Source organism: Muntiacus reevesi, chromosome 4 (genome assembly GCF_963930625.1).
Source record: "Muntiacus reevesi chromosome 4, mMunRee1.1, whole genome shotgun sequence".
Classification (NCBI taxonomy): Eukaryota; Metazoa; Chordata; class Mammalia; order Artiodactyla; family Cervidae; genus Muntiacus; species Muntiacus reevesi.
Genome location: NC_089252.1, coordinates 171,255,948 through 171,538,334, shown reverse-complemented (window position 1 = coordinate 171,538,334; position 282,387 = coordinate 171,255,948). Strand labels below are relative to the sequence as shown.

Sequence of the window (282,387 nt, the reverse complement as noted above, 5' to 3'; positions counted from 1 at the left end):
AAGAGTGAATTGCAATGCTACAGACTGCAGAGAGTTCTGCATCAGTTGAGATAAACTATGTAATGTGTTTAACACTATATCTGGCACCTAGTTTAAGAAAAGTTAGCTGTTAGCCTTAATAAAATTTGAAACTTAATTTGAAGAAAGAAAAATGGACTTCCTTATCCACAAGCATCTTTTCTATGGTTGAAATTTATTGTCAGAAATGTACTTTTCAATTAAAACAAAATATCTCTAGAATCAATAGTTCAAAGTATTTTGAGTTTTTTAAAAACTTAATGAAGCTTTTGAAAATTTAATATTGGACCATTTTCTAACTCTACAACAAGAAAACTATTAGAAACAAGTTTTCTGAATAAGAAGACACCCTCACTGAGTGGTTAACCTTTCACATAATTAAGTAATTCACTTAAGTTTTCCAGAGAATTTTAGAGACCAATAAACAGAAATAGGTGACCTAGTAATTGTTGGAAGCTAGAGAACACTTTAGAGTTAGAAAATCTGAATATCACAAAACAGATTCCTAAAACTTTTTTCTGCACACTTTTATAGGAGAGAAAATATATAATTAAGATTCAGGAGGCAAATTTATTTTCCTGCCAGTTATGACCCAGTTATACATATACTTCCAACCATTTGTTCTCAACATCAAAATTAGAGGACTGAACAAAATGGTTGACAGTATCAGCTGCATTTAAAATTGTATCAATCTGTTCATAATTTATAAATAAAAATTTTATATAAAGGGGACTAGTGTCATCAAGTTTGAGTCCTTTTTTTAATAAACGAAGAGATAAAAGGAAATAAATAAGTGTGTGGAAGAGACAGCTAGGTTTGCAGCACAGTCTGAATGAGATAGTCTGATTTGGCAGAAGGTTTTCAAAGGTCGGGATACCAGGACAAGTCCAGAAGATAACAAAGTTATGTGCAGTTGGGGAGTGAGTTCAAAAAGAGGTAGATGGATTAAGAAATATGGCCAGCATATTAGGCCACAAACTGCAAACAGTAAATTACAAACCTTAGTACATCTTTCTCTCTTGGGAAGAAGAGATCATACTGTGTGCTACATATATGAAGAGCTCCATTAATGATTAGACTTTCCAAGAAAGCGCTACTTGTGAGATTCCAGAAGTCCTCAAAATAGAAGTGGATAGAAAAGTTTATGGAAGCCTGGGAAGTAAATTAAGGAGGATAGAACTATGATCACAGTGAAGGAAAGGATGGAAAGGGTACCAAACTTCACTTAACCAAAGAGGGAAAGTAGGAGACTTCCCTGGTGGTCCAGTGGTTGAGAATTTCCTTCTAATGCAGGGAATGCAGGTTCAACCTCTGGGAAAGGAACAAAGAGCCCACACGTTGTTGTTGTCTAGTTGCTAAGTCACGTCTGACTCTTTTGCAACTCGCCAGGCTCCTCTGTCCATTGGGTTTCCCAGGCAAGAAGATTGTACTGGAGTGAGTTGCCATTTCCTTCTCCAGGAGGGGATCTTCCTAATTCAGGGATCAAACCCAGGTCTCCTGCATTGGCAGGTGGATTCTTTACCACTGACCCACCATAGAAGCACAAGATCCCACATGCCACAGGGCAACTAAGCCTGCACGCTGCAGCTAGAGAGGCCTGCGAGCCACCAACAGTGAGCCTGTGGATTCCAGAGCCCACGTTCCACAAGGAGAAGCCTGCGGGCTGCAATGGAGACACAGAGCAGCCAAAAATAAACAAAACAAAAGAGAGAAAGCACTTCACACACGCAACTCCTTTCTAAGGGAAAAAGAAGAGCGAAAACACTCAGCCTTTATTTAGTATTAATGATGTCCCTAAAACTACACTAAGAACCTTGGGTTTAACCTCACTTAATTCTCACCATAATTCAATGAGGCACATGATATTAATATCTACACTTTTTGGGTGATGAAATAAAGAAAGCAGAGGGCAGCAGATCCACTATTTGGCTCATTACCCAGATCATGACCCTAACCTGAATGATTCCAATACCCCAGTCCTTCACCATCACCATTTACAAAATGACCCAGGTAACTGAACTCTGCCTATTCAGGAATCACCTTTCCTGAAGTCTCAACCAACCTTCTAGAGAAGAATTAGGAATGGGGGTAGACTCAAGGGCTGGAACAGAATTCAGTCTTGCAGCAGCTCATTTCCACAAAGCATTTCTGCACATTAATCCATAATCATGTAAAAGCTTTTGTCTGATTTACTCTTGGGCTAAGGCAGACACCTGGTGTCGGTTGAGGAGAAGGCCTCCCAGGTGGTGCGGTGGTAAAGAGTCCGCCTGCCAATGCAGCAGCCACGGGAGAGGCTCAACCCCTGGGTAGGGGAGATCCCTTCGGGGAGGAGATGGCAACCCCGTTCAGTAGTTTTACCTGAAAAATCCCATGGACAGAGGAGCCTGGAGGGCTACAATCCATGGGGTCACAAAGAGTCGGACAAGACTTAGCGGCTGAGCGAGCATGCACCCACGTCAGTTGAGGGGACTCAGGTAAAAGTGATCTCTTTATCCTTGATGCCAAAAATAACTTCAATAAGCTTCGAGACATTATGGGAGGTAAATAAGACTACATGGAAATAGATGAATGATCCATGTATAAAATACTTGGTCCTTCTTATTGATTTGAAAAATGTTTATTTAACTCTTCCTGAGTGCCAGACATGTTGCAAGGCAATCCACTGAGAATAGTGAGCAAAACAAACATGATCTGTGTTCCTGTGGGTCTTGCAGTGGGGTAAGAGAATAAAGATGAAGAAGTTTAAAAGAAAACACGTAAATGCAAATAGCAAAGGTGTGCCATAAGGTAAACAGTGATGTTCTGAAAACCCCAAGATCGCAGGTTTGTTTAGGAGAGCATAGGGCCTCCTCGCTGAAGGTGGAGGAACTGAAAAAGGCACGCTAAGTGGGACCTGCCGAGTGAGAGAAAGAGAAGAAAAACTGAGGTTGGAGAGAGATAAGGGAGCCAGGTCACGTGGGAATTTTCAGGCCAAAGTGAGAATTCCGCTTTAATTCCAAGTTCAGAAGGAAGCCATGGAAGGAACTGAAAGCAGGAAATGACATAGCTCCATGTGTCAGCTTGAAAGGGTACCTTGATGCACAGGAGACGCCGTGTTTGGTTTTTCTAGTTTTGAAAGTAAAGAGAGTAGAAAAGCGATCTTTTTTTTTTTTTTTTTACAGTTGTTAAATGAGCATGTTTGGCTGTGGAATTCAGAAAAGACAGAGAGTGACAGAAAAAGCTTTAGGAACATCCCACCTTTCATTATAGTCAACTCTGTTTACATTCCACTGAAAGAAGATACACAGTATTTATGACCAGAAGGATTATTGGCATTCATTCTGAAGTCTTGTAGAGAAAGTGAAGTCGCTCAGTCGTGTCCGACTCTTTGCGACCCCATGGACTGTAGCCTACCACGCTCCTCCATCCATGGGATTTTCCAGGCAAGAGCACTGGAATGAGTTGCCATTTCCTTCTCCAGGGGATCTTCCCGACCCAGGGATCGAACCTGGGTCTCCCTCATTGTAGGCAGACGCTTCACCATCTGCACCACCAGGGAGGTCTAAGTCTTGTATATAAAAATAATAATAATAACATAATCATATATGGTGTTGATTATATTTCAGATAATTTTCTAAGTAGTTTAAACATATGACTCATTTATTCCCTTAACAACACTATGCAATAAATTCAGTTATTCTCCATGGAATAATTCTTCTGTATGAAGAAAATGGAACCCAGAGATTAATAGTTTGCCTAAAGTCATGTGCTAAATAATCATAATTTGAGCCCAGAAAATCAAGCTCCAGAGTCCATGCCCCAAGCCAATGTGTTGTGCTGCCTCTCTGGTTATATTATTCATGATAAATAATGTTTTTGCCTTTATTTTTCCTTTTCTACATGACTGATGTCATCTGAAGGAGGTTCATTCTCTAGAGGGCTTTAATCTGGGAGTCTTGTACCTCAGACTTATAAGTACAATGATCAGAATGTTTAATTCAGCTTTTGGCCACACTATTGTATGAATCTTGGAGGAGCATGAGTCACCAATGCAATCATGTTATCAAATAAAATTATACTGTCTTGCCTGGCATTCTTGTTCTACTCTCATTTCTAAGCCATTTGAACCCAACTCATATCCAATTTCTACTTTATTTTTAACGAACAAAAGGTGCAGACGTCAGAGGTCAGTGATGAAAAATTACACCGTGTTAACAACGTTCATCCTGGTGGAACTGACAGATGACCCAAATTTACAGGTTTTGCTTTTTATCTTTTTGTTCATCTCCTATCTGCTAAGTGTGATTGGGAACCTGACAATCATCACCCTCACCCTTACAGATTCTTGCCTTAAAATACCTATGTATTTCTTTCTCCAGAATTTCTTCATTCAAAAGTCTCTTTTACCACTGTCTGTATTCCCAGATATCTGTATATGCTTGCCTCTGGGAACAATACTGTTACCTATAATCTTTGTGCCACTCAATTATTTTTTCTTATTGTCCTGGGTGTGACTGAGTTTTTCCTCCTGACGGCCATGTCCTATGACCACTATGTGGCCATCTGCAAACCCCTGCATTACACAACCATCATGAACAACATGGTCTGCATCAAGTTCCTCATTGGCTGTTACATGATTGCTCTAATCATCGTCATTCCACCGTTTGGCATGGGCTTTGAGCTTGAGTTTTGTGACTCTAAGGTCACTTTGGCTGTGATGCTGCTCCCATCCTGAAGATTACTTGCTCAGGCACAGAGTTCCTAGAGCGATTCGTCTTGGTCCTGACTGTGTTGACACTCCTGTTCACCTTGGTGTGTGTAGTCATGTCCTATACATACATCATCAGGACCATTCTCAGATTCCCTCCTGCCCAGCAAAGGAAAAAGGCTTTTTCTACATGTTCTTCCCATATAACTGTGGTTTCTATCACCTATGGAACCTGCATTTTCATCTACATCAAACCACATGTAAAAGAAGCAGTTGCTATGAATAAGGTGGTGTCAGTGCTAACAACTTCAGTTGCCCTGTAATGAATCCTTTCATTTATACTCTGAGGAACAAACAAGTGGTACAAGCTTTCAAAGACAGGATCAAAAGGGTTGCATCCATTTCAAAGAACTAAGATTAGTGAACTTAAAAGATCAAAGTGTAAAACAACTTCTTATTATTTCAACAATTTTATTGAGATGTAACTTAACTATTATAAAATTCACAAGTTTTGATTGTAAAATTGAATACACTCAAGTAAGTTAACAGAGCTGTCCAGTCACCACTATAATCCATTTTAGAACATTTCCATCACCCCAAGTATTTTTCTGATGACCATCGGCAGTCAGTCACCACTTTTGCCCCCTCACCTCCAAGTAGGAACACTGATCTATTTTCTTTCTCTATAAATTTGCCTTTTCTGGACCTTTCATACAAATGGAAATATATATGTTTTTGTGTCTAACTTCTTCTATTAGGCATAATGTGTTTGAGGTTCACTCATGTTGTAGCAGTTATTAGGAGCTTACTCCTTTTTACAGCAAGTAGTGTTCCATCACATGGATATATTACATTCATTGTTTCCTTCACCAGCTGATGAACATTTGGGTTGTTTCCATGTCACTGTGAGACATATGTTTTCATTCTTTTGTACCTAAAGTGGAGTTGTTGAGTTGTATGGTATCTACAGAGCTGTTTCCTAAATCTGTACCGTGTTAGTCCCACCAGCAATATGTAAAGGGTCCAGTTTCGTCACATATTCACCAACACTTGAATTTTAACTCTTTTTATTATGGCCATTCTCATGAATGTGTAATGGCACCACAATATGGGTTTAATTGGCCTTTCCCTAATGATGAATGATATTGAGTGTCTTTTCCTATGTTTATCATCTGTTTGTATATTTTCTTTGGTGAAATTTCTATTTGAAAAATTTGCCCATTTTTAATTGGGTTGCTTGTCTTTTTTTTTTTTCAATTTTGACTGCATCACATGGCATGCATGGTTCTCAATCCCCCCACCAGGTATTGAAGCCATGCCCCCTGCATGAGAAACCTGAAGTTTTAGCCACTGGACTGATAAGGAAGCTCCAGGTTGCTTGTCTTCTTACTGAGTTGTAAGAACTCTTTGTGTATTTTGATCCAAGTCATTTATCAGATATTTGATATTTGAAAATCAAATATTTTCTCCCAATTTGTGGTATGTGAATAAATCTGTGAAGCAATATTCATTTAAAGTCATTCTTTTCAGCATTTTTTGTAATAGCAAAAGGCATTAAGTGCAATGTTTTTCAACAGAAGACTGCTCTATTCCACAGAAGTTCCATTCTGTAGAATACCTTACATTTATTAAAAAAAATAAAGTAAGCTCTTTGTGTATTGGCATAGAAAATTTTCCATTATGCTATATATTTAAGTAAGAAAGATGCAAAACAGGGCACACATCCTTTCTGTTTAGAAAAAGATGAAAACATCATCTAATTATACATATGCCTAAAAATGCATTAGAACACTGGAAAAGTAGTGGAAATATATGGATAGGTAACCAAGCATATACAGATAAGGTGATGAAAATGAGCTTTCACTGAATATCTGTTTATACATTCTGCTGTTACAAAGCTTTAAAAGCTCATATAATGATATGAGTATTCATCATGTAAATATATAACAGTACTATATACAAATACAACTTATACAATATATTCCATCAAAAAATGAACTTATATGTGCTATATAAAATACATTTATATTTCATTAATATTAAAATCTTATATTTACATTTTATCCACATCTGTATTTAATTCATATCATTATTCATACAAGTTCAATTGTAATTCATACAATTTAAAATATAAGTTTATATTGAATGTATCTATCATAAAACTGAATACCAATATGACACATTCAAGCATGTATCATGCACTGAAAGTGTTCATTTGAGGCATTTTTTTAAAGAAATATTTCTGTTTATTTGAAATTTAAATGTCACTGGTGATCCTGTATCAGCAGCCAGATTTGAGGGGTATAAAACTTAAAGGCACATATTTGGAAAAGATGACCAAAGTTAAACTTTCAACTTTAATGGAATTTTTTAAAACTCTAAGCAAATATATTAAAATATAAAGATAAGATATAAAGACAGAATCAGAATGGAGAGACTTTGATAGATACCGCTTAGGTAGCAAAGATAAAAATGCCTTAAAAATATTATATCAGTAAATGTAAATCTTAGTAAAATGAACTACTTGTTTTTAAAATGATCTGAAAAAATAAAAAGCTTAAATGGTACTATAAAGTTTAAAGAAATTAATCAATAGTTTTGGTTTTTCCAGTTGTCATGTATGGATGTGAGCATTGAACCATAAAGAAGGCTGAGCACCAAAGAATTGATGTTTTTGAACTACGATGTTGGAGAATATTCTTGAGAGTCCCTTGGACTGCAAGGAGATTCAACCAGTCAACCCTAAAGGAAATCAATCTTGAATATTCATTGGAAGGACTGAGGCTGAAGCTGAAGCTCCAATACTTTGGCCACCTGATGCAAAGAGCTGACTCACTGGAAAAGACCCTGATGCTGGGCAAGATTGAAGGCAGAGAAGGGGACGACAGAGGGAGATGGTTGGATGGCATCACCAACTCAATGGACATGAGTTTGAGCAGGCTCTGGAAGTTGGTGATGGATAGGGAAGCCTGGTGTGCTGCAGTCCGCAGGGTCGCAAAGAGTCGGACACGACTGAGCGGCTGAGCTGACTGAATTTTGTTGCTGCTCAGTGCTAAGTTGTGTCCAGCTATTTTGACCCCGCGGACTGCAGGATGACAGGCTCTCCTGTCCTTCACCATCTCCCAGAGTTTGTTCAAATTCATGTCCATTGAGTCTAATTTACTAGATGTTTCTAAAATTGATAAAATTCAAAATGCATTCTTGATAACTCTTAGTGAGTTATGAATCAAAGTGAATTGTGGTGTGTCCAAGTGGACCTGAAATCATTAGTTTTCCTCTTTCCTACCCATGTTACTTACAAAAAAATAAAACCTTCTGATAGTGAGGTATGTTGCTTTACTTTAGAATCATGAGTGTGCAATCTCCTAAGTACTTGTAATAATGAGTCGTGTAGTTGGGCAAAACACACGTGAGATGAATGGGTGCCCAAAATCAAGGGAAGAGCTAATTCTCCTACAATAGAAGAAGGTGTGGTTTCACCAAGAGCAGCAACTTCGCATTCCCGAGAGCTTCTTCCCTGAACTCAGCAGAATTCCTTAAACAATGAAAACAATGGTGAAAAGAACCACAGTTATGACTCATCAACAACAAACACTTACTGTTTTGCACCTGACCTATTTCTGGTTCTATTGTTACATCTTCCTTTCTCCAAGGACACAGTTCCTATTGATAACAGTATTTTTTCCACCCCAAGTTAATTGCAAAATAGGTTAATTGGCGACTTTTGAACCTACGGTCCCAAGGCGTTGAATTGTTTGTTTAATCAGATGATCCCTGCTCACCTGTTGAGGACCAGATATAACTTATATTTCTTGTTAATACACGATTTGCAGAGAGTGCTCTCTTTCTGTACAGAGGTCAGGATATCAGTTTGCCCAAACCAAAAAGGGTTTCTCACCAATGACAAGAGTCCTTAATTCTTTTAACTATACAGAGCATATGAGCATTTTTCCTAGAATTAAGTCAGAAAATATCCTTCATTTGGTTTCCTTTTAAGACTGTAGAAGATAAAAGGACATCTGAGAAAATTCCCTGGGAAATTGTGGGCAATGGAACCCTAAGAGATCTTTGCTCACTCACACTTGCCCGTGAGTGCAAGTGTGTGAGTGTGTGAAAAATATTGTAGGACACACCGTCAGCTAACAAAGTCGTCTCAGTTCTGAGTCACCCGAAGGGTCTTTGCGGTTAAATTGAGTTCTGAGTCACCCGAAGGGTCTTTGCGGTTAAACTGCACAGAAGCCATGAGCAGCTACCTGAAAGGTGAGCATGATTTACTTGGTTCAAAGTTACTGGACAGAAAGCTTTGACCTAGGTGTTTCAAAAACCCAGGTCCAGAAGAGTTAAGAACAGTGTTTAACAATAGAAATCAATAGTTATATCCAATGTTACTCTATTCTCGGACACGCGACATTTGAATTCTAATAAGACTTCAGAAAGGGGTCCTCTGGGAAAGTTTGAAGGCTAGGCCAGTGAATTTTCAGGAGAAGAATGTAGTCTCCCATGTGTGAGGCCCTAAGACTTCCTTTTCTCTTAATCCAGCAAAAATATCTCCCTAATGTTTCTATTTTGCTCAGAAGCTTGAATATCTACCATTAGAGATAATTCCCTGTATTCAATGAGCAGTACCATAAAATATAGTTGAGAGGGTAAAACCGTGCTGTTAATAAGTGTGTGTTAGTCACTCAGTCATGTCCGACTCTGTGACCCCCTGGACTGTAGCCTGCCAAGCTCCTCTGTTCATGGAATTCTCCAGGCAAGAATTCTGGAACAGGTTGCAATTTCCTCCTCCAGGGGCTATTAATAAGATGCCACAATATATCAATGAACTTTTGTATGTTATTCTGCATGAATTTACCCAATATGTTCCAGGTGAGACTAAGATAATAACAGATATTTGCAAAGAGAGAAGTTAGAATATTGTGGGTTCACAGGGCTTATCCCAGGTTGAGGCGAGCTTGGTGGACATCATATGCAGGCACTGGGAAGCGAGATCAGAAGACAAGGAAGGATGATAGGAATGCTACTCAACTTTACCATCTGGTCAGGTTGGTCACTCCCTGAGTGGTCCCACAGTACCTGAGATAGAAGCAGTATATTGAGCAACCATTTATTACACACCCAAGTCAGACCCCTGTCCATCAATGCGAGACAGTGGACTCTGAAGTGAGATCTGAGCACATACTGGAAATAGATGCTGCACCCCCAGTGAGAAGGGAAAAGCCACATTTCCCTAGTCTCAGGGGAAACTCGCCTGAAGATCATTATGGGAAATAGCTGGAAACATCCAAGAAAAAACATTCATGTTCCAAATTAATTGAGATCTCCTGGGAAGATCTTGTTCCATCCCAGTGATGAGAGAAACCAGAGGCCCTAGAGACAGTGACTGCAAATGGGAAACATTCCATTTGCTACAAATGTGTGCATTAGTTGCTCACTCTGTCTGATTCTCTGTGACCCCATGGACCTTGCAGCCCACCAGGCTCCTCTGTCCATGGGACTTCCAAGGCAAGAATACTGGAGTGCGTTGCCATTTCCTTCTCCAGGGGATCTTCTTGACCCAGGGATCTTCCTGACCCAGGAATCAAACCAGCATCTCCTGCATGGCAAGCAGGTTCTTTTACTGTCCGAGCCACCAGGGAAACCCTACAAATGTAATGAATTATTACTGTTGAAGACCAACTGTCACTCTACTGTAACCCTTAGCTCAGAAATAAATACACCTTGGGCACTGATTGATTTCATCCCCTGAAAGTTACTTGACAGATAGCATCACAGAGAAGATGTTGGTCATTTTCTGTTTCTCAAAAGATAAAGAGGAGAAATAAATCAGTCAAATAAAGAGTTGAGAAGGCAGTGTTTTATAGTGGTTATGAGCTGGGTCATATAGACAGATGGTTAATATTCCTGCTTTACCGAATCCTAAGTCATTGACTTTGGGCACAATTCTAAATATTTCTGGACTGTGATTTCCTCAATTGTAAAATGAGGATTAAATTACAACCAGCCTCAGAGAGCTGTTTTGAGAATTAAATGATGTACTCTAAATGTTTAACATAATTATTAACATTTAGTACCTGCCTTATAAATATTACCTTCCTTGAAGAATTTTGTGAATTAAATTGAATAAAATGAAAAGGGGATTCTCTATGCTGATATCTCCATTAAAAGCCTATTCTTATCCCAGGAATTTCCTCATGAGAAGTTTATTCTTCAATTAAAAACATAGATATGCCTGGAGTGAGTAACATAAATATGGTTACCAGCTTCTAAAACCCTAGGTGAATTTATTTCTTCCTACAGCACTGACAGTAAGTGTTCCCTGAAGTAATATAGAGACTGAGGAATCAGTTAGAATGGACTGAGTACCCTTGGAAGATTAAAACACACACCCATACACACACACACACACACACACACACACACACACATTAGAAGTGGTGAACTTCCTAAGGGGTGAGTGGAAATCAGGGAAACCAAAAAAACCCTGAAATTCTCTCCTAATTTTGGCACAGTGAAAAAAAAAAGCATAGAAATCAGATTTAGAAAACTTAGATTCTTCCTTAGACTTTGCTCCTAGTGAGCCTGGTGACTGCTGACCCTCCGATTTCTATCTTTAAAATTAGAGGGTTGGCTAAAATAATTATTAAGGTGATTTGCATCTCAATTTATGTAGCTCTCTTAAGTCCTTGACCGTTTCATTTACTGTAACCTGGTGTCCATTTGACTAAGGTTTTTTTCCTTCTCTCTTGTTCTTTGCAATAGTTCAAAGAGAAAGAGATAAGGCAACATGTAGAGGTCATAAAAGAGATTTCTTATAAATTAGCGGGGGAATTTCTGGGGAGTTCTCAAGCACAATGAGATGAAGTAAGAGGACCCTAGGGCAAGGAGAGACTGTGAAAGCTGCAGTTACTGAGAGGGAGTGAGCATCCCAAGGAACCACGCTTGAGTTAAGAGACTTGGGCAGGAAGTCACATTAGAAAGTATAAACAGTGTAGATCATGAATGTACGAGATTCAGAGAGAATAAGTCACTTGTTACACTGTGTATATTTGAATTACTTTCATGTAAACAGACTTATCAATGAATATTACATTTGTGGAACTTAAGAGGACCTTATAATTTTGTATTTAACCTCAAAGATACCAGCAAACTTAAAATATGTATACAGAATACAGTAAGAGGTGAGAGGTAAATCTAGGGATAAGGTGGGGAAACCTATGAGACAGGATGTGAACACAGGGAGAGGCAGTAGGTCCGGGAAGAAGAAACAGAATGAATAGAATGTATTTGGTATCTGTTCTATGCCAGGCAGGATGCTAAGAGCCTGGAAGAATTAATGTATTTAATCTTTACACTAAACCAGGAAAAACATACAATTATTATTTGCATGTCACAGACCAGGAAACAGAGCCCATTACTGAACTTTCCAAAGTTTCATGACCATGTGTGAACCCATTATCAAGCCCTGGTATCTATTTTATTCCAGAACTTCCACTCTTAACCCCCATCTCTCTTTTTTTAAGCTTCTCCGGGTCTTCACTGCTGCAGGTGGGCTTTCTCTGGTTGCACTGAGCGGAGCCCATTCTCTAGCTGTGGTTTCTAGCTGAGGGTTTCTCGTGGTGGCTTCTCTTGGTTGTGGAGCACGGGCTGGAGAGCCTGTGGCTTCAGCAGCTGTGGCTTGCGGGCTCTAGAGTGCAGGCTGAGTAGCTGTGGTTCACGGGCTTAGCTGCCCTGCAGCATGTGGGATCTCACTTCCCAAACCAGGGTTCGAACCCATATCCCCTATCTTGGCCACCAGGGAAGCCCCATATCCTCCTGCTGGACCACCAGAGAAGTCCCATCCCTATGTCTTATAATTAACCCAGATGGGCTCTCTCAGAGGAGACCTAGGACTGGGTGACAATTCTCCGCAGCCAAGTTCCTGCTGAGAAAATGAGGCAAAGAGATGAACAAAGGGAAAGCCTTACCACCAGGCCGCCTCCTTCCCCCTGCAATCCTTCCCTCAAGACACCGCTCCCAACCCCGAGTAGCTTTAAAAGGTTAATTATTCAGTCTCAGGTACAGATGACGTAGCTGAGTGCAATTATGGGAGATGATGACTAAAACTGATCATGTATCTTTCTGATTTCTAGAATTGCCTCAATACACTGAGATCCTTAAGTGAAGATTAAAACCTAAAATCTAAGTGAATGATGTAACTTTTCAGTTACACTGTAAACGAAACTAGTCTATCAGTTATCGAGGACAAAATGCCCAGCCTCGTTCACTCAGTAAACTTGTATTGGTATCTGCTAGTGCCAGGAAAAAATCTAGCCCTGGGTTTACAGTGGTTTACAAAATAAATCCATCTGTGCTCTCATGGAACTTGCTATCAAGTAGAGGATGAAAGTAAAAAGTAAATGGATAATAAAAGAAATAAACAGAGAGTGTGCTCACAACATTGGAGGTAGAAACAATAGAGATAGGATCCTCAGAGATGCATCTTTGAGGGGATTATGTTTAAGTTGGCACCTGAAAAATAAGATCCAGAGTGCGAACAGAGCATTTCTAGAAGAGAGAAAACTGCAAAAGGTCGTGAGAGAGTCACTTCCTAAGCAGGTTGATAAGAAGTCTAGGGGTCCCCAAGGAGAGAGGGGTCTGGAATTCTCAAGGAGGAAGAAAGGACAAACTTTTTTTCCCCTCTACATTCCTTAGGGTTATATAACAATAATGAATCCTGCCTGACGACAGTCTCTGGATTAAACCTTCTGGCTAATCCTGTTATCTTAAAATGTAAATTATGGGAGTAGGTCTGGTGAGGTCTTTACAACCTCCAGACATTCTTTTGATTCACTGGAGAGCATATAACTCCACTGCTAACACTAGCAGGGGGTACTCTTTCTGCCCCCTTCTGATGCCTATGTCAGAAGCTTTCTCTATCTCCCTTATACTTTAATAAAACTTTATTACAAGAAAGCTCTGAGCGATTAAGCCTCGTCTCTGGCCCTGGATTGAATTCTTCTCCTCCGGAGGCCAAGTTTCCCAGTGTCTTTTCGAGGTTCAGCAACAACCTTTCAGTCGGGGGTGGAAAAGAATTTGGCATCTTCAAGGAACAGAAGATCCAAACAGCTAAACTAGAGACAAATTAGGAGCATTTCGCAGCAATGAGATCATGAAATATCTTATAAACCAGAGTAAAGTGTCTTTTATTCCAAGCGTTATGGAACTCCAGTGAGTGATTATAAACAGAAATGGATCTTATGTAAGGTTTTGAAAATTACTCTGATTCTACCTTTTGAATACACTTGGGAGCATACTTCTGTGCTTTTAAAAGGGAAGACAGCAGAGAGATGTGAGGCGCCTTAGAGGAGAACGTGGTTTATCATCACAAGGAAGCAGAGGTGGAGAGGAGAAAAAATTTAACTTCACAACCTTAACTGTAGTCACCCCTATATCCCATAGAACCAAGATGACAGCACAGCTTGAGGTTTTATTGTCAGGAAATTATAAACCATGCATATTTTTATGACAGTGTTTTTCTGCTCATTAACACTGATAATAAAGCCTAGCTTCTTTTCCATTAGGTTGGTGACCAAATAATTCCTTTGCTATTGAATTAATACTACACTGATATAGTAATAAGAATCTTTAAGTAGAGTCTTCTGACTAGTATCCAGTATAATGCTCAACAGTGGGAATCCAGTAGCAATAATGGTTAATTAACTGCTGCTCCAATAGCATTCTTCATTAACAGGCAAATAAAATAGCATTCTTGATTCACAGGTAAATAAAATAAAACCTTGGCTTATGTAACTAAGTTAACATTAACTAGGAATTTCATGTCATCTCTCTGCTAATTCATGTAACAGTCTAGTTCTCTGATCTAATTTCTCTCTTTCTTTTTAACACATAGACACAACCACAGTCAGGAATCAGGGATGAAAAATTATACAGCAATAACAACATTCATCCTTGTGGGACTAACCGATGATGCAAATCTACAGATTTTGCTATTCATCTTTTTGTTTCTAACCTACCTTTTGAGTGTTGTTGGAAACCTGATCATCATCACTCTCACTTTGGTAGATCCTCACCTCAAAACACCCATGTATTTTTTCCTCCGGAATTTCTCCATCTTGGAAGTGTCATTCACAACCGTCTGTATTCCCAGATTCCTCTACACAATGGCATCTGGGGACAATACTGTTACATACAATGCATGTGCCACTCAATTATTTTTTGTTGTTATCCTGGCTGTGACTGAGTTTTTCCTCCTGACGGCCATGTCCTATGACCGCTATGTGGCCATCTGCAAACCCCTGCATTACACAACCATCATGAACAACATGGTCGGCATCAAGTTCCTCATTGGCTGTTACATGATTGCTCTAATCATCGTCATTCCACCTTTTGGCATGGGCTTTGAGCTTGAGTTTTGTGACTCTAATGTCATAGACCACTTTGGCTGTGATGCTGCTCCCATCCTGAAGATTACTTGCTCAGACACAGAGTTCCTAGAGCGATTCGTCTTTGTCCTGGCTGTGTTGACACTCCTGTTCACCTTGGTGTGTGTAGTCATGTCCTATACATACATCATCAGGACCATTCTCAGATTCCCTCCTGCCCAGCAAAGGAAAAAGGCTTTTTCTACATGTTCTTCCCATATAACTGTGGTTTCTATCACTTATGGAACCTGCATTTTCATCTACATCAAACCACATGCAAAAGAAGGGGTAGCTATGAATAAGGTGGTGTCAGTGCTAACAACTTCGGTTGCCCCCGTAATGAATCCTTTCATTTATACTCTGAGGAACAAACAAGTGGTACAAGCTTTCAAAGACATGATCAAAAGGGTTGCATTCAATTTCAAAAAACTAAATGATTACTGAGTACAAAAAAAAAAACAAATCGTAAAAGAATTCCTTGGTATTCATTGTATTTTTCTCTAATGGTATATTAGCCATGGTTTTATAATCACAACCTCATTCTGTGACACTTAGTACCTACCATTAATACGTGTATTGATAATCCTTTTAGCTCAATCTATCTCCAGGAATACATGGGGGAAATTCACTGTTAATATTTATAACAATGTCTGTTACTTACAGAACCAAGAAACGTAGGCAATATCAATGTACTATTATATGGTGCTCAGCTACTCCTCTTTTACTGACTGATACGTCCTAAGCTGAGTCCCAAATCTCCCAGGAACAGCAGTGACAACGGTTTCACCAGTGTATGAATATGTCTGAACTCATTGTATACATTAAGTAATGTGAATTTCTGTGAAAATATGTAATTTACACATATGCTAAATATGTGAATATCAATTATACCTCAATAAAGCTGTATTCAAAAGGGGAAATTATTTGTGAAGTCATATGCACAGATTTATTTCCTTGTAGGATACACTTTCTGTCAAGTATGTGCTTGTCTGCCACTTTGATACTGATGACTGTATCTCTAAGACAACATATTATGGTAATCAATTATAACACCTTAATGCTTTTTCTTAAGAGATGATCAGACTCTAATCTTAAAAATGTGAAAAGAAAACTAATAAATCTTCTAGATGAAATTAGAAGAATATCTCCATGATCTTGGGGTAAAGAATCTTTTGTACACTGGTGTGTAGCTGACTGACAATGCTGTGTTAGCTTCAGGTCGACAGCAGGCGATGCAGCCACGCACGTGCTGCTGTTGTTTCAGCCACTTAGTCATATCCGACTCTAGTGGAGTGGGTTGCCATTTCCTTCTCCACCGGTTATACATATACATGTGTCTCTTTCTTTCTAATCTTTTCTAATTCTTTTCCCATTTAGGTTATTACAGAATATTGAGCAGAGTTCCATGTGGCTAAAGAATATTTTTTTTAACTAAAAACAGAAAGCATTAATCATTTTTTAAAAGCCTAAAAAAATAATTTTTTTTAAAGTATGGTAAACTAAACTATTTTACAGTTAGGAAGGTTCCATTCTCAAGAAACATTAGAGAGTGAAAGGCAGGTATATGAGTCTAGAAGAGTATTCAGATAAATGTGGGAGTATGAATTTTCCCTGGATTTCTTATTGTTCCTATAAAATGTCAACTCTTGACTGGCATTTGGGATTGCTAATTGGCAGTTGAGAATGCCAATTCCCAACTCTTCTCCTGCCTTAAGAAATAGACCTACAGTAGCCATTTGGCTAGTTAATTTCTCTGATCCAAAAAGATAATAATAAATTTCTGTCTCCCCTAGCAACTCAAATGGTTACAGCTAAAGACTGTCTTTAGGTTAAACACCAAGGTTCCAGGAAGACTAGAATTGTTTCCCCTAATTATTGTACACATCAAAGAAGAAGGAAACTCAGGAACTTGAATGCTATCTCTAAATTGTAAAAGCTAAGACCTGCATGGATCTATCTGACTCCTAGAGACATTTTATTTCCCTATCAAATGGTTAGAGTAAAGAGAAGACCCTTTCTGGAAGGGAGCGGACAGCTGCCTCCTTTTCCTTATAAGTAGAGAATTATTTCTCCTCGTCTGCTGCCTACGGGCTTCCCAGGTGGCGCTAGTAGTAAAGAACCCACCTGCCAATGCCGGAGATATAGGAGACACAAGTTCGATCCCTGGGTTGGGAAGATTCCCCAGGAGGAGGGTATGGCACCCCTCCAGTATTCTTGTTGGAAAATCCCATGGACAGAGGACCCTGGCGGGCTGCAGTCTATGGGGTCGCACAGAGTCAGACACAACTGAAACGACAGCATGCATGCATTACCTGTGGGTTTAGAATTGCTCACACAGGATATCTGACTTGGTTGTCATCATGTCACTGCAGTGACTAGACTTAGGGTGAGGAGACCTAATATACTTATTATTTATTTGTGTTAGTCGCTCAGTCACATCTAACTCTTTGAGACCCCAAGGACTGTAGCCCACCAGGTTCCTCTGTCCTATGGGCTAATAAAGGTTTACTAATAAAGGTTGAATCAGATGCACTTTCTTAAGATCAGAGGATTACACAGCTACTCACCAAAATGTTGAAAATGCTAGTCACTTAAGCATGCCCCAACTCTTTGCGAACCCAGGGACTGTAGCCTGCCAGTCTCCTCTGTCCATGAGATTTTCCAGGCAAGAATACTGGAATGGGTTGCCATTTCCTTCTCCAGGGTATCTCCCCAACCCAGTGATCAAACTGGAGTGTTCTGCATTGCAGGAGGATTCTTTACTGTCTGAAACACTAGGAAAACCCCATTATTTATTTACTGAGAGGGGTCAAGACCATCACCATGGAAAAGAAATGCAAAAAGGTAAAATGGTTGTCTGAGGAGGCCTTACGAATAGCTGTGAAATGAAGAGAGGTGAAAAGCAAATGAGAAAGGAAAGATTTCCCATTTGAATGCAGAGTTCCATAGAATAGCCAGGACATAAGAAAGCCTTCCTCAGCAATCAATGCAAAGAAATAGAGGAAAACAATAGAATAGGGAAGACTAGAGATCTCTTCAAGAAAATTAGAGATACCAAGGGAACATTTCATGCAAAAATGGGCTCAATAAAGGACAGAAATGGTATGGACCCTAGCAGAAGCAGAAGATATTAAGACGAGGTGGCAAGAATACACAGGAGAACGGTACAAAAAAGCTCTTCATGACCCAGATAATCACAATGGTGTGATCACTCACCTAGAGCCAGATGTCCTGGAATGTGAAGTCAAGTGGGCCTTAGAAAGCATCACTATGAACAAAGCTAGTGAATGTGATGGAATTCCAGTTGAGCTATTTCAAATCCTGAAAGATGATGCTGTGAAAGTGATGCTGTCAATATGCCAGCAAATTTGGAAAACTCAGCAGTGGCCACAGGACTGGAAAAGGTCCATTTTCATTCCAATCCCTAAGAAAGGCAAAGCCAAAGAATGCTCAAACTACTGCACAATTGCACTCATCTCACACGCTAGTAAAGTAATGCTCAAAACTCTCCAAGCCAGGCTTCAGCAATACGTGAACCAAGAACTTCCAGATGTTCAAGCTGGTTTTAGAAAAGGCAGAGGAACCGATCAAACTGCCAATATCTGCTGGATCATTGAAAAAGCAAGAGAGTTCCAGAAAAACATCTATTTCTGCTTTATTGACTATGCCAAAGCCTTCGACTATGTGGATCACAATAAACTGTGGAAAATTCTGAAAGAGATGGGAATACCAGACCACCTGACCTGCCTCTTGAGAAACCTGTATGCAGGTCAGGAAGCAACAGTTAGAACTGGACATGGAACAACAGACTGGTTCCAAATAGGAAAAGGAGTACATCAAGACTGTATATTGTCACCCTGCTTATTTAACTCATATGCAGAGTACATCATGAGAAATGCTGGGCTGGAAGAAGCACAAGCTGGAATCAAGATTGCCAGGAGAAATACCAGTAACCTCAGATATGCAGATGACACCACCCTTATGGCAGAAAGTGAAGATGCACTAAAAAGCCTCTTGATGAAAGTGAAAAAGGAGAGTGAAAAAGTTGGCCTAAAGCATAACATTCAGAAAACTAAGATCATGGCATCTGGTCCCATCTCTTCATGGGAAATAGATGGGGAGACAGTGGAAACAGTGTCAGACTTTATTTTGGGGGGCTCCAAAATCACTGCAGATGGTGATTGCAACCATGAAATTAAAAGACGTGTACTTCTTGGAAAGAAAGTTATGACCAACCTGGATAGCATATTAAAAAGCAGAGACATTACTTTGCCAACAAAGATCTATCTAGTCAAGGTTATGGTTTTTCCAGTGGTCACGTATGGTTGTTAGCGTTGGACCATAAAGAAAGCTGTATGCGAGAGAGCAAGAGAGACACAGAGTACTGAACAGTCTTTTGGACTCTGTGGGAGCAGGCAAGGGCAGGATGACATGGGAGAGTGGCACTGAAACATGTAAATTACCACATGTGAGATGAATCGCCAGTCCAGGTTCAGTGCATGGTACAGGATGCTGGGGCTGGTGCACTGGGATGGCCCGGAGGGCTGGGACGGGGAGGGAGGTGGGAGGGGGGCTCAGGATGGGGAGCATATGTACACCCATGATGGATTCAAGTCAATGGATGGCAAAACCAATACAATGTTGTAAAGTAAAATAAATAAGCAATTTAAATTTAAAAAAAAAGAAAAAGAAAGCTGAGCACCGAAGAATTGATGCTTTTGAATTGTTATGTTGGAGACAACTCTTGAGAGTCCCTCAAACTGCAAGGAGATCCAACCAGTCCATCCTAAAAGAGATCAGTCCTGAATATTCATTGAAAGGACTGATGTTGAAGCTGAAACTCCAATATTTTGACCACCTGATGCGAAGAGCTGAGTCATTTGAAAAGACCTTGATGCTGGAAAAGATTGAAGGCAGGAGGAGAAGGGGATGACAGAGGATGAGATGGTTGGATGGCATCACTGACTCCATGGGCAGGGGTTTGAGTAAACTCTGGGAGGTGGTGATGGACAGGGGGGCCTGGCGTGCTGCGGTCCATGCGGTGGCAAACAGTCAGACACAACTGAGTGACTGAACTGAACTGAACTGAACTGAGAGGTAAATAATAAGAAATCTGCCTCTGATCTATAATACCTTGATGTACATTCAAGAATAAAATTAATAGAAATAAATATTTAAAAATCAATAATAAAATAGTATTATATTTTATACTTTAGTTTCAATTTAAAGTTACTGTGTATAACATCAACATACAAAAATCAGTTGTGTTGTCTATATGCCAAAAACAAACCAATAGAATATGAAACTAAAATAAGACACCATTACAAATCAAATAGTGATGAATGAATATATGCAAGATTTATTGGAGAAAAATATAACATTCTATTTGTAGACATTTTAAAGATTCAAATAAATGGCTGTCCCATACTTATGGGCTAAAAAACAAAACATCTTAAAGATACCAGTTTTCACAAGTTTACTATAGGTATAATGCAATCTCAGTAAGGATTTCATAGATTTTTTTTGTAATACTTGATAGGCAAAATTTTTGGTTATTTACAAAGCATAAAAAATAATGACACACTCTAAAAGAAGGATAACAAAACGAAATTATCAGAGATCACTAATTATTCTAAAGTGAAAAAGTGAAAGTGAAAGTTGCTCAGTCATGTCCATCTCTTTGTGACCCAGTCCATGGAATTCTCTAGGCCAGAATACTGGAGTGGGTAGCCTTTCCCTTCTCCAGGGGATCTTCCCAACCCAGGGATTGAACCCAGGTCTCCAGCATTTTGGGCAGATTCCTTACCAACTGAGCTATCAGGGAAGCCCTAGTTAATTAAAACAGCATATTATTGTTATAGCAATAGACAAATAGACCAATGGAAGATAACTGAACTTAGAAACTGACATATATATATGTGAACCCTTAATTTATGATGAAGTTATCACTAAAATGGAAAAGGACAGTCTTAACAGCAAACAACTCTGGGAATATTTGATGTCTATATGGGAAAAAGTGAAATTGGATAACAATTACAGAAGAAATCAGTTCCAAAAGAATTATAGACATAAACCTGAAAGTCAAAAAATTAAAGATTATATAGAAGAATATTTTCATAGCAGTGGGTTAGGGAAAATTTTTCTTAACTTAGATACAACAAAAAATTGATAAATTTTACTGAATTAAAATTAAGAATATGTTCACAGATGAAAATCATTAACAGAGCAAAAACTAGTAAGATATCTGCAACTCATATAATCCAAAATGTATTTATCTTCAGAATATATAAAGAATTCCAACATATCAACAGAGAAAAGACAGATAGCCCAATGAAAAAGAAGTGAGAAAGAGACTGGAAAAAGGACTTCAAAAAAGAGAAATATAAATGGCAAATATTGCTATAGAAAGTTCTTCACCTACACTAACAATCATGGAAAAAGCAAATTAAGATCACATTAGTTCAACTTCACATAATCAGATAGGTAAACACTGACAATCTGAAAAAAAAAAAAAACTTTGACAATCTGAAGTCCAAGTAGAGAAGCTATGGAGAAGAGAGTAATTGGATATTGTAAGCAATTCAACCACTTTGAAATCAACTCAGTATTACTATTAAAGTTGAAATAATACATACCCAATAACCCAGCAGTTCCACTTGTGGAATACATGTGTCAGTAGAACTGTACATTTCGTAACATTTCCAAAATGAAAAATAAATCCCTGCTAACTGAATGAGTGAATAAATGGTGGCAGATTCATACAATGGAATATTATAATGCAAATGAATGAGTCACAGCTACCAGCAGCAACACAAATGAACTGTATGCATAAAACTGAACAAAAGAAGTGAGACGCGAAGGATTACATACAGTGTAATTCCATTTTTATAAGGGTTGAAAACAGGCAACACAAAACTATACTGTGTGAGGATCCATAAAGTGATAAAATTGTAAATGTAAGAAACAATTTGTTGAAATTTTCTCATATATGAATGGAGATACAAATAAGTCCAGATTCAAAAGATTTCTCAGATAACTGAAGTAGCTAATCCATGTAACAGACTCAGCCCCCACTTAAAAAGAAGTAGAGATCACTTAATAGTACGGTTATTTATAATTTTCTCCTTGGCTTTTCTATTAATGTTCATGGTGTTAGTAAACTCTATGGCTGATTCATATCAATGTATGACAAAATCCACTGAAAAAAATAAATAAATAATTTTTAAAAAAATAATAAATAAATAAATAAATAAATAATAAGACACACTTAAAAAAAAAAAGAAATCTCTGAGAACACAAACATTTATCCAAAATAAAGTGTCTCACAACATATGTTTTTTTTTCCTTTTTGAGTATAATCTTTGTACTTCATTCTTATAATATCAAGTGATGAACAAGAAGGAAAAAATGGACAGAAAATAAGATTATATTTGATTATATTTGAGGGTAGGTTGTGGATGAGTGACCATCATAATTTGAGAGATGACTTAATTTCTAATGAATTTAGAAGTACTGTACAGGGTCACTCACACTCCTACAAATGAAAGAGCCCCTAATTGTGCTGATTTTAGAAAAACTATTCACAAAGTATTTTCAGAATGTGGGGCTCTTCAATGACCCTCAAATTGTGTAACCAGTGTGGTAGCATGTTTCAGTGATAACCAAGTGGTAATTTTTCTGGTCATCTTCAAAGGTCTCACTTCATTACTTTCATCATCTCTCTCAGATTCTTAGGCTGTAGATGACTCTCTCACTGCATTTTTTTTCTTTTTTTCCCAAATATATTGAAATATAGTTGACTTATAATATTGTGTAACTTTAAGATGTACAATGTGATAATTTGATACTCTCCTTGGCCCTTCTTCTCTCAAATATGTGTCCACAACTTGCTCACAAAGTTGTCAACAATTGATGCTCATTAACACCTCTGAACTTGAGTCCACAGGGCATCTTCAGCTTCTAAAGGAAATTGATCCCCACGTGCATTCTCTAAAAGGAACAGATAAAACCTGGGTCACTGTTGATAACACAGGATCTGCAAAAAAGTCCATATCTTGGCTTCTAAGGAGAGCAACATAATTTATCACAGATCAGAAAATTTAGAGTATTTTCAGTCTGATCAGTCCTCCTTTTTAATCCTATCACTGTTACTTTTTACAGTTTTTTGGTATGCTATTTTGCCCTTGTTAAGTAGAACTCTATCTCTCAAGAACTGAGGTTTAATCTAATTTGAATTATTTGAAGTAATAGAGAAAATAATTCACTTACTATTTAGTTAAGGCTTATAAGGTTGATACTTCCATGAAAGACCATGGCAGGAAAAGGCAAGACAATACAAATAAATTATGCCAATTTTTTGCTATTTGTAGACTCATATGTGAATCTCACCTTTGATTCACCTTTTAGTATCAACCAGGTAAACAGACCACCACAATCATTCAAACTGTGAACAGTATAAGCCCTTTATGTTTCTAGTTTCTGAAATCACTGATGTAATCATTAGTGGACATAGGCCATGAAGTTTTACCATTGTGAAATTCTGAAAGAAAATGTAAAGCTACTGTTAAAAATTTCAGGTGAGTACAACCAGGGAAATAAGATCCAGATCTGAGAAAACCAGATTCAGGTTTCACCTTATCTGGTCTCTCAGTATTCACGTATGGCCGTCATGGGGTATCAGTGATGTCTGAAAGTATATGACTTTTCTAACTAACCATACAGGTTGATTAAAGGATCCCTTAAAATTTCCTTTGCCACAAGAATATTTTTAATCAGATAAGGCTACAGGTGCAAAAATATGTAACTATCAAATTTGCCTTCCTTGGTAACTACCAATATATCTACAAAGAACAACTATAACCAATTATACTGGCATTAATTTCCTCATTTCTGTGCTCCAAGAACAGTGGAAACACATATTTTTGAGATTTATAAACAGCTTCTATTCCTAGATACCACAGCAGTCTTCAGAACTTTGAGCAAAATTCATTCTGGGAGCTATGTCCTATGACTGCCTCAATATCTCTCTCCCCAGTTGTATGCCAAATCAGTGCCCAGAAGACTCTGGCAATGAAGTGTAAGTGAAAAGTGAAAGTGTTAGTCACTCAATCATGTCAAACTCTGCAAACGCCATGGACTGCAACCTGCCAGTTTCCTCTGTTCATGGAATTCTCCAGGCAAGAATATTAGAGTGGGTTGCCATTCCCTTCTCCAGGGGATCCTTCTGACCCAGGGATCAAACCCAGGTCCCTTGCATTGCAGACAAATTCTTTACCATCTGAGCCACCAGGGAAGCCCATAAAGCATAAGGCTTAATGCATATCAATACAATTTAGTCATGGCAGAAGCCTGGACATAGGAAAAGACTTATGGCAAAAAATGATAACATTCTGAAACAGTCTCATAATCTTAAAGGCCAAATAGACATTCATCCAAAAAAAGTTCAGGAAGGTAGCAAAAACAAACAGCTTTGGATTTGGGGTTTATACCATTGCCTGTACTGGGAGAATTTCCACAGATTATTTTAAAGAGGAAACAAGGCAACTCGACCGTGAAGGAGATGAGGATCAGCTACATATATGATGAAGTATCAGGTAGTGTATGAAGGGGAACACAAAAAGAAGAGAAAAGAGGAACAAAGAGAAAAATTTATGCCAAGAACATAGAAGTAAAAGAGACATAGAGAACTAAAATCAGATAAGATTATTTAAATGTAGGAAATTTATGAATATTTTGTAAGAAAGAACAGGTACAATCAGAGTCATTCTTGTGTGACATGTCTGTGTTAAGAACCCAGGAATAGGAGAAATGACCAATTATTAATTGAAACAATATTTTATGTTTTGGTGTTTTTACTCCATTATATGAATTCTCTATGCACATTATTCCTGTGTGTCTTTTAGATCATTCTTTGGGTTTAATCAATTTCATTCATGTTTTAATGTGAAAATATTGATTCATTAAAGTATTCACTTGCCAAAAAAGAGCTTTATGAATCAAGCCACTCACATAGGAACCCTGGGTCTTCCAATGAGCCAACCCTAGTCCAGTGGGACGCCATTTGGGGCCAATTTGGATGAAGAGTAGATAATATGACCTGATTCTGTTGGTTGCAATTAACTTCATTTTTCCTAGCCTGAGAAACTCTAGTTTTCATCACTGATCTTCCCTTTTCCCTTTAGATCTACTGAAGGTCAACAATGAAAACCGAACCACGTTTACTGAGTTTATTCTGTTGGGCCGCACAAATCCACCTGAATCCAGGTGGTGATATTCCTCTCCTGTTCCTCTCCTACTTGCTAAGCATCTTAGGAAATCTGACTATCATTGTACTCACTCTGGTAGACCCTCACTTCAAGACTCCCATGTATTTCTTCCTCCGGAATTTCTCCTTTTTAGAAGTTTCCTTCACATCCATTTTTATTCCCAGGCTTCTGACCAGCTTGACAACAGGAAATAAAGTCATCAGCTTTGCTGGCTGTTTGACTCAGTATTTTTTTTTATATACTCCTTGGGGCAACAGAGTTTTACCTCCTGACTTCTATGTCCTATGACCACTATGTGGCCATCTGCAAACCCCTGCATTACCTGACCATCATGAGCAGCAGAGTCCGCATACAACTTGTGTTCTGCTCCTGGTTAGGGGGAGCCCTGGCTATCTTGCCACCAATTATCCTGATAAGCCAGATGCCTTTCTGTGCCTCCAATGTTCTGAATCAATATTACTGTGATTATAGACCCCTCCTAGAGGTTGTTTGCTCAGACACAAGTCTTTTAGAATTAATAGTCATCTTCTTAACTGTTTTGACTCTGGTGGTTACTCTTTTGCTGGTGACACTTTCTTATACACAGGTTATCAGGACCATTCTGAGGATTCTTCCTGCCCAGCAAAGGACAAAGGCTTTTGCCACCTGTTCCTCCCACGTGATTGTCATCTCACTCTCTTATGGCAGCTGCATCTTTTTACACATGAACCCATCACCAAAAAAAGGAGGGAATTTCAACAAGGAAATATCTCTGCTCATGACTTCGGTTAGCCCTTTGTTGAACTCCTTTATTTATACCCTAAGGAATCAGCAGGTGAGGCAAGCTTTTAAGAGCACAGTAAAAAAAATTATAAAATTTTAATAATCAAAATTTATTATTTTAATTAGTGAAATTAACAAATAATTGAGTTAATACATATCTAATAAGAGTTGACTATGTTTCAAGGGATATTCTGGGCACTGAGAATAGAAATACAAGAAAGATAGCTTCCAAATTTCTAAGAACCTCCAGGCCAGTATCATAGAGATATATAAATGCACATAAATTATAATGAAACTTATTAAATGCTATTACAAAGAAATAAATGGGATGCCATAAAGAATTATTTGCTCTTGATATCATGATTTCTCACTTTTGAGACATTTGATTTCTCACTTTTAAGACATTTGAGAGGCAAAAATGGTGTATAATGGGAACAGTAGAAGGATATTAATTTAGAGTGAATGGTAGGAGCCCAGTAGTAAAGATATTTATTGCACATTTAAGAGTTTACTAAATATTACTGAGCCAAGAGAAATTATAAGAAAGTGATATATCAATTTTGCTTTATGAGGAATATAATAAAGCAGTGAATAAATTAACTTTATTAATGTATTGTAATGTATTGTAATGTAATGTAATGTATTAAAGTAATAAAAATTACATACAACATGAGTGACAAGCAATTAACCAAGAATAGCATTCAAGCAAACAATACTAAAGGTTTCATTACGGTCCATAAGATAGAGAGAAAGGACACAATTGCAATCTCAATTCAAGCAATGTAGTGGACAGAGATGAGAAAGTTCTTCAGCTTGGAAGACTGCATGGTTGATAAAGCCATAAATCAAATGAAGGATTCAAGAGAAAAACATTTGTCAGCTTAATACTCACAAGTTATATTTAATCAAGTTTGTTTTGAAACAAAGATGAAAAAATAAATGTATGAGAAATATTTGTTTAGCAGTGTGCCAGTGGACTCAGCTTTAAGACATGTGAAACATAAGATTAACTTAAAGGTACATTTGAGCAAGCTATCCAAGGAACAAGTGAGGTTTGGACATAAATGTCCGGCTTTTATCTCAGAGTGACTGAAGAGCACAGATTTAGGAAACAGTCTGAAAGATAGTTTCTAACCAAGGATATTCTGAAATAAAGTCTGCCAACAGTAGCCATCAGAGAGATGAGAGAGGAGGAGGAGGAAGGAGACAGTGGAAAGAGAAGAAGGGAAGCAGAAAGGAAAGAGGGGAGAAAGGAAATAAAGAGATATTATAGAAAAAGAAGTAAAACGTCCCCCTGGAAGTCAGAAATTATAGGCTTAAAAATTGTCAGAACTGGAAGCAAAGCAGTCGAATTGGCAATGTTAAAAATGTTCACTATACTTTCAGTTTTATAAGTGAAGTTCAAAATTATTTCACTCTAGTAATGCCAAACAACTAGAGGTCATGTGGAGAAGGAAAAGACTGTCATACATAATTTTAAAAGAAATTAAAGTTTTAGACATGCAAGGTAGACACTGAAGGAAATAATGAGAACAAGAAAAATCTTGAATCTACTTGCCTGGCAAGTAGAAGCATTTCATTGTGCCTCTTTTCATAATAACAATCCACCATCTGTGCTGTTTGATATTTTCCCTAGAATTAGTGTCTTATGATTTCTTCTGAAAAGCTGCCTCAATTGTGTTTTTTAAATTTATTTTTAATTGGAGGATAATTGATTTCTGCCATACAACAACATTAATCAGCCGTAAGTATACATATGTCCCCTTCCCCCTGAATCTTCCTCCAACCCAACCCATCCCACCTTTCTAGATTGTCACCTAGCACTGGGTACAGATCCCTATGTTATACATCAATTGTATTTTAAATGCACAGGTGAAAAAATAAATAAATAAATAAAAATAAAATAAAATAAATGCACAAGTGGGAGACTTTGAACATTTTAAAGAAATTAACTCCATCACTCAGTCATGTCCAACTCTTTTGCAACCCCATGGACTGTAGCCTGCCAGGCTCCTCTGTCCATGGAATTTTCCAGGCAAGAATACTGGAGTGTGTTGCCATTTCCTTCTTCAGTAAATACAAGTGGTACCATACAATTACATTATTTTCTTGAACAGCTTTTTTTATTGTCTAGCAACATCTTTTTATTTGACACTATTTGCCGTATCTTATTTTCAAATGTTTGTCTGTTAAACATTCTATTGAGTTCTCTTTCATCCTAAAGACCTCACTTCTAAGGCTTCCATCCTGCTAGTCCATCTGTACAAGTGGCCTTCTGTGTATGTTCAACAGTTGTCCTATATTCACTGTTGGTTAATGGATTAAAATGTGAAATGAGATGTAATTTTTAAGAGTAAAATGGGTTATAACCACTCAAAAGAATTACAACAATGGGAGAACATTACAAAAAGATAATAAATCAAAAACCAAGACTCAAAATACATTTATGTATCATAAAATTAAATAATAAGATGTTTCAACATGTAGGAACAATTTCTGAGACCCACAGATAAGGGTTATTCTCGGATAAAGATTATCTCAGATGCTACAAATACAGCAGGTATTATTGTCTAGATAAATGCCTTAAGAGGAAGTGAGTTGTACCCACCAACAATTGAACCTTTACGTAGCACATATCATCAACTGGGAGAGTAGGTAATGTGAAATTCTGGAAATCTAAGCTTATAAAGATTGGATTGTGGCAAATCAGTGAATGTCTGGTCCCCTCAAAGTAAGCAGACTCCAATAGTGTACATATAAAATGTGTACATATCATTCCTGGAATGTTCTATGATTGCTACAGGAGTCCTCCGGTCATTTTGATCCACAGGAGAAAAAGTTTGCTTTGTGTAGTTGAACAATTTTTATAGGACAAGCTTGAGAGTTGGAGATGAAAATAAATAAACTGGTGTTCATATAATTGGTCCCATATTTGCCCCCTCTTCATTGGTTAATCCTGTGTTTTGAATTTGTCAAGCTATTTCCTCAATGGTATTATGTTTACCTAGGAGGACAAGAATGTTGCAAGGATGGTGCGTAATGTGATTTCCTATTATATCTTCCATGGTTGGCCTTAAGACTTCTTTGGATTCTGGTTATAGAAGGTATTATAAAAATTTGGAAAGAGGTTCAAACAGATTGCTCTGAACCTCTATAGTCTCAGCTCTAATCATGGTGCCAATGTCAGTGGAATGTCTGATTAATAAGGAATCTAGGGCTTCATGGATTTCGTCCAATGTGTTTTACTTAGACATAAGGACAAACTCTCTGAACTATCAAGGCAAAACAACCTTAGATTTCCCTCAGTCAAGAGAATGTATGTACCATTATAAACACATCCTGCTGTACAATGACAAATTACTCTTACAAAGTTAAACAATCTACATCCATATTTTAAAATATATAGTTATCTAAGGTAGAACCAAATAAAAAAAAAAACAAAGACATGATTTTGGAGCCCAGATTTAGAAATCTAGGACAATGACAACTTGCAAATTTGAATAGTAACCTTTATCTAAGTTTGTCTGCCTTACAGTACCTGATATGTGGTTTTCAGGGTTGTAAAAGTCATGCAGCATACGCCATGGCAAGTGATTCAGCAACTGGATTATCTAATATAAAGAAATCAACAAGATCTATGCAGCAGGAGATTGAAATGACTGCTGTTGAAAACAGTGTGTAATCACAGCCCACTCAACAGCAATACAGAACCAGCTGATCACACACACTCACCAGAAAAATGACCTGTTTTGCACCACAGGCTGGAAATTAAATAGTGTGGATGCTACCGTTTTGTTATTCTTTTCAAAATTGTTTAGACTATCTGAGTTTCTTTGCCTTTCTTTATATGTAAGCTTTAAAATCAGCTTATCTCTACCTACAAAAAATCCTGCTAGAATTTTGACTGGATTGCTTTCTCTTGGTAAATATTTATTTACTAATTTATTTATTTGGCTGCACTGAGTCTGAGTTGTGGCATGCATGCTCTTCGGGCTCTTTTAAGTTGCAGCGTGTGGAATCTAGTTCCCTGACAAGGAATCGAACCCAGGCCCACTGCACTGGGACCTTGGAGTCTTAGCCACTGGACAACCAGGGAAGCCCCGATTGGAGTGCTTTAAATCTAGAGATCAAAACGAGAAGAATTTATTTCTTAAAAGCATTAGAACGCCTTCCCACTAGAGTTGTTATAAAGGGCTGCCACTGCAGGAAGTTGTGGTTCCCCAAAGGCCAGGACCCTTTTCCCCAGGATCACAGCAGAGAGTGCACTGGTCTGAGGGAGCTGGATTTCAGACCCGATGCAGGACAGTGAAGACAGGAGCAGCACACCCCAAGGAGGCAGCAAATCAGCAAGGGTCCCCAGCACATGACCACCAGCATGTGAGTATTAGAACAAGGATCACTTTCGTCTCATCAGGTTTTAGAGAACTGAGAGCTGAACAGTGAACAGCAGTACGCAGACTTTGAGAGCTGGCAGCAGCAACAAGTCGACCCAAGGCACAATGGACCACAGGATGGCAAGCATACTGAAGCAGGGGCAGAATCTGAAGTCTCAAGGACTGTGGTCACCATCAAGGACTGATGACCTAAATGGCTTCAAGATTTAGGCTAACAACATGGGGAAACATGCTCAACTTGTGCTGAACATCAGAGAGAGTAAAAGTATAAGAAGAGCTTCATTGAGGTCTTGTATTGTGGCTTCAACGGTAGCATGTCTGGAAGGACGGGGGAATACTATTTCCAAGTGTCTACCATGATCCAAGAAGAGTAACTAACAACAGATGGAGTCAATTGCCTCATAAATCTATTTGCCACTGGCTAAGGGCTATCCCCCGGGAGATAATCTTCTTCCATTATATAGGCAGGGGCACGTTTTCCCTCATAAGATGCATGGTTAGTCACTACATTACCTTATGTTCCCACTGGAAAAGGGAAGTCCCTTTAATTCCTCTCAGGCCTTGAAGGCAGGGGCCATACTCCAGACTGGCATTTCATGGGCCCACCAGGAAGAGATTAGTGGCATCAGATCTCAGACTGTACCAGTGTGTGTTTCAGAAATCCAAGCTAATTTATCAGCCTGTGCATTGTAATGAGGCTCTGAAAATTGAATTTTAGTATTTGACCTTGATTTGCATTTTGAGTATCTGTGGTGCAATAAATTCCTGGAGTTCTTTACCCGAAAGGAGAGTGTGAAACAACTTAGATAAGGGATTGTTGTTGCTGCCATTAGCCAGACCATGTGACCATATGGTCGGCAACAGACCAAGAGTCTATAAAAATGCGAAGGGGCCAGTTGTTGGCCATCATGTCCTCCAGTGTTAAAATGACTGTGCTGTGGTGCGCTGGGATGACCCAGAGGGGGTGTGATGGGGAGGGAGGTGGGAGGGGTTTCAGGACGGGGAACACATGTACACCCATGGCTGATTCATGTCAGTGTATGGCAAAAACCACTACTATACTGTACAATAATTAACCTCCAGTTAAAATAAATAAATAAATAAAATGACTGTGCTGACCCCTGGGCCCCACCTTTGATTAGGGATGTCCCAGTGCAGAAGATTTTCAGTGGGCTTCATCCTGTGTGATGCTGGTGCTGAATCTATAAAGGATACAAATTCCATTTCCTGACCACTCAGTAGATCCCAAGAGGCTCCCCACATGACCAGTGGGTATTGGTGAGGGGTGACCTCTTCAGGCACCACGGCATCTAGCGAAGGATTGAGGACATGGAAATCATTTCCTGCTGAGTGGGATATGCCAGAGGCCCAGGCTTGGCTCTCTGAGTAGCATTTTCATTTGAATAATGAGACCTCTGTGGCCATGCCACGTTTGTGGGGTGGTGCCTCAAAGACCCAAGGCACAATGAACAACTGGATGCAGAGTCAAAGGTTCAGGATTTGTAAAAGCACTTATTCAAGAAAGATCCACTACACAGCCAACAGTTGCCATCCTAATGTTGTGAAATGTGCAGCCAGAGAAGGCAGATTTCTGCAGCAGAAACCCATGAACAATGACTGATTCAGGGACTCCAAAAGGAACAAGATAAGGTAGCCAAAGCCTCTACAGTGAAGAAGTTTGGGGGGTTGGGACGGTTGAAATGCACTGATAGAAGTGCCTGTTTTATTGCAATTTAGAGCTTTTTGGTTTGAGGTGGCAAGCCACTCAAAGCAAGCCAATTTACATTCAGCCACTATGAAAAACAGTATAGAGTTTCCTCAAAAAATTAAAAATAAAACAAGCATATGATCCATCAATTCCACTTCTGGGTATTTATTTGAAGAAAATGAAAACACTAACTTGAAAAGATACCTGTCCCCCCACATTCATTGCAGCATTATTTACAATAGCCAGGGTATGGAAACAACCTAAGTATTCTCTAACAGATGAATGAATTAAGAAAATATGATATATATAACTATTTAGCCATAAAAAAGGAGAAAATCTTTTCATTTTCAACAACATAGATAGACCTTAAGGGCATTATGCTAAGTGGAATAGATCAGACAGAAAAAGACAAATAATGCTTGATCTCACTTACATGTGTTCGCTGCAGCACTGTTTACAATAGCCAAAATATGGAAGCAAACTAAATGTCCACTGACAGAAGAATGAATAAAGAAGATGTGGTGTATATAGACAGATAGACAGATAGAAACAATGGAATGTTACTCAGCTATTAAAAAGAATTAAATTATGCCACTTGCAGCAATATGGATGGATCTAGAGATTATCATACTAATTGAAGTAAGACAGGCAGAGAAAGACAAATATTATATGATACTCCTTACGTATGGAATCTTAAAATAAAGTACAAACGAACATAATTTTAAAAACAGAAATAGGGTCACAGACATAGAAAACAAACTTACGGCTACCAGGTGGGGTAAGGGGGAGACTGGGATTAATGTGTACCCACTGCTACTGCATATAATATAGATAACTATTAGAGATACCAAGGGGACATTTCATGCAAAAATGGGCTCAATAAAGGACAGAAATGGTATGAACCTAACAGAAGCAGAAGATATTAAGACGAGGTGGCAAGAATACACAGAAGAATTGTACAATAAAGATCTTCACGACCCAGATAATCACAATGGTGTGATCACTCACCTAGAGCCAGACATCCTGGAATGTGAAGTCAAGTGGGCCTTAGAAAGCATCACTACGAACAAAGCTAGTGGATGTGATGGAATTCAAGTTGAGCTATTTCAAATCCTGAAAGATGATGCTGTGAAAGTGCTACACTCAATATGCCAGCAAATTTGGAAAACTCAGCAGTGGCCACAGGACTGGAAAAGGTCCGTTTTCATTCCAATTCCTACGAAAGGCAAAGTCAAAGAATGCTCAAACTACCGCACAAATGCACTCATCTCACACACTAGTAAAGTAACGCTCAAAATTCTCCAAGCTGGGTTTCATCAATACATGAACCGTGAACTTCCAGATGTTCAAGCTGGTTTTAGAAAAGGCAGAGGAACCAGAGATCAAACTGCCAATATCCGCTGGATCATTGAAAAAGCAAGAGAGTTCCAGAAAAACATCTATTTCTGCTTTATTGACTATGCCAAAGCCTTAGACCGTGTGGATCACTATAAACTGTGGAAAATTCTGAAAGAGATGGGAATACCAGATCTGCCTCTTGAGAAACCTGTATGCAGGTCAGGAAGAAACATTTAGATCTGGACGTGGAACAACAGACTGGTTCCAAATAGGGAAAGGAGTACATCAAGGCTGTATATTGTCACCCTGCTTATTTTACTTATATGCAGAGTACATCATGAGAAACCCTGGGCTGGAAGAAGCACAAGCTGGAATCAAGATTGCCGGGAGAAATATCAATAACCTAGATATGCAGATGACACCACCCTTATGGCAGAAAGTGAAGAGGAACTGAAGAGCCTCCTGATGAAAGTGAAAGAGGAGAGTAAAAAAGTTGGCTTAAAGCGTAACATTCAGAAAACTAAAATCATGGCATCTGGTCCCATCACTTCGTGGGAAAAGATGGGGAGACAGTGGAAACAGTGTCAGACTTTATTTTGGGGGGCTCCAAAATCACTGCAGATAGTGACTGCAGGCATGAAATTAAAAGACGTGTGCTCCTTGGAAGGAAAGTTATGACCAACCTGGATAGCATATTGAAAAGCAGAGACATTGCTTTGCCAACAAAGGACCGTCTAGTCAAGGCTATGGTTTTTCCAGTGGCCATGTATGGATGTGAGAGTTGGACTGTGAAGAAAGCTGAGCGCTGAAAAATTGATGCTTTTGAACTGTGGTGTTGGAGAAGACTCTTGAGAGTCCCTTGGACTGCAAGAGATCCAACCAGTCCATCCTGAAGGAGATCAGTCCTGGGTGTTCATTGGAAGGACTGATGCTGAAGCTGAAACTCCAGTACTTTGGCCACCTCATGTGAAGAGTTGACTCATTGGAAAAAACCCTGATGCTGGGAGGGATTGGAGGCAGGAGGAGAAGGGGATGACAGAGGATGAGATGGCTGGATGGCATCACCGATTCCATGGGCATGAGTTTGAGTAGACTCCAGGGATTTGTGATGGACAGGGAGGCCTGGCCTGCTGCGATTCATTGGGTCGCAAAGAGTGGACACAACTAAGCAACTGAACTGAGGGCTTACTATATAGCACAGGGAACTCTGTTTAATGTCATGTTTCAGCCTGGATGGAAGGGGAGTTTGGGGGAGAATAGATACATGTGTATATCTATGTGTATATATACATATACACAGGAAAAGGCACTGGCACCCCACTCTAGTACTCTTGCCTGGAAAACCCCATGGCCGGAGGAGCCTGGTAGGCAGCAGTCCATGGGGTCGCGAAGAGTCATGCATGACTGAGCGACTTCAGTTTCCCTTTTCACTTTCATGCACTGGAGAAGGAAATGGCAGCCCACTCCAGTGTTCTTGCCTGGAGCATCCCAGGGACGGGAGCCTGGTGGGCTGCCATCTGTGGGGTCGCAGAGTCAGACACAACTGAAGCGACTTAGCGGTAGTAGCAGCAGCAAACGTATACATATATGTGTGTGTGTATGTGTGTGTGTGTGTGTGTGTATATGTGTGTGTATATGTGTGTGTGTATGTGTGTGTATGTGTGTATATGTGTGTGTATGTGTGTGTATATGTGTGTGTGTGTGTGTATATATGTGCGTGTATATGTGTGTGTGTCTATATATGTGTGTGTGTATATGTGTGTGTGTGTATGTGTAGCTAAGTTCTTTGCCTTTGTCTACCTGAGATTATCACATTGTTAATTGGATACTCTAAGACAAAACAAAGTGTTTAATAAAAAGTAAAATAGATGACTAGTAAGGACTTACTGTATAGCCCAGGGAACTCTGTTCAACACTCTGCAACGACCTGTATGGAAAAAGAATCTAAACAAGAGCAGGTGTGTTTATGTGTAACTGAGTCAGTTCGCTGCACACCTGAAACTAACAGCACCGTAAACCAACTGTTCTCTAATAAAGATTTTATAAATCAATAAAAAAAATTAAACTCATAGATACAGAGAACAGACTGGTGCCAAAGGTGGGGGATGGAGCTGGGAGACATGGGTAAAGAGAGTCAAAATATATGAACTTCCAGTTATAGAATAAATTAGTTATAGAGATGTACTATATAGTACAGTAACTATAGTTACTAGTATTGTATATTTAAAAGCTGCTAGGAGAGTCCATCTTTAAAAGCGTTTATCACAAGAAAAAAATTCTATAACTATGCACAATGACAGATATTAATTGGACTTAGTGTGGTGATCATTTTGTAATATATAAAAATATCTACTCATTATCTTGTATTAATGCAATGTTGTATTCAGTTATGCTAATTGTAAAATTAATTAAACTTTTTAAAGAAAAAATGAGTCCATTTGCAAGAAGCAGCATAATGGACTGAAATCAAATTCCTAAATGAGGAGCATGTTGCCTCTGAGAACCAATTAAGCATGAAAATGCTGCTGCTGCTGCTGCTGCTAGGTCACTTCAGTCGTGTCCGACTCTGTGCGACCCCATAGACGGCAGCCCACCAGGCTCCCCCGTCCCTGGGATTCTCCAGGCAAGAACACTGGAGTGGGTTGCCATTTCCTTCTCCAATGCATGAAAGTGAAAAGTGAAAGTGAAGTCGCTCAGTCATGTCCGACTCTTTGAGACCCCATGGACTGCAGCCCACCAGGCTCCTCCATCCATAGCATTTTCCAGGCAAGAGTACTGGAGTGGGTTGCCATTGCCTTCTCCGATGTAAATGCTGAGACTCCTTTAAAATAGCAGATGCTAATAAAACCGGAGAATTGGTTCCTCAATACATCAGGTATAAATCTTTCCTGGGCAGAGGAGTATTGTTCAGAAATTTTAGTGCAATAGCGGGGCCTTGAATTTTATAGGATGCAGTGGAACAACTCTGATTAGAAAGATCTATGAAAAGTTTTGTTTATCCCATTTGAAAGCATTGTTTCAATGTCCTTGCAGAATGATGTTATCAATACAATGTCACAGCTGTATTCCTGGAATAAGTTGGATGTGGTTAAGATCTTGCCTGCAGAGTTATGTGCAATAGGCAAGGCAGTTGGAATATCTCACAGGGAGGCAAGTGAAAACGTACTATTCCTTCAGAGGTGAAGGCAAATAGTTTCTGCGAGCCCGTTGAACTCTAGAATGTATACATAAAATAGAACATTAGTCAAATCTTCCATAGAAAAGCATTTTGCAGGTGCTGACTGGATGGGGTATTAATTTCAGAAATAATAAGTATCAGATCTTAATGGGGGATACCATGGCATTAAAGTTGTTGTTGTTGTTTAGTTGCTAATTCATGTCCAACTCTTTTGAGACCCCACGGACTATAGCCCGCCAGACTCCTCTGTCCCTCGGATTTCCAAGACAAGAACACTGGACTGGTTTGCCATTTCTTTCTCCAGGGGATCTTCCCAGCCCACGGATCAAACCCACATCTCCTGCATTGGCAGGTGGGTTCTTTACCACTGAGCCACCAGAAGCCCCAAGATTGTGATAATCCACTGTGAAGTTACATTCATTTATATCAGGTTTGAGTACTGGTCAACTAGTTTATTAAAGGGAGAATATGGGAATAATGACTTGGGCAGGCACACCAGTCCCCTGGGTTCTCACTCCATCACTCCCAACATCACAAACCTCGTGACTGTGGCAGATGCTTTCATGGAACCTTATGGTCTCTCAGGAACTTCTCTCCTCAGCCACATGTTTACAACTTGTTCTCCAAGCTGTCAACTGAGGTTTATTTGCACCTTTTGTACTTGGGTCCACAGGGTATCTTTAACTTCTTTAAGAAATTGATCCCCGTGTGCCTGCTCTAAAAAGAGCAAATAAAATCCATGTCACTCTAATGAACATAGAAACTGCAAACAAGCCCACCCATATCCTGCCTTCCAAGGACTCTGCAATAATCTTTCTTAGAACAGAAACATTAAGGTTGTTTTCAGGTTATTAAAGTCCTCTTTTCTAATTCTATTATTGCCAGGAGAAGGGGGCGATTATTTGCTCTTTTTTTTATTATATATGTGAAGGACTCTGTCTCAGAAACTGTGGTTTGATTCTGACTCAGATTCAAAAAATGGAAGTAATACACTTGCTTCCCAGTTAAGCTCTAAAAATTTGGGTACTTCCATTGAGAGAAGAATTGAACGTGGATGGGGAGCCAATTTTTTAAAATGCTAAATTTTATGCAACTCAGAGACTCACATGACACATCTCACCTCTGATTCATCTCTTGGGGACAACAAGGTAAACAGACCAACACAGTCATCAGATCATTGAGGGTGTGAATACTGTATGCTTTAAGTAAACCATCCATTTAATCCAGGATGGATTAGATCCTCCAACTGTGGAAATTTGGATGAAAATGAAGCATTCGCCAAAGAACACAGGTTAGTACAGACAAGGAAGGCAGGGTTGTAGCGGGATACAAGTCAACATCTCCAAAAGCTATATGAAATAATGGGGAGGTTGACAGAAATTATTGTGAGGGTCTAATTCTTGCAGCCATGAAATTAAAAGACGTTTACTCCTTGGAAGGAAAGTTATGACCAACCTAGATAGCATATTAAAAAGCAGAGACATTACTTTGCCAACAAAGGTCCGTCTAGTCAATGCTATGGTTTTTCCAGTGGTAATGTATGGATGTGAGGGTTGGACTGTGAAGAAAGCTGAGCGCCAAAAAATTGATGCTTTTGAACTGTGGTGTTGGAGAAGACTCTTGAGAGTCCCTTGGACTGCAAGGAGGACCAACCAGTCCACCCTGAAGGAGATTAGTCCTGGGTGTTCATTGGAAGGACTGATGCTGAAGCTGAAACTCCAGTACTTTGGCCACCTCATGTGAAGAGTTGACTCATTGGAAAAGACCCTGATGCTGGGAGGGATTGGGGCAAGAGGAGAAGGGGACGACAGACGATGAGATGGCTGGCTGGCATCACCAACTCGATGGGCATGAGTTTGGGTAAACTTCAGGAGTTTGTGATGGACAGGTAGGCCTGGCGTGCTGCACTTCATGGGGTCACAAAGAGTCAGACACGACTGAGCGACTGAACTGAAATGAACTGAATTTTTCTTACTCTTACACATGTGAATTAGAGTGGCCTTTTACATTGTTTTTGCTTCTTAATCAGAAAAATCTAAAGAGGCACACAGGATACCACCAGTAAAATTTCCTTCCTTGGGGATTACCAATTTATATAGAAGGACTCATTGTCAGAAACATGAATGTTCCTCTTCCTGGGTTTGGTATGCCAAGAAAATTTGAAGCATGATAAATTTATCATCCTTAGTTTGCACCTGAGGACTCTTTGAGGCTTTGAGCAAAATCTACTCCGAGATGCTGTCTGTGGATCTCTCAAGATTTCTATTCTCAGAAATATAGTCCAAATCAGTGTGTTCAGTTCAGTTCAGTCACTCAGTTGTGTCTGACTCTTTGCGACCCCATGAATCGCAGCAGGCCAGGCCTCCCTGTCCATCACAAACTCCCAGAGTCTACTCAAACTCGTGTCCATCGAGTCGGTGATGCCATCCAGCCATCTCATCCTCTGCCGTCCCCTTCTTCTCCTGCCACCAATCCCTCCCAGCATCAGGGTCCTTTCCAATGAGTCAACTCTTCACATGAGGTGGCCAAAGTACTGGAGTTTCAACTTCAGCATCAGTCCTTCCAATGTACACCCAGGACTAATCTCCTTTAGGATGGACTGTTTGGATCTCCTTGCGGTCCAAGGGACTCTCAAGAGTCTTCTCCAACACCACAGTTCAAAAGCATCAATTTTTCAGCGCTCAGCTTTCTTCACAGTCCAACTCTCACATCCATACATGGCTACTGGAAAAACCATAGCCTTGACTAGACGGACCTTTGTTGGCAAAGTAATGTCTCTGCTTTTTAATATGCTATCCAGGTTGGTCATAACTTTCCTTCCAAGGAGCACACGTCTTTCTATTTCATGGCTGCAATCACCATCTGCAGTGATTTTGGAACCCAAAAAATTAAAGTCTCTCACTGTTTCCAGTGTTTCCCATCTATTTCCCATGAAGTAATGGGACCAGATGCCATGATCTTAGTTTTCTGAATGTTACGCTTTAAGCCAACTTTTTTACTCTTCTCTTTCACTTTCATCAGGAGGCTCTTCAGTTCCTCTTCACTTTCTGCCATAAGGGTGGTGTCATCTGCATATGTGAGGTTATTGATATTTCTCCCGGCAATCTTGATTCCAGCTTGTGCTTCTTCCAGCCCAGGGTTTCTCATGATGTACTCTGCATATAAGTAAAATAAGCAGGGTGACAATATACAGCCTTGATGTTCTCCTTTTCCTATTTGGAACCAGTCTGTTGTTCCATGTCCAGATCTAAATGTTTCTTCCTGACCTGCATACAGGTTTCTCAAGAGGCAGGTCAGGTGGTCTGGTATTCCCATCTCTTTCAGAATTTTCCACAGTTTATAGTGATCCACACGGTCTAAGGCTTTGGCATAGTCAATAAAGCAGAAATAGATGTTTTTCTGGAACTCTCTTGCTTTTTCAATGATCCAGCGGATATTGACAGTTTGATACCCGGTTCCTCTGCCTTTTCTAAAACCAGCTTGAACATCTGGAAGTTCTCGGTTCACGTGTTGATGAAACCCGGCTTGGAGAATTTTGAGCGTTACTTTACTAGTGTGTGAGATGAGTGCAATTGTGCAGTAGTTTGAGCATTCTTTGGCTTTGCCTTTCTTTGGGATTGGAATGAAAACAGACCTTTTCCAGTCCTGTGTCCACTGCTGAGTTTTCCAAATTTGCTGGCATATTGGGTGCAGCACTTTCACAGCATCATCTTTCAGGATTTGAAATAGCTCAACTGGAATTCCACCACATCCACTAGCTTTGTTCGTAGTGATGCTTTCTAAGGCCCATTTGACTTCTCATTCCAGGGATGTCTAGCTCTAGGTGAGTGATCACACCACCATGAATATCTGGGTCATGAAGATCTTTTTTGTACTGTTCTTCTGTGTATTCTTGCCACCTCTTCTTAATATCTTCTGCTTCTGTTATGACCATACCATTTCTGTCCTTTATTGAGCCCATTTTTGCATGAAATGTTCCCTTGGTATCTCTAATTTTCTTGAAGAGATCTCTAGTCTTTCCCATTCTGTTGTTTTCCTCTATTTCCTCTATTTCTAAATCAGTGTGTAGGAGACTTTGAAAATGGCAGAGAAATAAAAGTAAATGCTAATGAATTTGATTTATTAATGCTATAAACTTGTTCATGTAGTCAAAATAAAATGATAGAATATTGAACTAAAGGTCTTTAAGTCCTAAAGCACTGCTACAAACTCACCTTACAAAAGAACTGGTGTGTGCATGCTTAGTCATGATCAACTGTTTATGACCCCATGAACTGTAGCCCACCAGGCTCCTCTGTCCATGGAATTTTCTGGCAAAAATACTGGAGTAGGTTGCTATTTTCTACTCCAGGGGAATCTTCCCAAACCAGGATTCAAATCTGTATCTCTTGTGTCTCTTGCAATGAGCTGACAGATTCTTTACCAAGTGTGCCACCTGGGAAGGGGGGAGGGTCTGGAAATATCAGTTTTGCCTCGAGATCTTCAGGACTATCCACCTGGGGAAATTTCTATTGGTTGCTGGAACAAGGGAAGTCAGAGATCTGTATAGTAATGGAGATGAGGATCTCCGGCAGGTATCCATCTAAACATTAAATAGTACAAGGAGGGGGAATATTACAGGGAAGGTAAAATAGTATAGGGAAAGCACCAGAGGGGAGAGGGAAGCACAGAAAATAGAATCAGGTGGAAATATTTCTACCAAGTGCCCAGAAGTATGAGATTAATAGAGTCAGAGAAATGTGACTCCAATATGGAGACCTTGTAAACATATTGGAAGGAAAAGATGGGTACAAAAATTTATTCTTGCAAAAAAATTAAGTAATTATTCTGTAACAATTCTCTTATGTGTGCAGGAATACATCAACTTGAGCAATTTAAAAGACTTTAGGAATAAGGTCATTTACATGAGCAACAGGGGGGCTTCCATGAAACAAGTCTAGTCCAGTGGACACTGGTTTGGGCCAACTGGGTGGAGAGTTATATACGATCTGATTCTGTTGATTACAATGAGCTTTATCTCCCCAACTCCAAGAAACTTTAGTTTTCATCATTTTCACCTATTCCCTTTAGATCTACTGAGGTCAACAATGAAAAACCGAACCACATTCACTGAGTTTATTTTGTTGGGCCTCACAAATCAACCTGAGGTCCAGGCAGTGATATTCATCTTTCTGTTTCTCACCTACATGCTAAGTGTCCTAGGAAATCTGACCATCATCATTCTCACTCTAGTAGATTCTCACCTCCAGACCCCCATGTATTTCTTCCTCCGGAATTTCTCCTTCTTAGAAGTTTCCTTCACATCCATTTTTATTCCCAGATTTCTGACCAGCATGACAACAGGAAGTAAAGCCATCAGCTTTGCTGGATGCTTAATCCAATATTTTTTTGCTATATTTCTTGGGGCAACAGAGTTTTACCTCCTGGCTTCCATGTCCTATGACCGCTATGTGGCCATCTGCAAACCCCTGCACTACCTGACCGTCATGAACAGCAGAGTCTGCATACAACTTGTGTTCTGCTCCTGGCTAGGGGGATTCCTAGCTATCTTTCCCCCAGTCATCTTAATGAGCCGGGTGGATTTCTGCGCCTCCAATGTTTTGAATCACTATTACTGTGACTATGGGCCCCTCCTGGAGCTTGCCTGCTCAGACACAAGCCTCTTAGAACTGACGGTCATCTCCTTGGCAGTTGTGACTTTGGTGGTTACTCTGGTGCTGGTGACACTTTCTTATACATGTATTATCAGGACCATTCTCAGGATTCCTTCAGCTCAGCAAAGGACAAAGGCTTTTTCCACTTGTTCCTCCCACATGATTGTCATCTCGCTCTCTTATGGCAGCTGCATGTTTATGTACATTAATCCTTCTGCAAAAGAAGAAGGTGCTTTCAACAAAGGAATAGCTGTGCTCATTACTTCAATTACTCCCTTGTTAAATCCCTTCATTTACACTCTAAGAAATCAGCAAGTGAAACAAGCCTTCAAGGACACCATCTCAAAGATTGTAAGGCTTTAACAAAACAAAATACTCTTCAAGGAAAGATATACTTCATTTAGTAAATATGTATTGAGTGTCTACTATAATTCAAGTGCTGACCTGGCACTTAAGGATAAAAATATGAAAGGCATATGTCCAAATTTCAGGGAATCTACAGTTTAATGTGATAAAAATGCATGCAAACTGTAAATTGTCAAGTTTGCAGTTTACTTATAAGTCATAAGCTTGTGTGCGTGCGTGTGTGCTAAGTCACTTCAATCGTGTCTGATTCTTTGTGACACTATGGACTGTAGCTTGCCAGGCTTCTCTTTCTGTGGGATTCTCCAGGCAAGAATACTGAGTGGGTTGCCATGCCCTCCTCCAGGGGGTCTTCCCCACTCAGGAATTGAACCAGCATCTCTTATGTTTCCTGCATTAGCATACGGGTTCCTTACCACTAGAGCTACCTGGGAAGCCCCAAGTCATAAGTTTACAAAAAATAAAAGAATATGATAAGTGTTAATAGAGAAGGATGAATGAGAATGTCTAAAAAGAACAACTGGAAAAAATTAACTGTTTTCTGGAGTAAACTGGACATTGGGGAGTCAAGAGATGTTTTAAGAAAGAAAATGATGCTATGAGCATTATTTTTAAAAGGGAACCCTCTTACACTGTTGGTGGGAATGCAAACTAGTACAGTCACTATGGAGAACAGTGTGGAGATTTCTTTAAAAACTGGAAATAGAAATGCCATATGACCCAGCAATACCACTTCTGAGCATACACACTGAGGAAACCAGATCTGAAATAGACACGTGCACCCCAGTGTTCATCTCAGCACTGTTTATAATAGCCAGGACATGGAAGCAGCCTAGATGCCCAACAGCAGACGAATGGATAAGGAAGCTGTGGTATATATACACCATGGAATATTACTCAGCCATTAAAAAGAATTCATTTGAATCAGTTCTAATGAGATGGATGAAACTGGAGCCCATTATACAGAGTGAAGTAAGCCAGAAAGATAAAGAACATTACATCATACTAACACATATATATATGGAATTTAGAAAGATGGTAATGATAACCCTATATGCAAACCAGAAAAAGAGACACAGATGTACAGAACAGACTTTGGGACTCTGGGAGAAGGCGAGGGTGGGATGTTTCGAGAGAACAGCATCGAAACATGTATATTATCTATAATGAAACAGATCACCAGCCCAGGTGGGATGCATGAGACAAGTGCACAGGCCTGGTGCACTGGGAAGACCCAGAGGAATCAGGTGGAGAGGGAGGTGGGAGAGGGTATCAGGATTGGGGAATACATGTAACTCCATGGCTGATTCATGTCAATGTATGACAGAATCCACTACAATATTGTAAAGTAATTAGCCTCCAACTAATAAAAATAAATGAAAAAAAAAAAAAAGAAAAAAAAAGAAATCTAGCATTACTGTTCTTCATTATGGAGCTGTAGAGTCCTGCTTCTATTAAAGTGAAAATATTTTTTATTATCCTTCTCTTTTTCATTTATCTTACAACTGTAGCCATTGAAACTACCATCCTCCTGTAAATTAGGCCCACTTTTCTCCAAATGAGGCAAAAACTCTCAAGATTTTGTCAACTTACACACTCGTTTTCTAGAAGTTGTGGTTAGAGTTCTAGAGGCAAGGTTTACATCCTCTTACTGTTGTTGCTTTTCACAGTTGACATCTTCCTAAGTTAATGGCTGAGTCATTCACTCTGTCTCTCTCTCTCTCTCTTTGGTAGTCTCTGAAAAATTTTTTTTCAATCACAATTTAAATTTTCATCTTTTTGTTTACTTTTGTTGGGTATTATAAAGGACAAATTTTGTGATATGTCTTCATTCTTTCAACTTTTCCCCAAATTTTTGCTTTTTTTATATAACCCATGGATACCTGTTTCATAAAGTGAAAAAAATATAAAGTATCACACAGTTTTATATCTAGAATGTTCCAAATTATGAATCTTCACAACCAACTGGGAACAGACTACCCTACCAAGGATTCCACACGTGGATTTTAGGTAACAACAAATTGAATTTGAAGAGGTGATGGTAGGGACTCAACGTCAATGGAACTTAGGACATTTTGGAAAGCTGATTATTTATACATAGTTTAGTAACACCCTAATTCATTGCAAAATGCTGATTGAGATGCAAGTGGAGCATCATCTGATGTATTCACATGTTTTATTTGTGGTAATAATATTCAGTGGAATGATGCTTCTTAGTCACTTAGGGAAAAAGCTGTACCGGCCTGACCATGAGAGAAAATTTCCAAAACCACAGAAGATAGTGAAGAGTGTATAATATTTTTAATAAACGACCTTTTTTGTAAGCCATGGCCATTTTGAATATCTGAGTTTCCTTGATGGCTAAGCTAGGGATCGTGTTAGTTGCTCAGTTGTGTCCAACTCTTGCGACCCCACTGACTGTAGCCCACCGGGCTTCTCTGTCCTTGAAGTTCTCCAGGCAAGAATACTGGAGTGGATTGCCATTCCCTTCTCCAAAAGGACTTCCCAACCCAGGGATCGAACCCTGGTCTCCTGCATCACAGGCAGATTCTTTGCCATTTGAGCTAGAGGGAAGTCCAAGCTAGGGATTTGTGATGTATTTTAATTTATTCCAAATTCACTGAATTATTAATTAATAGAGAAATGTTCTCAAGTGGTCACACCTGAATCATTAACTTCTCCCACATCCACATTTCTACCAAAGCCCATGGTGAAATGGAAGACAACGCCATATAGTGGTTGAAAATACAGGCTTTAAAAACAGTAAAAGAGACACAGATGCACAGAACAGACTTTTAGACTCTTGGAGAGAAGGCGAGGGTGGGATGTTCTGAGAGAACAGCATTGAAACAAGTATACTATCAAGGGTGAAACAGATCACCAGCCCAGGTTGGATAAGTGAGACAAGTGCTCAGGGCTGGTGCTTTGGGAAGACCCAGAGGGATGGGGTGGAGAGGGAGGCGGGAGGGGGGATCGGGATGGGGAACACATGTAAATCCATGGCTGATTCATGTCAATGTATCGCAAAAACCACTACAATATTGTAAAGTAATTAGCCTCCAACTAATGAAAATAAATGAAAAAGAAAGAAAATACAGGCTTTAGTCAAATCCCAGATTTTCAACCTTCTACCCAAGTCTCCTTGGAACAGTTTTTGTTCTTGCCTAAAGCTTATTTTTCACAACCCTAAAATGTGGATAATAAACTGTATATCTTATAGGGTAGTTTCAAGGATTAAATAAAATAATAGGTGCTGGGAGCTAGCACACGAGATCCCACCCATGACAAGGTCATGAGGGAGAAAACCTGACAGGCAATGCGGATCAGGTTTTCAGGGATTCCGAAAAGCTGCCCCCAGCACTCACCCTAAAGATGATATCTGTCTTTCTGATGCTTGCTTCATAGACTACTCCCTAATTTCTGTGACACAGGCAGAAGGACTTCCCTGATTTCTTCCCAAATAAGAATCAATTTAGAACTTTAATCAATAAGTTTCCCGGGTGGTGGTATTTTATGAGACTATCCCAGGTGAAAGGAGTGTTTCAATTTAAACTCCTTTGCTGGTATTTTAGTTTGTTTGGCAAATGCATTTATGCCCTTGGTACTAATATGCATGACTGCTCATAATACCCTATTCATAAAACAGCATAAAGAACCTGATCATATAAAGCCCCTAATAGACATAGAGCCCTTCGGGGAGTGAGGAAGCCCTATTAGAAAACACAAGAAAAATTATTCTAAAAGTGGTTATTGGGTTAACATTTGCTTGCTGTGTTTTTGCTCTTAATGTGTTAAGGTTGTGTTATGGAAACCATTGTTAATATAGTCATAGATCTAGAAAAATAAGAGCTTAGCCCTAGTGTGGTACCAAAGATATGGTTGTTAATTGTCAGCCAGGAGTGCTAGGCAGAGGCTGCCTCACCAAAGCCACAGAGTCAGTGTGAGGTAAACTTCTTAGATAAACTCAACTGACAACTTCTGCAGAAGGATTAATTTTCGTGTTAACAAGGTTATACTTCTACTCTGTACTGTTGCCCTGTGAGACTGCTACCTTTCAGTTAAGGTCACCATAGAAACAGAAAATAGGTTTACATTCACCTGACTTGCATAAAATGTTATTAGGCCCCAAGGCCAGAAGATAATGTACAAGACCCTCATAAACAAAGAAGTATGCAGAAAACACCCTGGTTTCATGAAGGACAAGCTGATGTAATGTTAAACTATCCTCCCCTCAGAAATGTACTAACTTAGGATATAAAAGTCACCGTAAAAAATAAATCATTGCCAGACCCTGCCAGACCCTGCTGCACCCCCTTCTGGTCACTCTCACTTTCTCTCTCTCTCCCTCTCCCCCTCGCAGACTTGGCCCTATCAAGGCTGGTCTCAAGTGTCTTCTCTTGGCGACGCCTTCATCCCAAGGGTACCCCCTGGATCCTGCCGAGGCTGGACCCCGGCAAATAGGCATAAAATTTTTAAGTCATTATTTATTATGTTTAAGAAGTGACATCCATTATAACAGTATGGTAATGATAATCAATGTCCTTTTCAAGAAACTCAGGCTTAACTAGTAAGAATAAGCATTAAATTGATTGGTTTAACATAAGCAGGACTGTAAAAATGCTGGTCATTCTGTTTGAAATCCCTATGCAACAAGACCAGTTTATTTCCATTCCTCTATGTCCACTTGCATCCTTGGATAACTAGATTATTCACATATTTGATAAAGCAAAGTAGAGCACTTGGCAGCAGATTGTTAGGACTAGGCTACCATCAACCCCATGTGACCTGGATATCTCTGAGTATAAAAGAGATGAAGAAGAAGAGGACTTGGTGTAAATCAAAGTACAATGACACTAGCCAAGGCTTCACCCAGCCTTCATAACATAAATATCTAGAAATTAGTTGGGGAAGGAATTTTTCACCTTTAAATGTACTTGTTCAAAAAAGAGAGAGAGAGAAATAAAAAGACAAGATGCTCTTCTGAAACTGTTCATCTTGCTAGCTTTATGTCAATATTTACTGGGTAAGTAACTCAAGTCACAAAGCAAAGGAATGAATTTACTGACTCTGCAGCTGAACTTTTGGAATGTTCAATGTCTACATTGAAGGTTGTGGGTTGGTAGGTTTTACCTCTCCTGTCACCGCTGTAGACAAGAATCAAAAGAAACAGCTTTACCTACCTAGTATTCTCAAGATAATATCAGAGCAGTGCCAGGGTGAGGAGAAAATCAAAACACCGGGCATTCATTCCTCTATCCTCTCCCCAAAATCCCCAAGGTTGTGGACTTATGAATTACAAATCTAAACAGATGGTCTTTTCTGAATGCTGCTTCTTGCAAAGAGTTTAAAATGAAATTTTAAAAATTTTAAAAGAACTTTTTAAGAAGCCAAGTAAGGTAAGAACTGTTCTATAATGACTTGGACATTCTGACCTGAGGATCAGCTTTGTCATTTCTTTAAATTCATCCAAAAGGTCACAGACAAGGGCTTAAATTTCAGCCCACACACATCACTGGACAGGATAGCTGAAGCTATGCAGAGGTCATGAGTTCAGAAGCCAAAAGAACTACCCATCTGAGGAGTGCATCCACTGTGGGTTACGGTAAGGACTGGGGGCAAGATTACACAAAAGACAATATATGATCCAAAGAACAGAAGCATCAAGAGCTTAAAATAAGTATAAGCTCCTCAAAAAGACAGGAATGATAATGAATGATAATGATAAAATGAAGGCTAAAACACTATAAAAATAGCGAGGTAAAAACTATTGCTGAAAACCATAAATGAAATAAAGAGGAGACTAATACAGGAAAGAAAGAACTAAAACAAAAATAATGAGTTAGAAGATCAGATCTGATAAACCCTCCCATAAAGCAGTAGATAAACAACAGACTGGTTCCAAATCAGGAAAGGAGTACATCAAGGTTGTATATTGGCACCCTGCTTATTAAATTTATATGCAGAGCACATCATGTGAAATGCCAGGCTGGATGAAGCACAAGCTGGAATCAAGATTGCTGGGGGAAGTATCAATAACCTCAGATATGCAGATGACACCACCCTTATGACAGAAAGTAAAGAACTAAAGAGATTCTTGATGAAAGTGAAAGAGGAGAGTGAAAAAGTTGGTTTAAAACTCAACATTCAGGAAACTAAGATCATGGCATCCAGTCCTATCACTTCAGGTAGATGGGGAAATAATGGAAACAGTGAGAGACTTTATTTTTGGGGGCTCCAAAATCACTGCAGATTGGTGACTGCAGCCATGAAATTAAAAGATTTCTGCTCTTTGGATGAAAAGCTATGATTAACTTAGACATATTAAAAAGCTGGTTTTTTAATAAGTAATGTCTCTGATAGAGAAAAGTAAACAAATATACTTTGCCGACAAAGTCCCGTATAATCAGAGCTATGGTTTTTCCAGTGGTCATGTATAGATGTGAGAGGTGGACCATAAAGAAAGCTGAGCACCAAAGAATTGATGCTTTTGAACTGTGATGTTGGAGAAGACTCGAGAGTCCCTTGGACTGCAAGGAGATCCAACCAGTCAATCCTAAAGGAAATCAGTCCTGAATATTCATTGGAAGATGCCAAAATCTAGATAATAAGTGTTACAGGTGGAGAGAAGATTAGCAAAAGGAAATAATAGTATATTTCCTATACTAGAGAAAAATGGATATCTTTGTGACCCCATGGACTGCAGCCTGCCTACAAGGCAGGCAGTTTCTTTACCAACTGAGCTACGAGGGAATCCTTACTGTAAGGTTAAAGGAGAGAAACTATGCAACATGTTTACAATAGCACTTAGCACATAATTGTTCAGAGGGTAAAGAATTGGTTCAGAGGGCAAAGAATTTGTCTGCAATGTGGGAGAACCCCAGTTCAATCCCTGGGTTCGGAGAATCCCCTGGAGAAGGAAGTGGAAGCCTACTCTAGTATCCTCACCTGGGGAATCCCATGGACAGAGGAGCCTGGTGGGCTACAGTCCATGGGGTCACAAAGAGTCAGACATGACTGACCGACTATTAATTTAACTTTTTTCACATAATTAATATTATACATATATTTGACATTTTTTTATTTCTGAATCTCATCTCAAGAAGGCACTTTGCTCTACAAGTATCTCTCGCTCTCTCACACACTCACACCCTCTCTGCATCATCAGTTTCTTCCACTTTTCTAGGTTTATTTCATGAGCATAAAAACATTTTCTGGTATTCTTCTATATTTTAAAAAAGAGTTAAAGTATTATTAAGGAGTACCACTTCCATCAATATACTCTTTATATAGTTTTGACTTTAAGAAACATGTAAACCTATATATTTAAAAATAAAATATCATATCTGCCAAGCAGATAATTTACCTTCTTTTTATTAATACCATTTCTGTTTTTACTCAGCTTTTTTTTCAATGTAATATTAAGACCAACGCCCAAGTATTACATGGCTACTCAGGGTTAGGGCAATAGCCATACTGAATAGTTGTTCTTGAAATAACCTAATTAGCTATATTGGTCCACTCGGCTATTTATCTTCATTTAATGTTCCAGGCCTCCACTACCCAACGGAGCAGCTGCCAGCCATGCATGGCCACTGACCACCTGAGATGCGGTTAGTCCAAACTGCGTTGTGCCATAGGTGTGCAATGCACATCAGATTTCAAGACTTAGAAAACAAATAGGCGAAATATGCCACTTCTATTTTATACTGACTGTATGTTTAAACGTTAATATTTTTGATATATAGAGTTAAATAAAATGTATTATAAAAACTAAGCTCACCTGTTTGTTTTTATCTTCTTAATGGTACAACCAGAGATTTTTAAATAAATATGTGGCTACATAAATTCTAGTTGCACTGTACTATTTTAGACTTTCAAATTCTTTCACATTGGGGAATTGTAAAAAAAAAAAAGAAAGAAAGAAAGAAAGAAACTACTCCTGAGACAAATTAATTTGTTTTCTAAATGTCTTTCACTCTTTTTTCAATAAAACCCTCAACTACATTTGAAGTGTATGCTCCCTGAGTCTGAGAAAATGAAGTTCTTTTTGGTCTTTGTGAAGTGAATAGTATCAGCTCTCACCAAGTACAGATTTGCTAGCATGCATTGCCAGATATCATGACAGGAAAAAAGAACACTAACCTGGATTTATGAAGCAAATAGTGAAAATAGATGATACAGACACTGGAAGAGGGAAGATATTTTTTTAAATGGAGTGTTTACCAGTGGTAATTGAGATAAATGATTTAAACATATAGATAGACACGTAGACACATTTAAACATATAGATAAATGGGAGACAGACAGACAAAGAGAGAGAAGGAGAGAGAGAGAAATTAGGAAGTTTTCCCCATGTATCAATCAAATCATTGTACATGGGATTGCACCAACTCAATGAAGCATACATGAATCCTACCCACATTTTCAATTGGGAAAAGTTCATTAATTCTATAGATAATCCCAGAAATAACTAGTTCTCTTAATAACGTATCAGAAACAAATACTGAAAATAGTAATTACTTTTTTTTTACTATATGAATAATCACAAGCATCTTCTCTATAAATTACCCATGGAAACATGCCTTGCTTGAAAACATCCCAGTACTTAACTTTGATGTTCTTCATTGTTTCACCAGAAAGCTATGCCACAAATGACATTTGTGAACTTCATGGTTTAACAAAAACATACTAGTAGGGTCATCTAAACGCTTTCCTAGTTCCTTACCCCCAGAACCTATACTCACCATATATATACATCTTTCTAAAATTATAAAGAAATACCATCATATTTTAAAATTTGGATATATTTCTGTGCATTGTAGGTAGCTGAAAGGATGTTAAAGTTCAAAGAGCAAGGAGGAGTTAAGAAGCCTCTCTTGCTCTGCAAAAATGGGTACTCTGATTTTCACTGGACAAATAGGCTACTCTTTTTTATTTACTTCATCAGCAACAGGAGTGCGTGAAACAACTAAATAAAAAAGTCCTTGGAGGCCCTGACTCCATGCACTAGTGAATTCACTCTAGTGAATTTAAAACATAACTTACTCTGCCAAAAAAATCACAAAATAAGCACCAGTGAGGATAATTTCTGTAGAGTGAAAAGCATAATATAATAGTAACAAATTCAGTTCAAGAATAAAAATAAGAATTCCATGGAGAAAAGACAGTCTCTTTAACAAATGGTGCTGGTAAAACCAGACAGGTATATGTAAAAGAATGATATTGAAACACTCCCTAATATCATACACAAAAGTAAACTCAAAATGGATTAAAGACCTAAATATAAGACCTGATACTGGCAGGCAGATTCTTTCACCATTGAGCCACCAGGGAAGCCCTTGATACCAGTAGATTGTCATAAGTAACATGTGTGTTTTAATACCTAAAGTAACCACTGAGAAAATTATACAAAATGATATGATCAAAAATCTTGAATTAGTCAAAATGGAATCGTAAAATGTGTTCAAACAACCCACTTAAGTGCAGAAAAAGACAAACAAGAAGCAAAGGAAATAAACAAAAACAAATAAAAGACAGATGAATCTGAATACATAATTATCTTAAATATAAAATGGTTTAAATACATCACTCGAAAGGAAGAAATTGGCAGAGTGGATTTATTCCTAAAAATTACCCAAATGCATAATGTTATTAGAAACTCAACAATATGCATAGATTGAAAGTAAATGATAGAGAAAAATATATCATGAAAAAAATCAAGAAAAAACTGGCATGGCTATATTAATATTAGGTAAAGTAGAAGCAAATAAAATTGCAAATGGGAAGTAAAAGGAAATTACATAATGATAAAAGCATCAATCCACCAGGAATCAATCCACCAATCCACCTTGCTTTATTTATTATTGCATTTATTATCATCTCACTTATTTTATGGGCTTCCTGGTGGCTTAGATGGTAAAGAATCTGCCTGCAGTGCAGAAGACCTGGGTTCGATCCCTGGGTTCAGAAGATCCGCTGGAGAAGAGAAAGGCTACCCACTCTAGTGTTCTGGCCTGGAGAATTCCATAGACAGAGGAGCCTGGTGGGCTACAGTCCACGGGATTGCAGAGTCGGACATGACTGAGTGACTTTCACTTTCACTTATTTTATATTTACCTGTGGATTCATTTATTGTCCCTATGCTACATCTAGGCAGGGACTTCAGTGGCTTTGTTGATAGCTGTATATTGTTGTTGTTGTTTAGTAGCTAAGTCGTGTCTGACTCTTTGCGATCCCAAGGACTGTAGCCTACTAGGCTCCTGTATCCATGGAATTTCCCAGGCAAGAATGCTGGAGTGGGTTGTGATTTCCTTCTCCATGATAGCTGTATATCCAGTGCCTAAAATGTTAGTTCCACATAGTATTGAAGCTGAAGCTCCAATTCTTTGGCCACCTGATGCAAAGAACTGACTCATTGGAAAAGATCCTGATGCTGGGAAAGATTGAAGGCAGGAGGAGAAGGGGACGACAGAGGATGAAATGGTTGGATGGCATCACCAACTTGATGGACATGAGTTTGAGCAAGCTCAGAGAGTTGGTAATGCACAGGGAAGCCTGGCGTGCTTCAGTCCATGGGGTCGCAAAGAGTCAGACACAATTAAACGACTGAACTAACTGACTGATATGGTAAGTACTCAATAAATATTTGTTGAATGAATAAACGGGTTAGCTTATTATCTACTGAGATCTGTTCTTTAAGATACAGGCACTATATATATGGAATTTAAAAAGATGGTGACGATAACCCTATATGCAAAACAGAAAAAGAGACACAGATGCACAGAACAGATTTTGGGACTCAGTGGGAGAAGGCGAGGGTGGGATGTTCTGAGAGAACAGCATTGAAACAAGTATACTATCAAGGGTGAAACAGATCTCCAGCCCGGGTTGGATGCATGAGATGGGTGCTCAGGGTTGGTGCCCTGGGAAGACCCAGAGGGATCGGATGGGGAGGGAGGCGGGAGGGGGGATGGGGATGGGGAACACATGTAAATCCATGGCTGATTCATGTCAATGTATCGCAAAAACCACTACAATATTGTAAAGTAATTAGCCTCCAACTAATAAAAACAAATAGAAAAAAAAGATACAGGCACTAATCACTTTAAGTTCAAGGTCTTTAAATGCTTAGCTACACTACCAACTAAAATATTCCAACATCAAGTTAGAAATGACCAAATGTTTTATTGATTCTTCTTACAGCTTCTCATGCAAACAGAAACTTCTGACATTAAAGTGCTTCCTGAAAAAAAAGAGTTATCATTTCCAAAATAACTGTCTTCCATCAATCACATTTACCTCAAGCACTTCTTTATCACACAATCTAGGTACATCTTAAACTTAAGAAAGAAGTGTAGCCTTTCCAAATAATTAATTATTGAATAATTTCCTCCATGAATCACTTCCCAAGCAGATTTCCACCTCTTGCTCTCCTTGTCTTACTTTATGCTGATTCCTGTTCTCAGATCCCAAGCCTGCACAATCTGCAGCCTCGACTGACACATCGATGAGCTAGAACCTGTCGCTCAATTTAACTCCTCTCCCTCTGCTGTCTACCTAAGAATGAGTATCTAGGGAAGAGATTCCTTCCTTCTTTTTTTCTAACTTTTTATTTTGTATTGGGGTATATCCAATTAACGATGTTGCAACAGCAGAAGGGCCTCAGCCATGCATGCACATGTATCCATTCGCCCCTAAACTCCCCTAGGAAAGAGATTCCTTCTAAACTAAGAGTATTTGAAATTTGTCAGATCCAATGAGTTTCCAATGATAACTTTGGCTTTCTTCTCTAAAACACATTTGAAAGAAGTAACTGAACTGTTGCCAAATAGTTATATAGCAATTCCCTCGTCAGAGAAAAGAAAACGGGAATATTCGTGAGACATGTGTGTGTGTGTTGTCACTCAATCGTGTCTGACTCTTTGCGACCCCACGGACTGTGACCCATCAGGCTCCTCTGTCCACGGGGTTTTCTAGGCAAGAATACTGGAGTGGGTTGCCATTTCCTTCTCCAGGGGATCGTCCCACCCAGGGATTGAACCCTGGTCTCCTGCATTGCAGACGGATGCTTTACCATCTGAGCTGCTAGGGAAGGCCATATGTGAGACATACCATGTAATATGGTTGGATAGCGTCACTATGTAAAATGGTTGGATAGACTCAACGGACATGAGCTTGAGCAGACTCTGGGAGATAGTGAAGGCCAGGGGAGCCTGGTGCGCTGCAGTCCATGGGGTTGCAAAGAGTCAGACACGACTTAGGGACTGAACAAATTCTATGTAACAGATACTTAACAATGACCATCCTATTTAACGGGCTTTATGATCCCCATTTTACAGCAGAGGAAAGTGAGAATCGGAGAATGAAGTTTCTTGTGTTGATTATTAATAATCAAGATCGAGCTGATTACTGTGTTAGAGTTGGTGAGACCACATTCCTTCTCTGGGCCCCGCATTTTTGTGAGAATTGTACACACCCTAAGAGGAGCAGCCATGTGTAAGACATGTGAGTAATAGGTAATTTGTCCCTAATTCTGGCATTTTGTTCCCAAGGCTAGCTTTGTTTCTTCTGGTGTTTGTACTATACTGATATTAAATTGGTGATTAATCTGATGAATTAACTGCTATGAAGGTGTCTTTGGGTGGCAAAGGTTTAGCCCTCCCAGGTAATATATATGTATTTCCCCAAGTTCCTCTCCTTAAACTGGACATTTGCAAGCGTGTCCTCAGAAGCAACCCGCAGGTCAATGTGGGCTCTGCTCTCTCAGTCTGAGCACTCCATTTTTATCGGTTTTATATTTGGTTTATGCATACACTCCAAAAAATGAAAATTACTGCTTATTGTCTTTAGCCAGTAGTGTCTATAACTAGGCTAATTATAACCAGGCTAACAGTGCTTAAGAAGTGTGAGTTTTCAGGACATCCATGACCTGCGAATGGTTCCAACTAGGCTGTTTGCCCATGGCCAAGCCCAGCTATGCCCACCCACTGGGGAAGGCAAATGCCATGACTCCGTAGCCTCCCTCCTCCCTGCAGCTCATGCTCTTACGCTGTGGCAGCCCCACCCCACCTCACCTCCAAGCTAGTCTCTCTGGAGCCTCATCCATTAGCCATATGCTTAAAATTTGTTCCCGGAGTTGTCAACAGAGGACAGTCTTTAGCCTGCTCCAACAAGACTCCCCAGGGCAACTTATGTCTCTTCACTCAATTAATTCCCCAGTGCGTGCTCTCAATAGAACAAATATAACCTGTGTCACTTTGGGTTAAGTATAACCTAGATTGGGAGGTGGAGTTTATATTCTGTCTTCTGAGATCATCAACCTCATTTTTCCTAGAACAGAAAAACCCAGGACTACTCTGCTCCTCAAAGTCCTTCTTTTAACCTCCTATATCTACTTCACTTTTAAGAGGACATCCAAAAACTCTGATTCAGCTCCAATCTGAATTAGTGGAAAAACAGAAATGGGCAAGTCCCCGTTAACCTGATAAGGGGCAGGAAAAGACTATTTCTTTTTTTTTTTTTTTTTTCCCTTCAGCTAAGACAGCAAAAGAGATGATTTATTGTACACGTTACATTCAGTCACAACTGAGAAGAGAACTAGTCCACAGTTATCACAGGCCCAGGGCAAAGGACCAAAAGGGGCAGCTTTGATACCTCCCAAAGGTGGTCAAGGTGATTGGAATGGCCACAGATGTTCCAGGTCCACTGAGAAGTTCTAGATAGTAGGCATGCAGTCCACAATTTGTACCAGCGTCCCTGGCCTCTGGCTTCCCTTGTTTCTGCTTCTGTGGCTTCCATGGGTGTACAAGTTTACTTGGACCTCTGCCTCAACTTTCTCCTTTTGCGCTTCAGCCTGCGCATTCGCTTCTTCCTCCACTTCGCTCTCGTGGCGCAGAGGTTTCTCAAAAGACGGCGCTAAGGCCGAGAGCAAGACTATTTCTTACTAAAGAAGCCCCTGGAAGTTTTTATTATTCCTGTGAAATGCAGGATAGGACTTGGTGGCTGATAATGTAGAAAATGTAATACATTTTATATTATTTTGTAATGGCACGGCCTTACAATTTTCATGCACCTCTAAGAATATCTAGGACTAAAATCCCACCATAAGCCATTTGGATAGCCAAGTGAGGAAGAATATTCTTCGTTCACCACTACATTGACTTCACTTCTCTGTGACTGGGAAGCCTGAAAGTGAAACAGACATGACTACTCAACCTTTCCCTGAAGATTTCAGGTTGGTAATCTGGAGGGCAAGGGCATCCTGAGCATTGTGTAACTTCACTTGATCTCTGATTCCTGCTGTGAACTGCAACCCACTAGTGGTTTACGGAATCAATTTAATGCATTTCAATCAGCATTTGAAAAATAATTAATAGAATAAAATAAAATAAAAAATACCTGGTTGTATCACATGCAGTAAGGAAGGAGTGTTCTATAAAACTTTTATTTATGTTAGATATATACATGTTTACCAGAAAATTACTTAAGTGTAGACTACTCCAAAAATGCTTGAAAATGGCTGCCATATAAAACAACATATAGGAAAAAATTATAAATCAATAAGGGCATTCTCATATAATGTGATTCTTTAATAACATGAGCTCACAAATCAGTAGAGATTTGAAATGCTTTTAAAGTGCTTAAACATGAAGTCTCCTAGAAAACATTGAATCACAGTTTTTATATACTTTCCCCATAAAATTTCCATTCTCATGAACCCAAAATGCTTTATACATGATTTAGTGGATTCATAGACATGGCAAATTCAATCTAGAATTGTTTAGAAATCCTACTTTAAATATTTTTAAGCTCCTAAATTTTCCTTAGAAAGTAATAAAATCTCCTTGTCCTTATGGGGAAGCAAAACTCTAAATATTCTGAATGTGCTTATGTAAGTAAAGGCAAATTTTTATTCTAATCTAACACCGACTCAATGGACATGAGTTTGGGTAAACTCTGGGAGCTGGTTTTGGACAGGGAGGCCAGGCGTGCTGTGGTTCATGGAGTCGCAAAGAGTCGGACACGACTGAGCGACTGAACTGAACTGAACTGAATATTTACTGAATCCTAGACAGGTATATGGAATGGTTCAAAGAATAGAATGACATAATCCTAATACAGAGAACTTTGAATTCTAATGGACAGGCAAGGAGAGAAGCATGGAGGGTCCACTGGGAAGAAGTGAGGAGCTGGTACTTTTTGATGTCAAGGGAATCAAAGGGAGTTGAACAAGAAGGAAAATGAGAGACTGCTATAGTCACATGAAAAATAAAAGCAAAAATGACAGGGGAGAGTAAGAAAAACAGCTAGTCTGAGAAAAGTTAGACAAATGACATAGAGCAATAAATGGAATCAGTGGGAAGAAAGAAACGAGAATATAGAAGAAAGAAAATTATGAACTAGTCTAGAAGGAAGCAGCTGCTGGAAGCATTCCTTTAATAACTCATTCCAAAAGCTATTTAAGCATCATCTATATGGCATGTATTTATTTCATATTGGCACTGGGGAGAGTACCATGTGGGAAAATAATGACAACTTTTCTATGCAGGGCAAAGGAGACGGGCAAGGACCCACAACATTCGGTTGGGCCACTGGGCTGGGTCACATTATCAGAGGAAAAGTTCATTTCCTTTGTCTTTTCAGGTTCCATCTCGCCATTTCAGAGCTCCTCTTCCTTTTTCATCTTTCACTACTATCACTTTTCTACCCTGAGATAAACTTTTTCAGCAATGAAAAATAAAACCGTGCTGACCGAGTTCATCCTGCTCGGTCTAACAGATGTCCCTGAACTCCAGGTGATGGTTTTCATCTTTCTGGTCCTCGCCTATTTACTCAGCATCATTGGAAATCTGACAATCCTCATCCTCACCTCACTGGACTCCCATCTTCAGACCCCCATGTATTTCTTTCTCCGAAACTTCTCCTTCTTAGAAATTGCCTTCACAAGCATCTTCATTCCCAGGGTCCTGTTCAGCATCACAACAGGGAACAAGAGTATCAGCTTTGCTGGCTGCTTTGCTCAGTATTTCTTTGCCATATTCCTGGGGGCCACAGAGTTTTATCTTCTGACTGCCATGCCCTATGACCGCTATGTGGCCATATGCAAACCCTTGCATTACACAACCACCATGAGCAGCACAGTCTGCACCCAACTTGTTGTCTGCTCTTGGCTGGCTGGGTTAATGGTTATTATACCACCAATCACTCTGATGACTCAGCAGGACTTTTGTGAATCCAATAGGCTGAACCATTATTTCTGTGACTATGAGCCCCTTCGGGAACTCTCCTGTTCAGACACAACCCTCATAGAGAAGGTTGTCTTTCTTGTGGCATCGGTGACCCTGGTGGGCACTCTAGTACTAGTCATTCTCTCCTACACGTTCATCATGAGGACTGTTCTGAAACTCCCCTCCGCCCATCAGAGGACAAAAGCCTTTTCCACTTGTTCTTCCCACTTGATTGTCGTTTCTCTCTCTTACGGAAGCTGCTGCTTCATTTATGTTAAGCCCACAGCAAAAGAAGTGGACACGTTCAACAAGGGAGTGGCTCTACTCAGCACCTCAGCTGCACCTTTGTTGAATCCCTTCATTTACACCCTAAGGAATCAGCAGGTAAAACAAGCCTTCAAGGATACAGTCCGGAAGCTCGTGAATCTTAAAGAATTTCAGAATTAAAGCCCTAATGGATGAGTCCTTACCATGTATCAAACTCTCTGCCAATTACTAGGCTTCCAACATACAGTTAAACTTCAGGCCAGTGAGAAAGTTAAAGAAAAATAAATTATAACCTGTAAGTGTTCATATAAAGAAACGATTAGGCTTTATCAATGAAAAAGCAGTTCAACCTGAATTAGTGAGTCAATAAATGTTTTCAGAGGGAGTGCCATTTAAACTCAGTCTTAGCAAGTAGGAATAGGTCAAGCAAGTAAAAATAAGAGGAAGAAACTTGGGTAGAAAGAATATTGTTGGTAGGAATGCCAAATTTCAGTCCTATAAGATCGAGTAAACGTCATTCATTTCAATGAAATAAAAAGGATAAGGAGAGAGTTGAGGAGATAATATTTTTAGTTTTAAATTAAGTTAAATCCCATTTTAAGTAAATTAAGTGCTCATAATGTCAAGTCATTTGGATTTGGGACAAGATTTTGGCTCAGATGGTAAAGAATTCACCTCCAATGTAGGAGACAGGAGTTCAGGAAGATCTTCCCTGGGTCAGGAAGATCCCCTGGAGAAGGGAAGAGCTACTCACTCCAGTATTTTTGCCTGAAGAATTCCATGAACAGAGGAACCTGGCAGGTTACAGTCCATGGGATCGCAAAGATTTAGCAATCCATAGCTATTGAAATAGAAATTGATGTGAAAATTGAGGGTGTCGTGAAGGTGAGCAGAAGAGGCAGAGAAGATGATAAGAAGTCAGTAGAAGACTTCCCTGGTGGTCCAGTGGTTAGGAATCCGCCTGCCGATGCAGGGGACAAAGTTCTAGCCCCTGGGCCAGGAACATCCCACACGCCGCTGAGCAACTAAACCCATGCGCTGCAACTACCGAGCCACTTGCCTAGAGCTAGTGCTCTGCCGCAGAAGAAGCCGCCACAGGGAAGAGTAGCCCCCACTTTCAGCAGCTAGAGAAAGCCTGAGCAGCAATAAGGACCCAGCACAGCCAAAAATAAAATCTTAAAATAAAAAAAGAAGTCAATATATCTGCGGAATTCATGGGAAGAGAATGTTTCAAGAAATATAGATACTTGGCAATGTGAAATGCTGCAGAAACCAATTAATATGCAGAATGACATTATGACAATTAGGGCATTCTTATTGATCATAACCATCTTCAAAAATGTGGAATTTGAGGACGGGACAGGAAGAAGTCTAACTGTAGTGAGATACTGCCTGGTAAAAGCTAAAAAGTTAGGAATTGTAAAATGGAATGTCAAGAGTGGAGAAATGAAAATAAAAACAACCTCCAAGTTGTATTCCCTATCATTCCTCACTACTAGTATCTATGCTTTCACAGTACACAGTGTATCACAGTATACATCACAGAAATGGTTATATTAAACTACATTCTCTTCTTGTCTGTAAGATTGCAAAATTCAGAGTTAATATTTTTGATCACAGTTCCATCTACAATATCAACCAGTGATAGGTGTTCAATAATTCATTGTTGAATGGATAAATGAATAATGGATGAGTAGATGGGTGGATGGGTGAACAAATGAATGAGGGAGCCCAGAACTGAATCTTTTTAAGTGAAGAATCTCAAACCTTTGAGAATTTACGTACCGAGAGCAATGAATTAGCAAGGCATGCCTCACGTGGATGACTTTTATCTGCCTGAAAATTCCTCTCTATTTTGCAAATGAGGGAATGGAAGATTAAAGAGGTGAAATAAGTTGTGCAGGGTCACACAGCTGAGTGCCTGCGTTAGAATTAAATACTAAATATGTCTGATGCCAGAGTCCAACTGCTGAACTTCTGAGTAGTACAACCTTCCACCCACTCTAACTAAAGTCCACTCTTCTAAGTGTTTCTAAGTATTTTAAGTAGCCTTGGATTTTGGCTTTCTCCAAGCTCTCAACAAGCTTTCATTAGAAGCCTTTAGTAGGTGAATCTCTTTAGGAAGTTGAAAGCATGCAAAAGCCTATATTATCCCACCTATGGCTCCTGATCTCTCTAAAGAAGCTTCTCCTTTCCACATTCATATCTCTTCTGAACAACATGGATCTTCTATTATCCTCTTTAAGAGGGATCAGCTTTTCATCCACGGAGCGCAACTTGACTCAGTTCAAGATGCTGAAAAACTACAGAGTTGATGTTTGAAAGACAAAATTGTGGTGCTTGGAAGCAACTTTTCATGGAAATAAGGTGTATTTGAACATGTGACAATTGAGATATACAAAACAGAGGTTTTGCTTTCTTTGTGCCTTTCGTGGTGGTAGCAGGTGTGAACTTTCAGGAAGGTATCAAATACTGATACCTGTAAGAACAGACATCTCAGTATTTCCATGATGGTCCAGAGGTAAGGGCTTGACAATCTCACTGCCATGGCCCAGAGTTCAATCCCTGTTTGGGGAATGAAGATCATGCAAGCCACATGGCATAGCCAAAAAATAAAACAAACAAACAAAAAAACACATATATCTGCTTTTAGAGAACTTCTATAGAATTCCATTCCAATCAGCTATACTCCAATACAAAATAAAAAATTTAAAGTTTGGGAAAAGAAAGAATTCAATTCCATTATTTAAAATGGGTTTTATATCAACCAGCCCCAGACCCAGTAACTAGACTAGCTTTTCTACAACTATCTTAAGATAACTTGTCAGTTGCTTTAATTGACAAAAGTTATTTTCAAATCTCATTCTAAAAGAATATTCTAAATGTATGCTTCAAAGTATGCTGTTAAAAATTTGAGTTTTTCTGCTTGCAATTTTTTCTTTACTAGACCATTTGATGACTAAATTTGACCCCCTTGACAGAAAACAGATCCATGGATTTTAAGCATCAGGGAAGGGTTTACTGCACAGGGTTTGGGGGTGGAGTGACTGAGAACTATTCTTCACTTTGACCATGATAGTGACTGCATTTGTCAAGTTTTGGCATTTTACTGAATGTAGATCCTACTTTAAATAAACATGACTTTTTATTTCTTCCTTTTTTATTAATTTATTTATTTTAATTGGAGGCTAATTACTTTACACGCTGTGGATTATGCATGAGCCTTTCCTCACCAAGACTGATCTGACCACTGTCTGTGCTGCATCCAGTCTCCTGTGGCATGGCATCGTATGCCATCAACCACTCGCTAGTCAGTTAATTATACAGGATCTATCCTACCACGGTGGGGAGCAGCAGTTGTCTTCACTAGAATAAAATTTCATTCAGGGTATTTCCCAGTTCAGCATTTTCATCCATCCGAATTACGTGTTTTATTTACCATGATATTATCCCATGATGTCTCATAAACAAAGAGAAGGGACTGATAGACACACACTACTATATATAAAATGGATAACTAATAAGGACCTACTCTACAGCACAGGGACTTCTATTCAGTGCTCTGCAATGGCCGACATGGGAAAGGAACCGAGAAAAGAGTGAATAGATGCGTATGTGTAGCTGACTCACTTTGCTACACACCTGCAACCACCACCACATTGTGAATTAACTGCACGTCAATAAGAATTTTAAAAATAAAAATTCTTAAGAAGTAATATTTATTTGTGTGTATTGCCTTCTAGCTCGATCACCCATCATTTATCAACATAGTCTCTGTACCTAACTCCAAATTCCAAAAAGGAGAGTGTAATTAGCTTATGTCTATACCTAGGTCATTCTCCTCTGGCTGAGTTCTCTCAAAAGGAGGTGTGGACTGGGGGGAAAATAAAATCTGTCATATGTATTGTAAAACTATCTCTTTGTCTAGTCTGTGACATCAAGTATTATCCACAAATAAATGTCCTTTCCTTTGAAGTTCTAGGCTAGATTGCATCAATCCCTTCTGCAAATCTTAATATTAAGGTTCTGCTACTCCATCTCTTGCCTTTTCCTTATACACCTACTGTCGTGGTTACTGCCCTCTGATACTCTCTCAGGCCTATGTTTGTCTTCCCTAAAGAGTTCTACTTGCTGTAACGCTGTATCTCATTAGCTTTCTCAGGAATGCATATATGCCACACCCACCCATTCCATCTCTCCATCCAAAGCCAAACTGGGAACAGGGGGAGAAGTTGCTCCCACAAGCAGCTAAGGTAACTCTCAACTGTCAAGGAGCAACCCCAGTTAGAAACATTCCTCACACTAAGCACAAGTGGAAAATAAATATTATATAGCAGATTTTGGCCAAAGCAAACCCTTGATCTTATTCCTTTGACCAAGCCAATCTGAAAATTCTTTTATAAAGGAAATTTGAATTTTAAGCCCTTGGGGAGCCACATGACAATTATCATATCTGTGTAAAGGTTTAAAAATTGAGTCAGTAAATATGTGGAGGAGGGGTTTCCAAGCCCTATAGAAGAAAGAGAAGAAGGACATAGGGCCTCCAGTCTTCCTTCAGAGAACAGTTCTCAGGACACAAAAGGCTGGAGGGAAGGGAAAGAAACTAATGTGGAAAGCGCTAAGCCTTCCAAGAATTGGTGTTACTTGACCAAGCTAAGATCACCTCAGCGACAGAAGGCAGATGCTCCACTACTCTTTTGTTCCTCAGGAGGTATATGACATGGTGTTATGAGCATTAAGCAAGTTATTAAGGTATATTGCCTAGCATTATGCATAATATAATGAAGATGTGTTTAGAATCATGCCCGGCATGTGGTAAATGGCTCAAAAAACATGTTCCTCAGTCTCTTTGGGCTTCCTCCCCAATCCCTTATTAAAAGTTCAGTTCCAGAGTTCTCAACAAACAGGGTTCATTAGCATGCTCTGAATGTGGGCCTCCTGGGATCTTTTCTTTCCTCAACTGATTGTTCTGAGGCCTCCCCTGAATAGAACATTTAAAATATGCTTCTATCTAGCGTAAAGTCAGAGACAGCACATATTCAGATTCAGAAGGGTCAGAACAGAGGAAATCAGACTTTGAAGGGAGGGTGCTTTCTACTATCACTACGATAAATGTGTTTAACTGAAATAAATCACATTTCAAAGGATTACTTACTGGCCAGGGTACATTTTAAATTAATGCAGAAATAAAAAGTAGCGAATGACAGCTAAACTGATATACAGAGGAGAAGTAGCATTTTTCCTAGGAAATTTTCATAGGCTTGTGAATTTTTCTGAATAATTAGGTCAATAAGTAATAGTGGGAAACAAAACAAGTCCAATTTTATGCTACCTTTCCTCTACATCTGACTTCTAAACTGTGATTCAGTGCACAGACACATACGGATAAAATCCTACAGGACCACCCTGAAAGTCAAGTGTGAGTATATTCTCAGCTTATACTTATATCAGTGTTAACTCGTTCATGACTACAGAGCATGAGATCGTATTACTGTGATTTTTTTTAATTAAAAAGCAACTTATGCTTGCTTTGTAGCATTCATATAATGTAGACAAGTATAAAGCAAAAAGATAGCTCCCCTTATGTCCCCCACTTCTTCATCTAGCTTCATAAAAATAATATAGCAATTTTTCCAGATCTATATGACCATGTACATAAAAATATAATTTTAGAGCATAAGAGATACATATTTTTAGCCCAAATGGAATAATACAATACACAATTGTTCAGCAGCTTTCTTTATTCATATAGCAATATATCAAATATACCCTTCCAAGTGAGTTCACATAAATCTTTGCCATTTATTTTATTTATTGTTGCATTTTATAGTTTGGAGGCACCAAAATTACTTAGTCATTTTCCTATTGATGGAAATTTTCATTGTTTCCAAGTTTTTATGTTTACAGACAAGGTTGTAATAAATAGCTTTGTAAAATTACTGAAGCAGAATTACTATAGAATTTGTGTGGAACATGAATATAAAAGTTTGAATGATAACACACAGTTGCTCATCAAAGACCAAAAATTAATGACCAGGAAGTTCAAGAGCCTGGACGTTCAGGCACTGGATGAGGTGGCCGTGTTCCATACATCCTTGTGATTAGGATATTCTTAGGGACAATGGCAGAGATGGTTCCCTGGTGATCCAGAGAGGCCAGGGGTATAGGGAGTGGGGTTAGAATTTCTCTATTTCAGGGACCTTAAAAGATCAGAACAGCATGAAGATGTCTAAAGGATTCTAGAAATTTGAGGCTTCTTTCTTGGGACAAATGCTGAGCTTTTGTAAAAGTATAATATGACCAAATAATCTGGTAGTCCCTTTTCTGGTTCTGTGTTAGAGCCGTTCCTGTATCCCAAGCGAAGTGACTCAGCCCATCTAGGAGGCTTAGAGGGCGTAGGATGGAGGAGTCTGGGTGCAAAGGAACACCAGTCCCTTAGAGTCAGTGGTCAGAGGAGCCTGGCGAGTTACAGTCCATGGGGTCACAAGAGCCGGACGTGACTTAGTGACTAAACCACCACCACTAGGTGTTGATGGTAAGAAGTTTAAGTAGTTCCTGAAAGCCCCTCCTTAACTTATTTGGTGTCTGAGGTTTGCCTTTCCATCACTGACAGCTCAGTATTATTAAAACTAAGCAGGAGAGAGAGTCCAACGAACTTTACACACATTTCTTGTTGTTGTTTAGCTGCTAAGTCACGCCTGACTCTGTGACCCCATGGACTATAGACCCCCAGGCTCCTTGTCCATGGGATCTCCCAGACAAGAATACTGGGGTGGGTTGCCATTTTCCACTCCAGGGATCGTCCCAACCCGGGGATCGAAACAGAGTGCCTGTGTCTCCTGCATTGGCAAGTGGCTTCTTACCACTGTGCCACCTGGGAAGTCCTTATATACACTTTAGAATTATTACATTCCCCTCACGCACAACAACAAATAAGAGAAATATAGATTTTTATTATCTGGTGGTAGAAAAGCACCAAGTGTGAACAAGGGGAATCTCAAAATACAACCTTGCTGATAGAGGTTGGGCTCTCAGCTCTTAGAGCAGAGACCAGATGACACACGTGACTCCTTGACTTTCATCAGTGGGAGAGACACAGGAAACAGTAAAGTCAGTTTGTAGGCACAAGAGACTTTACCCTAGACTGACTCTTAAACGGTCCTATTTGTTGTTAGACTTTAAAAAGCTGGAAAAATGTACAGTTTATATAGCAAATGGCCAAAGATAAAAGGCTAAATGAAGAGCAAAATAAGGAGTAGAGAAAAAAGGCACTATCTTTTTTTCATTTATTTAACAATTATGTATTTACTATGCTGTGTGCTTTTGCCAGTGTTGTTGGGGGGTAAAAGAATACCAAAAAAGAAGAATATGATTTATAAAAGAGCCTACTTTAATACCAACACCACAATCATTCAATAAGTTTTGGTTCTCCTGCTCTTCCTCTGCTCTTAAGGAACTTACAATCTGTTTTTGTAAAGGTGACATATACCCATAAAACAGAGAATGGATAATGCCCAAATAGAATGCATCATTTGTTAATTCTTATCTTAGAATCAGACAGCTATCTGTATTTATCCTGTGCCACAGACATTCAGATATCCATTTTGATATAAAATTTCCACATAGAATGTGGCCCCCATGGAAAGTTGCATGGCTATTTCTAACAAAACTAAAAATAGAATTATAATATGATCCAGCAAAATATGCTTCTGGATACACATCCAAAAGAAATGAAAGTAGAATCTTGAAGATATATTTGGACACCCATGATTATAGCAGCTTTATTCACAATAATCAAGAAGTGGAAGCAACCCAAACATCCATCAGCAGATGAATGGGTAGATAAAATGTGATATATACATACAATGGAATATTATTCAATCTTTAAAAGGAAGGAAATCCTGTCACATGGATTATTAACCTTGAGATCATTACACTAAGTGAAATAAGCCAGTCACAAAAATACATACATACATACATAGTGTATGATTCCACTTATATGAGATGTCTAAAGTAGTCAAAATCATAAAAATAGAAAGTAGAATGGTGGCTGCCAGGAACAGCAGTTGAGTGGGAGAGTTGTTCAACAGGCATAACATTTCAGCTTTACAAGATGAAAAAGTTCTGGAGATCTGTTGCACAACAATGTGGATATGCTTAGCATCGAACTCCACACTTTGGCTGATTCGTGTTGATGTTTGGCAGAAACCAACAAAATTCTGTAAAGCAATTATCCTTCAATTTAAAAATAAATGTATTTTTAAAAAAGAAAAAAAATGGTTAAGATGGTAAATTTTATCTTGTGTTTTTGACCACAATTTTTTAAAATTCCATAAAACATCTCACAAATGCTAATCACACTTTGCACAGATTATCTTACTCAGATAACATACTTAGCAACTGGACTTAACTCGCTGATTTTCCTCCCCATTTGCACAGGAGACCTGCTGGAAGCGAAGGGAGAGGCCGGCTCTCACAGAGGCCTGTGACTTCTATAGCATTATGGCTACAGAAACAGAGAGACACTACTTGCTTGAGCCATATATTGCCAGGGTCAATGCAAGGACTATAATCTTCCTTTTGAATGTGAGTGGCTAAATCCTCAGAAAATTAACTTAGGTCAGTGGTCTATCCTGGGGAAAGCAGCAGCAGCCCACGGCAGTCTCCTTGCCTGGGAAATCCCCTGGACAGAGGCAGGCAGGCTGCAGTCCACGGGGCTGCAGAGTCGGACACGACTTAGCTACTAAGCAACAGTGGTCTATAAACAGTTTTCTCAATTGACTTCTAGCAGAAAACATGAAGTTATAAAACTGCCACTTTGTATAAAGTAATATTTTTAAGATAGTAATTAATGTGTTCTATTCAGTCATTAATCATTTTCTATTTTTTAAGCTTGTTTTTGGTTTGGCTGAGTTGGGTCTTCATTGCAGTGCATGGGCTTCCTCTAGTTCCAGCAGGCAGAGGCTACTCTGTAGTTGCGGTGTCAGGCTGCTCGTGGTAACGGCTTCTCTTGTTGCAGAGCACAGGCCCCAGGGCGCGCGGGCTCAGTGGTTGCAGACTGCAGCCCTACGGCACGTGGGACCCTCCTGGACCAGGGATCAAACCCGTGTCCCTCACACTGGTAGGTGAGTGCTTAACCCCTGGACCACCAGAGAAGGCCCAACCATGATCTAGTTCATGTGCACATTGCACCTCTCCAAACACTGAATGTAGGTTCCTTAAGAGCAGAGGAAAGGCAAGAAAACCAACACTTGTTTCAAAAGTAAATATCTTAAAAAATAAAAAAAATTTTTAAAAAGTAAATATCTTAAAACATCAAACAAAAGAAAAAAATCTATCAAGGAGCTTGGACATTTAACGATAACGATGTTTTTAATCACAAGGTAGAAATATGCTGATATAATTTTAGCATATTAAGTTTAGTTAGAGGGGAGAATATCTAAAAGAAATATGCTAAAGTCAATGATATGGAGATGAAAATTAAAGAAGAATTCAGGCCTACAAACATCCACCTGAGGGGTAGCATGAGACAGGTGTAAGTACCATTTCACTCATGTAGAAACTAAAGCAGGCTAACCACCTGTATGTGTGTTTGGAAGAAAGAAGTGCCAAAGTAAGAGATACCTCATTAGTGTCTGAAGAAAGGAGGAAAAATTAGGGGAAACCACTAGTTAAAGGCAAAAATTTTAAAGATACTAGAAGAAAAAAATCAAATTTCTCAATAAGGCTCACAACTTTTGATTCCAGTTATATTTTTCTAGCCAGAGTAAAATTACATGCTTATCAATAAACATGGACATGTAAGAAAATGATAGCAGGTATCTGATTGGAAAGATACTATCTGTTCCTCTGCTGAAACCCTCTAAGACAGGATAACCGGGACCTGAGGGAAAGCTGACAGCAGCAGCAGCAATTGTGAGACTGGTGACATTAGTTTCAATGGTCACAAATTTACAACATCTTTGGTTACCACAGTCATAAAGGCATTGCTGATTCTATTCTAAAGACTTCTCAACTGTAGCTAACAAGTTAGAATTCTTCTCACACTGAGACCAAGAGAGTTACGGAAATGAAATTTCACTGCCAACTTAGCAGAAATAAAGAAAGATCAAAAGTAAAGTTAACATTGAAAATGAAAATAAAAATAGGAAATACAGAAAATGATAACTTAGGCATTGGTTTAGAACGTAGGCTAGGGAAGTACATGAAAAGTTGAAAAGGACCATGGAGAAAATCCTCATACATGTAAATTTAAGAAAATAATCCTTGGGACTTCCTTGGCAGTCCAGTGGTTAAGATTCTGCTCTTCTACTGCAGGGGGCAAGGGTTCCATCCCTCATTAGGGGACTAAAATTAATTAATTAATCAGTTAATAAATTAATTAAAATTAAAAGCTTATCCCCAGCTTTCATTCAAGAGACCAAGAATGAAATGAAAGACAACCAACCAGAATGGTAGATAATATTTGGAAACCACGCATCTGATAAAGGGTTACTAAATCGTAAGGAACTCACACAACTCAATAACAAAGTAAAACAAACAGGAAAAAACAATAAATTGATTTTTTTTTAAAAAGAAATTCTTGTGAAGAGCCAACTTCTGTCCAATAGAAAAACTCATTTAAGTCAAAATGACAGAAAAAAAGGCATTTGAACCAACTCAACAAGTAAAGCTTAGGCTCTCCCAAAGGTTTCTGAGCTCCTCTTCCATCCTCATCGCTGATTTCTTTCCTTTGTAGGCAGCAAAGGGTAGCAATGAGAAACCAAACCTATATAACAGAATTCATTCTGCTGGGACTAACAGACATCCCAGAGCTTCAGTCTGTAATCTTCATACTTCTCTTCCTCACCTATGTATTCAGCATTATTGGAAACCTGACCATCATCACCCTCACACTACTGGACTCCCACCTCCACACGCCCATGTATTTCTTCCTCTGGAACTTCTCCTTCTTAGAAATTGCCTTTACAACCACTTTCACTCCTAGGCTACTGTTCAGCATATCAACTGGAAACAAGAGCATCAACTTTGCTGGCTGCTTCACTCAGTATTTCTTTGCCATATTCCTGGGGGCCACAGAGTTTTACCTTCTGGCTGCCATATCCTATGACCGCTATGTGGCCATATGCAAACCCTTACATTACATGACCATCATGAACAGCAAAGTCTGCATCCAGCTAGTCCTCTGCTCTTGGCTGGCTGGATTTCTCATCATTTTATCCCCAATCATCCTGACCAGTCAACTGGACTTCTGTGCTTCCAATATGCTGAATCATTATTATTGTGACTATGGACCCCTCATAGAAATATCTTGCTCAGACACAAGACTCCTGGAGCTGGTTGACTTCATCTTAGCAGCTGTGACATTGGTGGTCACCCTGGTGCTGGTGATTCTCTCCTACACAAACATCATCCAGACCATTCTAAGGATCCCCTCTGCTCAGCAAAGGAAGAAAGCCTTCTCCACATGCTCCTCTCACATGATTGTCATCACCCTGTCTTATGGCAGCTGCATCTTCATGTACATAAAACCCTCAGCGAAAGAAGGAGTTGCCTTCAATAAGGGAGTCGCTGTGCTCAATACCTCAATTGCCCCTTTATTGAACCCATTCATTTATACTCTAAGGAATGAACAAGTAAAACAAGCCTTCAAAAATGTGGCCAGAAAGATTGTGAGTCTTCAATGAATGTGGAGACCTCAAACTTCAAACAGAATCTGAATAATATTTATGAAGTTCTTCTCAAGGATAACTTCTTCAACCCTCTTCTTTTTAAAGCAATATCTCAGGGGACTTCCCTGGTGGTCCCATGGCTAAGACTCCACACCCCCAATGCGGGGAGCTTGGGTTCAATTTCCGGTCAGGGAACTACTTCTCACGTGCCACAACTGAGACTCGAACTAGAACTAGACCCTGAGGTTTCTGATTCTGTTATAATAACATACCAGAATCACATCATGCAGGGGTACCCATCTGAACTACCACATCTCAATAAAGTATTTTCGTTGCTGTTGTTCAGTCGCTCAGTCATGTCCAACTCTTTGTGACCCCATCGACTGCAGCATGCCAGGCTCCTCTGTCCTCCACTATCTCCCGAAGTCTGCTCAAATTCAGGTCCACTGATTCAGTGATGCTATCTAAACTATCTCATCCTCTACCGCTGCCTTCTCCTTTTGTTTTTCAATCAGGGTCTTTTCCAATGAGTCAGCTCTTCCCATCAGGTGGCCAAAGTATTGGAACTTCAACTTCAGTTCTTCCAATAAATATTGGGGTTGATTTCCTTTAAGATTGACTTGTTTGACTTCCTTGCAGTTCAAGGGATTCTCAAGAGCCTTCTCCAGCACCACAGTTTGAAAGCATCAGTTCTTCAGCGCTCAGGCTGCTTCATGGTGCAACTCACACATTCTTACATGACCACTGGAAAAACCACAGCTTTGAGTACATGAACCTTTGTCAACAAAGTAAAGTCTCTGCTTTTTAATACACTGTCTAGGTTGGTGATACCTTTCCTTCCAAGGAGCAAGTGTCTTTTAATTTCATGGCTGCAGTTACCATCCACAGTGATTTTGGAGCCCAAGTTTGGAGCTATCACTGTTTCCACTTTTTCCCCATCTATTTGCCATGAAGTGATGGGACCAGGTGCCATGATCTTAGTTTCTCGAATGTTGAGTTTTAAGCCAGCTTTTTCACCCTCCTCTTTCCACATTCATCAAGAAGTTCTTTAGTTCCTCTTCACTTTCTGCCATTAGAGTAGTATCATCTGCATATCTGAATTTGTTGATACTTCTCCCAGCAATCTAGATTCTAGTTTGTGATTTACTGATCTGGCATTTCACATGATGTCTTGTGGCTCAGCTGATAAAGAATCTGCCTGCAATGTGGGAGACCTGGGTTCGATCCCTGTGTTGGGAAAATCCCTTGGAGAAGGGAAAGGCTACCCACTCCAGTAACTGGCCTGGAGAATTCCATGGACTGTATAATCCATGGGGTCAGAAAGAGTCGGACATGACTGAGCGACTTTCACTTTCACTCTGCATATAAGTTAAACAAAGTGAAGAGTCATGTCCGACTCTTTGGGACCTGGTGGACTGCATCCTGCCAGGCTCCTCTGTCCATGGAATTCTCCAGGCAAGAATACTAGAGTGGGTAGCTGTTCCCTTCTCCAGGGATCAAGCCCAGGTCTCCCACATTGCAGGCAGATTCTCCACCATCTGAGCCACCAGGGAATTGCAAGATAATAGGCAGGGTGGCACTGTACAGACTTGTCATGCTTACACATCTCACAATGTTGAGCCAGTCAGTTTCTCCAATGAACACCCAGGATTGATTTCCTTTAGGATGAACTGGTTGGATCTCCTCACAGTCCAAGGGACTCTCAAGAGTCTTCTCCAACACCACAGTTCAAAAGCATCAATTCTTCAGCTTTCAGCTTTCCTCACAGTCCAACCCTCACATCCATACATGACCACTGGAAAAACCATAGCCTTGACTAGATGGACATTTGTTGACAAAGTAATGTCTCTGCTTTTTAATATGCTGTCTATGTTGGTCATAACTTTCCTTCCAAGGAGTAAGCGTCTTTTAATTTCATGGCTACAATCACCATCTGCAGTGATTTTGGAGCCAAGAAAAATAAAGTCAGCCACTATTTCCACTGTTTCCCCATCTATTTGCCATGAAGTGATGGGACCCGATGCCATGATCTTAGTTTTCTGAATGTTGAGCTTTTAGCCAACTTTTTCACTCTCCTCTTTACTTCCATCGAGAAGCTCTTTAGTCCTTCTTCATTTTCTGCCATAAGGGTGGTGTCATCTGCATATAGGAAGTAATTGATATTTCTCCCAGCAATCTTGATTCCAACTTGTGCTTCATCCAGCCCAGCATTTCTCATGATGTACTCTGCATATAAGTTAAATAAGCAGGGTGACAATATACAGCCTTGATGTACTCCTTTTCCTATTTGGAACCAGTCTGTTGTTCCATGTCCAGTTCTAACTGTTGCTTCCTGACCTGCATACAGGTTTCTCAAGAGGCTGGTCAGGTGGTCTGGTATTCCCATATCTTTCAGAATTTTCCACAGTTTATTGAGATCCACACAGTCAAAGGCTTTGGCATAGTCAATAAAGCAGAAATAGATGTTTTTCTGGAACTCTCTTGCTTTTTTGATGATCCATCAGATGTTGGCAATTTGATCTCTGGTTCCTCTGCCTCTTCTAAATCCAACTTAAACATCTGGAAGTTCATGGTTCACATATTGCTGAAGCCTGGCTTGAGTGCAACTGTGCAGTAGTTTGAGCATTCTTTGGCTTTGCCTTTCTTTGGGGTTGGAATGAAAACTGACCTTTTCCAATCCTGTGGCCACTGCTGAGTTTTCCAAATTTGCTGGCATACTGATTACAGCACCTTCACAGCATCATCTTTCAGGATTTGAAATAGCTCAACTAGAATTCCATCACCTCTACTAGCTTTGTTCGTAGTGATGCTTTCTAAGGCCCACTTGACTTCTCATTCCAGGATGTCTGGCTCTAGGTGAGTGATCACACCATCGTGATTATCTGGGTCGTGAAGATCTTTTTTGTACAGTTTTTCTGTGTATTCTTGCCACCTCTTCTTAATATTTTCTGCTTCTGTTAGGTCCATACCATTTCTGTCCTTTATTGAGCCCATCTTTGCATGAAATGTTCCCTTGATATCTCTAACTTTCTTGAAGAGATCTCTAGTCTTTCCCATTCTATTGCTTTCCTATATTTATTTGCACTGATCACCAAGGAAGGCTTTCTTATCTCTCCTTGCTATTCTTTAGAACTCTGCAACATATTCATCAGTTGTCAAAAATATTCTCAACACTTGTTACCAAATATTGATACATTGCTAACAAATGACAGGTGCACATATTCTTTTAGGAGGAGTTTTTACCTAAATGTCCCTTTTTCTGGGGATTTTTCACAAATTGTCCTGCTTACAACTGTGGCCAAAACAATCACACCCAAAGCTCATTAGCAAATTATGAGCACAGATCCCCCTGAACACCATTTGCTGTTTCCCATAATTGATCCTCTGGGTCCATAATAATAGAGTCTATAAAGCAAATGTCCCACTTTGATTGAGTGGGACCTGTTCAGAAGCCTCTTGCATAACCCAGAACTTCAGAAGCTTAGGTTCCGGGGGAAGCCGTGCGCCATGGCACACGGGGAAGCTTCCGGCCCATCACAGACTCTCTCTGACTTCTGATACATGGTTTGGACGTGGACTACGCCACAGAAATTTGTCCTTGGATAGCTATGTTTCAGACTCGTTACAGCTGAAGGGGCAGATATGTTGGAGAAGGCCAGGTAGAAGGGAAAATGAGTCAAGAAAAGAAATTTTTATGGGAACTTAATCCTGTGATTATTTCTACAGTGTTGCCTCACATTTGGCTGCAAGTCTGAACACTTCATGAAACAGAGGACATCTAGGTCTGTACACTTCCTGCTTTCTTTTTGAAGGATCATCACCTGAAGTGCTTGTGTTGTCCCTGGACTAACGAGTTCCTGAGGCCACTTCTCAGATAACAAGTCACTGTACTGAGAAAGAGGGAAATGCAGGTCACAACTTCCTTTTCCAGGCCCCAGAAATGACCCAAGGCCAAGGCTTCCGAATCACTGGGCAAATTCTCTACTGCCCCTGGGAATTCCTTTGGGCTCATTCTGAGAAAATAACAGGCTCAGAAATCTTTCTTTAATGAGTCTAAAGGATAGTTGTGTGTGTGTGTTAGTTGCTCAGTCGTGTCCAATTCTTTGTGACCTCATGGACTGTAGTCCGCCAGGCTCCTCTGTCCGAGGAATTCTCCAGACAAGAATATTGGAGGAGTTAGCCGTTGCCTTCTCCAGGGAATCTTCCCAACCCAGAGATTGAACCCAGGTCTCCTGTATTGCAGGTGGATTTTTTACCGTCTGAGCCACCAGGGAAGCCAAAAGTAAATTTCTCCTCCCCCAAAGAAAATAGACCTATTTGCAAACACAGACTGCCCGGGGCGGGGTGGGGGGGGGAGGGTGGTGGTGGAAGCAAGGAAATGGGGGAAATAGATAGGCAGCAAGTCTCTTTGGCAATAATTCTCCAAACTTTTTAAATCATACGTCCAATCTGTAAGTATTTTGAAGTGAAGTTGAGGATATAGTCCCAATATATGTGTATATTAATTTATTTTAAAACTATTTATATGTACTTCTATATAAGCATTATAGATTATGCTTTATAGCAATTAAAAAACAGGAAATTTCAAAAAAATAAAAATAAAAAATAGGACATTTTTAAAGAGCTAAAAATAAATAAAATACTTCATCAACTTCAAAAAACACATTTTAACATCTCTGAAACTGGGAAATGTCTTATGATCAATGATAATTTAGCATAGTGTCATAGTCTAGTCGGTACTATCTTTTCTTCCTTAAAGCCACATAAAGCAATGCTGTATGGAACATTTGACTGTGTCTTAGATTTCACGAAATAAGGTATAACTAGAAGACTGACATATCTCCTTCACAGACCCAGTAAATCCTCTGGCCCACCCCCTGATGTGAATGTTCCCCACATTTAGAGACCAGTGACAGGGATCATGGAGTTCCTGAGTCATTGATCTCAAACTAAAAGGGGTGAGAGAAAATAATTCAACAGAGCTTCATAGATTTCTTCAGGGGAAAATCTCTTTTCTACACAACAAAATAACAAACCTGAGGGCATCATAGATCTAATCCTGGCAAGGAAGCATTGAAGTGGCTTCCACATCGTTTTTAGATTCTCCTCACAGCCCTAGGCGAATAGTTAATTTCTGTGGAGTTTACTTTCTTTATCAAAAAATGAGCCCAACTAGCCTCATAGTATTTTATTTCTTGTCAGTTCCATCCCAGCAATCTATAGAGATACCTATCACATGTCAAACACCAAAGATCAGTGTGAGAAAGGGATCTGAGTACCTGAACAGACATTTTTCCAAAGAATATATACAAATGGCCAACAAGTACATGAAAAGATGCCAACAACCCTAAACCTTAAGGAAATGTAAATCAAAACTTCAATGAGAGATCATCTTATATTTGTCAGGATGTCCATTATCAAAAAGACAAGAGGGAACAAGTGTTGGCAAGAATGTGGAGAAAATAGAGCCCTTGTACATTGCTAGTGGCAATGTAAACTGGTACAGCCACTATGAAAAACAGTAAAGAGGTTCCTCAATAAACTAAAAATAGAGCTAGCATATGACCCAGCAATCCCACTTAAGGGCATACAGCCAAAAGAAACAAAATCACTACCTCTAAGAGATACCTGCACTCCCATGCTCATAGCAGGATTATTAACAGTAGCCAAAGCACCTGAGCATCCATCAACAGATGAGCAGATAAAAAAAATGTGGTCCATATATAATTTATTTTATGAATATTAAATTCTCAGAAAAGAAGGATATTCTGCCATTTGCAGTAACATGGATGAATTTGGAGGATATTATGCTAGATGAAATAAGCCAGACAAAGACAAATACTATATGGACTACTTACACAAATACTTCTAAGGAACCTAAATAAAAAGTCCAGCTCACAGAAACAGATTGTTGATTGCCAGTGGAAGGTAGAAGTGCTAGGCATAAGTTGATAAGAGATTTAATTGTAAGATGAATATGGTCTGAGTAGTTAATGTATAACACAGTGACTATAGTTGATAATACTGTAGTATATAATTGAAATTTTAAGAGAATAGAGCTTACACGTCCTCACAAAAGAAAAAAAAGTATTAATATGTGAAATAGAGGGTATGTTAATAATTTGGATGGGGGAATCCTTTCACAAAACATACGTGTATCAAATCATTACCTTATACACTTTAGAAAGTGAAACTGAGTCGTGTCTGACTCTTTGTGACCCTATGGATTATACAGTCCATGGAATTCTCCAGGCAGAATACTGGAGCGAGTATCCATTCCCTTCTCCAGGGGATCTTCCCAACCCAGGGATCAAACCCAGGTCTCCCACATTGCAGGCAGATTCTTTACCAGCTGAGCCACAAGGGAAGCCCAAGAATACTGGAGAGGGTAGCCTATCCCTTTTCCAGAGGATCTTCCCGACCCAGGAAGAGAATCGGGGTCTCCTGTGTTGCAGGCTGATTCTTTACCAACTGAGCTATCAGGAAATCCCTTTAAATACCTTACAATTATGTTTGTCAATTGTACCTCAATAAACCTGGGTGAGAGAAGAAAGTGGTCTGATGCAAAATGAACAAGACATTTCCCATCTATAATGTCCAGATGCAATGTCAAGCAATTTTTAATAAAATTTCAATGCAAATGAGAATGGCCTCATATTACAAGACTGCATGCTACATATGTGAGGAAGTAGGAGGGTTTTTGTCAATACAGACCTGAGAAGATGCGAACCGATACTGAGTAAGGGGGAAGGTAAGTGATGAGATACACAGATGAACAAAGAGGTCCCTGAGCTCAGGTGTCTGTGGTCTTGCAAGGAAGACAGGCTCCACCCTTTATAACAGGCCCTATGGAAGGATACCCGGCAGGCGCTCAGTCCCTAAGTCGTGTCTGACTCTTTGCAACCCCATGGACTTCAGCCTGCCAGGCTCCCCAGTCCATGGGACTTTCCAGGCAAGAATACTGGAGTGGGTTGCCATTTCTTCCTCCAGGGGGTCTTCTTGACCCAAGGATCGAACCGACATCTCCTGTGTCTCCTGAACTGGCCGGGGGATTCTTTACCATGAGCCATCCGGGAAGCACCATACCAGGCACAGACTATAAATTATGGGAAACGGAAGGAAGCAGTGAATTCAGCCTAGGGCTTACAAGGAAGGCTTCATATAAGAGGTCTTAAGGGGATTTCCCCAGCGGTCCAGTGGTTAGGACTCTGAGGTTCCACTGTGGTGGACATGGGTTCCATCCTTGATCCAGGAACTAGAATCCCACATACACATTCTGCACAGTGTGGACAAAAATAAATAAAGCTTTTTTAAAAAAAATAAGTCTTAAGCTAGATCTTATAGGATGAATAGGTGTTTGCCAATTCTAAAGAGGCCTGGGAGAACAGCAGAGAATTTTTTTTTTTGCTTATTTGTTTATCTATTTAATATATTAATATAATAATAATTGCTTTTTGAATATCACCATGTGGCAGTCACTGCTAAAATCTTTATAAGCATTATGTCATTTCATTTTCACAAATATCCTGTTACTATTCCCATTTTACAGAAGATTACTTAATGAGTTTCTTGCAAGAACAGGCTATAATGAACTATTTCACCAAAACTTAGCCTCTGTTCACCGATGCCAAATGGAGACATGGAGATAGAGTTTTAGGTGAAGTAGAAAAAGAGTAGCTTTTATTGCTTTGCCAGTAGGCTAGTGCCCTCAAGGCTGTGCGACTCACCCTGGAAAGGGTAGTGAGGAGTAGGGTGTGATCAGCTCATGGACAGTTCTGGGATTGGCCAGCACCAAGTTGAAGTTCTAAGTATCATCAATCTTCTAATTTCAACCAGTCTAGGGTCTATGTGCTTGCTGTCAGCAGTTTTCACCTGGAGGGAGTCTGCTTCCTGTAAAAATAACTTCGGAACGTGTGTCAGGCTTTTATTTATATCTTTCAGGGAACTGTGAGTTTGGAAATTCAGCTATGTGGCAGAATTATGGTCTAAATTGTTACCAGTTTCCCAGACCAATAGCTACTCTTTATTTCTACATCTCACATTTCCCAATCAGTAACTCTTGAGTCAGCATTTCACTTCGGAAGACAAGGACACGGGGACTTGTACACAGTTTCACTCTTATGTCATCGTCATTAAACTGAGAACTGTGTTTCCCAGAATGCCCTCACCTGTATGGTCCCCCTTCGTATAGAGTCAGACAGAAGAACTAGCAAGAGGTCTGAAAATAGGAAGTGATGCAGCATTACTCTGAAAGTTGTTTTGTAGCCAGATGAGGTGATAGACAGAGGAAGCTGTGATCAGTGAATCAGAACACATCTTAGTTCTTCTGATCTTAGCAGAGGATTCTGTATAGACTTTCTCGGATGAAATAAAAGGGAGAAAAGAGGGAGGGAAGAAGGGAGTGAGAGAGGACAGTCACTGGCATCCAATAATTCTTTCAGGATTCTAAAAAAGGTGACATTTTTGACTAGGGAAGGGCCTCTAGAAGCTTCTGCTCTGCTTCCCTCAATCCAGTGGGAGGCATATCTGATGCTTCTATCTGCCCAAGATTGCCCAAGATTGCTAATGTCTGATGCTTCTCTCTGCCCAAGATTGCCAATGTCTGATGTCTCTATCTGCCCAGGCTTGCATGTGTCTGGAAAGGACCTGAAGTCCACAAGGGCCAATCAGACCTTGGTGACTGAGCTCTTCCTCCAGGGCCTGACAGACGCCAAAGAGCTTCAGGTGGCAGTTTTCCTGCTCCTGCTGCTTGCCCAGCTTGTGACTGTCTCTAGAAACCTGGCCATCATCAGCCTGACCTTGCTAGACACCCGCCTGCAGACCCCTATGTACTTCTTCCTCCGGAATCTGTCCTGCTTGGAAATTTGGTTCCAGACTGTCATCGTGCCCAAGATGCTGCTCAACATTGCCACGGGAACTAAGACCATTAGCCTTGCTGGCTGCATCGCCCAGGACTTCTTCCATATCTTCCTGGGAGCCACGGAGTTCTTCCTCCTCACAGCCATGGCCATGACCGGTACATAGCCGTCTGCCGGCCCCTCCGCTACCCCATCCTCATGAGCAGCAGAGTCTGCACGCGGCTCATCCTCACCTGCTGGCTGGTAGGCTTCTCCCTCATCCTCATTCCCCTCGTCTTCACCAGTCAGCTTCCATTCTGTGACACCCACATCAACCACTTCTTCTGTGACTATACACCGCTGATGGAGGTGGTCTGCAATGGGCCACAGGTGCTGGAGATGGTGGATTTTACCCTGGCTTTGGTGGCACTGCTCAGCACGCTGGTGCTAATCTCCATGTCCTATGTCCAGATTATCCGGACAATTATCCGGATCCCCTCTGTCCAGGAGAGGAAGAAGGCTTTCTCCACCTGTTCCTCCCACATCATCGTGGTCGCCATGTGCTACGGCACCTGCTTCTTCATGTATGTAAAGCCTTCTCCAGGCAAAGGGGTTGATCTCAACAAAGGAGTGTCTCTAATCAATACAGTAATTGCCCCTCTCCTGAACCCCTTCATCTACACTCTCAGGAACCAGCAAGTGAAGCAAGTGGTAAAAGACTTGGTCAGAAAAATGACCGGGCTCCAAAATAAATAGCAACACTACAAGGCACCTTCCAGGGTGTGTGAGGAGTCGAGGCTCACTCACTCCCATTACTCTGTCCTCCACAACCCCTCTCAGATTCACTCCACCTCTGTATTTCAACACATAATTCATGTGTCAAAGATGACCAACTGTCAGAGACTGCAAGTGATTAGTGCACACTCTTTGCTCCCTGTAGCCACCTACATTGGTTGTGCCCTCCCACACTGACATTGGGCTTGGCCATGTGGCTTGCTTCACACAAGTGACACTTCATGTTTCCATTGTTAGTTGCTCAGGCATGTCCAACTCTGCGAGCCCATGGATTGTAGCCCACCAGAGTGTTCGTGGAATTCTGCAGGCAAGAATACTGGGCTGGGTAGTCATTCCCTTCTCCAGGGGATCCTCCTGACCCAGAGATTGAACCTGGGTCTCCCTCATTGCAGGCAGGTTCTTTACCATCTGACCCACAAGGAAACTTGCAGAAACTCAAGAAGTCTTAGAAACCTACAGCTATGTGAACAAGCCTGGACTAGCCTAGGCAAAATTTGCCCCCATCACCCTTGCAGAAAAATTCACACACACATACACACACAGACACACATGCTCCCTGCCACCATGAAACAGAGCTGCCCAGCTGACAGTGGTCAAAGATACATGAATGAGCCCATCAAAGACCGACAGAGAACCATCCAGATAAGCCCAGCCCAAATCGCCAACTCACAGAACCACGAATAAAACAAATGTGGTTGCTTTCAGCCACTAAATATCAAAGTGGTTTATTCAACAAAAATTCATCAACAGAAAGTAAGCATATATGGTAAACACATGCAGTGTCCTGATTCAAGATCTACCATTAGGAAGTGAGGGACAGAGTGATTGCCCAAATGAGCTGTAGTTGGGATGGTCAGGTCAGGAAGGAGGAAGAGGTAGAAGAAGGTCGCTTCTCACCTGTGGTCACACCACACACCACACACGGTCACAGACCATGGTTACCGAGAAACAGATTGTCTACAGGACGCATATTGAGGCAGAGTTATTTATTTTTCTTCTGGGGCATTCAGTGTCCTCGTCACAGGTAATCTGGCCCCTGAAGTAAGACTCAGATAGGGAGGCTGGTAGATTTTGAAGGTCTTATCCTATGGAGCCTAACTTTAACACATTCTCTGTGTAAAATGAGGTTTTTTTAATTTCCCAGAAAGCTCAGGAGCCACATGTAGCCTCAACTCCTCCACACTCTCTTCAAGGGCACTTCTGAGATATTGTTTTCCAGGGACTTTGTCACCCAAAATAAAGTTCTCAGATGAAGGGGATGGCCTACGGGAGAGAGACCCAGAGCTTCCATAACTGGGTATGTATTTCTCAGAAGCTGCAGGAAATGGTCAGGCAAGAGGAGGGTGTGCTGATTTACCTACTTCCCAGCCTGAATCAATTTTTTTTAATATTTTTGACTACACTGGATCTTTGTCGATGCACACTGAATTTCTCTAGTTGGATTGCACAGGCTTCTCATTGCAGTGGCCTCTCATTGCAGAGCACGAGTTCTGGGGCGTGCAGGCGTCAGTAGTTGCAGCTTGTGGGCTCTGGGTGTGTGGACTCAGTAGTCACATGCAGGGGCTGAGTTGCCTGGCAACATGCAGGATCCTGCTGGACCAGGGAGTGAACCCCTGCCCCCTGCCTTGGCAGGTGGGTTCTCCACCACTGGACCACCAGGGAAACCTCTGAATCAGTCTTAACTCCATTCCCCAAGCCCAGTAAAGACAGACAATTAAAGAGCCAGGTCCAAAGCAGACAAATGTTGTATGCACCCACCTTCGCAGTTGCATCTTAAAGGCTAACACGCTGCACTGATACCTCTAAATTCATTTCACCTCCCCTCTGAAGTTCTACAATGTGAAGGTAATTCCATTGTGAGGCCCCCACCAGGTCTGTGGGATGATGGGGAGAGGGGCTGAGGACGCAGGACACAGTTTATAACATGTGCATATAGAAGAAACCAGATGCTCAAGGCACAGAACCAGTATTCCAGAGATAATCCGGTTAAATGGCTCTTTCCAGTGGGATTTTCTACCAAATGTTACCTACACACCACACAGGTTAAGAAACCTGAAAGGATTTCAATTCTCAAACAATGGAATCTCTGTCCCGGGAATAATTTAGGCAAATAACTCCCTCTGGCAGGGTTCTGTGTGGTTTTGTTTTGTCTTGTCTTGTTTTGTTTTAGAAAATGTCAGACACTGAAGGAACACACCCAAGGAACTCTGCTTAGAAACAATCCTCAGGAGAAGTCTTCAGGATTCTCAATAAAATTAAAAGATCAACATAAAATCCTTTAAAAAAAAGTGATAACTGGCCATACATCTACTCTTGTCTCAAACCTCAAAAGGGAAAAATAATAACTTGAAGTTTTGTTTTCCTCCCTTCCTAATAACAGGTGCCGGGTCGTCTCTGAAGGTGAGCGTGGAGCTCAGAGCGGCTCTACATTTTCATTCTGTTTTAGTATGGGGGAGATCATCCCACACTAAACATCCCATTTGTTTTCATCCTGGACAACACAACTCATTCTAGGGGTGGGGGAGCAGAGGAAGGGAGAGAGAAAAGGATAAATAAAAGACAGGCAAGGCGGGGAACTTCCCTGGTCGCTCAGTGGCTAAGACTCTGAACTCTCAATTCAGGGAGCACTCCTGATGCAAGAGGCCTGGGTTCAATCCCCGTTCATGCTGATCCCACATGCCACCCAGCGGAGCCTAAATAAATAAATGTTGGTTTTAAGGGGTAGGAGAGAAATGCGAAAGAATGAGAAGGAGTAGGAAAAATAGGAGGGATGGAGGGAGACAAAGAAATTCTAATCTTGAAACTCCTGTTTACAAATACATTTCAAGGTAGTCAAAGCATGAGTTCTCCAAAATTATTTCCCCTTGGAAGTTTCCTTCTGAGTGCAATTTTTTTTTTAACTTTTTGTCAGCACCGAGTAACATTTGGGATCTTAGTTCCTTGACCAGGGATCGAACACACCCCTCCTGCGATGGAAGCTCAGAGTCCTAACTATTGGACCACCAGCAAAGTCCCTACGTGGAAATTTTTTAGGCGCCTTATTGAAGCATAAAATATATTTCTAAAGATGCAAAAAAAAATATTTTTTGAAACTTTTATTTAAAAGGTGAATATCTGGATGTGATCTGGCCAAACAGATTGGATGCTTGGAACAAATCCATTGAGCACAGATATCTATAGATTTTAGTGTTTCTAAAACCCTCCACAGTTTTCTGCTTGTTCTCAGTTGAAATGTCCTTGGTTCGATTAAAATGGTATCAAAATCTTCAAATAGCATGACATGAATAATTGGTTATGGGGATTCACTATTCTATATTTTGTCTGTTTATAAAAATTAAATTTTTTCAATATAGAAACATGAAATGGGTTGTATTTAAGTAGCTAATGTGTTGGGGCTCAATGTGAAGTTTTACATCCCAGTATTTTAAAATGTTATATTTGGACAGAAATCTCTTGGTGGAATAATTTATGAGAACCTATCCTTTGACTGCCTTAAAATCTACTTGGAAACATTAGTTTCAAGATTACTGAATTTCTCTCTTCCTTTCTCTTCAGGTCAAATCAGTTGTTCAGTCATGTTCAACTCTTTGTGACCCCGTGGACTGCAGCACGCCCAGCTTCCCTGTCCTTCACCAACTCCCAGAGTTTGCTCAAACTCATGTCCATTGAGTCCATGATGCCATCCAACCATCTCATCCTCTGTCATCCCCTTCTCCTCCTGCCCTCAATCTTGCCCAGCATCAGGGTCTTTTCCAACAAGTCAGTTCTTCACGTCAGGTGGCCAAAGTATTGGAGCTTCAGCTTCAGCATCAGTCCTTCCAATGAATACTCAGGATTGATTTCCTTTAGGTTTGACTGATTTGCTCTCTTTGTGGTCCAAGGAACTCTCAAGAGTCTTCTCCAACACCACAGTTCAAAAGCATCAATTCTTTGGCACTTCAGCCCCTTCTCTTTCCTCCCCACCTTTCCTCATCCTTCTCCTTCCCTCCCCCTCCCCCCACTCTTTTCCTCCCTCCCTCTCTCATTATGACTATCCCACTTTTTCTCACTATGGACCGGCGTCCTTGATTCTTCATCCATTGTGACATAGCCCTTTATGCCTGCCCCATAAAATCTAAATCTTCTTCCATAACTGACTGTATACAGTTAGCAAACTCAAATACTATATAAGCACCCAGGAAAGAGATTCTAATTATAACAGCTTGACCCTTGTGCTATCAAGTTCCCATCACCAGTGGTTAAGGAGCTACCAAGAAAGGTTCTCTTAGGAGAATGTGGGCTGAGAAGAAATGATCCCACATACTGAATACAAAATAATCTCTCTGTGCCAGCTTCTGACTGACCCCATTTATCTCTTCTTTCACATGTTTACACCACCTTGGCTTCTTTTTCATCTTCTTGTCCTTTGCTTCTTTGAAGAATCCATTTCCAGTATCTCTCCTGTCTTAGTTTACACACCTTTGTCCTTCTGCCACTTCCATTAGCTTGTTTTGTCTTTCCTACTGGGGGTCTAAGAGTTGGAAGACTCTTGGTCAGTTACACATTATCGGTCTCAAAGCCATACTTACAGCTTTCATTTTTTAAGTCATTCTGCCTACAGTTAAAGAGTAAGCACACATTCACTACAGAGAACTAAAGACAAACTTCATGATCTCATATATTTACCTTAGACCAATCCTGAAAATAGAAACCATTCTTGTCACCAAACTCAAGAGGAAACTCCAGTACCATCTGCTCTCTTGACCAGAGTCAAGTGTAACAACACCATGGACCTCCCTCTCAACGATTCTGTGATCCTTGAAGCTCAGTCCACTATTGAGTTTTCCATGTAAACGATCTGTGGATTCCAAGTATATGAATAGAAGCCACCTAGAGATGCAGAATCAAAAAGAAAATGGAGGTGGGGGAGACTTCCCTTGTGGTCCAGTGGTTACGACTCTGCCTTCCAACATAGGGAAAGTAGATTTCATCCCTGGTGGAGAGCTAAGATCCTACATGCCTCATGGCCAAAAAGTCAAAATATAAGACAGAAGCAATACTGTATAAAGTTCAATAAAGACTTTTTAAATTGTCCACATTAAAAAAAAAAAAAAAAAAAAAAAAAAAAAAACAACGTTTAAAGAAAGAAAATGGGGAGGGAATATCAGGGAAGGTAGTTCAAGTCCATTGAGGAGAAGATAGATGCATATATAACATCCTGCCTTTCATCAGAAAGCAAGAATCAGAGAACAGTGGTCCAACACAGGAAAGAAAGAATTTGCTCTGAAATAAATGCTAAACTCCCCACCTCCGTGGTGAAACAGTGATGCCACTGACAGTAGGAAGCCAACACCACTTCTGCATTTCTCATGCTCCTGAAGAGGCACATGGCATGCTGTAGAATTAGGCAAACCAGCTGTCAGATGCCAATAATTCAGAGTACTTATTATGTGATGTTGGGAAAACTACACAACTTTTATGTTCTTTATTCCCTCATCTGCAAAGTGGGCAAAATAATAACAATAATAATAATAATGATAAGTAGTCTACCATTTACTGTATTCCAAGCACTCTTCTAAGCACTCCACATCTAACAACACATTTAGTTCTTATGATAGATTTATGTTGCAATTACTATTCTTACCCCCATTTAACAGATGAGGCAACTGAGGCATAGAGAGGCTAGAGAAACTTCTGAAGGTCACACTCCTACTAACTAGGTGGGCCAAGAGCCTAAAAATAACACATGCCTCAAAGGTAGTGAGCATAAAATGATAAAAGGATGGAAGTTAAAAAAACTCTGCCCAGCTCAGGTAAAATGCTTGATAAACTAATGTTGCATTTTTCTTATTATGATCATCATTATTGCTTCAGTTCCCACAAGATTTTTCCTATAACTGATGCCTTTGTCACAGCGTCCTCATGGGTCTCTTTGGAACATCTTCCTAGTTACCTGTCAAAAGTTAATTCCCAACATTATTTATTAAGGCTAATTAAAGTTTTCTAGACCTGGGACCCCAGAGAAAAATTTATTCCCTAATGTCTCTGCTGAGTAGACTCAATAAAATGTGTATCACTCAAACTGATAAAAAATTGTATAGAAGTCCAGATCAAGTGGAGGAAAAAAAAGAGACTGTGAGAAGCAAAATATTCCTCTATTCTTCAATTAGTTTAAATAAGGCAGCAACTTCAGAAATTGTAGATCCAATGCTAAGTGGGATCAACTTATAGAAAAGGCAGTAACAAGTGATTGATTAAAGGCAAAGGGAGCTAGGAACTATTTCTTTCCAAACTCCTGCCCAGGAAACCTGTAGGCTTTGTGAGCAGTCAGGGCATGGCGTGGTACTAGAAAAGTGGGATATATGTTACATTTTACTCTACTTTCTTATCCACATTTGACTTCTCAATTTTGACTCTTTGTGACAGCATCCAGAGATAAAATCCCTCAACATCTTTTCTGAGTGTCAAAAAGTGAGTATGTCCTTAGTTCATCAATATTATCACTTTATGGTGACAGATTATGAAATCCAACTGAATGTGATTTCTACTACTGTTTTTTACCATTAAAATTCTCATTCAGGTTCATTTTTTAATATTTAGATTATGAATATAGGGATAAAGGAAAAGAGAAAGACTCATTTTGTGGTCAGTGGCACTCCAGAAATAACTATCATTGATCATTTAAAATTCTTCCAGACATTTGGAAATATATGTATAAATTCCCAGTTTCTTACACAGATAAAAATCACAATATAAACTTGTGATTGTGTTTACTTCTCTAGCAATATATTGTAAACATACAAAAGTCAGTACAGGGATGGGGAATACGTGTAACTATATGGCTGATTCATGTCAATGTATGACAAAACCCACTGAAATGTTGTAAAGTGATTGGCCTCCAACTAATAAAATAATATTTAAAAAAAAAAAAAAAGTCAGTACAGATAATTTTCCCATTTTATTCCAATTACAAAATGTCACAATTTATTTACTTATTCACCTATTGGTAGAATTTTTATCTTTTACAATTCTTCTATATTACAATAATGTAATGAACTTCTCCAAAAAATTATATATTCAGACTTGTGATTATATTTCTGTAAAATACAAATGTAAATTTCTCAATGACAATGTGGAAAAATTCTCCAAAGAGCAAAAACTGAGCAGAAGCCTGAGCCTCCCATTCAGAGGGTGACACTGCCTTGACGTTAGAGTCCAGTGACCACAGTGGGCCAAGGGCAACAGGGACTTCCACTATGAACTTGTTCTAGATAAGCACCCTTGAAGATCCTTAATTCCTGTGATACCGGAAGATCAGAACAAAGATAAATGCCTAAAATGATTCTTGACCCTAGCAGGTTTTTTCTGGGAGGAAACCATAATAGTCTGTAAGGGACCAGGCTGACTCTTTCCTACTTTTCTGTAGCAGTAACATCTATGTCCTGAAAACTAAAAGAACATAAGAAAGACTCCTGGTCCAGTAAACATTACTCCCTGAATATTTAAGCAGTTAAAGAATGCTTTCCTAGAATTATTGGCTACCTATGATCTCTTCTATCGGTTAAAACCAGAAGAAAAAGTCTCAGACAAAAAAGAATTCAATATTTCAAAGCTTTCTCCAAACCTTTCACCAGGCACAGAAGCCAGAATGTAAAAAGAGCTCTTCACGCCTGCAGAGCAGGTGGGTCCGGAGGTGTCCAGCATGCTGAAGGAGACAGCAACGAAGCAAACCATCACAGCATCAACACGAAAGAAAGATGAAACCTCCCTACAAGATCTTGGAGAAGGGTTTCATAGACAGAGAGGGGGGAAAGCAAAGAGTGGATAAAGAGGTAAATCTTTATATGCAGAAGATGCACTTTGGAGTGCCAGGTGACTATTTCATTGCTTCAAGAAAAAGGCTTCAAAAAGAAAGCTGCCTACATGAGAATCTGGGTAAACATATTTTGTGAAGGGCCAGTTGAGACCAACAGACATTCTATTAACTTAGATAGAGGAATTTTCCATGAACAAATTTCAAGGGGAATCCACATCCTCCCCTCAACATTCCTGAGCTTTGCTGCCATTTTCATACCTCATTTCTCTTCTCAGCTTCACAGGCAGAATCATTAGCAATGAAAAACCGAACTTTGACAGAATTCATTCTGCTGGGACTAACAGACATCCCAGAGCTTCAGAGTATCGTCTTCATACTTCTCCTCCTTAGCTACATAACCAGCATCTTAGGAAACCTGATGATCATCATCCTCACACTACTGGACTCCCACCTCCACACGCCCATGTATTTCTTCCTCTGGAACTTCTCCTTCTTAGAAATTTTCTTTATATCCACTTTCACTCCTAGGCTACTGTTCAGTATCTCAACTGGGAACAAGAGCATCAGCTTTGCTGGCTGCTTCACTCAGTATTTTTTTGTGATATTCTTTGGGGCCACAGAGTTTTACCTTCTGGCTGCCATGTCCTATGACCGCTATGTGGCCATATGCAAACCCTTACATTACATGACCATCATGAACAACAGAGTCTGCATCCAGCTAGTCCTCTGCTCTTGGCTGGCTGGATTTCTCATCATCCTATCCCCAATCATCCTGACCAGTCAACTGGACTTCTGTGCCTCCAATGTCCTGAATCATTATTTTTGTGACTATGGACCCCTCATAGAAATATCTTGCTCAGACACAAGACTCCTGGAGTTGGTTGACTTCATCTTAGCAGCTGTGACGTTGGTGGTCACCCTGGTGCTGGTGATTCTCTCCTACACAAACATCATCCGGACCATTCTAAGGATCCCTTCTGCTCAGAAAAGGAAGAAAGCCTTTTCCACATGTTCTTCCCACATGATTGTCATCACCCTGTCTTATGGCAGCTGCATCTTCATGTACATAAAACCCTCAGCGAAAGAAGGAGTTGCCTTCAATAAGGGAGTCGCTGTGCTCAATACATTAATTGCCCCTTTATTGAACCCATTCATTTACACTCTAAGGAATAAACAAGTAAAAGAAGCCTTCAATAATGTGACCAGAAAAATAGCACATCTTTATTCATTTTAGTGGCCTCAGAATCAGTGGAAATGTTGAATGATTCATTAAAGTTATGCCAACTGATAGTTTGACCTTGTGATAACTCCTTTTGTTAAAACTGTTTCTCAAATAAACTGACTGAAAACACACATCAAAATTTAGTTCTACGTCTGTCAGCAAGAGAAAGGTATTCAAAGAAGGCCAGCTCAGATATTTTATTTCCTATAGATATCTTTTAATGAAGAAGGAAAATAATATCTTTAGAGTACATACAAAACAGAAGTGTCTGATTAAAAATTGCTTTACTTGTCATAAATCTAGTGATCAGGTGAATGACTGTATCTACCTTCCATGAAGGGCTCTTTGTCTTATCAATCACTATCAAAAAGTTGTAAATATATTTTGTCAGAAATTCCTAGATACCTCCCAAGAGAGATTATTCATGATGCCACACACATAAAAAAATCTACTTCATAAAACGTTCTCAGGTTTTAAGCAATTTTCTTCTCCCTCCAGCAATTCCAAAAAAAAAGCCTGCATCTTTCTGACATCTCTTACAGAAAATGATTCCTACTGTAAAGTACTATATGGAATCTCATGTCCGTTCATAAGGACATTTCTGATCACCGAGATGAAAATGAAAACCACTACCAAGTAATCATTTGGACTTCATTTAAAAGTAAATTTAGGTGAAGAGATATCTTAGGTTATGTTGGCAATGATCTGAATCTATTGTAGCTGGAGTCCGGCAAAGTCCACCTGACTTTTACAGGATGCATTTCTAGATGAACCTGAGGAGGTTGGGCATGTTAGAGATGCTTCTTAGGGAGGCCTTGGGATGCTAAAGTCTATTAACTCTCCATAACTTTCTGCGTTTGGAGTCCCTTGGCTGCCTCTCTGACCCTGCCAATCATGTGATCATTGCTTCTGAGAGTTAACTGTCCTCTACCTCTTCAAGCCACCCATGAATATTAACAAGCCTAGCTCCATGACTATCTGTCCCACCATCATCCCCATTAAAGGAGAGCCGTCACTGCACTTTTTAGTGATGCTGTTGGCCCTCTCAGCAGTACATTTCCCATGACCTTGTGAATGATCTGTGCTGTGGGCCTTCCAATGGAACAAACCAGCTAATAGGCCTTAAGTTCATATGTCATGTACCTATTTCATTATTCCCACCTCCCTCGGGCTTTTTACTCCCTCCTTCACCAGCTTCCAGACAACTCAGGTATTTCCACATCACTGAGTGTTGGACATCACTTTTTCAGGCACTGAGAGCTATCCCAGTGTTGAAGTGGGGTCTCTGGGAGGATGTTAAATCCCACATCCTGAAAATGTGTTCCCAAGTCAATAAATTCTTGCTCAGTCAAGCCAGTCTTTCATTCTGGGACCCTGATCAAATCCTAGTCCCAGGAACACTTCTCTGACTTCTGTCAGAGTACAGAGCAAGCCAATTCTTTTCATTCCTTAGTGTATAGGTTCTTTCCTCTTTTACCAAGTCCAGCATTTCCTCAGCTGGATTATTCTGGGTTTAATCCTAGTTATCAGTCTGACATCTATGAGAGGAGTCGGGACAGCTCTTAAGGGGAACATCTGATGTCTTATAAATAGGAGACCTCCTCAACATCTTCCAGCTAGCCCTTGGTAGGGAATAGTGGCCACCTCTGCAAATCCAAAGTGCTCATAGCAAGCTGAAAAGTTAAAATCCTCAAAAGCATCTGCCCAGATATGTCTTTTCCACATTTTCTGTATCTATGTTTCCCCCATCATGGTCCTGAGCTCCATAAAGGACCTGCCAGAACTAAGCATTCAAATGTCTCTGAAGTTCTCTGCTGCTAACAAGTAGATCAACAACCCACTCAACTGTCTGTTCTCACCACAGGAGATAAGGCCTCTAACTAACCAACACATAGGTGAGCCCTCTAGCTGCCACACTTTGCCATTAACTGCTCGTTAACTGCCCTTAGATTCTTATTACCCTCTTCAGGGCATCAATACAACTTAGCAACAGTCAACTCTACGGTCTTTGTAGGCATTTTTTTCCACTGTATTTTTCTAATGCCTGCAACATCACATCTGCCACTGTCTTCCCCTCCACCAGGAGATTTTTCCAGATTAACACCAGTGAAAATTTAACAATGAGCCACTGCAATATATGCAAGGTAATAGCAGTCCACAATTGAAAGATTTCGAAGACTGTGGTGTACTGAAATTATTGATAACACCGATTAAAACTAAACTCAAGCAATTTCTAACTCAGTAGGTTTGATCTATCAATTATCAGCCTTACACACCAAAATAATGCCCTTTTCTGTGTACAAATACTGTTTACCTCAACTTCTACTATTTGGCTGTACTTAATAATAAACATGCATTCAGAAATTACAAGACACACACACACAAAAAAAGAAATTACAAGACACACAAAAAAACAAGAAGAAACAACCCATTAATAACAACATAAAACTTTGAGTCAGACCCAGAAGTGACACACATCTTGGAATTATCATACATGGACTATAAAATAATTATGATGCCAATGTTAAAATATCTAATTTTTTTAACAAACATGCAGAACCAGTTGGTAAACTTTAACAGAAAGAAAGTTTTTTGCAAGTATAATAGAATGCTAGAACTAGAAAACACAATAACAGAAATAAAGAAATTTTATAATGAGCTTATTAGCCTAGTGGACAGAGTTTAGGAAAAAATCAGTAAAACTGAAGAATGGTCAACAGGAATTATTCAAATTGAGTGCGAAGAGGAAACTGTGTGAGAAAAAAAGCAAGTTATTTTAAAGCAGTGAGACAATATTAAGCATTCAAAAATATGTACAATAGGGGTTCAGAATAACAGAACGGAATGAGGGAAATAAATATTTGAGGTGCTCAGTCACTCAGGCATGTCTGACTCTTTGAGATCCCTATGGACTGTGGCCCACCAGGCTCCTCTGTCCATGGGATTTTTCAGTCATGAATACTGAAGTGAAGTGACGTGAAAGTCGCTCAGTCATATCCAACTCTTTGCAACCCCATGGACTATGCAATCCATGGAGTTCTCCAGGCCAGAATACTGGAGTGGGTAGCCATTCCCTTCTCCAGGGGATCTTCCTAACCCAGGAATCGAACCCAGGTCTCCCACATTGCAGGCAGATTCTTTTTTTTTTTTTTTTCATTTATTTTTATTAGTTGGAGGTTAATTACTTTACAATATTGTAGTGGTTTTTGCGATACATTGACATGAATCAGCCATGGAGTTACATGTGTTCCCCATCCTGATCCCCTCTCCCTCCTCCCTCTCCATCCCATCCCTCTGGGTCTTCCCAGTGAACCAGCCCTGAGCACTTGTCTCATGCAACCAACCTGGCTGGTGTAGAGGCAGATTCTTTACCAGCTGAGTCATCAAGGAATACTGAAGTGGGTTGCCATTTCCTCCTCCAAGTGATCTTCCTGACCCAGGGATCAAACCCAAGTCTCCTGTGTCTCCTGCATTGGTAGATGGATTCTTTACCACCGAACCACCTGGGAATAATGTCAGATAACTTTCCAGTTGTAAAGAAACAAACAACATACCCAAGAAAACTGGAGAACTCACAGCAAAATGTCAGGATATGTCAATCAGTCTCTCTCTCTCTCTCTCTCTCTCTCTCTCTCTCTCTCCCTCTCTCTCTCTTCCTCTCTTTCCACGTCCCTCTCCCTCCTCCCTCCCCCCGCCCCTCTCTCTCTCTCTCTCTCTCTCACACACACACACTTAGATACATCAAACTCAAACTGCTAAAACAAAAAAGAGAATATGTTGAAGTCATTTAGAATTTTTTTACAAACTACTAAAAGAAGAGAATCTGAGACTTTTCAAATGAAATTATGCCAGCCAGAAGATAGTGGGATGCTGGCTTTAAAAACAGGGATGAGAAACTATTAACTCAAAATTGTATGCCTAGTAAAAATATCTTTCTAAAATTAAGACCAATATGTGAGAGTGCTTGGCTAAGATGGTACAGTAGGAAGACTGTGAGCTCACCTTCTTTCATGGACACACCAAAATTGCAACTATTTACAGTGTAATTATTGATGAAAAAGACAAGAATCTAGTAGAAAATATCTTCTCCAACTAAAGATATAAGGGTTGTGGGAAATAGAGATTCCACTCTTAAAGGGCACACACAAAATTTCACATGCTCAGGGAATCAAGGCAGAATCAGTGATTTGAAAGGGGCTTGGGTTAGATTCACCTACTCACCTTGGAGAGTATCCCAGAGAGTCAGGAGGCAGCTGGAGCTCACCTTGGGGACAGAGACACTGTAAGCAACCATATTTGGGAGCCTGTTCTATGACATGATGCTGACGCTGCCCAGCAACATTCGGGAATCCTCCCTCTAGTTTATCAGCACCAGGAACTTGCCCAATCAGCAGCGGGCAGGCTGTATAAGATCCCCTGAAGCCACAACTGCCCTGGGACATGGCCCTGTACTTGAGAGAATCCAAGACTGGCACCACACACCAGCATGCAGGTACTCCCGTTAGAATCCCCAGGGCCTTGCAGCCAGAAACTGCAATGTCCAACTAGTAAAAAGGCAATAGCCCTTGGACCACCTGTTGCCTGGTCCAACCCACCAGCCAGCCAGCTCTAGCCCTACAACCAGCCTCACCCACCTGCAGTCAGGTACCAGCTTCAAGACCCAGAGTTCTAACCCCATTGTCCAGCAGACTGACACACCAACTCCAGGACCACCAAGACCCAGCTCCACCTACCAGTGAGACAACACCAGACCAAGACCCCCTAGGCTCTTGCTGTACCCATCAGGGGATAGACATCAGCTCCAGGACCAGCTCAAGCCTGCAACCTGCTGTGGCAGGACACAGTCCACCCACCAGCAGGCTAGTGCCTGTCCCCAGACACCTTGGGCACTGGCCCCAGCCACCAATATGACAAGGGCAGCTCTGAGACACCTTGGACCCTCAGCCAGAAGCCCCAGTATCCAATCACACCCACCAGTGGGCCAAGACAAACTTTGGGACATCCCAGGTCCCACACCCAACTCTTTCAGGGAACAAACTGGCCTATCAGTGGGCAAACACCATCTCTAGGACCCCCAGGACCCAATAGTCAGAGATTCCAGGACCCAGATCCACCCATCACTGGCATAGCACTACTCCAGGGCCCTCTGGACCTCAGCACCCCCATCAGTGGTCTGACACTAGCCTCAAGTGACATGATAGATTACATGGATGTAATAAATATATATGGATTATTCCATCCAAAAGCAGCAGAATACACACTATTTTTCAAATGCACATGAAACAGTCTCCAGGATAGATCACATGCTGGGCCAAAAAACAAGTGAGAGCAACAGATCAGGAGTTAATTGCTATTGAAAAGACAGATTGTCATGCACAGTCCCCAAGATGGTGGGGCATGCCAGACCACGCAGAGTCACAGAAAGTAGTACCGGGGTCAATCGGGAGGCAGAGGGAACGAGGGGATAACGTGAGCAGGAGCCTCTATTGTGCTTTTCACGGGAAGGAAGGGGTAAGGCAGTGTAGGCAGGGTAGGCAAAGTAGACAAGTTCAGTGTTAGCTAGTCTGAATAACTTCTACTGGCTCTGAGTTTAGGGGCTGTCTCTAGTTGTCTAGCACCAAACCGGATATCAGAGCTCAATAAAGCTGATAGCTGTGGGTATGGGCTCTAGATTGCTTGGTTTACATATGAAAGGTATGCTTACAAGTAAGTAATTTCTTATCTCTAGGAATTAGCTGACCCTGAGAAGAGCAGTCTACCCACATGTCAAAACATCAGAATAAAAAGACATGCTGGGAATTCTCTGGTGATCTAACGATTAGGACTCATCACTTTCACTGCTGGAGTGCCCAAGTTCAAACCCTGATGGGGGAACTAAGATTCTTCAAGTAACATGGCTTGGCAAAAAAAAAAAAAGAATAAAAAGACATGCTTAAACACAGGGACTAAATTATTAGGGTCCTATAAATCACGTGAAGGAGTCTACAGTTTACTTAAAATGAGAAGCTATTGACCTATTACAAGATTTAAAGGAAAAAAATGATACCATCTGACTTATACTTGGAGAAAATCACACTGGCTGGGTGGAGACAAGAAATGGAACAAGAATGACTGTGGTGAGGGAGAGGGACAATCAGCTAGACTGCAAATTTAGCAGCAAAGATGATAAGAGGTGGTTGCTTGGGATTAAATTTTGGATGCAGGATTAATAGGCTTTGCTGAGAAATTGAATATGCAGTGCTATAAAATAAATGTATTAAAATAGACAATCAGATTGTTTATGTGGTCAACTGGGTGGTAACAGATTCCTTACTGTTGACAGGGAAGCTTGGGAGAGGAACAAGAGTTCTACTCGGGACATGGTAAGTTTGAGATGCCGCTAAGACATCTAAAGAGAGATATTCAGCTATATATACTGTAGAGGCCACGGTCAAAGATTTAAGTGTAGAAATCACAGGATTTAAAAAGGAAAGTTTTAAGAAGGAGAGGGGATCAAGCATGTAAATACTGCTGAGAGACTCAATAAGATAAAGACTGAAAATTATCCATTGGATTTGGTAGCATGAGGGTTGTTAGTGATCTCAATAAGAAAAAATCAGTGGCGTAATAGAGACAGTTGGAATGGGAGATGAAAAGAGGAGACCAAAGAAAAGAGGTGATCCAGGGTGTAGGACTCCATGCTGCCAGTGCAGGGAGCCCAGGGTGACCCCTCGTCAAGGAGCTAGATCCCACATGCCTCAACTAAGAGCTCCCCGGCCACAGCTAAAAACTCTTCACGTCACAACTAAGACCCGGTGCAGCCAAACAAATAAATAAAATTTCTTTTAAAGTGAAGACAAGCATCAACTAGAGGGCATCAAGAGTTGAGGGAAAGGCCCAGGCTATTCCAGGTAACACCTGTGTTCTATTCCCAAATTTCACCAATTTTCCCAGACATGTTAAACATTCATAAAACTTAATTCTTTGGGTAAAGACCCCACTAAGAACATCTGCAGTAATATGAGGTGCCTGAACATTGATGCAAACCCTGACTCTTTGCATGAACTGATGGGTAATGGGTTCACTGGAATACTTTCCATCTAAAAAGAAAACCAGGCATGAAAATCAATCTAATTCAACCACATTTCACTGTTATTAACTTCTAGAGTTTTCCAGAAGCATCTACATTTAACAAGGAGACAAGATTTCACACAGAAGAATGAATTGCCCATCATGAGATTCTAGATATGATGGGGGGAGACCCTCAAGTCTCATGTCCTTTGCGACCAAGGAAATCTTACAATGTGTGAGGAAACAAAGTTAGCCAGGAGAGGAACAGGTATGAGGAAAATGAAGACATAGCTTGGCAAAAAAAAAAAAAAATGAGGCTAAGGAGAGGAAAGAGGATGCAACACTCACAGGAGACTTAGACAGAATCACCAGCCCATGACACTATATTGGTTCAGAGTTACTCAAGGAGCCCCCAAGAGTCAGAGCTGCCCAGGTCCCCAGGGGTAGAGGTGTATCACCAGCAGCAGAATAACTGTGGAGCCACAGAGGTCAAGTCCCACAGAGGAGCAAGAAAACAACAGAACCCAAGCCTGTGCCCGTCAGCCCCACTCCAGCTGAGTGGCCATTTCCACCTCCCCAGGTACGCAGCCCACAGAGCGCCGGGCAGCCTTGGACCTTTCCTTAATAAGATTAGACCCTGCCCAGGGACAGGAAATGAAGAGGAACAGGGGATAGATCAGGACTTGCTCAGGGCCTTATGGGCGGTCTCTCTGGGCTGGAAGCTGATACCTGTACCTGGTCAGGGAGAAAAGAGGCCAGGGGAGGTTTCCCAGATCTCTACTACTCATTTGCAAAAATATGTGTTAGAGGTCACCAGCCTGGCCAAACTGGGAGAAGGGATGAGAAGGAAACAGGAAACCCTGGACAGTTTCTATCAGATAAAGCTGCAAATAATACAGCAGGCGAGGGTATGTATTCAGAATATGCAAACCTTTGAACGTGTACTGTGAGTAGCTGTGCTGTGGGGTGGGTCATGCCATGTGATAATTGTGCAATCATGTGATATGCACGCTTGTAGGGTGCCTAATAGGATGGGTTGTGTGTGGCTAAGTGGTGGGGTTGAGGCAGTGGCTAGTGAGTGCAGGTCAGTGTGATGACAAATGACAATAGGTGGACATTCATAGCCTCCACACTGTCTATGGTCAGTGTCTGATGAAAACAGGACATTCTTCTCAAGTTCTTACGGATGGTCCTCATCTCAGAGCCCACAGATGAACCTGGATGCATCCTCCTTTGCCCCTCCATGTGCTCCCCAAGAGAAACAACATGCGCACACAAACGCACAAACACTGCCCCATGCAGAGCTCCCATTAGTACTTCAGGCAAAAAGAAAAAATCTGAAAGAAAAAGACGAACTGCGTGACTATGCTTCCCAAGATTTCCCTGCCGATAAAGACTGCCCTCGAGACCTCTCTGGTGGCCCGGTGGCTAAGGCTCTGCACTCCCAGTGCAGGGGACCAGGTTTGATCCCTGGTCAGGGCACCAGATCCCATACACTGCGACTAAGACACAGTGCAGCCTAACATAAATAAATATTTTTTAAGAAGACTGCTCTCCTCCCCCATTTTCCCCATTTCCCAAATCCCCCAGTAGACTCCAGAAGCCCAGCCTCCAAGATGACAAATCTCCCCCTCAGAACTGCTGCCTATTCCAGTGCACCCTTTAAGAGCCTTGCTTCCTGCATTCAGGGCTCTCTGAGCTGACCAGCAGTGCGGCCAGCCAGCCACACATTCATCGCTCATCATCTGCCCATCTAGCCAGTTATCCACACTTACCTGTTGATCCAACCATATACCAACTAACTGACCAATTTATGTGTCTATCTGTCTGTCTTATGAAGATTTATGAAGGGATGATGGAGGCATGGGATGGGGTGGGCATCTGTCTTAAAAAGAGCTATGGGGATGGGGAAATGAGATGTTGTTGCTTCACAGGTATAGAGTCTTTTTTATTTCTTTGTATATTTTTTATTGAAGGATAATTGCTTTACAATATTGTGGTGGTCTCTGCCATACATCAGTGTGAATAAGTCATGATTATACACATAATTATGCATATATATATATATATATATATATATATATATACAGATATATATATGTCCCCTCCCTGTTGAACTTCCCTCTGCTCCATTCCATCTCTCTAAGTAGTCACAGAGCGCCAGACTGGGCTCCCTGTGTCATAGAGCAGCTTCCTGCTAGTTATCTATTTTACACGTGATATTGTATATAGGTCAGTGCTATGGCATAGAGTTTTAGGTTTGCAAAATAAAAAGTTCTGGAGATGTGTTGCACAGCAAGGTAAATGTATTTAACAACACCAAAGAACTGTATACAAAAAAATTGTTAGGGTGGAAATTTTCATGTGTGAGATTTTAAGCCACAATTTAAAATAAATTTTATCTTAAAAAGAACCTCAGCCCCTCTGTATGACCCAGAAGGACACCTTGGCCTCTCTGTTCCTCTGTGGGAGACTTTGAAAAAGATGACTGTGGCCTCAGGGTTTGTATGTCCCTGATGAGTGTCCCCACTCTGACAGCATATATGGGGATAAGAGACGCTGAAGAGGGAAACGAACAAAGGCAGAGTGGATACGGGGATGACAGGAGCTGAGGGAAAAGCGGGCAGAGTGGAGGGTGCAGGAGACACTTCTCACAGATGATTTCTCAGGGCAAAATGTCACTAGGGGACTGGGAGTAAAGAGATGCTCATGTCCGGCAGTCGTGTCCAACTCTGCGTGACCCCCATGGACTGTAGAGTCCATGGAACCCTCCAGGCAGAATACTGGAGTGGGTGCCCATCCCTTCTCCAGGAGATCTTCCCAACCCAGGGATCAAACCCAGGTGTCCCACACTGCAGGCGGATTATTTACCAAGCCGAGCCACCAGGGAAGGCCAAAGAGGTGTTCAAACCACGGCGAGGGAGCGTGAATCTGGGGGGCGGCCTCGGTGAAGCGCGGCGAGGGAGCGTGAATCTGGGGGGCGGCCTCGGTGAAGCGCGGCCAGGGAGCGTGAATCTGGGGGGCGGCCTTAGGGAAGCGCGGCGAGGGAGCGTGAATCTGGGGGGCGGCCTCGGTGAAGCGCGGCGAGGGAGCGTGAATCTGGGGGGCGGCCTTAGGGAAGCGCGGCGAGGGAGCGTGAATCTGGGGGGGGGGCGGCCTCAGTGAAGCGCGGCGAGGGAGCGTGAATCTGGGGGGCGGCCTTAGGGAATCGCGGCGAGGGAGCGTGAATCTGGGGGGCGGCCTTAGGGAAGCGCGGCGAGGGAGCGTGAATCTGGGGGGCGGCCTCGGTGAAGCGCGGCGAGGGAGCGTGAATCTGGGGGGGCGGCCTCAGGGAATCGCGGCGAGGGAGCGTGAATCTGGGGGGCGGCCTCAGGGAATCACGGCGAGGGAGCGTGAATCTGGGGGGCGGCCTCGGTGAAGCGCGACGAGGGAGCGTGAATCTGGGGGCGGGGCGGCCTTAGTGAGGACAGACAGGATGGAGGAGAGCTCCAGCTTTACTCAGGGAAGGAGGGGAGGTTGGGACTGCCACTTGTGCCAAGTTAAAAGAAATCCAAAATTATACAGTAGATGACAAGACCCATAAAAATGTCCACACTCTTATCCCACTCCCAAAAATTTCTCCCAAGGGAGTAAGTTAACAGAACCAACAAGAGACATACATGAATATAATATTTGCATCATTATCTAAACTATCCCCCAAAATGGAAGGATTTGAGTTGCCAGAATATGAGAGGTATTTGTTGAATGCTGGTAGAGAAATTCAACAGATGACTACAAGAGCTTTTAAAAAGATCCCTCAGAATGTTATGTGATCTCATGGCAAAATGGCTCTCAGAAGCATTGAAAAGGAAAGGGAAAAGACAAATTAGTATATACACTATGATTAAAAGCATATAAGATGGGTTTGCAGCGGGATAAAGACTTGAGGGCAATACACAAGTAAGAAATTTAACCAAGGTGGGAAAATCATAGATGACTTTACTCCAAATATTTCTTAAATATTTTAGTTGCAAAGATATTATTTTTAAAATCTAAAAACAGCACAATCTAGCCCACAGATTATTTAAGTGGATTGATCATCTGAAGGATTATTGACCACAGTCAAGAGGAAAAGGGACTCAGATACTCCTGTCCGAACTGACTACATGGAGTTCATCTCCCAGAAGCGTAGGGTAAGGCTGTTGACCTCACTGGAGATACAGTAGGTATGGTGGTTGGAGCCTCAGGTCCCAAGTTAGAATTCTGGTTCCACCATCCACTCTGTTATGGTGTGATCTTGAAGAAGTTATTTAAGCTCTTGGAGCTCTGGTTCCTTACCTGTGGTGACAGAATAATAGCTATCACTAGAGTCATTATAAAGTCAACTGAGATACTGCACAGCACGCAGCAACCTCTAAGTGTCAGCCACAGACTCAATAAATGACTTAAAGCCAAAAATACGGTGAGTGGACAAAATGAGGGTGGGGGGAGGTTAAGGGTCTGAGCAATGGGCAGAACTTAGAGAGTCTCCTGCTTAAAGATGAAGATGACTAGCTAATCTTCACATGTGGGGTAAATACGGGTAATACAAGGTAATACAATATGGGTAATACAAGCTCGGCAAATCTTGGGAACCCTGACTTCTCAAAGACTTGGGGCCAGTTCCCTGCCTTTGTCCAACTAACTGCGTCACTTTAAGCAAACCCCTTAACCTTTCTGTCCGTCAGTCCCCCGTCTTTATTAGTGCGTTCATTCATTTAATAAATCTTTATTTAACCGAACACTTGGCACGTGCAGCATACCATGCGAGTTGTTCTGGTGATTAAATTAGCCTCTAAGACAGTTGATAACTTAGTGACCAAGAGAACAGGCGCTGGAGTTAGAACTCCAAACTCTTGGATTTGAGCCCAAACTCTCTCCGTTACTAGATGTGTGACTTTGAGAAAGATACTGTCTGAGCTTTCATGTGCTCATCTGTAAAATGGAGAAAATAAAGGTTTCTATGTCATAGCATGATTGTGAATATCCAAGGGTTTCATGAATATTAAGTCTTTTAGCATAGTGCCTGGTGGGGACCCAGCACTGGTTCCCCAGCTCATGTGAAAGCATCAGCAATTGTGAAAACAGACAGCCCCCTATGAACTCCCCAACTTACCCTGTAGGACCTCACAGTGGAGACTCTTCTCTAGAAAGTGCTGAAACTGAGATACAAGCAATGTCTCACGAGAGCACTGGCGAAGGTTCTTTCTTCAAATATTTGAAGGCTGTCTGGTACAAAAGGGCTTTGACATTCTACAAGATATGAGAATTTAGCCAAGACCAATGAATGAACTTGTCCTACAGACAGAGGAGGCCAGTGCTGAAGGGGGCTACCTAAATAGACGGTGAGTTCCCCATGACTGCAGATGCTCAGAGACACTACACAGCATCCTTCTAAGATGTTGTAGATAACATCTGAGCACTGTCATGCTGAAACATATGACCCTTGAAAGTGAAAGTCGCTCAGCTGTGTCTAACTCTTTGCAACCCCATGGACTATACAATCCATGGAATTCTCCAGGCCAGAATACTGGAGTGGGTAGCCTTTCCCTTCTCCAGGGGATCTTTCCAACCCAGGGATCAAACCCAGGTCTCCCACATTGCAGGTAGATTCTTTACCAAGTGAGCCAAAAGGGAAGCCCAAAAATACTGGAGTGAGTAGCCTATCCCTTCTCCAGTGGATCTGCCCGACCCAGGAATCAAACCAGGGTCTCCTGCATTGCAAGTGGATTCTTTACCGACTGAGCTAAGAAGGAAGCCCTAATATGACCCTTAAGGTCACTTTTTTTTTAACTTTTTATTTTATATTGGAGTACAGTCAATTGACAATGTTGTGATAGTTTCAGGGGGACAACAAAGGGACTCAGCCATACATATGCATGTATTAAGGTCACTTTTAATCCTGAAATTCCATGGGTAATTATTTCTGATCAGCAGGAGCAGAGAAGCTGCCATAGGCAGGGAGAACTTGAGTTGAGCTTGAAGGATCAGTGGGATTTTAATAGAATGCTTAGAGACATTTCCTGCAGGGGGTACTGTCTATGGAAATGCATGGAGGCCTGGAGAACAGAGTACAGACAGCTGGGATGGAAGATCATAGGGCCCAGCTAAGAGGAGAGTAAAGTACAACATGCAACACGGCCTGTGGCTGCCCCACTCCCCTTACAAAGCAAGTGCCAGAAGCTGACAATCTATGAAAAAGATTCTGCAGTATCCCAGGTGGTGGGTGGTGGTGATGGTGGTGGTGGTTTAGTTGCTAAGCAGTGTGTGACTCTTGTGACCCTATGGATTGTAGCCTGCCAGGCTCTTCTGTCCATGGGGGATTCTCAAACAAAACTACTGGAGTGGGTTGCCATTTCCTTCTCCAGCAGATCTTCCCACCCCAGGGATTGAACCTACGTCTCCTGCACTGCAAATTGACTCTACTGCTGAGGCACCAGGGAAGCCTACAGAATCCCAAAGTAGGATCCAGCGGGGCAATATCATCACACACACAGTCACATCATTGCCTGACACTCTAAATCCACAGCCCACCATGGTGATCACTAGACATAGGCTTGGGGCAGTCCCTGACTGAGCCCACTGCTGAATCTGGGGTCAGGAGACCTAGATTCACGTCCAAGACGGCCACTCCCTCCACATAGCCTCCGACAAATTATTTGACCCCTCTGAGGCCCATGTGCATGCTAAATCTCTTCAATCATGTCTGACTCTTTGTGACCCTATGGACCATAGCTTGCCAGACTCCTCTGTCCTTGGGATTCTCCAGACAAGAATGCTGAGCTGGGTTGCCGTGCCCTCCTCCAGGGAATCTTCCCAAGCCAGGGATTGAACCCGAGTCTCTTATGCTTCCTGTAATGGCCAACGGATCATCCGTAAAGTGCAGACCCTAACTCTCCCAGTTGATTCAAGAGGGACTGAATGAAAAGTGCTTTACTAAATTACATAAAGGCCAATTGTTTCTGTATTAACATCTCTTTCTTGGCTGTACCATAGGCTCCAGCCTGAACTTATGGCTAAAGAAAATCAGACTCTGCCTGAATTCCTCCTCCTGGGATTCTCCGACCTCAGGGCCCTGCAATGCCCCCTTTTCTGGGGGGTGTTGCTGGCCTACCTGGCGGCCTTGCTGGGTAACTGTCTGATCATCCTCCTCACGCGGGCCAGCCCCACCCTGCACTCTCCCATGTACTTCTTCCTGCGCCACCTCTCCCTGGTGGAGCTACTCTACACCACCGACGTCATGCCCAGGACACTGGGCGACCTGGCCTTCCCGCACCCCCGTGCCATCTCCTTCTGGGGCTGTGCAGCCCAGATGTATGTCTTCATTGTCCTGGGCATCTCAGAGTGCTGCCTGCTCACAGCCATGGCCTATGACCGCTACGCTGCCATCTGCCAGCCCCTGCACTACTCCACCCTCATGAACTGGCGGGCCTGCGTGGCCATGGTGGGCATCTCCTGGCTCATGGGCATCATCACAGCCACCACCCATTCCTCCCTCATCTTCACCCTGCCTTTCCCCAGCCACCCAGTCATCCCGCACTTCCTCTGCGACATTCTGCCAGTGCTGAGATTGGCAAGTGCTGGGAAGCACAGGAGCGAGGTCTCTGTGATGATGGCCACCGTGGTCTTCATCATGGTCCCCTTCTCTCTGATTGTCACCTCTTATGCCCGCATCCTGAGTGCCATCCTGGCAATGGCCTCCACCCTGAGCCGCCGAAAGGTCTTCTCCACTTGTTCTTCCCACCTGCTTGTGGTCTTCCTCTTCTTTGGAACGGCCAGCATCACCTACATCCGGCCCCGGGCAGGCTCCTCTGTCACCAGAGACCGCATCCTCAGCCTGTTCTACACGGTCATCACACCCATGCTGAACCCCATCATCTACACCCTTCGGAACAAGGAGGTGACAAAAGCCCTGTGGCATATGGTGAAGAGGCAGGTTTCCTCACCCTGAAAAGACTCAGGGGTTGTCTGCTCACTCACTCACTGCTGCTCCTCCCAGCCCCCAGATGCTAGTTTAAAACCCAGCCGGCCAGAAACCGTGAGTGTGTGTGTGTGTGCGCGTGTGTGCGATCACACTCCATCAGTCATGTCCAACTCTTTGCAACCCCATGAACTGTAGCCTGCCAGGCTCATCTGTTCGTGGAATTTTCCAGTCAAGAATACTTTAGTGGGTTGCCATTTCCTCCTCCAGGAGATCTTCCCAACCCAGGGAATAAATTCACGTCTCTTGTGTCTCCTGAATTGGCAGATAGGTTCTTTACCACTGAACCACCTGAAAAGCCCCATGCAGCATCTCAAAGGGATTAGGCTTCCTGGCAGAAAGGATTGACATTAAAACAGAGAAATCTCAAACTTACCTCCTCTCCCACACCCCAGAGTCACTCTCAAAGAATGAGTTATTAGAGCAAGGCAGAATGGGAAGGAATGCTGACTATGGGGAAGAATACTGAACATCTTCTAGGTTGTTCTGGATCCCTGAGCAAGGTGATTGTCATGGCTATACCAGTCATCAGAGGTCCATGTCAGTCATGAAGGCACATGTCTATGTGGGTGGGTCCAACTAAGTGACCCACCTAGAGGCCACGGAGTTTACCTCGCCTTCATCTCCTTTCTCCCAGAAACACACTGCAATCTTATGCCTTGGATGCCTTTTAGAAGAGAGGGAACTCTTATCCCCTCAAAATATTCCACATGACTGTTCCTCCCTGCTTTTCCCCATCCTTGATTTCTGACATCATCCTTAACTGGTGATAACATGTCCAACTGTCCAGAGCATCTCCCCAGTGTTTGTCTTCCCCTGTTCGTCTCCAAACCTGTGCCATCAGCTTGATCCCGGACCTCCTTCTCCGGCAACTCAGACCATACGAAGCCCTGAGGCCATGCTGGATGGGAATTGGAAAGTGGACACTTAACAGTCACTGTGGCCATCCGGCATTGGACCCTCCTTCATTGTTAGAAGAATCCTTCACTTTAGAAGTCTGGTGGGGAGAAAACCTATCTCCTTCTGAGAGCTGAAAATAGTTCTTAACCCCCCACCCAGGTACATGACCCATTTCCACCAGCTGGAGGCACCATTGCCTAACTTTGACGGAGGCTCCAGTGCCTGCAAAAGGCAGAGAGCAGCCCCTCTCTCTGACAACAGCAAAGAAGTCTGCCGCTGAAGAAGCAAGTTCCTGCTGTAGAAGTGGCATCTGGTCCCTCGACAACATCAGTGGTTTCCTCGACGGACCAGCTCATGTTTGGGAGTTACTCCTGGTTGAGGGACTGATGCTGAAGCTGAAACTCCAGTACTTTGGCCACCTCATGCGAAGAGTTGACTCATTGGAAAAGACCCTGATGCTGGGAGGGATTGGGGGCAGGAGGAGAGGGGGATGACAGAGGATGAGATGGCTGGATGAGATGGCTGGATGGCATCACCAACTCGATGGACATGAATTTGGGTAAACTCCAGGAGTTGGTGATGGACAGGGAGGCCTGGCGTGCTGCGATTCATGGGGTTGCAAAGAGTCAGAAATGACTGAGTGACTGAACTGAACTGAACTGAACTGAAAGACTGATTTACTCTTTGGAGGTGTTTCTGGAAGGCTTCCTGGAATAAGTGACTTGATGTAGTATTTCCAACCTTCTTCACATTATGGCACACATAGAAAGTGCTCATATTTCAGGGCAAACTGAAGGGGATTTGGAGACATCTAGAAAGGACTTGCCCTTGGAGGAGGGCATGGCAACCCACTCCCATATTCTTGCCTGGAGAATCCATGGACAGAGGAGCCCGGCTGTGGGCTGCAGCGGGCTGCAGTCCATAGGGTCGCACAGAGTCGGACAGGACTGAAGCAATTTAGCACACACACAGAAAAGACTTGATGGAAAAAAACTCAACGCACCTTCTTTTTACTATATAATTATTGGGAAAATAAAATATATAATAATATGGAAGTTTTTAATGCAGGTTTTTCATAAGGCTTCCAAATAAAATATTTAAATGTTTATAAGGAGCTTGCTTCTGTGAACATAATTTTTATATTATGTTTTTGCTTGAAAAATGACTAAACACCTCCTGATCAAAATTTTTTATTTATTTTTAATTGAACTATAGTTGATTTCTTGATCAAGCCTTTAGAGTATTAATTTCTTAAAATAACTATGTTCATCATAAATGAAAACTGCTCACAGAAGTGGATGACAAAAAATGTAAAACCTTTTTCAAAGTCATTCAAAATTTTGCAACAGTTGAAATTATACCTAATTATATATTTATATTTACTAGCTCTTTCTTTTATTTTATTTACAGGGGTAATCTTGAAAATCCTCATTGATAATGAAAAAGAATTTCATATCCAATCATACTTTTCATGCACACTGAACATATGTAAATTGTTAGCACACTCTCTGTGAAGCCAGCTAGATACCACAAGAGGGCACATCACAGGGAAGAGACAGAAGATCCAGGACCACTGTGGAGGGCTGGACTCTCAGGAAGCCCCTTGAACTCCCCACCCTTCTACCCCGAGGGCCACACCGTGGGCTGTGCACCGCGTTTCATGGTCACATGGGAAGCCCGCCTCCTCCACAAGTCCCTCATCCACAGGGGGCAGCAGGACAGGCAGGAACTGGCTGCAGGGAGCAGGCATGAAGGTGGCAGAGCCCTCTAGCTGCCCCGCAGCATCTGTGATCTTCCCAGAGGAGGAATCAAATCCATACCCCCAGCACTGGACCACCAGGGAAGTCCTTCATCTTTGAACCTCACACATTACCCAGTTTGCCCTCAAGGTTTTCACAGCAGTAGTCCATTAAATGGGCTTCCCTGATATTTCATGGGGTCACAAAGAGTCGGACACGACTGAGCAACTGAACTGAACTGAACTGAACTGATAGCTCAGTTGGTAAAGAACCCGCCTGCAATGTAGGAGACCCTGGTTCAATTCCTGGGTTGGGAAGATCCCCTGGAGAAGGGATAGGCTACCCACTCCAGTATTCCTGGGCTTCCCTTGTGGCCTAGCTGGTAAAGAATCTGCTTGCAATGTGGGATTAAACAAAAACTGCTCACAGAAGTGGATGATAAAAAAATGTAAAACCTTTTCCAAAGTCATTCAAAATTTTGCAATAGTTGAAATTATGCCTAAATATATATTTACATTTACTAGCTCTTTCTTTTCTTTTATTTACAAGGGTAATCTTGAAAATCCTCATTAATAATGAAAAAGAATTTCATATCCAATCATACTTTCATGCACACTGAACATTTTCTTCTTTGATGTCAGTATTTTATGTCTAATCAGCAAGAAATCTAAATCTTTTCCCAATGTGTTTCTGTGACTTACTCCTCTTCACTAACTGGGTGGCATTGAAGTTATCTATTGCCACCTAACCAACCACCCTAAATCTAGTGGCCTAAAGCAATAGGCAGTTTATTCTGCTCATAATCTCTGTAGTCTAGGAGTTTAGAAAGAGCACACCAAGGATGTCTCTTCTCTGCTGCTCAATGTCTCTGTCATTAGCCAGAAGAGTTTCAGTAGCTAGAAGGGACTTGAGCAGTTGAGAACTGTCATCTAACAGTTCTTCATTCACTTGTCATGTGTCAGCAATGACTGGATTTATTCACCTACACGTGATCTCTCTATGAGCCTTGGGTTTCTCACAGCATAGCTGCTGGTTTCCAAGAAGGAGCATTCCAAGAGAAAATATCCCAAACCGAAAGCCAAGACAAGAGCCCTGAGGCTTCTGTTGTCCTAACCCTGGAAGTCACACGCATCATTTCCACCACCGGTCACAAGAGGGTCACTGAGGCAAGCCCATATTCAAGAGCAGGAGGTAGAGTCCACCTTCTGATACAGGAAAGTTACAAGGCCACATTGCCTTGCAAGGAGCGGGGAGGGGCTTCTTCTCTGGAACTTCCAGTGGCTAAGACCAAGCTCTCAATGAAGGGGCCTGGGTTCAATCGCTGATCTGGAAAATAGATCCCACATGACTCACGTGGCAACTAAGAGTCTGCATGTCACAACTGAAGACGCCACATCTTAACAAGGAAGATCGGAGATCCCATGTGCAGCAACAGAGGCCCAGTCCAGCCAAATGAATCAAGTAAATAATCTTTAAAGTGCATATGGGGATTTATTTGGTAGTTCAGTGGTTAAGACTCCCCACTTCTACTGCAGGGGACATAGATCCCATACCCGGTCAGGGAACGAGGATCCCAATATGCCACACAGCGTGACAGAAAATTTTTTTAAAAAAGCAAAAGTGCATGTGGAATGGGAGAGATTGCTGCTGCAATGTTTGGGACATCTTATCTGTTAGAGAGAGATTATCAAGGAATCTGAGAGCCTCTGTGCGCGTGCTGAGTCATGTCTGACTTTTTGCGACCCCATGGACTGTAGCCTGGCAGGCTCCTCTGTGCATGGGATTCTCCAGGCAAGAATACTGGAGTGGGTTACCATGCCCTCCTCCAGGGGATGTTTCTGACCCAGAGATCATACCCAGGTCTCCATGATTGCAGGCAGATTCTTTACCGTCTGAGCCACTAGGGAAGCCCATGAATACCAGAGCCGGTTGCCATGCCCTCCTCCAGGGATCATCCCAACCCAGGGATTTAACCCGTGTCTCTTATGTCTCCTGCATTTGCAGGCGGGTTGTTTACCACTAGGGCCACCTGGGAAGCCCCCAAGAGCCTATGAAAGTGAAAGCGAAAGTCGCTCAGTCATGTCCTACTCTTTGCGACCCCATGAACTATACAGTCCATGGGATTCTCCAGGCCAAATACTGGAGTGGGTAGCCGTTCCCTTCTCCGGGGGATCTTCCCAACCCAGGGATGGAACCCAGGTCTCCCACATCGCAGGCAGATTCTTTACCAGCTGAGCCACCAGGGAAGCCCCCAAGAGCCTATATTTCATGCCAAATCTGTTCCTTATAATGAATGACTGTTTTTATTTTAGTACAATCTGAAATTTCTATTATAATTTGCTTCTCATATAAGAATAACTCCACCCTTCATCTTTGTTCGTATCCATAAACACAAACATTTTCTTACTGTTGTTTTCATCTAGGTTTTCTCCCATGTCCTTTACAAATGTGTGCATTCATGTCAGTGAAGAGTGCTTCATTTCTTACTTTTTCATTAAACACTCAAAACATGTCTTCAAATTTCAATTAAAATGAAATATTTGAATTGAATCAAATCTCCCATTCCTACTTTTTTAATAAATGTTGGGTTTATAACCATATATGTTCCTGCATTATCAAATACATTTCTGATAGAGGAGAACTTTTTTCACTTAGAGGATGAAAATAAAATCCTGCTTATAACATTAAACTTGTGATGACTTGAGCGTTTTTTGCCATGTTCTAACTCCTTTATCCATATATGTCTAACCTTTTTTCTCCTCCATTTCCTGTATATTTTCAGTGCCAGTCACATTCAGACACATTTTTATCATAACACAACATCCGGTACTTCACTCTGGGTTGAAATGCTGAGTGATATGACACTATGGATAGAAGGCACATTCCTGGAAGCCATTCCTGCATCAGGACAACTACCAATAACTTAAGTATACTCAAAAGCAACTGTGAACAACATAAACCCAAACACTTTCATCCTACCAAACTCAATCTATCTCCAACTCAACTTTGCCTTAGATCAAAAATTATCCATTGACATTTCAACAGTACATATCACAAGGGGAAACTGGGCTGAGGAAGAGACTGGGCTGTGTCTCTCTCATACAGGAGAGAGACAGAAGTCACAACAGATTAAATAAAATAAAATTAAAAAAAAAAAAAAAAGAAGTTACGGAACTTTCCTGGTGATCCAATGGCTAAGACTCTGTGATTCCAACACAGGGGACCCAGGTTCAATCTCTGGTCAGGGAACTAGATCCCACATGCTGCAGCTAAGACTGGGCACAGCCAAATAAATAAATATTTAAAAGAAGAAGAAGTTACAACAGATTGCAGTTAAAATATATCACTGTGCAATTTCTATAAAAGTATATGACCAGAGGAACACAATTGCTAGAATTTTCTGGCCCTTTTAAGGAGTCCATGCAAGTGACTGTTAAGCATCACAGTAAATCTACCTCCAAGTTTAAGCTTCACAGTGTATCTTCCTCTAAGTAGGCACTGTTGTTATACCAATTGCACAAGATGAGGAAACAAAACTCAGAGATGTTGAGCAACTTTCCCTAGGTAGCACAGCTAGAGAATAACACACATGAGCTTGCAACACTAGAGCCCATATTTTTACTCTGTACAGAATTAATTCTCCCTCTGATAATGCGAGTTTAGAGAAAGTAGGAAGATGGGGACAGACAAGGAGGGGAGATGTCTGGCAGTACAGTGGTTAGGATCACTGCCCTAGCACTGGTTCGATCCAGATTCAGTATGTCTTCTTTGGGCAGGGATAGAAATTCCCCTTTCTTGCCTTGCCTCAGAGTTACACCAACTCTAGCGGTGTGCCATCACTTAATCCCCAGGCATCTTGATCATCCCACGTCCTGTAGGACACCACGTGCCCCATCATATTCATGAGCCTACGCTGACAGCACCTGGAAAGAAGCAAATGGTAGGCAAGGTAGATATGCATTCACATCAGAGAGCACGAGATACGTCCCATCAAATGCAGAGACGTGTCTCTCGGTGAAGACTGTCTGGGGACGTCAAGGGTTAGTCGCTTGGTCATGTCCGACTCTTTGTGACTCCATGGAGCGTAGCCCACCAGTCTCCTCTGTCCATGGGGCTTCTCCAGGCAAGAATACTGGGATGGGTTGCCATTTCTTCCTCCAGGGGATCTTCCCAACCCAGGGACTGCACCCGGGTCTTTCACATCGCAGGCAGATTCTTTACTGTCTGAGCCGCCAGGGAAGCCGCTATGGGAACGTCAAGACATCTCCTCAAACACTAAGGACAATCTGCCTTACCCTTTTCTCTTTACAGTAAGAAAAAGACCTCCTGAGGATCTTGGACTGCGGAAACAACACATAGTTCAGATGGATGTGCTGCTTCAAACTGTTTAGCGGATATCTCACAGTCAGAGCATGAAAAGGCTCTCTAGCGGTGCAGGCCACAGTTCTGCGACTGGACCTTCTACTCAGCAGACCCTAAGAAGCTCCGTGGCAGTGGCACCGGAAACTGTGGTAAGTCCAAGAGGCAAACCCACATTTGAGAACTAAACCCAGGTTTTGAGAACCAAGGCCGCCCTTTGGAACAAATAATTTATCTTATTACAAAATAGTTTTCAAGCTCCTTATACACAAAAGTAAATACTGAATACCTGACCACTGGACAACGAGTGACTCTTGAGCTGCAAGCTCAGGATAGATTGGATGTGACTTCATCCCAGACAAGGAGCCTCTCAGAGACTTAGGCAAAACAGCTAAACGTACTGTGGTATCTTGGAAGAGATAAAACTACATTAGGCAAAAACTAAAGAAAGCTGAATAAGGTGTCAATCTTAGGTGATAATAAAGTATCAGTATTTGTTCACTAATTCTGACAAATGTATCATACTAATTTAAGACGGTAAAAATACAGGTAACCAGATTTGGAGTATATGAGAATCATGTGTATTATTTAGCCGCATCCTGACTCTTAGTCCATTTCCTTGTCCTGGAAACTCGACTGCTCTCAACTGGACCACAAAACAACAAAAACTCTCTTATTTGGCAATAAGTTTTGAAAACTCAAAAAAAAATGTGCCTATATTTTGACTCAACAATTCTATTTCTAGAAGTTTGTGATCAGAAGAACATAAAAATACACAAGTATAATGACACCTATTCAGCAATCAGTTCAGTTCATTTCAGTTCAGTCGATCAGTCGTGTCCCGCTCTTAGCCACCCCATGGACTGCAGCACGCCAGGCCTCCCTGTCCATCACTAACTCCCAGAGTTTACTCAAACTCATGTCCATTGAGTCAATGATGCCATCCAACCATCTCATCCTCCGTCATTCCCTCCTCCTCTCGCCTTCAATTTTTCCCAGCATCAGATTCTTTTCAAATGAGTCAGGTCTTCGCATCAGGTAGCCAAAGTATTGGAGTTTCAGCTTCAACATCAGTCCTTCCAATGAATATTCAGAGCTGATTTCCTTTACAATGGACTGGTTGGGTCTCCTTGCTGTCCAAGGGACTCTCAAGAGTCCTCTCCAACACCACAGTTCAAAAGCATCAATTCTTTGGCGATCAGCTTTCTTTGTTATAACAAAAAAAATTAAAACTATTCTCTGCCCTGTTCCCACTCAAGTCAGATCTCCCACCTGGAGTAAAGGCATTCATGTGGAAGCAGAGGCGATTGACAAGAAAGAAAAAGGTTTGCAGTGAGGAGTTTGGGAGGAAGAAAAGCACTGTCTCCAGAAATCATAGCCCCAGGAAGGGCCCTGAGCCTCAGGAAAGACCAGAAGTGCTCAAACACGGACGAGACGGGCAGTCACCTTCACTCCTCAGCCTCCACCCAGGGCGTGTCTCTCCAGCTTCGTACCTAAGACAAGGCAGATTAGGGTCAAAAAGCAGGCTGCAGAGGCCAAGCTCTGAGCAACAGTGCCCTCGAGCTGGGCAGGCTAGGGACCCCAACACACCACTCAGAGCCAGGGCTTCTTTCTCACTTGAAAGTCTACAAGAATCAGGCCCTCCAACAAGAGGGAGTCAAGGCCTCCAGAGGTATTTCTTCACAAGCCGCCTCATTGCCCCTGTGACCTCCTCGTTCCTCAGAGTGTAGACGAACGGGTTGAACATTGGAGTGACAACCACGTAGGCGAGGGCAAGGATCTGGTCTCTGGCCTGGGAGAAGCCTGTCCCCAGCCTCATGTAGGCAATGATCCCCGTCCCAAAAAAGAGCGTGACCACAAGTAGGTGGGAGGAACAGGTAGAGAAGACTTTTCGGCGTCCCTGGGACGTCGCGACACCAAGGATGGTGACAAGAATACAGGCATAGGACACTGATCAGTGAGAAGGGTGTTAGGATAAAGGCTATGGTGACGGCAAGATTGGCCACTTCCCCCAAAAGGTGCTGGCGCTGGCCAGGCTCAGCACGGGAAGGATGTCACACGGGAAGTGGTGGATGGTGTTGGCACCGGGGAAGGGCAACGTGCAGATGAGGGTGCAGTAAGTGGTGCTGGTGATGATGCCCGTGAGGAAGCTGGCGCCCAGCAGGCACACACAGGCTCCCGGGCTCATCAGGGTGCTCTAATGCAGTGGCCGGCAGGTGGCAGCGTAGCGGTCATAGGCCATGGCAGTGAGCAGGCCACATTCCGCGACGCCAAACAGGGAGAAGAAAGACAGCTGGGTGAAGCAGCTGGCTCGCGGGATGGTGGGGCAGGAGGAGAGGAGGTCGGCCAGCATCCTGGGGACCACGGTCGTGGTGTAGAGCATCTCCAGCCCGGAGAAGTGGCGCAGGAAGAAGTACATGGGCGAGGGCAGGGCAGCGTCCGCCAGGGTGAGGAGGACGAGCAGCGAGCTGCCCAGCAGAGTGACCAGGTAGACCAGAAGCACCCCAGAACAGACGGCCCCGGAGGGAGTGGGAGCCTGAGAACCCCAGCAAAACAAGCTCGGTCACTGCTGTGCCGTTGCCCCCGCTCATGGCCCCAAGGCCAGACTGGAGGGGAGTGGAGGGGGCAGCCTGGCAAGGACAGAGGCTCAAGCCGCGGCAGGGAAGGCGTGCGGGTAGGTCCACAAGACCCTCCCAGGGGGCAGGAGTGGATCTATCAGCATCTGGGCGCTGGCATCGCCCCTCAGAAGGACGGAAACCAGGGGAGCTGAGGCGGTCCCTCCTTGAGGCTGGAACTGGAGAGACACAGAGGACCGGCCCCTCTCACCAAGCTCTGGAGGACACGGGCAGAAAGCAGGGTGCACAGGCAGAATGAATGAAGCTGGCAGAAGGAGACTGGGAGAAAAATGGACCCAGCAGGAGGCAGGGCTGGAGTGAGAGCAAGAGCTGGAGAGAGAGAGAGAAGACGCAGGAGCAAGGCTTCACAGAGACGGCAGGTGGGGCTCTCACCTGCTCCCGAGGCCCCGCGGCCCCAGGTCGGCCCTCCCTGACGCCCAGGAGGGAAGTTCAGTCCCCCAGAGCCTGATTCCCAGAGGAGAGGTGGGGATGGAAACTATCAGCGGAAGCTGAAGAGGGGGAGAGGGTTCTGTCTGATGATGGGGAGCAAGGAAGCAGCGGCTCAGCCTTTCTAACTCCCTGCAGTTGGGCCTGGGGGCTGGAGTCCACAGCCCAAGGACAAAACAGATGCCACAAGGCCAAAGGGTCTGGGTCGTGTCCAGGGCCCCTCAGCCAGGCCTGATGCCACAAGGCCAGAGTCTGGGTTGTGTCCAGGGCCCCTCAGCCAGGCCTGATGCCACAAGGCCAGAGTCTGGGTTGTGTCCAGGGCTCCTCAGCCAGGCCGGAACGAAGCCGGGTTCAGAAATCTCGTGTTCCAGCTCCCCACCAGGGTCCACCTGCTGAGCTGCCCAGCTCACTGCCCCAGGGGCTGCCCTCTGCCCACTCCCACAGTGAGTCCCTAAGCTTCTTCTCTCCAGTGCCTAGAAACCAAGACAGCACTTTCTCAAAATCCTTTTGTAAGACTGTGCTAATCCTCAAAGAAAGGAAACTGCTAAAATAGAAACAGGTCTGACTTCTGGATGTACTTCCCAACCCACCCCAGGCATCAACTTGCTCCCCAGCTACTGAGGAAGATGTTAGAAAGAGGAAACAGATCTCAGCTGGAATAAATTATGTCACCAACAGTGGGGGAGGGAGGTAACACAGTGACCAGAGAGGATGCCTCAGACTCTAACGGCTCAAAGAATAAGGACCAGAGAGAAATTCCAGTCCTCGGAAAGACATGTATCCCACAACCAAGAAAGAAGCTTTCTTTGCCACTGGTTCATCTCCTGTTTAGAGGGGTGTGTGTGTGTGTGTGTGTGTGTGTGTGTGTGTGTGTGTGTGCGCGCGCGCGCGTGCTCAGTTATTCAATCATGACTGACTTTTGTATCTCCATGGACTATGGACTTCCAGCCTTCTCTGTCCAGGGTATTTTCCAGGCAAGAATACTGGACTGGGTTGTGATCTCCTACTCCATGGTGATAGCTTACAATGAACAATGTCGGATTGGTGATCTCCGAAGAAGATTTAGCTTCGGGACCAGGGACCAGACTTGATCACTCAAGAGCTTTTGTGTAGCAGACTTTTATTAAAGTATAAAAAGGGACAGAGAAAGCTTCTGACAGACATCAGAAGGGGGATGGAGAGCACCCCTCTTGCTAGTCTTAGCCCGGGAGCTATATGGTTTTTCAATTGGTTATTACAGTAAATGAGAAGAACGTCTCGAGTTTGTAAAGGTCTTCCCAGGCCCGCTCCCGCAATATGCATTTGAGGGTAACAGGATGAGTCAGAGGTTCTCAGGAAAGAGAAGCATGTCCTCCAGCAGGGTACATGTTGTTATATAATCCTCAGTGCAGACTTTAAACTGAGTTGTTTGTTGTGTAATCTTTAACTCTGGGCTTAAAGAAGAAGAAGAAAAAACATTTTATGTGACTAAGACTAAGGAATGCAGAAAAAATTTTTCATCCTTTCCTCCTCCTCAAGAGCCCCAGACCCCTTTCTCCTCCTCCGGGACCCCGGACTTCTCATCAACCTACCTAAGAACTGATTCTCTCAGTGGTGGCTCAGCTGGTAAAGAGTCCCCCTGCAGTGCAGGAGACCTCAGTTCGATTCCTAGGTCAGGAAGATCCCCTGGAAAAGGAAATGGCAACCCACTCTAGTCTTCTTGCCCGGAGAATCCCCATGGACACAGGAGCCTGGTGGGCTGCAGTCCATAGGGTCACAAAGAGTCGGACACGACGGAGGGACTCAGCACACACAGCAGAGTTCTGTGAAATCCTTTAATCCAAGGCAGTCTTGTTTATTTGGTTTTTTTTCTATTTTAGGTTGCAATACGTTTATTTCTTAAATATTCAGGGTTTCCCTAGTGCCATAGAAGAGAAGAATCTCCTGCCAGTGCAGGGGACATAGGTTCAATCCCCGCCCTGGGAAGATCCCACATGCTGCGGAGCAACTGAGCCTGTGCCCCGCAAATGCTGAGTCTGAGTGGATTCCAGCTCCTGAAGTCCACGTGCCGAGAGCCTGTGCTCCTCAGCAAGAGAAGCCACTGCAAAGAGAAGCCTCACACCAAAAAGAGTAGCCCCTGTCACGGCAACTAGAGAAAGCTGAGCAAATCAACAAAGACTCAGGACAGCCAAAAAAAAAAAAATTAAAAATAATTTTTGTAAAAAAAAATAATTATTTATTTTTTTTTAAAAGTTCAAGACTTCCTTGGTGGTCCCAGGGCTAAGAGTCTGCCTTGCAATGCTGAAAACTCGATCCCTGGTAGGGGAACTAAGGTCCCAATGCCATGCAGTAAGACCAAAATATATATATATTTTTTTAATTCAAACAACTTAAGTAGATAGTCCACCCTCAAAGAAGGGAAGCATATCTTTAAGTGTGGGCTGTACATAGAGCTTTCTGGAAAGAAGCAGTAAAAGCAGTAACTTTACAGAGTAGCCTGAAAAACACCACTTCATGATCAAGGTCAACATCAGTAGTGGAAATCAGGTGATAGGGTGCACCTTTGATCTGATGTGATGTGAAAGGCACGTCACCTCTTGGCTTTCCTCCTAAAACCGATAATTCCAGTCTCCTCATCAGAGAATTTCAATACAGGAACAGACTACAAAATATCTCACCAGTGCTCCTCAAAGCTTTCAAGGTCATCCAAAACCTCCGAGGTCATCCAAAGCAAGGGGCCTCTGAGAAACCAAGGGGGCATACCAGCTAAGTGCACTGTGGCATCCTGGAAGAGACAAAAGGACATTAGGCAAAAGCCGAAGACATCTAAATAAAACATGGATCTCAGGTAATAGTAATGTATCACAGTCAGTTTATCAACTGTGACAAATGTATCACACTAATTTAAGATGTTACTAATACTGGAAACCAGAACTGGGGTGTATGAGACTGCAATTTTTCTGTCAATCTAAAACTTTGCAATTTTTCTGTCAATTATCTTTGTATTTTTCTGTCAACCTAAAACTATTCTAAAAGAAAATTTTTGTTTTCAAAAGTTGATTTATTGACATGGAAAAATATTCACAATGTATTATTACCTGATAAAAAGCAAAGTAAAAAACAGCAAATTGTCCATATAAAATACATATTCAGGTAAATAAATAGAGAGAGAGATAGTTAAGGTAGACATACACCAAAAATACTTTGGTGTATGATACGCTTTGGATGAAATGCACTTGGAGTGCATAACTTACATAACTTTTGCTTGTGATTTTTTTTAAGTGTGTTTTTGACCCACTGATGACACAATAATAAAAACCATATATGAAACATTAGAAGAAAAAGATGGAATTTGTTTTAACATATTTCGGTATTATTAAGTATCTGATTTATTTTCAAGCATTTATGCCTACTTATGCCTTTGGAAATGTTTCTTTTTATCAATAGTTTAATTTTTTTTTAATAGTTTAATTTTTTAGTCAACAAATGAGTGTTTCTGATTGTCAGTGCACATTTTTCAAACATGGGTCATAGAAAGGCTGTGAATAGACCGCTTAGGTTGTTTTGAGCTTTATGATAGTGAGCATGTCTGCAATTTCCCATTTTAAAAAGCTACCAATAAAAAACAGAAAGGAGATGTTACAGAGTCCCATCAATGGACCCCAAAAGGCAGGTTTTTGTCGAGTAGCAGTTTAAATATGGAAGCTGTTCAGATGAGATCACATCGCCCCCGTGTGGTCAACCTCCAAATAGCCACATCATACATGGTCCCCTCTCTGAGCTGCGTGGGTGAGGAGATGGTAGAAGGAAGCTGCCTTGAAGATCTTCTTCTTGTTCAAACTGCAGTCCCCAGAGGAGGAAACCGATCTGGAAGAGCTCGTTCAGCTCACCCAAGATCGCCCAGCTGAGCGCAGAGCTGAGCACTCCCGACGCCTCCGGCGGGCGCTTCCATCTGGGCCCCCGGGAGGTCGGGCGATTTCTGCAAGCAGATGCCCGCTCCGCACGCCTGCCTGCCCCGTCTGAGGCGCTTTCTCCACTTCTCCAGTGATGGTCCCGTCCGCCCTTCCAGACCGAGCACAGGCACACCTCAGAAGTCTCTGCTGCTTCTCCCAGAAACACTACAGCCCTCAACAGCCTCCCACTCAGTCACCTCGGGACTCGGGAACTTAAAACGAGCAGCGTTTCTGAGTCAGAAGCCCGGGCGCGGCTGGGCTCGGTGTCCGCGGCTCTCCCAGAACCGCCCAGGCTCCGCTGTCCCGGGGCTGCCCCGGGAGAGGGCTGCTCCCCGCCAGCGGCAGGCGCCCCCTGGCTGGGGACACCAGGTCCCCGCCGCCGACGCCGGCTCGCTCCGCGGGCGCGACCTCCCCGCTGGGTGACGGGCCGGCCAGCGATGGAGAGAGAGAGAGCAGATGGCAGGCAGGCGCTCTCTAATCTAATCTCGAAAGCGCCAGCCGATTACTTTCGCTCCGCACGATCGGTTGGAAGCCGAGCCCCTAACTTTAGCTCTCACACGTCAGGGTCTCAGGAAGAGTGCGACCGGCAGGCGGGAGGGGATCGGGATGGGGAACACACGTAAGCCCAGGGCTGATTCGGGTCAGTGTGTGCGAAACCCACTACACTACTGTAGAGTAGGTAGCCGCCAACCAATAAAAATGAACGAAAAGAAAAGAAGGCTGTGACAGGGATCTTGCCGACACCCTCCCTCCCTCCCTCACTCGGAGGAGAGGCATCTGCCCTCTTAGAGCCCCGTGTGGCAAGGACCAGAGGAGGGGAATGCAGGCGCAGCGCCGGGCGCCGGGCCGCGGGTGGCTGCGAGCGAGCTGCAGGCAGCCTCTCACGCGCAAGCTGCTCTGCTGCAGCGGACCGCGCCCGAGCAACGCGGACTCCAGCCCTGGGTCAAGTAATCACTTTACTCAAATCCCGTCATCTGCCTAGTGAGCCAGGCATCGTGACTAGTTCTTCGCACTTGAGAAGGCTGAGGCTGAGACACAGCAGTAGGTGTGACTTGCCAAGGTCCCACTAGTCAGTGATGGGGCCAGGATCCAAGCCCAAGCCTCCGACCCCAAGTGCAGTCTTTTCCACCTTAGCTGCCTGCCCTGACCACTCTCCAAGTCAGACTCTAGGCGTCAGCACTCTCAAGTTGTGTGGCTGACCTCCCAGAGACTAGGTTTTCTCATCTGTAAAACAAAGACAGTCCCTACCTCACAGGATTGTGTGAGAATTAAATAACAATGCACAGTGTCTGGTGAAGAATGCGAATCAGCATTTGGCCACCTGAATCAGGGGAGATAGAGAAAGTGAGTGAGTTCACCACCTCCATTTCCACCCTACTCTGGAAAGACAATAAAATCAAAACAAAAAAAGCTGCCCAAAAGATACGGAGACAGAAGAAAGATGGGACTGAAGGAAAAGTGCCTTGGAAGTTACCACTTTGAGTGGAGAGGTGTGGGAGGTCCTCTGCTCCAGCCTGGAAGGCAGGAAGCAGGCTTTCTTCATCACCTTTCTCAAAACAACATTTTTTTATTCAGGTGAAAATAGAAATAGGTTGGTTGCAGTATCTGGAATGTGTGTGGATGGAAGGACATGAGACGAGTCAAGGAAAGAGAAAAAGAACTGAAGAATAATATGAAAAAGAGAAATGGGATCCATGACTGCCAGTCAACACCACAAAGATCAGAAGATGAAACTGGTCTCAAGTTGCAGCTGAAAACATTACGTCAGACCCAGGAAGAGGTTTCTCTGCTGTGTCAGAAGGTAAAGAAGCCGCCTGCAATGCAGGAGACCCCAGTTCGATCCCTGGGTAGAGAAGATCCCCTGGAGAAGGGAATGGCAGCCCACTCCAGGATTCTTGCCTGGAGAATCTCATGGACAGAGAAGCCTGGTGGGCTACAGTCCATGCGGTCGCAAAAAGTCAGACACGACTGAGGGACTTAGCACACTGGGTCTACCCAGGAAACTAGAACTACAGTGGCCTCCACCCTAGAGATCATGAAAAAACACCTGAGTCTAGGAAATCCATGTACCCTGAAGCCAGACCTTCCTGAGTTTCTGGGGCTGAACTTTGACTTTGTGGGGAAAATGGGGAAGGGAAGATCTCACAGAACTAAGAGCTCCTGAGAGAGAGAAGAGCTCCTGAGAGAGGAGAGAGAGGGCAGGAGACGGCTCTTCAGCCCCCTGAGATCCTCTTCAGCTCTACAAGTCTAAGCAGCGTCTTGCATGCATCCACACGCAGCTTAATGACTGATAGGGGGGGCTGCTGTGTAAGTTTTAACTAGTTCCCCGGGGTCAGCCAAAGCTCCCTCAGGCTGGGTCCCCAGGCCCGCAACCCCGAGAACCTCAGCAACAACCATAACCTTAAATGAGAAAATAAGAACTTCTCCACAAGAGCAATGGTAATCATACCCGCAATAATGCCACAATTGTTTTTGTCCCTCAACATTAAAAAAAGAAAGAATACAGGAAACTACACCCAGTATTTTGTAATACCCTGTAAGGGAAGAGAATCTGGAAAAGATATGTGTGTGTGTATATATATATTTGGGCTTCCCTGGCGGCTCGGGTGTAAAGAATCCACCTACAATGCAGGAGACCTGGGTTCAAACCCCGGTAGGGGAGATCTTCTGGAGAAAGGGGTGGTTCCCCACTCCAGTATTCTTGCCTGGAGAATTCTATGGACAGTGGAGCTTGAGGGCTACAGTCCACGGGGTCACAAAGAGTCGGACATGACCGAGTAACTAAGCACTAAGCACCTATATATATATAATTGCATTACTGTGTTGTGCACCTGAAGCTGACATGATGTTGTAAAATCAACGATACTTCAACTTTTAAAATAAATAGGTAAAAAGAAAATTAATAGTTTGCAGCCTAGAAATGAACAGAGCACTTCAGCAATTTCACCATCTCATTTGGTCCTCACCTCAAACCTAGAGATAGGCCTTGCAGGTATTATTACTGTGGTTTAATGACAGGAAGACTAAGGAGCCACGTGACTGCAAAGTCACTTGGGCAACAAGGGTGGAGCTGAGACTTGAAACCTAGGAGTCACACCCCAGGTTCCCAATCCAGGACATCTTATATACCACCCAGTCATGCCTATCTCAGAGACCCCCCCTCCTACCAGCTCTGTCCCGGCATCTGTGAGTGTCCCCACATCTGTCCTCTGAAAGTCCAGCTCCTTCCAACATCAAGAGGCCACAGTGTCCTACACAGCAATCGAGGAATAGCTGGCCTCCTCTAAAAATCCCCCTATCTTCTCACATCCTGCCTGCTCACCACCCAGCTGGCATCTGGGACAAGAACACAGGCACCCTTGGAGGGGGGCATTAGTCCCTGCCCACAGTCCTTATTATGCTTCTATAACTTCATCCACCACTCTGCCTAAGAGCTTCCAGAGCTAAGGGGAGACTTGCTGTTTACATTTATTAATTCGGTGTTTTGTTTCTTGTTGCACAGCATAAATAGCTTACCAAGACATAGCAAACAACCCCCCCCAAAAAAAGAGCTAAAATTAAAAGTAGGAGCAATGTAAATAAAGAGAAAAAAATAAAATTTTAAAACAGAAAAAGAGAGGTAGGGATATAAAATAGAGTCAGGAATGAAACTAAAAAATGCAGGCTATAAGACTCATGCCCTTCCTAAGGGTGGGTCACAAGTTTGGCTCAAAACTGTTTAGCAGTCAACCCAAAAAGGAAAGTCTGGTTAGTTCCAGAGTCTACAATGTCCATGAGATAAAACAGAGACAGACTGCTTGGGGCACCACAACTATTCCTGGAGCTAAGATGAGACAGAAGTTTCTCCGGATACCCCCAGAGAGACGACTGTGGCTCACGTCCCTACAGTTGCTTTAAAAGTGAGTTTGCTGGTGTGGCTTCTAACAGCTCCATGCAGGGAATACCGTGGCTCCAAAGGACGCTGGCCACGGAGGGAGGGCCTGTGTGCACCACGCACCCCGCTCTGTCCTCGTGGAGCTCAATCTTGACGTGCCTGACATTTGGGGCCAGGCCAGGCTTTGTTGTGAATGGCTGCCATTGCCTTATAGGGTGGTTGGCAGCATCCTTGGCCTCTGTCCGCTGGATACCAGTAGCACCCTCCCCCCAGCTGTGACAAACAGTGTCTCCAGAGGTGGGCAAATATCGACTGGCCCCAGCTGAGAACCACAGATCCAAGGGCAGAAATCACTGCGTCTGTTTTCTTTCTTTCTTTCTTTTTAATTTGTTTATTTTGCTGTGTCTTAGTTGCAACACACAGGACCTTCCACTGTGGCACTTGGACTCTAGTCGTGGCATGGGTTTAATCATTCCACAGCATGTGGGATCTCAGTTCCCCAACCAGGGATTGAACCTGTGGACCCCTGGGTTGCAAGGCAGATTCTTAACCACTGGGCCACCAGAGAAGTCCCTTCTATTTTCCTTTTAATGTGGGGGAGCAAAGAGGAACCTGGTTTTTTCTTCCTCTGTTTTTTTTTTTTTTTTTTTTTTTCCATTACAGGTAATTTCTTACCTAGATAATCTTTGGGCTTTTTAATTTTTGAATTAAATATTTTTACATTGGGTGTAAACCAAACTTATGAGATGCTTAAGTTGATTTAATCACATTATTTTGTAATATATATACCAAGTATATACATACATATATACATATATATCTCTCTCTCTTTTAAAACTTTTTATTTTGTATTGGAATATAGCCAATTAACAATGTTATGACAGTTTCAGGTGAACAACCAAGGGACTCAGCCATACATATACACGTATCCATTCTCCCCCAAACTCCCCTCCCATCCCGGCTGCCACATGACATTGAGCAGAGTTCCCTGTGCTATACAGTAGGTCATTATGGTTATCCATTTTAAATATAGCAGTGTGTACATATCCATCACGAACTCCCTAACCATCGCTTCCTTCCCCTCTTCCTTCCCCCCAGCAACCATAAATTCATTCTAAGTCTGTGAGTCAGTCCATTTCTATTTTGTAAGTTCATGTGTATCATATCTTTTTAGATGCTGTATATAAGGGACATCAAGAGGAAACTGCTTTTATTTTTATTATTTTTTACAGTTTTATTGAGGTCTAATTTATGGACCATAAAGTCCACTCATTTAAAATACAAAGTTCTGGGACTTCCCTGATGGGGGAACTTCCCAATGCTGGGGGCCTGCCCAATTCAGAGGGCCCAGGTTTGATCCCTGGTCAGGGAAGTAAGAGCCCGAATGACAAGCAGCCCAGTCAAATAAAATAAATAAATAAATAATTTTAAATATGTAGTTTAAAAAAATAAAGTACACAATCCAATGGGTTTTAGTATGCTCGCAGCATTGTTTAACCACCACACACACCACTTCAGAAAGTTACTCTGCACCCCTTAGCCATCGCTTCCCTTTCTTCCCTCCTCCCAGTATCTCTTGGACAGATTTGCCTCTTTTAGATATTTCATGTAAGTAGAACCTTGGAGCAAGCGGTGTCTTGTGTCTGGCCTCTTTCACTTAGCATGTTTTCAAGGTTCATCCACGTTGTAGCATGAATCAATACTGATATCTTTTTGTGGTCAAATAATATTCCATTGTATGGATATGTCATATTTTATTTATCCATGCACCAGTTTAAGTAAGTACTTGGGTTCTTTACACTTTGGGGCTACTATGAATAACTTTGCTACAAGCTCTCACATACAAAAAGCTTTGTTTAGTTATAGCTGATTTACATTGTTAGGTTCAGGTGTACAACAAAATGGTTCAGTTATACATACACATATATCTATTTTTTTCAGATTCTTTTCCCTTTTATGTTATTGTAAAATACTGAGTATAGTTCCCTGGTGTACAACGTTTTGAGAAGATATATGTTTCCATTTCTCTTTGGTATATACATAGGAATGAATTGTTGATATGGAGCTCTATGTTGTTTTGTTATTGCTGCTATTTTAAAAAGGAAGATGTATTTGTTTATATTCATTATTTTAGATCCTATGTATAAGTGATGACATGATGTTGCCTTTCTCTGACTTACTTCACTTAGTATGATGGTCTCCAGGGTCCACCCATGTTGGGCAGCTACAATCTTAAAATATTGTCTCTGATTACTTCATCAATTCCCTGATGATAGGGCTTTCCTCACTGACAATAAAGACAAGCCTGGTGAGCGGGGCTTCTCAGGGATCTTCCAGAAAGGTCAAATAGTGACAGCTCTCGGGGACCTGCTCTCTGGGGAGTGCTCCAGGAGCCAGGCCGGACTGGAGTTGCTTGGGTGAGGAGTGAGGTCACAAGTTTTTGTGATATTAGTAAATGGTCCATTAGACTGACATTCATGATTCCCCATTGCTTTCAGTGCCTTTCTTGAAAGGGGAAATGCTTTGAAATGTTTTGAAACATTTGGAACCATGAATGAGCTTCGTAGAAATGTCATAACTGACTGCACACCCTATCTACAACTCACTGGTGCCAGGCAAGGCCACCCAGAGGGTGAGAGGGGACTAGTCTTCTTCCATTTCTCAGACTGTGGGGGTATCAGAAAATAAAGAAATGCCAGAACAGAGTTACTAAAACATTGGTGCATTTTTTATGTTTCTTTTTAACCAACCTAAATTTTGAATATCATCAATAAATGCCAAGATAATGTGACCTTATTCAGCAATAATAGCAAAGTCCTATACGGGAGGTCTTTCATGAATACAAGGCCCGGGCCGTGTAACTTCCCTGGTTCCCTGAGTGATAATAAGACCCCTCCTTTCTGCCCTACTGTGGATTTCTCTGCTCCCTACGGGAGGAAGGGAGTGAAAATTCAGATAAGTCAACCTCAAGTTCTCTCTGACCACGAAAGCAGCAGCATCTCCGTTGCTCAGAGTGGTGCCTCCTCCAAACAACTCCAAGGAGGTCAGAAGAAGGTCATCCTCCCCCATCCACGGCCATGGCCCAGCCCCTGCCAGCATTCTCCTGCCTCTCCAGGCTTCCCGAGGGGAAAGAAGTCACTCCTATTGCTGTGATGGAGATTCACGCCATTCCTTTTCTGTCTGGCCCGGGTGCTCTCACAGAGCATTATAGAATAAAAAGACTCGATGTGCTGCCTTAACTCATTCCTTGTATCACACAAGCGAAGGAGCCCTTAAAACCCAAGACTGAAGAAGAAAAAGGTTTCTTGTGGAGATTTCCTCTTTCTCCACCCATGTTCAAGCTTCAGATTTTAGCCTTTTAGCCAAATGTTAATAAAAGTTTTCCTCTACCAGATTTTACCAGATCCACAGTGGGGAGGAGTTCTCTGATTTGATGAATGGAGTATGCTGTAGGCAATTTTTTCGCAAGTTACCTAAAAAGTAAGTACACCTCACTGTAACAAGGATTAATTTTTCTCTCAAGTCAATAAAATCTGATTTCATATTAAGAAGGCATATATTCCCCCTAAGGTTCAGATTTGGATTCTATTCCTAGCAAAATGCTGACTTCTTACCAAGCCTTAGTGAGCTCTGCTGGGTCACACAGCCCTCCTAGGTCAGGTGCCAGCTTCAAGTTCCCATCCTCAACACTCTCCCCTGAGAGAAGAAAAGGGGAGCTCGGTAAAAAGAGCTCCTGGAAATTTCCTGGAGGGTCAGTGGTGAGGTCCCTGAGCTGACCGTGCAGGGCCGCTAGTTCAGTCCCTCCTCAGAGAGCTAGGATCCTGCATGCTGGCAGCACGGTCAAAAACAAACAGTCTGGCTTTGACTGAAGCTTTACTCTGATCTTCCACATCTTGATATTTACTTGGCAGAATAATAACAGCCACACAATTATATCTTACCTCGGGGTGATGAAAGTGGTTTACAAAGCGCTTTCGCTTGCATTTTTCATTTGAGCCTCATCTGAGAGGTAGGCATAACATATTTTTCCCATGGAACAAACGAAGAAATTAAGGCTCAGATAAATGACAGGCTGTGTAGCCTGCACATGGTAAAATGGTAACTAAATGCAGAATTTCAGCCTCACAGTTCAGTGCATTTTGTATAACATGTTGTTTTTCGAGTGTTACTTCCTTAATATTGTTGTATCTGTTTTGGATGTGTGCCTTCATCTCCTTATGCAAGTTGTAAAAAATAAGAATATATGTTACTATCTTGGGACTTCCCTGGTGGTCCAGGGGTTAAGACACTGCACTTCCACCGTGGGGGTTGAGGGATCGGTCCCTGGTTGGGGAACTAAGATCCTGCATGCCACAAGGTGTGGCCAGAAAATTAAATTAAATTTAAAATAAATAAATAAACGATATTATCTCAAGATGAGGACAACAGCAAAGGGGAAAAAAAGGAGAGCTCAGTACTTCTTAACAAATATAGTTGGCACGCTAACTCATATCTGATGGCTTCCAGTATTTTTGCTGTGAAATACTACTGATGTTAAAGCTGAAACTCCAATACTTTGGCCACCTGATGCAAAGAGCTGACTCATTTGAAAACAGCCTGATGCTGGGAAAGATTGAGAGCAGGAGGAGAAGGAGATGACAGAGGATGAGATGGTTGGATGGCATCACTGACTCGATGGACATGGGTTTGGGTGGACTCCGGGAGCTGGTGATGGACAGGGAGGCCTGGCGTGCTGTGGATCATGGGGTCACAAAGAGTCGGACATGACTGAGCGACGGAACTGAACTGAACCGAAGCATCACACTGGAACGTGAGAGGGTGCACAGAAGTTGGGCAACAAGTACGTGTGGTGAGGAGACCACGCGGGGCCGCCGGAGGGCCCACACTCTCCCCGTCACTCTCCCCGTGCTTCCTGAGAGTTCCTGTGACCAGAGGACATCTACGTGAAAGTCTGCCAACTGCACTACAGAGCTGGGCATTCGAGCAGAGCCACAGCTTCTAAAGGTGAAAATGCTGCTCAGAATTGCCAAGAACGATGTTTGCACTAGACATTCTAACCCCTACTCCAACTCTGAGCCTCGCCTCACTCCTGAAGCTAAGGGCCCAGCCCCAGTCCCTGCCCTAACACCAGGAATTATCTCATCTGATCCTCTGGCCTCGACTCATGCTCACTGACCAGGCCTCTGTCTGTCTCGCCTACCAGTTCCACCCAGGTTCACCCCCCGCCTCGCTGGCCCGGTCTGACCCTTGCTGGACTCCAGTTGGGCTTAGTTAGCCCTGCCCAGCCCCGGACCCTGCCCTAACACCAGGAATTATCGCATCTGATCCTCTGGCCTCGACTCATGCTCACTGACCAGGCCTCTGTCTGTCTCGCCTACCAGTTCCATCCAGGTTCACCCCCCGCCTCGCTGACCTGGTCTGACCCTTGCTGGACTCCAGTCGGGCTTAGTTAGCCCTGCCCAGCCCCGGGCCCAGGCAGCTCCTGTTTAGCGGTGCTGTGAGGTGTTAGGCCTGTACCTCTGCCCACCTAGGCACCCCCTCAATGGAGGCCTCGCTGCCACTCCTTCCTGAAACCAAGCTCTGGAATGTCCAGGCCCCAGAGAGCACTGCCTCCTGGAGGAAACGAGGGGACCAAGGACCCTGAACTCACAAGCTCCATCTCCCTTTTCAGCCCATAAAGTGGTTTCTTAAGACAGAGCTTCTCAATGTACATGCAGACACAGATACATGTGTGAATGACCTGGGGATCCTGTTCTGCATGATTCAGTAGGTCTGGGGTGGAACCCAAAACTCTTCATTTCTAACAAGTGCCCCAGTGAAACCAATAATGTTGGCTTTCAGAGCGAGGGGCACCTTGAGGACCAGGGTTAGGTTTAGTCACTAACTTGTGTCCAGTTCTCTTCTGACCCCATGGTCTGTAGCCCGCCAGACTCCTCTGTCCTTGAGGTTTCCCAGGCAAGAATATATAGCAGAACCCACTGCAGTGGGTAGCCATTTCCTTCTCCAAGGGATCTTCCTGACCTAGGGATCGAACCCAGGTCTCCTGCATTGGAGGCAGACTTTTTACCACTGAGCCACCAGGAAAGTCCAGGCTTCTAGAATACTGATTACTGTGGTATTGCAAAGTTAAAAACAAACAACAACCACAGCAGCAGCAACAACAAAAACAAACAGTTCACAGAATCTGGAATGTGTCACTGCATATTTTGTTTTTGCTCTAATCACATGCAGCGCTGCTTTATCTTTCACTTAAAAGTTTCCTGCAAGTGCGTTTTGTTTCCTTCTCATGCATCCGTTCCTTTACAGCACTCATCCATTCTGCAAACTATGTTGGTGCTACAGGGAATTGTAAGACCGCCCTTGGGTCCAGCAGGCTTTACAGGTGGACAGATCTGTAAACCGGTATCTTAGGTGCAATGCGATGAGTATAACAGTATTAATATCTGTGTATAGTATGAGGAAAAAGAGGCCTACAACCACATCAGGACAGGGACTCATCAGGAAAGCCATGCTGGGCAATGACGTGAATCTAACCGAAGAAAGGAGCGAGCCCCGTGTGGTGCAAGGGACCTGCCTGGCAGAGGGAGAAACAGCCTGGAAGTGGGGGAGGGAGTGGGCTGGGACGAAGCCTCAGAGAAGAGGCTGGGGTCTCTTTCCATCAGGGACCAATCACAGAGGGCCTTGTCTACCACCTTAAGGCACTTGGACCTTATCCAGCAGACAGTGCAAAAACTATTCATATTTTTAAATAAGGGTGTGACTTGGTCATGCATGTGTTTTTGGTAAAGCATGTTTGGTGACCGTGTGGAGAATGGATTTCAAGGTGCCGAACTAGAAACCTAAAGGGAGGGAGGCTCAGGAAGGAGGGGATATGTGTATACTTACACCCGATTCACATTGTTATATAGCAGAAGCCAATACAACGTTGTAAGGCAATTATGCTCCAATTAAATTTTTTTAAAAAGAAGGAGGAGGAACCCATTAGGAAACAGTTTTCATGGTCCAGAAACCAATGATGGGGGCTTGAACTAAAGCACTGGTGGTTGGAATAAGAAAGAGGAGACAGATTCAGGATGTGTTTAGAAGGTATTTGGAAATACATGGCAAGATTTTGTGATTTATTGAATGGGGATGGGGGCAGTGAGCAGGAGGGTGAAGAATGACTCCCAGTGGTTGGCCTGGGGCAGTTTCACTGCATCCAACCAAAGCCGAGAGCACAAGAAGGCTTGCTTGTCTGGAGTTCAGGACCAGATCCAAACTCTATGCTAATGGGTTTCAAATATTTATCTCCAGCCTAAAATGTTCTTCGAAGTTCTAGATTCATATATTTAAAGTCAGCATGCTAAAACCAAATTCACCATCTTCAAAAGACAACATCTCTAAAAAAAAAAAAAAAAAAGACAACATCTCCTTATTCTGATAAATTGAATCCAGAGACCCAAGCCAGAAGCCTCAAAGTAATCTGCTAAGAATTATAAATGCTTAGTGGCTGCCAAGGGCTCTTGGAGAGTTAATGTTTAATAGGTACAGAGTTTCAGTTGGGAAGATCAAAAAGTTCTGGAGGTGAGTGTTAGGTGATAGTTGCACAATAATGGAAATGAATTTAATGCCACTGAACTATACACTTAAAATGGTTTAAACAGTTACTTTTGTGTTATACTTAGTTTACCAAAATTTTTAAAATGAAAAAGGGGATTAAATACCTTCTTATAAATCTCTTCCTCTCTGCCCCCACCACTGTTGTTCCAAATATTATTCCTTCACTGGACCATAGCAAATCCTCTCTGAACTGGTCTCCCTGCCTCCAATCTTTTTTCCTTAAATCAGAGATGTTTTCAACAACAAGTCAATGAGATCGTATGACCAATTCCCATGACCTATAGAATAAGATCCAAACCCCTTAGGTTGGTAGAGAAAGCTCTCAATGACATGGACCTTTTCTCAATGATATGATTATTGTGATATTGAATGGTTTGCCTTGGAAACAAAGAGACATCATTCTGTCATTTTTGAGATTGCATCCAAGTACTGCATCTCGAACTCTTTAGTTGACCATGATGGCTACTCTATTTCTTCTAAGGGATTCTTGCCCACAGTTGTAGATATAATGATCATCTGAGTTAAACTCACCCATTCCAATCCATTTTAGATCGCTGATTCCTAAAATGTTGATGTTCTCTCTTGCCATCTCCTGTTTGATCACTTCCAATTTGCTTTGATTCATACACCTAACATTTCAGGTTCTTATGCAACATTGCTCTTTACAGCATCAGACCTTGCTTCCATCACCAGTCACATCCACAACTGGGTGTTGTTTTGTTTTAGCTCTGTCTCTTCATTCTTTCTGGAGTTAGTTCTCCACTGATCTCCAGTAGCATATTGGGCACCTACCAACCTAGGGAGTTCATCTTTCAGTGTCCTATCTTTTTGTCTTTTCGTACTGTTCATGGGGTTCTCAAGCCAGGAATACTGAATGGTTTGCCATTCCCTTCTCCAGTGAACCATGTTTTGTCAGTTTAGGACTCAAACCCACATGGCCAAGACTTGAATCCAGCCAAAACCCTGCTTGGCCCTTGAACCCAAATGGTATTGAAACACCTGGTTTCAGGACCCAGCAGAGCTCAGGTTCTTGAGGTTTTATCACAGAAAGAATTCAGTGAGAGACAAAGTGTTAGGTAAGAAGTGGATTTACTCAGATCAGAGAGAAGCAAATGCCAAAGGCTGAGTGTGGGCCATCACAGAAGGTAAGTCTGACGGCCGTGAAATGTGGTGTGGTTAGTTTTTATTCAATTCAGTTCTATTCAGTTGCTCAGTCGTGTCTGACTCTTTGTGACCCCATGGACTGCAGTACACCAGCTTCCCCTTCCATCACCAATTCCTGGAGCCTGCTCAAATTCATGCCCATCAAGTCGGTGGTACCATCCAACCATCTCATCCTCTGTTGTCCCCTTCTCCTCTTGCCTTCAATCTTTCCCAGATGGATCTTTTCTAATGAGTCAGTTCTTTGCATCACGTGGCCAAAGTACTGGAGCTTCAGCTTCAGCATCAGTCCTTCAAATAAATATTCAAGAATGATTTCCTTTAGGATGGACTGGTTGGATCTCCTTGCAGTCCAAGGGACTCTCAAGAGTCTTCTCCAACACCACAGTTCAAAAGCATCAATTCTTCAGTGCTCCATTTTCTTTATAGTCCAAGTCTCACATCCATACTTGACTACTCGAAAAACCATAGCTTTGACTAGATGTACCATTGTCAGCAAAGTATTGTCTCTGCTTTTTAATATGCTGTCTAGATTGGTCATAGCTTTTCCTCTAAGGAGCAAGCATCTTTTAATTTCAGGGCTGCAGTCACCACCTGCAGTGATTTTGGAGCCCAAGAAAATAAAATCTCTCACTGTTTCCATTGTTTCCCCATCTATTTGCCATGAAGTGATGGGACCAGATGCCATGATCTTGGTTTTCTGAATGTTGAGTTTTAAGCCAGCCCAATGAGTGAGAGGATTATTCCATCTATTTTGGGAAAGAGGTTGAGATTTTCAGTAATTGGCCCACCATCCACTCCTTGGTCTTTTGACAATGCTTTGGAACTGTCATGGCACTTCTGGGTGTGTCATTTAGCTTGCTGATTGAGGATCAAATTCTTGTCTTGTCTGCCACCTTGGTCCCACTTGATTCTAATCAGTTTATATTGTGTCCTTGGGCTATGTCATTCTTGCAAAAGTTGTGCCCTGCCCGCTTCCCTCCTGTTACAAGAAAGTGAAGTTGCTCAGTCGTGTCCAACTCTTTGTGATCCCTTGGACTATAGCCTACCAGATTTCTCCGTCCATGAGATTTTCCAGGCAAGAATACTGGGGTGGGTTGCTATTTCCTTCTCCAGGAGATCTTCCCAACCCAGAGATTGAACCCAGGTCTCCCGCATTGTAGGCAGACGCTTTACCGTCTGAGCCACCAGGGAAGTCCATTCCTGTTACAAAAGCAGCCTTGAAACATGGCATGGTTAATTTTTATGGACTGGGTAATTTCATAGACTAATGAGGGGGAGGATTATTGAAAATTATTTCAGAGGGAGGGTGTGAATTTCTAGGAATTGGGCCACCTCCCACTTTTTGGCCTTTTATGAAGGGTCTCTCCCAAAGAAAAGAAAGTGAAGTCGCTCAGTCGTGTCGGACTCTTTGCGACCCCATGGACTGTAGCCCACCAGGCTCCTCCATCCACGGGATTCTCCAGGCAAGAATACTGGAGTGGGTTGCCATTTCCTTCTCCACTCCCAAAGAAAGACAATGTCAAAGAATGCTCAAATTACCACACAATTGCACTCATCTCACACACTAGTAAAGTAATGCTCAAGATTCTCCAAGCCAGGCTTCAACAGTACGTGAACTGTGAACTTCCATATGTTCAAGATGGTTTTAGAGAATGCAGAGGAACCAGAGATCAAATTGCCAACATCCGCTGGATCATCAAAAAAAGCAAGAGAGTTCCAGAAAAATATCTGTTTCTGCTTTATTCACTATGCCAAAGCCTTTGACTGTGTGGATCTCAATAACTGTGGAAAATTCTGAAAGATATGGGAATACCAGACCACCTGACCTGCCTCATGAGAAATCTGTATGCAGGTCAGGAAGAACTGGACATGGAACAACAGACTATTTTCAAATAGGAAAAGAAGTATGTCAAGGCTGTATATTGTCACCCTGCTTATTTAACTTCTATGTAGAGTACATCATGCGAAACGCTGGGCTGGATGAAGCACAAGCTGGAATCAAGATTGCTGGGAGAAATATCAATAACCTCAGATATGCAGATGACATCACTCTTATGGCAGAAAGCAAAGAAGAACTAAAGAGTCCCTTGGACTGCAAGGAGATCCAACCAGTCCATCCTAAAGAAAATCAGTCTTGAATATTCATTGGAAGGACTGATGTTGAAGCTGAAACTCCAGTAATTTGGCCAGCTGAAGTGAAGAGCTGACTCATTTGAAAAGATCCTGATGTTTGGAAAGATTGAAGGTGGAAGAAGAGGACAAGAGAGGATGAGATGTTTGGATGGCATCACCGACTCGATGGACATGAGTTTGAGTAAACTCCGGGAGTTGGTGATGGACAGGGAGGCCTGGCATGCTGCGGTCCATGGGGTTGCAAAGAGTCGGACACGACTGAGCGACTGAACTGAACTGCCTGATGGAGGGTCTCAGAACTATCACGGCACTGATGGGTGTGTCATTAGCTGATGTATTTCAATGAAGGTATAATGAGGCTCAAGTTCTACTAGGAGTGGAATCTTCCACCATTTTGGACCTAGTTGGTTCTAACCAGCTTTTGTCACGTCCTATGGCTGTGTCATTCTTTTAAATGTTGTGCCCTATCCCCTTCCCTCCTGGCTCAAAATGATGTCAGCTACAAATCGGTGCTTGCCAAGGGCATTTGCCATCTGTCTCTGAAGAGATTGAATCTCATCCTGCTGCAGCTGTTGACCTTCAACACACCCTAAAGGGAGTTCAGGGTGGAGCATGAGGCACTTTGTGCTCCAAGGAAACTGGTGGAACAGATCTTCAGATAACTAGTCATTTTCAGGAACTGATTTCAGGATTCCAGTCCTTGCATCTTCTCACACCTAAGTGAAGTGAAAGTTGCTCAGTTATGTCCGACTGTTTGCAGCCCCATGGACTTTGCGACCCCATGGACCCCATGGACAGTATTCTGGCCTGAATTCTCCAGGTAGCCTTTCCTTTCTCCAGGGAATCTTCCCAACCCACGAATCAAACCCAGGTCTCCCGCTTTGCAGGCAGATTCTTACCAGCTAAGCCACAAGGGAAGCCCAAGAATACTGGAATGGGTAGCCTATCCCTTCTCCAGCAAATTTTTCTGATCCAGAAATTGAACCAGGGTTTCCTGCATTGCAAGTGGATTCTTTACCAACTGAGCTATCAGGGAAGCCCTCTCATATCTAGAAAAGCACTAAAATCCCTTTAAGGTGACATCAGCTCCTCTTGACTAGCAGAAAACCTTCTGTAAGATAAGTGCTGGGTTGCATTGAACTCTCCCTTCATCACAATCATATATATTGACCTTCCCCCTCTACCTCTTTGGAACAATTTCTCAGACCTACCTGAGGTGCTATCTCCCAGGTTGCAGTCCTCATTTTGCCCCAAGTAAAACTTGCAACTCTATAGGTTGTGCATCTTTTTTAAGTTGACAATCACAAGTTTGCCTCAAAACAGTATTCAGTGGAGGTGGGAAGGGAAAGTGGATGAGCATGTAGATGAAACAAGACTGGCCATGGTTTGAAGTCTGTTGGGACTGGATGATATATACATGGGTGCATTATACTATTTTATTAATTTTTGTTAAAATTCAAATTTTTCCATTATACAAAGTTTTAAAAAGAGAGAATGATAAGATACAAGAAGGAGAAAGAAGTGATGGGGAGAGGGAGAGTGAAAGGAAAAAGAAGGAGAGTAAATTAAGTCCTAGGTTTTTGCTTGAGCAGTTGAGTAACTGATTGTGCCATTATTGAGCTGGTGAAGAGAATAGGCAGAGAGTTAAAGAAGAGGTTTGAGGGGTGTCATAAGCCCCATTTTGGACACATCAAGTTTGACACATCCAAGAAACTTGCTGAGGAAGATGTAAACAACTGGGTATGTAAGTGAAACTTGCAATGAAACTCAGAGGGAAATGAAACTCAGAGGGAAAAACTGCCCCAAAGAGATAAATATGTGAATTATTAGCATAGACACGGTATTTAAAGTCATGAAAATGAATGGTATTACTTAATGAGAGAATGTAGACAAAGGGAGACCCAAGATCAAACCCAAAGAAACAAATTTAGAAGACTGAGCAAATGAGAAGACCTTAAAAGGGGCGGGGGAGTCTAAGAAGTAACACCGGGGGGTGATACAGAAACCAGAAGACCGGGGACCCCCTAGTGAACCAGCGGTTAAGAACCCACCTTCCAATGCAGGGCACGCCTGCCCAATCCCTGGTGAGAGTGAAAGTCACACAGTCGCAACCGACTCCTTGCGACCCCGTGGACTACACAGTCCATGGGATTCTCCAGGCCAGACTACTGGAGTGGGTAGCCTTTCTCTTCTTCAGGGGATCTTCCCAACCCGGGGATCAAATCCAGGTCTCCTGCATTGCAGGTAGGTTACTTACCAGCTGAGTCGCAAGAGAAGCCCCAGTCCCTGATAGGGGAATTCAGATTCCACATGCCACCGGGCAGCTAAGCCTGACCACCACAGCTCCAAAATGAAGACCAAAGTGATGCCAAGCAGAGCCCTGTGGGACTCCTGGGCAGGGAGGCTTTTTTGTCCCCCATTTCTTATAAGCAAGACTTCAGCCTCCATAGGACTTCCCTGGTGGCTCAGAGGTTAAAGCATCTGCCTGCAATGCAGGAGACCTGGGTTCGATCCCTGGGTTGCAGAGATCCCCTGGAGAAGGAAATGGCAACCCACTCTAGTATTCTTGCCTGGAAAATCCCATGGACAGAGGAGCCTGGTGGGCTACATTCCACGGGGTAGCAAAGAGTCGGACACGACTGAGCGACTTCACTTTCTTTCAGCCTCCATGACCTTTTCTCAGTTCCCAACAGCAGAACAGTTACTAATCATAGGAGGAACAGCAATGAAGCCACCTGAGGCAAGATTAAAGCACCTGAGAGGTTCATCAAGATTAGGAGACTGGACCACCTAAGACCCTGGTGCACACGTGCTCAGTCATGTCCGACTCTGGGACCCCATGGACTGTAACCTGTCAGGCTCTCCTGTCCATGGAATTTTTCAGGCCAGGATACTGGAGTGAGCTGCCATTTCCTACTCCAGAGGATCTTCCTGACCCAGGGATTGAACTGCCTCTCTTGCTGTCTCCTATATGGTAAACTAAGACCCTGCACACACCCTAATCTTGTCAGCAACCCCACCTTTTTTACACTTTGCAGAAGAAAGAATACAAAACTGTTACGTCCTTATCACATACCCCTGCCTGACCTTATAACCTTTCCCCACCACCAGGGACAAGGGGCACAGCTCTTGAGGTGCTATCCTACTGTGCTCCCCTTAACCTGGCCAACTAACAAAGCCACTCTTTTCTTCTCCTCCATAACTCTGTCTCTGTATTTCTGTTTGGCTTTGGTGCACAGAGAGCCAAGCTTTGGTCAACATAAATGCAGCCAAAAAAAAAAAGGAAGAATAAGACTGTTGGTACATCCTACAAAAGACAATATTCCAAGGAGGATGTAGTGGGCAACTGAAGCTGGTGAGGGGTCAAATAAGATAAGAACAGGGAATAGCCACTGGATCTTGCAATGTGAAGGTCATCCACAGCCAAGATAAGAACAGTTTTTATTGGAGCAATGGGTGAGAGGGGGTGGAAGAATGAATGAAAGGTGAAGAGATTTAGATAATATTAGCAGTGACTCAAGAATTATGACTGTGAAGTCGATCTATAAAACAAGGTGGGAGCTCAGGGAGGCACAGAGTCAGGAGAGTGGAGTTTTTATTAACCTGGTGTATATTAGAACGTGTCAGTATGTTGAAAGATCCATGAAGAGATAGAGATAAATGATTTAGGAGAAAGAGGAGATAAAACTAAGATTAGAGTTCATAGTAGCATTGCATTCTTGTGTTCATAACACAGGAAAAGTCTAAACAACCCAAATGAACCTCAGCCATGAATGCGTAAACACATTCCAGTACCTCATACAGTGTGGAATGTTGTCTGGACATAAACAGGTTGAAACATTGATACATGCTTCAACATAAGTGAACACTGAAAACATTGCACAATGTGAAAGAAGCCCATCACAAAAAGCTACAAACAGAATGATTCCATTTACATGAAATGTCCAGAACAGGTAAACCCATAGAAATGGAAGGCAGGTTGGTGGTAATGGGAAACGTGGAGAAAACAGAGTGAGCACTACTAAGCCTAGAGTTTCTTTAGGGGTGAAGAGAATGTTCTAAGATTGACTGCTGTCATGTTTGCCCAATTCTAGACATACCAAAACCACTGAACTGCATAATTTAAATGGGTAAATGTTATGGCATGTGAATTGTGAATTATCTCAATAAAGTTGTTATGTAAGTAATAAAAAAAAATTGGGATATAATAGAGACCTAAACAGAGAGATTAACCCTAGGCAGAACAACACAGCCTCCACTGTAATAAAGGAGGAAGGACGGGAGAAGATGCAGAAAATCTGCAGGTCTTGTGATAGAAAATAAAGTTTACATCTGATCATTTCTCCCATAAAGTATGAGGTAAATTCATCAACTGAGAGTAAGGATAGAAGAAAAGTTACGATAGGATTGAGGATAGAGGACTTGGAATGACATATTCATCTCAACACTTGCGTAACACTACGAAGTACTTTTACCTCAGTCTCAAAGTTCACATCATTCTGAATGGATGCGTTAGTCAAGGTCCAGTCAGGCGGTTTCATCCTAGCACTTTCAAACAGAAGCAGTGTAATGTACGGAACGGGTTTCAGTGGGGATGCTGGGAAGGTTGAAGAAGGAGAGGAAAGGACGGTACCCAGAGACCCCGGGGCTGGCTCCCTCGGATCCCCGCTGCGCTCTCGTCAACGCTGTCACAACACGCTCGCCACTTGCCAGAGTCGGCAGAGCTAGAGCTGCTGCAAGGAGTGCAGCCCCTGGCTCGGGCTGACGAGCCGGGATCGCCCATCCCCGCCGCGACTGCAGGACGGCCGCTGCCAACGACAGCCTCACCGCCCAGCAGGAAACAGGAGGCGCCCCCTGCTCCGCAGGCTGATCTGCGTGGGTGCTTACTGTCGGCAGAGCTGGCAGCAAGGGAGCCAGGTAAACGGAGCCCGCGACTTTTAACCCCAGAAATACAGAGCCAAGTGTAAAAGGCTGTGTGAAAGCCTGAGAGAAAAATACGTATAGCCTATGGGAAAGTATTAGAACTATTCCTATTAATTTCAGGAACAGGAAAACGGTATGGCAGAAAACAACACACATTGTAAAGCAATTATCCTCCAATTAAATCTTTTTTTAAAAACTACAAATAGAAGGGAAAAAAAAGAACAAGTTCAGGAATTTAGTATCCATACTACTATTTAACATTATTCTGAAGGCATTAGTTAAAGCAAGTAAATAAAAGAAAAAAATAAAAGAAAAAAAATAAAAATAAAAAATAAATAAAAGATGTAAAAATTGGAAAGGGAGAAGTAAAATCATCATCATTTACACAGATCATTTTAGACCCAGAAAGTCCAAATAATTAAATAGAAACAATTGTTATAAATAATGAAAAGGATTTCCCTGACAGTCCAGTGGTTAAAATGTCACCTTCCAATGCAAGGACTGTGGGTTTAATCCCTGGTGAGAGAGCTAAGATCCCACATACCTCGCGGCCAAAATCCCAAAGTATAAAACAGAAGCAATATCGTAACAAATTCAATAAAGACTTTAAAAAAATAAGTAAATACAATAAACAATGAGAGTACTTAGTAAGATGACTAGGTACAAAATAAATGAACAGAAATTAAAAATTATATATATATATATATGCAAATGGAAACAAGTTAGAAGATACAAATGAAGAACTGCTGCTGCTGAGTCGCGTCAGTTGTGTCCGACTCTGTGCGACCCCATAGACGGCAGCCCCCCAGGCTCCCCATCCCTGGGATTCTCCAGGCAAAGACACTGGAGTGGGCTGCCAGTGCCTTCTCCGAAATGAAGAACAGATGTCTTATATTGACCAAAAAATAAAATAACTAGAAATAAACTTAAGAAACGTTCAATATATCTGAAATACTGCTGAGAGGCCCAAAGAAGATGTGAATCGAGAACACTGGGCACAGTCTTGGGCAAGACCCGCCAGTTCTCAGCACAGGCCGGGGAAGCGGCCACAGCACACAGCACACGCGCCGGGAAAGACTGAAACCGCCTTGAAAGTGAGGAACAGCAAAAGGACCGCTTCTATTCTACACGGCACTCGAAGTTCTAGCCAGAGCAATTAGGCAAGAAAAATAAATTTTAAAACAACGAAATTGAGAAGAAAGAAGTAAAATTATCTTCGTTTGCGTATGATATGATCTTTTATGTAGAAAACCCTAAAGATTACACACACACACAAAGCTTTTAAAACTAATAAATAAATTCAGCAAAATGGAAGGTTACAAAGTCAACACACAAAAATCAGTTGCATCTCTATACATGAACAATATGAAAAAATCCATTTAGAATAGAAAAGAGCAAAATATTTCAGAATTAACCAAGGAGGTGAAAGATATACAATGAAACTATAAACCATCGCCAAATGAGAGGCTCCCCTGGTGGTCCAGGGGTTAAGACTCCGAACTTCCACTGCAGGAGGCACAAGTTCGTCTCTGGTCAGAGAACTAAGATCCCACGTGTTGCAGGCAGCCATAAAAAAGAGAGAGAGGTTACCCAGCCTTTAAAGGAAAATAATTCTTCTATATGCTACAACATGGATAATCTTGAGAACATCATGCTCAGTGAAATAAGCCGGTCACAGGAATATAAACACCGTGTGACTTCACTTATGTGAGGCACTTACAGCAGCCGCACAGAATCACAAAGACAGAAAGTACAGTGGTGCCGGCCAGGGGCTAGGGCGAGGAGGGAACGGAAAGTTTCTGTTTAATGGACGCAGAGTTTCAGTTTTACCAAAAAAACAAGAGTTATGGGGATGAATGTGGTGACGCCGACACAACAGTGTTAATAGATTTAACACCATTGAACTGTACACTGAGAATGGTGAAGATGGTAAGTTTTATGTAAAGTGTATTTTACCACAAGCAAAAAAAATTAAATGACGTTGCCGAAACAAAAGAATGTTTGTTGTTGCTGTTATTCAGTCACCAACTCTTCAGCCCAACTCGTGACGACCCCATGGATTACAGCACGCCAGGCTTCCCTGTCCCTCACCAGCTCCCAGAGTTTGCCCAAGTTCATGTCCAAGAATAACTACACATTTTAAATAAATGAATACAGAGCCATTCCACATGCAGGTATTTACACATGGGAAATGCGAGCATATATCCACACAAAGACATGTACTAAAATGTTCACAGCAGTTCTGTTCATAATAAACAAAAACTGGACACAACCCAAATGTTCATCAGCAACTGAGTGGATAAATGATTTGTGGTAAACCCATAAAATGGAATGCCACTCAACCATTTACCATAAAATAGAATGCCACAAATCAGTTTTGCTGATTATCAAAAGTTGTTGATTTTCTTTTCTCTAAACGAAAACTTCCTTTGCCCCTGTGCATGGGCACTATGCAAGAGAAATTACAATCACCTGAAATCTCACAAACAGCCTTTTCCAGGGCCAGTGATGGCCTCCGGGGGAAGATGAGTTTAAACAAGGTCCCTGGCTGGGGTAGGGACTCTGTCAAAGTCCACTCCGGTCCAGCAGGGGTGCTCAGGGGAAACGTCTGGGGACAACTCCTGAGTCCAGCAGAGCTGAACTATTTCAGGAAAGTGTCTCTTACACAGGGCTGGAGCTGGGGCAGCCCCTGGGCCAGCGCCCAGCAGAGAAGTTTTGTGACCCCCACCACACCCCTCCTCCCAAAGTTAAGACACTTTCGTTTCTGTGCTTCTATCTGGGGCAGAGGCATGTTAGTTTACAAAGCCCTGGGGGTGTACCAGGGGCACTCAACCAGAATCCCCAGCTTACACAAACTGAGCAGAACCTGAGGCCAGGACGTGCCTATGAGTCAGCTTGCCTTGGCATTTGTCCCTCCGAAGCTGTGATCTGAGATGGAGCTCCCTTCCCCCTCCCCGCATCCCTCTGAGATGACCACACACACCAACCTCTTCAACCCGGCAGAGCGTTCCAGAACTCAGGACACACCGACACCACCTGTTTCTTCGCCCCCTCTTCCCCCACTTTATTATGCCCCTATGTAATAAAATTTGTTAAAGAGCCTGTGGGACTTTGGAATTGCTGCTCTCTGGAGGAATTCAAACATCCACTGCACCCCAGCAGGGGGGAAACTGCCAATTAGGGAACAGGGAGCAAAGTCCTCTTGCAAGGCGAAAGGAGACTCGCACGCGGGTCAGCGGCAGCTGAGCAGAGACCGGCCAGTCTCCCCACGGAAGCGCCACTCGGGGCCAGGCTGCCATGGACGCCCTGGTCCGACTCCTGCAGCTACTGGTGTTTCTCCTGACCCTCCCCCTGCACCTCATGGCTCTACTGGGCTTCTGGGAGCCCCTGTGCAAGACCTATTTCCCCTACCTGATGGCCATACTGGCAGTCAAGAGCAACCGAGTGATGGAGAGCAAGAAGCGGGAGCTCTTCAGCCAGATCAAGGGGCTGGCAGGTGCCTCGGGGAAGGTGGCCCTGCTGGAGCTGGGCAGTGGCACCGGCGCCAACTTCCAGTTCTACCCCACTGGCTGCAAGATCACCTGCCTGGACCCCAATCCTCACTTCGAGAAGTTCCTGACAAGGAGCATGGCCGAGAACAGGCATCTCGAGTATGAACGGTTTGTGGTGGCTTTCGGAGAGGACATGAGCCAGCTGGCCGACGGCTCCATGGACGTGGTGGTCAGCACCTTGGTGCTGTGCTCCGTGCAGAGTCCAAAGAGGGTCCTGCAGGAAGTCCGGAGAGTTCTGAGGCCGGTGAGCAGAAAGGGAAGGATCTGGGCGTGAGCCGCAATGTAGCATCGGCCGCCCCAGGGTCCAGGGCACCCAGGATGGGGTATCTTCTGTACTAGAGCATGAGTCACCCATCCCCAACTGCTTTTGATCAGGAGATACGACCAGGGCCCGGCTGGCCCAGGATGGGGTGCTGTGGAAGCACACAGCAGAGCCACCGAACAAAGTGGGGGGAGATGAGTGGAGGACATCCAGGGACATGGCGTTTAAATGGAGACCGGAGGGGTTAGGCAGGCGGGGGAGAGTGTTGGAAACTAAAGCATGTTCTATCTAGGTAAAGATCTTAGAAGTGGAATCCATAACGGGACTCCTGTGGTGGCTCAGATGGTAAAGAATCTACCTGACTACCAGAAGATCCGAGCTCGATCTCTGAGTCAGAAAGACCCCCTGGAGAAGGGAATGGCTACCCACCCAGGTATTCTTGCCTGGAGAATTCCATAGACAAAGGAGCCTGGCAGGCTTCAGTCCATGAGGCCACAAAGAGTCGGACACGACTGAGCAACTAACACACAGAATCCATAAGATTGGGAGCTGGACGTGGAGAGAAAGGAGTTCAGGACGGTTTCCAGGTTTCTGGCATATACGACTAGCGGAGGGAGTGAAGGAGGGTAGGTGGAAGTGCCATCTGCAAGAAAGGAGAAACCTGCTCTGGACTTGTGAGGTCTGAGGTGCTATGGAGACAGCCAGGCAAGAGCCACAGAGGCAGCTGGATGTCTAGATCTGTAGGTCAGCAAAGGATGTAGCCTGGAGATTTAGATTTGGAAGTCACCAGCTTGTAGCTGGTAAATTCCAAGCATAGGGGTGCATGAGATCACCGAGGGAGGGCGCAGTGAGGAGGGAAGAGCTGGAGGAGCTCTCGCTTGATAAGGAGCCCAAGTGCAAGGTGTCCCTGAGACGCTGGCTGAGATGTCCGGAACGCAGGCATCTGGGTCTCTGGGAGGGCTCTGGGGGAGCACCTTTGTATGCAGTGAGGTCTGCGCCCCTGGTTCTCCACCTCGCCATCTGTCTGCCCACAGCTACGCTGTCCTCTGGTCACTGTTCAAGGATCTCCCACCAGGCAACCCCCTGGGTCACTGGAGGCTTTTACACTGGCTTTGAGTGGACGGAGAGGAGGCAGGGGATGCAGAGAGTCAAGAGCAGGATGCTCTCTGCCCCCTAAACTTGCAGACTGGCACCTCCCACTCCACCAGGAGGCTCTGATCGGGCTAGGTCAGCGGATGGTGTGAGGTCAGAGGAAGGAAGTGGAGCAGGTGGGTGATGCGCTCTCTTCTCTTACAGGGAGGAGTGCTCTTTTTCTGGGAGCACGTGGCAGAGCCGCGTGGAAGCTGGGCCTTCCTGTGGCAGCAAGTTTTAGAGCCCACCTGGAGGCACATTGGGGACGGCTGCCACCTCACCAGAGAGACCTGGAGAGACCTGGAGGATGCCCAGTTCTCTGAACTCCAAGTGGAACAACACCCTCCTCCCATCAAGTGGTTACCTGTAGGGCCCCACATCATGGGAAAGGCGGTGAAATAAGCCTTCCCCAAATCCTGCCTCCGGTCGGTCAGTCGGATGATCCCACCCACCCAAGTCTCCCTTCTCCTAAGAGGGATCCAGGCAGACGGAAACCGTCCCCCGCCACCCCATCCCTCCTCCCCCCATGTCTGCCGGGGAGAACATCTAACTTCAACCCTCCCTTCTGCAGTGAAAAAGCTCTATTCCCATCCTGACCGCAGGGAGAAGAGAGTCAAACCCTGCCGTCTCCTCAACTGCAAAGTCATGCACTGGGTCTCCCAATTTTTTCCCACCCACCCCCAGGACACCTCCCCATCCCTTCCCCATGTTCCCCCTCCCCTGCTTCTAAGACCACACCCAAGTGCCCCCTGGATGTGACCACAAAAGTCACCAAAGTCCCTGCCAGGCCCCTGCGCCCCTCCCACCACCGCCTGAGCTGTGGGGATGCAAAGAGAACCGGCGTCTCTGGAGACCCTGGGCATGAGGAAGCAGGATTCAGCAAAAAAGACAGAGGTTTTGTCCTCAAATATTTTTCAATAAATAGACAAAATCCACTACACTGATGCAGCAAACTAAGGTCAGAGAAGAGGGCAAGCTAGGGAGGGAAGAGCCCCTGAGTCAGCGACGCAGCCTCCTCCCCGCCCTCTGGGCTTAAGGCACCTTCGGGGGACAGGTCCTTGGGGTCCCATTATACAGACTGAGCGGGAGAGGGGGGGACCAGGGTCCCTCTCCCCACTTTTGAATCAGGACACCGCCGCCCTTCTCACCCTCCCCCACCACCCACCCCTGATTTACCCCTCTCATCTCACAGCATCCTAAGGGGAAGTTTGGCTGGGGGGCTGGTCCTCACAGCGGGCAGAGATCTGTGCCCCAGAGGAAAGAGATCCTGCCAGATCTGGATGGGACACCAGCAACCCAGTCTACCCCCGTCATCCCCAGGAGCACTGGGGAAGCGGTGCAAGGGGCCCACAGGCCGGGCCAGGGTGGAGAAGGCTAGGCTGTGCCTGGCACCGGGTGCCCCTCAGAGCCCAGCTCCGGGTGCCCATCCCCAGCCAGGATGGGGTGGGCGTCCGGGCCCTCCCGCCGGGGGCTGCCCCAGTTGTTCCTCAGGATGGTGCCCGTCTTCTCCTCCTTGAACTGCTGCCGGTCTTCCCGCGGGATCTTCACCGCATGGTACTGGGGTACGGTGGCTTCGGGGTACCGCGCTCGCTTGAAGAATCCCATCTGGAAGAACAACAGGCCAGACATGAGGAGCCTGCGGGGCTGGGGTCCTTGGAGCACAGGCCCGGCACAGCCCAGGTGCTGTCCCACCATCCCTGGGACAGAAAGAACCAATGGCAGCCTGTGCCAGAAGCGGCCCGCACAGGCGCCTCCATCAGCGCTGGGTCCCCCGGCTCTCATGCACAGCAGGAGAAAGGCAGGAGGGGCCTGAGCTGCAGGACCAAGGACATCCCCCTTGGCGCCTGTTGAAAGAGGGTTGAAGGCAGAACTTCAGGACCGCCGCCTCAGATATTTTGACACCCCTAAGCTTTTTAAGAGACGCAACAGCATCCCCGATAACACGAACAAGATCTAAGGGAAAATATGGCTTCCTAGACCCCTGCAAGTTCCAGAATGATTCCTCTCGAGCCTCATACACACAATACCTGCCTACTGGGCAGCATCCCCCTTAGGGTGGCCCCTCCCTCAATCATGAGCATGCTGGCCCTTACATACCAAGATGGAAGGGTGCCCCTTGCACACTCACCCTCAAGACTTCCCAGGACTCTGACATGCTGGACTGCATGGCATCTCCTTGCACTGTGTCTCTGCACTCTCATGCCCACAAAAAAGGCATGCAGGGCACCTCCCAGCCCTCCCCACATGCTCACACTCCAGGAGCCCACCCAGCCTTTGCACATGCCTCGGGCTGGGTTATGCTCACCCTTATAACTTCACCCTGACAGTCACCTCCCACCCCAGTTCCTGGAACTCACACCACCCTCATGCAATCTCCTTTCTTCGCTTTGCGTATTCCTGAATGCTGGGAGCTCAACTTACACTCACATACATACTCCCCAACACATACGAACCTGGACACACACATGCTCACACCCAACAATTACCCCACAGTCCCTGGGCCCCCAGCTTCCACAGCTGAGGGCTGCACGGCCAGCCGGGCCCGGTGATAGTTGGTGGGAAAAGATGAGCTCTGGCTGCTCCGACGGAAGAAGCCACACTGGGATGTAGGGAGGAGGGGCAGAGGAGGTGGAGGATGGGGAGGCCAAGGAAGGACAGGGGCCCCATCTCTGCTCTGTCCCACTTCCTTGGGAGTGGGCAGCAGAGACCTTGGACCCAGTTTCTCAAAGGCCTCAATCTCCCTTAAGAATGGCAAGGTTCCCAACAGTCTGGATGCCCAGAGGCCTGGTGATACACATTTGCCAGAGTCTGTGCCTGGCCTGTGACTGGTCCTGGGGAGGGGGGCAGCTCTCCGGAGGCCCCCCGGGCATGTGCGGTTCCACATGGCTCAGATGTGACATGCGGTTCGGGGCATGGCCGCTGATGATGGACGAGATTCTCGGTACTGACACATACATGTGTGTGCTCTTACGTGGAGCCCTGGATGCACACATGATTCTGGCTACACTCTGTGTGTGGGAATGGTTCCGCGTAGACCCTGGCATGTGGCGGCTCGGAGCTCAGTCTTGGAGACAGTTCCCTGGAGGCAGTTCTCCACCCTGGTTGGCTTTCTTGGGCATGGCTTTCTTCCCAGCCTTAGCCACCATGCTCTAGTTAAGTCAGACCACACTTCCCTGCCTCCATGACTTTCCCCTCCCATGGCGCTTCTGAAAGGCCCAGACCCACATTCCATCCCCACATCCAGACCCTACTACTCCACCTTCTAAGGCCCTTCCCGGGCCACCTGCTCTCAGGCTTTCCCTCCCCTGAACTCCCACTGCGCGTTCTTGACCTAGTTCACTCCTGGATGACAAGGCTCCCCTCCCCGGCTAGATGACAAAAGCCCTGATAACAAGACCTACATCTGACTTATCCCTGAAACACCCAGGGCCTGATAGAGATGTTGGCACACGCGGGTAAGTGCTCAGCACAGATTTCTGAATAAATGGGCCGGTGAGGGTGAGAACCACAGCCTGACGGGGAGCCCCGCCACCGCCAGCACCAGCCTCCCCAAGCCTCACCTTCCACATGAGCAGCACCAGCAGCGCCAACACCAGCAGCCCGGCTAGCACAGCCAAGAGGATGACCCACCAGGGGACGCCTTCGGCCAGCACAGCCGCAGGGTCCAGGTACACCATCACCGGGATCTGGGCGCGAGGGGCGAAGGGTGCAAAGGCTGGAGCAACTGGAGAGACACGCTACCCTGGCCGCACCTCCCCGGGAGCCTGAGCCAGGCAGCTCACCACCGTGGAAGCGTCTCTGAGCAGCAAGTTCTTGATGGAGGACTTCACAGTGATGTTGGCTCGAACAATCACTTCCAGAGACTTCACAGCGGAGTACTCCTAAGGGAGCAGGGGGGGAGAACCTCCTCCTAATGCCCCATGCCTCCACCTCCCCCCAGCTCCCAAAGCTGTAAATGGAATGGCACCCAACACAGAGGGTGTTTCTGCCCATCTCGGGTTGAGAGCATGCTGCCTTTGGACTGGGAGGAAGGAGAAGGAAAAGCGGCTCCCAGATGGGCTACTGGGGAAGAGAAGCCCAGGTGTGTTCTCACCTCCAGGAAGGTGCTATTCCAGAGGCGGCCCCAGACGTGCAGCACGGCCGCGCGGTCAAAGCTGTAGAGAGGGCAGCTGAACACCACGCAGTTGGCCGTGCCCCGGACGCAGTCCTGGGGACGGGACAGGCAGGGCTCTGAGCTGCTGGGCCCTGCCCCGCCAGGCTGCCCTCACGAATGTGGTCACACAGACACCTCTGCTCAGAGCCTCCCCTCCATTCCTCTAGGAGCCCCCTTTTCCCCAGCTCTTCAGAATCTTTCCTGTTTTCTTTTCCTGACTTTAAACCCTCCTCCTCCAAGAAGTCTTCCCAAACTAGCCCTGTGGTCTAGAATAGCGGCCTACCCCAAATCTGGGCTATTTGGCTTTGAAATGCATGGGGAGCAGGGAGAAGATCTCCTGACAACAGCGGGCAGGCAGAGTAGCTTCCCCAGTAGATGCACATGCTACCTAACGATGACCTCATTTATTGAGCACCTACTATCTGCAAGGTACTTACCTCATTTAAACTCACAACTGTCCTGCAAGGTGCAGATTATTATCATCCCCATTTTTCAAACTAGGAAATTAAAGTTTAAAGAATCCAGTGGCCAGTCTCAGGCCACACAGCTAGCAAGGCTGGGGGAGCAGACACTTGAACCCAGGTCCAGAATGGGCAAAGCTGCACTCCTCTGCAAGGCCCAAACTCACTGAAGGAAGACGTGGCTGCCCCAGGAGCTCTCAGAGGACAGGGGACTGAGCCACTGCTCCTTCCAGGTCTGATCTAAATCCATTTGGTCCAATGTCACCTAATGGACCATCTGCCCAAAAACTAATGTTCTATTCATCACACTTCCCATACAGAAGAATGGCTTCGAGAGTGTTTGAATTCTCTGCGTCATCCCTTATTTTGCCACTGTAGAGTAAGTCAAGAATCCTTTGTCAATTTGTCTAAAAGTCACTTTAAGTAAAAGAATCCATTTCAAAATGTTTTTTTAAGATTTTTTTTTCTTGATGTGGACCACTTTTGAAGTCTTCACTGAATTTGTTACAATACTGTTTCTGCTTTATATTTCGGTTTTTTGGCCAAGAGGCATGTGGGATCTTAGCTCCTCGACCAGTGATTGAACCCGCACCTTCTGCACTGGAAGGCAAAGAACGTCTGGACTGCCAGGGAAGCCCCCCATTTCAAAGTACTTATCAAGAAGGGTGGCCTTGGGACTTCCCTGGTGGCCCAGTGGTTAAGACTCCATGTTTCCAAGGCAGGGGACATGGGTTCCATCCCTGGTTGGGAAACTAACATCTCACACGCCACAGGGCACAACCAGAAAAAAGATCAAAGGTGGCCTTTCAGTAGAAATCAGTTAGCTGGAGAAAGCAGGGCCAGCCACTTAACAAGGAAATAGCAATTACACGAGCTCATACTACCCCTGGGGCCTTCCTTGGTGGCTCAGACAATAGAATCCACTTGCAATGCAGGAGACTTGAGTTCGATAGCTGGGTCTGGAAGATCCCTTGGAGAAAGGAATGGCAACCCACTCCAGTATTCTTGCCTAAAGAATCCCATGGACAGAGGAGTCTGGCGGGCTATCGTCCATGTGGTTGCAAGCAGTCGGACATGACTGAATGACTAAGCACACACACTCTATCCTCGTGAAGCTTCTGGCCACGCTTTCAAGGGGGCCAGGGAAGCTGGGGCCCCCAGGAAGGATGGACTGTGGCAGGAGAACTTCCTCCCAGACACACCACCAGAGCTGCCCAACTGCTGCCCTCCCCTGCAAAGGTCTCTTTGCCTGCTTCTGCCTCTACTGCACATCCTTCCATGTGGAGGGGTCACCTTTGTTTTTGCCTCTATTGCACATCCTTCCGTATGTAGGAGTCACCTTTCTGCCACCAAGCCAAGCACCTGGTCTGTTCCCCGCGCCCCCCTAACTCTCACGGCCAGCGCCATCCTAGAACGGACAGCACAGAGCCTGCGCTAACCTGCTCAGTGAGTCCATTCGGTAACGTAAGCACATGAAAGGGGAGGCCAAGCTGCTTGAAGAGGAAAAACCTATGAATCACATAAATATCCTATCAAGTTAATTATTAGAACTTCTAAAAACCTTTTGGACATGGTATGCTTAACATGGTGAAAACCATGTCAAATTTCCTTATGCAAACTGACTTTTTGTCCTAAAAGAATTCAAAAGAACTTCAGAGAGACCTCAGAGGTGGCTAAAACCACCCCAGCCCCTCTAAAATGTGACCTTCCATAGGAAGGCACAGGGAACTAGCTGGAGCTAAGCGCCCTGGCCTGGAGTGAACACCTGGCGGGTGCTGGGGAAGCTGGGGCGGCGGCGGCTGCCCCCAGGTGTGACGCATCCAGGCAGCTTGCCCCAGGGGCCTGCCCATCACCGCTCGTCACAGGCTGCCCGCACCCTGAAGCGCCACGCGCTCCCCTCGCCCCCACGTCTGTCATGCCACCTCCCCCACCCACAGTCCCGGCCGGACCGCGTGGGCCCTGCCCTCACCAGAGTGAAGTTCTTCTTCTTCTCGGCGGAGGACACCGGCCACCAGGACGTGCTGGACTCCGGCTGCTCTCGAGGCTGCTGCGACTCCGGCGGCCCCAGCTCCCGCCGCCTCCTGTCCCTGCTGTCCACATCCTGAGGCGGGGGGGGGGGGGGGGGGGGCGCCCAGTGAGGGTCCCTCCAAACGCAGCAAGAAGAGATGCACCTCTTCCCCAGCAGCTTCCTCCACAGGCCCCCAGCCCACGGCAGCCTTCGCAGAGTCTGAACCCCACGCCCCCCACCTCCACGCCCCCCCCTGCTCCAGCGGCGCCCCCCTCGCCTGAGCCTCACCAGTTGGAGGACGTTGGGCCTGGGGGAGCAGAGCCCCCTCTGCCCGGGCCCCTGCCCGCCCTCCAGCTCCACCCGCATGGGGTACAGCAGCCACTTCCCGTTGGCAATCTCGTGCGGCCACATGACATTGAGGAAGGCCGAGCCCAGGGTGTTGAGCGACTGGCCTTGGTTGGAAACCTGTGGGCACGAGAGTGTGAAGTAGCAGTGTTCGTCGCTCAGTCGCGTCCGACTCTCGGAGACCCCACGGACTGCAGCCTGCCAGGCTCCTCTGTCCAAGGGATTCTCCAGGCAAGGATACCGGAGTGGGTTGCCATTTCCTTCTCCAGAGGACCTTCCTGACCCAGGGATCGAACCGGGGTCTCCTGCAACACAGGCAGATTCTCTACCATCTGAGCTACAGGGAAGTCCCTTGATACTGTAGAAAAGGCAGTACATTTTACATCATTTTGTAATGACATGGCCTTACAATTTTCACGCACCTCTAAGAATATCTAAAACTAAAATCCCACTATAAGCCAGTTGGATTACCAAGTGAGGAAGAATATTCTTTGTTTACTGCTCCACTGACTTCTCTTCTGTGTGATTGTGAAGACTGAAAGTGACGCGGACATGACTATTTAACTTCCCTGAAAGTTTCAGGTTGGTAACCAGGAAGGCAAGGGCATCCAGAGCATTGTGTAACTTTACTTGATCTCTGATTCCTAAACTGCAACCCACTAGCAGTTTATTATTTAGCGGAATCAATTTAATGGGTTGCAATCAGCATTTGAAAAAAAAATTAATAGAATAAAATAAAATAAAATAACACCTGGTTTTATCACATGCAGTAAGGGAAGAGTGTTCTATAAAATTTTTATTTATGTTAGATATATATGTGTTTGGGCTTCCCTGATGGCTCAGATGGTAAAGAATCCACCTGCAATGAAGGAGACCTGGGTTCAATCTCTGGGTTGGGAAGATCCCCTGGAGGAGGGCACAGCAAACCCACTCCTATATTCTTGCCTGGAGAATCCCCATGGACAGAGGAGCCTGGAGGGCTATAATCCATGGGGTCACAAAGAGTAGGACATGACTGAGGAACAAAACATATATACATGTTTACTAGAAAATGATATAAAATGTAGAATACCCTAAAAATGCTTGAAAATAGCTGCCTTATAAAACAATAGATAGAAAAAATCGTGAATAAATCAATAAGGACACTCTCATATAATGTGATTCTTTAATAACATGAGTTCACAGATCAGTAGAGACTTGAAATGCTCTTGAAGTACTTAAACATGAAGTCTCCTAGAAAACCCTGGATCACAGTTTTCATGTGAAAGTGAAAGTTGCTCAGTCGTATCCGACTCTTTGAGACCCCATGGACTATACAGCCCATGGAATTCTCTAGGCCAGAATACTGGAGTGAGTAGCCTCTCCCTTCTCCAGGGGATCTTCCCAATCCAGGGATCGAACCCAGGTCTCCCTCATTGCAGGCGGATTCTTTTTTTTTTTTTAGGAGGATTCTTTACCAGCTGAGCCACTAAGGAAACACAGTTTTTATATACTTTCCCCTAAATATTTCCATTCCCACAAACCCAAAATGTTTTATACATGGTTTAGTGGATTTATAGACATGGTAAATTCAATCTAGAATTGTTTAGAATTCCTGCTTTAAATATTTTAAGCACCTAAAATTTCCTTAGAAAGTAGTAGAATCTCCCTGTCGTTACGCAGAAGCAAAACTCTAGATCTAAAGATTCTGAATGTACTTATGTAAGTAAATGCAAATTTTTATTCTAATCTAATATTTTACTAAATTCTAGACAGGTATATGGAACAGTTCAAAGGACAGAATGACATAACCCTAACACATAGAACTTTGAATTCTAATGGACAGACAGCAGAGAATGGTGGAGGGTCCACTGGGAGCTGGTAATTTTGACATCAAGAGAATCAAAGGGTGGGTTCTAAACCCATGAGACGGAGGGACAAGGATGCAGGGAAGGTCAGGAAGCATACCTTCCACAGAGACTCGGGATCCTGGATCACGCACCACTCCCCGCCCACCCCAAATCTGGGAAAACCTGGAGATGTCCCTGGGAGGTGTGCGGAGGCCCCGGGCTAGCAGGGCCGGGTCCTTGGAAGAGGCACTAGCCCTCCGCCCACGGCGCCATCCCCCGGAAGATGGCCCTCTGCTCTCGCGGTGAGACCAGACGCTTGGTCGGGAGTGAGCAGGAAGTGGTCTCCTCGGGCGGCAGCACAGAGGCCTGCCCGCAGCCGTGGCCCGGGAGCTAGGGAGGCCGCGGGCTTGCTGGACCAGCGGGCGCGGACGGGAGGAGAGCCGCAGCCCCCGGAACAGTCTCGGCGTCTCTTCGGTGCCCGGAAGGGAGAGAGCTCCCCGAGACACTCACCGTGACCTCGTACTTGACCTTGCTGCCCACGTCCCGCTCGGACCGCATCGCGCTCTCGCCGCGCACCGCGCCGGAGAAGAAGAGCTGCTGGGGAACGGCCGCCCTGGCGAGGGGGGGTCAAAACAGGGGCTGCGGGGCGCTGCGGCTTGACGGAGGGTCAGGAGGGCCGGCCAGCGGCGCAGAGCCCAGGCCGGGTCCGGGAGTGCCCCCCTCCAGCCGAGGGCCCACCCGGGCGGGGCTTACCCCGTGATGGACAGCGGCAGCTCGATGAAGACTCGGGCGCGGGCCGAGACTGGGTGCAGCTCCTGCTCGCTGATGCTGGCGAGTGGCGGCGCAGGTGTGGGCAGCGGCCCAGGCACCACCGCAAGGGGCCACGCGCAGACAGCAGAGCCCTTCAGGGTGGGCTAGCCAATGCCCCCCTGGCGCCCCCCCGGGCCCCCAGCCTTACGTGGTCAGCAGCAGCTCCACTTCCAGCTCCGTGGTTTCGATGGTGATCCCCGAGGTGCTGAGGGTGAGGTAGAAGGCGACCTGGACCCCGAGTGGAAGACATGAGCGTCTGGGAGGGCCTTGGGGGGCAGGGCTTAGACAGGGGTAAGGGCGGCCGTGGCAACCTGGGCGCCTCTCTTCATGGGGTTCCCCAGCTCACACTCGACGTGGGAGGCATTCTCATCAGACAGGCACAGCGGCTTCTCCTGGAGTGGAGAGAAAAGGAGAGGTCAGCTGGGGTCACCAAAGCCCCCAAGACCCCGCTTCTGAGAGTTAATCCTTGGATCGGTTGATAAGGAGTTCCGGGCCCTGGAGGAGGGGAGAGGGATCCAGGCCCTCGAGGAGGTGAACCAGACAAACTTCTTTTTCTGTGTCGCTTTGTCTTAGTCACAGAAGACTTAAACTCTGAGTCGTTATGACAACAATCTTTAAGTCTAACTTTCTTTAAGCCCAGAGCTAACGATTACACAACAAAACAGTGCATCTTGCTCCAGGGTCTGTGTTTCCGTAAGCGCTGTGCTGATGATCATGTAACAACTATTTCCCTCGTACAAGGACTTTTTTCTCTTTTTTAACAAGAACCTTCTGACTAATCTTATTAATTTAAGATGTGTGTTGTGCGAATGGGTCGGTAAAAGCCTTGATTAGACGAGGGAGGGGGCTAGTCTGTCCCATCCCCCTTCTGACGTCTGTCTCAGAAGCTTTCTCTGTCCTTTATCGCTGTAATAAGACTTCTGCCACACAAAAGCTCTGAGTGACCAAGCCTGATCCCTGGTCCCGAAGCTAAATCTTCTTCAGAGATCACGAATCTGACATCATTCGCTGTAAGCTATCACTGCCCCCCTGCCCCCGGTGCTCACCACAGGGTCCAGGCCCCGGACTCCCGAGTAGTGCAGAGCGGCAGGGAGGCTGACCAGGAGCTGGGCTTCATGAGCGTCATCCCCATCAGCCTGGGGCTGGGCTGGGTCCGAGGGTAGATTGGTGACCTTCAGCTCCAGGCCGATGACTGGCTGCCCACTCAGAGCAAACAAGGCTGTCATCCCGTCCGCATCCCTGCAGGACCAGATCCCAGTTGCTCTAAGACCTGAACACCTGCCTAGCCTTTCTGTCCCGCCCCCTCCCCCAATGCATGGGATTTGCCTCCACCCTCGGAACCTCTCCCTCCACCTGGGCCTCCCTAATCTCCACACACACCGGTCCCAGCCTCAGACTGAAGAGTCAAGACTGAAGTCAGGGACTTCCCTCGTGGTCCAGCAGCTAAGACTCCAAGCTCCCAATGCAGGGGCCTCAGTTTAATCCCTGGTCAGAGAACCAGATCCCACTTGCTGCAACTGAGATCCAGCACAGCCAAGTAAATAAAAGTTTAGGGGGCTTCCCTGGTGGCTCAGTGGTAAAGAATCCACCCACCAATGCCTGAGACATGGGTTAGATCCCTGATCTGGGAAGATCCCACATGCTGTAAAGCACCTAAGCAGGTGGGCCACAACTATTGAGCCTGTGCTCTAGAGCCCGGAAGCCTCAGCTACAGAAGCCTGCATGCCCTGGAGCCCATGATCTGCAACAAGAGAAGCCTCCACGACGAGAAGCCTGCGCACCGCATGTAGAGAGCAGCCCCCAGCTCACTCCAACTAGAAATAGTCTGTGTGCAGCAATGACAACCCAGCGCAGTCAAAAATAGATAATACGATTTAAAGAAAAAAAGCACTGAGTGGTTAGCACTTCAGTATATAAAATAAAAAATTTTAAATACATTAAAGAAAAAGAAAGACTGAGAGTCAGGGACCCACCCTCCTGTCCCTGGTCCACCGCTTACTGACCTTGGGCAGGTAAACCTCTCTAGGCTTCCACGTGGAACTGATAGTAATTCCTACCTCATGGGGTTGTGAAGACTGAATAGTGAGGTGTATGTGAACTATGTAATTTCAAAAATATGATGAAGGGTTGTTCTTCCCTGCCAGCTGAGCTGCTATGGGCCTGTCACCACCCTCAACCTGCAAACTTCCAAGCTGTCTGTGGGCCCTCCCCACCTTCCACCCTCCCCTCTGCAGGTTCAGGCCCCTCCAAGCCCTCCCCAGGGACCTCTGTGCATACTTTGAACTTTGGCCTTCCCCCCCCACCTGCTCCCTCTCTCCCCCTCACATGGGCAGAGGCTGAAACTCCGTGTCACTGACGCGGGCGCAGAACCGGGCATGGACCAGCTGCAGATTGCTCTGGCAGATCTTGTCTTCACCACAGCCTTGCTTCAGGAAGTGGATCTGGGGGAAGATGTGAAGAGGGGTCCTTCTAAGGGAATGAATGTGTCGTCAAGGCATGTGGCGGAATGGGGGACCAGAGGAGTAAACAACCTGGATTCAACTTGCAGATCTGCTGCTTGCTAGCTGTGTGATATTGAGCTGGTCTCTTAACCACTCGGAGCTGTGCCCTCATCAGTAAGATGATGGAAGTGATTACGGGGCCATGGGAGAGGCCAGTAGGCCAGTCCACAGAAAGGCCACATTTCCTCGGCCCTTCTTGTGTGTAACCAAGTCCCAGACTAGGACATGAAGAGACGGGAAGAGCATCACTTTTGGACTGGCCATAAGAAGCAGGCACGGAGCTCCCCTCTCCTCCTCCAGCAGACCAGGTTAGAGATGACCTAAGGACCTCGGAGGCCACATTTGAACACAGCAGACCCCCAGCACCATGGGCATCTGAGAGACTGCCTGACCCACCTGACTGGGAGCACATGCTCGTCTAGTCCATTTTACATAGGGGTCCACCTGTCACAGCGTCTTGAGATGTGAGGAGCAACTAGGGTAACACGGGAAAGGATTCTGCAGGCTGTGAATGAGTGTCACTGGCAAGGGACCCTGATATCCATCCCTCGCATCTTTTCCTGGGCTCACCCAGAGCACATGCTCACCTCTGTCCTCTGGGTGCTGGGCTGGTGGGCGTTGAGGATGGGGGCCACGGGGGGCAGCCCCTGACCAGGAGCCTGTCGTCGGAGCCGAGGGGTCTGGAGCCCGTAGGACAGGGTCACAACGATGGCCCGAAGCTTGTCTTTGACATTCTCCTGGGGGGGGAGACAGACGTGGATGCAGGAACCACCTCCCAGGCCCCAGCCCCGCCCAAAACCCCAGCCAGACCTAGGACAGATCCTGAAGCCTAGAAAGAGGCTCTGGGAGATGAAGGAGAGAGGTGGAGAACTAAGCTAGAGAAGGGAGAAAAGCCAGGACTCAGGGCTTTGAGGACCACGCAAGAAGATGGACTTGCCATCACCATCTCCAGGGAGAAGAGAACTTGACAGGACACGCAAGAAGGCAGCAGGTAAGGGAGAGGTCAGCTCAAAAGGGAACCGTCCCAAGAGTTGAGACTTTAGACTGAGGTGTGAGTGCGTTAGGGAAGAAGCTGAGCGGAATTCAGAAAAAGAGATGATGCGATGACAATGACCCTCAGAGCCCAGGGGGGTCAGCGTCCACCTGGAGCTGCAGCGTGGAGTCTCCGCAGACCCGGTCATGCTGGTGTTTCAGCCACACGGTGCCTGAGGACTGGTGCTTGGGGTCATCAGGGCCACGCCTCAGGAAGGTCACACGGGGCACCTGGCCCCGGAGCCTCCGGTCTGTGTCCCCATCTAACACGTAGTCCAGGGCTGTGGCAGGCGGGAGAGGAGGAGCCAGTGAACTGGGGTGGGGGCGGCTCCAATGGGCCCTTCTCTGCACCCCGGAGTGACCCACCCTGAAACCCAATGCGGTGGGCGTGGAGGGGCCTCACTCACCCACAGTGGGGCTATAGCTGCTGGGCGACGCGATATAGCTGAAACAGACCCTCAGGTCCATGCTGTGGGGGCAAAGGTAAGGTTGATAGGCCAAGGCCCCTCCCGCACCCTGCCCACTCCTGCCCCAGCCCCAGACTGGGCAGACGGGGAGAACTAGACCTTGGAGGCTCCCCTCTGCCCTCCCCTCGGATCCCGCCTCACCAGACCAAGCGGCCACTTGCACAGTTGGGCTGCTCTAGGTCGATGGCTCGTGGAAGAATGGAGACCTCGTGGGAGACATGGAGGATGGGCCTGGCCCTGGAGAACAGGGAGTGCAGGGCGCAGGAGACGTGAGAACGTCAGGCTGGGAGAGGGGGAAGGCCAAAGATCTGGCTCTGCAGAGGGGCTCCGGCCTCGGGAGGGCGAGGGCGGCGGGGAGGGAGGACCCACCTGAAAAGCACAGCAGTGTCGTCCAGGGAGCCCACCAGCAGGTCTGGATAGCGGTTCCCGTCCACGTCCAGGCCGCCCGACAGGGAGTAGCCAAAGCTCTTTATGCCCACGGCCTCGCCTTCCAGCACCTGCGGGACCAGACCGTCAGCCCCCCAGCCATCATCCCCACCCTCTGCCGCCGGGCCCCATTCCCTCACCCCAACCCCTCCGCTCACCTGGGAAGGCTTGGGGACAACCCCCAGACTGCTCCCATGGTAGATGAAGACCTTCCCGTCCCCATCGAAGGGCGCCCCCACAGCCAGGTCTGCAGGCGCGGGAAAAAGCAATCAGGCCTGAGGAAGGGGGCGAGGCGCGAGGTCCAGGCCCCAGCGGTCCTGCAGTCACTCAGCTCCAAACCCTGCTTTCTGTTTTACTGAGAGGCTTCTAAGTCCTGGACACCTTGCCTGGGTCATCATTAATCTCTCGTGATACTCTCGTGATACTCTCGGCAGGTATCACTAGCTCAGAAAGGGTACTTGCCCAGGGCCACAAAGCTGGCAACTGGTAAAGCTCAGACACGAGCCCAGGTTGCTCCTCTCCCTGAGTCCTCAGAGGCCTCTCCCCGCCTACCTCCCCGGCCCCTCTCTCCGCGCCCCCCCGCCTTTCCCATTCCCAGTCACACCTGGGAAGCCGTCTTGATTGAGATCCCCCAGGACTGCCAGGCTGATCCCGAACATGGAGTCAGGGGAGCCGCAGAGCCGGAGAGGGGCGACCCCGGCCCAGTGACCCCCCTCGTTCACGTACACATACACGGCACCCCCCAGTTCTTCCTGGCGCTCGAAGAAGTAGGGGGCACCCACGACCAGGTCTGTCCAGCTACGGAGACAGGGAGGCAGGAGGGGGGTCAGGAGGAGAGGCCAGAGGCCCCTCGCAGCCCCAGCCTGCCCGCGGCGCCCGCCTCCCTCCCTCTCACCCATCATTGTTGAGATCAGCCACAGCCAGCGAGTAGCCAAAGCCGGAGGTCAGGCGCTCCCCGGGCAGCGTCACTTCCGGCACCAGGCGGCTGGCGCTGTCTTTGCGTAGGATGACCACGGCACCCTTGTGGTTGGCACGGGGGGCCCCTGCCACGAAGCTCAGCTCCTCAGCTCGCAGCAGCCCCTTCCCAGAGTCGATGGAGAAACCTGGATGGGGGCGACTCACCGCTGAGTTCTCCCCCACCAGACTCCCAGCCAGAGTGGCTCTAAGTTCCCCCACGCCGCCCCACCCCTCAGGTTAGAGCTGAAGGTGGGGGTGCCCCCCGAGGCAGCACCGTCACAGCTGGACCGCTCCTCTGCCCCTCCAGGCACCCGGGGGTCCTCCCATCTGGAGCCTGCAGCTGGGCATGAGAAGTGGGATGGGGTAGTCTTGGGGACTGGAGAGGAAGGAGGAAGGCGATGCCTGGGAGGCCCAGGCGGCTGGGCAGCAGCAGGAGCGGGCCAGGGTGCCCCCCATAGGATTCCCCGAAACTGCTCTCCCCTCGGCATGCCCGGGAGCCCCCATCCCTCCCATGCACGCCACTCCTGGTAGGGAGAGGAAGTGTCCACATGGACAGGAGATGAGGGGGAAATGGGGAAGAGCTGGCGTCACCAAACATCGCCCAGGCAGAACAATGCGGATGAGACAAGAAGACGGACTTACCAGCACAGCTCGACCTCTCTCCACACACGCCCGCCACCCACCCTCCGAGGTCCAGCCTCCTTCCTTCCCACTACAGCCTCAGCCCACCTGGATCTTCCTCCAGGGAGACCCCTGTTTACAGCCCTCTAGGCTATTACCCCTGGGGCCTCTTCACCTTGGGCCTGGCCCCCACGCTCAGCTCTTCTCTGCAATTTGGGCCCGACGGGTATTTCTCTGGGGAGGTGTTGGGGGGCAGGGCAGGAGAGGCAGAGAGGCCAGGCCAAGCCCCCAGGGCCCAAGGGTCGTGGAGGGGAGCTTACAAACCTAAGTAGCTATTCAGGGCCAAGTCGCCGGCCAGTCCCGGGAGCCGGTCAGCAGGGTCCAAAGTTTTATACACCAGCTGGTCAGGGTCTGAGCTATCAATGTTGGTCACAAAGAGCAACCCTGCGGGGGTGGGCGGGGAGACACGAGGGCGGGGACATCCGGCGCACAGGCCACAGAGTGCGGAGACAGAGACAGAAGGATGGGCGCGGGGGTGAGAGAGAGGAGCAGAGGGTTAGAGCGGCTCCGGGCCGGGGAGGGCTCCCTACCAAGGTAGCTGTTGGCAGGGACCGGGATGAGGCGGGGGTCCTGCTCCTTCTCCCCCCCCGCCTCGTAGGGCCCGTCGTCCAGGTGCGCCAGGTCCGCCGAGCCCTGCACGCAGAGCTCCACCCTGGCCGTGCCTGCAAGGACAGACCGGTCAGTGCCCGGGTGGGGTCGGAGACCACCCAGGGAAGCCCCTCCTCTCGTCCCCAGCCCCATCCCCACCCCTTCCCAGTCCAAGCTGCCTGGGGTCTCTCTCTACCCCGGGATGTGGCATCACACTCACCACGTGTCAGCCCGGCCAGCGGCAGCGTGCGGAGATGGGAATGGGAGTGATGAGGTGTGGGCTGGTGTGCTGGAGCATGCGGGCCCCGGCTGGGCGTGTGGGGGCTCATGCCAGCATGTGGCAGGACGCTCGGCCATGCGGAGGACGGGAGACGGATGGCCCCAGTCGTGTGCGTGCCGGCGAGACGCGGTGGGAGGCGTGGCGGGGCCCCGGGGCTCCGAGCCGGTGAACACGCAGGCATGCTTGGCCTCATGCGGCCCCCGACCCCCTCTCTGAGGTGCTGGGACATGTTGGTGCCCTTCTCCCCTCTCCGGACAGTGACTCACCCTTCCAGTTATAGGTTCCTGGGGCCCCAAAGAGGAGATAGTGGCTGTCGGGGGAGAAGGCAGCCGCCGTGCCCTGCTGGCAGAAGCCGAACTGTTCGTGGCCCTGGGGGCGTCCTTCACAGAACTTCCACTCCCCACCGTCCAGCTCGTCTCGGATGGCCAGGTCCTGGCTTAGCACAAAGCAGCGGCCAATCACGTCCCTCGTCTCCAGGATCTGGTCTACACGCTGCCGTGACTCGTATCGGTGCGCACAGGTCTGCGGGAGGACAGCAGAAGGGGTCACCCCACCATGAGGGCCAGAGCCACTCCGCCCACGTGCAGGAATCTGGCAGATGCAGCGTCGAGGGCATACGCACACACATGCATGCACGCACACACACACGCCTATGCCAGCATCACCTGGGCGCCACCTCCCAGCCCAGCATTAGCCAGGTATGTAGAGTACATAACCCCCATCCCTGTCTTCTCTGCACTCACTTCTTCGCCCTGGCAGCAAGAAGTCCTTGCTGCACATTCTCCCCTGGCACCCACAGCATGGCCCGGCCACAGAACTCACGCCTCCTTGTCCACAGATGGGGCTGTCCACAGCATCACCTTGTCTGCAAACAATTCCCTCCCTCTCCACTCTCCGCCTACTGCTTATTCTGGAAATCCAGACCCAAATTACCCCCACCTGCAGGAGTCTTCTCACTCCGCTCCTCACTTGAGCTGGTATAGACTCCTGTTCACCTAGACGCCACTCACCTAGCCTTAACCATATTCTGCCCCAGAAGGACTTGTATTATCGAGTCTGTGCGTGTCAGTGATGAGAACCTCTGTAACTATTCAGGAGGCTCTCTGAGGCATGGACCATACTTTTCCCTGTGTCTACGTGTCCTCTCAGTTCAATGCCTGATACTTTAAAGGTTCTCAGTAAGTTTAACACATGGATGGGTGGATGAACTGTTAGATATTTTTAAGTTTATAAGGATGGAACCATGCCTCACACCTGTTTACATCTCTCAGAAGTCCTCGGAAGCAGACAATCATATGATACTGCCCACCTGAGTTCTGTAAGTACATCTGTGTGTAGGTACACACCATACATACACACAAACACACACTCAACACCCTTGCAAAGCGTCACAAGAAGTGGTACCCGTCGCCATGATATTACTGTTACAGAGTCAAACTGCTTTTCCCTCTTTTTAAAAACAAAATTTCCTGCTCTTTTTCTATAAAAATGGTAAATATCAAAAGTCAAAAAAAGATCTGGTACTCACAACAATCTTGCCCCCAGGCCCCTGACTCCGAACACTGACTCCCAGCCACTGGTTCTCCTTGCTCTCCTTCCGCACATCAGCTGGTGGCAGGACAGTGGGAATTAGGGCAGCAAAGAGGAGGCCGAGCCCTCCCCTCCCCTGCTCACGGGTCCCCCCCCAGCCGCACAGAGCCCTCACCTCCGCGGTCGATGTCCACTCTGTAGCAGTCAGCCTCTTCCAGGCTCAGGGGGCAAGCGAAGAGACCTCCAGTGCGATTTGCCTGCTGCCCTGGCAGGGCCAAAGCCTGGGGTGCGCCCACCAGCAGCCTGCATGATGGAGGAGGGACAGGAGCTAGTGGCCAGCGCCCCCTCCTCCCGGAGCCGCCCAGGCCCAGGCCCGCCGTGCCAGGCAGAGTGTTGAAGGACCACGGCAAAGGGCCAGAAGTCAGCTTTCCCGCGCCCTGGCACGGGCAAATTCACGCGCGTGGCCACGCAATCATCACATTACACATGCACATACTCTCTGGGTGGGGGCCGCGTAATAGCAGATACACACACACACACCGGCCGCCGGGCAGCCTGGCCCTCAGTGCCGCTTTGAAAGAACCGCCTGCTCCCAGCACCTGCTCCTGACCAAGCCTTCCCACCCCCAACCCCACTCCCTGGCTCCGCCTCCGAGCTCTGCCCTCCTCCCCAACCCCAGTTCAGTTGAAACCTTCCCAGAAATGCCAAGAATGCTGGGAGCAAAAGTAACAGCACCACAAGGTGGCCCAGAGACCAGCTTCCAGGGCCAAGCCAGAGACCAGACGTGGGTCCCACTCCCTCACTCCCTACAGGGGAGCCATCAAAAACCCGCCACCCAGCAACCCTGCCAGCCCAAGATTCTGTCAGTCACTTGAACTGGCACAGAGGTGGAGGCCAGTTTCTCATGTGGTCTCCAATCCCAGCCCTGTGCGCCCCCAATCCTGAATCCCCTTTCATCCTTCCTGCGGCTCCCCATGCCCACGATTTTGCCCCCTCCTCCCCACCCCAGCCCGCCCAGCCTTCTCTCCTACCTCCCCCTCAGACTCTTTCCCAGCTACAAAGTTCTTGGCAGGACAAGTTTCCATGATCACAGCCAAGGCTTCTTCCCCAGGGAGGACTATGCTGGGAATGGAGGCTGCCTGGGTCCCCCGGGAGGCAGACCCTCAGGCCAGGAGTGAAGGGGAGGCAAGGTTTGGGGCACCCAGCTGGCTACAAGGATCCTCTCTGCACAGGAGACTCAAAAGTGTCAGCAAGACGAATCTCGAGGCCTCCCTCCCCAACTCGTTCCCTCCATCTCCCCCGCTGGGGCACAGGGCGGTGTGGCAGACAGGCATCTGTGGGGCGCTGTGCCAGTTCTGATGGGCACAGGGCCACTCTCCCTTGCCACGACTCCGCCTCGTCTCCGAGCAGCTGTCATCCCGCGTCAGAGCCAATGTCACGAGAGGGGGTGGGGAGTAGAAGAGGAGACAGCATACACCGGGCACATATTAACAACTACTTCTTGAGAATCTATCATCTGAAGAGGAGGTCATGGCAACCCACTCCAGTATTCTTGCCTGGAGAATCCCATGGACAGAGGAGCGTGACGGGCTACAGTCCACGGGTCGCAAGAGTCGGACACGAACGAAATGACTTAGCACAGCACACACATCATCTGCCAAGCCTGTGTCAGGCACTGGTGAGACAAGGAAGTGATATTTACTCACCACCTAGTATGAATCAGGTCCTAGGCTAGATGCCAGGGATGTGAGGAACTCAGCTCTATGACCCTACTAGGTGCCAGGCACCGGGCTAGGCATGTTACATGCATTATCTCACTTAATCTTCACGACAGTCCGATGGAAGGATTCTTCACTTGTCTTTCAGATGAGGAGACTCACTCAGAGACATTGATAGCACAATGGAATTCAAATTCCAACATCCAGGCCTTTCCCACCCAATGACTATGACTGACCACCTTCAGAAAAGGAAGAGGGAGATGGGGAGAGGAGGGTACCCCAAGCAGAAAAAGAAACGAGGTGGCCTGGCTAACCTCCAGACAAGTCCATGGTGCCCCCACCTGTAAACACAGAGACGGTGAGCCCTCGGAGGACCCAGGCTGCTTCATTCATCTCCGCATTTGCCCCATAGGAGGCATCAAGATGTCTCTGCTGGACCCACATGTCATGCAGACTCACAGAGACACACAGTCTCAGTTGGTCGGCGCAGAACTAAGTACCAAGAGAGGCTAACAGTCCATGTTCAAAGCTCACATCTCCCCTGGAGGTCACAAGTAGGGAGCTGAAAGAAGAGGAGGGGTCCGTACGGATAAAAGAAGCTGAGTGCATAGCTATGCCCAGCCACTCTCTTGATGGAGAACAGACCAGGCCATCCTGCCTGGAACAAGATTTCTCACACACAGCCTCTCCATTCCCTCCACCTCCGCCCCAGCCACACACTCTTTCTTGGCTTCATCCCACGATCCCCAGCCATCCCAGACCTCTGGACAAACAGTAGCCACAGATGCAGCCCCTGTAGAGAGAAAGGCAGCTAGGAGCAAGGGACTGTTTGGGAGGCTGGCTAAGTTGAGGCGAAGGAGTAGCCCACTACCTCTGCACCTCTTAATTTCCCATTCACTCCAGGCTCTGACCCAAGTCCAGCCCTCTCTGACTCTCTCAATCTGGGTGGCCCTCTGGGGAGGGTGCTTGGCCTGGAAGGTTGGCTCAGCTCTGGGGGTGCTCCGGCCAAGCCTTTGGATCCAGCCTCGCTGTAAGGCACAAAGCTATGGTCTAGCCCTGTGGGTCACCATATAAGAAAAAAGGTACCGACACTTTGATACCACACACTGGGCCTTGCACTATGCTCAGAATTTTACATATGTTAACACGCCTTTCAATATCCACAATTACTCCGGTGGCTTCCCAGATGGCGTTAGTGATAAAGAATCCATCTGCCAACGCAGGAGAGGCAAGAGACATGGGTTCGATGCCTGGGTCAGGAAGATCCCCTGGAGGAGGAAATGGCAACCCACTCCAGTATCCTTGCCCGGGAAATCTCATGGACAGAGAATCTGGTGAGCTACAGTCCATGAGACCGCAAAGAGTCAGACGTAACGGATCGACTCAGCACACACACACACATTCAGTAGGACCGCTGATGGTGTTACAGTGGATGGAAACAAATGAGGCTGAAACCACAGAAGGCTGAACTTCAAAGTCTCATCCCTGGGCCAGACTGAAAGACATCCAAACTGGTGAGGTTTTTCGATCAGAGAGTGGTGGGAACAATAATCTGCAACCCCAAAGCCAGGGACTTAGCCAGGGTATCCCACCCCTCACGTGCCACCAGACAGCAGAGCATCCCCTGCTGGAGCAAGAGCAGGGCGGGGGGTGAGCAGGCCCCTCTGGGAATGCCCCCAGCTTGGCTCTGGCAGACAGAGTCAGGGGCCACCTTCAGAGACAAGGGGAAATGACAAGAGACCAAGCCATTAAAAATAACCTAGAATTTGCCTGGAAATAGCTCAGAGACTTCAGCATGTCCTAAAAAGGCCTCCAGCTCTGGAACTCTGGCAGATGAGGGGAGGGGGAAGGAAGGGAGACAGAAATGATGGAGGAAGAGGATAGTAGATTGAAGACCAGATGAAGTCAGTAGCTTTCCATTGCTCCCAAAGTGTGGGGGATCTCTGACCCTGCTCCCTGATGACAGAGATAATGGAAAAAGAAGATCAGAGCTAGCCCCCAGTCCCTGAGCCAGGGAAGAGAAATGAGCTCTCGTCCCTTCCCTCTGCCCCTAGGCCAATAGCGGAGGGGAGGAGATGGTCCCAGTGGACGGCACTGATCCCAGTAATGGACACTGACTGTGGCTCAGGCATGGCCGAGGAGAGAAAAGTCCCCTGGCAGGAAGGGGTGGGCTGCTTTCTCTTTCCTGCGTGTCTTTTTAAAATCGCACACAGAGATGGGGCCAGTAGTACAGGAACCGTGACAGTCACAGTCCCTACACATGAGTCTATCTTTCTCCCACGGGTCCTGAACTGATCAGAAAATAACCAGGATTGTCCTCTGCCCCTCACCCCTCCCTGTCCACCCCTACTGCTGAGATTCTGGGAGCTGGAAATTTCCTGAGGAGGAGGAAGGGGAACAGCCTGGCCAGCATCCCCTCTAGATCTCTCACTGCTGCTGCTGCTGCTGCTACAACTCTGGGGGCTCTGATTTCTGCCACCCTCTATCTGCAAACTACCTAGTGCAGAGTGCCAAATCCTCCCAGGTGCCCTCCCGGCCTCCCTGTAGTCTTGAGCCACAGAAGCTCAGGCCTCTCCTGGCTTCCCAGAGTCCGGCGGCTTGCATCCCCTCCCATGGCAATGCCCCGGCACGAAGTTATTTCTGGAGCCTACCTTGCGTCCCTCCCGTGGTACCCTCAGTCTCTCTGCCCTCTCCTTCACTTGTCCTAAGTAGAGGCTAACTGCTCCCTCCCTGAGGGGGGTTCAGCCTCCTAAAGAAGGAGGGGAGCCACAGGCCCTGCGACTGGAACAAGGGTGCAAGTTTCGGGTGAAAAGCGACAGGGGATAGCTCCCAGCCAAGAGTCCTGCTCTCCAACTCATCCCCAAAGCGAGATCGCCTGGGTCTCAGATCCAAGGCAGACAAGGCTTCAGGCTGGGGCGTGGGGTACCTGGGGGCAGCCTGAGTCTTGATACGGTTGGAAGATTGAGAGATGGGGCGGAAGAGCGGGGTGGGCATCTGTGGCCCGGGCGCTGGGATTCTGGGCGGGGGCGGTGACTCACCAGCTCTGGGGTCGGGGCTGCAGCTGCCGGTGCAGGGCCACCGAGAAGCCGAAGAGGCTCCCCGGCTCGCCCTCCTTGCGGAGGGCGCCCATCACGTCCAGGTTGAAGGCGGCAGCCCCGGGGAAGAGCAGTCCGGCGAGCAGGGAGCCAAAAAGGTAACAAATCCCAGGGGTCCCCCGAGGATCGCGGCCCGGAGTTCCCGCCATGGGGCAACCCCTGCTCGCGCTCCCGGCGAGGGCAAGGAAATGCGCTGGCGCCCCGAATCTCAGATCTCCCGAGGAGGGTCTCGGGTCTCCGAGTCTCGCCGGCCCTTCAGGGGTCCTCCCAGTCTTCCGCCTCGCTGCCCTCTACCCCTCTCCCGCCGCCCCAGCAGCGGCCAGGACGACGGCAGCGGCCGCAGCCCCGAGTCCGCCTGCTCCCGCCTCCGCTCCCGCGGGCGCCGCCCCGGCCCCGCCCTCGCCCCGCCCCGCGGCCCGCGGCAGGTGGAGGCGCCGGGAGTCGCGGAGGGATGCCCAGGAGGGCGGCTCCGTAGGAACAGGCCTTGCTCCCGCGTACCCCCAGCTCCACCCCAGCGCCGGCGCCGCCCCCGCCAGGGCTCTCCCCTTCCCCCCTAACTCCTGCCCTAGCCAGCGAGTGATGGAGGCGGCGCCTGGGAACGGGGTAGGAGAATTACGGATAGAAAGGGGTCGAAAAGAGAAGGGGCGAGGGGGAAGAGCCAGACAGTAGAAGTGGATGAGGCTGAAAGACAGTCTGGAAAGAGAGAGACACAGAGAGAAAGAGATGCAGATGAGTCCGGTGTGGTCCCTTAATGCTCCCTTCTTTCCCCAAGGTCACAGAACACCTCTCCTGCTGTCTGAATCAAACCAATATTCCCACCACATCCCATCCCATCTCATCCCTCCGAGCCCAGCGGTGGCAAAGGCTCCGCTAGACACATACATCGTCAGCGTTCGGGGAAATAAGGTAAAGACGGGCAAGAAGAAAGGAAAACTCAGCAGGCCTGGGGGAGGGGAGCGAAGGAGGCCGGTAAAAGGCGAACAGGGCTGCAGAAAGAAGGGTAAGAGTTTGATCAACAAGGAAGGCATGGAGAAAATAGGGGGGAACGAGGTGGCAGAAGAGGACAGTGAGCTGGGGGGAAGGATCGGCTGTCAGAGAAGGCCCAGATGAGCGAGATTGAACCCAAGAGGCATGGGGATGGGAACGATGTCTCCACCCTCCAGATCCTTCCCAGAACTGTACATTTCCTACCCTCCAAAGAGGAAGGGGCTGGAGGGGCAGCATCCTGGACTGGCCCTCCCAGGATCGAGGTGGGGCTTCCCAGGGATGTCCACAAGGACTCACAAGCCGAGCCTCTGTCTCTCCCTTCCCCCCAGGCTGAGACAAAGGCAAAGGGAGAGGACATTTTCCAGCTCTGCTATTTATAACTCCAATCCAGAAGTGGGGCCAAGAAGAGAGATAGGGAATAATTTGGCACAACTGGAACAGCACTGACTCCCACCTCCCCTCCCTAGGTCCCTCTCACGGGGTGCTGGTCTTGGGTACACCCATATGTCCATCTTTCTCTCCTCCCTCTCTCACGCTCTGGTTTTGGCTCATTCGAAACTCCATCTTTACCCTTCTTGTCTCTGTCCATTGGAATCCTACCAGATTGCTTCTCAGTGTCTCTAACGTTTCCTCTGCCCCTCAAACACTGTCATATTCTCAAGAGTCTCTCTTCTCCCGCTTTGTCCTAAAAGCTCCAACACATGTTCTCCCTAATTCCTCTTCCCAAGTGTCCGTTTTCTCTCTTACTTCTTTTTCCAGGATTATACTTTAAAAAAGTTAATGTTTACTAAGCTCTCACTCTGCTGCCCAGTGGCAGTCCTTGCCCTGGGTGAGTTACCAACATCTGAAAGTTTGTGCCCCCATTTTGGCGACACTTCACTGTGTCTATCCCCTCCAGGGAAGTAGCACACCTCTAAGCAGGCGCTCTCCAGGTAACGCAGCAGGCTGGCCCTGAGATCCTACTTTTATCATCCCCCAGACATGCCCTCTGCACCCCTTTTCTATCTCAGAGCCCTGACACTGGAGAAGAGCTGATGGGAGAATGCAAAGGATTAAAATCAGGATGGAACCCAGACTCCTGACTCTCAGCCCAAATATCATCCAACTGGGGTCAAAATGCCTTTAGAGGGGCGGGGGTGGGGGGAAGGAGAGGGTGGGATATAGAGAGAGTAACAGGGAAACTTACATTACCATATGCAAAATAGATAGCCAGTGGGAGTTTGTTGTATGACTGAGAGAACTCAAACCAGGGCTCTGTAACAACCTAGAGGGCGGGAGGGAGGATCAGAGGAAGCGGACAAAGGTATACCTACGGCTGATTCAGGCTGATGTTTGGCAGAAACCAACACAATTCTGTAAGCATTTATCCTTCAATTAAAAATAAATTGATTAAAAAAATAATAAATTGATTAAAAATAAATAGAAGTTTTTAAAAAATGCCTTTAGAGCCCCAAGTGCCTCCGTCTGTCCACCTGCAGCTCCTGCCTCCCTCCATCTCTAGTCCGCTGATTCCTGCTAAATCCGAGGTTGAGATCAGATGCCAAGAATCTGCTTCTGACCTCCTCTGCCCAAATATTTGAGAAGTCACCTCACCCGCCACAGGAGGAGGGAGAAAGAAAGAAAAGAGAGAGAGAGGCCACCCAAAATTAGCCTGGCTATAAATAGTGGGGCAAGGGAGGGCGGGGAACATGCAAGAGTCCCAGACCAGCCTAGTAAATTTAGACGTGTAGATTTTCCCTAAACGAGAAATGAGGCCAGATTTGGAGTGGAGAGCAGCACTGCAGATTGAGGAGGGAATGAAGAAGCTGGAGGAACCCAGAGAACAGAAGGAGCTTAACATTCAAATAAACAATCCGCCAGAGAACCTTCGTATTTGAATTCGGAGTTCAGGAATTCATTAAATTAAAACTAACGCTGATGCTGTATGATTCCACTCACATGACATTCTCAAAACGAAAACCTGTGGAGATGAAGAACAGGTGGCTTCCAGGGGACAGGGACGGGGACTCGGGGGCGTGAGTGTGAAAGGGCAGCACAAGAAGTTCCCTCATGGCGGTGGAGAGCTCTGTAACTCGATTTTGGTGGTGGCTGCTGAATCCATCTGTGGGATAAAATTACGTAGAATTATAGATGAATGCATGTTAAAAAAAACTGGGGAAAATTGAATAGGCTTATAGCCTAGTTAACTGTATAATATCTATGTCAGAGTCTTGGTTGGGATATTGTGCTACAGTTATATAAGGTGTCACCTCGGATGGAAGCTGGGTGAAGGATGCACAGGATTTCACGTACTATTTTTTGCAGTTTCCTCTGAGTCTGCAACTATTTCAAAATAATTTCAAAACATTTTTAAACATTTATAAATGTCCAGACCCAGCAAAGACTCTTGCCCTTTTCTGCCAGCCCCTCCCCCCTCTAAGAGCCCCCTTCCCCTCCATCTGGGCTCCCTATTTTTCAGCTCCCCCAGACCACACACTGCCCAGCTGCCCTCTCTAGATGAGCAGCAGACACTTCCAGAACACACACTGCAGGGTTAACATCTCCCTCCACCTCATCTGGCAACAGAGCCTTGGACCATATGTCCCGGGGTCAGCCTCTTCCTCCACAGCATAGACAACGGGAGGACTTTCTCACCCCACCCACCTCTGCAGCACTGGAATCCTTCTGCTGGCCTCTGAATTCCGCCTGTAGCCAAAGTTCAAACTATGGGAGTGGCTGGGAGAGAAAGGCTATGCATGTGATTGAGGGCAGTCAGTGGGGAAATGCCTTGACTGCTCTGGTCTTTGAAGATCCCAGGGAAACCCCTTGTGTCTTGGGGAGAAGGATGACTGGGAGATCACTTCCCACAGTGAGCCGTTTAGACCGGGCCCGTTTTCTCTGAGTCCTGGCCCCAGGCCAACATTTGGAACCCAGCCACACCACCAACGGCCCCCTCTTGAAGCCCAGCCAGATTTCCCAGTATGAGAAGCCTTCTCCACTCACACCATGTCCTGCCTCAGTCCCCACCCAAGCCCTAACAACTCAGCAGCTTCCGGCCCTAAGACTTGGCCCAGCCAGTCAGCCAGAAGCTTGCTAATTAAAGCAAACTCTGAAAGAGAGGCTTCAGAAGAACAGAGAAATGAGTGGGCAAAAGGAGTATGGGGGCGCATTCACTGATTCTAAGAGGAAAAATAATCTGGGTGGGAAAGTGTAAGTAGAGGTGGTCAGAAAGAGATTTCAGATTTCAAGAGTCATTTTCCTACTGTGCATGCAGCCTGTGTCCATCTCCACCAAAGGCAGGTGGAGCTGAGTTTCAACAACAGTAGACACTGGGGTTAGACAGTGAGCCACGGGGGCCCAGAAAAAGAGTGGGTGGAGGAAGAACCTGGAGAGACCAGCTGGAGTCCCCAGATACAGGTACCCATGTCCTCTGCTCAGCTCTAGGGCACAGGAGCAACCAGTGTGTGGGAAAGGAGGGTGGGGCTGATGTCCGCAGAGCCCTGGCGGTCTCTATACCGATTGTGAAAATGCCAGGCAGTTGTGCCAAGGGGGTGAGGGTAACACGGGATGGGCCTGGCACTCACCATGAGTCATCCTAATCTTAAATTATAGGCGCACCGCTGAAACCCCCAACAGGCCTGCCCGCTGTTTCACGGGTCCACTTGTCACCATTCTCTGCCACCCCTTCCAACCTCTGCTTTTCTCTCCCAGCGTTGGGAGTGAGGCACTGGGCATCTTCCAGTCTGCCTCCAACTTGCTTGCTCACTGCAGTTGGAAGCGAAAGCCAGAAAGGGGGAGGACGGGCAAGGCTGCCCTGCAGTGCTCTCATTCTGCCCGCTTCTATTGATCGGCTCCTCTCTCGAGTGGAGCCTTTTCCCAAACATCCCTCCCCTGCTGGTATTCCCTTCAACTGATGCTCCACAGGCATAGAGAGGCATAGTGACAAGAGGGAGCTATCCCACAAAGTGCTCTGGGCCTCCCCCCGGCTGGGGTCTCTTCTATGGTTTCTGCAGTATAGTACAGTGGTCACACTCAAGCTCTGGCATCAGATAACCCGGCTCTGTATCCTCGCTCGACTGCTTATGAACTCTATCACTGCACTGCTCTAAACCACAGATTCTTCATCTGCACACTATTATACTTCACATGACTATTCTCAGAATTAAATGAAATAATACATGTAGGGTGATTCACACATGGTATTAAGTACTCAGGAGATGTTGTTAAAGAAGTACCCATATAATAAGCACAGACACACAAACACAATATCCAACACTTTTTTTTAAATATTTATTTGGCTGCATCGGGTTTTAGTTGTGGCATGAGGGATCTAGTTCCCCAACCAGGGATCGAACCCAGGGACCCCTGCATTGGGAGCGTGGGACCACCAGGGAAGTCCCCGTGACGAACACTTTTTATTCAGAGTTTTTATTTTGGCACTTAATGTTCTGCTTTCTGCTGCCACTTAACCATTTCACTCACTAATCCTTTGACAGCTGGGCAGCCCCCTGGATTTAAGATGCTGTTCTGCAAAGAGTTGAATGAACTGATCAGTAATCTTCACCTCTGACTCAGAAATTCAAGAATGTTCTATTCTAAATCAATCAGCATCCATTTCTCCTCCCCCTGCAAGTACATATAATGAAGTCAGTTTTCAACCACGTAACTGAAGTGAGAGAATACCAAAGTTTTGCAAACAGCTTTAGATGGTTTAGTGCAGTGGTTCCCAACCCTGGGGGCACAGTACAATCACCTGAACCACTTTTTAAAAAATACTTGTACCAGGCCTCCATGCTCAGAGATTGATCACGAACCAAGGCATGTTTTTTTTTAAGACTTCCCCAACTGAGTCCAATGTTTAGCTAAGGCTGAGAACCACTGATTTAATCCAATCTTCTAATTTTACTAAGGAGAAAACCAACATCCAGAATGGATACGCAACTTGCCCAAAGCCACCCAGCATGTCGGTGCACGGTGCACCAAGAAAGAATGCTGCAACAGCAAGCACATGGTGGTGATGTTTATAATTTTTCCTTGTTGGGGTTAATCCCAGAAACACTTCTTTAGTTCAGAGAGGTGTTACATAATTTACCTTCTACTTTGGCAGCACGCTTGTTCTGCTGGTAAGACTGAAATAAATGGGTTCGCATTCCCTGACCACAAAAGGACAGAGATGGAATGGCACATTCACCACACATAGCCAGCCAAATTAGCAAAGCTCGCTAGGAGGCCGCTGGAAATGCCTAAATGGCTGAGGGGCTCTGGCGGGGTGGTGAGAAGAGAGAGGGCAGCGTTCCCCCTCTAGAGGGAGGAGCTGAGGACTCACTGAGAACCGGCCAGAGCTGCCAGGAGGAAAAGGCCAGGGAAGGAAAAGAATTTCAATGAGCCCTGGGAACCTCTGCTCCCGCAACAACCGAGCCACGATAGACAGCCTGGCAACAACAACCCTCCCAGGATCCTGCGATCCAGAGATTTTAAACTGTTCTGCAATCTGAGTACTGAAGAAAACGTCTTCCCACACTGACCAAAGAGAGTTCCCAGTAAAGACAAGAGCTCACCTGCCCCGACCATCACCTCCCTTCCCAGCCAAGATCTGACCACCGACCACCCCAGCTCTCAGGAGGAGGGCGGTTCCGGGCCTCACGTGACATTGCGGCCACGTGACCCCGGCCCCGCGGGAGCCGAGCGGCGAGTCCAGTTCCGCGAGCCGGAGGCGGGCCGGGCACGCCCTGCCCCAGCGCGCCGCGACCATGCTGTCCCGCCTGCTGAGAGAACACCAGGCCAAGCAGAGCGAACGCAAAGAGCTGCAGGGTGAGCCGCACGCCCAGCCCGCCGTTTTCTCTCCCTCCGCGGCCTCCGCCCGGAGCCTGGATCTCGAGTAACGGCCCGGCTCCGGGGAAGGGCGCGGGCTGGGGGGAGGAAATGTCCGGCGCTTTGGTGGGGGGCGGTTCCGGCCCCCGCCGACGGCCCGGGTCCCTTCAGCAGCATTAGCGTCCCCCTAGGCCACGCCCCCAGCGCCCCGTCCGCTGCATCCCAGCCCCGCCCCCTGCCCGCGGAGCGCTGCGCCGATTGGTCCAGGGAGCCGCTCGTCCCGGAAGTGGGACGGAAACCTCCCGAAGAGAGGAGGGCGCTGAGGACCCGACAGGACTGGGGTTCCCGGAGGCCTGAAACTGCCGAAATGGGGATGGGGCCCTTGTGTCCTGAATCTAGGCTGGGGACCCCCGACTTGCCAATCTTTAGGCCGGACCAGTGGGGGAAGTGTGCCCGAGAGTCTGGAGTCCTGGTCGCTGCCAAGGACTCAGCGTCCCTGGGCCAATCGCTTCACCTCTCAGGCCACCAGTTTCCTCACCTCGAAAATGAAAGGGCTTGTTTTAGGTTTTGCAAGGCCCTGTCAGCCCTGGCACTCTGGAATGACTTCAGGTGTTCCCATAGCTAGCAGAATAGTAATGAATGGGTGGGGAACCTTAAGCATCACTCCTCAAAAAACCAAGTCTCCTGTCTAATCCCTTTCCCCCCTCCACCCAGAGAAGAGACGGCGGGAGGCCATCACTGCAGCGACCTGCCTGACAGAAGCTTTGGTCGATCACCTCAATGTGGGGTATGAACCTCTTCCCATCAACAGGAACACCCCTCCACCCAAGTGTAGGCACTGGCCTAGCCCTCAGGCTGCTCCTCTCATTCCCCTACCCTCCCCCACCCAGCTTAACTTCTGTGGAGAGAGTCTTGAGTCAGCTCTGACCCCTAACATTGGGCAGGGGGAGCAGCTGTGGCCGGTGGAGAAGCAGCCAGATTTCCCCTTCCCAACAATAACCTCCCTGGCGCTCACGACTTGATGCCATCTGGCCATGTCCCTTCACCCCTCCAAGTCCAGCTGTCACTTCCAGTGGGAGGGAGAGCACCATCCTTCCCCACAGCTTCCCACCCTCTCCTTCTGCACATCCCACCCTCTGGCAAGTCTGCAGAGCAACTAGCAGGAAAGAGATGACACAGCTGGTGAGGGTGAGGGCAGAACCTATGCCAGGAGCCACCGCAGAGCCAGGCTGACACTCCCCCATCCTTCCGGGTCTCCAGAGACCACCTCTTGCTCCCATCCTAAGTAAGGATGCCAGTAATGACCAGATACATGGGAAGGAGTAGCCAACATTGTCTCTTGATCCTAAGTGACCCAGAAAAGTGCAGAGATGGTGATTTGATAGCCAAGCCATCTGTTGGGAGAAAGGAGGCAGTGTGATCCCTTCTACCCAGGGCAACTGGCATAGCTTGGTGGTGAATTCAGAGACTGAGTCACCCAGATGAGCAGGCAGGGACGATCATCTTCATTGCTCATCTCGGGCAGATTAGGGGAAGAGAAGGCTGTGGTTGCGACCTCTGATCCCCCCTCCAGTTCTCCCCCTCCACTCAGAGTGAATGAGAGAAAGCAGAAGCTCAGTGGGAAACATGGGGATTTCAGGAGCTCCCAGGGGAAACTGGAAGCACTGGGAGCCCCCTGCGATTACTGTTTCAGCTCCTGTAACACCCCGCGCTGTGACCCAGCTGTCTTCCAAAGAGAAGGGGCAGGGCCGGCGCCTCCTGGGCTCTGCTGTGAGGTTGGCCCCGGCTTCTCCCGCTTCACTTGCTTTGCTTGGGGCCACCCTATGTCCAGCTTAGAGGGCAGCTAAGCCAAAGCCAGATTAGAAAGCCTTTTGTGTTGCTGCCCACAGCTCCTCTCATTCCCGGGAGAGGAAAACAAAGGCTCAGTCTGTCTCAGTGCCTGTCAGGTGTCCTTCCCACTCTCTCGAACCCACCCCCCGCCCGCCCCACAACCCCCTTGTCCCCCTCCAGCCCCCACAGATTCCAGTGGCGGGGGGCACCGGATGTGGAGTCTCCCAGCTGACCTAGAGCTTTGGGGTGGAGAATGAAAGATTCATCAACCAATTAAGGAGAACAATTGTTGCACAATTATTGCGAGGGTGGGGGTGAGTGGGCAGAGGACTGAGGATACCAGCCTCGTGGCAGTAATGGAACTGCATCGAACCGTGATTGAGGAGAAAAGAAAGACTATTGCCTAGAGCAGAAGGAAGACAGCGAGCGCGTGTGTGTGTTCGTTCATCTGTGTGGGCGAAAGGAGGACTGGGAGAGAGACAGAGCCAGGAAGCAGCCCTAGGGACGTCTTCTCTTGACCCTACGTTCCCGGGGAGGGGGTTGCTCTCGCATCCCACCCTGGGCTCAGGGAGGGGCCCGATTTCCCTTCCCAACTTCTTGCACGGATCCCTGGCCTCCCAATCATTGCCAGATGTGTCCCTGCTGCTGGATTTTCCCAGCCTCCCCATGGCCCCTTCTCCCTCCCAGCTCCTTCCCCAGTGGTACCCCCTCCACCCCGCCGACCACGTGCACCCTCCCTTCTCTCCCCCAGCCTTGGGAGCTCCTTTCGAGGCAGGAAGTGGTCTGTATCTAGTTAGCTCTCCTGGGAATCCTGGGAGTGGAAGGGACTGGGCTCACTTGCGTGCACTCGTAGTCACTTGCCTTACATCCAGGAATGGCCAAAATCCCAAGGTTCTCTCCAGCCTGACTCCTGAGCAGCCTGCCACTGCAGCCCTGGGATGTTAGTCCTGGAGACCACTCCCCACCAGGTGGGTGAGATGGCCTCCCGCCTCCTCCAACCTCTAGCGTGGCCCAGGCCTACATGAACCAGAGGAAGCTCGACCATGAGGTGAAGACCCTGCAGGTCCAGGCAGCCCAGTTTGCCAAGCAGACAGGCCAGTGGATTGGGATGGTGGAGAACTTCAACCAGGCACTCAAGGTAAGCCACACTGCCTGCCTCACCAGCCTCATCCTGTGACCCCACTGACTGCGCCCTCAGGGGCTCCCCTCTGGCCTGGGGTTAAGAAGGAAGTGGGGATAGTCCCAGAAAGCCCAGAAGTCTATGGCTTCAGTGCCACGGAAGTTAGAGGAAGAGGTAAAAGCAGCTGGTGAGTTCAAGCAAAGGCCTTTCTAGGGGATGGATGGAATGTGCCCCCATCCAGCCCCTGGAGCCACACCCCACGCACCCTGACTCCTGGGCTCCCTTCCAGGAAATCGGGGATGTGGAGAACTGGGCTCGGAGCATCGAGCTGGACATGCGCACCATTGCCACGGCGCTGGAATACGTCTACAAGGGGCAGCTGCAGTCGGCCCCCTCCTAGCCCAGCTGCCCCCGCTTTCCCCACTCCTCCTGCTTGCCCCAGGCGGGCAGGAGGGAGGCTGATGGCCCCTGAATAAAACACAAGCCTCTGTTTCTCTGTGTTTGTCTCAAGGAACTACTAGCTTAGTGTGGGGGGCGGAGATGGAAGAGTCAAAGGCTCTTCCTCTTAAGAGACGCTACCTTTTGGGTGTCTCTTTCGGGTAGGGACAGGGACTAGCTTCCTCTAACAGTCTCAAGTCTCTTCTCCTCCTCGGGCCTGGTACCTGAAGCAGGTACCTTCCAGGTAAGCAGACGGTGGGCATTCCCCACCCCTCCCCAGGGAAGGCCAGGGGGCCCCATCCCAAGCCTCCCAACCCAGGACTTCCGTTTCTGGCAGAGGAGAAATGAGACGGGGAGCAGGCCTGGTCCAGCTCTGGCTCTCTGCCTCTCCGCGTGCTCACGGCCTCTCCCAGCCTGGTGCTAAGCAGTGTCATGAGTCTGGACCAGGTGGGAGATTAACTCTTGGGTGTGGGAGCACTTCAGGGCAGGGAGGGGGCGGACTGACAGATCCAAGGTTACCGACAGAGGGGGGCAGCTGCCATCCTGGACAGATACCCTCGTCTTAAGAATCCATGACAGAGGGAGCCAGGAAGACCCACTAGAGAGGACTGATCCCGGGGGGAGCTGGGCGCTGCTGGCTGGTGCCAAGTCCTGGCTTCAGCCCGCAGGCCCGGCTCCCCTGGCTCCTCCTCCCTCACCCCCGCCAGCCCCACGTGCACTTAATACTTCTGGCACCCAGTCCGCCCGCCACGGACTTTGGCCTTAGCTGTAGCTAGTGTGGGAGCCTGGGAAGACCTGGACCACAAGTGTCTCAGGCAAAACCAAAGGAGCAGCCTCAGGTGCTGTAGTGGCTGCCAGCAGCTTTCCCCCAGGAGGTAAGCAGGGTACTGGGGGAGGGGTGGGAGCGGCCACGAGGAGACTCGTGATACTGATAGCTCACAGCCTGGAGCTTCTCTCGTGTTCCCTCACACTTGACCCCCTCTGATCCTCCGCGGCTCCCAGGTGGGCATGCTGGGTGTTCGCCTACATGGTAGATGAGAAAGCAAGTTCAGAGCCACAGGGCACGCTCAGCCTCACACAGTGAGTTTGGAGCCTCCAAGACTAGAGTGCAGGGGCCCCTTACGTGTTTCCAAAACCAGGGCTCCGCTGGCTTAGTAGGGGCTAAGAGGTGACAACAGACAAGACCCCTCTGCTCCCATGCAGCCGGTCTGCGCACAGGACCCAGCTCGCCTTTCAGTTCAGCTGCCCAGAGACACAGGGTCTGCCCAGACCTTCACTTCACTTAGAACCACAGTTTGTCTGCAGGTTATCTGCCAAGCAGGTAATTTGTCAATTTGCTCAAACCAGAGACTTCCAGCTAGGCAGGGATCTGAGGAGAGAGGGCTGGCGGGCCAGCGTCAGCCAGACACGTCCCCCTGCCCCGCCTGGGCTGCCGCCTGCAGGTCGCCGGGGCCCTGGCCATGTGGCTGCCTCTGCTGCTGGTGGTCCTGCTCTGGGCCGCGCTGTGGCTGCTCAGGGACCGGCAGTGCCTGCCGGCCAGCGACGCTTTCATCTTCATCACCGGCTGCGACTCGGGCTTCGGGCGGCTCGTTGCTCTGAGGCTGGACCAGAGAGGCTTCCGAGTCCTGGCCAGCTGCCTGACACCCTCGGGGGCGGAGGACCTCCAGCGGGTCGCCTCCTCCCGCCTCCACACCACCCTGCTGGATGTCACGGATCCCCAGAGCGTCCGGCAGGCAGCCAAGTGGGTGGAAACGCACGCTGGGGAAGCAGGTGAGTGTGGCAGGGGCCCCGGGACAGGCGTGAGAGGTGTGCACACACCCCAGAAGGACTTTGTTGGGGGTAGCAGGGCTGAGCCTCCCGGGAAGGAGAGGGGCCATGGGAACGCCTCCCCGACCCCACGCCTCCGTGCCCCCACAGGGCTTTTTGGTCTGGTGAACAACGCTGGTGTGGCTGGCATCATTGGGCCCACCCCGTGGCAGACGCGGGAGGACTTCCAGCGGGTGCTGAATGTGAACACGCTGGGCCCCATCGGGGTCACCTTCGCCCTGCTGCCTCTGCTGCTGCGGGCCCGGGGCCGAGTGGTCAACGTCAGCAGCGTCCTGGGCCGCCTGGCCGCCAGCGGAGGGGGCTACTGCGTCTCAAAATTCGGCCTGGAGGCCTTCTCTGACAGCCTGAGGTGAGCGGGCAGGGGCTCCGCTCCAACTCAGGGGGGCCTGCTCAGCCAGCAGGTCAGCAGCAGCCCACCACATGGCACGGGAGAGTTTAGGGCCTAAGAGACAGTTTAGGGCTCGACTTCCTGGGTTCAGACCCCAGCTTTCGCTCATGTGAGCTTGGTGACCTTAGTCACTGTTTTTTTCCCAGTTTGTTCCTCCTGTTAAATCACAATGAGGCCTGCCTCATGGGTGAGTAAAATGAGGGCATGTGTGAGGTTCCAGCAGAGCCTGGTACATGGAAAATGCCCCCAAAACCCCACTCTCATTAGTGTCTTGTTACTAATGGTAACCATTACTTACCATGAGCACCTTTACATAACACTTTCTCACTGAATTCTCCCTAAAGTCCTGTAAGGCTAGGTGCAAACACCCGTCCCTGGTGGCTCAGATGGTAAAGAATCTGCCTGCAATGCAGGAGACCCAGGTTCAATCCCTGGGTTGGGAAGATCCCCTGGAGAAGGGAATGTCTATCCACTCCAGTATTCTTGCCTGGAGAATTCCATGGACAGAGAAGCCTGGGGGGCCACAGTCTGTGAGGTCGCAAAGAGTCGGACACGCGGAGGAACTAACACACACACACGAACACCCAGACTCACCCTAGACCACACAACGGTGGGGGCAGCGGCACGTGCGCCTGTAGGGCCTGGTCTCATGTCCTGCTGCCCCTTGTCTTTAAACAATAACCTCCAAAGTCCCAGGAGCGCACAAAGGAGGCAGGACCTCGGAACAGGGCCTGAATTTGGAACAGACCTTTGGTTCCCTCAAGCTGAGCCCGCCTTCTGAAGGAAGCCTTCCTCTGTCACCGTCACTCAGCAAATAGCAGCAGTGTCCACTTTTCTCCCCATGCCTGTCGTTCAGTTTTCCAATCAGCATCCCAGAAATACACTTTCAACTTGGACATGGGTAGTCTGTTCTGGGTACTCCCACTTTCCCCCAGCAAACACCAGTCTCATTTTTCCCCAGCAAAGATCCAGCACTTTGGACCGTGTTTTGGGATCTGGGGAACGTGGTTCTTCCAGTTCAGGAGCTGGCAGGTTGTGCTTCCAGGGCCAGATCTCTAGCCAGCTGCCTGCAAGCTGATAATGGCTTTTGCATTTTTAAATGGTTACACTATAATCGGTAATGTAAGTACCTACATAATATTTAGATCTGCAATGCTGAAAATATTTACTATCTGGCCCTTTAAGAAGTTTGCTGGTCCCTGCTCTAGGTACTAGAAGAGAATACAAAAGGAAGAAAAACCCAAATAAACCTTCTTGGGACTTCCCTGGTCCAGTGGTTGCGACTCTCTGCTTTGACTGCAGGGGGCCCGGGTTTGAGCCCTGCTTGGGAAACTAATATCCTGCATGATACAACATGGCCAAAAAACAAAACCAAATGAACCTCTGCCTTCCCTCTGGCCCACTTGCCCCTCATCTCGTGGCAGTGGGGATGTCTCTTCCTGTCAGAAATCCTGATCCTTTTCCCATCTCAGCATCCCTACGCATGTCCCTGAAGGTCCTCTCCCCATAAAGACAAGAACCCAGAAACCTCCCTCTGCCGTCACTCCAGGCGAGACGTGGCTCCTTTCGGGGTGCGGGTCTCTATAGTGGAACCTGGCTTCTTCCGAACCCCTGTGACAAACCTGGACACTTTGGAGGCCACCCTGCAGGCCTGCTGGGCACAGCTACCTCCAGCCACACAGGCCCTCTACGGGGAGGCCTTCCTCGCCAAATGTGAGTAGCTGGGCCCACGAAGGGGCATGAGGGGAAACAAGGGTGCGGGAAGGCCAGTCCCGCAGCAGCCTGCTGGGAGGAGACGTGCGGGGCAGTCAGGGAGGGGGTGAGGGAGAACGGGGTGCCATAGGAGAACACCCCAGCCACAGGCAACCTGCCCACAGCCCGAACTGGGGACGGGACTGAGAACCCCACGAGACACAGCCGGGGGCGGGCTGAGCAGGACAGGGGCCTGATCACAACCGTGTGCTGGGCTGCAGACCTGAGCGTGCAGCAGCGGATCATGAACGTGATTTGTGACCCGGACCTGGCCAAGGTGAGCAGGTGTGTGGAGCATGCCCTAACCGCCCGTCACCCCAGAACCCGCTACAGCCCAGGCTGGGATGCCAAGCTGCTCTGGTTGCCAGCCTCCTACTTGCCAGCCAGCCTGGTGGATGTTGTGCTCACCTGGGTCCTTCCCAAGCCCGCCCAGACAGTCTACTAAATCCAGCACTCCAGCAGGAGATGCTTGTTCAAGGCAAGGACTCTCATTTATTCTGTCTCCCACCCTGGTACTGCCTGGTGCCTGGCATTTAACAGTCACTCAATAAATGTGTATTATTCAAAACAAAAAGCACTGTGGGAGGGCAGAAATGAAGGTGCACAGTGCGAGTTCAGTTGCTCAGTCGTGTCCAACTCCTTGTGACCCCATGAACCGCAGCACGCCAGGCCTCCCTGTCCATCACCAACTCCTGGAGTCTACCCAAACCCATGTCCATCAAGTCAGTGATGCCATCCAGCCATCTCATCCTCTGTCATCCCCTTCTCCTCCTGCCCTCAATCTTTCCCAACATCAGGGTCTTTTCAAATGAGTCAGCTCTTCGCATCAGGAGGCCAAAGTGTTGGAGTTTCAGCTTCAGCATCAGTCCCTCCAGTGAACACCCCAGGACTGATCTTTTGGATGGACTGGTTGGATCTCCTTGCAGTCCAAGGGACTCTCAAGAGTCTTCTCCAACACCACAGTTCAAAAGCAATTCTTAGGCACTCAGCATTCTTCACAGTCCAACTCTCACATCCATACATGACCACTGGAAAAACTATAGCCTTGACTAGACGGACCTTTGTTGACAAAGTGATGTCTCTGCTTTTTAACATGCTATCTAGGTTGGTCATAAGTTTCCTTCCAAGGAGTAAGCATCTTTTAATTTCATGGCTGCACAGTGGGAGACTGACCCCATTTAACTCCTAACCTAGGCTGGGGCTTCCCTGGGGGCTCAGTGGTAAAGGATACACCTGCCAGTGCAGGAGACGCAGGAGACACGGGTTCACCAGCCACCGCCACCTAAGACATCCTCAGGGTCTCTGGCGTGTTTAGTACCTGCAAAACATCTAGTACCCACAGGGGGGCGCAAGGGGACAGTCTTGCGTGTTTGAAGCTGCACCTAGAGACGTGGCCAGCAGAGGGCCCTGTTGGATGTCTCCTTTCTGCGTGCAGTAACGTTGAGGTCGCGTGGTCTAGAGTGGGAATAGGGGTGTGGGGAGGTGGTGAAGAGGAGTCAAGGCCAAGCTGGGTGGTTTCCATGGAAAAACAGGCACCCATCTCTTAAATTCTTCTATTATCTAAGGTAAGTCAAGAAGGACATAAACTGGCCGCACAGGTATAAAAGTGATTTGTCACCGGCCTGAAAGAAGCCGGGCCCCCTTGAGGATTAGTCGGGGAGTTGCTGGGACCTCAGAGGTGGGCAGAAGGCCAGGGAGGAGATGCCGATGGTGGATGTAGGCTGGCCTCTCCCAGGGAGGACCTTGGTAGGGAATCCCACTGACTGGGAGATGGCTTCATGAACCCTTCCGCACTGTGGCCGACAGCACCGGGAGGGCCGTGGGCCCAACCTGCACTGGGTCCCCACATCCACTGCCAGACCAAAGAAAGCCTCGAGCAAAATCCTCCTTTCGCCCCACCCCCGCCCTCAAACAGGCCACCTTTCCCAGAGGTGCAAGTAGAACAGGGTCCCAGAGGATGGGAACATGGATAAAGAGGGAGAAGGGATAAAGTATCACTGTCTAAGACAAACTGAGACTCCTTCTCTTTGGGGTCTGAAAAAATAATCCGTTTAATTGAAAAACCTGGCGTATATTGCCCCACTCCCCCGGATGAGGGGGCTGAGGAGACAGACCCCCTACATCACCTCATAGCCGCTCCGGATGCTCTTCACAAGGCAACACGCTAAGACAATGCCCAGGATCTAGGACAGAGAGACGGGGGTGGAGAGGAGCCGGGGAGGCAAGACAGAGCCCCACCCCGGGACCCCAGAGACAACCAGGGCTCCCCTCCACAGACCGGGCCCCTGCTCAGCACCCTCCTGCTGCCCCGAGTTCCCAGACGCCCACGGTGCCTCTCACCTCCACAAAGGCAATGCCCAGGGCCGCTGCAGCCACCACCAGCACATTCTTCCTCAGCCAGGCCGCAATCTTCTCCACACAGCCCTGGCGGGTGGCGGGCACACAAGACAAGACCCCGTCGGACATTTCCCACACCCCCTCCCCTGCCCACCTGGCTCCCCCACCCTCTGTCCCTTTCACCCCATCCTCAGCATTACCAGATTCCCTCCCGATCCCTGACGCCCAGTTTCCCAGAGCCCCAGCCTTCGTCACCTCCACCCCGGTCCCTCTCACCGCCTGAAACATTTCCCAGCTTCTCCAAGTCCCCTACCATCTCACCACCCTTCCTACCTCAGCATGGATGTCCCTCACGGTGAAATTAACCCCACAGTTATTGGTGACGTTGACGCAGCAGGAGTCCGGGACTCGATTGGTCATGGTCGGGATCTTCTCCCAGTCTGTGTAGTTAGCCGCCCCGCAGCACTTAAACTGGGGGAGAGCAGAGATGGGGGAGAGGCTGTTAAGTGACCCCATCTTCAACATGAAGGTTAGACTCTCCCCTTCTCCCACCCCTGCTCCCGGCAACCCACTCACGTCTTTCTGCATCTCGTCCAGGATCAATGCTGTCTGGTTGTCTTTTGGATAATTCTGCATCTGCTGCCGGAAGTCCTTATTAAATTCTGATCTCACCTGGGAGTAGGGAGGATCACCGTGGAGGTCAGAACTCAGGGCACCTGGGTCCCAGAGCAGCCAGGCCTCAGAGGCAAGGGCTTACCCTCATTCCCCGCTCACCTTGTCTCTAAACACATAGCCAGCAATGGCTGCAGCCACTTCCACTAGCATGATAAGGGACAAGAAGATGGCAAACTGCAGGTGCGAAGGACAGGAGTCAGGTTTGGAGTCAGGGACATTCACGGTGTCCCTCACCCCCCACCCCCCCAAGCCCCGCCCAGAGAAATGCCCTTCCGGCAGCCCCAGGCGCCCTCGCGGGCCCACCCCCGCTCACCGTGATCATGAGACAGTAGTTCTCCTTGCAGGCTCCGCAGCAGCCCACAAAGGCCACCAGGAAGAGGAAGGCGCCCACTGCGATAATGACCACGGGCAGCAGGAAACCAGGGGTGGCCCCGTGGGTGATGGTCTGATTCAGGACGAGGTGGGTCCCGACGCCCACCGCGATCAGTCCCACCGCACAGGCCTGTGAGGAGGAGGGCAGGTCAGAACTCAAGACCCACCACCCGCCAGCCCCCCACAGTGGAAGGCAGCGGGTGACCCAGGACACAGACGGAAGCCCACTCCAGAGAGACCGATTCTTACACCTCCAGGAAACTTCTGACAGTGGGGGAGGAGGCTGACCCACCCTTGCCCCACCGTGAGGGCTGGGCAAACTTTAGGGCTCTCTGAGAAAGCCCTCAGGAGGAGCCACACCTTCCTTCAAGCAGCTCGTCACCAAGTGCAAAAAAGAGAAGTTTCCAGTAAGCCTTGATCCCAGGACGCACAGGCCTCAGACAGCAGTGCTTCCTTTGAGCCTCTTCCTACGGGCCTCCAGGGCTCCCAGCAGTGCCTTCTCACTATCCCCATCAGCGCCCACGTCCTCACCCGTTGTGAGCAGGGCGCCTCAGGCCTGCTGGGCCTGGGAGGAGGGAGGGGTTACCGGGGTCAGAGTGGCCGGTCCCCCCCGGACAAACTAGCCTCTCAAGCCAGGAGCCCGGGACTGGAGCCACAGAGGTGGGCAGAGCCCTTACCCACCCCGAGCGGCCGGCAGGGGCGAGGAGGAAATGAGCGGGATGAAGGCAGAGAGAGAGCAGAGAAGCAGGGAGCGGAGGCACACCCGAGGCGAGGCGCGGGCAGGCGATAGCATCAGAACAGGCGGTTGGCTGGTTGCCCCACTGCCCCATATCACAAGAGGCTGGGTCACCAGACAGGAAGGGCCCGGAGGGCTCGCGGAGGAGACCGGCCATGGTCGGCCCACACCAGCCTCTGAGGTTCCCGAAAGCGGGAGGAGGGGACGGCCGCGCTGGCTTCGGCTGCTGCCCGGGCTTTTTCCTCCCACATCTGGTCTCCAGCTGCCTCGATCGTTGGCCCCTCAGGCCTCCGGAGCCGGGTCGCCCCGCACCCGGCCACGCGCCCCCGCCGGCCCCGCTCCCCACTCACGCAGAAGGCCAGCAGGAGAACGTAGAGCAGGAACTTGACACATTTCATTCCTCCTTCCACCGCCATGGCTATCGGGCCTGGGCCAGAGGGGCGGGCGGGGGGATCAGGGCCGGTCGAGGCGGGATCCCGCCTTCCGAGCGCCCCGCCGGCCCTCGAGGCCTCCCCTGCGCGGCCCCCACCCCGGCCCCTCCCACCCGGAAACCCGCGGTCGGATCCACGTCCTCCAGCCCTCGGCCTCCCGCAGGAGAGGGGTGGGGGCGCCCGCCGCCGGCCGGACCCCGCGCCGCCGCCCCCGCGCCCGCGCCCGGCCGAGGCCGCCGGCAGCGGCCAGCACCGAACGCCCTCCCTCCGCCCGGCAGCGCCCGGTGTTAAACGCCCCCCGCCACGCAACCGGGCACGGAAAGCTCTCCTCAGCCCCAGCCCGACCCGCGGGCCCTCTCCCCTGGGTTCCGATCGCCGACGAGCAGAGATGCGGCCGGCGCCCCCGCGCCCCAGCGCGTCCCGGGCCTCCGGAACTTCACCGAGTTGCAAAGTTGCGAGGGCCTCGGGAGCGGCGGGGAGCGCGGCGGGTCTTCGGAGGCCTGGGGCGAGCCCCCGAGCTGGGGGCGACCGGGGACCCCCTCCCCACGCCCCGCCGCAGCCTCGCGGGCCCCGCGGCCTCACCTGGGCTCCCGGAGGCTGAGTGCTGCTCTCCCGCCGCCGCTCAGGGGCTCTCTGGCTGCGCCCCCCGGCTCCGGCCCCGCCCGGCGCGCGGCCCCGCCCCGGCTCCAGCCACAGCCCCCTCCCCCGCGAGCGGCCTCCAGCCTCCCTCATGTGACGCGGGAACAGCTGCGGCCTGAGTCACTGGGCTCACAGGGGAAGGCCAAGCCCCCCGCCCGGTCGAGGCCACGTGGCCCCTTCCGGGAGGCAGCGCCCACCCCCAGCAAGCGAGGGCACCCAGGACAGGGCCTTGGGGAGCCTGAGGTCCTTCTGCGCCCCCCGAAAGGGGCCACCTCGGGGTAGGAGAGCGGGACCCGGCGCTGCCTGGATCTCTCTGGCTCAGGGAAAGGGAAGAGACGTGTGAAAGCCAAAGGAGGGAGGAGCCGCCCGGAGTTACTCTGAGCGCCGGGTCCGGCTGCAGAGCTGAGGCGAGATGACTAGATGGTCTTCAGAAGGCCCCTCATCCTCCACCCTGCGCCCACCCTCTTCCTCTCGCTCCAACTCCTTTCCAGCCCGCCACCCTGCCCCAGAGTCAACAGAGGAAGCTGCTGGCTCTCTGGGATCTGGTGGGGCCAGACTAAACTTTAGGAAAGGCACCAGCCTCACAGCCTCCAGCGTTCTAGACAGGGTGTTCCTGGCCCCCTCTCTGAACCCCCTCCTCCGTTTTCTGGGGCTCCAGAGTATTGAGCCAGTAGAGAAAGCCCTTCCCAACACCGTGTCACCCAGCCAATCAGGACACGTCAGAGTCAGGCTCCTCCCTCTGTGGAGGGTGGCCGAGGTGGGCTCCCACCCCTCCGGGATCTCCCTGTTGCCATGGAGGTTTGGGGGCTACCCTCACACAGGCATGGCATATATCCCCTGGATTGCCCCATCCCATCCTGGTGGACAGTCCAGAGGGCAAGGCCAAGAGAGGACTGGAAGGTGAGGGGGTGGTCTCAAGCTGCCTCCCTCCCTTTGAGCCATGGTGGTCCCCAGGAGCTCTGTGAACAGTTCAAGAACAACCAGCCCCGACAACCTGCCCACCCCGCCTGGGCCCCGGCCCATAGAGTCTTCTCATCCAGCCTGAAGAAGCATTTCCTGAGCCTCAGTATATGTCAAGGAAAGAAACTAAGAGCAAAAGGAAGGCAATCTGGGCTGGGCCGAGAACCAGCTTCCAGGATCATAATCTTCCAGTAAGACACACCCAGGCCCTTCTGGACCTTGCATGCATGCGTGCTAAGTCGCTTCAGTCCTGTCCAACCCTATGCAACCCCATGGACTGCAGCCCACCAGGCTCTTCTGTCCACGGCACTCTCCAAGCAGGAACACTGGAGTGGATCGTCATGTCCTCCACTTCTGGACTTTGTTTCCAGTTATCACCGCAGGTGGGCTGTGCAGGAGGAGCCACGATGCTGAAGAAAGGAGTATTCATCTGTTTCTGCCAGCCATGTGCTGGGCACAGGGCCAGTGAGGCAAGAGAACAGGTGGCCCCATCCTGTGCCAGCAGGCAGAAGCAAGCCCACACTGTGAACAGAGGCAGAAACCCCTGGTGGCAGCTGGGTGGGATCAGAGGGAGGGACAGGTGGTGCCTCTGCCCCAGAGGAAAACAAAAAGGAGTGAATTTCACCGAGGTGGTTGGTGCTCTCTGAGGGGTGTGTGTTAGTCACTCAGTCGTATCCGGCTCTTTGTGACCCTATAGATCGTAGCCCACCAGGCTCCTCTGTCCATGGGATTCTCCAGGCAAGAGAATGGAGTGGGTTGCCATGCCTTCCTCCAGGGGATCTTCCTGACCCAGGGACTGAACCTGTGCCTCTTATGTCTCCTGCATTGGCAAATCGAGTTCTCTACCACTCGTGCCACCTGGGAAGCCCCACTCTCTGAGGTGACCTTAGACCATAAAAGGCAGTCGCTCAGTTCCAGGGACAAGGACAGGGCCAAGTGGAAAAAGGGTTAGTTTTAAAAGTCCATGGCAGGAACCTTCCTGGTGGTCCAGTGGTTAAGAATCTGCCTTAAAGCAGGAGACACTGGTTCGATCTCTGGTCCAGGAAGACCCCACATGCCACGGGGCAGCGAAGCCTGTGTGACTGCTGCGGCCTGCGCTCGCTAGAGCCTGTGTTCTGCAGCCAGGGAAGCCAGTGCGCCGAGACGCCCACAGGCAGCAATTTAAAAAGCAAAGCCCTCCCAGTGCCTGGGCATGGGCACCAAAGACCCCGCATGGCATATTGGGGTTGGCCGGCTCACAGGCCTGGGGAAGGCTCTGGTGACAGATGGTGGGCAGAGAGCTGGTCTGCAGTCACGATTCAGAAACTTTAGCTACCGAAACTCCAAGCATGACGCTTGGTCTTTGACTGAATCTTTGCTGAACAAACTATGAAAGACATTTTAGGAAGAACTTGTCATCCAGTTGCTAAGTCGTGTCTGACTCTTTGCGACCCCATGGACTGCAGTCTACCAGGCTTCCCTGTCCTCCTCCATCTCCTGGAGCTTGCTCAAACTCATGTCCATTGAGTCAATGATCCCATCCAACCATCTCATCCTCTGTCACCCTCTTCTCCTCTTGCCCTCAATCTTTCCCAGCATCAGGGTCTTTTCCAGTGAATCAGCTCTTCTCCACAGGTGGCCAAAGTATTGGAACAACTAGGCAAATCTGAATATAATTGAAGATTAGACATGAGAAAATAATGTTATTAAATGATAGTGTGATTATATAGGAAATTTTCTCTATTTTTTTAAAGATGCATACTAAAATATTTCAGGGTGAAATGTCACATCTGTAATTGACCTTGGAATACTTCACAAAACAATAGATGAAGTGAAAAGAAGACAGTCTGACGTGTATACCCATGACTGATTCATGTCAATGTATGGCAAAAACCACTACAATATTGTAAAGTAATTAGCCTCCAATTAAAATAAATAAATTAAAATAAAAAGACAGTCTGGGTGACGTGACTGCTAAGAACCTAGTGGCTGTGTAGGGTGTGTTCTCAAGGCGAAGGGGAGGGTGGGAAATTACCAAGGGGCAAATGCCGACCTCCTGCTGAAAGGAGGAGGGATAAACGCTGGCGCATCTTGGTCCAAAGCAGAGCTGATGAAGGCCAGAGCCAGGGAAAGGAGGGGAAATCCTTGGAAAAGCCTTTCAGGGGTGACTGCCTACCTGTGGGAGCAGAAGAGGAAGTGGGAAGAATCTGAGATAACTTAGAGCTTCCAGACTTGGGAGCCCAAGGGAGGGGTGGTGGTCACCGAAGGTGGGAGGCACATAAGGGGCAGCTGGGTAGAGATGTCCCACTTGGAATTAGGAATGTGAGACTCAGGAAAGAGGAGTAGTCAGACTAGAGAGAGAAAGTGATATCGAAATTCACAGACAGGGCGTCCCTGGTGACTCAGGGGTAAAGAATCCGCCTGCCAATGCAGGAGATATGGGTTCGATCCCTGGGTCAGGAAGATCCCCTGGAGAAGGGAATGGTTACCCACTTCAGTATTCTTGCCTGGAAAATTCCATGGACAGAGGAGCCTGGTGGGCTACAGTCCATGGGGTCGCAAAGAGTCAGACACGACGGAGCGACTAAACAGCAACAAATGCACAGAAGGGTGAAGGCCAGACAGGATCTCAGAAAACCCCTGCGTTTACGGAAAGTGGGGGAGGGGCTGGTAGCAGCAAATGATCCGAAAGGGGACGCAAGTCGCAGAGCTGGACTCCACTCTGCCAGGCCCAGTGCTGGGCACTTAGAGCCGTGAGTTCTCTTAATCCTGATGACCGCAGCGAGGGCGGTGTCATCTGTCCTGTTTTCAAAGTGAAAGTGCAGTCACTCAGTCCTGTCTGACCCTTTGAAACTCCATGGACTGTAGCCCGCCAGGCCCCTCTGTCCACGGAATTCTCCAGGCAACAGTACTGGAGCGGGTAGACATTCCTTCCCCAGGGGATCTTCCCGACCCAGGGCACGAACCTGGGTCTCCTGCACTGCAAGCAGATTCTTTACCATCTGAGCAGAGACAAGGAAACTGGCTCTGAGACAGGGAGTGACATGCCCTGAGTCCGAGCTAGTAAAGGGCATGCTTAGGGTTTGAGCCCAGATCTCGGGGGGTTCCAAGCTGTTCCCTGCTGTTTCCTCTGTCTCGCTCTCTCAGAGGCCAAGAGAAAAGAGAACTTCAGAGCAGGAGGAGGGGACAGTGACCAGAAGCACTTAATAGTAAAGAAAGCTGAGACGCAAGAGAAGGTCATTGGATGGGGTGGCATTTTCCAGGGCAGAGCCAGGGCAGGATCGTGAGCACCCCTGGGTGAGTGTGGAGGCCTCCGGGCAGGCGGGGGGCGGAGCTGGGAGGGGGTCAGGAGGATGGGACCCTCCTAGAGGAACACCGGGGGGAGGGCTGGAAACACTGTGGCAGGGTGGGGTGCTGGCAGCAGCTTGGAGGGAAAGGATGGGGCCGAGGAGACCCAGCGGAGCAGATCTGTGTGCCGCTGGGAGGGGGCCGCAAGGAAAATTCATTCCTAGTCTGGTAGTCATGCTCACAGAGACGGCTATTGTCATTGTTCCACTGGGTATACAGCTTCTGATTCGGAAGATGAAAAAAATCCGCAGATGGATGGTGGTGACAGCTGGCACAACACATCAATGTACTCAGAGCCACTGAACACTTTAAAAACAGCTAAAATGGTAAATTTTGTGTTGTGTCTATTTTAACACAGATTTTGTACTGAAGTTTCGTTGACTTACAGTGTTAACTGCTGCTATCCAGCAAAGTGATTCGGTTATGCATGTACACATTCCTCCTTGTGTTCTCTTCCATCGTGGTTTATCCCAGGACACTGAACACGGGCCCCTGGGCCACACTGCACGACCTTGTTGCTTATCCATTCCACGTGTGAGAGCTCGGGGGATTCCCCGTCAGTCCAGTGGTTAGGACTCTGTGCTTCCTCTCCAGGGGGCACAGGTTTGATCCCTGCTCTGGGAATTAAGATGGCATCACCGATGCAATGGACATGAACTTGGGCAGACTCCAGGAGACGGTGAGGGACAGGGAGGCCTGATGCACTGCAGTCCACGGGGTCACAGAGAGTCAGACACGACTGAGGGACTGGACCACAACTGGGAACGAAGATCCCACAGGACTCGACACAGCCAAGAGGGTAAATAGAAAGTGGGGGTGAAAAAGCTCACATCTGCTAACCCCAGCCTCCCACTCCGTCCCGCCCCTAACCCTCTCCCCCTTGGCCACCACCAGTATGTTCTCTATGTCACTGACACTATTTTTTTGAAAAAGAATGGCCTGCCCCGAGAGCCGGGAAAGTCAGCATAGAGCCCTGGGTACCTCTGAGTGGGGAGGCAGCTGACCTCAGACCTGGCCCTTCACATCACATCCTTCAGAGCTTCCAGCACCAACTTCAAAGGCTAGGGTCCAGAAATGTCACCTGACTAGCTGGACTTCCCAGGGTGAAGAACCCGCATGCCAGTGCAGGAGACGCAAGAGACAAGGGTCGGGAAAATCCCCTGGAGGAGGAAATAGCAACCCACTCCAGGATCCTTGCCTGGAAAATTCCATGGGCAGAGAAGCCTGGCAGGCTACAGTCCAAGAGGCCACAAAGAGTAGGAGATGACTAAGCAGCTGAGCACATACATACATACATACCCTCGATTAGCTCAGGCTTCTGTCCCCTGGGTGCCTGGCAAGGGTGGGTGGTGGGTGAGCTGGGGTGGGCGTCTCCCCTCCCCCTCCCCAAACAGCAGAACCATGCTGCTCTCTAGCTCTCCAACCAGAGCCAGCAGTGGGCATGGGGGCCTCAGGTGTCTCCAGCACGGGTGGTGCCATCTGAGAGCATGTAGGCATCGCCCAGACCCAGTGCAATGCACAGCAGCTCGCAGCCAGCACCCAGGGCCACCCACAGCCCTGGGAGGAGGGAGGCCTCTTCTCCCCTCCACTCACCAGGCCCCTGGCCTGAGTCCCACTAGGAGGGGCCGGACCAGAGGTCAGGCTGCCAGGCTGGGTCCCCAGCTCTCTGCCCACATTCTTACCCGCCCCTCTCCCAGGTGCTCCGGTGGGAAAGGGAGGCCCCAGTGAACTCCTGCCTGTCGAGGCCCTTGGGGTAGGGGAGCGTGGAAGAGGGGCCCGGAAGCATGAGGAAGGGGAGGACGGAGGAGAAGGGGAGCACTGCAGAGCGTGGGAGAGGAGTGTGGAGAGACAGGAGCAAACAGGAGGTGGAGGACAAGGAGAAGCTGCGGGAGGGCGAGCTACAGGGTGGGGAGGAGGGAGCAGGACGAGACAGGGGGGAGAGAGAAAGAAAAAGGATGCCCTCTTCACCGGGAGGACAGAAGGGTGACGTGGGAACTTAAGGCCCAGAGGCTGGGTCTGAACTGGGGACCTGAGATTTCCGTCCAGAAGCCCTAGCTTTGGATAGGAGGGAGGCAGGGGTGCTTGCGAGCAGCTCTCAGATCTCAGGGTTAGATCAAAACAAGGGCAAGGCTGGAGAGGTTCCGACTGCCCGAGTCTGGGGCACAGAGAGGAGACTCCAGTCCCTGTGGGGCCAACCCCAGCCCAGGGCAAGACTAGCTCACCGCACGATGGTACCCAGGTGAACGTCATTGCCAAAGTCAGCTCACCTCCTCAGCGCGAGGAAAGGAAGGCTCAAAGAGGTGAAGCCTGGACTCAAGCACAACCTGCAGGGGAGACCCAGGGTCCTGACACCGACTCTGGTGCCGCACACACCACCTCCACCACCAGCACGCAGCACGCTGAGCTCAGAGGCCTCAGCGAGAGGCAGGCTCTGCCCCACACGGGACGGTGCCCGCCCAGAACCGCAGCTTTCTCCCACTTAGGCAGGAGGGAGACCACTCCCTTCCTCACAGCACAGGACAGCTGAGCATCAGAGGAGAATGAGAGGCAGAGTTCTGGTACCTTAAATACTGTTGTTGTTCACTCCCTAAATCGGGCCGACTCTTTGTAACCCCATGCACGCCACGCTCCTCTGTCCTCCACTATCTCCCAGCGTTTGCTCAAATTCATGTCTAATGAGTCGGTGATCTAACCATCTCATCCTCTGCTCCCTCTTCTCCTTTTCCCATCAGTCTTTCCCAGCATGAGGGTCTTTTCCAATGAGTCAGGTCTTCACATCACATGATCAAAGTATTGGAGCTTTGGCTTCAGCATCGGTCCTTCCAATGAATATTCAGGGTTGATTTCCTTTAAGACTGGTTTAATCTCCTTGCAGTCCAAGGAGCTCTGAAGAGTCTTCTCTAGCACCACAATTCAAAAGCACCAGTTCTTTGGTGCTCAGCCTTCTTTATGGCCCAATGCTCACATCCATACAAGACTACTGGAAAAACCATAGCTTTGACTACATGGATCTTTGTCTACAAAGTGATGTTTCTGCTTTTTAATATGGTGTCCAACTTTGTCACAGCTTTTCTTCCTAGGAGCAAGCATCTTTTAATTTCATGGCAGCAGTCACCATCCGCAGTGATTTTGGACCCCAAGAGAATAAAAAGTATCACTGCTTCCACTTTTTCTCTTCTGTGTACCACAAAGTGACGGCTCTGGATGCCATGATCTTCATTTTTTGAATGTTTAGTTTTAAGCCAGCTTTTTCACTCTCCTCTTTCACCCTCATCAAGAAGCTATTTGGTTCCTCTTCACTTTCTGCCATTAGAGTGGTATCATCTGGATACCTGAGACTGTTGATATTTCTCCTGGCAATCTTCATTCCAGTTTGTAATTCATTCAGCCTGGCATTTCACATGATGTGCTCTGCATGTAAGTTAAAGGAGCAGGATGACAATATACCTTAAAAATGATGTCTTAAATGAAATTACAAAACAGAAACAGACTTCAAGAATGAGCTTACCGTTGCCAGGGGAGCAGAGGGAGACTGAGAGGAAGGGACAATCAGGGAGGGTGAGATGGACCTGGACCCGCTGCTGAGCTTAAAATGTATAGCCAGCGAGGACCTACTGCACGTGAAACTCCGCCCAGCGTGTGGCCGGGGAGGGAGGGAGTTTAGGGGAGAATGGATTATGCATGGTTGAGTCCCTTCCCTGTTCCCCTGAAGCTGTCATTAACATTGTTAATCGGCTAAACCTCAAATAAAATAAAACCTTTTTAAAAAAAGAATAATAACTCTTGATCATACCCTGTTTTTAGACTCATGGGAGTTCAAATGACTTTGCTTTGAGTAACACCTGGATGGCACCCCACTTTAGATGGCCAAGGAAAGGGTTGGGAGGGACAAGCCAAGCTCCTTAGACACCTCCTGCCCACCTTGGCCTTGGCCCAGGGTTCTGGTCCCAGCTCCGCCCCCCACCCCAGCCGGATGCTCAGCACTCCGCTCTCTTTTTACCTGTTCCTTTCTCTGCTCCTGGGGCCCCCAGCACCTGACCTCTGGCCCCTCATTCTCCCCTGCCGGACTCCTGTCCCAACCCCCCCCCCCCCAGCCTCTGTCACTGTTACCAACAGGGGCAATCAGATGCCTGAGGGGTGACTGGGCAGGTTGGGCGGCTCCAGCCTAATGCCTCTTCCTGCACCTCCTGGGGCAAGAGCTCCCCGATGTGTGGTTCTGGCTCCAGGGCCCGCCCAGGGGACAGAGGTCTCCACTGAGAGTTGACACAACTATGTTTTTTTCTGGGAGGGAGCAGATCAGAATCTGGGAGAAAGCAGAAAGAAGCAATGTGGGTCGGCTGGTTAGCCCAAATTTCTGCTCCTCGGGGCTGGGTCAGCTCATCCCCCAGGGCTCAGTCCCCGGAGGAGCAGACTCTGTGCTCACATCCCTCCTTTTCTCGGGGCTGCAACTGGGATAGTGGTGCCTCCTGCCACCACGATTAGGCCACAGGACCAGCCTGGGCCCACCGCCCCCAGCAGGACCCCACCACTTGGGCCTGGGAAAGCAGAAATAGGAAAGAAAGATAGGGAGAGGTGGGCAGGCCCAGAGAGACCAAGAGTGAAAGTGGAAAGAGGGTGCACCCCAGGACTGGGCGGGCGCGGCCTGCCGGGGGAGGTAGCGGGAGTGGAGAGCGGCAGGGGCACTTGTATCCCACCCACCGCCACCCCCAACCCTCCGAAAGCGAACTCTGGGTCCCTCCTCCCAACCTCCTACTTCTCCCTGAGTCCCTCGGGGTCAAAGAGGTTAACACAGCTTCAGGAGATCCAGGGAGGATAATGATAGTCTAGAATGTGGTGAGGGAGCCGATTGTAATTACATAGCCAGTTTCTCTCTGAGGGCTTCAGGGTATGTAGGCAGGGACCTGGGGGGATCCATTCCGCCAGCAGACTCTCCCCAGCCCAGAATAGCCTCCTCACACCACCTCCCCAGAGGCTCCAGACGAGAAGGCCAGGAGGGGAAAGTCCCTCCCCACTAGGGAATCCCGCTCCCCAGCTGCTCCTCAAGGGCCCAGCCCTCCCCCTCCTTGGAAGGACCTGCAGTGCCAGGGAATGAGTCCACTGACCCTAGCATTAGGGCCTTTGGGAGGAAGAAGCAAGAAGGGGGGTCAGGGGTCATGAGTTACCGCCCACTGAATCCAGCGCCGATGGACAAGGGGGATGGGTGTGGGGTGGCCCGCACGGCAGCAGCGCCCCTTCACCCTCAGAGTGGCCCCCGCACCCGCTCCCACCCCTGCCGCCCCCGCCCCGCGCTGGAGTCTGCAACTCAGAGCGGTCCAGGTGCCCCGGGCCAGAGCCCTGCTGACCTGGCTCCCAGGATTGACAGCCCCTTTTCCTGAGCGTGTAACACGCGGGCCCCGCTACCCAAGGCTACGGAAGCACCTCTGTCCTCCGGCAGCTCCTGAAACCTCGTCTCTGCTTCTCTCCGGGCACCTCGCACCCTTCAAAGCTCACCGCCTTCCGGGGGGCTCCAGCCCACGTTTGCTGTGAACCGGTCGGGACCTTAAAGGAGGCGGGACCGAGGGTTGCCTGGGTAACGCCGGGAGGGGGCGCCCTTGGGGGAGACAGTTGCCTGGGAGACCGGGCAGTGGGCGGGGCCACAAGCCTCGGCTAGCTGGCGTGGTGGTGAGGAAACAGCTGAATGTCCGCATCTCTCCTAGCTCCTTCGCCGTAAAGCCAGTAGCGTTCCCTCCTCGGGAGTGGGTCTAGAACAGCCGGAAATCTGAAGTTCCTGAAAGAGAACTCCCGGGGGTTACCTGCAACCCAAGGGAACCCACCCCGACATTCCCAAGCTCGAGGGAACTCAAGAAAAGAGGCAAGACGTAGGAGAGGGTGGGGAGAGGAGCAAGTCTTAATGCATTATGATATAGAACTTCTCAGACTAGAAAGCTAAAGTGAAAAATACGCCGAGTATGGGGGAAGAAAAAAGGTCCGTTTTAGCCCCACTTCCAAGAAGCAGAAATTCCAGATCCTACCACCGGATGGCAGTCTTGCCCACTCATTGGATTAAATGCGGTCTTGGAATCCGCGGGAGGAAGCCAGGAAGCAGAAATCCTTTTCTGTGTCACAAGTTCCCAACTCTTGCTCTCCAGTATTTGGCAGGTACCCATAACTCCTTCCGGCCACACGAATACAGTCCTCTTTCCCTAACGGGACTCTGACCAGAGCCAGCGAGCAGGATTCATTCATTCTTTATTCAAAGTCACTAAAGCATTCTTTGAAAAAAATGTCTGGCTTTCTTGGATCCCACAGTGTGAGACTGATAAGCTGGGTGAGAGTAATGACTAATTATCTCATTTAGAGCTGGGTGTCAGGCAGTTAATCTTCATAAGCTTATAGAATAGGTCCAGCATTGTCATCTCCACCTTACAGATAAGGAATCTGAGGCAGAGAGTCACGTTCACACAGTCAGAGAAGCGTGAGAGCTGCGTCTTAAACCCAGGCAGCCTCAGTCTGAGTCCAGAAGCTGTGTGAGTAAGCCGCACGTCACACGGGATGCAGATGGAGCTAGGAGAAGCATCCGCTGTACACTTGGGAGTCAGGGATGGACTCCTGAAAGACATATCCAAATTCTCACCTACACGGAGACCTGAAGAAAGAGTGGATTGAGGGGAGGGAGGGAGGGGATGGAGGTAGGAGGGGGAGCTGTTCCAAGAAGAGGAAACACTTGTGCCAAGATACTGTGGAGATGATCGAGAGATAGAGGGCAAAGGCTACATTCAGGCTTCTGACCTAGATGACTGTCATTCACTAAAATGAAATCGCAGAATGGGGGCACAATTCAGGGGAGAGATATTCTTTGTTTACCATATTTCATCTGTGATTGAGGGTGTTTCTAAATGGCAATATCAAGGAGGCATCTGGCCTGGAGTTTTGGCCAGGATTGTTTACCTGGTGTCCTATCTACTCTATATGCTCCCTGGGAAGCAGGGCTGAGTTCTTCCACTGTTGTTTGGCTGGTTCTTTGTTGCTGTTGTTCTTTCTTTGGCTGCACTGGGTCTTTGTTGCTGCACTGTCCCAGGCTTTCTCAAGTCGCAGAGAGCAGGCTGAGGCTGCTCTCTGGTTGTGGTGCAAGAGCTGAGCTGCTCATTGCGGTTGCTTCTCTTGCTGCCTAGCACAGGCTCCAGAGCATGAGGCTCAGTAGTTGTGCGCAAGGGCTACTAAGCTCAGCAGAGCGTGGGATCTTCCTGGACCAGGGATCAAACTCATGTCCCTTGCACCGGTAGGTGGGTTATTAACCACTGGACCACCAGGGAAACCCGGGAGTAAGTCTTGTTTTTCTTTGCATCTCCTAGACCTGCCACTAGCTACATGTTCCGTAGGGAAGTAAAAATTGGGCCACTTCCTCTGAGGAAGAGAGGTGACACCACCTCTGCTGTCAAGGAGTTTTGAATCTTGCTGAGGAAACGACATCAGAAAAACATTTTGGAAAACAGGATAGGCTAAAGTATGGGATGAAGGTAATCACCGCTCTGGAAAATCAGAAAGCAGAGCAAAGAACCGTGAAGAGGGAGCCTGTGAAAGCCCTTACTGATTGACTGCTGTGTAATCCTCATAACCAGTGAGGGCAGGCAAGCCGATCCTGTTTTATAGAGGAAGAGTCGATGAAAGGTTGAGATGCTCATGTCTTGGAAAGAACCAGCTGTCTAAGGTTTTTGTTTTGTTTGTTTGTTTTCCACTCTGCTGCAGTCTTGGTTCCTGTTCTCCACGGAAGAGATCATCTCTTGAAAGCTCCTTGCCTTGGTCCTCCTCATGCCTACCCAACCTCCTTTATACCTGGGCCCGCAGTGTGCCCCGCCTCATTCCACTCCAGTTCCCAAGACCAACTATGACCTTAAACCCAGGGCTCCATCTAGTCCCAAGAGGAAACCAGTGTCCGTCTGTTCTGCCTGAGAAGCCCAATAATGTTCACCCACTTATTAAATAGATATTACGTGTGCCAGGAAACCAGAGCTGATCTGGTCCCCTCAAAGATTTTCAGTCTATTGGTTGTCTATTGACCTCTAGGGCTTCACTTTTTTGGACAAAGTTTATTATTGGAGACGTAGCCCAACAAGTGGGGAGCACACGGGAACCGGTTCAGTTGAGAGAGAAGCAGGACAGAGAAAGGATGCGGGCGTCCTCCCTAGTGAGGAGGGCCCGACCTCCGGGGCTTAGACTCAGTAAGCCATCCTGGAGAAACTGAGGGTCTGGGAAGAGGCATCCAAAACCAGGAAAAGTCAGGCACTTCAGGGGCACTGTGGTAGCTTGGCGCTCTTCTACTCTGCCCTCTGACTGTACCCAGGGTTACACCTGAAGACTAGGGCTGGTCCTACATCTGGGTTTCTCCCCTGGGGACTTCACTTTCTCCAACTGAGGCCTCTGAAGCCAGATCTCTCTCTCATCCTCGCCCCTACAACTACAAGGCCCTTCTCAGACTTCTGAGCCCTGCCAGACCCAAAGCTGCACCTGGGGATCCGGAGATCGACTGCTCTGCGGGCGCAGCGGTCTCTGGCCCTGCTGCTCTGACTGCTCCCCCGTGGCCCGCAGTCCCTGCCTTTTCCAGCCTACCGACTCCTTTATCCCTGAATCAGGCCTCAGCTTCACATTCAGTCTTCCTCCGGTCTCAGGAGTGCCCACCACCTCTCCGCCTTTCTCAGGATGGCCCTGGTCTCTTTTCCTCCTAGCCTCCCTTGGTAACCTCCATGTCCAGTTCTCCCATCTCCAGGCCCCCTTCTGGTCCTGGGGTCCTTCTCATAGCTGGGGCTCCTCTGGGCTCAAATCCTCCGCCTCCTCCCCCGAACGCTCGGCGCTCCCACCAGCGCTGACTCGCATTGCTGGGCGGGCTGTCTGCCCGGCTCTGCGTTCCCCGGATCCTCTGAGTCTGCCTCCTCTCTGGGGCTCCCTTGGTATCTCCCAGCCTCTGCCCCCGCCTTCCTCCTGCAGGTTTCACCCCCTCTCCCACGCCCGGGCTTCTGGCCCTGCTCCCACGTCCGGGCACCCCGAGTCCCTGCGGCCCGGGTCTGCCCCTCTGCTCCCCGAGTCTCCGCGCCCCGGCTTCTCCGACTCCCTCACGCTAAGGGCCCCACTCCTTCCGCCCGTCGCTCTCCTCCTCGCCCTCTCTCCAGTTGGGTCTCTCCTCCCAGCGGCTTCCCCGCGACCCTCTCTCCCCGGCCTTTGTCTCTGTCCTCTCTTCCTCCTGCTCTTCCCACCTCTGTGCCCCTGAGCGGCGTCCGCTCCCGCCTTTCTCGCTCAGCATCCCCGTGGTCCCCCGATCCGACTTTCTCTCCCTTCCTCTCCTCCACCCCGGGATCTCTGTCTCTGCCTCTCTCTGAGTCCTCGCTCCCTCCCTCTCTCTTCCTCCGCTCTCTCCGGCTCCCTCTCTCGCCTCGGATGACAGCGCTGCCTCTTTTGTTGGCTCCGCAGCCAATCGCGGCCGCTGACGACACGGGGGCCGGGGCTATAAAGGGCCTGGCCCGGGCGCGGGCCCCCCCAGCCGCCCGCCCCGGCCGCCCGCCCGCCCCGCCCGCGCGCCCGCCGCCCCCGGCCCCCCGGCCCCCCGCGGCCGGGCAGCCCCCAATCCCCGCGCCGCCCGGACCCCCTCCTCCTCCTCCCTCCGCCCCCCGCCCCCTCCCCGCGGGACTCCGGCGTCCCCGCCCCCAGTCCTCCCTCCCCTCCCCTCCAGCATGGTGCTCGCGGCCCCGCTGCTGCTGGGCTTCCTGCTCCTCGCCCTGGAGCTGCGGCCCCGGGGGGAGGCGGCCGAGGGCCCCGCGGCGGCGGCGGCGGCGGCGGCGGCGGCGGGGGCCGGGGGGGAGCGCTCGAGCCGGCCGGCCCCGTCCGCCGCGCCCGAGCCCGACGGCTGCCCCGTGTGCGTGTGGCGGCAGCACAGCCGCGAGCTGCGCCTGGAGAGCATCAAGTCTCAGATCCTGAGCAAACTGCGGCTCAAGGAGGCGCCCAACATCAGCCGCGAGGTGGTGAGGCAGCTGCTGCCCCAGGCGCCGCCGCTGCAGCAGATCCTGGACCTGCACGACTTCCAGGGCGACGCGCTGCAGCCCGAGGACTTCCTGGAGGAGGACGAGTACCACGCCACCACCGAGACTGTCATTAGCATGGCCCAGGAGAGTAAGTGGGCGGCGGGGTAGGAGCGGTGGGGTGCCGGCTCCCGCTCCGGCTCCGAGAAAGTGAGCGCCTCCGGCTCCGAAGCGGGGCGCTCCGGGTTGCTCCGGCCGCAAAGCCTTTGCTGCGAAAACTTGGTGGATCGGGGGGCGGGGGCTGCTCCACAAGTTTTCCGAGCTGTGGAGATGGGCTGCGGAATTGTGTGCCCGCCCCGCTCCCGGAGCTGAGGGGGCAGACGGAAAGGGTTGTGGGGATTCCGCAGCGGAGGGGAAGGGGCAGCGACACAGCCCGAAGGGTCCTGGTGGCGAGGCTGGAGAACAGACCCGGGAGGCTCCGGGCTCGCGCAGTCCCAGCCAGGCTGCGTGCTCTCCGCCTCTCGATGGACCTGGCAGCGACCGACTCACCAACCCCGTGCACCTTGGGCTTTGCAACGCGCCCCTCGGGCTGCCGAGAGCCCAGGGCTCCTTTCCGCCTCCCAGGAACGCGATCCCGAGCCCTGTATCTCGGCCAGGGCTCAGCGGACACCCAGCCGGCACCCGTCCCACCGGGAGCCCTTCTGACACCGGCGCTCCTGAGGGGCCGGGAAAGCCGTGCCTCCTTGGTGCTAACAGAGCTCAGAGAACTCAACTCCATGGCGCTGGGGCTAAGGGCACCCATTTGGCAACTCAGACCTTAATGTTGTATCTAGCCGCAACCAGGCTTGAGGAGCGAGAGGAAGACTGAGGGACGGAAAAATTGCTAGGAGGGAGGGGGAACCCAGGCATCCTAGTCCCTGGCCAAACGTAAGATGAACATGTTAATAGACTTGAGCTGCTTTGAAATTTTATGGCCTGGAAAATCCAGGCCAACATTGCCCCCCCACCGCCACCCCCGCAACCCCCCAGCTCTCCCTAAGGTCAAATGATGCCCTTTCCCCCTCCCCGCAGAGGTGCTCCCCCACCCACCCCACCCCCAGCGCCTCCAGGGAACCAGATCCCCTCATTCCCTTGTGGTTTGGCAAAGTCGCCCCCTCCCCACCAACTGTTTGGTTTTATGGCTCTGAACAGAAGAGGGGAGACTGGTTTATTGGCAAATGGGTCATAAAAAGCTGAGGGCCGAGGGGAGTCCTAGCGGCCCAGCCCCGAGGGAGAGGCACAGGAACCCAGGTGTGCCTCCGGGAGGCTGAGTGCCCGCCGCTGGCACTGGGTGTTCTGTGACCCTAACTCCGCAGGACTTGCTCAGGGCGGTGAAGAAAGGCACACTCAAAGGACTGGGGACTATGCTGCCGTAGCGGGCGGGAAGGTCTAGGACCCGGTCTTGAGTTCCCAAGTCTCCTTTCTGTTCTCAAGGCTCTGCTTTTACACAAGCGATGGTCAGACTGACTGAGCAGAGATGGGGTTAGAAATCAAGTTAGAAGCAGCGTGGTCGAGGGATTCTGAAGAAGAGTTTGCCGGAAGAAGATGAAGGGTGTGGAGGAAAGAGATGCTTTGGTCTACGCGGTGCGTGTGTGTGAGGATTTCCAGTGTGAGATGGAGCTGTGGACTCCGCTTGCTCACTCTATCCTTAGCATCTCTTAGCCTACAGGCCAGAGCCCGGAGGTCGCTCTGGTCACTGGGATGCGGGAAGTGAACCGACGCTGCACACGCAGTTGGGGAGATGCAGGTTAGACTCGGGGGGTGGGCAGAAGGGGGAAGGACACCAGCAGGTGGGGTTCCACCTCGGCTTCTGCCCTTCAGCCACCCCAGGACTTGGATAACCGGGGGATGGGTCTCCAGCCAGGTATTGTACGTCCCCTTTAAGAGACAAGCCGAGCTCTTAAGAGAGGGAGGGGGAGCTGAAGGGGCGGGGAGGGAGAGGGGGGAAAAGGAAAAAGAGACTTTTATAGTCTAATCCCCGGGGACCCGCTTTAATAAGAGACTTGTGCTCTGCTAATCGGGGGAGGTGTTTGTCAGCAGAGATGGCCTCGCTCCCCTCCCCCTCGCGCCCCTCCCCCAGCCCTCTGCCCTGGACCCCCGCCCCCACCCCTCCTAGGCTGCGCGGCCTGCCCTAGTTCCTCCACCCTCTCAGGCGCTCCCACCCCAGCCTCCATCCTGGGAACCCGGCCCCCTCGCCCTTCAGGGAGCCAGGCCCAGCCCCTGTTTCTCTCTCCTCCCTACACCCCGAGGCCCCTGCCCTCTCGGCCCAACCTCCTGCCCCTAGGCTTCCCAGCCAGGGTTAGGAAAGTGTGTCTGGTGTTTGGGGGTGGGGGGTGTGGGAAGAGGAGGGGTGGTGAGCAGGGAGGGGGTTGGGCTTTTGCTGAAAATAGTGCAGTGACCTCTCTCCAGACCAGAGCCGCCTACTAAACCTGACCTGCTGCCTGCCACCAACCCGATCAATCCAACACAGATGTGGCTCCTTCCCCTCCCCTTGGGAGCTGGGCTGTGCGCTGGGGACCCTCTCAAGCCCCTGGTTCCCTCTGTGACTCTACCTGTTTCTTTGTTCCTCCCCCCGTATTCTTCTATCCTTTCTCCTTACCCCACTAGTCTTGGCTGCCTGCCTTTCAGCTTCCTAACCCCCATTCAACTCCTTTAGCATCCCTCCTCCTCTCCCAGTGGTCTCCAGCCCCCAAACACATTTCCGCCCCTGCCGTGTTCCTCCCCTGCTTCTGTCCTCCACGTCTCTCTCTGCTAGATGTCTGTCTTCCTCTCCAAGTCTCCTCTCTTCTTACCTCCCTCACTCTCTCCGGTCTCTCCATTTCTTCTTTCCCTTTTCTCTCTCCGAATGTCTCCATCCTGTCCCCTTGTGGTACCAACTGGCCTCATATCCACTGGGGGAGAAGTGCACGATGATTCCCAGGGGTGAGGACCGGGGACTCTGCCTGAAGGCCCAAAGCCTTACAAGGATGGGGCCCTGGCACCCAGTCCCCCATCACTAAGCCTCGGGTCATGTTTAGGTAGGGATACACGTTTAGAGTTTACGAAACTTAACAATAAATCAACTGAGAAACTACTACTATTTTCACATTCTTTATTTAATGCTCAGCACTCCTGTGAAGCAAGGATTATGATCTGTAACAGTGAGAAGCTTGGTCCATAAGGTCACATATTGGTTAATGAGTCAGGCAGTGATTAAACCCACTTCAATTGAAGCCAAAGAACAGGGTTTACCCCAGGAAGAACTTTCGAGCGCTGGCCTGTGTCATTGAAGATGGGAGCTTAGGGAGTTCACTCAGCATGTAGTTACTGAGCGAGGCCTCGGTGAAGCCACAGAGGTGAGCAATACGGAAGCGTCAACACAGGGTCTGCCCTCACGGAGATCAGTCCTTAATGGTGAAGGCAGGCAGGAAAGCAACGCCATCTCTATACTGAAGTCAGGCATAGCATGCTATTTGGATTGCTGCTTGTCACTGTCCGTCTCACCAGCAGCTGCCCTGCCCCAGGACTCTCCTCTTCCCCCAAACTCCACCCCACCGCCCCATCACGGAAGCTCCAGCAGGAGGATAACTGGACCCCAGTGCTCTGGACGCTTGGAGAAGAACTTAGGGAAAGAGAGTGTCTTGGCTCCTGGACATCTGACGATCAGAGAGCACTTTCCTCCCCATTTCACTTGGAGTGCCCTCCTAGTGTAGGGAATGATTATGAAGCAACAAATGACAAATTCTCCATGAGTATGCAGACCTGGGCATGATACAAATGGGCTTGGACTTCCTGATCATCCTTTTATGGCTCTGGAAGTTCATTCCTAGTTGTTCCTCAGACTATTAACAGTGATAATGGATATTCATAACCAATAGAAAGATGATTTAGGGCATTCCCAACTGGGATTAGAAAGGGGAACTGAGAGGAACTGAAATGGAAACAGCAGCAGATATTGAGAATCATCCTTTAAACTCAAGAATGGTCAGATTATGATCCAAAACAAGGGGAAATTGGCCAAAATGTAAAGCTGGGATGCTAATGACTTCTTACAGACTTAGTGGCACTGGACTGAGAAACCAAAGGAAGCTCAGAGGAGAGAAGACATTACAGTTGATCTGATTTGTTGAACTTTATTTCTGATGCTTTGGGAAACTAGGAAAAGAAATACACAGAGGTAGTTCTTCCCTTTCTTGAAAGGGGAGGCATTAATGGTGAGGAGGAGGAAGCAGCTGAGGAACTTTTCTCAGGGTCAAGGGATGGAGCAGTCAGGTGCAGGCGCACGTGCGTCCAACCCTGCAACCCTATGGACTGCAGTCTGCCAGGCCCCTCTGTCCATGGATTTCCCCAAGAATACTGGCGTGGTTGCCACTTCCTTCTCCAGGGGATCGTCCCGGCCCAGCAAAATCAAACCCTGGTCTCTTGTGTCTCCTGCCCTGGCAGGTGGAGCTCCACCTGGGAAGCCCACATACATTGGGAGTGCTTAAGTGGTTCCATCCTTCTGGGTGTGTTATTTCTAGTGGGAATGATGCAAGAAGCCTAGATTTGAATTCTGGTTTACTTCATGGAATAAATTTAGTCCTTGCTCCCTATCTGGACCCTGGGTTAACCATTCCCTGAGGCCATCTGTTTTTGGCTGGGGGGTGGGGGGGCCTGTGCCAGGCTACACCTGGCCACCAGACAAAACAGCAGAAATGGGCCCAGGTGACCTGAGGACAGCAGGTGTGGTATTAAGTTTGACTTTTATGGGGAGCATCAAAGGTTCAGAAACAGTTGGAGCCCTATATGCTGGGGAAAGTTGGAGGAAGGGAAGACTGCAGGTGAAGAATTCCCCAATACTACTTTTGCAGCTTACCTGGTAGAGAGGAACCTATGCATTAAGACAAACATTTAAGGAAGGGATGCAGGTTAGTAAGGCCTGAGAGAACCATTGTCTTACAAGGAGAGCGGGGTGCTGTTCTAGGTTCCAGTGATGCAACAGTGAAGACAGGCAGGGGAGAGGGTACAGAGCTGGAAAACACAGACTGAGGAGGCTGAGCCGTCCACGCCCCCAGGGCTGCTGACCTCCTCCACAAACACTCTTTGCTGATACTGTGCCCCCTTCTCTCTCATCAGCCGACCCTGCGGTGCAGACAGACGGCAGCCCTCTTTGCTGCCATTTCCACTTCAGCCCCAAGGTGATGTTCACAAAGGTACTGAAGGCCCAGCTGTGGGTGTACCTCCGGCCTGTGCCCCGCCCAGCCACCGTCTACCTGCAGATCTTGCGACTGAAACCGCTAACTGGGGAAGGGCCTGCAGGGGGCGGGGGCGGAGGCCGGCGTCACATCCGCATCCGCTCGCTCAAAATTGACCTGCACTCACGCTCCGGCCACTGGCAAAGCATCGACTTCAAGCAAGTACTACACAGCTGGTTCCGCCAGCCGCAGAGCAACTGGGGCATTGAGATCAACGCCTTCGATCCTAGTGGCACAGACCTGGCCGTCACCTCCCTGGGGCCGGGAGCTGAGGGGCTGGTGAGCTGGGAGCCTGCGATATTGGCAGCTATGTATAACCTGGCCCTGAGGAGGTGGGGTGTTGGAAATGGTAGACCAGGAATGTAAAGGGGGTTAGGGACCAGCATGATTTTTCTAGGCCCAGAGCTGACTAGAGGTGGTGGTGGTGATGGTGGTAATGGGGTGCTACCAGTTTTCAGAGATCCAAGGCAGGCCAACAGCTGAAAACTGTATTTGGGGTGAAGGTGTGAGTTAATAGTGGGACAATAAAGATGGGCTGTTGTTGAGACCTTGGGTCAAGGGGCTGATGAGGGTCAGGTTGCCAAGAGAGAGACAATTAGGGAAGGTGAGTTTAGGGAGACAAGACTAGCTGGCAAGGAAAGTGGGTAGAAAGCGGGGCTGGAGAGGGGAGCCCTGGAGAAGCTGAGAAATCGCTGGTCTCTGCTTCTCTGGAGAAGCAACCGGGAGCAAGAGCTCCTCAGGCTCTGTTACACCTCTCTCTCCTCTCCCTCGCCCCCAGCATCCCTTCCTGGAGCTCCGAGTCCTAGAAAACACAAAGCGGTCCCGGCGGAACCTGGGCCTGGACTGCGACGAGCACTCGAGCGAGTCCCGCTGCTGCCGCTACCCCCTCACGGTGGACTTTGAGGCTTTTGGCTGGGACTGGATCATCGCCCCTAAACGCTACAAGGCCAACTACTGCTCCGGCCAGTGCGAGTACATGTTTATGCAAAAGTACCCGCACACCCACCTGGTGCAACAGGCCAACCCGAGGGGCTCGGCCGGGCCCTGCTGCACGCCCACCAAGATGTCCCCCATCAACATGCTCTACTTCAATGACAAGCAGCAGATTATCTACGGCAAGATCCCTGGCATGGTGGTGGATCGCTGTGGCTGCTCCTAAGGTGGGGGACGGCAGATGCCTCCCCAGCAGACCCTGCCCCTAGACCCCCAGCCCTGCTCCCAGGCCCCAGAGCTCCCCCACCTTCAGATGTAACATCATGCCGTGTGCCCTGCCCACGGTGTGCAGTGCAAGCGAGGGAGGCAGGTGGGGGCTGAGGGGCGAGGGGTCTGGGGGAGAGGGGGGAGAGGAGGGGCATGGTCAGGTGGGGAATGTTTGCGGTGAGAAGGTTTGGCGAGAAGACAGAGAGATGTAGAGACAGAGATAGAGCAGAGGGATAGAGACAGAGGAACAAAAAGAGCAGCAGTGAGAAGGCAAAGGGATAGAGATGCAGGAGAGACAAGACAGAGAGAACCATGAGAAAGAGACAGAAGTGGAGTACCAGGAGAGAGCCCCACGCCGAGCCTCCTTTCTTCCACTGGGAAGGTGAGGGGCTTGGTATGGCTGGGGAGGTCCCCTGACGGCCATTCTCAGTAAGAGAGGAAATCAGAATCCATTCTCAGCTTCTTCTCTTTCTCCCTCCAGCAGTGGCTGGGGGAAGGGAAGTGAGGGCAGGGGCAAAAGTGAGGATCTGGGGATTTTATTTATTTATTTATTATGACTTTTCATCTTTTGGTATTTGGCTTTACTTAAATAGATGGGCCCCTGCTCACTGTGCCCCACCTGCCCCTCATTCCCCAAACCCTGTTCTCCCTCAGTACTCACCTAATACTTAAGCACTTGTTTAAAGCTTCCAGGGTTGAGAATGGGAGTAGAGGGCAAGAGGGCCGACATGGAAGTTTCCAACCCCAAATCACCCCACTTAAACTTCCTGAGCCAAACGGGTTGAACTGAATTCCAGCAGTCACAGAAATGGTAAGATGTTAGGGTGTAGGAGCTGGGGGGGGGGGGTGGGGGGAGGGTGGGAGGGAGGGGCTCAACATCCAGGATCTGTATGAGAGCCACAGAACTAACCCTCAGATCTACCCTCACGGTACTGACTTCCTTAGGCAGAGGTGTGGCCTGCTTATTCCCACATTCCCCCCCAGCCAAGAGAGAGACCAAAGAGCCTGCGGAATGCCTCTGCTCCCTGACTCTACCTTCAGGTCCATAAAAAGAAGAGTAGAGACAGCCCAGAGTCCCCAGGTCTGTGAAGGGTCAGGAGGGGTCAAGAAAGGAGTAGGGAGGCTGAAGGATACAGGGCGTTGGAATCCAAATCGCTGCTCTGGGCCAGGGAATAGAGCCAGCACACCGAGGTGGAAGGGACTCTGGAAGGGGGACCTTCCCGTCCCCCAACCCCAAAGCTCAGGGTAGGGGAGGGTAGAACGAGGGAGCAGAGTGTCTACAATTATTTTTATCTTTTATTTTTGGAATCTAGCAGTACCTGGCAGCAGGGAGGGGATGATGCAGTGGGGGAAAGCATCTGACAAGGCCAGTTAGAACAGAGGTCGGGAAGGATGGAGACTTCCTGCTTTGGAAAGCTGGAAAGCAGGCAGGGACTGGTTGCCACTCCAGGTCACTAGCTGGGCCTATTCATTCCTTTCACAATCCTGACCCATCCTCCTCTGGACTCACTGTGCCTCAGTTTCTTCCCCTCGATGGAATGAGAAAATAGCAGCACCCGCCACAGCCAAGAGATGAATTCTGAGCACTTACCACGGGCACTTTATGGACATAAAATACCTCTCGCTGTGGGACAGATAACCAGGGCACCAGAGTAGCGGTGAAGAGATGTGAGGCTTAGAGGAGTCACAGGCTTCAGAGTACAAGTTCCCCTCTGCCTCCCAGCTGGACAGTGCCTGACACCAAGGAGCTGAGAACCTTCTGATCCACACCTTACCCATACCTCACCTCCAGACCTCCTGGCTCCTGGCAGGAGCCCAGAGGATGTCAGGAGTGGAGGGGGAAAGAACTTTCAACAGAACGCACTCTGAGTAGCGCCAGCGGTCATGGGTCTGATGCAAACAATACGGAACACAAGTAAAACCTGAGCTGGAAAGCCGACCTGGAAGGCTTGTTCTTCCCGAGAGCATGACTTTCCTGCCTGGCCCAGCTGGTGGAAGGGGCAAAGGTATGTAACCACCCTTGGAAAGGTGATGGTGGTGAATTTGGGCATCTTATTCCCATTCCCATAGTGAAAAAGTGAGATGAGGTATTTTGGTACTGGAATGGGCAAGGGCTCATTTCAACTTGCCTCCTCCCACGCAGCAGCAGTACTGACCCCCAGCCTCTTCTCTCTGGCCCTGTTCTTCATCACTCCTTCTGCTCCAATCTTGGAGAACAAGATGCACCTGACCACCAACACCATTCACATTTCCTTGGTGGAAAGAGAGGAACAGAGAAGTGAAGAACAGAAGATGCCTCCTCCAAGGTCAAACGCCCAGGTCTCTTGATCTTGGCACAGGGTGGGGATTGGGCAATAGGCATCAGCTGACTTCCCTCTAGAAATTCTAGAGAGCTGGGGCAGTAGACTTGGGGACACTTAGAATATGCCCCTTTAATGCCACCAAATAAAGACCTTTGGGGGAAGGTCGTTCTCTTATGAACATAAATCTATGAGTTGGAAGTCTCATTCCCCTGGTCTTCCTCACCCCCAGAGAGGCATGGGGTAGAGAGGCTTGGGGGCATAGCCCAGCAAGCTAGTGGGAACTGGTACCCCCTCTCACCTTATGATGTGTGTGGACCTGGCCAGTGCCCCTCTGATCATAATTAGTGTAATTATTATTTACTTTCTGTATTTGTTACACCGTGTGTGTGATTGCCTTTGTTTGTTAAGGGTGTCTGCGGAGTATGGGGCTGACAGGGGCACTGGAATGCCGGGAAAGGACCTCTTCACTGAGATCAAGGCTTCCTGAAGGGAACCATTGCAAAAAGGCCATCAGGCAGTTTTCAAGTTATGTGACAGAGGGCAAAGATGGCCATAGCGTGCTCTGAGTTTGGGGTGGTCACATGACACAATCCAGCACTTGAACCTGAAAAAAGAAAAATAAAAGCAGTCAAAGAGTTTAGAATCCAGCATTAAGCTCTTCTCCCTAACCAAGCGCCATGTTTACACCTCGGACACCAGGAAGCGGAGGATCTGAGGGAGAATGAAACTTTGTGCTTAAGGAGTAAGAAGATGGGGGTCTTTGGGATGAGGGCTGGGGCTTGCAGCCAAGGAAGGTTGGCTGAAGATGGGAAAGAAAGGGAACCCAGACCAAGTCTTCACTGGAGGCTTGATCCTGAACAGTCCCAAAGGTTACAAAACGCTCTCCCGGACTCCACAGAGCAGAAGATCCAAGCTCTCTTGAGATAACTCAGATAATATCTACCCTATTTTCCTACAGTTCCCTGACCCGAGGTTTCCTCAACAAAATCCACAAGCCAACCCAACTTTTGAACTTCCAGTGTTCCAAGAATGGTTACGCATCTTAACACTTTCATTCTACCATAAAAATGCCTCCCATGTCCCGGGAGCACACTTCCCAGGGCATACAAATTGGCGCGGGAGGCGGGGTGGGGAGCAGCAAAAGAATCTTGCCTGTCACTGCAGGTAGGAAAGCTCCTGTGACATCAGTCTGGCCCAGAATGGGGGACAACACGGGTTCAATGGGCCACTCCCTGCCCTGTCGTTCTCTTAGCAGACTGGCCCCCCTCAGACCAAGTTGAGGGAAGACTGAAGAGCTACACATTGTGTCCTCCCCATGAGGAGCTGCTCTGCGCACACCTACCCTACATTCTGCCCCAGGGAAAAACAGATCCCCCAGCCCAGCCAAGGTCCGCTGCTTCCTACCTTGAAAGAGCAGCAGGAAGTTACAAGATGAGGCTCACACTCAAACACCTGCAACCTAATGGACGAGTAGCTGCCCTACTCTTTGTCTCTGCCCACATCAGGGGTCCCAAGCTAAAAGCCAGCGGGCAGGGGCATTTACAGCCTCTGGTGTATGGTGGGGCAGAAGCTGGGAAGTCAAGGCAAAGCCACAAAGCCAGCTTTCCCGTCAGTGAGCTGGGTGTAAGGGAACAGTCAGGATGACTCCTACCTATTTTCACTCTCAGAATCCCCCAAAGCATTTGCATATGTGGTGTACATACACACACACTCTCTCAAAGTAGTACACTCAGCCCCCTACCCTCTCACTGTGACTTATTCAGGAAAAAGAAAGTACTTCTACTATGAATCACCAAGTAAAATTAAGAGCTAATAATTACTGAATGATTACAATATATGATAAGCAAACTGTGCGCCTTACATAAATATGACATTATCAGTTCTCAGAGCAATCTTCACAATAAGGTTGCTATTGGCACAGAATTGAAAACAGTGGTTAAGAATGATTAAGTAATTTGCCCAGGGTCTTGCAGCCAAGTGAGCTAGTGTGGCAGAACAAGGAATTATACTGAAGTAGTTGCTATACAATATTTCATTCTATTTATAGTGATATGAGAGAGAGAAAAATTAAAGGCAGGGATAACTGAGAAAGGAAAAGAAATAAAGAGAAAGCTGGGAGTACTTTAGGCTCAGTGGAAGTCCAAAATCGCAAAACTCGGTATTTTTCAGTCCCTTTGGAAGGATATACAGGAAGTGTGTGTTGACGTGCTGCAAGAGAGGGGGACATTAGATTTTGGTGGAGTCCAATAATCAAAGATGAGTGACACTGTCAGAGGGTCCTCACGAAAGAGAACAGGGAAAAACATTTATTATAAAATATAGTCTTATATTCTTATTTATATTAGGTCTTTCCTTCCACCTGATCTGTTTCTCATGTCAGACATGACAACAGGACTCAACACCAAGAAGTGCTGCTATTGCATCTTCCTTCCTTATAGCCCTCACTCCCACAGAAGCTTCTAGCCTTGTATCTTCAGAAGTAAATTCCCAGGATTTGGGGTGGGGGGAAGGGCGGTTTATAGTGATGGTGGAGAAAAACAGAATGATCCTAGAGAACCATAAAAAGGTGCAGATTTACAGCGGAAGAAGCTGGCTCTCTCCGCATCTTTTATAGACTCCCTCATTAAGAGCTTCCAGGTATGCAGAGAATGTCACAGCTTCAAAACAGGGAAAAGCAGCCTGGAGTCAGCTAACTACATCTGGATCCTGGATTAGCTACACTAAAGAGACTGGAGGATAGGAAGGAAGGGTACTTGGATCCCAGATAAAGAACTGCAAGGCTGGGTGCTTATTCTGCCTCTCAAAGGACTTACTATTTTAGGACTGAATTAGTAAAAAAACGTAGGAATCCTGAACTAGTCATGCTCAGAAAGTATATATGGAATGATTACAGTGAGACAGGAAGAGGAGGATTTGGTGATCAGACTTGGAGGTGAGACACTTCTGACCAACATAAGAACAGCTGCTGGAATAGGATGAAAAGGGCTAATAAAAAACCCACACAAGCCTGATGAGCAATTCTGGGCTTCCCTGGTAGCTCAGCTGGTAAAGAATCCACCTGCAATGCGGGAAGCCTGAGTTTTATCCCTGGGTTGGGAAGATTCCCTGGAAAAGGGGACGGCTACCCGCTCCAGTATTTTGGCCTGGAAAATTCCATGGACGGTATAGTCCATGAAGTTGCAAAGAGTCAGACTTTCACACACAGCTGTGTCAAAAATATGGGGAAAGTGAGTTAAGTATGGAGAAGAATGATTAGGCTTTAGGAAGAGAATCCTGGGGACGGGTTGGGGGTGCAAAGTCTGAATACCTTACTGAAACATTACAGAGGATAAGGAGACAAGGTGAAGAAAACTTCTGAAGGACTCAGCACTCCACTCCTCTTTATAAGCGTCTGCTCTGTTCTTTCACCTCTTATTTTGGGTGGAAAACCCTTACTGAATCTATAATCTCTGCAAAGATACAAAACTGAACTAATTCTCTCTGGTTCCGCTAGCTTTAGGATCAGGGTCTAACAGAGGGAAGCAGACAGCAGAGCCCAAGAGAGAAGAGAAGGAAGAAGTTTAATCAACCTTCCCTTTGGCGCATTTCTCCAAAGTCTTAGAATGGGGCAAAATGGACAACAAATGGGCAGTCTTTGCACCTGCTCCCCAAGACACCGGTTTTCCTAAAGCATCTAAACTTAGGTCCCTGTCCTCCAGGAACCAAAGAGGCTTTGTGGAAAGAGGTTCTTGTTAGGAAGGTGATCAAACATTATTCTTCTGTTAATTACAAAACCAGAGGTGTTAGTAGAAATGGGAACAATGAATTAATTACACCACAGCAACATGAGATCTGGTCATGAAACCAAAGTCTTCAGGTAAGGTGCCAGGTTCTTAAGTTTTACTACCAAAACCCAAACAAAGCCCAATCTTATATAGATGTATAGTACTAAAGATTAAGAGGAGAAACCCTATACCAATATGTCCAAAAAGATTAAGTAGCAGGTCTCAGATCTACATGAAATTCAAACGCAAATAAGGAGCCCTGCTTAGGGAGAGCCAAATCCTACGTAGGAGGCTTGGCAAGGAAAATGGATTTTAGCAATATCCAAGAAAAACTGCCACCAAAACTGCAAAAGCATCTTTCTGCAACAGAAGACAAACTAAACTAGCATAGGACTTGATCAGAAAATAGAAGGCTCTAGTCTACAGCTCATTGTCCCAACAATCTAGGCAATAATTTTTAACATCTCTGACAGCCTGTCATACTCTGAATCCCTACATACTTTCTTCCAGTTCTGAGGGGTAGCCAGCCAAACTGCTTTCCTGAACTGCACGACCAACAGGATTCCACATGTTGGCTTCAAATGCAACCAGTTAAATCATTCCTGAAATTAGGGCCCTCCCAGACTCCAGAATAGGCACTCTGCACTCCATTCCATAACAGACTACCAATCCCTAGCCCTAGTGTTTATATACTTTGCACCTGCTAAAACCTACAGTATTGTATTTTATTCTAATGGGTCATTTCAACCTGTTGAAGCAAAGATTCAGGGTGAAACTTGGCCTCTTCATGGAGAATAAAGAAGTAAAAGGATGCCTGTGAGTATGAGAGAAGGAAATAAATAGGTTTAAAGGCACATACTCAATCCTTTTCCTCGTTCTCTTTTCTAAAGGATAAAGGCATTATTGTTAATTCTCTATAATATTTGGTGAATATTTCCTTATCTGGTCTAATCTGGCTCTACGAACTCAAAGGAGCACCTGAGAAAACAATGTTCTTTTTTCTATTTTTTTTTATTAACAAGCAAAATAATAATTAAAAAACAACAACACAACAACAAAAACCTTAAAGTTGGAACTGCAATGAGTCAAACTGCTGCTGGAGTTCACAGATGTACCTGGGGTACATGCTCCTCATGGCAAGGCAGGACCGAGGCACGTAACTGTGCATCAGGTATACAGTGGCCAGGAGGAGTCAAAGAGGCGGGCACACTGGAGAACAGAGCGCATCACAAGCTTTTCATCAGGCAATCCCAAAGCGCTCTGCTCTTTTCCTCTTCTTTGCCTGTAAAGAAGCAAGAAGAAAAAAATTAGACTGCAAGACAACGGTGGCTCAGGTTCCTGGCCGCTTTAATCCAAACTCACGTGGGCTATCACAAGGTCCAAGGAGGGAAGGCCGCACTCCAGCCGGCAGCCAGAGACCTAATGTCTAAATCTCTCCAGTCATCCCCTCAGGGCAGTGTGGTGGGGGGTGGGGGTGGCGGGGGAAGAAGGGGAACAAACAGTGCCAGAAAAGCCAAGATTCCAGAGGAGAGGGGGCCACTAGCTGCACAGCCAGTCAGCCGGGAGACGACGGATCCTGCAACAGGTTTGGGGAGAGTCTCCAGTGAGTGGGGAAACGGGAAATTTCAAAGGACAAAAGGCTGACCAGCACTGTATCATGGAGAATGTGAAGGGGATGCCCTTCTGGGCAGTTAGGCCCAATCAGCAACTATTTCTTAGGCCTCCAAATCTACAGAAGGACATATAAATCTTCAATGGTAAGAGAATAAATGTGGGGTGGGGGCCGCCCCAACATGGACCTCTTAAAGGAGACAGTGTTGGAGAGAGGGCACAAAATGGGTAGAGGAAGAGAAGGAAAGATATGTTTCTTCTGTAAGTGACTCACGAAATAGTATGAGTTCTCACTCTAACCACTGTCCCCAGCAAAGAAGGGGTTTCAGAAAATTCTGTTCACAGAGGTGGTTTAATTTAGATTTAAAAGAAAAGCTGATTGTGATGAGTGTCTTCTGGGGCTTTGTTGGCTTCCTGGTGTTCCGGTTCATCCTACAGGTCCCAACTGAGGAGTGACCATCACTATGTCGGTGATCTGTTCAGTATGCTGCTATTTCTTTTGGCTGATTGCAATTCTGGCCCAACTCAACCCTCTCTTTAGCCTACAGTTGAAAAATGAAACCATCTGGTACCTCAAGTATCACTGGCCTCGAGGAAGAAGACCTATTTGCCAGTGCTCTGTCACTGAGGTCAGGAAGAGAACTCCTCTAGACGTAAAGTCACCTCGATATCCAAGCTACCTTCCTTAACATACCCACTTTGGCCAGCAGCTGCCTTAAATGGTCACACATTTGAATATCTTATTTTACATTGCGGTATTTTTTTCCTGTCATCTTTTTTACACTTTGATGAATGATGTGCCTATTTAATCTAAACTGTACTGCTTCTATAAAATGTTTATGCCCTCTTCCAAGAGTGAAAGTGCTGTTCTTCTGAGAAATAACATTACTCCCTCCTTGGAATCTGTGGATTTGAAGATGGCTCCTGTCTTCTCACATTATAAGAATCAGCAGTGGTTAAAAACTGTTGTATGACAGGTTCCAGTGGGGTAGTCAGTAGGAGAACTTGTTCAGAGGGAAAATCTGTCCCACCAAAATTGTACCAATGTATTTAATATATTATACTACAGTATTTTCAGGATGAATTTATTTCTGCCATCTTTTAGAATACATTATTTTTCTGCTTTCTATGGGGAAAAAAAGAAAAGAAAAGTTGAGTGGGCCCTCCCTGGTGGTCCAGTGTTTAAGGTTCCACACTTTCAATGCAGTGGGCATAGGTTCAATCCCGAGTCAGGGAACCAAGATTCTACATCCTGTAGGTACATGCCCGCCCCCCCCCCCCAAAAAAAAACAGCTAAGTGCACTCAGGCCCAGCCCACTGCAGCACCTGGATTACTGATACAATTCTTTGGAATCAAATTAAAGTCACCTGGTTCATATAAACTCCATCAGCCGCAAACGTTACTACTCCCTTACAATCACTAACTCTCCCAATAAAAGCCATTATTCTTTTCTACTCAATGAAATCCTCATCTGCCTTATCTTGAAGGTCAAATGTACCAACTCAGTGAGCATGCCTGGTTTAACAATAGTTTCCTTGGTAAAGAGGGAGTAATTTTTTAAAAATTAATCTATTTAAGGCAGTACTGAGTCTGCTGCTGCATGCAAGGGCTTTCTCTAGCTGCAGTGAGCAGAGGCTACTCCCCAGCTGCAGTGCGTGGGCTTCTCTCTGCAGGGGCTTCTCTTGTAGAGGGTCATGGGCTCTAGGCGCGTGGGCTTCAGTTGTTGAGGTGCACCAGCTTAGCTGCTCTGTGGCATGTTGGGATCTTCCCAGACCAGCGATCAAACCCACGTCCCCTGAACTGGCAGGCAGATTCTTAACCACTGGACCAAAAGGGAAGTCCCAAAGACAGGGTAATTTTAACCAGAATTAAAACAAGTCTAAGTTTACTTCTAGGTCATCCTGGCAAGTCAGCAAGCAGGCAGACATTTACTTACAACAGGTAATGCTTTACTTTGAATTAGCAGCACAAAGAATGCAAACTCTTAGTTTTTTCTTAATGAAGAATGTAAACTGATCTGATTCTGAAACTTTCAGGGTTTATTACCCTGATATTTAAAATTGACCCTGATATTTATTTACAGGGACCATAAGATTTTGAGTGTGTGACGTAACAGATTTAAAGAGGTCATCTCTAGAGACAGATGGAAAGAAATAAATTTGGAATAAATGGAAGAAGCAACATTTCAAATTCCTCATCAGCTAAGAAGTTTCTATCGTCATTTTGACTGTTCATGTACACCTTTGCTGACACTTGGTTTCTATTACAGATACTCTTAAACCAGCAAATCATTACTGTCTGTCAGTGCCCTGAGCGGTCTGCCAGTGCTCAGCCTCAATAAATATCACTCCAAAGAATGCTGGTATATGGATGCACACGTCCTGACAAGCAAAAGCAGTTCTTTCATTTTCAGAAACCATTACATAAAGAAAATGATAATAACAAGAAGTCTCATTTGACGACTTCCCCAGTGGTCCAGTGGTTACAGACTGTGCTTCCAATGCAGGGGGCGTGGGTTCAACCCCTGGTGAAGGAACTAAGATCCCACATGTGGTGCAAGGCAGCCAAAAACAAATTAAAAGTCCCATTTGAGCCCAATTGTCTTATTTCAGAGGCAAATTAGGCACAACGACATTTGTGTCTGGGTTGAATATGGTGGCATTAAATGATGAAAGAAATCTGCTTGGAGATAATCAGAGACATTGCTACTTACTACGTAATTAACAATATGACAAACACTGTCAAACATTTTATGCAGAATCACTTCACGATTAGAATACTGCTTTGAGGTAGGTTTTATTATCTCCACTTTCCAGATGATGAACCTGAGATTCAAAAAATTACTATAACTTATAAGTAATATATTGGAATACTAAGTGGTACAGTCACTTAACCAAGTTTACCTGATTCAAAATCTTGTGCTCTTTCTTACTAGGTTAACTGGCTCTAACAGTAAATTACTGAAGTATACTGATGGAACTCAGTAGGGTCTCTTTATCCAGAAAACAGATATCAAGCAAAGGACCAAAAATCTTGTCATTTAGGCACCTAAGTAGTAGCAGGGAAATAAAACGTTTCTTTATTCTGTTTGTCTTCATTTTCCATTCAAAGGCCCTGTGAAGCATTTCAGGTATATTTTACCTCTGTATCCTCTGTGGTTCCTGTTCCAACTGAACTTGTGACAATCCCAAATCGCTCCTTCCTCTTTTTCAGCTTTTCGTCATCCTCCGACTGTTCAGGGACAAAGAAAAGGGTTGAAACAAGCTAGCCTCCATTCACAAGATAAACACCAGTGAAATTATAACTTACTGATTATATGCTGGCCAACCTTGTGTTAAGAACTAAGGATCACACAAACAGAAAAAGACAGGAAACTGAACAAGCTAGCATATAGCATACTGTCCCTAGAATGACTAAAAATGGCAACCCACTCCAGTATTCTCGCCTGGGAAGTCCCATAGGCTTTGGAGTCAGGTGGGCTACAGTCTGGGGGTCGCAGAAGAGTCAGACACGACTTAGCGACTAAAACAACAACTCTCCTACAGCATTTCAAAGTCACTACTCACATCCAGCACTGGTCAACGTCAGAATCTCATATATGTTATACTTCCATCGGGACCTAAACCCTGCCACCTTATCCAACTTTAACAGTTATCTTCTCCTTTCCCACCTTCTTCTCATAACCTGCCACCAGTAATCAAAAGCCAGTCCTAAGATTAGAAACATCTAAAAGTAGGTGGCCTCCCTGGGTATTTCTTCACCCCTAAAAAGCATATTCTAGATCTTGACGTATCTAGACAAAGATCCTAGCCTCTCAGATATCCCAGGAGACCTCTACTCCACAGATAGATAACAGTCTCATCATGGGCCAGGACAGTTTCTTTGACCTTATTTACAAAACATAACCAATAGAAGGTCAGGTTAAAAGTGTTGAAACAAACTTTGAGCTTATGTGTGGTGCTTCAGAGCTGGATTTAAAAAAAAAAAAAGGCAAGCCCAAAAAAGTTCCTTTTCCTGCAGTATGTAGGCAGTATGTGTCTCTGGGTGTCCCAAAAACCAGAGTCAAAAGGAAAGGCAACCAAGAGAGCTACAGAAACACAAGAACTTTCAAAATACCTTTACTCTCAACCCCAACAATGGAGCTGTTCCTCAGAGGAACCTGCTCCTGGTCAAAAGCAAGGTAGCTGTACAGCTTTCTGTGCTCAATCTAACCAGCCCAGTCCTCTGAGCACGGTAAGCAGTCAGGAGTACTTTCTCCGTCTTACTGTGGATCTTTCAGCTTGAGAAACGTTCATTTCCTCCCTTGTGCTGCACCTGCCTTCTAGCAAGGAAGAAAGAAGCTAGGAAAAGTTGGTGGCTATTGAAGAACTGACGAATCCTACACATGAGTTATCATCACTTAATCACAGAATACTGCCTACATAATTTGTCTGCCTTTTTCATTATAACCATTAGCAAATCCACAGTGGGCATATAATTAATGTAATCTAAACTACTGTAAAACATTGAGCCAGGTTCAAAGGAAAAAAGAAGTATTCTTATCTTTAATAACATAAATTAAAATAATCACGATTATATTATAGCCACTATTAATTGGGTGTGGGTGCTTACTATGTGCCAGGTACTATATGAAGTTCTTTTCCATGCAATATCTCATTTACCTGTTTTAACAACCTTAGAGACGACAAGTACTATGACATACACAGTAGGTCATCTTATAGGTAAGAAAACTGAGGTTTGGAGAGATTTAACTTGCCCAAGTCTCACAAACAGTTAAGCAGCAGAGCCAGAAATGGAACCCAAGCCATTTTCTTAACTTCTTAACTTCACCAAAACCTCCGGTATCTCACGTAAGCATCTCTCTGGAAGAGCAGTAGCAGGATGGAGGTAGTGCTTCATTTCCAAGGGAAGGAGGATCACTAGGACCCTCAGCTCAATGCTAGGGTCCCACCCCCTTTCTACCCATCACACGCCTCCACTTCATAACCAGGACTCTAGGGAAAGGACTCCAATTAGTAGTCTCATACTTAACATTTTCTCAAAGGAACTTGTTTCTAATTTCAGTTAATTGGCTATTCCATATGTTAAACTGCATGAAAAGAATTAGGGGTTCCAATGAACACAGGCCTCACTATATTTTTCTTTACCAAAGCCACTAGGAAGTTTTTCTTAATTTTGTCTACCACCACTAAAAGTGAAAAAGAGATATAAATGGAAATTTCAAAATGAGAATCTCTATAGAACATTGTAGATGAGCAAACCATTTTATTAAGCCTCCAGGCCAAGCAGGAAACAGCTTTAGGGGAAATAAAAGGAGTGTACATAGCCTTTTTGGGGGTAGGCAGGACTAGACCATATCTTGTTGAACTACCACCACAGACTTTTTTCCAATCAATGCAGTGCTAGGGATACTTCAGGCTTCCCTGGTGGGTCAGCTGGTAAAGAATCCACCTGCAGTGTGGGAGACCTGGGTTTAATCCCTGGGTTGGAAAGAACTTCCAGAGAAGGGAATGGCTACCCACTCCAGTATTCCTGCCTGGAGAATTCCATGGACTGTATAGTCCATGGGGTCGCAAAGAGTCAGACATGACTGAGCAACTTTCACAATTCACAGGGATACTTCACCAAGTTCAAATCACAGAGGGAGATATTAGTGCTGAAACCTAGCTATTCTCTCAGCACAAACCAAAGGCCCATTCTCTTCACAAAGCCTATGTCCATTTGGAATGTGTGGAACATTTTTTTCCTCTGGTTCTCTACTTTGGTATATCCCAAAATGGGAGTTTGACTTCTGAATTAAATTTCCTGTGTTTCTTTTTGAGCTCAAAGGTAAGGAAAGAATGAGGGAAGAAAAAAGAAGGGTGTCGAGTGGATGTTATATTTCTCTAGCCACTAAGGATAGTTATGAGAGGATTTCCCCTTGAGATCCCTTTTTTAATCCTTTGGTGCCTCTCCAGGAGATCCAGGCAGAGCATCTGCTCCAAATCTACCAGGGGCTTTAAGGGGAGGTGGGGGGGAAACAGTACAGATGCCCCCACTTCCCACCCCCTAGGGACAGGCTGCACACCCTCATCTGCAGAGACCAGTGAGGGTTTTATTTATTTTGTGCATGCCTGCTCTTCCCTCCCTACCCAGTGCCCCTCAGCTCCCTTCCTAAAGCCTCTTTCCTCCTTGCCCTGCAGGGAAAGTGCACAACAGGCCCAGTAAATCAACACAGTTCTAATGATCTCTCTCTCTTGACCCTTCTAGCGTGACAGTGTCGCATGGAAACAAATGTACAATAAACTTCACTCCATCTTTAGCTCCTTGCTGACAGGTTTTGATTCGTGGGATGCTGAGACCCATCTGAGGAAAATTACCTCGATCAAAACGCATCTCTCTCTGCATTCATCAGGCCGATGCTCCCCCAGGCCATGCTCAACTGCATAAATGGGGTGCATCTGCAGGCAGCACTGACCCCTCTAGCTCAGTGTCATATGCATTTGCAAGTCTTTCCCTTCTTCATCCCTCCCCTACTCCCCTCCCACAAACCCTCAACAACTAACAAATTCTTTTTCTTCCCAGGCATGCTCTGGAATAGTACTGGAATCTGAAGCACCCTTATTTGCTATCAAGCGAAAACTCCTCAAAACACAACTTGCATCCAAAGTCAGAAGACAAGCGTGTCCTCACTGACTAAACACAGGCATTGGACTGATTGACCCATATCACTTCCCCATTCTCTCATTCAAGGCTTAAAGAAGAAGCCTGACATCAGTAACTTTAGCATACACAATCCTCACTCACATCTCCCAATAACTGCCTTGTTTTTCTTTTCAAAAGCTTGGAGATAAAAAAAGAGAATTGTGTGAAAGAGGAGACAGCCCATATAAGAAGCAAAAGGCACAAAGTATGATATATATTCAATAAAGTCAAATGCTTTCATGAATCACCATCACTGCATTTTCCATCATGGAGTAAGACAGTTCCAAACTGAACTCTTTAGAAGACATCTTCAACTTTTTAAAATTCATTTTTCTTCCTGTTTCTCTTTCAGATTTGGCAAATCCTTGAACAATCCTTGTACAATGGATATGAAAGACTGAGACATCCCAGATCGCCCCAAGGTACAAATTATATCTGTGACAATGCTTAGTACATAGGAACTATCGTATAGATAATTCAATAAATGTTAGGCATTATTTCAACTGCTTCTTTCTGGTCCTTGAAACAAAGTTCTAGACCATCAGCAGAATTCTGAAGCGAACGTCCTTCTTTCACATTAGAAATGAAGTCATCAGAAGCTATTAAAAGGTGGTCCAATGGTTAAGAGTCCTCCTGCCGATGCAGAGCACACATGTTCCAGCCCTGGTCCAGGAAGACCCCACGTGCCCCAGGGCAACCAAGCCCATGTGCCACAGCTACTGAGCCCGTGCGTTCAACCACTATCGCTGGTTCCCCTAGAGCCTGCGCTCCACAGCAAGAGAAATCCACGCACGGCGACAGAAGCGGCCTCCACTTACTACAGCTAGAGAAAGCTGGCACACGGCATCAGAGACCCAGCGCAGACAATAAATAAATAAAAATTAGGGGAAAAAAACTTGTTAAGAATCAGACTCAGTACCAACACGACAGAGTAACCTCCTTCAGCTGCAAAAGGCAAACGTCTGGGCAGAGGATCAGATTTAGGGTTAGGTGTACCAGAACAGAGCTCGGCAAAACCAGTCCTCTCCACCAGGTACTATTAACCATCTTCTCTTCCTGGGACCCTAAAAATAGAAAATTTATGCTTCTAGGCTTTACTGATTTCATCATCCCTAACAGTTAATGACTACTAAAACAGACATCAATATAAGGTAAGGTCCAAGGGAATTGAGCAAGGATTTGACCTCTAATGCTATAGACCCAATTCCAGGTACTCTCAAGGCCCTTGAAGAAACGCTTTCCTAAATTACACATCAGTTTCTATCAACATCGTCAATAATACTGAAACTATAAAATTAAACCATTCATCCACTAGTCATTCAAATATCCACTGAGAGTCTACTCTGGGTCAGACAAATGTTCTGGCATTGGGAATAAAAATGAGTAAGAAAAAGATCCTTAACTTCACAGGACTTATAAATTCACAACGGAGTGACTATGAAGATGTGTGCCACTGTTCATTGTATCACTCCACTGTGAGGATCGATGGGGAGTTTTTCCTTCTGGATCCCAGGCCCAAAATAATCGCGGTTTTGGTGAGCAACTTGCTGGTTTTCACTGTGAACCCTGTTGCTGTCATTTAGGTGCTAAGTCTCATCTGACTCTTCACCATCCCATGGGCTGTAGCCCGCCTGGCTCCTGTGTCCATGGGATTTGCCAGGCAATACTGGAGTGGGTGGCCAGTTCCTTCTCCAGGGGGCTTCCCAACACAGGGATCGAACCCTCGTCTCCTGCATCGGCAGGCGAATTCTTTACCAGAGCCACAAGGGAAGCCCTGGTAATCACTGTAAATAGTATAATTTTGTTTTCCTCTTTGTATTGACTGTTATAAAGTTTGGAATAAAATGTATGGCCTGTCCCTAGCAAGTGGCTTTGAAAATATTTCTATTTAGAAAGGAGGGGCCAGAAGCATTGAGGTGAGAGAGAAACATGAGATCAAGAGATGGTGATCAAGGGGCCCTCCCCGGCGGTCCAGTGGCTAAGACTCCGAGCTCCTAATGCAGGGGGCCTTGGTTCGATCCCTGGTCAGTGCTCCTATATGCTGCAACTAAAGATCCTACCTGGTGCAGCCAAATAAACAAATTTAAAAAAAGAGAAATGGTGATCAGGGAATTCCCCGGCAGTTCAGTGATTAGGACAAAGAGCTTTCACTGCCGAGGCCTGGGCAAAAAAGAGAGAGAGAGAGAGATGGAGATCAAACACCCAGATCCAGAGTTGGAACTTAATAGACAAGATTAAGTACAGTTAATAACAGGGTTGCTACTGGTCCTTTAAGAACGCATTCCTCTCTAAATACAACACGATTAATCTTTTTTAAAAAAAACAAAAAACCTCAATGTCCCAAGAAGGAAAAAGAAAGGGGAAGGAAGTACAAGGTTATAGCTAGAAATGTATTGTTCTTTCTTAATTTATTTATTTATGACTGCAGCAGGTCTTTGTTGCTGCGTGCAGGCTCTCCCCAGTTTGGAGAGCAGGCGCTGCTGCTCTCTGCTTCCAGCGTGTGGGCTTCTCACTGCGCTGGCTTCTCTTGCTGAGGAGCGCTGCCTCTAGCTTCAGCAGCTGCAGTTTCCAGGCTCTAGAGCTCAGGTCAGTAGCTATGGCCCACAGGCGTAACTGCCCCCAGCATGCGGAATCTTCCCAGATCAGGGATTGAACCTGTGTCCTTTACATTGGCAAGTGGATTCTTAACCACTGGACCACCAGGGAAGTCCTAGAATTTTTAAATTAAGAGTTCCTGTCAATGTTTTCACGGTATATACATCGTAGCCAGAAATTAAGTCCCAAGTGGAGGACCAGCTGCAACAACTGGCAACCTGAACATCATAGCTGCTTTCTAAAGTGACTGCCTCTCTTTATGACAAAAAGTACCAAAGATAAAACCTCTACCCAAATGAGTTCCAACCCTAACTTGCAAACAAAACCCCTGTCTTCAAGATTCAAACTCAAGTGAACATTTTTCAAAACTTACTAATTTTATCCTGAATCCAATAAAGAATACGGTTTCAAGTTTACTGTGTTAGGGTGATTTGCTCTACCAAAAAGTGTCCATTCTGACTTAATTTAGCACCCCATGGGCTCTGTGTTAAAAACATTCACCTTTTTCAATCTTATTACCAATGTCACTCTGGCTCATAGAGAGAAACCAGGAGAAACAATAACAACAGTAACCCAAATATAACCCAGGCTTATGTAGGGAATCTGAACTCAGTAAATTCTAAAACACAAAGCAAGAGGACTTACTGAATTCAAATAAGAGATATCCTTACTATTCAGACAGGCAACCAAAATAACTAACTAAGCCAGGTTGTTTTTTTTTTTGGTCAGCTCACTCACAACATCCCTTCTTATACTATGTGTGAGAAGCAGAAACTCCAATCTAAATTCAGTCAGATATATCCTTACAAGTAGAAAGGGGGCATTTCAGGGGAGCTGAGGTGCTGCTGAGCTGGAGCTAGCCCTTCCCCTACATCTGTTTTAAAGCCTGAGCTATTGTTCACATCCAACACTGTTCAATGTAAGAGTCTCATGTATATTCCCATCAGGACCTAAACCATGCCACTTTTTAAAAATCCTTCTTTAACAGTTATTTTCTCAGAAATCTTTTCCCTGGAGTGATGGAAAGGAGGCTGACAGTGAGCAAAGATGATCACAGTTTGCGAAAAACCCACAATAACTGCCTCTTTTTGTAAATGAATTACCACACTAAGATGTTAACAGTTCTCAGGCCAATCTGATTTTTCAAGGGAATCTAAGCTAAGAGGAAGGCAAAAAGGAAAGCAGGAGCCTTTTGCTGACTTTCCTGACTTTCACCGCAATGTGACTGATGGCAGGATGAAAAGCAGAGCCTGGGGCCTTTCAGGCGACGGCAGATTAATAACGACATGGCCTTGACTTCCCAGAGGTAAAGGTTATGAAACACTCCAGGGTGAGTGGGGCTTCCAATTTCATACTCTCAGAGTGAATGACAGCAACTGATGGTTTTTCTCTCAGAAACACTTCAATGCTTAAACACACAGCTGTCACCTCCCTGCCCCAGTTTCTGAGATTCATCTGAACATGTTTATTCCTGAGTCTTTATGCCAGCCAGTCCACAGAACCTGAGGTGGTCCTAAAGACCAACGCACAGAGCCTAAGCAGGACTAGAAGTGAAGGGCTGGGCTGGCGGAGGGCGCGCGTGATCTGGCACACAGAGCAGAGAGGCACCCCGACACGGCCACACACACTCGCGGCACATCTCCCAGCACCGCCGCCTCCCCACCGGGCCGGAGGGTGCCAAGAGCTGCACGGCCACACCAGAAGTAGAGGCGACCAGAAACTTTCTCCTCACATCTTTACAGCGTCTAAAGCCCCAACACAGCTCAGAGCCAAACACTCTCCTGAGTCACCAGCTCCATCACTTTTCCTCTTGTCCAAATCAAGCTTCTCCCCCAACCCCCACTCTTCTCTAACCCCCGAGGAGGTCGTCTCGGTCTTGCTCTAGCTGATTGTAGGACAAAGCAAGGAAGGTGGAGGAAATGAAGGCTTCACACTTGAGACCCCTGGAAGCCAAACTTCTATTAAAATCCCAACCTCCCTCCCTTAAAAGCCAGGAAGCTGCTGCTCTTAAGGATAAGTGATGCAGAGCTTGGCAGAAATGTCAGGAAGTCAGTAGAGGGAAGCTAAAAACTTCTGAGGGGAAGTGAATTCTGTCTTAACCAAAATACACAGAGAATGAAGAACAACAGTTACCTGAGCATTCAGAAATTTACAATGAACACGAGGAAAACAGTTTCTTTTCACCTGAGTTTTTTTTTTTTTTCACCTGAGATATTTTAAAAGACGATTTCTGGCTTCACCCCAACCTAATAAATCTGAATCTCAAAAGAGCCTAGGGAACTGTAAGAGACCCCTGGTAACTTTTACATGCAGCAACAGTTGGGAGTAATTGCAAATAGCTTTGAGACAGTACAAACCAAGAAAACAAAACAAACGAAAACTTCCCCAATCCCCCAGCCCCAACAACAAAACCTCACAAAACCAAGTAAGGCTGCTGCTGCTAAGTTGCTTCAGTTGTGACTCTGTGCGACCCCATAGACGGCAGCCACCAGGCTCCCCCGTCCCTGGGATTCTCCAGGCAAGAATACTGGAGTGGGTTGCCATTTCCTCCTCCAATGCATGAAAGTGAAAAGGGAAACTGAAGTCACTCAGTCGTGTCCGACTTGTAGGGACCCCATGGACTGCAGCCCACCAGGCTCCTCCATCCATGGGATTTTCCAGGCAAGAATACTGGAGTGGGCTGCCGTTTCCTTCTCCAAACAAGGCTGCTAGTCCACTCCAAATTTCCCCCCCAAAGAACTAGGGGCCTTCCAAAAAAGTTTTTGCTTCCTACAAACAGGTTATCTCAGTTGCAGGAATGTGAAGAGAAAATGAAAGGAATCACAGGTGACTCTAAGGAACAAAAGTCACGCTGCCCTCTTAGGACTGAAATAGAGGAGCAGACACTCTTACCAGCGCAGTTCAATACAGGAAGAACATGCCAAAACAAGAGGAGGGAACACCTCAGGCATGTGGGGAAGAGGGAGAGGCAAACAGGCTCAAGCACATAAGGTTTTTTTTTCTACAGAACTGATACAGAGGAAGTTTCAATGAAGTGGAGAACAGAACAGATGCTCTTGTCTTAAGGCTCGTATGTTTTGCTTGTTCATTTAGAGCACTAAAGAGATCCACCAAATAAAACCTCTCATCTTGTAGATCTGTTCATCTCCAGTTGCTCCTCTTCCTGAAACATTTCATACCCAAGCAGGGACAGGACGGTAAAAACTCTAAAACTGCCTCTACTCTGTACCTCAACAAACTTCTCACCCAATAAATATTTTCTAATACCCAGATACCAAGCATTTCAAAATATGATCTCCTTCTCAATAAGGTATCTTCACAACTAGGGATTTTTTTAAAAATATATTTTATTTATTTTATGTGGCTGCACTGGGTCTTAGTTGCAGCATGTGGGATCTCGTTCCCTGACCAGGGATCAAACCTGGACCCCATGGACGGCAAACGCAGAGTCTTAGCCACTGGCCCACCAGGGAAGTCCCACTGCTAGGGATTTAAAGATTCAATGTATATATAAAATCCCAATGTGGGACACTCTGAAAATACATTTCTCTATCTGTCAATCTGTTCTGGGGATGAGAAGGTAATGGGTTAAAATATTATCTTAAAAAATATGAGAAAAGAATAGTAAAGGAAAGGGAAGGGAGGAAAGAAGTTAACATCTTCTAAATTTTAACAAGGGACTTTAGATTTCATTAAAAACAGGGTCTTTGCTAGTTTGCAAACATCACTACCAAGGATCTTCCTATAAAACATCTCATGATCTGATGATGCTCTATCTCATTCCCATCCCCAACTCCAAAATCTATAGGATTTTCTTTGACCCACTTCAGTTTTCAGGCATAAAAAGCAACTTTACTATTTTGGTGAGTACATAAGAAAATGAGCTATCACGTAATTATCAAACCTTACTTGAATCAAACCCATTTGTATTCTTTAAAATGTTACCATTCCTTAGCAATGTCAACCCAACAAACAGTATTACTCAAGTATTAAAATACATCTTAAACATCCTATAATGCGACTGCTCTCGCATCATGAAGAACTTCTGAACACTAAAATTACATATCCTCCCAAGAATTAATAACACAAACACATACCAAATCCCTCCCCCAAACAAACAAACATCACCCCACACTTTTTCCTTCCATACAGAATTTGAGACTGACAGACTTGGATTCAGACAGTTAGTTCACATTTCCCCAGAGCTAGGGAGGAGAGTATCTCTGGCTTCCCAGGTGGCGCAATGATAAAGAATCCACCTGCCGATGCAGAGACAGGTTCAATCCCAGGGTTGGGAAGATCCCCTGGAGAAGGAAATGGTAACCCACTCCAGTATTCTTGCCTGGAAAATCCCATGAAGAGAAGCCTGGTGGGCTACAGTCCATGGGGTGGCAAGGAATCAGAGAGGAGTGAATGACTGAGCAGGCATAGGGAGGCTGGACAGCTACTACTCTGCTTAAGACAGCCAGGCTGGCCTACTGGTCACCCCAAAATTAAGACATCAACTAGACATACAATCAGGTATGATTTACAGATGGGTTTTAAAAATCTTATGAAGGTGGGAGGGGGAATCAGGATGGGGAACACATGTAAATCCATGGCTGATTCATGTCAACGTATGGCAAAAACCACTACAATACTGTAAAGTAATTAGCCTCCAACTAATAAAAATAAATGGAAAAAAAATAATAATAACAATAACTGAAAAAAAAAAAAAAAAGCTTATGTACTAAGAGTGGCACCTTTTAAAAAACTGGCACTCAGGGACTTCCCATGTGGTCCAGTGGTTAACACTCTGTGCTTTCACTGCAGGGGGCATAGGTTTGATCACTGGTTGGGGAACTAAGATGACACAGCCAAAAAATTTTTTTTAGTAAATCAAAACTAAAAACTGGTAGTCAGAGAATGATCTCACCTCAAGAACTTGGTTAGCAAAAACAGTTAAAGGTATTTAAAAGTAAAGCAGACTCAAAAGAATGTAGTATTTCCCTCCTTTTCCAGAGTTTGTTTACTCCTGGGGCAAAGACTAAGGTGGACCACAGAGAGGCATAAAACTTGTTTTTTATCAAAGTCATCAGTTCTGACATGTTAGAAGGAATGCGAAGACATTAGTGGGGGTGGGGTATAAGCAGAGGAAATAAAAAAGACAGTGAGTTTTTCCTTACCACAAACTTTCATATCTCTAGTTCTTTGGGTTCAAATGAAATAAATGAAATAAGAGAAAAATAAAGTGAAATGGTACGAGATTCCACGTACCTTAGGGGAGTATAACCCTCTAATAGAAGCTTCACAAAAATCCAATTTACAGGGAACAGAACAAAACATCAGTCGTAAATGTTGACAAAAATTTCATCTTGCTTCCCCCAATTTTTAAAGTTTTTCCTCTAAAATACTCAATTTATACTCCTAACATTTCTCCACAATTTTCTTCTCATCCACAGCCAGGCAAAAAGTGTCTGTCTGAGGTTTAGGGCACAAAGGGAGCGTAGAAGCTGAGCAAAAACTTGACTCCTATTTCTCTAGTTAAAATTAGAATACATTTTCAACAGTCCTGGGCAGGAGAAAAATTCCATTCTGCCTCTTTGCTCTTCCAAATTCCTATAGCCAAGTGGTTCAACAGCAGTTGAATGGCACACATAATGACATCATTGATTGGAACCATAATAGAAGGGAGTGAGAAGAGTGGGTTGGGGGGGAAGTGGGAAGGAGGGAGGTAAAGATGTATTTGTGTTACAGACAAAAGACAAGTTCTGTCCCTCAGCAGGGACAAATGAAGAACCAGATGAGGGGATAAACTGAGGTCAGAGAGTTTTCCCTATTGTTTCCTCTTTAAACAGGTCCTTTACCACTCCCTCAAGGTTCGTTCCAATGGACGGGTATAGAAATGGACGAGTATAGAAGCAGCATGTGTTTTTATCTTATAGGAGGAGGCAGAAGAAAAAAAAAAGACAAATATTTATTCTTAAATTATTATGAATTAGAAGGGGATTTAAAGGATTGGTTAGATTTTGGCTGGGCCCTAAAAGCTCCCAGAAATGCTGAGGACTACGTGAGGTTGATCTCGGCTTTTCTGAAATTCATCTTGTCTTGACAGCCACTCTCAACTGCCATTTCTTTCTATTATATAATCTGTTCTTATCTTTTCTTGTTGATTAATGTTAAGTTAAAATAATATAATTTTTCAAGTGGAAGAAGCATTTTATGACAAACTGACAATCTAGGATGGAGCAGGAGGGGAGGGAAATTTCCCCCCAAAGCCCTTTATCAATGAAATACAGTGACTGACAGGATCCATACTGACGTTTTTTTCTATCTACAATCCTACTACCTGCATTTTTCTTGATCTCATGGGGCACCATGAGAAAAGGAAATAGAGGATTAAGTTTGCACTTGGCCCCATTACTGGTAGTTAAGTATATGTGGACAAAAAGAATCTAAGCCTACTCAGCATGCTCCTTTCCCAGCCTACCCTGGGATCTAGTCTTTCACTCCTTAAAAAAAAAAAATCCTACCCAACTCCTCAGCACAGCTTATAGTTTCTCAGGGCTCTTACAGTCTCAACGTCATATGCATGGTCCTGCAGTTCTTCCTTGTATTTTTGAGGTGGGGGGGGCGTGCTGTGTGGCACATGGAATCTTACTTAGCTCCTCAAACAGGGATTGAACCGTGCCCCCTGCACTGGAAGCATGGGGCCTTAAACCACTGAACCCCCAGGGAAGTCCTTCCTTTGGAAAAGGTTTGTATACACATGCCTAAACTCTCAACAAATCCCAATTACAAACTCTGAGAAGGCTGGTGACCAAATCATTCTTTTCGTTCTTTGTGACCATTTCATGCAGCTTGTGGGATTTTAGTTCCCTGACCAAGGATTGAACCTACACCCCCAACAGTGGAAGCCCGGACTCCTAACTACTGGACCACCAGGGAATTCCCTAAAATTCTAAATCTACAGTGTGAACTTCCTTCTCTCCATATCCAACTGACTAACCTCTGTATCAAAACCCACTGCTGAAAGGGAGAAACTGACATTCATTTATTTCAGATGGTGGAAGGGAATCGTGATAGAATCAAATAGGCCTTCCAGAAGAGCACAAATGGAGACAAGCCATAATGAAGTCTGTATGCTACAAGACACTGGAGTCCTCTTGTACTTGGAACTGACTCTTTGTCCCAACTTTCTCTTTGATATCTCAACACATTTTACTGACGAGTTCCTCAAAAACAAGGCAGGTTCAGTATTTCTCTCATTCTGAAGTGGTTCATCCCCACCAAGAGTGATCAAAAATAAAGAATTATAAGAATGATTCATGAAACTTATCACTGCAGCCACCCAAGATTCTTCCAGCTACCAGCTTCAGCAACAAGAAGATAATCAGTAGACGAATATTTGTTTTCAAGCTTTTTATATCCTAAAACTGTATAACACAGAATATTCACAGTAAAGAAAACTGGGAAAACCCACAAATATGGGAAAAGTAGCCTTTAGGGTTTACAGGTCCCTTAAGATATCTCATTAGGACAGTCACCTATATGAAGAACTACAAGTAGTGAAAACTCAGTAAAATCTTAGTAGAAAAGGAAGGAAGATGTAGTAACATCAATATTTACTACTACTAGTCAAGAATCAAGAATCCGTAACACATGCCCCTCACACTGTCAGGGAGAAAAATATAAGCCACACTCCAGTTTTCTGCTTAGCACCTGGGCCGGATATTTTAGTTTCTTTTGGATTTTCTGCAACTTTCTAAAGCATCAATTTTCACTTTTCCAAACATGTTAATGTTTGAAAACAAACAAAAAATATAATCCATTTAAATCAGCTACATCAGTTAATAACAAATTTCCAATTTGTTATTAGATTTAATTAGACTTAATGTCCTATGACCATCATATATTAACTGAGCTAGCTTCCCATCTATTTCCCTTATCCATTCCTTTTAGAGATGAATTTCTTATATGCCAGGTCAAGTCCTTCACCAAGAGGACTGACCTAAACACTACTTCTCTTAGGAGGCTTGGAAAACTAACTGAAAGGAAAAAAAAAAAAAAAACACACAACCAGTCAAGCACAAGACTGAAAACTTAGCCGGTGATCAATCAGAACCAAGCAGGCAGAGGTTATTTATCTGGGTTTTGTCTTGTTTGAGGGGGTAGGAGGCTTCTCAGCCCAGAGTCACTATGAGGCTCATAGGAGAAAAGGCATGCCATTCTACCCTCAAGTAGTCCAGAGAGCTGGAAGGGACGATTTACAGCCTCTTGTGTAAAAATGTCTATAAATGCCCGTGCCATTCTTTGCCCTGTCACTTCCCATTATCCTAAACCAATAGGGCTCTATTCACTGAGACCTGAGCTAGAAACATGGATGGACAGGCCTTTCTTGAGCAGGGGGAGAGGGAAGATGACTGTGGGGAGCGGGGCGTGGTGGTGACAGACTTCTTTAAGTTTCTGTGTATTGCCTAATGTGTATACTGTTGCTGTTTAGTCACTAAGTCATGTCCACTCTGCGACCCCAAGGACTGTAGCCTGCCAGGCTCCTCTATCCATGGGATTTCCCAGGCAAGAATACTGGACTGGGTTGTCATTTCCTTCTCCAAGGTATTTTCCTGACCCAGGGATCAAACTCACGTCTCCTGTATCTCAGATTCTTTACCACTGAGCCATCTGGAAAACATACAGTATATTTGTGGACCTAAAAGCTGAAATATGTGAGCTGTCAAGCAGAAATCAGCCTAGGAAGGATAGCAGATATTCAACATTCTCAAATTTATAATATGTTGGAGATGGTCAGATTGTGACAGTTAAAAAAAAAAATCTGTCACAAACACTATGCTCACCCCTCTCACAGATCCTCTCATATCCACTGGTCTGCAGTGGAATCTACTGGGGAGAAAACAGGAAGCAACGAGATCCTCAAGCTGGATCAAGGAAACACCAACTCTATGCAATGAGATAATAGGAGGTGGGTCTCTCATTGCCCCTTTTAGGAAACTAGGATGAAGAGGAGGTATTTCCACACCACCTATTAACCTCCATTATTTGTACCGTATCTGTGCCTAGAGAACTGTAAAACTTAGAAGACAGATGACCAAATTACAAAGGAGGAGGCTATACTGGAACCCAGGACCCCACGATGAAGTGGACAGAACTGTGCTAATCTGGTTGTTCCATAAATACAAATTTAATCATATCACTAACCTCTGGCCAACCAAATACTAGGTTGCAAATAATTTCTGTGATAGAGAACTGTTAAACACAACACTTTGAACCAAACAACTGTTACACAAAATGTAGCTGGTTGCAATTTCAGGATCTGGGTCCTGGACACTCAAGTTCTAGAAAAAAAAGTTACCTGAAAAAAACACTTCCTCTTCTTGGCCTTCCCTGTTGGTCCAGTGGTTAAAGAATCTATCTGCCAATGCAGGGGACACAGGTTCAATCCCTGGTCCGGGAAAATTCCACATGCCCTGGGGCAATGAAGCCCATGCACCACAACTACTGTCTCTGCTAGTTCACCACAGCTACTGCAGGCTCTCACCTCTGCTCTAGAGCCTGAGAGCCACAGCGACTGAAGGCCCCGAGATGAGAAGTCTGGGCACCACAGCTGGAGGAGACCCCGCTCGCCCCAATCAGAGAAAGGCCAAGCAGCAGCGAAGACCCAGTGCAGCCACAAATAACTTAACTCTTCTTATCTCATTCCATGTCCTCTAATTTCTCTCCTCCTACAAATTCACTCTGAAACTGCTTATATTCTACAAGTACTAAAAAATTCTGGGCAATGGAAACAGTGGTCCAAATAAGTGGTCTGATAAAGGATTTCTATGCTACTTCCAAGTATGAAAGCCTGTGGGAGATATAAGCTAGACGTGAGTCGTCCAATGCACATGTGGCTATTTAGATTTAAAACAATTAAAACTTCAATTCCTAGTCACATTAACTATACATTTCAGGTGATAACTACACGTGACTACTGACTAGTATAAAGGCATACCTTGATTTATTATGCTTCACAGAGAGCGTACATAAGCTGAAGGTCTGCAGCAACCCTGTGTTAGGCAAGTCTACTGGAGCCACTTTCCAGCAGCATTCACTCGCTTCATGCCTGTGTCACATCCCGGTAATTCTTACGTTTCAAACCTTTCTGTCATTGTTATTATAGCGACCTGTGACCAGAGATCTTTGATGCTACCACTGTAACGGTCTGGGGCCCACAAACCATGCCTGTGTAAGACAGTCACTTAGTAAATATGTCTGCACTGACTGCTCCACCCACAGGCCATGGCCATTTCCATCTCCCTCCCTCTTCCTGGGCCTCCCCATATCCTGAGACACAGCAATATGGAAATTAGGCCAATTAATAACCCTACAATGGTGCCTAAGTGTTCAAGTAAAAGGAAGAATTGTACATCTCTCAGTTTAAATCAAAAGTTAGAAAGGCATGTCAAAAGCTGAGACAGACCAAAAGCTAGGCCACTTATACCAAACGGTTAGCCAAGATGTGAATGCAATGGAAAAGCTCCTGAAGGAAATTAAAAGTGCTACTCCAATGAATATTAGAATAAAAAAGCAAAACAGCGTTATTGCTAATGTGAAAAAAATAATTCAAGTGGTCTGGCTAGAAGATCAAAAAGCCATAACATCCCTTAAATCAAAGCCTAATCCACAGCAAAGTGCTAACGCTCTTCAATTCGATGAAGGCTGCTGGGACAGGTAAGAAAGCTGAAGAATTCTTTTATTTATTTTTTTTTTTTTAATTTTTTTTATTTTTCAGTGGGTTTTGTCATACATTGATATGAATCAGCCATAGAGTTACACGTATTCCCCATCCCGGTCCCCCATCCCACCTCCCTCTCCACCCAATTCCTCTGGGTCTTCCCAGCCCACCAGGCCCGAGCACTTGACTCATGCTTCCCACCTGGGCTGGTGGTCTGTTTCACCACAGAAAATATACATGCTGTTCAGAAAGCTGAAGAATTCTGAAGCTAGAGAGCTTGGTCCCTGAGCTTTAAGGAAAGAGCCACATCCACAACATCCAAGTGCAAGGAGCAGCAAATGCTGATGCAGAAGCTTCAGCAAACTGTCCAGATAGATATAAAACAATTAATGAAGATGACTACATCAAGCAGATTTTCTGTGTAGATGAAACAGCCTTATATTGGACGAAGATGCCATCTAGGACTTTCACAGCTAGAGAGAAGAGGTTAATGGCTTCAAAGTTTCAAAGGACAGGCTGATGCTCTTGTTAGGAGGCTAATGAAGCTGGTGAATTTACGTTGAAGCTAGTGCTCATTTACCATTCTGAAAATCCTGGGGCTCTGCCTGTGTTTTGTGTATCGACCAACAAAGCCTGGATGACAACACATCTGCTTACAACAGCTTACTGAATATTTTAAGCCAATTGTTGAGACCTACTGCTCAGAAAAAAAGTATACTTTCAAAGTGAAATGTACCTGGTCACCCAAGAGCTCTGACAGAGATGTAAAGTGAGATTAATGTTTCCACTCCCTCTCATACAACATCCCTTCTGCAGCCTACAGATCAAGGAATAATTTCAACTTTCAAGTCTTATTATTTAAGAAATTCTTTTCATAAGGCCACATGTAGTGATTCCTTTGATGAATCTGGGCAAAGCAAAGTGAAAACCTTCCAGAAAGGATTCACCATTCGAGATGACATCAAGAACAGCTTGATTCATGGAAAGAGGTAAAAAAAAAATCAACATAACAGCAGTTTGGAAAAAGTTGATTCCAACACTCACAGGTGACGTTGAGAAGTTCAAGACTTCAGTACAGGAAGTTAACTGCAGATGTGGTGGAAACAGCTAAAGAACCAGAATTAGAACTGGAGCCTGAAGATGTGACTGAATTGCAGAAAATCGGTAAAACTTGAATGGATGAGGAGTTGCTTGTGGATGAGCAAAGACAGTGGTTTCTTAGGACCTCCCTGGTGGTTCAGTGGTTAAGAATGCACCGGCCAATCTAGGGGACGCAGCCTCAATTCCCGGTCCGAGAGCCGAGACCCTGCACGCTTCGGGGCAACTGAGGTGTGCCACAACGACCGAGTCCACACGCTAGACCTGTGCTCCGCAACAAAGGAAGCCACCACAAGAAGAAGCCTGCACACCCAACCAGAAAGAGCTCTCCAGCGGCAACAAAGAGCCCGGGCAGCGCAATGAAGACCCAGGACAGCCAAAATAAATAAACTTTTTTAAAAAAGAAAGCGATTTCTTGAGATAAAATATACTCCTGGTGAAAATGCTGTGACTGCTGAAATGACAACAAAAGATTTAAAATGTTACATAAACTTAGTTGATAAAGCAGCAGTTGGGTTTGAAAGCACTGACTCCAATTCTGAAAGAACTTATTCTGCAGGAAAGATGACATTAAACAGCATTGCACAGTACAGAGAAACAATGGGGCAAACCCCATTGTTGTTTTAAGAAACTCCCTAGCAAACACATTTGTCTACAGCTCCACACACAATCACAGAAAAGGAACAAATCTAATCGCATGGACCACAGCCTTGTCTAACTCAACGAAACTATGAGCCATGCCCATTGTAGGGCCATCCATGATGGACCGGTCGTGGTGGAGAGGTCTGACAGAATTGGCCCACTGGAGAAGGGAACGGCAAACCACTTCAGTATTCCTGCCTTGAGAACCCCATGAACAGTATGAAAAGGCAAAAAGATAGGACACTGAAAGATGAACTCCCCAGGTCAGTAGATGCCCAATAAAGATTGAAGGCGAGAGGAGAAGCGGATACAGAGGAGGAGATGGTTGGATGGCATCACCAACTCAATGGAGATGAGTTTGAGTAAACTCCGGGAGTTGGTGATGGACTGGGAAGCCTGGCGTGCTGCAGTCCATGGGGTCGCAAAGAGTCGGACATGACTGAGGGACTGAACTGAACTGAACGGACAACTCCACACAGCTTATGATTTATATTTTACTATATAAATGTTAAACCACATATAATATTTCCTTCATGATAGCACTTTTTTAAGCAACAAAGTACTTTTCAATTTAGGTATGCACACTACTTGTTTGTGACTCGCTTTATTGCAACGTTCACGGTACGTGGTGGTCTGGCACTGAGCTCACAGTATTGCTGAGGCGTGCCTGCATTAGACGACAGATTATTCACAGAACAGCACTGTGCAGAATATTTCCATCATCACAGAAAAGTTCTATGGAGCAGTGGTGCTCAGCAAAAAAACAGCAAGCACATTTTCTCAGGCATTTTACTGGTTTATGAGGCACATTAGAGCAAACCACTGCTAACAGGATAATTCTGAAAACTGGAATTTATGATCAATGCAAATGGAATCTATACTCAAAGAGAACATCTCAAAAAGTCACAAGCTTCCAAGAAAAGTGGTCCTCAGAAGAAACCATATACAGTCTAGAATAGTGCTACTCAAAATGTAGTCTGCCTCCTAATGCTTGCCCCCCAAACTGTTATCAGCCTGCAATAAGTTCAGAAACCATTTAAAAACTTCCAAAGTAATTTAACATGTCTTTGACATTTTTGCTTCACAAAAGTACCTCTCTGTAATGAATGGGAAAATTTTAAATACTAGACTTTCACCACAGAATTTGGGAAGCACTACTCTAGAACAAAAGTGTGACAATGAATGTTAGAACAGAGCTCAGAGTTCTCCCAACTACCATTATCTCATTTTAACTCCTGAGAATTTAAAATGGAAACTAAAATCTTAACAATGATCAACTGAAACACAGAAATTAATTGACTCAAGGTGATAAAACCTGAACTGAAAACTAAAGAAGAAAACTAGTTTATATTGAGGGTCAAAGTGTGACTATGTTCAGTTCAGTTCAGTCACTCAGTCGTGTCTGACTCTTTGCAACCCCATGGATCGCAGCACGACAGGCCTCCCTGTCCATCACCAACTCCCGGAGTTTACTCAAACTCATGTCCATCGAGTCCATGATGCCATCCAGCCATCTCATCCTCTGTCATCCCCTTCTCCTCCTGCCCCCAATCCCTCCCAGCATCAGGGTCTTTTCCAGTGAGTCAACTCTTCCCATCAGGTGGCCAAAGTATTGGCGTTTCAGCTTCAGCATCAGTCCTTCCAATGAACACCCAGGACTGATCTCCTTTAGGATGGACTGGTTGGATCTCCTTGCAGTCCAAGGGACTCTCAAGAGTCTTCTCCAACACCACAGTCACTATGTTAGGGAACTGCAATTATTTACTACAATTATTTATTCTCCACAACATGGTGTTAGGTATTACTCCTAGTTTTATAGATGAGGACCAAAGAAGTTCAGCAATTTGCTCAAAATTAATATATCTTCTCATGTTTTACTCAGCATCCTGTGGAGGCTGAAAACAGGTCAAATATAGAGAAAGATTCCAGAGAAGAGAAAAGACTGATATCCTCACATAAGTTAGGTGGACAGCACAGAGCAAAACAAAAATTCCTCTCAGGAATGGGTCTGTATGAGCTCAGTAGTGGGAGGTACAATGTCCAATTTTGTTAATTTTGATTGAACATATAATGTATGGCTGTTAGCATAACTGATGCCATCTTGGATCCATTCAGCTCCTCCTGTCCTTCCACTGACCCTACCTAGAGCTGCACTGTTTAGTAAATCTCTTCTCTGTCATCAAGGACTTTGTAGTTACACTTGTTTAATCATCATGAGGTCTAGGTGGCCTTTGTGCTGTTTAGCCTCTGAAACAATGAAGGCCTTCAATGATGTATTCTCAGCATCCATGAGACTAGTTACCCATTTATAACCTTGACTTGGAAACATACTTCCTGTTTCCAAGCATGTACCCTCAAACCCTGGGTTAACTAAATACACAAAAAGCCCCATTGGCCCCTCCACAGTGTAGAGTACAGCTGCCAATACTTCAGGTAGCAAAATGCTACCTTATCTTATCTGCTACCTGATCTTACACAGTAAGTAAGTTACCCTATAATAAACTAATCCACCTATTATATGGAGCTGCTTCATTTTTCAGTATCATAATACAATCTCGGGCTTCCCTGATGGCTCAGAGGTTAAAACATCTGCCTGCAATGCGGGAGACCTGGGTTCAATCCCTGGGTTGGGAAGATCCCCTGGAGAAGGAAATGGCAACCCACTCCAGTATTCTTGCCTGGAAAATCCCACGGACAGAGAAGCCTGGTGGGCTACACTCCATGGGGTAGCAAAGATACGATACAATCTCAGTTCAGTGGGTACCTTTCAGAAGGTACCTCTGCCTTCCAACACACAAACTAATCCAATTCCCTAGAGGAGTGCAGTTATTGCTGAGATTCTCAGATACCGAAGCCTCACATACAAAAGGAGACAAGATAAAAATCAGGGCCACAGACACAAGGCACCCTTCCCCCTGATCATCTAACAAAACACAAATGACTTCTGGTTTATAATAACTCTTCCCAATTAAGCTGCATGTGGTTTAAGAATTATATATTCTGCCTCCCTCTCAAATCCCTTATTTCAGTTCACATAAACCACCAAATACTCCTACTGAATACCTATGGTTTCAGCATCAAGTTGGGCAAAAAGACAATGTTGTATTTCTGGTAAACATAAAACATGTAACCCAAAGGGAAGGAAGATGAAGCACAGTTGTGTTCAAGGTTATGAGTCCCAGAGGGACAACTTTTACATGCTCAGCTTTTTTCCTGCAAAAGTATAACTACTGTCAGATCAGTTTTTTCCAATGGATTTCTAGAGCGCTAAATGCTTCCATAGTTGAGTGGGAAATATTTTTTTTCTAATGATGATTTTTCTGATTTAAAATAATCTTCCCTTAATTCAACTATCACCTCAACAACCAAGAAACATGTTCTCATCCTCACAGAACAAAGATTAAGAGACTACTCACTCTAGCATTTTCTCTAATGTGCCTAGCAAAACCCTAAACACAACAATGTCCTGTAGAATTGATCACTCCACAGAGCATGGTATCAACAAAGTCATCTTGCTTAAACTAAACAGTGTCAGTTAGCAGAAGGGTAGAAAGAATAAAGTAACTTTCTCAGTGTTTTTCTACAGAACCTCCTAATTTTATTTTCAGGTATCTTTGCCTAATGACAAGACTGTCTTCCCCTGATTATTTAATTTCTAATATACCTATATCAGAAGTTAAAGCAGATGTAACATCACTGAATCCAACACCTTAACTACGAAAAATATAGACCTTGTTCTAATAGCCAGTGTGGAAGTTATGCAAACGACCTGTAGAAAACAACAATTAACTCTGTGAAACAATTTCCATAATGTAATCAATAGTGAGAGGAGGTGATAGTCAAAGGACTGCATTAAATGAAGTGCTGAGTAGCCAGTTCTATTCTTAGGACAGTCATTTCCAAACTATGCAACCCCAAGCTGCTCTAAAGTTGCAAAAATAGTACCTTACCTTTCTGGAGATTGAAGAGACATTCAAACCAAACCTTTGAGCTCTTTCTTTTAGCTTATCCAGGTTAACCTACAAAAATATAGGGGGGGAAACATATTAAAAAAAATCAAAACAGAAAACACAGAGGTACAAACTATGATCCAAAGCTAAGAGTTCAAATAAGCCTATACAACATCAAAGATACCCTATGTGCCAAATGAGGAAACTAAGCAGCACTCAGTCATGCCACTAATTATTAGAAGACCTCTCCTGGAATGCAGGGAGAGATTCAGCCCTGCCTCCTTCATTCATCAAAGGTGGCAAAAGCCTGAGAAGGGTTTAAGATCAAAGTAGGCCAAACACTGCTTGAAAAAGCAAACAAATGCCTAAATCATCACCTCTAAACAAGTCCATCATTCACAGTTCAAAATTGTTAATGTCTATACCAAGGCTTCGCAGGTAATTCTGAACTCGATCTCCTAGCAAACAGAAACTACCACTGAAGCTCTCCCTTCTTCAGAAGACAAACGCACTACCAGCGCCCAACTCAATTCTCTTACTTCCTTTTCTCGGACGCCTCGATGCACAAGACGAGATAAAGGCATCTGGGACAGTCCCGTCACCACTGCCACTGCTAATAGGTACTACTATTGCCAAAACATGTCACCTTCAGTCTAATGACCGAACTGCAACTCTAAGAGCAAGGTTTCATAAAGTGAAACATACTTCACATCATCTGTTTGCATTTTCTAAGCATGCTGACAAGTCATATTAGTCCAGAAGACATATTATCCTAGGCTTTACTCTCTGGTATTTAACAGGTAGTGTTGAAAATGACCAGTATCTACAGACAGAACTCAAATGCTGCTTCCACAGATTCTCCTGTGGTAATTAAGAGTTAGACATTATCCAAAAGCCACTGGGTGAGGTCTAAAACTCTAGTACCATAGAAGTTATACTGATTATCCTCTAGCTAACAAAATCTTTTTATTTTTTCCTAAGAGGGGTGGTAAGAAGGAAAATATTTATGACCCTGAAGATGCAAGAATTTCCTGACCTCTCAGTACCTCAAACAATTCATTCTATTCAGGACATAAAATACTGTACTGAAAATAGTCATCAAATTCATATGATCTGTTTCCTCTATCTGGAGAGAAGGAGGAAATCCCTAACTTAAAACTAACTGTACAGAGTTAAGGTTAAGAGAAGAAAAAAAAGATTTCTTACCATAGGCTTGGTGTCAGACAGACCTAAAGAAAGAAAGAAAAAAGTTTTATTTTATACTCTTAGAAGTCATAAAGAAAGCTGAAAGTCTTGAAATGAAGTTAGATAGGATAAAAATCATATATAGGAAAAATGTCCTTTATCTTATAAAGGTAAAGAAAAGGTAGAGATGACATCTAGAATCTGCATTCACTGCTGCTGCGAACATAAAATAGTACAGCCCATTTGGAGAAGTCTGCCAGTTCTTCAAAGAGTTAAACATAGAACCTACCATATGACCTAGCAATTTTACTTATACGTATATACCTCTAGAGAAATGAAAATACATAGCCACATAAAAACTTGTATATGAATGTTCACAGCAGCATTAGCCATAGTAGCCAAAAAGTGAAAACAACCCAACCATACAGTCAACTGAGGGGTAGATAAAACGCATTACACATCAGTAAAATGTAACATTACCCAACAAGAAATCCTAAAATAGGGATAAACCTGGTATACATAATGTGAAGTGAAAGAAGCCAGTCACAAAGACCATGAACTGTATGATGCTATTTTTATGAAGGCAAACTAACATATATAGAAAAAACTTACTGGTTGCTTGTGAGGACAGAGAAAGCAGATGAGAAAAGCTAATGCGTGCGGGGTTTCTTTTGGGGGTGATGAGTATGTCCTAAAATCAGACTATGATGATAGCTGCACAACCATCTGAATATATTTAAAAAACACTGGATCATATACTTTAAGAGGATGAGTTGGATGATATATGAGTTATATCTCAATAAAGCTGTTCAAAGAGAAAAGATATCATATCCAGACAAAGATGCAGAGCTGCTATCACAGACAGTCAAAATTATAACTACTTACAGCCAATGTTCTATCCTGAAATTATCACTCAGAAGCAAGCAGCACGTTAGCCTCTAGGCTCAACCCTATTCTAGTCAATAATTATTTACGTAAAACTTTTCAGAATTTTAGTTTAAGCAATCTCAATACTGCAACTAGCTCCCTAACCTTCCACTGTAAATTTCAGGTATACACTCAACTGTTTTTTTTGAAATTTTTTCATTCATTCATTCATTCATTTTGGCTGCACAGGATCTCTGTTGCTGCACGTGGGCCTTCTCCAGCTGCAGTGAGTGAGCAGGTCTACTCCTCACTGAGATACATGGGCTTCCCCTTGCGTGGCTTCTCCTGCTGCGGAGCATGGGCTCCAGGGAGCACAGGCTCGGCAGCTGTGGTAGACGGGCATTAGTTGCACACGGAATCTTTCTGGACCAGGGATGGAACCTGTGTCCCCTGTGCTGGCAGGGGGATTGTTAACCACTGGACCACCAGGGAAGTCCTGGACTTGATTTTTACCATAACCTATGTACTAGGAACTATTTACATATTTTTATGTTCACTCGTAAAACAATATTTCCTTTTATTTTATTGGTCAACTTTCCTTTTTAGGCTAAGCATTAATTTTAACTTTAGTCTTTCTTCAAATAACACCATTAGATAATATCAACTTCTGCTATTCCATTACCAATCCTATGCTCTCTCTCCTGATATAATGAAATGTCAGAAAATATTTTGTTTTTAAAGCATGTAGCCACAGTGACCAGAATTTTGCTAGTCTTTTAAAAGTCACAGTGAAACTCTACAAGATCTTTGAAGGACATTTTCTTAACAGACTTGAAACTTTTAACAGGCCACTAGGAAGTCTGTATTTCATCTGGCAAGTACATTTAAAGTCTCTCAGAACAAGTACTATGTTCTTTTTAAAAAGAATAGATTTTTTTCCCTTAATTTATTACAGATACATGTTCACTGTAGAAAATTTTAAAACTTAAGCAAAAAGAAGTCATTTGAAATTCCACCAACCAGAGACAATGAATGTTATCAACTTAGTATATATCCCTCTAATCTTTTTTTCCTATCCATACATGTACTTGTACTGGGAAATGGGAACATACGACAAATATTTTATAACTTGCTTTTCCCACTTCCCTGACAAATGGGACAGATACAACTCTGAACAGTACTACTTCAAACATCTTCATGGCATCTGCCTGCTCCACGGTGCAGTCGCTACCAGCTCTCTGCTGTGTGCTGCACTGCTCCCAGTTACCGATCACTGCAAACAACGCAGTCACACAAGCCCTGTGGCTGAGTCTTCAAGCATAACCAAGACTACTTCCTCGTAAATTCTTAAAAGGTAAAGGATACTCTCTTTCCTCTTGCCACTCACACGAGGTAATGTAACACTGGACAGGTACATAATATTATATGCTGATTTGAGACACCAGAATAAAGCTGGTACTAGAACCTTCTCTGAAGATATCCAAGAAAAGGAAAACAAACGTTGGCACTGCTTCCTATTCTCTCAAACTTTAGTACCTTCTCTAAATTGCCCGGAAAGACTTGAAAATGGCTTTATCTAAAGCAAAAAGGTGAATATAATAACCTCTTAAAGGCTGCCAGAGCTAACAAGTTTACCTTAATTTGGAGAAATAAAATCTGTTGTGCCAAAAAAGTAAAAATATAAAGATAACTTTTTCAGAAGTCTCTATATTCTTACCTTTTGATGGAACTGGAGAAATCCCAAATCTGTAGAAAGAAAAACAAGCTAAATTTTAGGAAGCTGTTCACACTCCTGGTTTGTATCCGTGTCAAGTGTACATATGGCACTTCTTGCTTGTGATCTCAAGCCTTGCAATCATTAGCTAATTCTAACAACTCCATGAAAGAGGTTCAGTTGACTCTTTTTCTCACCAAGAGTCCAGAGAATAAACTAAAATGTAGCCTTATCAGAATTGGGAGTAACACTCAGTTCCTGTCTTTTTCCTATTACAGAAACCCTGCTTGTTAATAAAACCCAATCTATAGTTACTACATCCAGTCAGCAGACATGTTCTGTACAGAGCCAAGAGAGCCTTTCTTTTCAGCAAGGCCTCTATTCTATTTAAAATAAACTATATTTAAAACCTACCACACCCCTTCACCTTAATATTATCACTATCTCAGATCTAAATAGCTGGGAAACTCACCTAGCTGCCCGGGCAGCTTTCTTACTCTCCAAACTCACAGGTACATTGAATCGTTCAGCTCTCTTCTGCATCCTCTAAGTGATAACAGACAAAACAAAGGACAGAGGAAAATTTAATTCCTGGTTTACTTCTTTTAAGAGAAAAGTCATTTAGAGATGTGTTATCTTTAGAACATCACGAGTAATTTCTTAAGGTCTAAACTAAGTTATGCTGACAATCATAGAGGATATCAGGTTGTATCCATCCCAGGCCTAACTCAACAGCCCTTTCCAGAAAGCAAACACAAAAAGACTATTATTACATTCATGTCCTCAAAAACAAAAGGGAAGGAATAAAATAAAACCCACATTCTACATCAAGCCAAGAAGACAAAAGCTGTGTTTGGTTGACCTTTGAAAATGGATCAAAGGAACAGCTTGGTTCCAACACTAGCTGTGTACTCTTTCAGTCAGAAATGAGATACCAGGAAAAAAAAAAAAAAATGAAGCAGCATTGTCCTATGCCATCTCTACTTTAAACGTACAAAAAAGCCCACAGATCTGGACTGGAACCTGGTTTCAGAGATTCTGAGACAGAATCCAGAGACATTTCTATCTCATCAGCTCATTAGTAGTAACTGGTGAGTGACCGCTTCCCTTTTAACTTTTCATCTCTTTCAAGGTACAATCCTCTCAAACTCTAATCCCAGTTTATAAACATCTTAAAAAGAGTTACCACTAAGACCAGAATACTATACAAAACATTAGGGCTTCAAAGGCAACTATGCCAGCCCAAATATATTCCCAAGTGTAGCTGGTGTAAAAATGTATCACTACCTAAATCTGTCAATACTAATTTTCTGCTTATGAGTAAATATTTTAAAGTGATGACACAGATAAAATAAAGATATATATAGACTGCTCTTCTGAAACAAATGACCTACCTCAGTCTGTGGTATTTCAGATGTAATTTTTACCACTTTTTTCTCTGCTGCCCTGGAAAAGAGATTTTTAAAATCAGAAAGCTGATATTCTAAACTGAAACCTTAGAATTGTATAAGAATTCACCTGAATCATGTTCTCTGTCCCATATCTCTCTGCCACCCTTCAGACCAAAAAAGCATGAAGCCCATCAGATTTTTCAGTTCCTTGAACTGTCATCTATTCATGAAAAAGTTCAGATAACAGACTAAGTCACTTTACTGTAAGAGCAACCAGAAGTAAGTGTGGTCAAACGCACCGAGCTGAGGGAGATGTGTGAAGGGCACGGGAAATCACCTCATTTACTCTCAGGAACTTTAAATGTGCTTCTGGACTATTCCTCCAACCCTTATTTAAACACCAGCTCTCAATTTTCATCACAATTAATGAGTGCTCTACAAGGTCTGGTTTCCTTCTTTTACAAATCCCTTATATCTCCCATGGGACCAGCTGGAAGAGTCAAAGTGGGACAAATAAAAGTGCCAAAGGGAGTGGGAAGAAAAAAAGGCTAAGGGAAGTTTGAATTAGGAAAACATGTTAAGTTACTAGTCAAAAGGTTTAAGAGAAAACAAAAGCAGAGGGACCAGAGGGGCGGGAGACACAGTTCGGAAGTACCCAGGATAAATGGAAGGGCATTAACCCTCCAACAAACAACTCCCATAAAACTGTGGGTCATAGCCAGGCTCATTAAGGTCCCCCATTTAGAGACATGGGCGGCTTTTGTTCCAATATCCCGGACACTTTTCCCATTTGATGCCCTGAAAGGTAGTAATGGTTTAATGGCATTTTCAGAGGAAGCAATTCTGGAACAGGAACTTACTCTCTGCTCCATCCTTTTGTTGGAGGTCCCTGGACTGACAGATAAGCAATGGGAGCCCCCTGCTGACCATAACTAAGTCCTGCAATATTTAATTGCCCTGGTTTCAGTGTGTGTGGGGGGGGGGGGGTGAAAAAAAAATCAAACTAGAAACATAGGTTACCTTTTGGAGAATATCAAAGAGAAAGTGAGGAGTGAGATCTCCTTTTGAATGTTTAAAGGATTTTTTTAAAGAAATTTCTGATTTTTTTCCATTTCCTAGTCATCTTTCTTTCCCCAACCCTCTCATTTTCTTCAGGCAGAAAGGGACATGGAAGTTGAATGTTTTATTTGAAGTCCAATGCCATTAAAATAGCAGTCCTCTTCACCAAACCCCAGGCTAATGACTTCCTCTACATTCCCATCAGTACACCTCATGGTAAAAAGGGAACCTGAGAGGAAGCGTCCTTCAGATCTGTTCCAACTCCCTCAGGCACAATTAAGCTCAAGCAATAAATACACATCATACTCTGAGGCTCATGTGAAATCTCTTCTCTTCACTGCTAAGTTTCTCTCCTATTCACAGTCATGAACAAAACATTCTCCAAACTACAGGGACCCCGAATCTTTCTGTACATACTTTAGTCTAACCACTACTATCCCTCTAAGAAGCAAAATCACAACCTCTCCCACAAAGCCAATTTCCTTGTTTAGAAATTAACTGACAAAATTAAAGCCCTCTAAACAGAAGAATTATATATTTTATATATTATAAAGATAACTAAGAATTCTCACACTTCACTGTTTTTAACCCACACAGGCTAATTACATCACCACATTTATTTCACCTTCCTGCCTGCCCTCAGTTTAGTCACTCAGTTGTGTCCAACTCTTTGAGACCCCATGAACTGCAGCACGTCAGGCTTCCCTGTCCATCATCAACTCCCAGAGCTTGTTCAAACTCATATCCATCGAGTCAGTGATGCCATCCAACCATTTCATCCTTTGTCATCCCCTCTCCTCCTGCCTTAAATCTTTCCCAGCACTAGGGTCTTTTCCAATGAATCAATTCTTCACATCAGGTGGCCAAAGTATTGGAGCTTCAGCTTTAGCATCAGTCCTTCCAATTCAGGACTGATTTTCTTTAGGATTGACTGTTGATCTCCCTGCAGTCCAAGGGACTCTCAAGAGTTCTCCAACACCACAATTCAAAAGCATCACTTCTTCGCTCAGCTTTCTTTATAGTCCAACTCTCACATCTACACAACTATTGGAAAAACCATAGCTTTGACTAAGCAGACCTTTGTCGGCGAAGTAATGTCTCTTCTTTTTAATATGCTGCAAAGTCTGTCATTGTTTCCATTGTTTCCCCATCTACTTGCCATGAAGTGATGGGACGAGATGCCATATCTTAGTTTTTTGAATGTTGAGTTTTAAGTCAGCTTTTTCACCCTCCTCTTCCACTTTCATCAAGAGGCTCTTTAGTTCCTCTTCACTCTCTGCCATAAGGGCGGTGTCATCTGCCTATCTGAAGTTATTGATATTTCTCTTGGCAATCTTGATTCCAACTTGTGCTTCATCCAGCCCAGCATTTCACATGATGTACTCTGCATATAAGTTAAATAAATAAGCAGGGTAACAAAATACAGCCTTGATGTACTCCTTTCCCAATGTGGAACCAGTCTGTTGTTCCATGTCCAGTTCTAACTGTTGCTTCTTGACCTGCATACAGATTTCTCAGGAGGCAGGGAAAGTGGTTTGGTATTCCCATCTCTTAAAGAATTTTCCAGTTTGCTGTGATCCACAAAGTCAAAGACTTTGGCATAGTCAATAAAGCAGAAATAGATGTTTTTCTGGAATACTCTTGCTTTTTCGATGATTCAATGGATGTTGGCAATTTGATCTCTGGTTCCTCTGCCTTTTCTAAATCCAGCTTGAACACGTGGAAGTTCTTGGTTCACATACTGTTGAAGTCTCACTTGGATAATTTTTCATTATTCTGCTAGCGTGTGAGATGAATGCAATCATGTGGTAGTTTGAGCATTCTCTGGCATTGCCTTTCTTTGAGATTGGAATGAAAACTGACCTTTTCCAGTCCTGTGGTCACTGCTGAGTTTTCCAAATGTGCTGGCACATTGAGTGTAACATTTTCACAGCATCATCTTTTAGGATTTGAAACAGCTCAACCGGAATTCCATCACCTCCACTAGTTTTGTTCATAGTGATGCTTCCTAAGGCCCACTTGACTTTGCATTCTAGGATGTCTGGCTCTAGGGTGATCATCGTGGTTATCTGGGTCATGAAGATCTTTACTGTACAGTTCTTCTGTGTATTCTTGCCACCTCTTCTTAATATCTTCTGCTTCTGTTAGGTCCATACCATTTCTGTCCTTTATTGTGCCCATCTTCGCACGAAATGTTCCCTTGGTATCTCTAATTTTCTTGGAAGATATTTCCAGTCTTTCCCATTCTACTGTTTTCCTCTATTTCTTTGCACTGATCATTGATACTTCTTGCCACGTAAGTTCCCAAAACCACTCTATTTTAAAGCTATCCCAGGACTCCCCTGGTGGTCCAGTAGCCAATGCAGGGAACCTGGGTCAGGGAACTACATCTCACAAGACACAACTAAGAGTCTGTATGCTGCAACTAAGTTCCAGTGCAGCCAAATAAATAACTTTTTTAAAAAGCCTGGAGAATCCCATGGACAGAGGTGCCTGGTGGGCTATAGTCCACAGGGTCACAAAGGGCTGGACACGACTGAGCGACTAACACTTTCACGCTCGGGATGGAATTTCTGGCTCCAAGTCACCCTTTGAGGAACTGCCTCATTTTGCACTGCCTTATGTAAAAATAAAGACATAAAGACCAAAAAAACCCCAAAAGCTATCCCACTGTCCATCTTCTCAAAACATATTGTCTACACAAAAACCTCCTGTAATGCCAACAACTAAATGGCTTTAGAAAGCAGTAGTATTTGACAAAATCTAACAGAACACTAAAGAATACCTGGCTAGATGTATTCTTTGGACATACTTGCATAAATTTAAAATTAATAGTATAAGGAAGTACAGCACTGCATGTTTAGAATAATCTAAATATCCATCAACAGGAAGAGATTGGTGAAATTGCTATTTACTTTTAAAATGGAGTGCTATTAGCTGCCAGAAAGAATAAAATTCTAAGTTGTTAACAACTAAATATACATGACAGATTCACAGGGGTCTATATAGTATTCTCTTAACTTTTTTATAAGCTTGTAATATTGTATAACAACAAATTAAAAAAAGAAAGACCTACCATTTATTAGGATAATTATCCTCATTTCATACAGCTGATATAAGGATTAGATGAGAATATATGTAAAACACTTAGAACCTTGCCTACTATGTAACTTTTTTTTTTTTGGCCTTGCCAGACAGCATGCAAGAACTTAAGCTCCCCAACCAGAGATCAAACCCATGCCCCCTGCAGTGGAAGCATGGAGTCTTAACCACTGGAATGCCACGGAAGTCTTTACATCTAATATTTAAATAAGGACATATGATGATATAGAAAGATCTCCATACGTGGGAAAAACATCAGGAAACCAACAATATGCATTTTGCATGTACATATACATATACACACACCATATAAAATATTCCAAAAGAATATACTCAAAACTTCTGGGAAGTCAGGTGGAGGTACAGACAAAGGTATTTAATTTTCTTTCTTTTCTCTTTTTTGGGGGAACAGGGGGGCTGCACCACATGACATGTGGAATCTTAGTTCCCCAACCAGGGACTGACCCTTTGCCCCTACACTGAAAGCTCAGAGTCTTAACCACTGGACCACCAGGGAAGTCTCCTTTATTTTCAATTTATATACACTTCTATGTACTGTTTATGACTTTTTACAAGTACACATATTGCCTTTTATAATTGAACAGATTAATACAGCTATGAGGAGCAAAAATGTTAGAAAGGACTCAACTGCTCTTAATGTGCTGGTGCATAAGAGGGCCAGACATTTGTGGGGAAATACCAAGTACCTTGTGCAGTAATTTAAATAAACCAAGATCTACTTTTCATTAATACAGTGTCCTCCCTTCTTCCACTGTAAACCAGAGAAGAAGAGAGAACAGTGTTACTTGAGACATAACCTCTGCCCCGCACACTTCTCCCTTACAAAAGTCTGCATATGCAGAAAATCTGCATGATTCTCTGCACAGAAAGAGAATCATCTATCATGGTGATAGAACAAGGCTAAGAGATACAAACTTTTTATGAACTGAAGTCTCCTGGTCCTAATTATCTATTACATAACCCAAAGACAACTTACTTTCCATCAGTGGAACAATGTAGTTGAAATGAACTAGACTTTTCTAAAAATGTACGATCTAATAAGAAAAGCCAACAGGAATGTTTTAAGATGTAAACAGAGTGAAACACTAAAAAATCCAGAACCATCTGCACTGTACTCATTATTAAAAAGGGAGAGTTGGGACATCCCTGGTGACACAGTGGCTAAGAATCTGCCGACGCAGGAGACAAGGGTTCGATCCCTGCTCTGGGAAGAGTTCACACGCCCTGTGCGTGTGTGTGAGCCCTGTGCCACAGCCACAGAAGCCCAGACACCCTGGGGCTGCAGAGCGCAACCCCGAGCCCTCGGCTGCAGCTTCTGAAGCCCCGCCCCAGAGCCCGAGCTCCACCGCGAGGCAAGCCACTGCAACAGGGGACCCAGCACGGCAAGAGCAGCGTCCGCTCGCCACAACCAGGCAGGTCTGCACAAAGCAGCGAAGGCCCAGCACAGTCATAGACAAAGCAGTCAAACTAGTATAAATAAATAAGAAGGGACAGTTACACGTCCACAGCTTTTTCGGGAGGCTCTTCCTCTTTGACAGGCAGTTCTAAGGGCTTTTGTTCTTCTTCCTAAAAACAAATGAAACAAGATGGTTAAAACAAATCAAGAGTAAGCACCTGTCAACAGAAAAATATGGAACTCCACGATGAGCCAGGCTCTTAGAACCTTCATTCCCCCTTTATGGCCCCTAACGAGTCAGCACTTGAGCCCTCTGGTGATGAGTGCTCAGCAGCACGCTGCCGGGCCAGGGACTGACCTCACTCTCTCCAACTCACCTCTGTCTCATCTCCCAGCACATCTTCTTCATTTGCCTCCTCTTCAGCTAAAGAATATTAAAATATTCAGGTCAAGCCCTGCTACAAAACCATCTTGATCACTGTACTTAGGCTAAAATTATAATCTTTTTGCTTTTCCAAAACAAAATTCAATATGCTTATAAAATTTGCTCCACATGGAGAAGATAAAACTATATACTCTACCTAACATCAATATGAGGTTGAACTCCAGTTGGACTGAAGAACTAAACAAGATGACGTCAAACTACAACATTAACAAAAAGCAATGTGGAAGAATTTAGTGAAGAATTTCTTTAAAAAAAAAAAAAAAACCATCCAGAAGCAAAAGCAGTATGCAAAAAACTGACTTTTCAAAACTAGGAAAAGACACCACAGAAAAAAAAAAATCATGAAGATATTTGTGTATAAAACCAACATGGGAATAGTCACTAGAATACAGAAGAAAATGCCTGCAAACTAACAAGCAACCAAGGAGAATCCCAACAGAAAAATGGGCAAAGGTGAAACCCAAAGAACTGTAAGCAAAAGAAATGTTTAAACTTTTTAACAATTGGAAGAATGCAAATTGAAACCACCAACAGATTAGGAAAAATGAGGCCAAAGTAAACTCTCATGTGCTGCTGATGAGATTTATACAGCAATTCAGAGAAACAGTTTGGTAGTATTTAGTCATATTAAGTAAACATTTATGAATAGCTATTTATTAGCAACCCCCTCCCTGAGCATACACCCCCAAAAGACTCTCACACACGGATATAAGGAGATATGAAAGCAGTAGTTCAGGAGGCAATGCAGGAGTCAGTCACCAAGTGAACTAAAGAAAATGTGGGGAATTCTACAAATTACAGAATACAATGCAGGAATCAGAATCAACAGACTAGATGGCTACACAGTCACAGTTCACACAAATACATCTTTTAAAAAAAAGTGTGAGTACTTAAGAAAAAAGTGTGCAATAAAAGTTATGGCCTCATTGCCAACTACGTAAAATTACTATAGATCAAACAACACTACATGGTTTACAACCGTAAAGACAAAAAATATGTATCAAACACATTAGAACTGTTGACTAAGCAAACTTGGATTAAAGACAAGGGAATAAAAAAATTAAAATTAGAGAAGGATGATAGTATGCTTAAATGAAGTATTTTTATTTGTTTTAAAGTGAAATTACAGAATGTCAGAGCTAGAAGGGACCAGAGATTACCTAAGTTTATGGATTTCAAGGGTAGAGACACTGGTCTCACTTCACAAACCAGAACAAACACTCAGCCATGAAAACAGTGGCTGTCCAAAGTTACCTAGTAAATTTCTGGCACAGGAGCAATTTGACTTTGAATCATCCAATTCTCAGTCTAATGATACTTGCTTTACCATACTTCCTTTAAAATAATTAGCTGACACAAAATTACAAAGTTTTTTAAAGGGGAAAGGGGTATTTCATTATAAATACAGTTATCAACTGTTTTAGATAATAAGAGTTTTCTTGATAGAGTTAATTAAAATCTTACATCATCAACAACCTAAAGGAAGAAGAGAAATCTTCTGTATGGCAGAGCCTAAAAATTAATCCCCTCATTCACATCACTCTGGCTCCACAGAGAACTCACCATGCTCTTCAAGATATGCCTGGAGCCTGTTGATGAGATCTTGTTTTGTTCCCTTGGTCTCCAAACCACGAGCAAGACACTCCTGCTTTAGTTCAGCAAGCTGAGAAAAAAGAATAAAGCTTTTCCTTAATTTACAGAATGAACCTGGTGGGGGAAAAAAAAAAGTAGCTCTTACAAGAAAGAAAAAGAAAAGAAAGTTCACCCCATAACTACTGATCTTGATCCCACCAAGCTTTTAGGTCCACAAGATGATTCACTTTCCCTCAACAATACTCAATATGCAAAAGGACTTTTCTAACAGATGGTGAAGAATAACTCTGCTTTAATAAAATTCTTATCTATTCATACATCTATTTATTATATAAATCTTTAGCTGTTTCTGAGCGGAGGGTGTCTTTTTTCCCCAATTACTGTACCAGTTCATACAAGGAAACAATGAATCTTTAAGTAGAATATATAATTATCTAAAAGTAGATTCTCCTTACTATCATCCCAGATCCTTTACTGCAGTCTACCATATACATGCATACAAGTCTGATCACCACAGGATTAGGGAGATATGTTAGCTAGCTTAATGTCAACAATGAATCACTTAAAGGACCTTTGCCAAAATGGAATAAAATATGTAACGGCATGCCACAGAGTTCTGTTGAAGATTTTAAATAAGTAATTTGACTAAAGATCTAACAGGCATGCTTACAACTTTGCAGACACCAGGAGGAGGAAGAATTGGTAAATTACTGACAGAACTAAAGGTCGGGGGGTGGCAGGGGGTGTTGCTGGCTCTTCAGGGTAAACAATGATCCAAAAATGAAGACTCAATTTAGAATAAGGTATACCTATAAAGTACTACACTTATATTCAAAACTTTACTAAATTTATTATATTCAAAACATCATTAAAAAAAAAAAAAACACAGATGAACAAGATCTGGCCCAACAGTAACTCAAAGGCTAAGACCTCAGTCAGGGTTTTAGAAAGATAACAAGTGGAAAAAGGGTTAACAATATAGTTTGCTACCAAAGTAATTCTAGGTTAAAGGTAACTTAAAAAATATAATCTATATTAAATAATGTAATAGCCTTACTGGGCTCTTTATGCTCATTTTAAGGCACATAATGACATGCTGATCCAAGGAGAACAACTAAGAAAAAGGAAGGTTTTAAAAATCTTACATGCAGATCAATGCACAAAGAGATATTTGTCCTGGAAAAAGACTTTACTAGTTTTGAAGTACAGATCTAAGACCAACCAGTAGAAGTTAGAAAGCAGATTCCTATAGAAGAAAGAATGTTATAACTAAGGGAATATGCTGGTCATCTCTAAAAGGCTTTCAATCAAGGAAGCATTTGGAAATGGAGAGGGGAGCTTTTTTTCTGATTGGGTATTCAGTGAGTAGGACAGGTAGGCAGGGAGGGATACAACACGGAAAACTGGTCTACTCAAGACAACAGCCCCCTCTACTGAGAAACATAGTAGGTGATCACCCATTAAAAGCATGGAGCATAACAAAGCATCACAAGGCGTCTGAAGTCAGATGACATTGGGTCCAAATTCCAGCTTTACCACTTACATCTGCGTAGCCTAGGTGAGTAACCACTCTGTGCCTCAGTTTCCTATGAAATGGGGATAAGGTAACAGTTCCTGCAGCACAGGGTTGTTATGAAGATTAAACCAGTAAATATTTGTAAAGCATTTACAACAGTGCTTGGCAGCTAGTAAGTGTTAGAAACTGGGTGAAGAGTTAGAGAAGATTAGACAGAATCACTGTTTCTCTGATTTCTGAGTTTCACAGATCAATATATTTTTAAATAGGTAGAGAAATAAAAAAAAGAAAAAAAAATAGGTAGAGAGATAGGGCTGCCAACTTTTTATAGCATTCCAGGTTGTGGACCAATTCTTTTGTAAACAAACAAATCAATTACGAGAAAATCGATCATACACCTGGATTTAGCGCTGATGTCAAACTGCTATAAAAGTTTCTAAAAGCTTACTTTTTAAAAAACTTATCCCATCATTAACAGTAACAGTTCATGGATGAGCACTGACCTACAAATAATACAGTGAATAGGATTAATCTAGAATCTAGACTCTAAGTGATTTCTAAGGTCCATTTCTTAAGAATCTAGAGCTTTCCCATGGTGATACTTTATTTTTTTTCAGTTACTGTGTGTATATTTAGAGGGTATTGATTGTTTATAACACAATACAATTTCTTTACTTTCTGTAATGCCTAATCTTCCTTTTTTCTTCTTCTTTAAGTAACATTAAAACCATCTAGGGAAAAGGAATGTAAATACTCAGGCAATTCAAAATTCAACTTTCTAACAGGGCTGTTCCTCCCTTCTCCTTCCTTCCCCAAACTGTGTAGATAGAGACAGAAGTTTACAAAATCTTTCAGGTAACAGAGAAAGATAGTCAGTGACAGATTCTGCATAGGATGCTGATCTAGTAGACCTGAAGCTGACAGACTGGTACAACTGGTTGTTTAGTATGGACAGCATCCACCACTGCCAACCACTGACTTTGCTATTGCTGTTGAAATCTCAGCCCCCCACTAGCTCTCATTCCCTAACCTCAGGTCTCTGGCTCACTCAGCAATCTTCTCAGCACCTCCATGTCCCCTTCTCTAGTCAAATGAGAATGTTACATACATTTTTACACACTGTTGTATCACTTTATTATTTTATTAATTATTAGATTGTGGGTTCCCCTCCAAAAGGGAAATTGATGAGTGAAAACGGAATAGCTGAAAATAAAGTCATTTCACACATTTCACTTTGGCACAATTACATTAGGAGTAGAACAAAACCCTTTTAAAACCTCAAATATGGACCTATAATGTCAAATCTTATCCATTTTTATATGCATCTGACTTTAAAACATTTTAAAAGAATGTATTTAAAAAGCAAGATATATTGAGTCAATTGTACAGTATGTGAATTGTGCCTCAATAAGACTATTAAAAAAAACCAAGTTATAGAATACTTTATGTAAGATACTAACATTAATGTAAAAAATAACGTGCACACACATAACAGTCATATAATGTTTATACACAAGATGCCTGGGCAAGAAACAGATACGTTAACACCAGGTGAATCTCAGAAGAAACCTGAAGACAGGTGCAGGAGGAAAACCTTTTATCATATACCCTTTTTACATCTTTAAAATTGTGAAGTTGAGTATGAATTACCTATTCAAAAACTAAATTTTCAATCTCAATCCTAAAATCTTATTTTTTAGTATTAATAAGGCATTTTTCATGCTACCTATCCAACCAGCAGAGAAAGGACTGATCAACTGACTACATAATACATTTAACATTAATCCCCATTCATTGACCTGTGATTTCTACTAATTTACTAATCTTGAATTTTGATTCAAATATTTTTCACCTCTTATCTCTCAACCTGGTTTATAAACCTTCAAGGACAGAAACATTTTATATAATTTATAACATTTCATATGATAGGAATTAAATTTCAAGTATTAATACATGCCAAACAAAAGGCTAAGGCTTTTGAACATCATTTCCTCATTTAATCCTCACAACGTCTATGTGATTGATTTTTTTATTATCTTTCATAAACTAAGAAAACAAAGCTTAAAGAAACTCAATAATTTGCTAAAAAAACAGGTCACCCAGCTAGAAAACAGTGACGCAACAGCCGGCTCAGCTCTCTCTGACTTAAGTCCAATTTTAAGCATCAGTATGGAGGACTGCTTTCGTGGACACACTTTCTCTATTTTCCTTCTACCTTTCCTCCTCACTCTTTGCTAGCTCTTCTTCCACTCAATCTTGTAAATACAGATATTCACTAAGATGACTTTGGCCTCCTTATCCTTCCACTTGTATCAAAGGCTTTGTCACTTCCCAGAAACCAATTATTGGCAAATCCTGTCAGCACCTCCTTCAAAACAGACAAGAATCGAATCCCTTGTCTTTCTTTCATACAAACTATTGTAAACTCTTCAGCCCTTGAACCTCATTATAGTTTATTCCCAACAAGGTAGTCAGAGTGATCTTTTTGACAATTCATGTCAAGAACATGTCACTCCTCTATTCAAAAATCCTCCACTGGTTTCTTATCTCAGTAAGGGTAAAGGCCAGAGTCCTAATGATCACCTGTAATACTCTACACAAGGTTCACGCTTTCATTTACTTCAAGACTTTGCTTAAACATCACCTTCTCAAGGAGGCCTTCCTCTTAGTCACCCTATTTAAAATTATAATACCCTTCTCTTTTCACAGTTCCTACTATTTCTATTTTTCTCTACAAATCTTATCACTATTTGACATACTATAAATTTCACTTATTTACTGCGCCTCCCTGTAGAAAAATATAAGCTCCAAAAATTTATATATATATATATATATATATATTTATATTTTAATAAGCCCCACACCTTTATTTTCAGTTCTTAGCTCCTGAGCAAAGACCCCTATTTCCAAATGATTATGAGATATCTCCAGATGAATATCTCAAAGACATTTATCATTTATGCCCCAAACTGAACTTCATCTTCTCTCCTGCACAAAACTGGCTTCTCCTCCTCCTTCCAACTTAAGACTAAAGGTATCACTACTTGGAGTCACCTTTCATTCCTCTCACATTTAACTGATCTAAAAATACTTAAAATTCTATATCCAAAATTTCTTTCAAATTCATTCCTACTCTTGAAGCCACTACCTTATTTCAAGTCTTAGTAAGTTTATTCACTTGACAAATAGTTACAAGTACCCACTGTGTGTCAAGCATTATCTTAGATACAAGAAAATAATCATAAGCAAAACAGAGTTCTTGCCCACATGGAGCTTACAATCTAGTAGGGAAACAAGGCAAGCAATGATCACATACGTAATATTTAACTGATTCTAAAAAAAGTACAGGGTCCTATAAAAGCATTTAAAAAGTGGTCTGACTATGTGTGTAGATGGATGGAACCCATCCTACCTAAGGGTTCACTGGATAAATGATGTTTGACTGATATCTGAAGGGAAACTAACAGTTAATTACACAAAGGTATGGGGGCGGCAAGAGCAACGCAGCCAAAAGCATGTATACAGGGTCTGAGTGCCAAGGTATGGAGACGCAGCCATGCACATCAATTCAGAACAGGAATTCTGGAGACAGACTGCCTGCATTTGAGCCACCACTTACTAGGTACATGACCTAGGGTAAGTTACCCAATCTCTTTGAGCTTCCATTTTTTCTCATTTTTTGTTTCCTTCAGGCTAAGTCACAAAGCATGTGGGAGCTTAGTTCCCCAACCAGAGATCGAACCTCAGCCCCCAGAAACGTAAGCATGGAATCTTAACCACTGTTCCACCAGGGAAGTCTCCATTTTTTCTCGTTTTCAATGGGGACAACACAGGCATTTACCTTATTGCCTTAGGATTATCATGAGAAATCAACTGATGTGTACAAACTGATTTGACCAGTGTCTGCCACATAGTAAATGTTAGCAATTAAGGAAGAGCCATTCTGATAAGTGAAATAAAGTCACTGGCTAGGATTTGAGAAACTAAATTAGATACTGGCAGGGATTTAATTAAAAGGTTTTAAGCAGGGGAGTGACTACTATAATAAAAATCTAACTGGTGAAATTTCTTCCTCTCCAGACTCCATCCTTCTTACTGCCAAAAGAACACAAACTGGGAAATTCCTAGCAGTCCAGTGTAGGACTCTGTGCTATCACTGCAGACTGCCTGGGGTTCCATCCCAGATCTGGGAACTAGGATCCCACAAGCCACATGGCAAAGAAAAAAAAAACCTGATCACATCAAGCTCCTCCTTTCAAATTTTCAAAGGTTCCCCACTTTCTGCCTGTATGACAAAAACCAAACACCTTACACAACTTAGAAGTCCTTTTCAGTATCACTCCACACATCTCCAGTCACACAGTTCACCTACTTTCCTGTTCCAAGCTATCTTCAAACACCAACACAAATGTACTTTATGCTTCACTATTACAAATGTCTCACTGTTTCCTTTATTCACCCTTCCAGTTCTCTCCTCTGTAGTCCCTCTTCTCAAAACTGACTGGAAATCTGGTACTATAACAATTCAAGGCATTTTTCACCCACAGTTCAGTCTCTTTCCAACTGTGTTGGAATGACTCCATTTCTACAAAATCGTCACAAATTTGCTGTTGATGTGGCTTTACATAATCAATTCAGATAGATATTTTTCATTCCTACTTCAAAGCTTGCTCTTTCCCTCTGAGACCCCACACTACAGCCCCAAATTCCTTTTATAAAAATGGAAAGCCTTAAAGAGAGAGATAAATAAACCCTAGGTCAACCCAAAAGGATCACTCCATGATCAACAGTGGAACCAAACATTAACTGTCCTGGAAGTCAGAATTAAAGGCATGAGTTCTTAACCAGAGGTCCATGGACTCCTCAGGGCTCCAAGATAATTTTATGAAGCCCCTCAAATCGCATGCAAAGTTATGTGTACATGCCTTTTTCTGGGGAGAGGTCCATACCTTTCATCAGAGTTTCAAAGATATCTGTGACCTCCAAAAGGTTAAGAAGTGCTCTAGAGAAAAAGCAAAGACAAGCAAATATGATTAAAAGAGTGAACCCTTTTTAGGCTATTAGGACTGCCTCATGCTCTCTAAGACTATAATAACCTGAAATCAGATCAGAGGACATTATCCAATCAAAACCAGATTTAATCTGGAACTGACATACAGATTTTTATGGAAGGTGGAATTCCATAAAGCAAAACAAAACCTATAAAGGCAAGTCACAAGGCTAGAGACTTACTCAAGGGGTTTCAAGGAAGAAAACATTAGCTCTTATATTCATATTTCCTTTTTATTCCATTAAAAAATTCCTTTTCTGTGTTTCTTTCATAACATACAAACAGTAGTACATAACATATAGTAGTACTAATTTACAAGTTAGTATACATATAATGGAAGTAGCTGCTCAATTTTTTACTTGTTATTCTCTTAGCAGACAACTGACACAATCACTCATTTCGGTACCACCAAGTTAACAGTAATTCCAGGTTAACACAAAATCCCCCTAGTACAGCTTAGATTCCAAGAGTAAGAAAACGATATATCAACTTTCAATGAAAGTCTAACTGGTGTCAACTAATGTGATTAAGAGGACCTCTCTCTCTTTACCTTACTCTCTTTACACTTTTTTTTAAAAGCTCATCAAACTTTAAAGAACCAGTTTTCAGCGTGGGCCAATTCAACCTGGTTTGTCAAAGGTTTCCAGGACCTGAACAAAACATGACTCAAAAGTGATGGGAAAACTACTTGTGAAATCACAAATGGACAACTTGAGATACTCTTCTTAATTTAACGCGCCCCCCCCCAAAAAAACCCATTCTTTTCTTCCAAGAAAAAAATCTAAATACGAAAAGGCTCTCAAGATTCCCAAGACAGAACTTAAAACGTCTTCTGTGATTGAGTGTCACCCAGTGGTGAGACCAAGAGATGCAGGGTCTACCCGCGAAATGAAATGGGACAGAGGTAACCCTAACCTTGGAAACGTTTTCCCAAAATAATACAGTTCTGAGTGACTTGTCTCTGGGGTGGTGGGGCGCAGGGTGGGGGTAAGGCTGGTAGGCGGAGAACGGCGTTGAAAGAACTTGAAAACTTTTCAATCTGGGGTATCTGCCTTCACTACCTCTTAAAGTCTCCTAAAGCCCAGACCTCTAAGGGGAGGCCTATCTTCCGAAGCCTCTCCTCAGGTTTCCAAATTTGCCCCAGGGGCGTCACTCCACCTAAAAAATGGGAACGGAAGCATTTTCTGGATCAAGGCTGAGACCTAGATAGACAGAAATAAACGAAGCTGCCATCCTTTGCTACCGGGAATCTCCACTGTGGACAACAGACAGGAAAGCACAAACCCAGGGGAGAGAAGGGGGTCCCGGGCTCCGCACGGGGCCAAGAGGAGGGGACCACTGACGTGATGCAGCCTGACGAGCAACAAGAGAGCGGAACAGGCTGAAGGCACTTCCACACCCAGGTAGAGAGGTGACGGACGACACCGCAGTGGAGGAAGGCGCCGAATAACAAGTAAGGATACAGTAACGCCGTGAGGAGAAACAGGAAATGAGGAAAGGCGTAGTGGGGGAAGAAGGGAGGCACAAAAGAACAGAACTATGGCGGGAGCCAGAAAATGGAGTAGAAGAGCCTTCAAGGAAAAGGCGCCAACCCGCCAGGAAAGTTTAGCCTCCGGAAGAGTCCGACCCGGCCCTTCCCCGCCTCACGGTACCTTCAGCTTATGAAGCTCCACCGTCTCAGCCGCCATCTTGCTACCCCTCCACTCCGCCAGGCCCCCACCCGCCGCCTCCACCTCCGGGAGCTCCCGCCTCGGCGCCCACAGCCACGGCCGGCCAATCGTGGGAGCTCTTACTCCCGCCTCTTACCATCAGCTCTCCCCATTAGTCTACAGCTGGCGCCGCCCTCACTCCGCCAAGCGGCTCTCCCCACCTCTCTCAAAAGGTGGGACCTGGAGAAGGGCGGGTTCGGCACCTTCCGAACGGCGGAAATGGTGGCCAATTGTGCGTCCCCGCGGCGGACCTCCAGCCAATGAGTGGCGGCGGCGCTGGCCTTGCCCCACCAATAGGGAGAGCGCAGATGGGCGGGGAGGCTGCTTCCTGGAGACCGCAGGTGTAGAAGCAAGCGCCGCGCCCCGACCCGGACGGGCTTCCGAAGCTGGCAGGTAGGTTTACCGAGAGCCTGGGAAAGGGTGCTAAGGGAAAATGGTGGGAGGCGAACGAGCTGGGTGGGTGAAGCGGTGGCGAGCAACAGACCGAAAGAGGAACGCTGAAGGCAACCCTAAGGGAAGACGATGAAGGAGAGGGGGCTTGGGAGGAGCAAGGGGGCGGGTTCAAATCGTTACTGGGGTTTAGGGAATTTTAGGTAGAGAGCAGGCCAGATCTGCGTCCTAACCCGGCATCATCAACTTCAGGGCAAGCATGATTTTAAAAGGGCCAAGTTCACACGATTACAGCCGCCCTGAAGACGGGACTAGAGCTCCACCTCTCGAGACGCTCACGTCCCCTCCTAGCTCAGTGCAAAAGCCCTGGGCACATTCTTGCAGCTGCCTGCTTACATGCCACGGAGATGAGAGGACGCGGGAGCCCCAGAGGAAAAGGTGGGGACTAGGATAGATTAAAGGCAGGAGAAGGGGACGACAGAGGATGAGATGGCTGGATGGCATCGCCGACTCCATGGACATGAGTTTGTGCAGGATGCCAGGCTTCCCTGTCCATCACCAGGGAAGCCTGGCATCCTGCAGTTCATGGGTTCTCAAAGTCGGACACAACTGAGTGACTGAACTGACTGAGGATAGCTTGGAAAAGGTAGCTTTACCCCTCATCCCTCCTGAGTGGTTCTTTGTTTCCCCATGACCCTCTTCTGTAATTTTGGGTGCACCTAATGTTTTCATGGTTCCTTATTAACTTCTTACGGATAGTGAGGTACTTCTGTTACCCTTGCTCCTTGAGGTGCACCAAGCTTATGCTTACTCCTTCAAGTTACAGTTGAAGTGTAAGGATCAGAAGAAAGATTATCATGTCTCTAACATGTAGAGCGTCTTGCCTTCTAAATTTTTCCCCCAAGTCTTCAGTTTTTCCTTTGTGCATAATGGGTAAGTTCTTTCATTCCCAATAGAGTCCAGGGTATTTGGGCTACTCAGGAGACAACTTGGAGAAACAGACTCCAAGAAGGGTGGAGAGGAAATTAAGCTGGACTCCTGCCTGATCCCCCCCCTGTGGTAGGATGAATGTGGGGGTGGCACACAGCGAAGTAAACCCCAACACTCGAGTGATGAACAGCCGGGGCATCTGGCTGGCCTACGTCATCCTGGTAGGACTGCTGCATGTGGTTCTACTCAGCATCCCCTTCTTCAGCATTCCTGTTGTCTGGACACTGACCAACGTCATCCATAACTTGGTGAGCACTAAACCATGCCCCTTTACCCACCCCAGGCTTTTCCCAACCAAAAACAATTGCTTGGGATTTGTGTCTTCCTTTTGGGATCTCAGCTGAGGGACCACTTTATGCCTTGGTACCTCACACTGTCCCCTCCCCTCCTCCCAGGTTATGTATGTCTTCCTACATACGGTGAAAGGGACACCCTTTGAGACCCCTGACCAAGGAAAGGCTCGGCTGCTGACACACTGGGAACAGATGGACTACGGGCTCCAGTTTACGTCTTCCCGAAAATTCCTCAGCATCTCTCCCATTGTGCTGTGAGTCCAGGGGGAGAGAGGGGGGATGCCTCAAGAGCCAGGTACAGAGGTCCACAGGGAACCTTTAAAAACAGTGGACTTCTCCTCACCTAGACCCTGTGAAGATACACTAGCTCTCAATCTAGTGAGAACAGTAAAAAGCAGAAGACAGTAAGCAAGCACTCCTTGCTGCCTCCTTGATGGTAGGAGAATGGAGAAGCAACTAAGAAAAAATAAAGCAAGTTATTTTACACTTCCAAAGAAGTGAATAAAGGCAGAACTGATGTAAATCTGTGAGAAGTGGTAGCAAAAAGGATTCTAACAGCCACACAGGCTGAAACTGCTTCAGCTGTCATTTGCCACCTGTTATTAACAATTTTTTTTTTTTTAAAGCACAAACTAATTTATAAATCTCCAGTTAGAGGTGCTGATTATCTCCCCAACCCCAAAGTAAATAATGTTAATATAGTTGAAATATTTTTAAGTATCCTAGGACTGCATGCAGTAAAACTTATTTAAAACAGAAAAGAAAGTCGCTGGAAAGGCCTGAATATGGATAGGGAAGGCCAAGTTCATTCAACCTATTTCTTCTCTCCCCAGATATCTCCTGGCCAGCTTCTACACCAAATATGATGCTGCTCACTTCCTCATCAACACAGCCTCACTGCTTAGCGTACTGCTGCCCAAGTTGCCCCAGTTTCATGGGGTTCGTCTCTTTGGCATCAACAAATACTGAGAGATGGGGCTGGGGATGTTGGAACAAAGGGCTGTAACATCCCTCCTTACTCTGTACAGCCTGAGAACTATGCAACCTTTCCCAAACGCCCCCACTGGAAATGCAAACTTTCACAGATTTTCATTGGAAAATGAGGTCCCTGGGGCCCCGCCCTGCTGGAGCAGGTTTCTTTGAATCAGGAAAGACAGGTGAGGTGCGGTGCAGAGTGCTCCTCCGCAGCAGGAAGCCATGCTTGGGCAGCTTTTTGGTTGATTAAGGTTTCCCCTATCATCCACTCCCACCACCTTCCAGCTCTGTTGTACTGTGTTTTCCTTATAATAAAGGTAATTTTTTTCATATATGGCTACAGTTTGGTCAGCAGGGAGGGTAGGGAGATGTCTTCATAAAGCTAGAGAAGAAAGATGCAACAATGACTGACTTACAGAACTACAAAATTTCTTTAAGGTATTTTTATCCCCCTCCCTTGGTCCAGCAGGAGGTACCCTTCACTCTAACACTTAGGAAGGAAAAGATTCTCAATTGAGAAAAAGGGGTCCAGCTATATGGGCAGAGAAGAGAGGGAAGATACAGGTTGCCAGTTACGTATTTATAGAAAGATAATCCCCTGGCTTTAAATAGATATGTACATACAAATATGAACAAACTTAAAAAAATACAAACCCTTGGATCATAAGGGGGCTGCCGGAAGCCCCTTTACCCTTCCCCCTCACCCAAGGGCAGAGGGCGTGAATCTTGTTTTTTAAAAATTATTAGTTTTGGCCATCCCTGCAGCAACAAGCATGGAGTTGGGTGATTACCCATAATGTGAGAGTTTCCACTCTCTGAACTCTTAAGTATCTCCTATAATTAGGGTTACATGCTTTCTTGTTCTTTTAACTAGTATACTGGGGCAAAGGAGGGGGCTCCCTCCTGAAATGAGTCAAGAAATAACACAGACTCGTTTAAAGGCGGGGCGGGGGGGGGGGGGGTGCGGTAAGGGGAGTGTCTGCTGTAAGAAGCAAAAGACAAGATAAAGGCATCCAGACCCCAGGGAAATACCCAGCTCCCACACTACGGGAGATACCGTCCAGCCCAGGTCCAGGCCCCAGGTTCTTTGTTCTAGACATCCCCTATTTCTTTGGTATTGTCAGAAGACAAGATTCAGTTCCTGGGTGCTGGTGGAGGAGGGAGAGTGGTTCCAGGGCTTCCTAAAAGTACTGAGTGAACAATTTGAGCTTAAAATTTTCCCTTTTTTAAATATTTAAAAATAAATCAAATTCCATCTGGTGCTGTACACAGCCCTTTTGACTCCCTGACATTGATTGGAGGAAAGACGAGGGGTGTCAACGTTGGAAGGGCCTCCTCACTTTCTTCCGCCGCTTCGGTTTGGCTTCTCCCTTGGGTACTGTGCTGTTGGGCTTGGAGGCTGCAGTGGCCCCAGGGCTGGGCTGAGGAGCTGCAAAGAAGTTCCCGTTGGACATCTGGCCTGGGGGTACTTGAAAGATCCGGCTCAAGAAATCCTGAAGGTCAGCAGGAGGGGCATCTGGAGTAGCTCTGAGAGGAAAACAGAAGGCATGATGAGGTAAGAGATACTGGAGTCAAATGGTTATCTATTTCATCTATTTATACATATGTTAAAGACAGACTGAGTCAGCTCCCAAACTTCTTAAATGGTGAGACACCTACATGTCCTAAACAGCATGTCATTGGAAACCATATTCAGAACTAGAACAGTGGATAGATTGTTGAGAGAAACACCACCTACCTCTGCCGCCCACTGGTGCCTGGCATCCGCGAACCAAATGAGATGTGATAAGGGACTCTGTGGGTATCTGGGGAGATTCCCACACGCTGGCATCCAGCCCACTCTGCAAGCATGAGAGACAATTAGCCAAAATATCACAATTCTGAGCATATATGAGCCCGTACTTCCAGAGGACAGAAGTATACCTGTGATATCATACACTTTCCCATCCATCATTGCAAAGTAGGTGATTTTGAGGCCCAACATGCTTGACTCTGCCCAAAAGTCACCTTCCTCAGCAGGGTGCAGCCTATTACACTCAGCACAGTATCTGGCACTCTTAGGTTCCCGGTCCATTTCAAACCTCCTGAAATTCAACAAAAGGACAGTTCCTTAATAATACGTGAACACTGCCTAGAGCATCGCTACAGTCTAATCACCACTGATGTCGCACTGTTACCCACAAGCATGGTTACTGACAAACATCTAAAATTACCGCCACTCAGTTGTTATGCACGCATATGTACGCCCTGCCCTCAACCTATCTTAAAGCCAGAGATACCATCTTATCTTGCTGCTAACTCAGATCCTCACTCTCTTGACAATATGGCACGAGTAGAAACTCAGGGTCTTCTTCCTTATCACCTGGACCCCGCAGCTGCCAGTGACACAGGAACGTTCCGGTCACCCAGGCCTGCCCCGGCTAAAGCGCACCTGTGCTTTCCCTGGCACCGGCTGCACATCATTGTATTCATCGCTTCTTGCAGCTTGGACAGAAACTCGTTCACTGACCGGCTCAGTTCATTTTCTGCCATTCGTTTCCTGAGAGAAAAAAGGCTATGTAAGTCAGGATACTGAGTGAGGGACAAAGGGAGACAGATCTATTGGCCTCTTGAGGCCCTTGGCCAGCTAGACAAGCCACCTCAGTTCTACCTCGGGAGAGCCTTCATTCGTAAGTCCAGGGATCTCTGCTATTGAAGGTTATTCGTTTACCTTACCTGATAATTTCCTAGCTCCAACTTACATCTCATATTCCTTCCGTCTTTCAGGGTTGCTGACAATGTCCCAAGCCGCCCGCAAAACCTTGAAGGCCTCCTCCGCCCGAGGATGGTGATTTTTGTCAGGATGAACCTACCAAAACAGAGTTCATTACATATCCATTCCAACCCTCTCCCCATCTTGAGTCAAAATAACCTCATATCAACAGGTTATTGTTGATAACCTCATATTCAACATCCTTTTGAAGAATCAATATAGCTTAATGGTTAGTTGTTCTGGCTCTGCAGATAGATCTGGGTTTAAGTCCTGACTCTACTGCTCATTAATTTCATGACCTAGAGTATTTTATCTATCATGGACTGTTAGGAGTATTAAATGAGAATACACATGAAGCAGAATACAGAGAATCTGGCATTATGGTGATCCATCACTCTAGTGTGCCTGGAACTGTCCCAGTTTTAGCATTTAAAGTTCATGTTTCAGGAAACCTTTCAATTTCAGGCAAGCAAGGATGATCACCCCGCCACACATACGAAACTCGTATCTTAACTCTGCTGTCAGTCACAGAGTTCCGACAGTCCTCAAGCTGTTTCTAATTAGGAATTCTCATATCTAGTCAAAACTTCCTCCAATGGCTTGCCTTTCTGTTCCATAACATGCCATGACCCTCAGGTTTTTTATCCACTTTTCAGCCTTTTCTCCAAGACAAATAATATTCTCACTTCCTACAGTTCCCTGATTTTTCCCATCCTCATTCACCAAAAACAGAGATAAAGCGAGTCTCTTGCAGAATGCTGTCATCTCTCTCATATCCCCAAGCTTACAGAATGTGAGTAATGGTCATGTTAGGGCTTAATGAGGGCAGTGAGAGGCTGTATAAAAGACTTCAGGGACTTGCCTGGTCGTCCAGTGGTTAAGACTGTGCTTCATTGCAATGCAAGGGGTGCAGGTTCAATCCCTGCTTCAATCTTAAGGAACCTAAGATTCCACATGCCCCATGGCTTGGCCAAAAAGAGCCCACATATACTCTGGCCCAGAACAAGGAGGTAACTTCAGGTTGTGGGACAGTTCTACTGAGATTCAGGGAACTTTACTTCAAGAAAGTAAGTTGAAAAGGAGAATTTTTGAATGACATTCCCCAAGAGACGAAATCTGCTAAAAGACATGAAGGTGAGGAAAGACCTCTACCGTTAGTAACAATTTGAATGTGAACACTATTCCTCACTCTCAGAATAACCCAGGTCATCCAATAAGGGGCATATATGTCCCACCAAACTAATTTAGTTATCTGTTAAGTTTCAGATCTGGTATTTTATTGTACCTAGAATGGTTAATGGAAACTCTGGTTGCCCATTCCTCTTTCATGTCATGCAACCACTGAGGTAATTTGCACACTGGTATTTTACCAGTCAAGTTCCATTTACTCAAATAGTCCTCCAATGCAATTTACACACATTACTTATAGTCTTGGAGTTCCCAGATGGCCCTAGTCGTAAAGAATCCGCTTGTCAGCGCAGGAGATTTAGAAATGGAAGTTCAATCCCCTGGAGAAGGACATGCAACCCACTCCACTACTCTTGCCTGGAGAATCCCACAGACAGAGGAGCTTGGCAGGCTACAGTGCCTAGCCTAGGGTCGCAAAGAGTCAGACACGACTGAAGCGACTTAGCACGCAGAATGCACTTATATTCATAACAGTTTTACTTGTACAGAAATAGCAGTTAAAAATCACATCTAAAAATAGCAACCAAATATCTACTTCTAAAAGCAATTTGATTGCATGCTCATATTAAACCATTTCCCTCAAGCATTTAAGTCACAGCCACCTATATCCTACCGAATCACCAACATTTTCATGTATGACATACATACGTACATGTCTCTCCAAGATTTATGTCCCATTCGCCTTCCCTTTCCCAGCCTGGGTTGTTGGTCTTGAAATAGCTTTTCTTCCACCTGGTCCTGGAATAATCACTCACATGTACTCTCTGAATCCTCCTACACTTGCCTCACGAGGAAGACAGTTGGATTTCCCCGTGTTCAGAAACCCCTCATTTGTTCAGGAGGAACTGATAAGCGTTCTGACTAGGCCTCTTCTCCAACCTACTAGGAGGGATTTCACCTGGATATTCCAGGGTGAGTGAGTCCAGCACTGTCTACTATACCAGGTTCATTTATTTTCACTGAGAAAAAGAATTTCATGATACAAAACTTTAAGGGAAAGGCAGATCCCCTTTACAACTCTTTCCTGAGAATTAAAGATAATTTTCATCTTTAAGTTAATTTTCTACTCTCTTCCTCTACTCACCTAAAAATTGAAGTGAAAAATAAAATACAGGAACAAAGAACTGGAAACAGAGGGAAGGGTACTCACCATCACTGCCAGCTGCCTATAGGCCTTCTTCAGTTCAACATCTGATGCTGTGGCTTCAACCCCCAACACGTGAAAAGGGTTTAGCTCATCCTCAGGAACCCCAGCCATGGTCAAGAGTCGAGCCACTTCCTCTTCAGGCTGGTAGTAACGACCACCAGCTACAGGTGCATTCCCCTGCCTACTGGTCCTCTGTTTGACCCAAGGTAACTCCAGCCAAGCCCACTGAACTATTCTTACCAGCTGCTGCCAGGGCCTGCTCTCTCTCAGCAGAATCAGGCAACGCTGCCAGGTGGGAGAAGCCAGCCAAGAGAAGAGCCAGGTGGCTTTACCCCTCCAGCCTAACCGATCACTCAATCCTACCAGAAACCGCCAGCCCAACTGTAAACAGCCCAACAAAAGGGCCAGAGCCAGAAGCAGCAAAGCACCGACGAGCCTAAGAAAACGGGTGAACATCCCTGCCCCATAGCAAAACCCCTGGCTCAGAAACTGAAACATCGTCAGGGCCCAGCCCCCCAGCCACCCTGCCCACACTCCCACCCAGACACGAAAAAGGTCCAGATCACTGCCTTTCAGCTGCCTGCATGCATAGATGAGATGGCCACAAGTCTCCACGTACTCCCCCACTAATACTAGCAGTTCAATCAGCCACCAGAAGCCTGCCTGTCCAAGGTGACACAGTTCCTCTGCTCCCCATAATCCCAGTCCTCTGCGTTTATCTGCCTGACTCCGTTTCCGGCCCAGCCGATGTCGACCAGGGGATCTGGGATCTCTTCGTCCACCCTCCCGAGTGTCCTCCTTGGCTGGAACACGGTGCCGTTGTTTCCGGGGTGCAGGTTTTTTTTCACTGGGCACACGTGAAAGATCACTGGGAAACTTAAGAGGTTCCTCTTCATCATATTCCCCTTCCAACTCTTCATCTTCCCCCAAAGCTGGAGAGGTACAATGGTGGCAAAAGTTGCTAGAAGAGCTATCTCCTCCCTCAGAGTAAGGCCCTTCAGGGATTCCAGGGGTTCCCTGGCAGTTACAAGTAGATGGAATGGAAAGAAAAGAAGAGTTCCCATCATCCTGGTATCCAGCCTCATTCTCTCTTGAGAGTTCCTGGTCCACTCCTGATTCTTCTGAAGATGCCTCACTCTGATCAGGGTCCTCTCCAGCCAGAGGGGGTCCTGGACCCCTTGGGGGTCCATGGCTTGGATCCGACCAGTGGGCTGGATTTGGGGGCTGTGTGTACTTAGGACTAGAGTGCTCTGTGAGGCAGCGGGTACCATTAGGAGCAGGCCGCGCTGAGTCCCTGAGTCCTGAGAATGAAAGTATGTCAGGGTCCACAGAGGGTCCTAAAGAGCTGAGGGAGGCACCACCACTGTGGTGGGCTCCACACAACCCTCCTTCTCCGGGGTGCTTCTGGGCCATGACCCCGGGGCTTCCTGAGGATGTTAGGTCACAGCCATCATGGGAACTTCTGATGCCTGTAACAGAGGTATCAAGTGGGGATGATCAAGGATAGGACCAACAAAAACGTTAAATAATCTTCAACTGGGTATATATTGAATGCATCCACCTCCCTTGTTTCAAAATTTTGGGGGCATTCATCACCCCAGCAATAAAGCTAACACTATATTAACGGCAACGCTGCTCCCTCCCCCCCACTCCTCCAAACTCCCCTATTATTTTCACTTTCCCCAGAAAGCTATAACCTGAAACAGGGGAAAGCGGAGGTACCGCAAAGGGTGTGGTCCTGGGGTCACTCTTGGGAAAAAGGGAAAGAGGACCGGAAAGGGGGCCGCAGGCTGCCAGAAAAGGGTGGGGACGCGCGGCCCTCCAGGAACATCTGGGGGCGGAGCTTGAGACGGCCCCTGACAGAGTCGACCCGTTAACCCTCGGGCGGGTAGAAGGGATCCAGGTAACGTACCGAAGAGCGGCGGTAACTCCTCCCCCTCGAGCAGCTGGGCCGAGGGCCAGGGGGAGCTACGAGCGCAGCTCCCCCGGCTCCGCCTCCCGCTCACGCTCTGCTTCCGCCTTCCGTCCCCGCCGCGGCCGCCGATTCGCGTCTACTTGCACTTCCGAGGTCACCAGGGAAGACACGGGAAGGAAAAGTAAAAGCGGTCGGCCGAGGTGCAAGCCAGTCCTGCCGGCTGAGTCGAACCAGAGGAGGTGGTCCTGGGGGAGCGCTGGCTCCGCCCTTTAAAGGGCCCTTTGCTGCCGCCCTCCGCGTGCTGAAGCGGAGTCCCCGAAGGTTGCTCCACCGGAAGCGAAGCGAGCGGGCGCTGCAGCGGTGCCTGCGGGCTGGGAGCAGACTCTCAGGGTTCCTCTGGCTGTGTTCTTGGGCTTTGCTGAGACCAGGAGATAGAGGAAAGCCACCTAGCCCCGTCTGTTTCCCTTGCAGACAAAACCAGGGAACGTAGAGGAACCACCGCACTGACCCCTTCCCTGCTGCCTGTAACGAGGACAGAGGCCCTTTGGAATCATGCGGGGGTGGAGCGGAGGGGAGGACGCCTCGGGCCTGCCCCCACCCTGGACCTCCTTCGCTGCCGCCTCTTTCCCAGCAACTCTCGGCCCCCGCAGCGCCTGACCCAGCTGGCGAACTGCCTTGTATAACTGCAGCTCCCACGGCCCGTATCCGCTCCTCGGGATGCAGCTCTCAGGCCCGGTCGCGAAGCGGGGCCGGAGGACTGGGAGAGTGGCTCCGCTGGGTTTAGGACCCGAGCGGAGTGCCAAAAACCACATCCCTTATCTGCGTGCTTCTTTGCATCTCGTTTGCATACCAAGAGGTTCGGTCGACGCTGACAAGCGCCCCCGCCCCCACGCAGACCCGGCTTGGGTACTCTCTCTGTCGGCCCCCTGCTCTGCAAACGCCTCTCCGTTAGTCCCCCTTCCAGGCCCCCGTCTGGCTCCGCAAGTTTTTCTACCCATGAACCCCTCGCCGGCGCCCCAGACCAGTAAGAGCCCCTTCCCGGGGTCCCCGATCCGGACCACCAAGTTCTCCAGGAGACAATACTCCAATTCTCTGGGAAGTGGAAGAAACCAAGCCGGAGTAGGGGAGCGCTGGGACACCATAGGGGATTTGAAAGCTTCGAGTTGCTGAGTCAGCGCATAGGTATTCAGAGACCATTCCCCAAACCTCTTGCGGTTCCCCCAAAACCCCTCCCGGCTATGGCTGGGGGTCTCTGATCCCAGCCTAGAGCAGTAGGCAAACTGGGTCCCCCCAACACACACAGGGAAAAGATTTGGAGGGTCCCGCCCCGTGATGTCACCCCCACACGCACACCCTGTCCTCTTCCTCCACCCCCCAAGCTGGTTGCTTTTAGCTCACTGGGGCTTGGCTGCGATACGACTTGCAAGAGTTTAGGGGGCAGAGAACAGAGCGGCCCTAGGGCTGCCCGCGCCCGACAGCGCCCGGACGCCTCAGACTCTGGGCAGGGATGCAGCTGGGGGGCTAGGGAAGCACGTCTACCCCCTCCTTTCCTCAGCCCTGACAGGGTGGTGAGTAGTTAACACCCCCTCCCCAATCGCTCCTTGATTAGGATCGAGGAGAGGAGCCCCAGGCACTCCCCAGGCCAAGTCCCCTCCCTGCGTGTTAAGACCTGGATATCCAGAAGAAGGCAGCCGAAAGGACGCGCCTGTGCCCTCTCCACCCCGTTCTTTACTGCCCCCAGTGCCAGGCCCTCCTCGGTGTTCTCTCAGGACCTGAGTTCAAATCCCACTGGCCGCCCTGACACCCCAGGGAAAGGGAACGGTAGACAGAGTCCCACCAGCGTCCTGAGGGGAGGATGTGAGATGCCTGTGAGCACGGCGCCTGCTTAGTACATGAGGGATCGGCGGGAACCGGACTGTGGCTGGACGGACACCTTCCCCCAGTAACCCCATCTCCACCTGAAGCCAAGGCTTCCCACCCCTGACAGAGTGTCGGTTACTGTCTCTACTTGATTCCTCTTCTGCTGTCTGATTTTTTTCCCTCTTCTCTCTCTGGGGTTGGAGCAGCTGTTGGGAGACCCCCACCATGACTCATTCTCTCCTCTTCCTTCTCCTCCCTCCTCTACTAACTCCACCCTTCCCCATCCAGTGGGATGATTTTGAGTCCCAGCTGTAGATGGGGCAAGCTTTCTTTTCAACTGGGACAGGCTACTGAGCCTTTAGCTCGCAGCACCCTCTTCCACAGACGGAGGACTTCCTACTCCTCCCACCCCACCCTGAAAAGCCGGGGAGCCGAGACTCATTACCTTTTAAGATCTGAAGTTCCACTAAATGTCCTTGTTTTAGAGGGTGATAGACAGCTGGCCACTCTCATCCCTGTCCTGTAGGTTTCTTCAGTTTCCCCAGCAGAACTAAGCTCCATCCTGAAATTGGCCTTTCTTTAAAAGAAAGGCATCCTGAGTTCATAAGTTCATGGGCACCTGAGTTCTTGCCCCCTTACCCCCTTGCAGGTTTCCCAGCCCCCTCAAGATATTCATGGATGGATGAGAGGAGCTGATACTGACCTTCCCCTCTGTGACCACCTTCTCTTCGGCCATGGAGGAAGCCTTGCTGCCCCTGGCCATGACCTCTGACCCCAGGCCCTTTAATCAACAACTCCCAGAGCCTCCAGACCTGAGATGTGTCTTGCAACCCCAGGACAGTCCTGACCTGGCACCCGCCCTGGTGTGTGCCCTTTGCTGCTGCTTTGGAATCATCTACTGCTGCTTCGGTGAGGGCGGGGCCAGGGTTCTGGGGGGCAGCTGCCCGAGACTGTCGCCCGCAGGCAGGACGCCAGCTTCCGCCTTTGCCCCTGAGCCACCTCCACCCCTCTGTCGGGGGATGCCTGGTTCAGTGTGGCCAATGCTGCTCTCTCCAGCTCTTCTTCCGTCCCCCACGCGCCCACCTTCAGCTCTGAGCCCTGGCAACTATCATTTTCCCTCCCCTTGCCTCCCACTTCAAAATTCCATTCCCCAATAACCTGAATTAGCCGGTGCTGACTTCTTCCCGCCTACCATCCCTGAAGGGACGAAAGGTTTTCTCTATACTTATTCCCCTCAATGCATCCCTCTTCCCTCCTGATTTGCCCTCCCATCCCCTCACAGTTCCTGAAAAGTCCCCCTTTCTGCCCTTGGCCGTGAGGTCCCTGGGGGTGCTGCTCCTGACCTCTGCTCCTCTGGTTAGCCATTCCTATCCCTGTGAGCCCTGTCGACCCTCCCCACCCAGGGCTTTCTGCCTCTCATTGCCTCCTGCCTCCCTTCCCAGGCTACCGCTGCTTCAAGGCAGTGATGTTTCTCTCAGGCCTGCTGTCGGGGGCCCTGGTGATCTTCCTGCTGTGCCATAAGGAGCGGGTGCTGGAGACACAGCTGAGCCTGGAGGTGAGCGCGGGCCTCGCGCTCGGCATCGGGCTCCTCTGCGGCCTGGTCACCGTGCTGGTCCGCAGTGTCGGGCTCTTCCTGACTGGTCTCCTGCTGGGCCTAACCCTGGGGGCCGGGGTCCTGCTGGGCACCGAGCCCGTCTACCAGCCACCCTCAGCCTGGGTGCCAGCCGGCGGGCTGGTGGGGCTGGCCCTGCTGGGAGCCCTGCTCACGCTTCGGTGGCCGCGTCCGTTCACCGTTCTGGGCACGGCCCTGCTGGGCGCTGCGGTGCTGGTGGCCTGTGCTGACTACTTCCTGGAGGGGCTGGCGCTGGGCAGTCGGCTGGGCCAGCGCTTGCAGGCACTTCCAGCCTTGCCTCCTCTCTGCTGGTATAGCTGGGTCTTGCTGGGGACCTGGCCGGCCCTGGGGGCCCTCGGGGGCCTGGCCCAGTGGAAGCTCATGGATGAGGAACATGGAGGCCACGCCAATGGTGAGTTACCGCCGTGGAATAGACAGCGGACAACCTGTGTCCCTGGCTCCCAGACTTAAAGAGGTGAAGGGGGAAAATACACTTGAGGGCAAAAGACAGAGGTGTCCAAGGTGTATGAGGCAGGCCACTGAAAAATAGTTAGGGTTGAAGGAGTCAAAAGCCTGGGTAAGAATGAGGAGAGAAATTGTCCGGAGGTTGGGGAGCAGGGAAGAGTTACTGGGGACGGGAAGTCAGGAGGGAAGAGTAGGAGGATTCCAAAGAAAAGTTTCTTTAGAATAACTGGGAGGGGGATGAGGTTTGAGAGAGATGTAACAGGGAAAGCGAATGGGTTTCTCTAGAGTATGAGTGTTTTTGGGGGTGGGCTTCAGAGTCTAAAGAGGCCTCCCTGAGTCTGTATTGTCCCCTCCCAAGCAGTGGTCTTGAGTCACCAGCGAAGGCATCTCCAGCTCCTCCGGATCCGTCATCAGGCGGCCAAGTGGCACCGGACCTCCCCTGGGGCGGGGCTCTGTGAGGGCAGCTACCGGCGCCAGCTCCCTGCCAGCGCACGGAACCCTGCCGACAGTCTGGCTCCAGTGAGTGGAGGCGTGGGGGCTGCTCTGGGACTGGGGCAGCAGGCACAGGGGGATGGCCAGGGTGGGAGGGTGGGTTCTGATCCAGGCCCTTTATTCTGCCCTATCTGCCCTGCCCCTCCAGAGTTATTTCCAGAGCCTTCGAGAGCGCCAGCTAGGACCAGGCACCCAGGCTCCCCACACTGTCCTGGACCTGGATTCTGACTGTGGTTCCACTGTCCCCCTCACTGCACCTTCTGGTTCCTCCCACCCGGACCTGAACCTAAACCTCCACTGATGCCCTCACCCTGGGAACAAGGGCCTGGGCCTGCAGAATCCACACACAGACTTCCCCACCTCTTGGACCTGGAGATGGAATCTGTGCTCCAACCCAGACTAGCCCTGTCTGTCCCCTGTTTCAGGGACAGATAGAGAGGACTCTGGGTGGGGTAAGGAGAGGAATGGAAGTATAAGCACCTACCTCTGTCCAGTGATAGAGGTGCGCTGGTCCCTAAAGTAACTGACTCCCTCATTCCCTTCAAAGCAAACCAAGGAGGGCCGTTACCCAAATAGCCCTCCGTATACCCGCGTCAGCGTGCCTCTCAATGATCAAGTAAGGGGTATTGTTTTCATAGGACCTACCTATAGAAAATCAGGAAGGCTCCTAAAGCACGTGATAGCTTTTTAATGGGGAGAAGGGCACCAGTGGGGCCCCGGGATCCCTGATTCCCAGGCCCCTCATCAGGGAGCAGTTGAGTTCCTGGTTCGCCTTTCTCTCTGGACCTCCAGACTCAAGCCCCCTTCTCCTACCTCAGTTGGGGGTATCTGTCCTCCATGGTGCTTCCCTTTCCCTTCTCAATGTGGGGAGGACCACGGGGCACTGCTGGCTCTGCGCCCACGGTCCCTCAAAGCTGGCTTCTTGCTCCAAGCAGAGAGCAAGAAGAGTCCACGTGCCAGAACCTCACCCTTTTGCCCCAAGGAGCCTGGTCTTCAGGGCTGTGTGGGAGACAAGTGCCTTCTCTGCCTCTCACCACGGGGGCCACTCATCTCCTTAACCAGAGCGTCGTCCCAGCCGCTAACCCGTTCTAACTCTCCGCTCCCCTGATTCCCCGCCCAAAGTCTGTTCCCTGGTTCCTCTGACCGCACGGAGGAAGATATGGCCCTCCCCGGCGGCAAGGTTACAATGGTTGGGAAGAGGAACATGGGAACACGGAATAAAATGACATGGAACACTGAACCTCGGAGTCTAGCCTCTCCTGTTGCTCCTCTTTTCTCTTTGCACCCCAAAACAACGAGTTAGCCATACTGACAAGTCCTCTGTCCCTTAAAGATCTGATGAAGGGACGTTCATCAGGCCAGGCCCCTGTAGGAGCGGCACACACCAGAGGAAGAACCGGTCGGTCCTGTCTCACGAACACGGTACACGCGAGCACAGTCGCTCAGTCCTGTCCAACTCTTTGTGACCCCAAGGACTGTAGCCCACGAGGCTCCTCTCTCCATGGGATTTCTCAGACAAGAACACTGGAGTGGGTTGCCATTCCTCCTCCAGGGAATTGAAACTGTATCTCCTGCATTAGCAGGTAAATTCTTTACCACAGAGTCACCTGGGAAGCCCTGTGAAGATGGAGTTAACCTTTATTAAGCACAGATGTGCCAGGCACTTCACACACAGTATTTCATTTAATGCAACAACCCTGCGGGATTGGTGTTAACTTTATTTTTCAGATGGGAAACCTGAGGCTTAGTAAGGTTAATTATCTTGCCCAAAGTCATAAGCAAGTTGATGTGATTCTCAAGGATTCCAAAGCCATTGCTCATTTTACTGGCCATGCTGTTTCCTTGTTCTTTATCTAAGAAGAACAGGACCCAGGCATTCCCAGCTGTGGCCTGCTGTCAGCTAAACGCCTGATGGATGCCTTTCTTCTACCAATGTCCTCCAGAAAGAAAATGACACAGTTGGAAGTGCTATCTAGGATGGGGGAGAAATGGGTGGAGCTGGAGGCTGAGTTAGAGTCATGACCAGGAGGGAAAGAGGAGAGGGAGGAGGGGACTGGAGCTGGGTCATTTAGAGGCTCGAGGTCCGTGCTTCATGTTTGTGCTGCAGCAGACATTTGATTGCAGTTTCAGGCCTCTGAGAGAGTGACCTCACCAGGGAATAAAGGGTGCTGAAGCCTGCGACTGAGGGGACAACGTCCAAGACTGTATCTCTGGATGGGCCGTCAGAGTTCAGGGTGTGTCTGTGGCCTAAGGAGATGGCATCCAGTGTTATGCTGTGGCTGAACGGTCTGTGCCTGTGACCGAGGAATCAGTGTCCCCATCTGGGGCGGTGGTGCCTGGGGGACGACAGTGCATCCAGTTGTGGGCGATGTCTCTGGGAAAGCCTTTCTCTGCTCGAAGCTGCTGATTGAGGCGCCAGTACTGTTTGCCCTTGAAGAAGTAGACACGGCCATCCCGCCAGCTCATGGCGGCCGAGGGCTGGTCTGGCACTCCTGTAAACAATCCCTTGGTTGGTTTGGGGTAGCGGCTGAAGTCAGTAGTGGCCAGCTCATCCCACTGCCAGTATCCAGAGCCCTAGGTGTGGGGTAGGCAGCGAGAAGAGAAGGATGACAAGAGGGCTTAGGGACCACCCCCCCCCCCACCCCCACCAAGGTCTACTCTCAGCCCATGGCAGCTGCAGAACTTCCTTCCAGAGCAAGTCTTTGCTTTTCCATGGGAGGTAGCCCACCCCTCCTACGAGGGGTTTGCCCTTCCTTTGAGGTTTATACCTTAAAGAGGAACACCTTTTTGTTGATTGGCCAATAGAGAGCAGCATCCAGGTTGGGTCCTACCCTATTCAGCTTCTTGGGAAAGCCAGGAGACATCTTGAAATTAATATAGCGCCACACCTTATCTCCTGAGATCATATAAGGAAAGAACAAGTCAGCTCTGTCCCCAGGTGATGACTTTCAGCTCCTCCGCTCCACCCTCTAGAAACTTCTCATCCCTCCCTCCTTTATGGCATCTCTAATCCAAGGCCCTCCTCTGGTATCACGGTGTAAACTAGTGCCCTTACCCTTAAAGAAGTGTATCCACTGGGTCCGAGGAGAGTAGACAGCTGCATCCAGGTTTCCTGGGAGCCCCTCCCAGAGGGCAGACACTTGGAACAAGGGACCCAATCCTGAATCTGTCACAGTCCACACATAGTTTCCCTTGAAGGCGTAGGTCTTTCCTCGGGGCCCTAAGAGCAGGAGGTGTGTCAACAAGTCAAAAAGACAGGTATCGGGACTTCCCCACTGGTCCAGCGGTTAAGAATAAGCCTGCCAATGCAGGGGACACAGGTTTGATCCCTGTCCAGGGTGGTTCCACTTGCCTCAGAGCAGCTAAGCCCATGTGCTACAACGACTGAGCCCATGGATTCTGGAACCCTTGAGCCACAGCTAGACAGACCGTGCGCCTCAACAAATGATCCCACGTGATGAAACAAAGTCCTGAGGCCGCCAAATGATTTTTTTTTTTTTAAGACAGCGGTCAAATAAAGACTTCTGGGCATCTCAGGCAGGCTGATCCCCCAACTATTCATTCAACTTTCATTCAAGGAGAGGATTATTAAGGGCAGAGAAGTGTTCAGCCTCTCCTTGTCATTCACAGCAAATCAGCCCTGTGGATAGCTGCTCCCACTTAGGGACCTCACCGTCTACTCCAGGCGTCTTCCAAGTTGTCCTTCCACGTGGGTATAACACCCTCTCTATAGACATTTGTCAAGACTGTTTTCTCCATCTTGCTGTATTTCCGGGTGTGTTTGGTGGCTCTCACAGGCCAACAACGGAGGTAATGTCCTGCCTGGCCCGTCTTGAATTTAGCTCTGAATCCTCCCTCCCCAGGCCACATGCCTCCATCCATGGCCACTCACCCCTGCCTAGAGTCTAACCTCCACTGATCACCCTGAGGTCCTATTTGTCCCACTTGTCCAGGTCTCCAGGACAGCAGCCTGCCCCACAGCCTCCCCACAAGCCTGGAGGGAAAGGGTCTTACCCAGCATCATGGCATCCAGGTCGCCACTGCAGGGGTCTGGCATGGGACTGGGTTCTGTGGGCACCAGGGTTGTAGTGGGGAGTGCCGTGTCTTCCTCCTCCTCCTCCTCCCCTATCTCTGGGCTCTTCTTCCCTGCAAGGTAACTAATACTGCTCAGGGAAAGAACTCAGAGCACTGGCCTCCCCACGCTCCTACTGTAAGTTAAGCTCAGAGGTCGCATAGAGAGGAAAATTAAAACCTGGAGAGCTTTCGTTGGTGGGAGGAAAGATCATATTGATACCAGCAGGAGACATGTTTTAGTTTTGAGAGGCACTAGAAAGGGAGAGAGGGGATTGCTGGAATGTTCATTGTTCATCCACGAGAGCAGGTGTCAGAGGAGAGAGGTCTGGAAGGAAGATTAGACCTGGAAGTGTCAGAAACAGCTCCTGGGAGATCCCTGGGGGCCTAGTGGTTAGGACTCCAGGCTTTCACTGCCGCAACCAGGGTTCACTCCCTGATTGGGGAACTGAGATACCACTAACCACGCAGTGAGGCCGAAACAAGAAAACCAACCCCTGAAAATGAAGAAGCCTGAATAGCGGGGCAGGAGGAAGAGAAAGAAGCCAGGCCATTTCCCTCCATGAAGATTAGACCTGTGTCTTTATGCTTGAAGAGACACTGGTCAGACTGACCCTCGTGAGGACTAGGGGAAAGGACTAACCATAGAGAGCCTGGATCCCAGCCACATCATCAGGGTGCAGCTTGAAGTAGGGCCGGTAGCCAGCGTAGACAGGAGCCATGAGGGCCTGGGTGTATCGGGAGTGCCCCAGCCCTAGGGCATGGCCCAGTTCATGGGCTGCGATGATGCGCAGGTTCACCCCCCGGTAGGTCCCCTCAGTCCAGAGCTCATCTTCATCAAAGTGTACGCTGCCCAGCTCTGGGATGTCGGCATGGGCCAGGACCCGCCCTGGAGAAGGCAAAGGAGGACAGGCAGGAGATCAGAGTCTCCTGGGGTGGAGCATCCCCTGCCTGTTACAAACTCCAGTCACTCTCTTCCCTTAAAATCCCCCCAAGCAGACGGACTATCTCTTGGACACCTCTCACTCCTTTCAGATTTCTCTGTCACCACCCCGATCTCTCACGGATGCCCATCGCTCTGTCCTGTTGCCACCCAGTCACTCTGCTGTCTTTGGCCCTCCAGTCCTCCCTGGAGTATGCCTTGAGCAGAGGAACTTAAGCTAAGGAAGAAGGCATAAGCTTCAAAGAAACAGGCGTGCTGAGGCCCCAGGGAGGTGACGTGCTGCTCCCCAAGGGAATATGAGAAGGTGGTTGAGAGTGTGGGTGCAGTTGAGCATAGAGGGGTAGCCTGACATCACGTTTCCAGAGTCACTGACTCGAGGAGACAGAGGTCTGCGAGGTGGGAGAGCTGAGAGCTGGTGCCTACCGGGCCCGTCAAAGGGATTGGAGCAGTACGGGCTGTGGCGGCCATGGAAGGAAAGGCGGATATCTGCCCAGCCAGCCTTCACCTCGCGGAAGGTCAGGGGAGCCACAGCGCTCCAGTACTGGAAGGCCTGAAGCAGGGCTGCCCGGGCTGCGTGGGACGGCAGGGGGGACGGCAGGTTCAAGATGCGGAAGGTCAGATGCTTCTTTCTCCAGCGGCCTGGTTATTGAACCAAAAAGCAGATTAGAAGCACAGAAACCTTTGCCAGCTCTGGACAGCTCCCCTGAGTGTGGGCACTCACTCAGCAAAGCCAAGAAACAACCCTTCCAGGCAAGTGGTGATCAGTCAATTACCAGATTACCATCCATTCAATGATGAGCTGTTCCAGGCTGTCGCAATGTCACCTCTGCTCCAGAGTCATGACCGCCCCCCCACCTTTCCCAGGCTCAGTTCTCACCCAGCAGCAGGTATTTAAGGGTCTTCTGGTTGAAGGGGTCCTCCAGGCCACAGCGGGGCTGCCTCATACGGGCACTTGTGGCATCATCCAGCCGACCTGAGACCGGCAGCTCAGATGCTTCCTGAAAAGCTCTGGGAAGAGGGAGCGGGATGGGCCAGCAGGACAGGGGCATCTGGAACAACTGAGCAATGGGGATAGCTCTTTGGTCTGGTCCCCTTTGGCCCCTTTCCGCCAGAGACTGGCGGAAAATCTCTGGAGGCGACAGGATCACTCCGGGATCCAGTCCTCGTAATCCAGCCTTCCTCTTCTGTTCTGCATAGACGGCCATACCCCAGCCTCACCTCCCTGTGTTCACGCTCTTGTTTGGGTAAAGGGCTCCCTGGCATTGCCTTCTTCCTCTACTGCAACCTCGAGCCTCCTCCTGCCCTGGGAAGCTCCTACTCCTTCTCTGAGGCTCCCTCACCACTGCTGCCACCCGAGGGCCCATCCTCCCTCTGCTTTCTCCCCTCCTGGCTGGACACCCATCCCCGGTCCAGCCTGCCTGCTCTGGGGCAATTTCATCCATCAGGCATCACAAGTATTGTGGCTTTTCCATGGACTGGGAACATATCTGAGAAACGACCCATTAGACCCAAAATATGAAAAGAAAACTTCAAAACAGAAAGAAATAAATGCTGGATTAAATGTCTTTGAAAGGCAACATCATGTCAACAACTCAGCTCCAACTTATATAAATTACACCGCCTGTAGGACATGGCCAAATAATAGTATTTTGGATATAATGTGGGATGGAGCCTCCAAAGAAGTGCTTAGGGCCTTGGAAGATCCAACAACTGTGCCCTCGTCCTTGACTCCCCCTCTGACCCCAGGTCCCACCACGCATTCCCTGGATCCCCGAAATGCATGTGAGGCAGGCAGAGGTGGGCCTGGGGAAGGGAAGAGGTGAGAAGAGAAAAGGATCTCGTGAACTTGACCCTGAAGGCATGCAGCTTACAACCTCTCACCTCAGCGCCTCTATGACATCTTCAGGCCTGAAGTTGTCAGGTCCCTCTAGAGGCTTCTGTAGGTAACCATACCGCAACAAGTAATCCTATGATGAGCGTAGGGGCCAACAGATAAAATCAAAAGGAGATTAGTCTCTGGGTGAAGCTTCTACATGACCAAACAGCCCATTAGGATAGGAGGGGACAGATGTGGAAGGACTGAAGGAGAGGCATCTTAGGGGAGTATGAGGGGAGCGAGTAGGGGTGGATCATGGACTAGAGGAGCGAAGGGCAGGGCAGGCAGTGGTAGGTCAAGGGGCAGCTTGGATGGGAATAAGGAGCAGTTCCTCCATCCCTCCCCCAGGCTGGGTCTGGCTTTCCCAGAAGACTCACCACAGCTGCCTCCTTCTCTCCGGGCTCCACAACCCGGCATGAGACAGCCAGCGGGAGTAGGAAGCCCAGCCACAGCCGCTGCCAGTCCATGGTCCCACCAGGCAGAGCTTCAGGGTTTGTGCCCTCTGCTCGGAGAATCCTGGGAGCCTGGGGGAGCGGGGCTAGGTGTGGGGCGGGGGTGGGGGGGTCTTCCCTTTCCAGTCTCTGGTCCTCTTTATACAGCTTCAAGGGAGGGAAACTGGGGGGAGTGTCAGTAGGAGGTGACTCAGCCCAGAGATGTGTTGCAATTCACCATTAACCCCTGCCCTGCCAGAGAGCGGAAGTCAAGAAGAGCCTCCAACCCAGCCCCCAGGGTCCTCTGCTGGACTCAGAAAGACTTCCCATGTTGTCCTGGAGGTGGGCATCCTGCCGGGATTGGAAGCA

The 282,387-nt window shown here is 46.2% G+C and overlaps 17 protein-coding genes, 1 long non-coding RNA gene and 3 pseudogenes across 28 annotated transcripts; 15 read left to right on the top strand and 6 right to left on the bottom strand.

The window, feature by feature from the left end:
• Positions 1 to 4,190: 4,190 nt before the first annotated feature.
• On the top strand, positions 4,191 to 5,120 carry LOC136166425 (olfactory receptor 6C2-like; annotated as a pseudogene).
• Positions 5,121 to 14,622: 9,502 nt separating this feature from the next.
• LOC136167591 (olfactory receptor 6C2-like) lies at positions 14,623 to 15,573 on the top strand. Its single transcript, XM_065935099.1, has one exon. It carries the CDS (start codon positions 14,623 to 14,625, stop codon positions 15,571 to 15,573), a length of 951 nt encoding a protein of 316 aa, XP_065791171.1.
• An 8,071-nt stretch (positions 15,574 to 23,644) lies between these two features.
• Positions 23,645 to 26,256, top strand: LOC136167590 (olfactory receptor 6C4-like; annotated as a pseudogene).
• Positions 26,257 to 41,861: 15,605 nt separating this feature from the next.
• On the top strand, positions 41,862 to 42,791 carry LOC136166181 (olfactory receptor 6C4). Its single transcript, XM_065932215.1, has one exon. The coding sequence runs from the start codon at positions 41,862 to 41,864 to the stop codon at positions 42,789 to 42,791; it is 930 nt and encodes a 309-aa protein (XP_065788287.1).
• Positions 42,792 to 58,519: 15,728 nt separating this feature from the next.
• On the top strand, positions 58,520 to 59,464 carry LOC136167589 (olfactory receptor 2AP1). The gene has a single exon (XM_065935098.1). It carries the CDS (start codon positions 58,520 to 58,522, stop codon positions 59,462 to 59,464), a length of 945 nt encoding a protein of 314 aa, XP_065791170.1.
• A 10,574-nt stretch (positions 59,465 to 70,038) lies between these two features.
• On the top strand, positions 70,039 to 70,971 carry LOC136166180 (olfactory receptor 6C4-like). The gene has a single exon (XM_065932214.1). It carries the CDS (start codon positions 70,039 to 70,041, stop codon positions 70,969 to 70,971), a length of 933 nt encoding a protein of 310 aa, XP_065788286.1.
• Positions 70,972 to 88,681: 17,710 nt separating this feature from the next.
• On the top strand, positions 88,682 to 91,433 carry LOC136166179 (olfactory receptor 6C4-like). Its single transcript, XM_065932213.1, has 2 exons — positions 88,682 to 89,596; positions 91,413 to 91,433. Exons 1-2 carry the CDS (start codon positions 88,682 to 88,684, stop codon positions 91,431 to 91,433), a joined length of 936 nt encoding a protein of 311 aa, XP_065788285.1.
• A 12,252-nt stretch (positions 91,434 to 103,685) lies between these two features.
• LOC136166178 (olfactory receptor 10P1-like) lies at positions 103,686 to 104,624 on the top strand. The gene has a single exon (XM_065932211.1). It carries the CDS (start codon positions 103,686 to 103,688, stop codon positions 104,622 to 104,624), a length of 939 nt encoding a protein of 312 aa, XP_065788283.1.
• An 8,685-nt stretch (positions 104,625 to 113,309) lies between these two features.
• On the bottom strand, positions 113,310 to 114,243 carry LOC136167588 (olfactory receptor 10P22-like; annotated as a pseudogene).
• Positions 114,244 to 114,322: 79 nt separating this feature from the next.
• Positions 114,323 to 116,921, top strand: LOC136166177 (uncharacterized). The gene is made up of 2 exons (XR_010662859.1): positions 114,323 to 114,647; positions 116,574 to 116,921. It is a non-coding gene; the product is annotated as an uncharacterized lncRNA (long non-coding RNA).
• Positions 116,922 to 141,355: 24,434 nt separating this feature from the next.
• On the top strand, positions 141,356 to 144,314 carry TMT1B (thiol methyltransferase 1B). Its single transcript, XM_065934979.1, has 2 exons — positions 141,356 to 142,134; positions 143,449 to 144,314. The coding sequence occupies exons 1-2, from the start codon at positions 141,637 to 141,639 to the stop codon at positions 143,683 to 143,685; spliced, it is 735 nt and encodes a 244-aa protein (XP_065791051.1). The 5' UTR covers positions 141,356 to 141,636; the 3' UTR covers positions 143,686 to 144,314.
• ITGA7 (integrin subunit alpha 7) lies at positions 144,170 to 166,514 on the bottom strand. 5 transcript variants are annotated; one of them, XM_065934973.1, is made up of 27 exons: positions 166,108 to 166,514; positions 161,527 to 161,654; positions 161,350 to 161,429; positions 160,088 to 160,343; positions 159,484 to 159,615; positions 159,218 to 159,337; positions 158,211 to 158,418; positions 157,920 to 158,113; positions 157,474 to 157,562; positions 157,259 to 157,386; positions 157,031 to 157,126; positions 156,830 to 156,891; positions 156,534 to 156,703; positions 155,978 to 156,127; positions 155,215 to 155,330; positions 153,936 to 154,128; positions 153,201 to 153,281; positions 153,038 to 153,117; positions 152,833 to 152,907; positions 152,590 to 152,692; positions 150,194 to 150,370; positions 149,867 to 149,998; positions 147,377 to 147,490; positions 147,066 to 147,164; positions 146,844 to 146,969; positions 145,770 to 145,882; positions 144,683 to 144,888 (listed from the first exon to the last, which is right to left on the bottom strand). In XM_065934973.1, exons 1-27 carry the CDS (start codon positions 166,311 to 166,313, stop codon positions 144,828 to 144,830), a joined length of 3,489 nt encoding a protein of 1,162 aa, XP_065791045.1. In that variant the 5' UTR covers positions 166,314 to 166,514; the 3' UTR covers positions 144,683 to 144,827. The 5 variants fall into 5 exon arrangements, with proteins under 5 accessions (XP_065791044.1, XP_065791048.1, XP_065791046.1 ...); XM_065934972.1 differs by lacking the exon at positions 145,770 to 145,882 and having other exon boundaries at positions 144,170 to 144,888; XM_065934974.1 differs by lacking the exons at positions 145,770 to 145,882; positions 159,218 to 159,337 and having other exon boundaries at positions 144,171 to 144,888.
• A 6,263-nt stretch (positions 166,515 to 172,777) lies between these two features.
• On the top strand, positions 172,778 to 176,383 carry BLOC1S1 (biogenesis of lysosomal organelles complex 1 subunit 1). Its single transcript, XM_065934981.1, has 4 exons — positions 172,778 to 172,941; positions 173,656 to 173,728; positions 175,777 to 175,909; positions 176,181 to 176,383. The coding sequence occupies exons 1-4, from the start codon at positions 172,881 to 172,883 to the stop codon at positions 176,289 to 176,291; spliced, it is 378 nt and encodes a 125-aa protein (XP_065791053.1). The 5' UTR covers positions 172,778 to 172,880; the 3' UTR covers positions 176,292 to 176,383.
• A 138-nt stretch (positions 176,384 to 176,521) lies between these two features.
• RDH5 (retinol dehydrogenase 5) lies at positions 176,522 to 181,424 on the top strand. The gene is made up of 5 exons (XM_065934977.1): positions 176,522 to 177,204; positions 177,772 to 178,099; positions 178,247 to 178,505; positions 180,094 to 180,257; positions 180,518 to 181,424. Exons 2-5 carry the CDS (start codon positions 177,790 to 177,792, stop codon positions 180,739 to 180,741), a joined length of 957 nt encoding a protein of 318 aa, XP_065791049.1. The 5' UTR covers positions 176,522 to 177,204; positions 177,772 to 177,789; the 3' UTR covers positions 180,742 to 181,424.
• A 905-nt stretch (positions 181,425 to 182,329) lies between these two features.
• CD63 (CD63 molecule) lies at positions 182,330 to 185,509 on the bottom strand. Its single transcript, XM_065934980.1, has 8 exons — positions 185,430 to 185,509; positions 184,767 to 184,843; positions 183,622 to 183,810; positions 183,408 to 183,482; positions 183,210 to 183,305; positions 182,967 to 183,104; positions 182,637 to 182,720; positions 182,330 to 182,479 (listed from the first exon to the last, which is right to left on the bottom strand). The coding sequence occupies exons 2-8, from the start codon at positions 184,830 to 184,832 to the stop codon at positions 182,414 to 182,416; spliced, it is 714 nt and encodes a 237-aa protein (XP_065791052.1). The 5' UTR covers positions 184,833 to 184,843; positions 185,430 to 185,509; the 3' UTR covers positions 182,330 to 182,413.
• Positions 185,510 to 199,474: 13,965 nt separating this feature from the next.
• GDF11 (growth differentiation factor 11) lies at positions 199,475 to 206,744 on the top strand. The gene is made up of 3 exons (XM_065934971.1): positions 199,475 to 199,910; positions 204,893 to 205,290; positions 205,790 to 206,744. The coding sequence occupies exons 1-3, from the start codon at positions 199,475 to 199,477 to the stop codon at positions 206,168 to 206,170; spliced, it is 1,215 nt and encodes a 404-aa protein (XP_065791043.1). The 3' UTR covers positions 206,171 to 206,744.
• Positions 206,745 to 213,270: 6,526 nt separating this feature from the next.
• Positions 213,271 to 260,686, bottom strand: SARNP (SAP domain containing ribonucleoprotein). Of its 2 annotated transcripts, XM_065934966.1 has the most exons (12): positions 260,562 to 260,604; positions 258,809 to 258,861; positions 252,314 to 252,457; positions 250,683 to 250,729; positions 250,408 to 250,475; positions 244,731 to 244,782; positions 243,809 to 243,882; positions 243,340 to 243,368; positions 240,777 to 240,799; positions 239,571 to 239,639; positions 217,032 to 217,121; positions 213,271 to 213,560 (listed from the first exon to the last, which is right to left on the bottom strand). In XM_065934966.1, the coding sequence occupies exons 2-12, from the start codon at positions 258,813 to 258,815 to the stop codon at positions 213,519 to 213,521; spliced, it is 645 nt and encodes a 214-aa protein (XP_065791038.1). In that variant the 5' UTR covers positions 258,816 to 258,861; positions 260,562 to 260,604; the 3' UTR covers positions 213,271 to 213,518. The 2 variants fall into 2 exon arrangements, with proteins under 2 accessions (XP_065791038.1, XP_065791039.1); XM_065934967.1 differs by lacking the exon at positions 258,809 to 258,861 and having other exon boundaries at positions 252,314 to 252,413; positions 260,562 to 260,686.
• Positions 260,687 to 260,806: 120 nt separating this feature from the next.
• ORMDL2 (ORMDL sphingolipid biosynthesis regulator 2) lies at positions 260,807 to 263,596 on the top strand. Of its 3 annotated transcripts, none has more exons than XM_065934970.1 (4): positions 260,807 to 261,011; positions 261,965 to 262,246; positions 262,394 to 262,545; positions 263,125 to 263,596. In XM_065934970.1, the coding sequence occupies exons 2-4, from the start codon at positions 262,073 to 262,075 to the stop codon at positions 263,258 to 263,260; spliced, it is 462 nt and encodes a 153-aa protein (XP_065791042.1). In that variant the 5' UTR covers positions 260,807 to 261,011; positions 261,965 to 262,072; the 3' UTR covers positions 263,261 to 263,596. The 3 variants fall into 3 exon arrangements, with proteins under 3 accessions (XP_065791042.1, XP_065791041.1, XP_065791040.1); XM_065934969.1 differs by having other exon boundaries at positions 260,812 to 261,011; positions 262,072 to 262,246; XM_065934968.1 differs by lacking the exon at positions 260,807 to 261,011 and adding an exon at positions 261,257 to 261,446 and having other exon boundaries at positions 262,072 to 262,246.
• Positions 263,597 to 264,475: 879 nt separating this feature from the next.
• DNAJC14 (DnaJ heat shock protein family (Hsp40) member C14) lies at positions 264,476 to 270,654 on the bottom strand. Its single transcript, XM_065934960.1, has 7 exons — positions 270,266 to 270,654; positions 268,357 to 269,822; positions 266,008 to 266,114; positions 265,698 to 265,805; positions 265,190 to 265,350; positions 265,005 to 265,107; positions 264,476 to 264,793 (listed from the first exon to the last, which is right to left on the bottom strand). The coding sequence occupies exons 2-7, from the start codon at positions 269,764 to 269,766 to the stop codon at positions 264,583 to 264,585; spliced, it is 2,100 nt and encodes a 699-aa protein (XP_065791032.1). The 5' UTR covers positions 269,767 to 269,822; positions 270,266 to 270,654; the 3' UTR covers positions 264,476 to 264,582.
• Positions 270,655 to 271,632: 978 nt separating this feature from the next.
• Positions 271,633 to 275,928, top strand: LOC136167363 (transmembrane protein 198-like). Of its 4 annotated transcripts, none has more exons than XM_065934961.1 (5): positions 271,633 to 271,836; positions 272,778 to 273,037; positions 273,571 to 274,152; positions 274,564 to 274,724; positions 274,846 to 275,928. In XM_065934961.1, exons 2-5 carry the CDS (start codon positions 272,863 to 272,865, stop codon positions 274,996 to 274,998), a joined length of 1,071 nt encoding a protein of 356 aa, XP_065791033.1. In that variant the 5' UTR covers positions 271,633 to 271,836; positions 272,778 to 272,862; the 3' UTR covers positions 274,999 to 275,928. The 4 variants fall into 4 exon arrangements, with proteins under 4 accessions (XP_065791033.1, XP_065791036.1, XP_065791034.1 ...); XM_065934962.1 differs by having other exon boundaries at positions 271,636 to 271,836; positions 274,567 to 274,724; XM_065934964.1 differs by lacking the exon at positions 272,778 to 273,037.
• Positions 275,929 to 276,329: 401 nt separating this feature from the next.
• MMP19 (matrix metallopeptidase 19) lies at positions 276,330 to 282,141 on the bottom strand. The gene is made up of 9 exons (XM_065932210.1): positions 281,965 to 282,141; positions 281,593 to 281,678; positions 280,589 to 280,719; positions 280,135 to 280,350; positions 279,412 to 279,657; positions 278,712 to 278,843; positions 277,753 to 277,917; positions 277,466 to 277,593; positions 276,330 to 277,271 (listed from the first exon to the last, which is right to left on the bottom strand). The coding sequence occupies exons 1-9, from the start codon at positions 282,052 to 282,054 to the stop codon at positions 276,966 to 276,968; spliced, it is 1,500 nt and encodes a 499-aa protein (XP_065788282.1). The 5' UTR covers positions 282,055 to 282,141; the 3' UTR covers positions 276,330 to 276,965.
• Between the last annotated feature and the right edge of the window lie 246 nt (positions 282,142 to 282,387).

Coding starts and splice junctions, on each gene's coding strand:
- RDH5 (XM_065934977.1), top strand. CDS start 177,790: ATGTGGCTGCCTCTGCTGCTGGTGGTCCTGCTCTGGGCCGCGCTGTGG. Junction 178,506..180,093: donor GCCTTCTCTGACAGCCTGAG/GTGAGCGGGCAG, acceptor CCGTCACTCCAG/GCGAGACGTGGCTCCTTTCG. Junction 180,258..180,517: donor GGAGGCCTTCCTCGCCAAAT/GTGAGTAGCTGG, acceptor GCTGGGCTGCAG/ACCTGAGCGTGCAGCAGCGG.
- LOC136166180 (XM_065932214.1), top strand. CDS start 70,039: ATGAGAAACCAAACCTATATAACAGAATTCATTCTGCTGGGACTAACA.
- SARNP (XM_065934966.1), bottom strand. Junction 250,730..252,313: donor GGCATATCTTGAAGAGCATG/GTGAGTTCTCTG, acceptor AATATTCTTTAG/CTGAAGAGGAGGCAAATGAA. Junction 243,369..243,808: donor AAAGCTGCCCGGGCAGCTAG/GTGAGTTTCCCA, acceptor TTCTTTCTACAG/ATTTGGGATTTCTCCAGTTC.
- LOC136166179 (XM_065932213.1), top strand. CDS start 88,682: ATGAAAAACCGAACTTTGACAGAATTCATTCTGCTGGGACTAACAGAC. Junction 89,597..91,412: donor ATAATGTGACCAGAAAAATA/GCACATCTTTAT, acceptor ATGTCTCTGAAG/TTCTCTGCTGCTAACAAGTA.
- ITGA7 (XM_065934972.1), bottom strand. CDS start 166,313: ATGGCGGGAACTCCGGGCCGCGATCCTCGGGGGACCCCTGGGATTTGT. Junction 150,371..152,589: donor AGGTCAAGTACGAGGTCACG/GTGAGTGTCTCG, acceptor TCGTGCCCACAG/GTTTCCAACCAAGGCCAGTC. Junction 149,999..150,193: donor GGCCCAACGTCCTCCAACTG/GTGAGGCTCAGG, acceptor CCCCCGCCTCAG/GATGTGGACAGCAGGGACAG.
- LOC136167589 (XM_065935098.1), top strand. CDS start 58,520: ATGAAAAATAAAACCGTGCTGACCGAGTTCATCCTGCTCGGTCTAACA.
- LOC136167591 (XM_065935099.1), top strand. CDS start 14,623: ATGAAAAATTATACAGCAATAACAACATTCATCCTTGTGGGACTAACC.
- LOC136167363 (XM_065934961.1), top strand. CDS start 272,863: ATGGAGGAAGCCTTGCTGCCCCTGGCCATGACCTCTGACCCCAGGCCC. Junction 274,153..274,563: donor ACATGGAGGCCACGCCAATG/GTGAGTTACCGC, acceptor TCCCCTCCCAAG/CAGTGGTCTTGAGTCACCAG. Junction 274,725..274,845: donor CTGCCGACAGTCTGGCTCCA/GTGAGTGGAGGC, acceptor CTGCCCCTCCAG/AGTTATTTCCAGAGCCTTCG.
- ORMDL2 (XM_065934968.1), top strand. CDS start 261,268: ATGATTTTAAAAGGGCCAAGTTCACACGATTACAGCCGCCCTGAAGAC. Junction 261,447..262,071: donor CGGGAGCCCCAGAGGAAAAG/GTGGGGACTAGG, acceptor CCCCTGTGGTAG/GATGAATGTGGGGGTGGCAC. Junction 262,247..262,393: donor CCAACGTCATCCATAACTTG/GTGAGCACTAAA, acceptor CCCTCCTCCCAG/GTTATGTATGTCTTCCTACA.
- GDF11 (XM_065934971.1), top strand. CDS start 199,475: ATGGTGCTCGCGGCCCCGCTGCTGCTGGGCTTCCTGCTCCTCGCCCTG. Junction 199,911..204,892: donor CATTAGCATGGCCCAGGAGA/GTAAGTGGGCGG, acceptor CTCTCTCATCAG/CCGACCCTGCGGTGCAGACA. Junction 205,291..205,789: donor GGCCGGGAGCTGAGGGGCTG/GTGAGCTGGGAG, acceptor CCTCGCCCCCAG/CATCCCTTCCTGGAGCTCCG.
- CD63 (XM_065934980.1), bottom strand. CDS start 184,832: ATGGCGGTGGAAGGAGGAATGAAATGTGTCAAGTTCCTGCTCTACGTT. Junction 183,811..184,766: donor TTCTCCTGCTGGCCTTCTGC/GTGAGTGGGGAG, acceptor TCCTCCTCACAG/GCCTGTGCGGTGGGACTGAT. Junction 182,480..182,636: donor TGGGCATTGCCTTTGTGGAG/GTGAGAGGCACC, acceptor TCTCTGTCCTAG/ATCCTGGGCATTGTCTTAGC.
- DNAJC14 (XM_065934960.1), bottom strand. CDS start 269,766: ATGGCCCAGAAGCACCCCGGAGAAGGAGGGTTGTGTGGAGCCCACCAC. Junction 265,351..265,697: donor CGGTGCCAGGGAAAGCACAG/GTGCGCTTTAGC, acceptor GTTGAATTTCAG/GAGGTTTGAAATGGACCGGG. Junction 265,108..265,189: donor GAAAGTGTATGATATCACAG/GTATACTTCTGT, acceptor TCATGCTTGCAG/AGTGGGCTGGATGCCAGCGT.
- LOC136166178 (XM_065932211.1), top strand. CDS start 103,686: ATGGCTAAAGAAAATCAGACTCTGCCTGAATTCCTCCTCCTGGGATTC.
- LOC136166181 (XM_065932215.1), top strand. CDS start 41,862: ATGAAAAACCGAACCACATTCACTGAGTTTATTTTGTTGGGCCTCACA.
- MMP19 (XM_065932210.1), bottom strand. CDS start 282,054: ATGGACTGGCAGCGGCTGTGGCTGGGCTTCCTACTCCCGCTGGCTGTC. Junction 278,844..279,411: donor TGGGATCCAGGCTCTCTATG/GTTAGTCCTTTC, acceptor GTTACCTTGCAG/GGAAGAAGAGCCCAGAGATA. Junction 277,918..278,711: donor CCTGGATGCCATGATGCTGG/GTAAGACCCTTT, acceptor TCCTGCTCTTAG/GGCCCCGAGGAAAGACCTAC.
- BLOC1S1 (XM_065934981.1), top strand. CDS start 172,881: ATGCTGTCCCGCCTGCTGAGAGAACACCAGGCCAAGCAGAGCGAACGC. Junction 173,729..175,776: donor GTCGATCACCTCAATGTGGG/GTATGAACCTCT, acceptor TCCAACCTCTAG/CGTGGCCCAGGCCTACATGA. Junction 175,910..176,180: donor ACTTCAACCAGGCACTCAAG/GTAAGCCACACT, acceptor GCTCCCTTCCAG/GAAATCGGGGATGTGGAGAA.
- TMT1B (XM_065934979.1), top strand. CDS start 141,637: ATGGACGCCCTGGTCCGACTCCTGCAGCTACTGGTGTTTCTCCTGACC. Junction 142,135..143,448: donor TCCGGAGAGTTCTGAGGCCG/GTGAGCAGAAAG, acceptor CTTCTCTTACAG/GGAGGAGTGCTCTTTTTCTG.